The 281,069-nt window shown below is 45.2% G+C and overlaps 15 protein-coding genes, 1 long non-coding RNA gene and 1 pseudogene across 25 annotated transcripts in view; 8 read left to right on the forward strand and 9 right to left on the reverse strand.

Moving 5' to 3' along the window:
• SFRP5 (secreted frizzled related protein 5) overlaps positions 1-7,107 on the forward strand; it is an 8,419-nt gene extending 1,312 nt beyond the window's left edge. The window contains exons 2-3 of the mRNA XM_054983461.1: positions 3,576-3,653; positions 5,350-7,107. Of these exons, the coding sequence (XP_054839436.1) occupies positions 3,576-3,653; positions 5,350-5,693 (422 nt within the window). The 3' untranslated portion in view covers positions 5,694-7,107. The remainder of the gene's footprint in view (positions 1-3,575; positions 3,654-5,349) is intronic.
• A 6,497-nt stretch (positions 7,108-13,604) lies between these two features.
• On the reverse strand, positions 13,605-27,103 carry ZFYVE27 (zinc finger FYVE-type containing 27). 2 transcript variants are annotated; one of them, XM_054982705.1, is made up of 13 exons: positions 27,035-27,103; positions 26,470-26,613; positions 25,714-25,914; positions 25,197-25,267; positions 24,796-24,982; positions 22,190-22,285; positions 21,685-21,797; positions 20,391-20,533; positions 19,366-19,437; positions 18,580-18,718; positions 17,478-17,527; positions 17,020-17,101; positions 13,605-16,729 (listed from the first exon to the last, which is right to left on the reverse strand). In XM_054982705.1, exons 3-13 carry the CDS (start codon positions 25,911-25,913, stop codon positions 16,665-16,667), a joined length of 1,218 nt encoding a protein of 405 aa, XP_054838680.1. In that variant the 5' UTR covers position 25,914; positions 26,470-26,613; positions 27,035-27,103; the 3' UTR covers positions 13,605-16,664. The 2 variants fall into 2 exon arrangements, with proteins under 2 accessions (XP_054838680.1, XP_054838681.1); XM_054982706.1 differs by lacking the exon at positions 26,470-26,613 and having other exon boundaries at positions 27,035-27,078.
• A 4,946-nt stretch (positions 27,104-32,049) lies between these two features.
• On the reverse strand, positions 32,050-37,580 carry MARVELD1 (MARVEL domain containing 1). The gene is made up of 2 exons (XM_054984197.1): positions 34,264-37,580; positions 32,050-32,573 (listed from the first exon to the last, which is right to left on the reverse strand). The coding sequence occupies exon 1, from the start codon at positions 37,475-37,477 to the stop codon at positions 36,950-36,952; it is 528 nt and encodes a 175-aa protein (XP_054840172.1). The 5' UTR covers positions 37,478-37,580; the 3' UTR covers positions 32,050-32,573; positions 34,264-36,949.
• A 3,721-nt stretch (positions 37,581-41,301) lies between these two features.
• AVPI1 (arginine vasopressin induced 1) lies at positions 41,302-44,740 on the forward strand. The gene is made up of 3 exons (XM_054982226.1): positions 41,302-41,512; positions 43,150-43,510; positions 44,307-44,740. The coding sequence occupies exons 2-3, from the start codon at positions 43,188-43,190 to the stop codon at positions 44,461-44,463; spliced, it is 480 nt and encodes a 159-aa protein (XP_054838201.1). The 5' UTR covers positions 41,302-41,512; positions 43,150-43,187; the 3' UTR covers positions 44,464-44,740.
• A 1,189-nt stretch (positions 44,741-45,929) lies between these two features.
• Positions 45,930-60,291, reverse strand: PI4K2A (phosphatidylinositol 4-kinase type 2 alpha). The gene is made up of 9 exons (XM_054982221.1): positions 59,763-60,291; positions 52,384-52,584; positions 51,319-51,450; positions 51,074-51,227; positions 49,510-49,571; positions 48,270-48,369; positions 47,933-48,066; positions 47,717-47,776; positions 45,930-47,584 (listed from the first exon to the last, which is right to left on the reverse strand). Exons 1-9 carry the CDS (start codon positions 60,210-60,212, stop codon positions 47,423-47,425), a joined length of 1,455 nt encoding a protein of 484 aa, XP_054838196.1. The 5' UTR covers positions 60,213-60,291; the 3' UTR covers positions 45,930-47,422.
• A 4,400-nt stretch (positions 60,292-64,691) lies between these two features.
• MORN4 (MORN repeat containing 4) lies at positions 64,692-81,453 on the forward strand. Of its 3 annotated transcripts, none has more exons than XM_054982225.1 (5): positions 64,692-64,783; positions 76,948-77,045; positions 78,243-78,357; positions 78,830-78,939; positions 79,276-81,453. In XM_054982225.1, the coding sequence occupies exons 2-5, from the start codon at positions 76,979-76,981 to the stop codon at positions 79,422-79,424; spliced, it is 441 nt and encodes a 146-aa protein (XP_054838200.1). In that variant the 5' UTR covers positions 64,692-64,783; positions 76,948-76,978; the 3' UTR covers positions 79,425-81,453. The 3 variants fall into 3 exon arrangements, with proteins under 3 accessions (XP_054838200.1, XP_054838198.1, XP_054838199.1); XM_054982223.1 differs by lacking the exon at positions 64,692-64,783 and adding an exon at positions 64,925-65,076; XM_054982224.1 differs by lacking the exon at positions 64,692-64,783 and adding an exon at positions 65,088-65,186.
• A 595-nt stretch (positions 81,454-82,048) lies between these two features.
• Positions 82,049-91,227, reverse strand: HOGA1 (4-hydroxy-2-oxoglutarate aldolase 1). The gene is made up of 7 exons (XM_054982222.1): positions 90,925-91,227; positions 89,804-89,932; positions 89,438-89,565; positions 88,187-88,321; positions 87,130-87,226; positions 86,670-86,803; positions 82,049-82,898 (listed from the first exon to the last, which is right to left on the reverse strand). Exons 1-7 carry the CDS (start codon positions 91,166-91,168, stop codon positions 82,749-82,751), a joined length of 1,017 nt encoding a protein of 338 aa, XP_054838197.1. The 5' UTR covers positions 91,169-91,227; the 3' UTR covers positions 82,049-82,748.
• Positions 91,228-93,444: 2,217 nt separating this feature from the next.
• On the reverse strand, positions 93,445-100,390 carry ANKRD2 (ankyrin repeat domain 2). The gene is made up of 9 exons (XM_054983465.1): positions 100,127-100,390; positions 99,498-99,611; positions 97,055-97,198; positions 96,637-96,744; positions 95,407-95,505; positions 95,016-95,114; positions 94,645-94,743; positions 93,841-93,939; positions 93,445-93,645 (listed from the first exon to the last, which is right to left on the reverse strand). The coding sequence occupies exons 1-9, from the start codon at positions 100,265-100,267 to the stop codon at positions 93,547-93,549; spliced, it is 1,002 nt and encodes a 333-aa protein (XP_054839440.1). The 5' UTR covers positions 100,268-100,390; the 3' UTR covers positions 93,445-93,546.
• Positions 93,585-97,181, forward strand: LOC129332383 (uncharacterized). The gene is made up of 3 exons (XR_008597329.1): positions 93,585-93,672; positions 94,516-94,574; positions 97,105-97,181. It is a non-coding gene; the product is annotated as an uncharacterized LOC129332383 (long non-coding RNA).
• Positions 100,391-104,615: 4,225 nt separating the features above from the next.
• UBTD1 (ubiquitin domain containing 1) lies at positions 104,616-139,391 on the reverse strand. Its single transcript, XM_054982313.1, has 3 exons — positions 139,030-139,391; positions 106,114-106,341; positions 104,616-105,095 (listed from the first exon to the last, which is right to left on the reverse strand). The coding sequence occupies exons 1-3, from the start codon at positions 139,097-139,099 to the stop codon at positions 104,710-104,712; spliced, it is 684 nt and encodes a 227-aa protein (XP_054838288.1). The 5' UTR covers positions 139,100-139,391; the 3' UTR covers positions 104,616-104,709.
• A 1,468-nt stretch (positions 139,392-140,859) lies between these two features.
• Positions 140,860-169,809, forward strand: MMS19 (MMS19 homolog, cytosolic iron-sulfur assembly component). Of its 4 annotated transcripts, none has more exons than XM_054982306.1 (31): positions 140,860-141,289; positions 148,172-148,220; positions 152,093-152,193; positions 154,290-154,375; positions 154,797-154,871; positions 157,256-157,325; positions 157,413-157,541; positions 157,865-157,926; positions 158,122-158,208; positions 159,005-159,079; positions 159,278-159,355; positions 159,617-159,755; positions 160,335-160,489; positions 160,706-160,784; positions 160,902-161,027; positions 161,344-161,425; positions 162,761-162,858; positions 163,218-163,349; positions 163,766-163,921; positions 164,676-164,775; positions 165,014-165,125; positions 165,220-165,297; positions 165,481-165,607; positions 165,762-165,862; positions 165,938-165,994; positions 166,077-166,263; positions 166,772-166,854; positions 167,266-167,430; positions 167,530-167,589; positions 167,762-167,862; positions 168,105-169,809. In XM_054982306.1, the coding sequence occupies exons 1-31, from the start codon at positions 141,193-141,195 to the stop codon at positions 168,130-168,132; spliced, it is 3,075 nt and encodes a 1,024-aa protein (XP_054838281.1). In that variant the 5' UTR covers positions 140,860-141,192; the 3' UTR covers positions 168,133-169,809. The 4 variants fall into 4 exon arrangements, with proteins under 4 accessions (XP_054838281.1, XP_054838282.1, XP_054838284.1 ...); XM_054982307.1 differs by having other exon boundaries at positions 165,014-165,116; XM_054982309.1 differs by lacking the exon at positions 140,860-141,289 and adding an exon at positions 145,924-145,941.
• A 324-nt stretch (positions 169,810-170,133) lies between these two features.
• ZDHHC16 (zinc finger DHHC-type palmitoyltransferase 16) lies at positions 170,134-179,165 on the reverse strand. Of its 2 annotated transcripts, XM_054982311.1 has the most exons (11): positions 179,080-179,165; positions 176,307-176,559; positions 175,426-175,620; positions 175,042-175,133; positions 173,335-173,363; positions 172,468-172,601; positions 172,269-172,316; positions 171,734-171,819; positions 171,377-171,500; positions 170,998-171,068; positions 170,134-170,827 (listed from the first exon to the last, which is right to left on the reverse strand). In XM_054982311.1, the coding sequence occupies exons 2-11, from the start codon at positions 176,541-176,543 to the stop codon at positions 170,713-170,715; spliced, it is 1,131 nt and encodes a 376-aa protein (XP_054838286.1). In that variant the 5' UTR covers positions 176,544-176,559; positions 179,080-179,165; the 3' UTR covers positions 170,134-170,712. The 2 variants fall into 2 exon arrangements, with proteins under 2 accessions (XP_054838286.1, XP_054838287.1); XM_054982312.1 differs by lacking the exon at positions 172,269-172,316.
• A 120-nt stretch (positions 179,166-179,285) lies between these two features.
• EXOSC1 (exosome component 1) lies at positions 179,286-188,070 on the forward strand. Of its 2 annotated transcripts, XM_054984216.1 has the most exons (8): positions 179,288-179,453; positions 181,929-182,044; positions 182,473-182,547; positions 183,132-183,220; positions 183,804-183,837; positions 187,091-187,141; positions 187,245-187,329; positions 187,723-188,070. In XM_054984216.1, exons 1-8 carry the CDS (start codon positions 179,426-179,428, stop codon positions 187,827-187,829), a joined length of 585 nt encoding a protein of 194 aa, XP_054840191.1. In that variant the 5' UTR covers positions 179,288-179,425; the 3' UTR covers positions 187,830-188,070. The 2 variants fall into 2 exon arrangements, with proteins under 2 accessions (XP_054840192.1, XP_054840191.1); XM_054984217.1 differs by lacking the exon at positions 182,473-182,547 and having other exon boundaries at positions 179,286-179,453.
• A 1,114-nt stretch (positions 188,071-189,184) lies between these two features.
• Positions 189,185-194,473, reverse strand: PGAM1 (phosphoglycerate mutase 1). 2 transcript variants are annotated; one of them, XM_054983799.1, is made up of 4 exons: positions 194,230-194,473; positions 191,542-191,816; positions 190,272-190,452; positions 189,185-190,141 (listed from the first exon to the last, which is right to left on the reverse strand). In XM_054983799.1, exons 1-4 carry the CDS (start codon positions 194,369-194,371, stop codon positions 189,972-189,974), a joined length of 768 nt encoding a protein of 255 aa, XP_054839774.1. In that variant the 5' UTR covers positions 194,372-194,473; the 3' UTR covers positions 189,185-189,971. The 2 variants fall into 2 exon arrangements, with proteins under 2 accessions (XP_054839774.1, XP_054839775.1); XM_054983800.1 differs by lacking the exon at positions 194,230-194,473 and adding an exon at positions 193,607-193,747.
• Positions 194,474-196,370: 1,897 nt separating this feature from the next.
• RRP12 (ribosomal RNA processing 12 homolog) lies at positions 196,371-226,287 on the forward strand. Its single transcript, XM_054983731.1, has 34 exons — positions 196,371-196,513; positions 199,221-199,459; positions 199,744-199,827; positions 200,231-200,307; positions 200,805-200,910; positions 201,697-201,813; positions 203,225-203,363; positions 206,729-206,856; positions 207,127-207,225; positions 207,313-207,404; positions 207,504-207,615; positions 207,853-207,953; positions 208,086-208,200; positions 208,477-208,619; positions 210,216-210,337; positions 211,422-211,486; positions 211,606-211,768; positions 211,937-212,091; positions 212,236-212,303; positions 212,518-212,611; positions 213,382-213,540; positions 213,698-213,778; positions 214,275-214,380; positions 215,411-215,518; positions 215,870-216,027; positions 216,425-216,516; positions 218,385-218,540; positions 218,693-218,865; positions 219,034-219,141; positions 220,754-220,803; positions 221,064-221,142; positions 221,552-221,619; positions 224,901-224,983; positions 225,244-226,287. The coding sequence occupies exons 1-34, from the start codon at positions 196,375-196,377 to the stop codon at positions 225,344-225,346; spliced, it is 3,882 nt and encodes a 1,293-aa protein (XP_054839706.1). The 5' UTR covers positions 196,371-196,374; the 3' UTR covers positions 225,347-226,287.
• A 7,335-nt stretch (positions 226,288-233,622) lies between these two features.
• Positions 233,623-259,022, forward strand: ARHGAP19 (Rho GTPase activating protein 19). The gene is made up of 12 exons (XM_054983127.1): positions 233,623-233,672; positions 245,598-245,863; positions 250,143-250,223; positions 250,467-250,676; positions 250,989-251,215; positions 251,388-251,474; positions 252,351-252,416; positions 252,882-253,073; positions 253,224-253,316; positions 254,009-254,119; positions 254,638-254,712; positions 255,202-259,022. The coding sequence occupies exons 1-12, from the start codon at positions 233,623-233,625 to the stop codon at positions 255,256-255,258; spliced, it is 1,515 nt and encodes a 504-aa protein (XP_054839102.1). The 3' UTR covers positions 255,259-259,022.
• LOC129332956 (U4 spliceosomal RNA) lies at positions 241,186-241,364 on the reverse strand (annotated as a pseudogene).
• Positions 259,023-281,069: the final 22,047 nt, after the last annotated feature.

Here is a 281,069-nt window from a genome sequence, read left to right on the forward strand (position 1 = left end):
CCCATATCAGCAGAATTGCTCCTCTGCGCATTTCTCCAGTTTCTGGTCTCTTGCAGGCATTGCCTTCTGCCCCCCCCCCGCCCCCAGCCCAGGGCCATTTCCAGATGGCTTACCTGAAGCCGCTCCATGCCGCAATGTTGTGGATCGTGCTGGGGGAAACGCGAAATATCACGTTTTCAAGCGCGAGTTTTGCACGGCGTCACACAAAACTCGCGCGAGAAACCACAATTTTTCGCGTTTTCCCTGGTACGATGCACAACATTGCAGCATGGAGCGGCTTCAGGTGAGCCATCTGGAAACAGCCCAGGTCTCAGTGCCTGCTCTGCCAATCAGGTATGCAGCCTTCAGGACTGTAAGACATGTTCTAACCTCCAAAGCTGAGACCACAGCTAAGAAACTAGTTTTGGATATCAGAGACAAGCTACAGGGTTAAAAGTAATGGCTGTTAGTGGAATAAGTGCCTGTAGCATGTGGGTTAAACAGACAGTTACAGTTTGTCACAGCACTTTAAAGTCGTTAGCAATTTTTTGCCATAGCGAGCAGTAGGAGGCAGCATTCAACCTACCAGAGAACTAAAGGAAGCTCAGAGAGATGCTGGGCACACTGGCAAAGTCTGAAAGAGAAGCCAGAACTCCTGACCTTCAGTGCTCCTCCTCTCGTGATAATGAATTAGTACGCTCACAATCCCTTCACTATAGTCTCTGGGGGCCTTGTTATGTGCAGTTGTTCTTAGTCATGCACTGAAGAATTCCATTCTGGGCCTGAGCACCATTTTCTATAAAAGCTCCTCTAGTCTTGAACTCTTTAACAACGTCAGCAGAGATATATTAATTCACTTTCCAAACAGTAAGGCATTGGGGAATGAGCCCCTGAGGTCTGTGTGTGTGTGAATCTGTTCATTTAAAAAGGGAATCACCAGCAGCACAGATAATACCAGTAAATGTAGACTGAAAGTCTAACAAGCTTTAAACTCACTATCTGTTTCCAACCAGCCTCCATTTCCAGTATCATAATCAGTCCAAAAATTGCTCTGATGTATAACCCTAAAGTATGATTTACAGGAAAGTCCTGGCACCTCAGTCCCAGGGCTGTGGGATGGGAGCCTCTGTAAAAGAAATATGAAGTGCCAAAAAGGCAAATTAGCTTGAGGTAGATGGATTATTCCCCATCAACTGAAAACTTGGCAGATCCTTGCAGAGGACCCCCCCCTCACTAACCCATTCTGCACAGTGACTGCAATCCCTTTGTCATCCCTTTGATTTGTTCCAAGTTCCTTGGGAACAGCTGGCATCACCATCATCCATTTATCTAATTCTCAACCCAGCCAAACCAGAGGATACTTAAATCTGGAGGCAGAATCCATGAACAAACAAGACTTAACTTTCTACACTCTTGAAAAGCACCCCAAGTTTGCATAAAAATTGGGAATCTAAAAAAAGAAAAGAAAGAACAATGCATGGGGGGGGGGGTTAAAAAAAACCTAAATGGATAAAAGATCACCTGGAGCTTTAAGAAATGGATGCCCTCCGTGGCTGTTACACCCAGCCCATGCTGGCCCATGGAAAGTGAGGGAGGCAGCTCCCAGCTTGTCCAAGCCACACAACCAGAGAAGTGGCACCCCACTCACTCAAGCCCTCATGCCAGGCCAGGCCAAGAGGACCAACTGATTAGTCAGGCTGCCCCCCCCCCCGCCGCCCTTTTGGGAGGGAGGGTGAGGTCAGGCAGACCTCCCCTGGAGAGGCAGAGCCAGAGTAGGCTAGAGGAGGGCCCTTTTCCAGGGTTTTTCACTCCCAGTCTGCCCCTGCTTACAGGGCTGTTCTGAGGATAAAATGGAGGAGCGGAGAAGGACGTAAACTGTTTTGGGTCTTGATTGTGAAGAATGGAGGGGTATAAATGCAGTAAACTAAGTATCAAATATAGCTGAAGGAGGGGGACAAATAAAGAGTGAAAACAGAGAAGAATGAGAATATGGGGGTTGCAAGGAGGAGGGAAAGAGGAAAGAGTGTGGGGAAAGTGATACAGGGGGAAATGAGGTGCCCTTTGCAAGTCCTCGTAGGTTCTTCACTGTGCCACGGGGCTGGCTGGGCAACCAGCACCACGCAATTGAATCCTAGTTTTCCCAGGCAGAGGTGGCCAGTGGTAGGGCAGGAGGGGAAACAGAAGATTGAGGGGAGCAGAGGCAGAAAAAAGGGGAGAGGCTATGGGGGCTTTCAGGGAAGGGAAAGAGGAACCAGTAGGGGAGGGAGAAATGAGATGCAACCTGCAAGTCCATGCAGGTTTCTGCTTGTTTATTCTAACTGCATTTCCTTGACCATGTATTTAAGAGGGGTTAAAGATGCTCTGGTCTATTCCTCACTAACACCAATGTTGGATTAGTGACCCAATCCATTTCCTCTCGAGTTACCACTTGCAGACACACAATTCCAGGTAAGGATTTCTGCATGCTCACCTGTGGAGCAGATGGCCATGGGCGGGGCATAAGGTAAGGTACCAAGGGGGTTTAAGAGGTTAAAGCAGTAGTCCTCTCCTGCAATAATCTTCATCCACTTCAAATCCAGGAACCACCCTTGACCCAAACCTGCAGATGCAACTAATTTAAAATTCCGTACACAATGACTTTTTCCTCCTCTCCCTTGGATAACAAAATGGTGAAGGGGAAGAGACCTGCAGAAATGTCCTTTGGTTCACAATTATTATCAATTAAGGAACTCTGTCTTATCTTGTACCTGCCTCCCATCTTGGATTTCCATCTTTGTTTTATTCCTACTCACTTCATCTCTATATCTCCACCAGAGACAACCATGATGATACTTTTGTTGCAATCCACTTTAAGTCAAGATATATGCCCATCTGAAGCTCTAAAGCTTCCGAAGGACCACTTAATCAACCTGGATTGTCCTAGCTAATCCCAGAATACATAGATAAAGCTGCAGGGGAAGGCTCTTCCTCCCTTTTTATCCATAACAGCTCCAGCCTTACCCTTGTGCTAGTTAAGCCTACATGTGATGCTATTCCCTGAAGTCAGCCAAGATAAATGTTCTGCCTTGTATTAGATTCTGTCTGTGCAGGTCCTTCACTGTCATGTTGCTTTCAAACTAGAAAGAAGCACAATGCACCTTAATATTCTTGCCCCCTCGCAGTCTAACACCACCTTTAACATGCATCACTTTTAACCAAAGAGACTGGAAAATTAAATAGAAAAATGTTAATGGGTGCAAGGATAAAGATCTGCATAATTGGAGAAGTGTTCGTGTGGTTTAAGCATCAGTTCCATGAGAAATAAACGTTTCCATAAAACCTAATTTTATTCAAAAGCCTTTCCATTAAGGATTACTGGCATCCTTTCTGAATGAGACACGCTCCCAAACCTATTCATTCAGCATATTTCATGACTCATCACTGGTCTTTCATGATGATGCAGACAAACTGGGGTAAAGAACAGTTATTAGCATTAGGAACAGGCTGCCACTGAATATAAAAAGGCCAGGAGCTTCCTTAAAGTACACAGGCAGGGATGGCTAAAAGGTATCCCAGTTATCTGGTGGACACTCACTCACTGTTTTTCCAACTGACAGTGTCCAAGATCTGCACCCAATGTGAGATGGAGCACAAAGCTGATGGCATAATGGAGCAGATGTGTTCCAGTGATTTTGGTGAGTTGTTCATCTAAAACCACAAGGAATTTGTCTGGTTGGGTCACCTGAGACTGGTACGCCACTAAACCACTCTAGGGAATGTGCTGCAATTTCATTCCCTACAACAGTCGATATGGCTGAGTTTTCAAGGGGAACACCTTTCTTTAAGCAGCAGTCAGCACAATATGTGGTCAGTTTGGTACTTAGAATGATCGTCCTAGTCAAAATGAGAGGGAATGATAGCAGGGGATTTGACCCTCTTGCTCAAACGTTTCACCTTCTAGGTATCAGCACCCACCCACTCCTCCCACATGCCTGGAATAGCAAAATGATGGGAAAGCCTTCTTTCAATGCACCAGTGGGCATTGCAGGAGAATCAGACCCAGTTAAATAACTCCAGTTATTTAGTTCTGTAATTATTTAACTACATTTATGTCTTCCTAAAAAAGTTAATTTACTTTTAGAAAATCCAGCTGTGAGAGGAATCAGATAAGGTCAAATCAGGGAACTGGGAAAATCTATTTGGAGGCAGAGGTACAGTCAATCTTTAAAATGCTGTGTGCTACAACATCTGATACATTGCTCCAAAATGGAATATCTTATTTTCCGGTCTTCCAAGATCAGACAAAGTTTTCCATCTTTGCGAGACTAATGAGAGTTTGAGGATCAGTTCACATTGCACAGTTCTATATATGATCTGCTGCAAGTCCGCCAACCCACTTCAATCTTAAATCTTTAAAAAAAATACACTGGGGTGTTAAAAACACCCAAAATAATACAAACAGTGCCTTTAGCTGTAAGCAATGGATGCCCTCAGTGACCATTGCTAGGCAACCACATAGTATAGCCAGCCTTCAAAACTTGGCTTCTGTCAACAAAGGCATAGGGGCGTGCCCCTTTCCACGACTGATTTGGCATTGCCATGCGAACTGCATGACTCAGCAAGGACTGGCCGCTTGCTACAATTCAACAGAAGCCAATTCACAAAAGCCAGTGTGGTGCAGTGGTTAGAGTTTCAGACTAGGATCTGGGAGTCCCAGGTTCAAATCACCACAGTGCCATAGAAGTGCACAGGGTTGTTGTGAGGATAAAACTGAGGGGAGGAAAATGATGTAAGCTGCTTTGGGTTCCCATTGTGGAGAAAAGTGGGGTATAAATGAAGTAAATAAATAATAAAGATAGCCAAAGACAATGTGCAGAAAAAAGGTAGGTTGGTTGGTGGGTAGAAAGGAGAAAAGAAAGTATAAAAAGGTGAGGATGTGAGAGTTGCTAGGACAAGGAAGAAAGTAAATTGTGTGGGAAGAGGGATACAAGGGAAAGTAAGATGCCCCCAACTGCACAACTTGGCTGGCAGCCAGTACTGTGCAGCGACTAAAACCAAGCTGAGTTTTTCCAGGAAGAGGCTGCCAGGGGGAGAGAAGAAGGTGAAGACAGGGACAGATAAGATGGGCTGGCTGGTGGGTAGAAAAGTAGACAAGAAAGCAAGAAAAGGGGAGAGGCTATGGGGGCTTTCAGAGAAAGAGGAAATAGGGAGGGTGAGATGCCCCTACAAGTCCCTACAGGTACCCTACTTGAACTGACAAAATTCTTCCTCCTTTCTTACACAAAGTCCACTCCCTGCACTTACAAACCCATCTTGTTGATTCTCCCACACACACACACACGCAGAATCTGTAAACATATAACTTAACCCATTATCCTTTCTTCTGCACAGTGGTGAAGATGCGCATCAAGGAGATCAAGAAAGAAAATGGGGAGAGGCGCTTGGTGGCTGCTCAGAAGAAGAAAAAACTACTTAAAGTGGGGCCACTGAAGCGCAAGGACACCAAGAAATTGGTGCTACATATGAAGAATGCAGGAGCTTGCCCCTGTCCCCAACTTGATGACCTCAGTGGCAGCTTTCTGGTGATGGGTCGTAAGGTGGGTGGGAGACTTCTGGTCTTGGCTATTTACCGCTGGGAGAAGAAGAACAAAGAGATGAAGTTTGCTGTCAAATTCATGTTCTCCTATCCTTGTTCTATGCATTACCCCTTCTTCTATGGCGCAGAACCCCACTGAGTCCCCACTCATTGAGAGCCCTGCTCACAGCACCACAAACCTCTTCAGTTTCACACTCCTACTTCATGCAAAATCCTTCTTCTATAGGCAGACCCACATCAGATCCATCCATCTTTGGTGCCCATCCCTTTCTGTAGCACAAACTTCACATAGTTCCAAATCTTCCTGAGAGCTCTGCCCATCTTGATGCTCTTAGTGCTAGGGAGCTTGCAGAATTTCCCTTCATCCTGAACGCTTGGGAACTATAAAGATGCCCTTTAGCCATGACATGATAATCTGTTACCCTATCCAGCTCCTACTATCTTCATCATTGCTTGAATTATGAGAGCATAACTCGAGCAGATTTTTTTAAGGATCCTTAAACACTGTAGGGAATTTCAAATGAGCAGTGAGCCTATAGCGTGAAAGTGATCTGCTCCCAGAGTCCTAATGTAAATGCTGTTCCCAAGGTATGATGCTTTGCAAACCAATGGAGTTCAAGTGATCTATAGATTTAATTCTTCATGGCTGTTTTAATTGGGGGGGGGCTCTTTCCATATAAACCAACCTGTATGAGGAACATCCCTGAAAGTGGGGCCCCCTCGACTCCAGGCTCCTCTGTCCTTCACATTCATCTGTTTACAGCTTGTAGAAATATTGCTACTCTACAAACTGCTACTAGAGAAGCAAGTCTATCCTGTCTGCGTTCCACTGAGGAGGCCAAACCACCAACGGAGTGGTTGTGTCCAACAGGCAGGATGCTAGACCACCAACTGAGCCTGGCTGACAGCAAACACAGGGTGGATGTGTCTCCCTGGGGCCCCTTCAGCTGGCACATGCCCAACCTTCTGAGTTCTGGCAAGCTAATCTGGGAATGAATATTTATAGCATCATCATACCAGTTTGGGACAGGAGGGGGGGAAGTCATCCAACACAACGCAGACTGTGGAGATTGAGCCCAGCCTCCTTTCCAGCCAGCATCTGTTGGAGGAAAGAAGCACAGCGCAGACAACACCTTATAGAAAACTCTCTGCCAATTCAGTAATCCTAGACCTCAGACTGTCTTGTTGAACCACTCTACTGTATGTCACACACAGCACAGTGTGGTGTTCATGGCCAATGGCAGCAACTGCCTCTCATGACTCACTCGTCACTGTCGGCTAGTAAGGCTCAATCCTTTCAAACTACCTTTGATCACTGCAAGATACGTTTATTAACACAAAAGAGAAGGTGGTCATTCATGCATGCTGACTAAAAACAGGAGGGGTGATGGTAGATGGAATTCTTAAAGCTACTATCCCTGAGCTCTCTTCAACAGTAATCCCCTGACAGTCTATTAAAAGCTTATCAAGTTTCCTGAACATTTCCAGTTAAAACATGACTTGGTTTTTATTCTGTCGATTAAAAACAAATTCTATCCAGTACCAGCTCAAAGCTCTTCTTCTTTCTTTTACATTCAACATAGACAAAAAAGTCTCTCATATCTGGGGATGAAGTCTTACTATCCCCAGAGGCCCATTTGTGCTAAAGAGAACCACACCTACCTCCCAAGCACTGAGTTTGAGGTGACACCTGCACAGTCTTCTATTGCTTGATCCCATAATTTATGCCACTCTATTTATATGCATGACCATATATGTGCAAGAACCAAGAGTCCCATGTATATGAGAGGCACAAGACCTTTTGCACTCTTGCCTGCTAAAGAGGGGACCTGTGAGGACTCATGGGGGAGGGGATATCCCATACCCACAGGCCCGATCTTCTCTCTTCTTGTTCACTTCTCCTTCCTATCATTTCCTTCCCATCATCACTTTTTCTCCCCTTCTGGTTGCTGTTCCCCCACTCTAAACCTCTTGCCATGGCCACCCAGGGTTTAGAGACCTCTCCCATCTGTAACTCTGCACAATAAGGCCATATTTTGATCCACACTGTGGGGCCGTTGTTCAGAATCAGACATATTGACCGAGGGCTGCTTAGTGCAGCAGTAACTTGGGCAGCACAGCAGCAATTCTTAGTGAAGTCATCAACATATAACAGGGAGAGAAATCGGTGATAATGTTGCAAAAATGGTGGCTGCCCTTACAAAAAAATAATTCTAGTAGAATTAGCACACACACACACACACACCCTTTAATATCAGAGTGCTGAAGAAGGAACTGTCTCCCGTTTCTCAGTTTGAGCAGGTGGATTTCAAGCTACTTCCTTCTGGATGAGCTACTGAGGAAGTGAAAATAAGCTTTCTCTTTTAAAGAGCAGAAAAGGGGAATCTTGCACTCCTTTAGGTTAGATGAGAGAGATAACAAATATTTCTGGGTCTACTGTTAATATGAAAGAAGAATGTTAAGGGTGAAATATCTTTTCCGCCCTAACCACTCCCACCAGAATTCAGAACAACTCCAAACATTGGAGGCTTGGCTGATTAGAGTTGGCAGGGGTCTTAATGACCATCTAGTCCAACCCCTTGTTCAATGCAGGAACAGCAACAAGCATTCATCCAATGATAGGAAACCCACCACATCCCCAGGCAGCTGATTCCACTGTCAGTTGACTCTGAATGTAAAGAAGTTTTTTTCTACTGTCCAGCCGGTACCTTCCCTCCTGTAGTTTAAACCCATTGTTTCTGCCAACAGGAACAGCTCCCTTGCCCCCTCTAAGTGACAGCCTTTTAAATATTTAGAGAGCAATCATGTCTCCCCTCAACGTCCTCTTCTCCAAAATGAACATTCCTCAGTCTTTCCTTGTAGGGCTTGGTCTCCAGGCCCCTGATCATCCTGGTTGCTCTCCTCTGCACCTGTTCCAATTTGTCCACCTTTTTTGAAATTAGGCCTCCAGAACTGCACACAATACTCCAGGTGGGACCTGACTGAGGCAGTATATAGTGGGACAATGACATCCTGTGATTTAGATGCTATGCCTTTGTTGATACACCCCAAGATTGTGTTCGCTTTTTTTGCTGCAGCAGCACACTGACTGCTCATATTTAGCTTCCCATCCACCCATATCCCAAGATCTTGTTCACACACATTGCCCTCATTCGGTATCCAGTGTATCCCTTATCATCCCTTTACATTTTTGTTACCCAGATAGAGAATCTGGCACTTTTCCATGTTTTGAATTTTAGTCAAATCTGCCCACTTTTCCAGTGTGTTCAGATCCCATTGAATTCTATATCTTCAAGGGCATTTACTACTACTCCCAGTTTGATATTATCTGAAGCTTTAATGAGGATTCCCTTCACACCTCATCCAGGCCATTTATAAAAATGTTGAAAAGCATTGTTTGGGTATGGTTATTCTGAATTCTGATCTGGCAATACTGGATAGAACACAGTACCTCCTCTGTAGATCATGGAAACAACCATTATGTTCAAGCAACTCACCATTTTCACCCAAGTTTCCTAGAAGCACAAAGCTCACATAGATGCAGAGGAGTTAGCCGTGTTAGTCTGTAGTAGCAAAATCAAAAAGAGTCCAGTAGCACCTTTAAGACTAACCAACTTTATTGTAGCATAAGCTTTCGAGAATCACAGCTCTCTTCGTCAGATGCATGGAGGGCAAGAAGAAACTGGTCAGATATATAGGTGGAGAGGGGAGGGAGGAGTAGATGCAAACAGTAGCTTCTGATATGGAGATCAGTTTGCTTCTGTTAAGGAAGTCAGTTACTTCTGATAATGAGATAACCATTCATAGTCTCTATTCAATCCCAGCCTGACTGAGTCAGGCTGGGATCGAAGAAACCTTTCAAAAACAAAATCCAACAGGAAGCTGCTGAATTGGAATTCATATGTAAATTTGACTCAGTCAGGCTGGGATTGAATAGAGACTATGAATGGTTATCTCATTATCAGAAGTAACTGACTTCCTTAACAGAAGCAAACTGATCTCCATATCAGAAGCTACTGTTTGCATCTACTCCTCCCTCCCCTCTCCAGGTATATATCTGACCAGTTTCTTCTTGCCCTCCATGCATCTGACGAAGAGAGCTGTGATTCTCGAATGCTCACATATTCAGTTTTAGATTTCCTACCAATATGATTCATCCCTTAAGTGGCTCCAAACACCCCACTGTCAACCCCTCCTACTATATCTTATTTCAAACTGCAAGTACAAATCGGAAAAGACAGTAGGCCAAATGATTGTTAAAGAAAATAGCATGCAAAACGTATTTTTTATCAAGTTTCATGAATGATACATTGTGCTGTCCCAGCATGTACTCCATAATTTTAGCCTGGGTGCAACAACACTTCTTGAGCTGTATATAATATTCCTCACAAAAACTATTTCAAAGAATTCCTGGCACCTTCTTCCTTTTGAAAGTTCCAAGTATCAGAGACATGCCATCTAGAGGCCAGAGCTACTCTCAGCAACACAGCAGGTTGCTCAAAAGGTTCCATTTGTTCATGCCTGAAAAATCACTTGCAGTTTTTGTCTCTATCTTTTATAAGATAAAAGTCTCTAACTTTTATAAACCAAATTCTTTTGCTCTCAAAGCTAATACAATACAGAACTCCCTTGTCAAAAGCCGATTTCCCTCCCCTAAACAGATTGAATTCTGAAGTCACCATGCCAGAACTACTGACATGTTCAAAGACTCTGGGCCATTTCCCCCTTGAATTATCACCACCCTCATCCTGCAAACTTGTATGTACAAATCCTGGCTATCCTTGTTTTATACTACCTACAAATTATTTTGGGGTTCGCAGATTCCTGTAGCAACATCCTGGCAACATCCAATATCATTGTGATTTTCTGGAAGGTCTTTGTGTGGCTTACTGGGAGGACCGCATTCATTTTCATACATCGGGTCAAAGAAACAGATTTTTAGATGTCTATTTCTGTACTAACATTCTGCAATGCTAAAATGAGTAATAAAATAGAAAAACTACTGTGTTGACTATTAGCCTCTTGTCTTCCTTGAAGTAGAGCTGATGTGATAGCTGTAAGACATTCACTGATCAAGCATTCCTTTCTGGTTTATATGTTTTATCCCATTATGTTGCATTTATTCAGGGTCAGTGATATGCTGGATGCTTGATTTCCCGTGTGACTACAGTTAAAAAGCTAGAGGAGTGCTTCATTTCAGATTAGGATCTGGGAGACCCAGATTCAAATTCCCATTCAGCATGGAAGCTTGCTGGGTGACCTTGGACCAGTTGTTCTGGCAGCCCAGTCAACCTCACAACAATGTTACGATAAAACAGAGGGGAAAGAATGTTTTAAGCTGCTTTGGGAAGAAAGGTAGGATATAAATAGCTTGTATAAGAGAAGCCACCCACCAGCTAAAATTTCATTGCCTTACTTCATTGCAGTGCCCCTGCCCTGCACTCCCCACACACCTGACCACAGAAGGTCCGCTGCTGTTAGTGTTTCCTCAATATCACTAGCTCTTGAGTCTAGTCTGATGCAGCAGTATCTTTTTCTTACCTCTGTGGTCAGACTGCAATATATAAAAGCTTTATGTCCTCCCTGCAGAATGTGGTAAGATTTGGAAAATACCACATCATAGCAATATATAAGAAACTCCATATTGATCCATCTCTATGCAGTCTTATGATGTACTCTATTCACTTACAAAAATTGCCATCTTGCAAAGTTTAAAATGTCATCCTGTGCCAATGATGCAGGAAATTATGAGATTATCATGTGTAAATGGTGGAATAATGTACAAATTGTAGGGGATCTGTAAATAAACTAGTGGGCAGACTGCAATCTTCAAGTAGCCTGCTCCTGCACAGGGCTGATTTGCATCCCACAAGCTTTATTGAGATTACTTTTGATACTGAACACTGATGCTATTTTTGTCTCCTGCTTTAGCCAGCCAGGGAGAAGTCACACCCACTGACTGCTTAACTGCTCAGCTCCTAGCCGACAGCGAGGGCCTTTACTACTCATAAATGGGATTTAGATTCCCAACTGATCTGTGATCAATTCTTATAAAGTGGCCCCAGGCAAATGTGCAGCAAGCCCAATGAGCTATAGCAGCCTGCGATAAGATTGAGGCATGCTTTATGATTATCCTGCAGTTGCACTCTGTCTGGGGAAAATAGTAATGCTGGCCTTGCTGTCTTACAATTGAGACGTCCAGCAGGTTACAATAAAACTCACCATGAAGTGACAAGTAGTCACTACACCAAAAATATCATTTCAGTCCCCACCACAATTAGGTAAAAGGCAACTGATCTCCATTCTGTTTGTTCCAGTGATACAACACACAATAAGAGGCACTAGAGAAGTGACAAGAAAAAAATCCTAAAGTTAGATAATCTCCAGGTAACAATACATTCTTGTTATTTTCACCTTTCTGTAATCACCTCTAATGCACCCCTAACAGAACCTGACCTTCCCTCTCCAGAAGCAAAATAGCAGAGAGTCAAGTAGCACCTTTAAGACTAACCAACTAACCCTCTAAACTGCTTTAACATGCATTCAATTGTTACTTATTATGACATGTTATGTGTTTATTTTGATGTATGTATTCATTAACGGATTTTAGTATTAACTTCTTGTATGACTGCAAATTCATGATTGTATATAGTTTAATAGTTTATTGTTATATAAAAAATTAATAAACAAAAAAGACTAACCAACTTTACTGTAGCATGAGCTTTCGAGAACCACAGTTCTTTTTGTCAGATTCATCTGACGAAGAGAACTGTGGTTCTCAAAAGCTTATGCTACAGTAAAGTTGGTTAGTCTTAAAGGTGCTACTGGACTCTTTGCTATTTTGCTGCTACAGACTAACACGGCTAACTTGTCTGGATCTATGACCTCTCCAGGACGTTATTTCTGAGACTGAAGTCTTTGCTATACCCACTTGCTGAGGGTGGGTTTACTTCATAAAAGATGTTCAAATAAGCCAATGAACTTTTTCCTTGTGTTATATTCTGCTTAAATGGGGGAAGCATTTTGCTTTATGATTGAGGCAAGAGAATATTAGGTTGCCAGAAAGCAGACTACATTATAACTAGACATGGGCACGATCTGAATTACAATTTCACACACACACACACACACACGATTTTGGCGTTTGTGCCATCGTGACTTGGCTAATCGGTTCCGTCCACGGCAACCGATCCAGCAGTCAGGGGTTTGCTTGTTCGGGACTTGATCGGATGTATCAGTTTCTGTTCGGAATTGCAGACACTCTGGCACCAGTAATTTATTCCCGGGGCAACGGAGCCAGGGGAATGAGCTGTGTTTGCCCTCCTTCTGTCACCCTCGAAACACGAATGGAAGCCCAGCTTTCCTTGATTAGCAGGCTTCCTTCCAACCACGGAGCAGCAACCCAGGGGAGGGAGGGGGAAGGGGGTGTTCTGAAGCCATGGGCACGAAGGAAAGGCAAAAGGCAGCGTGGGAGGCTGGGAGGCCACATGCGCTGTTTGCCGGCCACCCCTTGTCTTGCGGGGCAGGTGAATGGCGCGGCAGCCGCCGAGCCACTCGCACTGCCGCCAGCTCCGCAGAGCACCGGGACAGCCAGCTTGCTGCATAGGCGGGAGGGGGGGGGCGACCCAGGAGCATGCGCACGCAAGAGCCTGACTACGGTTGCCCTGGGTGCTGGCAACCGTAGATCCGGCCCTGGGAATGTCCCCTTCCTGAGGGGAGGCGGCTCATTGCCGGGTTAAAACCTCCCCCGCACTCTAAGTGTGTGTGTGTGTGTGAATGTCCCCTCCCTCCCTGAAGGGAGGCGGCTCATCGCCGCCTCCCCCTGCCCGCCGGGCCTGTTGGCTGCTGCCACCAACCACCATTCCGATATTGCTGGAAACAGCGGGGCGCCCTCCCGCTTTGGCCTTCCCCATTCCGGATCAGAAATGGGACTTGATCGGTTAGAATCGGTGGCCTGGGTTCGGCAGCAGCCCGGATCCACAAACGGCTTAATCGGTATTTTTTTTTGGATCGTGCCCGTCTCTAATTATAACTCAAAGCATTCACAAGATCTCTCAGAAGGATTTTAATAGTATATGGACTTTTAAAAATGTTTGCTTGGTCCCACAGAAGTGGCAGCAATTACAACAACAAAAGAGCTCTCCATCTTCCTCATACACTGACCATTTGTGCAGAGTAACAGCAGCCCTAGCTTTGGGACTCTCGTAAGCAGCCTGCACAAATGGGAGAGGAAAGTAAACAAAAGGTATCAGACAAAATGAGGAATCTCATGATCAGAAAAGCAGATGAAAATACACCATTAATTAAATTGGGAGAATCTTCTCACTGATAAACAATGAATAAAGAGTATGATCTGAACTAAAAAGCTGTTTTGGCCTCCTAATTTGGAGAAAGGCTATGGCCTAAATCCAGCTGGACTTTTCCCCATGTTTCCTGAAAAGCTTTCAATAGCAAGTAAACAACTAAGGGGAATAGAACAAGTTTAGTAAGCCACTTAATAACTACCAGAGACAATCCCTTCCCCAGATACCAAAAACCTAGCAACAAGCACCATTTTGTACCTAATTCATCTTGAATCTCGCCATCTTGGGGATCCTATTTGGATAAAAAGACAGCATGCAGATGCTTTAAAATAAATAAATTAGAATAATTCATACCAACTTCATGTAAAGGTTTCCTCGCTTTAACACAACGTATGTTGAAACATTAGTTACTCAAGTTCAGAACTTTGGGAGTAACCAAAGAGAGGCACAGAAGGAGAGATAATGTGGCTGATACATGAAAGGACATCCAACTGAGCAGCCCTCAGCTTGCCTCTGCCGTCCTTCTTCCAAAAGCACATGCCTTCCAAACTGCATGCTTCTCAAAGCTCAAACCAGTCACTGTAAGATGAATTGTGGCAGAAGGTGATATGAAGGAAAGACTCAAGCACATTTCACTTTTACAAGTTTATAATACAAAGCCTTACCAAAGGTGCTATAGATGAACTGAATTTTTAAAATCCTACAAGTTCTACAGACACTAAACACTCTACCTTTCATTCAACAAGTAGGGTTAGAATCTTTTGTGAGGATTTTTTCAATACAGTTGCTTTGTATTTTAAGAGTACAAGAGAGTTGGTGTAGTCAGGCCTCTGGTCCTCCAGCAATGGCCAAGCAGATGACTCTGAGAAACAGGAAGCAAGAAGAAATTATCTACCTGCCAACTGTACCCCAATATACAGAGAGGTAGTGCTTCTAAAATATGGCAGTCCTATTCGCTAATCAAGGCCAACAGACCTTGGCTTGGATCTAGCGATGTGCAACAGGAAACATAAACTGACTTAGCACAGTTCTGCTTGTTCAAGTTCTTGTGTAACACCTAGCACTTTCCTCCCTATAGATTATAGTGCCCAGAAATTGGTTGTACAAGACCTTGTGGAAGCAGAAACACAAACCATAAGTTTGACTTGGTGCAAGCAGCTACTGAGATCTTTTTCTTATTTATTTACAGTCCACCTTTCTTGCCAAGACTCAAGGCAGACTGCACAGTGTGAGTCAAAGCAAGCAACAGGATGAGACATATGGCTCTAGTGCAAGCAGGATTTTGTGCTAGATCTAACCCATTGATAACAGTATCCTCCATAAATTTGCCTAATACTTTAAGCCACCACCAGTGCTAGCAGAAATGAACTCCATACAGTAAGTTACATATTGTGTGATGGAGTATTTCCTGTGGCCTATCCTAAATAACTTCTGGTCAGATATAACAGTGTTATATACTTATAACACTTGCATTCCTGGATGCTGTCTCCTTGGCTTCACCCCAGACTAAAGGATGAAAAATCCATCACAGTCTCTCCCAGGATAGCCCCCCTCCCCCCCCCCCCACACACACACTCTGTAAGCCATTCTGCTGCACTGGCCCATGCTTGCACACCCTGTGCAGGAAGTTGCCAGTTGTAAGAGGGTAATCCTCTGTGCAAACATTCATACCCTTGCCACTCTCCTTCCTCCTCTATTGCTCTGCATCTCACACAGCCCAGGACAGGAAAGTCCAACCATCAGCATTTGTCTTCCAACTTCTGATGTTTTCTCAACCTAGATGTGCCAATCTCCTCTTTCCTTAGTCTGCAAACCCAGGTTTCATAACCTCCAGTTCATGATTGCATTCAAATGCCCTTCTCCAAACCCTTGTTGCATATCAAATGCTTTTTTAGATACAGGGAGTGCTGGCTCCAATCTCTAAAGAAATTCTTTATTAGTAACAGATACTGTTCTTCTAGAAAGCAGCAACAGTCCAAATACTCTCCACTTCGGTGAGCCACCTCCTACTGAGCAGGCACCCCACATTCCTCTGAGTTTTTTGACTAATGAGAATCCCAGATGTCTACAGAAGTATCTGCTCTCACAGTGCAAGAACGATGGAGGACAATGCCTCATTCCACCTCAGGCCAGACTGAGGAGCTTTAGCTAGCGGCTATCTAGGAGGAGCAAAGTCAATAGCATGGGAGAAGAGAAGGAAGATGTGTCCATATTCAACGCAGGAAGAGAAAGCAGATCCTGCTGCACAACATTCTCAGCTGCAAGGGGACAAACTGTGGGCAACCATCTTTACACAGCAGAGCCAGCTATAGCTGCCATCTGAAGGAAGAACCAGTCTCAGCCTCAGAACAACTGGCATCTTAGTCAACAGTGATACAGACTCTTGTGGATTCCTGGCAGCCCAGATGCCAGGAAGAGCCCTACAAACAGGGGACAGCAGAACTCCTGTGTGAGTAACCAGTGTGGGGGGTGGGGGAGCAGATCAAGCATTCAGGAAGGCAAAGGACTATCTCCTTTTTCTCCCCAGGCTACTAGCAAAGGGGAAGATTACAGTAATCTGACACAGAAAGAACCTCCTATTCAGTTCAGCATGATTGCAGGACCCTTCCCAATCGCTCAAACCGCAAGGGAAGGAAGGGGAGCACACAGGGCACTTAGGAGGTCAAGTGTGCTAGCCAATCCCATCATAGTTCCAGGGAGCAGCCAGGTGAGGGCATAATGCCACTGCTTTGCTCCCACAAGGATAAGCGAGAACAGGTGAAGATGCAGAGCAGATCCAGTAGAGAACAGGACTTGGACCCGGCTTCTCACTTGATGAGCATTTGGTTACATTGTCCGCACACAAAGACGGTTTCCCGCTGGGCATCAGGTGCTGCAGTAGAAAGCATTTGTCAGAATTTTGGGCCCAGCAAGCATTGTGCAGCTTCACACACACACACACACATCCTGCAAAAGAACCTGACAAAAGCTACTTTTGTCCTCATGTACACACTCTGAGAAACAAAAACATCCTGACTTTCTCCTTGCTCCCAGCTCTAGAACTAGCTAGCAAGGCCTGAAGCATTCCCCCCGCAAAACAGAATGTCCATAAAGAAAGCACCCCTGCCCCACACCCTCACAGCCAAACCAACCCCCGTCCCAGATGGAGCCCCTTTCACCCACCTGTAGCCCCCATACAGCTCTTCGGAACTCGGAAGGAGCAACACCTGCTGCAGAAACTGTTCCCGCAGTTGCTGCAATTTCGCTGGTGAGGAGGGAAAAAAAGAGAGAATGAAAGAACAGCTACAGGAACACCACCTGAGGAAGCCCTCTGAATGGGAGGAGGGATGTGCCTTGCCCCAGGAAATGCTGCTCCAGCTCAGTATTCCAGCTGGTGTGCACTCCCTCCCCTTACTTGTTTCCCATCTCAGAGCCAAGAGGACAAAAGGAACGTTCAGAGAGTGCATTAAACAAAAAAACTCCTATCAGATACTCATGATTCTCTTCCCCCCCACCTCCTCCAGTGCTGCAGGAGCCACTCCAGAAAGTCTGCAGTATGGGTCTGGAGTATGCAGTGCGGTGCCTAGACAAGACAGCAGGAAAGGAATGGCGGGGGGAGGTATTCTGGGCCACGGACTTACCCGCTTCTTTAACAAAGAGAAGGTGGCTGAACAGCTGAGACAGTAGTTCCCTGCGAGGAAAGAAAGCGGGAGTCTTGTCCCTGTCCTCACCAGCCCTGGATACAGCCCTTTCCTACCAACACCCTATCACAATCCCCTGCTACATGAAGGAGGGATACTTAGCTCCTCTCTTGACTAACCAATCTCCCCTGTAAATGCCTACCCACCACCACATTTCCCTGGCTTGGGGACCTAGCTGTAGGAGAGGAAGAGAGAAAGGACAAAAGAGGCCAGGCAGGAGGCACTTGCAGGGTGTGCAATGCAATCCTAAGCACAGTTGCACCCTTCTAAGTCTACTGAAGCTTACAGCTTAGGAAAGTAACTCTGCTTAGGGTTGTGTCATATTCTACTTGCTGCCTCTCTACAATTGTCGAGCCCCATGTTTTCACTGTATCACATGATCTTGCCCTCACTTGAGCCTACCCTTCACAAAGTGGCTGTGAGTATGAACATTAGATAACCTCACCAGCACTACCCTGAGCTCTTTCAAAATCAACTTTCCATCTCTTGTGGCTGTAAGGACAGGATTGAAAATAACACCAGATGAAGCCTCAGAAACAAGGGGCTAGGCAGTGGGCAGACAGGTAAGAACTCCATGTGTATCTCTTTGCTTCCCTCCCACATCATCCCCTCACACAGAACAAAAAAACATGCAAAATAAGCCAGCCACTGCAAACTGTGAAGCATTCCTCCAATGCTGAGTGTCTTTTCCACTGGAGGAAGAGCCATTTAGGTTGGAAGAAGGCTCACACTTTGCTGAGCAGAGCAGCTGAATCCACTCAAACATATATGTAAAGAGTGTGCATTTTACACATTTTATATATGCTTTAGAAGGAAGCATTGATTTTTAAAGTACAAAGCTTGTATGGCCTAAGACAGAATGACATTTTTGGCACCCAAGACTTACTTGGCACACTCGCCAGCCCTTACCTCTCCTGTAATAGCTATTGGGCCAAATGCTCCCTTTCTAAACCCCCAACATTATTCAGCTACATTCCCAACAAGATGCACCCACCAGTCTCCCACCATGCCAGTTCCACCACCCCACTTCCCAGACCAGTACCAAGGTTGGAGTAGCGCTTGCGCAGACGCTCTGTCAGTCGCGCCATCTTGATGCGAATCACGTCCTCCTTGGTCAAGAAGGGAGGAACAGTATGGCCTGGCTCAAGCTCTATTAAGCGCTGGGAGACGTCATCATCCTCCTGGACAGGGGCAAAAGCAGAGAAGAGAACTTGTCCAGAAGAAGCCCATATGCAGCGGCCAAGAATACCCTAAGGCAGCAGGGTAAGGTCAGACCGGGAGGCTCTCAGCAGAGCCACTGCCCAAAGGAATAGCTCTAAAGACATGGAGCAGCGAGGATCAGAAAAGCAGGAGGGGAATCCTGAGTCCAGGGAAAGTCACACTCTGTCTCCCACAAGGAGGCTGAGTACAGGAGAAGAAATGGGAACAAAATCAGAGCAAAGGACTCCATGCAAGACAGATGCCAGACATCCGCTGGCATAAGGACCTGAGAGGGGAAGCAGCCTGTGTTTTTAGGTTTATTTGTTTAAATCTGTTTGTTAGATTTATTTGTTTCTCCTTAAGTGAGACCTATAGGGAGGTCCAACCCCAAACTCACCATTGGCAGCAACTGTGTCTCCTACTCCCGCAGCAAGAAGAACCAACAAGAAATGAAGACCAGGAGACAGAAAGCAGTAGGACCCAACCTGTGCCCTCCCCCAGCAAGAGGATGTACATCTACCCTTATTACTCCCTCTTCCTCATATCATGGCTGCTTTTCCTGCTTCACAGCACAGACCATTCCAGGCCTTGAAGCGCCCCCCCCTGCCCCGCCCTCTCTGGCACAGACCTCAATAGCATCCTTGAACTCATTATCAGGCTCCACCTCTTCTGCTTCCTCCACGCTGCCAGGGGTCAGGTCCTGCATGTTACAAAATGAAGGAAGCAAAACACCAAGCAATATTTCAGAGGGTGGTACTCAAACCAGGACGGGCCCTACTCCATTCTAGCTACCCTGATGAATGGGCACATGGAGTTCAAGAACAGACTCCCATTCCCTCCTGAACTTGATTTTTTGGCTAAGACAGCTTTCACTCAAGTCCTCAAGAAATAATGAGAAAGTTTGGAACTCAGTTATAGATACCTCCTAGTGGGGCAAGGCTTGCAGGAGTGAGCAGTGAAGACAACCTGAAGAACTCTGAGTTCAGTTTCTTCTTTAAGATGAATAAGAAAATGTATCATATATATTTTAACTAGCAAAATAAAGGAATTAAACCAGATAACAGATTCAGATCTGTGACTCTACCTCTTAACAGTGGGTTCCAGATGCACCCTAGACTAATTTATCCTCATAACCAACTGGATCTAAAAGGCTTAGCTATCTCCGAACAGTAGAAAAAGAGCGACATTGGGCAAAGGATGACAGCACACACACAAAGTAGTATCCCTAAATACAAGGCCACAGAGTTTCTGGTGCCAGGCCTAGAGGCTGGATTTTGGATAGTTTCTGCCATGATTTATAGTCCTGTCCTTACAGTGGTCTCCATACCTCTTCCATCATCAATTTATTTTGCAGCTAATAACAAAGCATCAGCATGGAGAAAAAGAGCTGAGTAACCACCTCCAGTAGAAGCAAGATGCAAGCTTGCCTTCTGTGCCCTAGTCTGAGATACATGCTGAAAGACCACTGATCTGGAACCAACTGCAAAGAAACCAGCTGATGCATTACTTTGTAGGCCAAGATGAACTAAACCTTTTCTGTTTGCAAAAGAATAAACATTCCCCAACTACCTCCATAAAATATTAAGTCAATTCTCAAAGTGCTTGAAGGCAGAAGATGTTCACATGCACCTCACTGCTCCCTCTGGGACTTACCTCAGTGCTGGTGGGTGTGGGTGTTTGGTCTGGTAGGACTCCAGCCCCACCTTCTCCTGCATCCAGTTCTGCACTCTCTGGACTACTAGACATGGAGGTGAGGCCCAGGCGTTGTTCTACAACTGACTTCAGCTCCAATATCACTTGGGAAAAAGCAAGGGTAAGGGATAGAAAGATGCCCTGGGAGGCCAGGGGGATCTTTCCAGCAGATGGCCCAGGTTTTAGCACTACAGAAACCCTGTTTAGTATTACAGCAAACACCCAGGATGCAGATACTATAAACTAAGCAGTCATACTTAAGTCCCACTCTGGACTGGATCCTAGGAGTCCCCTTCCACTACGTCTTCCCTCAATAGAAAATGACTTTCTGGGGCAGAACAACTTTTCTCCGTGAGAGGAAGCCTTTCTTTGTTGAAGGAAATCTTGGCAGAGAGAATCATAGTACAGTATCCTAGTGCAGGAGGCCAATCCCATCATTAATGAATTTTAACTGAACAGACCCACAACTCCCCACTCATTCCCATGATACAGGAGGAAGATGGCTTATCTACAGGGCTACTGTAGATACTCTCCACAAAACCCAAAATTCAGAGATGGAGGGTTAAACTGCTCCCTGGCACAAGCCCTCCACCCACTTACCTAATGGAGGGGGGGGCTGGTTCATTAGTATTCACTAGTATTCACCACCCTTCTCAGCTGCTGCATTTTAAAGTTACTTCAGGATGAGGACAGGAAGTCTCACCCCACTCCAGAAGGATGCTGGAGAGGGAGCTACACTGCAAATACATTCACTCTTGTTTGCAAGACCTCTGCCTCCATTCAGAAATAAAAATTGCTGAAAGAGATGGAATGTTCTGCTGGAACAAAAATATTCCTGAAACATGCCATTGTCATGGGCTGAATACTAAATGAGTGCTGCTGTAGTCTTCTGGCAGAGCCTCCCATCCAGCAGTTCCCCCGGGACATCTCCCAATGGAAGAGGCTTCCAGTACTAGCAGACCAGAGTTGCGCTCAGGGAATGAATTCACTATTTGGGTCCCAAGAATGCGGGACAATTTGGTATGTGTGCTTGAGGACAGCATGGAGGAAATTCAAACCATCAGAATTTGCTGTCAGCTGCCCACATACCTATCCTGGTTGGGGTCATGATGGAGCTGCCATAGGGGCCCCATGAATCCCACGTACACACAGCAAAGAAAGCCCCATCCTGGGCACTGACTCTGGTCTGACCTTCTCCCCCACATCTCCTATGGGATGGATTAGTATCTGCCTAGATGAAGTGAAATTACCTTACCTCGGTAAAATGCCACGTTGCCCAAGAAAAGGGCATTATTGAGAAGAAAGAAGACCCAGCATAGGGGCAGCAGGTAGAGGACACAAACCAAACCCATCAGAATCCCATAAAACCTGAGCAAGGAAGAAGGGGGTAGGGAAGCAAAAGCCACATGATAGACTTCGGAATCAGCAACACCCAGATATCTAGAGAGGAGCTATGACCTTTCTAATATCTCCTGACTCCCATATATTAAACACAAATACCACCTTCATATGGCCACCTGCCACTCAGTATCTTCCCTTCAAACAATGCAACCTGTTCACCTTCCTCATGGGCCTGGGCAGCAACCCTCTGAACACCAGGATCACAATACACGGCAGGGGAACCCAGGCTCTCAACAAGGTGACCTGGCCTGATCAGAGTAGAAGTAAAGTCCCCCAATCCCTAAAACTAGCAAATCCATGATTACCACCACTTAAGGCAATGATATACTCCTGTGATATACTCCACTAACAACACTTACTGGGAGGACAGAGAGGGGTTCTCCCAGTAGAGGACACGGTAGGCCATCTCACAGCCACCACACAGCCGGCTCAGGAAGGCCTCCAACTGAATCAGGCTGAAAAGAAACAACAGCAGTATTATCCACACACACAATCACACAGACATCCCAACAATCCAAGTTCCAGCTGCTGCACACATGTAGAAAGGCTATCCTACTACCCTGTCAATCCCAAAATAAGCAGACGGAAAAGCCACTGTCAGTGAGCAGAGCCAAAGTGAAAACAGATGCCTCCATCCACCTAAAACATGGCTAGAATGAGCACTGAAGGAGACACCTGTCTCAGCCAACTTCAAGCAGTCAGAGGTGAGCTCAGGAGGAGACTGTATCGCCCTAGCAATTAGAGAGAAAGTCAACAAGGTCCAGTGGACAGAGTGCTGGACTTGACTACAGGGGACCTGGCTTCAGATCCCTCCTAAAGTATGAAAACCTACTTAAGCTACCTTGGGCTGGTCACAGCCATAGATTCCTCATCAGTAAGAAATATTGAAGCTGCAGAATATAGATTGAAAAGTCACCAAGAATGCCACAATTTATTAATTAATTTTAAGTGTTAGATAAGAGATTTTGATCTCTTACAAAAATTAAGACAAGACATAATAAAAACATTTTAATGCATACGTAATGAATCCAGGACATTGAAATATGTCATGCCTAGGAAGATAATCCCAACTCCCAATAGCTGGGTTAGACCTTCTGCATCTGAGAAACCCTCACCTCTGATCACGCGCAAAAGCATGCATACCTAGAGACCAGGCCAAGAAAAACAATAGAGAGGTTGGGCAAAGAAGCATTAAGGCTAAAAGCATGAGAACCTAGATCTTTCATCTTGGATCAGCTCAAGAAATATAATGAGACTGTAGTAGGGAGACTCCTGCTTTCCAGGACCTGGTATATAAGAAACCATGCAGTTCAGTCTAAGAATGCAGGACAAACTGTCAGCTAGCTCTCCCCTCCATACACACCCTTCTTTTTTCACTATACATTCATTCATCTATTTTCTTATCCTATTTAAGTATTCCAGTTCCAATAAACGCCTCACTGGGTTCATTGCACAGCACATTACTGGTGCATTGTAATGGGCTGCAGGAATGAAAAACAAAACCGCAGAGATTTTTTAAAAAAAATTCGTTCACCCTGTAAATTATAGGATTGAAAGGAATCAATTCAGGCGTTTTCCAGAAAATGTCATCTGGAGATCGCTTGTAGCATCCTGTTTTTAACTTTTGGATGGAGCCTGTATTTTCTATAGAAAGGGAATGGGAGGAGGCAGCAATTTGAAGTCCTACAACAATAGCACAGCAAGTCAGGAGATATGTGGACAGTCACTTCATCAAGCTTTGATACTTTATGCAAGCTGCTGGCAAAGTTATCACTGGCATCATCTATTGTTGATAGGAGAGATGCCAATCTAATGCTTGGTCTACATATGCAGCAGAATAAAGTTGTAAACTTCTGAGGCAGTGGAACACACACACACCACTTCCAACTGCATTTTTTTAAATAAAGATGATGCATTTTAAAAAGTTCTGCAAATGAAGACTAGCACAGCCACAAGCAGACTAGATTAGAATCTCTCTCTGCTGTGGGTTTTTTAAAAAAATATTATTTACCTGGATTTTAAATGAGGAGTTTCCAAAAATGGTATCCCTTCTCATACTCTGAAGTGAAATGACCTATTCTACCATCTCAGGAGTCTATCACTTCATTTTGCTTCTTGTGTAGACCAGAATGGACGTTTCTGTCCTGATCAAACAGTAATCTGTCCAGCAGTCCTCAACTCACAAAAGTTCCAGGCATTTCTAAAAGCAGTCTTTCAGAACTCTTGTTTGCACATGCTCACTGAAGTCAATCAGTCAGTTATTAAAAACCTGAAAAACATCAAGAACTAAAAACCAGCTAGACAAATGTATGTGCCGATACTGTGCCCTCCTCATAGGCAGCTAATATATGTACCACATCTGGAGTAATGGCTGCATTTAGCTCTAAATCAATATGTTTAATAGTTCTATCGAGCAACAGAAACACACTTTTCTTTGGAAAAAATAACTGTACAAATAGAAAAGTTGATTAAAATCAATTATTTTAAGATGAGGTTTCTTGCTTGGTGATTGAAATTGATCCACCTTTCTGGAATGAATGAGGATGAACACAGCACAGCACAGACGTGGACCCAATGTAAATACCTAAGACTCCTTTCTCTAGCCCATAGTCTCAAACCCAGGAAGCATACATTAAACTGCCAAGTCAGATGAACGGTCCATTTAGCTCAGTATTGTCATCTCTGACTGGAAGCAGCTATCCAGGACAGTGGGCACAGGAAGGTCTTTCTACAGTATCTACAGTCCAACATTCATTACTTGGAGAGGTCAGGAATTGAATCTGGGACTGTTACCGTGCTTTACCTCTGAGCCATGGCATGTTAATAACAAAGTTTCTACAGCAAGAAGGTGTGATACCCCAAATGGATGAAAAGGAATACTGTAACACAACAGACAAACGTAGGAGTCCTCATCAAACCCACCTTTTCCCATTTCCCACATTATTTCTCCCCCAACAACACTTACAAGCCCTTCACTTCAGCTACAGCCTCTTGCCGTGAAAGCTGAACTTTTCTGACATCCTCACGCCGCACGCTGTGGTACCTACGACGTGCCAGCTCTTCTTCAGTCAGACGGACACGGTATGTCTCCTGTAGGTAGCCCAGCATGGCAGGCACTGAGATCAGGAGGGCACACAGCCCATACCAGGCAGCTGGCACGGAAAGGATACTGAAATTATTAAGTGACCTACTGCTGCCTGCCTAATCAACAGTCAGCCACATCACTACCACACCTCAAACCACCCATCGAAACAAACCTTCCTGCTCACCACTCTGCTGGCCACTTGGTCCAATCCCCCAGGGCATACCTCGTTTCTGAAAGTTAAATCACTCTGATTGCTTAGGTCCCTAGTGCACACTTCTTACCTTCACTCAAAGTCAGCAGAAGAAAGTTGATGCCTAGACAGGTGAGAAGGGAGCAGATAGGCATCTGCCAGCTGTAACACAGATATGATTAAGCATTTTGTTGGAATCCCAATGAAATGTTTCAGCTGCATGAAGACAACAGTGATGGGAGATAGAAAGGAAGTACAAAAGTGGGAAGGCACTCAAATGAAAAGGATACCAGTTTTAAGAAGAATGACCATTAAAGCTCCAGTCATGTATTGGGCTGAGTGCCCATGCACCAGGGATCTTTTACCAAGCTTCAAAGCTAGCAGCAAGTTTTCCTTATGCCCAGTTCATAGTGCCCAATACAGTAATACCTAGGCTCTCTTGGCACCAAACATAGCATACAAGTTCTTAAACGAATACAAGCCTTCTCTCCTCCTCCCACCTACCCAAGCAGCTCTTACAAAAAATGTAGCTTTGTGTGTCCTCATAGATGAGAATAGGCAAAAAACGCTCTCCCCTCACCCCACCCCTGAAGGTATTAGATACCTACCTGAGAAGGAACCACACCCCTTCAACAACATCCTGCAGTGGCTCCAGATACAGCTCAAGCCGCTTGTAGGACACCACTAAATTGAAGAGGTCCAATGAAGGGGGCTTAGGAGATGAGGGAACAGGCTGGGAATCAGGTGCTGTTGGGCTATCCAGCCCATTCCCTGCGGCGGTCCCACTTTCACGCTCTGATGCCTGCATACTGTAGATGGAAAGATGAGTGGATGCCAAATCAACAAACCCCAGCAGTCATTAAAAAACACCCCATGAAGAAAACAGCCTTAGAGGACATCCACACTACCCCAACAGCCCCAATAATTCCATACTAAGTTTCAGCAGGCAGACAGTACCAAAACACAGCCCCTTTAGTTCTAGGTGACCTTCTCTTTTAGACTTCAGCAGGGAGTAAACAGGATAATCAGAGCAGGGAAAGAAGTTGCTGCCCACAGTTTGGTGAAGAAGCGGGGCGGGGGGGGGCGCACCAAGGCAAAATGAGGGTGAAGAAACAGATGGTGCAGAAGAGGAAACTTTAATAATAGTACAACCCCTATGCATTTTGTAACTCACTCTATAGGGTACAAGCAGAGTTTTCAAACAGGGGAAAGAGGATGCTGCCCACAGTCTGATGCCAGATACATGGAATCACATCTTTATAGTCTTTACTAATCAGTCTGAAATAATTACTATCCCTGGTTCCATAATGACAGTCACAAAGATACACTAGAACTTCTGCACAATCTTTTTTATTACTTCTTACCTACAGCAATAAAGCGGCGCCAGGAGGGCAGGGGCAACTCTTAGGAGGGTATAGAGGCACAAAGGCAGGCAGCCAGGCTTTGTTCTGAATTTCGGCTACTACAGACAATCCTATTCGTGGGGTCATCGAGCCCCTTTCTCCAAGCTGGAAACCAGAAACAAACGGGAGCTTCTCTGACCTGCCTATTTAGCGTGCAAAACGACCTAGACTGAATCGCCAATCTCCTTTCTTTGGCTGGAAAGCCTCCTCCGGCTTTAACGGACAGGGCCGCAGAAATTCAGCAGGCGAAATGCCCCCATGCCAGGCAGACCCCCCACCCCCGGCGCTAAGATCCCGCTTGCCGGGCAGTTGCTAAAGGCACAGGGGCCCTTGCAGGGAAGAGGTGACCGCCTAGACCCCTGCCCAGCCTCGAGCACACAACACGCGCCCCCTTCCTGCGAGAAGCACCGGCGCCCAACTGCCAGGGAAAGGGAGGCGCGGCGCTTCGGCTCCCCCGGGCCCGATCCACAGCTGCCGCAGCCCCAAATATGGGGAGAGGGCGGGGCCTCCCGCTGTCCGGCCTCACCCCTCGCTCCGAGGCGCCCCAGCCACCGCCACTTCCTGGGCAGAAAGACCCGGCTGTGCCGGAGCTCAGCTGCGCAGCGCAGGCTTTGCTGGGAGCGGCGGTCCGGCTCTCCCATCTGATGCGGCCAACCAATCAAGGATCCAAGGAAGCCGCCCTTCTCCCCGCAGAGCTCCACCTCCGGTTGGGAAAGAGCCGCGTCGGCTTGAGCCTGGGCGACGCTCGGCCCATCCTCCAGCAATTCCTTCGCCTGGTTTGCCGGCCTCTCACGTCACACCCTGCTTGGACAGCGCCAGGCCGTAGAGCTGAGCACGGAGAGGGAAGTCAGCCTGAGCGCTCCCCCCCCCCATCCTGGCCTGTCGCGTCCGGGAAGTTGGCATGCTTTGGACTTAACCTACCCGTGCCAGTCCGCGCTGGGGCTAGAGGAAGGCCGCGGCACAACCCTAATATCGACGGGTGGGTTTGGGGACCCAGTGAGCCTCGCGCACTGGAGCGTGCTCCAGAAAAGTACGAAAGAGCCCATCGTTTGCTAGTAGGCTGAAATCTGAAGAGTGCTGCATATAGCGGCAAGACTAGAACAAAAATGTCCTGTGCTGATAACATAAGTGATACCTTGCTAGATCACACTAGTAGTCTGTCTGCTCCAGCATAGTTTCACAAAGCAACTGCCCGATTTCACTGGACAACCAACAAACGGGGTGCGGTAGCCAAAGCCTTTTCCTGATGTTGCCTCCTAGTACTAGTATTGAGGTTTACTGCTCCTGGATGTGGAAGTTCCGTTTAGTCATGGTGAATGGCCATTTATGGACCTCTCTTCCATTCATCTGTCTTGTTAAAGCTACACAGCCATCAATATCTTCACTAGCAGTGAATTCTACCATTTAATTCTTGGTGCTGTGAAAAAGTACATTAGCAGCAAGCAAAAATGAAGGGGAAATGAATGGAATGGGGTAGTTTCCAGCCAGCCATAGAAGCCCAGCAGGAGTAAGCACTTACAGTACCTTTCACTATAAAGAAGGAAATCAGAAAGAAAACTGGTGTTCAAACATTTTGAAAATGCATCCCGTCCATTCTCATTCATCATACAAAATATTTGAAATAAACAAATGAAGGAAATGCTTAGGGCTGCTTTGTGTTATAATCATACAGTGGCCAAGTATGCGGAGGGGACTGATATTTAGGAAGACTTGGTTCAATCTGAGTCTTGCCTATGTCACTTTAGAAATGAAGGTTGGCACTGTCAGAATGGAGAGTTATCAAGGTAATAACAAATCCCACAAGGATAGTGTTGTTATTACCAAAACAAGAAAGAGCTTTATGGTATCTTAAAGACTAACACATTTGATATGGACTACTCTTTTCTGAGGCACAGCCTACTTCATGAGAATCATGAGGTTACCCTAAATTGACAGAAAGATAAACATGAGTACAAACAGATCTTTGGGGAAAAAATTAATCCACCACCTTGATGTAAAAGCATGTGAAACTACACTAGAGTTGCCAGCCTCCAGTAGCTGGAAATCTCCCAGAATTACAATGGATCTCCAAGTCACAGAGATCAGTTCCCCTGGAGAACATGGCTGCTTTGAATGATGGACTCTATGGCATTATACCCTGCAGAGGCTCCTCCCCTCCCCAAACCCTGCCCTCTCTAGGCTCCACCCCCAAAATCTCCAGGTATTTTCTGACTTGGATCTGGCAACCCTAAACTACTCACAAAAATAATCAGCCTCAATCAAGCAATATTTTGGCATGGCATTCTCAGGGTGGCATCATGAATATATTGCTTGATCCCAGTTTGGCAACTCCTCTGATTTTGTATTCATCACCTGGGTTTTCCAAAGGGGTTCTATTTCTGATGTCAAGCCAGACAATTGTAATGTTTAGATGCAGCTTAGTGTGTTCTGTAATCACTAGGAACAAGGCCAGGAACTGGACACAGGATTTAGCATTCTGAGAATCTCGGGTGGGTGGGGTGCACATGTCTTAAAATCAAATATTTTGTTTGCTTAGCCTAGAAGACAACAAAAGCACCCATGAGCAATACCGGGTGAAATCTCAAAAAGGTGGTGGGGAAGGTTCTCCCCACCACTGCACCTTGTTAATTTGTTTTATTATTTGTATATTGATTTTAGTTTTTGTTTTTATCGATTTTAACTGTTCACCGCCCAGAACCCCTGGGGATGGGTAGTATATAAATTGAATAAATAAATAAATAAAATAAATAAAATAAGTAGGACAATTGGTGGGAATAAGTAAGACGATTAGTAGTCAGAGGGTGGAGCTTCAGTCCTTTTCAAGGCTTCCTATCCCTCCCAGACCAGGAGAACAAGCAGGGCTTTTTTTCTGGGGAAAGAGGTGGTGAAACTCAGTGGGTTGCCCTTAGAGAAAATGGTCACATGGATGGTGGCCCCGCCCCCTGATCAGGGGGCGGGGCCACCAGCCATGTGACCATTTTCAAGAGGTTCCGGAACTCCGTTCCCCCGCATTCCCCCTGAAAAAAACCCCGAGAACAAGTCATTTAAGTTGGGCTGTTTTAACGGTTTTATATTTGTAGTACAGATACTGAAGTGCTGTTTCTTTTCTAAGCCCTGTAGGATTTGAGTACACACCTAATAGAGACCTACAAGATTTTCAGGGTGTAAGTCCCCCCCCATTTTCTAATTTTTAAATTTTGACTTCAATTTGGATCATAAAGGTTTAACATGGAATATTAATAGGGTGAATGCCCCTCAAAAAAGGGGGGGAAGCATTTCATTATTTGAAAAACCTAAAACAGGACATTATCTGTTTACAAGAAACTCACATTAGAAAAAGGAAATAAAATATTCAGGTTATAAAGCATTGTGTGAAGAATTTATTTCAGCAGATATTAAAAAGAAGAACAGTTGTTTTGTATATTAAACTACATTTAAAATTTAATTTAGTACTGAGTGATGAGCGACCATGGAAGAAACGTCGCTGTAGGGGTTAATTTACGTTATGGGTTAGACAATGATGGTGGGAATTTATGCCCCAAATGAAAATAAAACTGGATTTTATAAAAAACGTATGGACTCTTCAACAGACAGTTTTGGTTTTGACAACAGAGGTACCATTCAAACAAGGGTAGAAAGCCATATCTAGATTTATATGGCTCCTCCCTCCTGCTGCTTGAGCACACCTGTAACCTGCAAGCACAGACCAGACAGTCATTCATGTGGCACCAGATGACTTTTACAGTAGCAACTGGGTGACAGCAGAGCAGTGCTACGCCAGGGTCTTCCCCTGGTTTACTCACTGTACATATAGACTGAGAGAGAACTGAGAAGGATGATATGGTTCTGCTGTCCCTAGGCATTGATCCATGCCTTCAGTGTATGTGTAATGCATTACCCATGTATATATAATGCACTGAAGCAATCACAATACTCTGGTGAGATGGGATTGTATAGCCATACATGCTGCGAGAGCATCTGTTCATTTTGATGTTTTACTTCTTGTTTCTACTGATACGTTGATTTCTGTTTTGCTCTTTGGAGTTCACAGGATTGTCACTACATGGCACTGACAATACCCTGTATTCATGGCTGTTGATATACCAAGATCATAGGGCTGAACTATTTATCAGAAGGCAACCCTAATTGCAAACTCTTCTTAAAATGCTTGTAGCATTCACTTCAAAATATGGCTTGGACTCTTATTTCTAATGCTTGAAGAGTGCTCCCAGAAACCAAGATGCATGTAGGTTCTTCTTCAAAGATAAGCTTGTCCAATAATAAGAAATACCTTCATTTCTCAGCATGCCCATCTACCCCTAGTAAACTATGGCATGGCTCCTTGACCATCTGCTAACTAAGGAAGTAGCAGGGTTTTATGCTGTTTAGTGCCTGACCTTTCTCCACTCATTTGTTCAGAGGCTGCTCTGTTCTTCCTGCCTGAAATGTCAAATGCCAGAATATCCATTTCTCCCTTTAAACTGGCTAAGAGGCAGCCGAGACAATTTGGAGAGATTTTCTTGGGATATGTGGGTTTCTTGAAGGCTTGGATTCATGCTTTCTCTCACCCGTCACATACTTGTTCTGAGCTGATCAAACTGTGCCACACTCCACAAACTTCTGCTGCTGCAGCATGGGCTAGTGTGAATTGTTTGGACAATGCACAATGACATAAATAGTCAAAACAGAGCTGCTGCTAGGAGAATTGCAGGGTGTTTGTTCCATTCTTTGCTTGTCCGGTATCATGTCCCAGTATATACCAGTATTACTAGAATACTGGTCATTTCTCCTTGATTCTGTCCTGATTCTGCTAGATCATAGTCCTGAAAATAATTCTAGTGTTGCAATTTTTAATCAACAATCAACCCCTTTCAGAATACAGGACTGTTCTAAATGTTTCAGGAAAAAAATGAACGTATGGCATTTGAACTGTTCAAATGTCCATGTTGTTCCCTGCTCTCTCATGACTGCTAGTCAGTACTCATATGTGCCAATTTCAGAGGTCCCTATCAACGTCTTGACAATGTGATGGTAGCAACACAGCGCCAATAGAATAATTTGCCATTTACTTAAATTGAAACAAATTAATTAAGATCAATATGTCAGAGTAAATTATTAATATGCGAGTTGTGGAAAACTATGGGATTGTCCCTGACTTTACAGATGTTTTAGGTGGCAATGAAAGCCTAATTTGAGGGCCATTTAAGACAGACCTCTCTCATTCCTTACAATTGTCTACTCTGTCATGGTCATATCTGACATAGGAGTACTGTAGTTTCTCCACACAGATCAGTTAGTGATAGTTTCAAACAAAGAATCTGAAGCATACATCTATTAGTATAGATGTATACTATAGAAACATCTATTAGCAGCTTCTCTTCATGACAATCAAAAGTACATCCTCAATTTGCAAAAAAGAATTTCTCTTCTATTTGACACTCTGAGGGTGTACCCCTTGGTAGGCCCCTGGATTTTGGAAGAAATGTCCTATTATGAAGACAAAAACACAGTCATTCTATCCACAGATCAAAAATCAAAAGCTTTTGCTCCACACACAACTTTATTAAAATGTATATTACTTTAAAAATGGATAGAAAAGTCTGAAATGTAACCTTTGGGACACATCCATATTCAGAGTAGATTTTTGTGTAGAAACTGATGACAGGAGTCAGAATCAAATTGTGGAATGTTGAAAAGGTAGAATTGGCAGAAAAGCCTTAAATATCTGAGCCAGCCTCATTTGACAAAATGCTTCTCCTCCCACCATGACAGCATCAATTTCTTTTCCCAAATTAGTACAATGTGACAGGAGGTACTAAAAACTGAACTGATGTCACAGCCATTGTTCAGATTTACTCCGCATTGCTCTTGAGGCACAAAGCAGAGAATCTGCAAAGCCCCTGCCTTCCCTCCCCAAAACAAAACAGATGGTGTGAGTCTAACACAGCCGCACTCTCTCTCCATTCTTCTCAGTGGCTTCCTAAAGTGGGCAGATGGAGTCCTCTCAAGATGAAGTCCTGTATTCAGCATGGTTAAGGCTCAGGACTTAATAGCTTCCTCACCACCTGGAAGGAAGACAGTCATTGACAATTAAAATAGGTTAGCATCATTCTTACTGGCAGTGCCCTTCTTACAGTATAATGCCCTCCTCTCAAAATAACTGCCTTGGCTTACAGTGCCTTCTACTCTGGAGGAAAGACAATGACCCATTTTCTCCTCTCTACTCTTATGTTGGTCTGCATCAGGCAAGGTTAATTTCCTGTTCAGAGGGAATTTTCATTCTTGCAGTCCAGATGGGAATGGTCCAGTGAAAGAGACCACTGATTCTCACTAGCTACCAGTGTCAGGGATCTGCTGGGTGTTGTTAAATGGGAACCCTAGAATTTAGGGCATCATGTCCCCCCCAGCCTAAATCCAAGTTAAACTACACAGAAGCACTGACTGCAATACCCTTTGGGAGCAAGAGCTAGGTTAAGTAATTTGTGGTAAGACTGGACAAAGTTTAGATGTTCATTCTTGAAAGTCCCTCTGCATGAATATCTAGAAAATGGGAGGGGACACTGCTTATGCAAAGTAATAATGAGAATAGAAACTGCTACTTGAAACAACATACAAGATTAGTCTGAAAGGAGATGGAACACAAGTGATTAAGAATGGTTAAATCTTCTTGCCCTGGTATGCCTGAGTGGATAGACAAACTGTACGAATATGCACCAATGGCTAAACTGACTCCCTATGAGCATAATAGACCAATACTGGAATTCCAGAAAAGGTGGAAGGATTTCTTTGATTACCTAGCTCAAAACTAAGAAAAAAACTAAGAGTAGTTAATATGGAAACAGAGTAATCATAAGTACATAGACACATTTTAAAATGCTGAGTATAAATTATGGAAGAGATAACTGATTAAAAACTATTGATATTAAAGTTTGGGTATAAGGAATCAAGGAGAGGGAGAACTCTTACATAGGCAAGTTGTGCTGTTGCGTATTTCAAATATATTTCTCTGTTGTCACTTAAATGTAGTGCTTTGTATTCTGTATGAGTTTCTATGCACATTCTATTGTCATTTCTATTTTGTTTTCAAACAAAACTTTATTTTTTTAAAAAATTGCTAAATCTTGCTTAAACTGTTTCTTCACATGTACACATGAAAGTAAGCTGGTCTTGGAAGAGATATGAATAGATATGTGCTGGAGAGACTGGGAAGATGGCACACCTCATTGAAAGCAATATAAACATTTGCAAAAATATGATCCATCTTGCCAATGGAAGCTCAGAGCACTCCAGGAAGTGAGAAACTCCCAAGTGTGTTTCTACACTCTCCATCGAAGCAGGAGCTAAACAAGGCACAACCTGCAGTGTCTGCTTCCTCCTTGCCACTCCTGAGAAGAGCAGGCACACTCTATACTTGTGAACAGCTGGCCTCCTTGTGAACAGCTGGTGAGGTAATAAAATGTTTTTGTATATTTTCCCTTAATAATTTGCTAGTGCTTGAAGAAAGTACTATTGTATTTAATAAACCTAAATAAACCTAGATTTAATAAATCTAAGCAGTTGTGTACATTATTGGCATTGATCTCACTAGAATCCTAGAAAGCACCTGGAGCTCTTGTAACTGACTGAGCAGAGCAAAGCAGTGTCACAGCATACTACCATTCTCCCCCGCCCTACAAGAATTAGGACTGCTTTCCAGCTGCCTCCTTATCTGTGATTTAAAGTCCCTCCCCCCACCCCCAAATCCTGGTTTCTTACCTCAGAGAAGGCAAGGTATCAAAGGGTCTCCTCTGGCCACAGGTCTTTACAGAAGCCACTTCCTCTGACCACAGAGCTGTCTTGGGCGGATCAAGGGGAAAGGGCGTGGATTCCTTTCAAAGCAATTGGCAGGCAGACAGTAGTTCCTCCATGTCCAACACTAAGAAATATCTTTGGCATAGGCCAGAAAGGAGAATTAAAACAGCTGAAGGCAATGTGTTTGTTGACATACAGAATAGAAAAATGTCAATAATGTCCAGAGGCTGAAGAAGAATTCTTTGGTGTCTTGAGCAGGAGGACAGGCAATGTGGACTTCTGGGGGAGTTCTCAGTTTCTCTGCTGAAGCAATTACATTTACCAGCCTGTGTGGTGTTGCTGGAATATAGTCTCTTGCCTGGGTGAAAAAGAGTCCAGCAAAAAAAAGAACCATCTCCACCATTTGAAAACTACTGGAACAAAAGGCACATTAGTTGTAGTATCTTGGGAAAGGCATTTATGGCAGCTGCTAAACCAATTTGACTAAGACCAACAGCAGGTTTGTTTGCAGGGATCCTTTACTTGGCACTTCAATATTTCAGAGGGATCTCCAGGTCAGGAGCTGAAGTCCAAAGTGTATACCAGTCTAGTTGCATGAATGCTCCAGGAATCCAGTGCTAGAATTATTATGGCTGTCACACACAAATAATTTCCAACTCTCTCATATGATATGGAAATGTAGTTCCATATAGCAGTGCTCCGATCTGTAAATACACCCCAGTATGGATACATATCCTATCTGAGGCCTTCAATAAGATGTAACTATTTATATTGGTTGTTGAAGTATTTCTTTCCTTTGGACCATATGTCAGCTTTTAGAGTAATCACATTTCCCCCCAGGGTCTCTCCAACTGCAATTCCTGCTTGCACATTTTTCTTCAAAGTTTATCTTTTCATTGTGCCTTAGAGGTGCAAAATTCCATGTGTTCTCCTACTTGTGGAAGGCATTATCTCTGTGCTTCATACAAAATACATTGAATGGGCTTCTCTAGGTTATGAAGAGAGTAGGATAACCCTGGCGCAGAAGACTGCAAGAGCCTAATTGAGAGTCCAGCCTGAATTTTATTTATTTAATTTATATCCTGTCTTTCTCCACAGAGGGGACCCAAGACAACTCACATTGTTCTCCTCTCCTCCATTTTATCCTCACAACAACCCTGTGAGGTAAGCTAGTCTGAGAGTATGTGAGTGGTCCAAGGTCTCCCAGCAAGCTTCCATGGCAGAGCAGGGATTTTAACCTGGGTTTCCCAGATCCTAGTCCAATACTCTTAACCACTACACCTCATGGGCTCTCAAATCTGGAATGTTACTCTCACTTATTAGGAAGGGTTATTCTTACATGGGAGCATGATCTTGGTATCTCAGGAGTCAAGGACTGAAGTACAAATCTACCTAAATATCTCCTGATTGCCCCCACTGGAGACTGGTCATCCTAGCCAGCTTAGGTGGGGGCCTCATATATAAATCAGTCTGGTCCTAACCTCAGTTGATCACAAGCACTTCTTCTCTGCCACAAGGGGTCTCTTTTCTGCGTGGTTGCATCACCAACGCCTCCCACAATCATTTAGCAGAAGGCTTCAAATGTTCCATGTTATCCATGACTGATTAGTCTGTGAGTTGGCTTCCTTGTTCATAAACCAGTGGATCCTGAGGTTTTGTGGAAATGATATATGAACTGATATAGAGAATAACAAAATCATGTGGTCCATCAAAGGGAGGGCTTAATTTAAGAGAATTTACCAGAGCTCAGAACTGAACCATGCAAGCTCAGTCCAGGAACCTCTCTCTAGTATCAGATCTGGGACATATAATATAGCAGTAACAACAAAGAGAATATCTCTGAGAATACACAAGGAACATTTCCCTCATATCTCAAGCGGGAGAGCCCATGGGCTGGCTTATAAGGCAGAGCATCCAGGTAAGAGAACCTGGAAGGTGTGATGCTGTGGTACAAAGGCTACAATATCCACATCAAGATCCTATCCAAAATACAGAAGTTATTTTAAAAGCTATTACTTATAAATGTATGATTAAAAACAGAGGGCAAACAAAAGAAGGCTTTGGGGGTGATATCTAAATTCTATTGTGCTATAAAATAATAAACCAGAGGATCAGCCCAAAAGATTGTAATTCAGTAGTTCAATTAAGTCACTGAATTAATTCAGTATGTCAGGGGGTATTATATATGAGGCATAAATATATATGTATTGACAAGGACTACAAGCTAAACTGAAGTTGCTCTTGTAAGAACTAAGAATCACATTGAATGATCATGAGTTTCCAGGGCTCCCTGCGGCACTCACTTGCATCACAAGCTAAGCCATACAAAACCCTCCAAAACCCAGAAGGACCCACCTGTCATGTGAAGGAGGAAGAAAAACAAGAGGGACCTACAATCTGGCTCCCAGATTTCATCTAAAGGACACAGCAGTTACAGTTCATGGTCACAAAAGCCTGCTTCCATCTTCTAGTGAAGGGGTCAGATTCTCTATAGGGAAGTCAATTGATGTCTTGTCTCTTCATCAGGAAGGCTATTTGGTATATCTGGAGTATGGAGCAATCTGACTGTAGGGATAACGTGTGAGGCTTGTCCTTCTGTTTGAAGCAGGGTGCGTCTATCCCTGTGTATCGATCTGTCTTTTTGCATCTTTCAGATGATGTCATTGTGCCCCTGGGAACGGCGTATCAAGCAGCAGAGTCCTGAAAGCAGGTATAAGATGGCAGCAATGCCTGCAAAGACGGCAGCACTCAGGTAGGCACTGTAACTGCAGGGAAACTTGTAGGCACTCACGTTGCAGTAGCTGACACTCTGCGCCTTATGGCCCATGATGCCTGCAGCAGCAGTGAAGAGAACCACCCCAAACAGCAGATCATGCACTATATTTGTGATGAGCCAGCGGCTCCCCAACCCTGGCACCAGAGCCCAGCGGCCCACTAAACAGAGCCCAAAGATTGCCAAGGTGAGCAACCACACAAGGACCGCAGCAAAGACCGCAAAGTAGGTTGCCCCTTCATACTTGTGCGCTGCTAAAGTAATCCAGCAAACAGCACCGGCCACCAGCTGCGATATGCGCAATCCTCCCAACAGACTTCGCAGGAAGGGCCAGTTCAGGCTCAAAGCTTCTCTGGAGTGTGGATAAGGTGGTGGAGGTGAGGAAGGGGGTGGCGGAAGAGGCATACTGTCTATGAAGAGCACGAGTCAGGCCTCCAGTCCCTTCTGCAGCCCAGCGGAGTTTTGCTCTCTTCTTCTCAGGCACTTCCTTTCCTTGCAGCTGCCAAACATCTGCAGCTTAACGGTCTTTCCTACACTGGGGCCTCTCAGCTTCCCGCCTCTGCCCCTCCCTGTCCATCCAGCCCCTCCTCTTCTCTGGGTGTCTCTCTTTCTCCCTCTCCCTGTTCATCTTTTTACTAATAACTGGTTCCATCTCTCCTCCGCACCCCTGCAGTCCCAGCTGAGCATTTACACTGGCTTTTTGGCACCAAAATTTTCTCTGTTCCATAACCACTAGCAGCCAGTCTGCCTCTTGAGCTCTGCCTATGCAGAACGGTTGGCACGCAGGCACAGAGTTCTGCCTCACCCTGGTATATGGAAAAAGGCCCAGGTATGGTCTCTCAGCAAACACTGCGCATTATGGACTGCTTTAGTACTTCTGACCCTGGTCTGCTCCCCCAAATGGTGTGGCCTGCCTATCACAACTCTGAGAGGCATGTTCTAAAGAGGTATGTGTGTGTGGTGGGGGGACAGGCGGGTTAAAACAAGTAATGTATACTTCCTTTTCTTACACTTCTGCCCTAATGTGAAACATATCTGGCATGCTTGAAACTGATGCTCACACATTTAAATTCCCTTCAGCATTTCCTAGAATGTCCCAAAAGCAACCTCTGAGCTGCACACAAAATCCTTTCAGGCTTTTATCAGCCTTCACTCTATTCACTGAGGAATTCAAGTCCTAATCCCAGAGTCGATCAGTTTCCATTAGCACTCCATTTCATAATCACACATATAAAGCTGCACAACAAAACAAGATACAAGCCTACACTTGGACTCATAGTTTAAGGATGCAGTTATTATCATCTGACATGGTCAGCTTATCAAAGCACCTGTGTCTCAGGTGAGTGACCATGAATTTTCCTATAGTAGGCCTTTACAGATTTGCTTTGGCTTTAGGAGCCAGCCCAAAAATTTAGAAGCCAGACTTATTTTTCACCCTTAAGGGTTTCATATAGTAAGGACCACATTTTTTGAATTACTGCTACCACAAAACCTAATCATAATCTCTTCACGGTTTCTTGTGACAAAAGTGTCATAGTACATAAATGAACACAGAAGTGCCTCTGGTTGTCATCACAACAACAAAAAGTTAACCTTTAACTCTAACATAACTCCCAATTTCTCATAATTTCATTACTGCTTTAAAAGTTCCATTTATCCGAATAATGGAGACAGTATAGAAAGCAACTGGTTCAGAGATGAATTCATCCAACACCACTGAAAGCTATAAAGTTAGCATATAAACAAGCAATAACGAGAACTTCCGGGACTTGCAACTTTTATGTTATACAACAAACCATATTGATAGAAAATTATAAATACGCTTTGTATTTCTACTGAGGATCTCCACAATACCCTCAATAAAATAATTGCTGAAAATATTAGGTGCCACAATGAAATTTCTAAGCACGGTGACCTGACACCTGGGATTTTTCACATCCTGACCTAGAACATCAGCTTTTATTCTCAAAATTCATAAGCTACCCCCACAGGGCTTAATAATATATTGTCCTCATGTGTCTCTCCCACCCATCTTCAATCCTGTTGATCGCATGTAGATAACAAGTTCCCTGAAAATTGGTTCTCAGATGCTCAGGGGCCTGATTTGGATTAAATCCCAACCTGAAACTGTCACTAGGGAGACTCTTGGCCTGTTGGGATCTACATGTAAGCTTCCCCAGCAGAGCAAATAGCAGCTTTTGGAAGCCATTTCAGGTTGGGAAAATAGCACAGGGCTTAAGCCCCTCTTCCCATGAGCCACGATTCTGACTTAAATCAGGCCTGCATATGCCCGAGATTAAATTCCCAGCACAGAACTTCAGGGCATGTCTGTCAAAAGGACTTTCAAACATGTGATAAGGGTGTCTGTCACACTTTTATTTTATGTCCAGAACTCTTGGCTTTCATGACATCCTACAAGCAGGGGATTCTGCATGTGCCGCCATAGGACCATAGCACACATTCCTGTGGTGGAGTAGAAAAGATTAGTATACAACATTTACACTGTGTCCATGAAAATCGTATTTTATCACAATATGTTTTGAAGTTGCTGCATGTTGTAGCTTGCAAGCACATAGAACTGTGTTAACACCGGCAACATTTTTTACATAAGACAACATGCATACCCGTACAGGAAAAATATCATGTATGAACAAGCAAATAACTCTTACAAGCAGACAACAATTTTGTTAGTAGCTGAAAATGGTTTGTGTTAGGTAAGGATTGCTTTGAAATGGGTATATCAGAGAAAGACTAAAGTTGATGGAATGGACCAGGCGCAAACCACTATTTAGTGGCATTACATTCTACATGCTACACTTCAAGTATGCTGTCAAGTCACAGGGTGATGCCACTGCCCAGCTACAAAATCATAACTGCAAAACGCCCTGAACTCCCAAATTAGGGTGGGGAAGAGGGAAAAACAAACTACATTTGGCTAAATCTCCAGAAAAGCAATTGCAGAATGTGAACTAAGGTGTGTGTGTGTGGGCGGTAATTTCCTCCCATCAGTACGCTCCCCCTTAATGAAGTTAATGAAAATGATGAGTTACATGCAGTTTGGCCATTACTGTGGAGCAGCCTTGGGACTGTGTCTTTTAAAGGAAAGATGTAAAATTAAAGTAAATAGCATTGGACTCTGAATGCCAAATTATGTCCCTTTTGTGCATCTTCTTGAGTCTCAAGGAGGGACAAATCGAGTCCAGTGACATCCTTCCGTGTACTTACCTTTCCCAGAGAACACAACAGCAGGCCTTTAGCTGAAGATTCTACCTAATTTCTGGGTTCCGAAAACTCAGGAGCAGGCTGGACATCTCCATCCTCCTTCCAAATTGGCCCTTTGCTCTTGTCTAGTTGTGACCACTTTGGGAGGTTCACTAGAAAGTTAATCAAGCATGCTCAGAATCCTTTGCTATGTTGCCAGAAAGACGTCAGGCTGGGTCACACCAGTAAGCGAGTCTAGAAGGCCAAGCTATGTGCATCTTCTTCCTAGAAAAGTTCCGTTTCAGGTAGGTAGCTGTGTTGGTCTTTAGGAGAACAACAGGATTTGAGTACAGTAGCATCGTAGAGACCAACAAAGATTTTCAGGTCTGACCTTTTGAGAGTCAAAGCTCCCTTCTTCAGATACAGAGAGGAGTGGAGATCCCTGAGCCTTAGGCCCTGGATCTGAAGTAGGGAGCTTTGACTGGAGAAAGCTCATACCCTGAAAATCTTGTTGGTCTCTGGGGTGCCACTAGACTCAGATCTAGCAGCAGATCTCACTTTCCCAAGACGCTAGCAGTGAGCCAGCGCTCTACGATCACCACACGTTTCCCCTCTGGTGAGTTTAAGCAGCGAAAGTACCTGCCATTCGTTAGGGCAGGGTTCGACACGTGTAATTACAGAACAAATATACAGAAGAGGCAAACAAGAAGGCGATGGTGGAGAGAGACTAGGGAAAGAAATCTCCCATGATCCCCTACACTGAAGAATTGATTTTGGCCTACAAAAACAGGCCAGGAACGTTAACGTTCTTCTGCCTGAAGACTGGCTCAGACCAAGGCGAGCCGAGAGCCTGAGGGCGGAGGCGACGAGTGACGCCGGCCCTGCCTTCACTCCTAGACAGAGGCGGAAACCAACAGCGCAGCTCCGCCCTTCGTTCTTCTCGGAGGCTAACGCCTTGTGACGTCAATAGTACAGCCTGCCACGCGTCCCCACCCTCCCTTCGCATGATTGGGTTGTCTGGGGAGTTCGGATTCAGATCGCAGGAGGAGCAGGAGAAGCTGATTGGCTGAGGGTGTTGTCTGCGCTGTTCAATGGAGGAAGGGGAGACTTCTCTGTAAGAGCCTGCGAACGACTGGAGTTGGCTTCGGAAGAGGCGAAAACGATCCACAGAACCCGCCGTGGCGGGGCTTCAAGACTCTTCGAGTGAGCCGCGGCCCCAAGCTCAGCAAACATCATCAGGTTTGTGGGCGCCTGATCCTGACTCCATCTGGGTCTAAGCAGCTTCTCTGCAAAGGGAGCAGCCTCAGCCCCTGATTTGAAAGGAGTCCGGAGTCCAGAGGGAAAACGAAAGCGGGGAGGGGGGGGTGGAGAGTGTATGGATCGGAAGGAGAGCAAGGGAATGATGGCTCCAGGACAGTCAGGGCAGCTGGCTCCTTCCCCGCCACCTCCCGTTATGTTCATATCCTGCCCTCCTTCCAAGGTCAAAACACCAATCCTGCGTCGTATATTAAACTAAGATCCCTTCACCCAAAATCACTCAGTGAACTACAGAGCAGGTCATGTGTTGGAAGCTGGCATTGCCATGACTGTTTACGAATTAAGCTCCGGGTGCGGCGTGCATAGAAGCGATATAATTTTAACCTGTCTACGACCTTGCCTGAAGTTGCCCAAAAGTTACAGGACAGTTTGAATTCGGTGCTCCGGTGCTTACTGCGTGGGTACTGGCACCTGGCATCCCAGGGCTGTGGCAGGGACAAATTGAGAAGAGGGCATATATGCTGGCCCTGACCTCCTTGGAGAAAGGGTAGGATTACATGAGTAAGCAATGCCCTCTCCCCAGAGCAAAGGAAAGTGGACAAACAGCATGGGGTTAACTTCCCATCCCCAGCACCACAGCCCAAATCCATAGCTGCAGCTGCCTTTTACTGCTAAATTACACGTTGACGATCTGTTCACAGCCCCCTCCCCCAAAGACTAAAAAATGGGAGCACACCTGTAAGCACAGACCAGACTGCGTATTTTGAGGGCCATTTTGGAATGGTCCAGTGAGCAGATGCAACCGTGGGATCTTGGGCAGCATGCACTGGCTTTACCCCTGTGGTTCCTGGCTAGACACTGAAGTAGCTAGCATGCTGGGACCATCCTGCAGCCTGCCAGACAAGAATCCATTCCAGGCTGGGAGGGTTGGAAGGGCTAGATTGTGTCGCCTAGTCTCCAGCCACCTCCTGTTCTCTGTTCTAGGGGCCATTAGGGCACCAGGCTCTTTTCAGGGCAATTACCGCTATGGCAATGTTGTCAAACACAAGGTGCCAGAACATGAAAAACTGGTGGGAGGACTATCCCAGTACCATGGCTGACAGCAGGAATGTGAGCATTTAGATGCCTCCACCACTGGCCCGCTTCCCAGTCCAGATGGAATCTGCTCCACTTTTAGCCTGGATCAGTTTTCCTGCAGCTTCTTCCTCTTGCTGCTTGAGCACACCTGTAACCTGCAAGCACAGACCAGACTGTCATTCATGTGGCACCAGATGACTTTTACAGTAGCAACTGGGTGACAGCAGAGCAGCTCAGTGATCTGTTCCAAGAGAATGCAGCATCTAGTGCCACAGGGGAACAGCAGAAAAGCTAGGGTCAACTGTAACTTTATGGCTGAATCCTGTTTCTTGAGGAGGAGGAGGAACCCAGGACCTGCTTGTTGTGGGGGAGAGGGGCAACTTGGTAGGCAGAAAACATGGGTGCCTCAAAGCCAGGTTATAGAAGGCTCCAGCTACAAAGAGATGCTAAGAAGGAAAAATGAGCAAGCAGCAGGAGAAAACAAAGGCTGCCAGGAACCATCTGTGCTACTGTTTCATCCTTTTCCTCATCTCTTCCCCTAGAATTACCTCCAGCCACAGAGTGGGGAGACTCCAACCTGATGGGCACTCCCGCCTCCGTTGCCTGTGACTCGCCCCCCCACCCTCAGCCACCCAAGTCTTGCACTCGCAAAAGAGCATCTGCCGACATCTTTCAGGGTGTGGGGCTGCTGCAGCTACACCATCTCTTCCACATCAGCGGGGATGCACAAGCAGAGGAGCGGGCCCAGCTGGTGTGGGAGCGTGCAGGGAAACAGTGTATTGGTCAGGCCTTGCGACAGCTGCACAGAAAGAGAAAACTCAGGTTACGGCCTCACCAGAAGTCCCCTTCAGAGTCAGGAAGTGGCACTGGATTCCTGGAGTTACAGCACTTCAGCCATTTACGGTATAGTTTTCAAGTTCCTTATCTTCCATGACGTTGCCAAAAGCGGCTGCTCCCTCATTTCTCTCCCCCTCACTAAACCAGTCTTCCCTCCATCCTGCTAATCATCCTCAGAATCATATCATACCTCTCTAACTTAATACCCCTTTAACCACTTTTTCTCAAACATATCCACAACCTCCTCCAGTCTACCAGTCAGAATATCTCTATTCATCAACAATTGCTGTTACCACTATTTTATGTCATTTGTACTGTGCAAAATGTCAATGGTATCGTGTTGGAATTGGTCACTTATTGGGCCGTACCTTAGAAATGCTCTGCTCAAACTATATTTGTAGTTTGGATTACCATGGTAGCACATACTGGAGCACAGGTTTTGCAGATGATGCACAAATACTGCATATCATTTAACGTCCCAACAATCTGCATTTTCTCTTTGACCAAACAAGGCTTCGAATTGCCAAGGCAGACTAGAAAGTGCTAGGGCCATGTATAGTCTTCAGAAGGCAATGCAGCAAAAATTGCCACTGAGAAAGAGGCAAGGCTTCAGCCGAATAAATGCATGAAAACTGGTAAATACACTTAATTGTCATACAGATCAGTTTAGTGAAGGATGTAACTTCTTCAAAGCATAGCTTTGCCCTGTTTGATATCAGCCCACACTTAAAACCGAGATGATCAAGAGGATTTTGAGGACAAAAAGCTCTGCCTATGAATGCCCTCCCCTTTGTGGACAGCTGGAATGGCATCTGTTTGCTGAGCTCCTTTAACTCCTAACAGTGCCTTTGCTTTTCTGCAGGATTGAAGACAGTACTACATCTCACACTGAGGACAATGGGCTCAACAGCAGCAAGATGCCAGATGTGGCTGGTCAAGCTAGACCGTGCCCTGCCTCCTGCTATAGGCAGAAAAGAAGGGGTATTGGAGCTGCAGGCTACCTGCACCAGCTCCACTAGTAAGCAACTGAACCCAACCCCTCTTATCAACACAGTTGTCAGTTAGTGGAAATGGGCCGAATGGGAACAGCCTGAGACGGAGGATGCCCAATGGCAACTATGCTACAACGCATGTCTTTAAAAGAAAGAATCCCTCCTGCTTAGGGGGAATCATGACCTCACCCTGAGGCCACCAACACTGTCTTAGCTGCAGAAGGGCACTGTCCTTGGCTCGACAGAGCTCAAACACTACGTTTACTGAATGCACTTGGCTGTATTTAATAAAGGCTTATATGTATTCCTTTTGCAAAGACTGGCTGTGAACGCACTGGGGAGAGACTGGAAGCCCAAAACCGGGCAGTGAGGTTCCTTGTAGGTTGGGTTTGTACTGAAAACACATAGCAGCCTTAGCCCAAAAATAATAGTGCCATTAGCATGAGGTCCATTCAGTGACCAGTTCAATACCTTCAGAAGCAGAACCTGCCCTCACAGGCTCTGCTATTCTGTCTTCAACATGGCAACTTCCCTTCAACATTTTTTGTACAATATGTAGTGTCTAGACCCATCTTTAAGATAGTTACAGTGCTCTGTCCCCGTATTTCTACAGGTCTATATTTAACATCCATGTGCCTGGATCTCCTTTGTAGTTATGGGCACAATGGGCAGAGTTCCTTTCTGAAGACTGCATTCAAATTACGTGGAACAACAACAACACCATTTCTTCCACTTTGCCCCCATAACAACTAGCTGTAAATTGCTGGGATTGCGCGTGGTCCAGGTGTTCTTTTAATTTGCTGGTCCTACCGACTTCAGGCAGGGCAATGCTGCTGCTAGTGTCACTGCCTAGAGTTGCTGCTTCAGATGCCACCACACTTCACAGTAGGAAATGAAGCTGCCAGTACTTACACTGCTTTACCTAGCCATCCATTCTTTTAAATTACTGAAGTCCGGGAGTATGACAGGGGAAAAGCAGGAAACAAGCAATACTAATTCATTCTAGAGAAGGACAGTATTTAAGAGCACCAGCCTATACTGCAAACAGTCTTGTCTGCACATGTCTAGTGCCAGAGAAAGATTTTTGCTGCAGTGGTAGGAACCTGGTTGAACTGTCTTAGCCAATTTCAGAGCAGGCTACCCTGGACATTGCTCCTGCTTTGGCTAACTTTTATGGGAGCAGAATGAGATTTCCAGCCAGGGCAATCTAAACCAATAACTAGTTTGACACACAGGGTTTACTGACATAGGAGCTGCGACAGGAACAGGAGGCAGTTTACATTCTAGTGTGTGCGCATAATATACCCAGCAACAAATGGGGGGCACATTCCACAGGAGGCTGTATGACAGGGTGCAGAATAAGAACTCAACCTGCATAGGAAGCATGTGGTGGTGAGTAGTGTAGTTAGAATCAGTGGTGACTAGCAGTTGGAAGGGGGATAATGGGGTCCCAAGGGATTGAGTTATTTTTAACTCAGATAACACGCACAGGAGACTGCTGCTGCAACTGCAGACCTCTTATGAAGATGCTTGCTTTGATTTAAATATTACATACATTTCTACAGTGCATAAGAATGATACATTTCAGTTCAGGTTGACAGAATGAAAAGTATCCCCTAGTGCAAAGTGCAGTAGCTTCAGCCTGGCACATGGGGCAGAGGGCAGGAAGTCTACACTCCAGCCAGGAACATCAGGAAAATGGCAGATCCCACCCACAGGGCACCAGCCCCTCCGCTCCAAAGGAGGAGGATGCTGGGCTCTTCTTGGCACAAGGCCTCTCCTAGCAGTCGTCTGGGGCCACAGCCGAGTTAGAAGACAGGATACTTATTTTGACAGTTTCCAAGGGGAAGTTTCTGTTGCCATGGATTTAACACAGTAGCCTATAGAAAAGCAGCATTCGTAGTATCATTCAGTTATACACCTGGCATAGTCTCAGGATGGTAGTGATCCCAACCTCAGATTATCTTCTTACTGGTCCTGGGGCAGAGCATCCTTGCCACGATTGTCAACGCTCAAACCTAGACGGGAAGATACTGTCTCTCCCCCACCCCACAGGAACTGAGAGAGCAGCCTCAGGCAACCAACTGATCTTTCTCTCATACCCCCCACTTGTCCCTACTTGTCTAAAGAGGAGAGCTAGCTATTAAAAGTACACTGGGGACTTCAATGGGTGGCTATGAAAGACTAGCTGACCCTCCCTCTCGCTCTGAGAGGAGCACACGAGAGTATGCAGGTGGAGTGAACTAGTTAAAACCAAATTAAAATCTGCCAAAGCCTTGACTCCCTGCAGGATGGAGGAAGGGAAGCACAACAGTGGCTGTCCCACCTGCAGCCTTTCTTACAGTAGCCCTGTGACCCACCCACCCCCAACATTTAGCAGTCATAAGAGGCTCTGCTCCAATCTCTGTCCCTCTCCCAAACCGGATTCCTCAAGCAGCTGCTAGCTATGCCCATATTCCATACAGATGGCTCCAAGAGAGTACTGATAACACTAACAGTAGGAGCAGATCTGTAGGACCAAGGACAGCAGAGCATGAAATAACGGTGGGTAGTGCCAGCCTTCTTGAGCAGGCTAAGCAAGAGGTCACACTAAGGAAGGACGGACTATCAAGGCTGGCAGTTGCACACAGAGCAATAGCACTTCCATCCAGCTAAGATACTCCCCATCTCTGACTTTCCCAGGCAAAGGACTTGAGTAGGGGGTACCTAGGAACCAAAGGATGCTGCATGCAGGCACCTGCTCAGAGATGCTGCCAAGCTCAGGTTGGGGAGGAGGTATGTCCATCCCACAGTGAGAAGGGAGTAGCAAGCAGTCCAATGAAGACCCACTTCCCCTCCTGCTGGGAATGTTCAGAGTCGAGACTGATGGGAGCTCCCACATACATCTCCCACTGGCTGCAGCACAGCTTTCTTGGTCTGGAGGGTTGATTGCCCACAGTTGAGCAGCACTCTCCCACAAGTTCCTCGATGAATGAGAGGGCAACAGCTACCACCAAGAAAAGAAGGGCTTGCGGCTTTGGAAGCTTTGTGTGTAGGACTCACTGGCCGAGCGCTGATGGGAGCGAGCCGTTTCTACGATGACAGGGGGCATCTGGACCAGATGAAGGGGGCTCTTCCCATCTTTCAAGGCCTGTGTCAAATTCAAGATCTGGAAAGAGAAAACAGGGTGCTAATAATCCATGATGCCTCAACTGCAAATATAGGCTTTAAGGCCTTGTGCAATAGAGGCCCACATCACCCAGGGTAGGTACCCTCCCTCCAGTAGGAGCTAATACCATACCTGGCCACGCATAACAGCAATCTGCTTGTGAAACTGGCCCCTGTCAAAACCAGGATCTTTCTACAAAAGGAAGAGCAGGAGAGAGACAAACCCAGTTAGGGTGGGTGCTGTACCCTCTCTTTGGGGAGGACTACATGTGGTATCAGCACAAAAGCGTGCTCATGGGCACGAGTAAGTAGAAACACACAAGTATTTAGCCCAGCAGCCTGTGCTTACCTTGAAAAGTTCATAGAGATCTTCTTCCAGATCCTTAACAAAATTAGGGTCAGAAATCTTTGGCAGGATCAAGTCCTTGATCTCCTGTGAGAAGGCCATCTTGGCCTGTGGCAGCCATGCCCAATAAAAAGGGTCTCCATGAAAGACAGAAAATAAAGTCAGAGACCCACATGCCAAACCAGTCACTAATGGTTAACATACTGTCTGAGATATGTCAGGCCTGTAAAAGATGTCAGGCCTATACCCTCAAGTTCTGAGCATTCCAAATAGCATTATTAGGCAGAGAGCCCAGTGTAATTCAGAAGCACTTTTAATGAACCCATTTGGAGGTACTTACAGGCTCGCCAAGAGTCTGGATGCTTGAGGGGGAAAGCCAGGCCATTGTCTATGGCAGCCAATTTAATGATTGGCTCCTTCACCACTACCCAATCCGAGTCCTGCAGAGAAACGGGGAAATAGTGAACCAGGGACAGATGCTGTGCCTAACAATCACTCTTAAGTAAGCTTGGAAGGTCTATCCTAGAACTACTCTCAAACTCAACACAATGAACATTGTCCACCCCACCAGGAGTTCTATCCTAGCTAGGACTACAATTCCTGTGCCTTTAATGAAAGCTTAATGGGATGTTATTTACCTTTATGTCATAAAAACTTCAGCTGCCCATGTCCATACAATATTCCTCTATTAAAGGGACAAGACATTTTTCTCGAAGCCTGTGGGCAACCTTAATCCTAGAGCTACTTCAAGCCTTCTCTTTTTGTAAAAACCAAAACGGAGTACAAGCACCATTTTCACACTACCAGGCATGGAGATAAGTGTCCTGTTCCTTTAACATAGGCGTAATATGTAGAAATGGGCAGTTGAAGTTTTTCATGATATGGAGGTAAGCATCCCATTAAGTTTCTATGAAAGGGACAGGACATTTTTTTTCTCTCCAGGCAGCAGGTAACCCTAATAGTAGGGATTGTACAGTGGAACGCACTCCGTATGGACCCAGAATCAAGTTTACATCTTTTAAGTTGCTAGGCAAAGACATTCTCCCAAGCACTTCAGATCACCTGCTTCTGGTTTCTGACTACCATGCATGTTTAATTATGCCTTTATTGTAGCTCTGCATATCTGGTGTCTTTCATTTTCAGTGCTTACTTCTCATGGCCCCTTCCTACATGCCCAGGGTAAGGCTGATTGCCACCTTGGGGTCAGGTAACAATTTGGCTAGGGATCTTGATGGTGTTTTGCCATCTTCTGGGCATGAAGTAAGAGTCACTGGGTGTGTGTGTGTGCGGGGGGAGGGGGGTATTTGTGAATTTCCTGCATTGTGTAGGCATAGATGACCCTATGATTCTATCTGCTTTATCGCTGGGCAGCTTTCCTTTTGTAGGCTCTTCTTTCAGTATATGTATTATTAGGTTGAGGTCATTTTTACAGGTTGGTGGTGTTTGAAAGATTTTAACTTGTTATTGTTATTTTAATTATGAGCTGCCTTGGTTACTAGCTTGTAGAGAGAGGTGAGATAAGTATTTTAAATAAACAGGTCCTAAGCGGTACAGCCAGGAGCTCTTCACCCCCCACTTACCCGCACACTTGTGCTATCCAGAGGGCAATCATACTTGATCAGCCAGTTGTCATTACCCCGGTCTGTGGGAGAATAGAAATGCACTGATGAAAGCCAGAGAAATACCCAGTCAGCCCCCTTATTAGATCATTGGGGTCAAGGGAATCATGCAACTGGAATGTGTGCCCTGGCAGGTTACAGAGGTTCTGCAATTTGTCTTCCCTCTCTAGCTAGGGGGAGGGGCCCAGTTCCCAGTTTGGTCATTGTAGCTTCTAGTTTGCTTTGCCATACATAACGGCATGTGACCTACAAGAGAATGCAACCAAAAAGGGGGTAGGGGTGGGGTGAGAAACCTACAACCAAACAATAAGCCCGAAGTTGAAGAACAGATAGGACAACATACATAATCCTAGTAGAACTATCATTCAATAAATACTCCTGATCTTTCATTTATATATGAAACAGGTTTTGTCTATGATTTTTAAAATTTAATTACTTTTTATTTTTAATTACTTTTGTCTGCACAATTTTTTAATTTGAATACATTCTTAGATGCAGAGGAGTGAGCCGTGTTAGTCTGCAGTAGCAAAATCAAAAAGAGTCCAGTAGCACCTTTAAGACTAACCAACTTTATTGTAGCATAAGCATTTGAGAATCACAGCTCTCTTCATCAGATGCATGGAGGGCAAGAAGAAACTGGTCAGATAATATAGGAGATTCTCGAAAGCTTATGCTACAATACATTCTTATTCATACATTTTGCGTATTTATTAAAGGACAATTGGTTTATTGGTTTAATGTATCCTACTGTTCCACTGAGCAAAATCTGAAGCCTTCCTCCAACTTAAGTGGTCTCAGGCTGGAGGAAGAATCAGGTAGCTTAAGTGCCAGTTTTTCTCATACAGAACACAAGGGCAAGACTCTGTCATTCTTCCTTCACACAAAGTCCAAGCTAGAGATCAAGCACCCTTCATTCAGAAAGTTGTACAGCCTTCATTCAAGAGTACCCGCCCAGACTCAGCAAGGACTCTGGAACATAATAACTACTTATGGATATGAATTTGGGGGAGGGGCAGAAGAGAAAGATCTGAATGGCTGCCCCTGAGGCTAATTAACCGCAACTGTACCTGAGGCACAAGGATTTGCTTTATGAGCCCATATGCCCCAAAGAGCTGATTATTTAGGAGTGTCGCCAGAAAGGCCAAGAGATTTATCAACTGGCACACCAAGGAATATATCTACCTTGTAGGGTTACATATAGGATGGAGGAGCAGAAGACACTCATCTTTCTACAATGAGAACACCTGAAGCTGCTTTATACTGAATCAGTCCATTGATCCATTATAGTTCGTATTGTCTACTTTTGACTCATAGCAGCTCTCCAGAGTCTCAGATGTTTAATAGCACCTGCTACCTTTTCTAACTGGAGATGCTGGGGGCTAGAACTGGGACCTTCTCCATGCAAAGCAGATGCTCTGTCACTGAGCCACAGCCTCTCCCTGTGTTTTCAACACTGCTCTCCTGCTCTCCTCCTTCATAGTTAGTGCCCCCAACCAAAGGGCCAGGAACTAACAACTAAACATACCAGTATTGCGAATTATGTAGTCCAGCACCACCAGCCTCTCAAACTGCAGCAACAGTTGGCGGTTAGTATTCTCTGGGAGTGGCTCGGCCTCAAAGCGCCGCAACCAGTAATCTGCATCTTTGTAGCCCTCCACAAACAGTTGGAAAGAGCCCACCTGAGAGTACAGAAGCAAGTGGGTTATAGGGGAACAAGGACTGCCACTCTGGCATTAACACCCTATCCCTGATATTTTAAATGTCTCCCACCTTTGGAGGGAGGCCAATTCGGTGAAACCTCTGTCCTACTTTTGGCACTTTCTCCAGAGCCAGGCGTTTGCCCCGGGACTTCACGCGATCAATGGCGCTGTAGTTGAATGTTTCACTGGCTAAGTATACTACCTGTAAGCATAGAGAAGCACAATTTGTAAGCCATTCACAACTAATGCATGCATATATAAGTCTACTGTCAAAACACAGGCATATCTGGAGCCCTTTGCCTTAAGTGCCATAGAGTCTGGTATTGAGAGTGGAATTTACATATGCTGAAAATCCAAATTGTGTTGAAGACAGGTGTTAATCCTGCTTCTGGCAGTTGTGTGAAAAGAAGCAGGCAGCATTTACAAAGACCTCTAGCATCCAAGGACTGGTTACATGCCCTTTTTTACCAGCTCTAATCATGTTCTCCACTTCTTACCTATACTACTACAAGTGGTTTCTATACAAAAGATTTTGCATAGAACTCAAAATTCAGACTTGAGACTAAACATTGAGCAAGGAAGTCTTAAGGTGGCACAAGAGCATGCCACAGTAATGTGCACAATGTGAAAGCCAATTTGGTGTAGTAGTTAAGAGCACAGGACTCTAATTTGGAGAACCAGGTTTGATTCCCTAGTCCTCCATTTGAAGCCAGCCGGGTGACTTTAGGTCAGTCACAGCTTCTAGGGGCTCTCTCAGCCCCACCCACCTCACAGAATGATTGTGGGCTTTAAGTTGTCCTGAAGGGCGGTATATAAATTGAATGTTGTTGTCTCTAAGCACAGAATTCAGATTTTTTTAAAAGATCCATGGTATAGTAATTCCTGATTTAACTCTGATTCTTAGTTGTGCACTCTTCTACTTCTAACCAAATGTCAGTGCCAGAAGACTTCCAAGGACTGAGAAATGCCAGTAGAACTAACAGGAGCCCATACAGGTTCAGAAACAGGGCTTGGAACTGGGTTTTAAGGCAGGATTCTAGTCTGGGAATGAGACACACTGGAGAGCACGTGTAGGAAAATAGCACCTACTCAGGCCTGCTTTCCCCTGTTAAACTCTCTTCTCTCTCTGGCTCACCTTTGTGCGGGGAACAATGTTCAGCTCCAGCTTCTGGTCAACAAGGCTAGCACCAGCCTCAGATAGATATCCCTGGTTGAGGACAAGGCAGTCCCGCCCAAAACAGCAAGGGCAGCACAATTTCTGCAGCCACTTGGTCCACTTCGGGTTCAGCTGCCCATAAGGTTCCTCATTTTTGGGTTTGAACACACCAATGATTTTCTTGGGGGAGGGAAAGACAAAAGCAAGAAATGGGTTAATAAGCCAGGCCAGCCAAGTATGAGTGTACGAGTACAAACCCTACCCTGCCAAAATACCAGCTCTTGACAAATAGATCAACATTGTGGAGGGAGAAGGGGTCAGAAGCCTTTTCTAACAGTGGCTATAATTTGGCAGGAACATTCCCTGTTACAATAAATGCATGCATCACAAGGGCCCAGGTACCTCTAAAAGCAGACCACCAATGCACAGAATGACTTCAGTTACACAGCAAACTTATTATTTATATATAGCGTGCCTTTCTCACTGTGATCCAAGGTGAATTACAAAAGTGCTAGTGAAAATACAATATAATTGACAGCTAGGACATTCACTGAACAAAGTACAATAATGAAGAATAGGACATTCAGAAAACAGACTAGGGAGTGGTAGAAGAAAAGTTTTAAACGATCATGAAGCCAAGCGCAGAGACGAAATCTATCTGAAACAAAGCATAACTAATTGTCATGGCATGTTTAGTGGTGCAGAAACTCCCTAGAAGGCAAATGTCTACATTAGCAGACAGTACCCAACAGCGTAGCAATTAGCCCCCATCTTTACCAAGGCATCTTTCTAAGCTGAGTTCTTAAAGGGAGGGCATAAAATGGCTGGCATCAGCAGCCATGTTCCCAAATTGCACTTCCTCAGTTGGGAGAGGTGTTAAGAAGTTTCACTAGCAATCAACACTTTCCACTTCTAAATTTGCTCTACTTCCTGAGTTCTCTCTCACTCTTCTCCCCCCCCCACACACACACACTGCAACCATCTCTTCAGCAAGTGAGCACACAGAAACCTTGCACATAGCTTCTTATGTGCAATTTGCTGGGTGCAAAAGGATCTGTTGAGCAAGAACAAAACCATCCCCACTCCACTAGAGTCAGACAACAGACAAGGCTGGCCAAAAGACCCCATATTTCCCACTTTATAAATTGGTACAACTGTTTTGGCAGCTGCAATGCAAAACATCTGCTGATAGAAGAAAATCAATCTAGCTCTGCTGCGGGGGGGGGGGGAATTCTCTCTTGCCCAGAAACTCTGTAGTCTGTCTAGGTGCCTTGTGCAGCAAACAGACACACATGCGGCCTGCCCCATAACCACTACCAATATCAAGCCTAGTCTGGGCTTCGCCCTCCTGTGCTGCAAGACTGCCTAATGGTGCCCTCTGCTTGATAGGTCTGGAAGTGCATGAACTTTCTGCAGCCAGGACAACTTGTATTGACACAATAGGTGCAGATTAGAGGCTTTCCTGCCTCATGCAGCCTAAGAATCCTGGCACCCTCAGGGAGAGCTGAATGAATGCAGTTAAGACATTTCTCAGTCATTTACATTACAACATGTGGACTTCCTAATCAGCATAACCTCAGAAGCCCTGGCATACATACAACCTCCTGCACAGATGTGCTCATATGACCCTCAATAGTAGCTCTGCCCAAAAGACAAATGCTTTTCGACCCCAGCCACTGTTGATTAGCACTCGGTTCTCTACCACTCCTCGAAGAGTTTCCTTCCTGCCTAATGCCCAGACCCCTGCAAAAGGGAGTCAGCTCTGTGTTATCTGCAAACTTGACTGGATTAAATGAACCACAGTCATTCCCACCATAACCTACCACACATTTGATGTCCTCTAATAATATGGGAGGTGTACCAATAACTTCATAAAGGAACCTTCTGAATCCTTTCCTGTGTCTAGAAAAATAATGTTCCCAAAGCTATTCAAGCCTGAGAATCACAGAATTTTGAGCAGAAGAGCAGTTGAAAAACTTCTTAAGAAAGGTGTGGACAGCTATCAGAAAAGGCCAAAACAGTGTCTTAATTTCTCCCAATAGTAGAACAATAAAATGTTCAGCAGATTGTTATCCATAATGCAATATGCTCGGGAATTTATGGAACAGTCATAACTTTTGCAAGGTTTCACAAGGACATTTGCTCAAGTCCCACACACAGGGATCTCCAGGAGTTCCTATGGCCTTAACCCTCTATTTTCTGTTGATCTGCTTGATCTTGATTTGAGGAAAAAACTGAGCAGTAACATAGAAATCGGTCCTTTGTACGGGGTTAGGAATGGCATGCTGGTCAACTGACTGCAAATATTCCATGAAGCTAAGAATTCCATTGTATAGAAAGCAACGTACTTTCTTATTATAGTGTTATTTGTTAGCACGACTGTCTTTAAACAGTAACTTGTTTTTAATAGTTGCTGCAATGTGGCTTTATTTTTGCTTTAATTTCACTTTTACAAAAATTAAACTGCAACCCTGGTGTTCCAGGATAAACGCCTAGGAACAAAACTATTCAGCATATTGCTCACACTTACAGTAACCTGCATAACATTGTTAAAGTTACCATCAAAATTTCACGGTTTCACAAGTTCAACTAATTTGCATTATAATCAGTATATATATCAAGCCTGCTTGTTCTAATAAAGTTAAAAATACCTGACCAATTTTTTTTAAAAAAATGATTGGCTATCCAACTGTATACTGGATGAAGCCTTAACAGATAATGAGAAACCTCATTATGAGAAAATCTGAGAATGCAAAAACTATAAAGGTGGAAAGACCTTGATATTAATATAAGGAGGGGACATCACTTCTCCAGTGTACTAATATAACTTAGATTCCTTCAACCATAGCACAAAGAATCCAACAACTGGCAGCAATACAGTGCTAGCAATGTCAATTATGAGAAAGCCAGAGCCAGCCAGGCATTAAGTAATAGCTAGAATGGCAAGCTAAGAAACCACTACAGCCTGCATATTCAACGGTTTCCATTTATAGCTCATTTAGGGCTTCATTCTTCAGGCTCAGGGAAAGACTGCCCTGCCTTTCTTTGCAGCAGTGACAAACAAGAAGCTGTCCAACTCCTACATCAGAATGACTCTAAACAGTACTATGCTCAGTCACAAGCCCAAGGGAGTGGGGAACCCCAGACAGGAAGTAATTTTTATTCTGATGCAGAGGAAGATTTATCCCTCCTTTTCATGCCACCTTCTATATATTTTTATTTAACAGAATTTATATCCTGCCTTTCTAACCTCATAAGGGCCACCAACCAGCCCTAGCCCCTCACTATGCAACACTTGCATGGGTCAATGTGACAGATTGCTTCATCCACACAAAAGTTTCCAGAGATTCTCACCAACTGGATAGGAAGAAAAAAAGATTGATAGTGGACTAGCAGCTCTCATCACTGCTTACCTAAAAGTATTGCGCTGCTTGTACTATAGCCTCCTCTCAGTCTGAGGCCACATTACTAGCAGATCCAGCATTCAGTACGGGCGAAGCTGCATAACGTGAGACAACTATGACTTCTACTGTGGAATCTGTTATTTTCTGCAAGACCCTGAACATCCGAGCTTTTGTTTTGTAAAAGAGCATTCTAGCCCTCATGATTACTCAACAAAACCATTGAAAATGCAGAAAAATTTCCGTCAAAGATTTGAAAATCAGAATGGGGATGCTTCTTCAGTTCGCACAAACCCAACTCCCCGCACCACAAAAACCCTCAACACATATTACTCCTTCCATTAAAGAAGGAATTGTAGTTGTCCATTCCTATGTTTGTGAATAGGTATGAAAATTCTGCATGCAAGCAAACATGCATGCAACAAGAATGCAAGCCACCATGTTTTATTCCTGTCAAAGAACAAATTGCATGGTAGCAGAATGGTGGTATTTTAGAATGGAATTCTAAAGCCACCAAGTACAATACAGAGTCATGGCGAAGTAAGAATTGAGAGGAAGAAATGGGAAGTGACTGCTACAATCAGTATCAGAGTTTCCGCAGAGGTTTATCCCTAAGCCTGGCCCTAACCTAGTACTGCAAGTTCAAGTTTCACCAATAATGGGTCAGATCTCACTCTTGAAAAGAAGAGATTTTTCAGGGACTCACTTAGATGGGATATAGTCTGGCAACCTACCAGGAGTTGTCCCTTGCACTGCCTGATGCCTTAGATTGTCAAGAAGAGAAATAGGCTGCCTGCCTTCTACCTGAAAGCTGGCTCAAAGCATTGCTAAGGAAAGGTCCATCAGCTATTCTTTTGAGCTGATCACCCCTTACCAAGTACCTACGCAAGATAACCTAAATTTAATGCACAGACCGCAGCAGGCAAAGAGGTCTTGTTTCCGTTAGCAGAAAGAATGCAGGGTCAATAGCACAGTTCACAACACTTCTGCAAAACAAACACCGGCCACTTCCCAGAAAGCTAGTTAAAGCCTCCCCCCCACACACACAACAGCTATCTGTCATTTCTGTGTACATGCAGACAAGGTCCAATTGTGGGCAATCACCCCAGAAGCTTTATCCTAACTGCAGAACACTAACCACAATTGCTCCTCTCTAGTCATGAAACAGCAAGATTGGAAGAAGTGATGCTGCATCAATCCATCTGCTTTCTGCATGGCTATGGCAGCAGTGCAAAGGTCAGCCTGATTCATCCCAGCAGCACTTCTCCTGAACCAACCAAAAAGGGAAGTGAATCCAGAGCTAGAACCAGAAAGGAAAATGAGACTGGCCTGTTAGAGCAAGAAATGACAAGGCATGTGGGTGAGACAATTTCATACAATTAACACTGGAGTCAGAGAAGCAGGAAGTTAATCTGGTTAGTTGTGGTGGGTCACAAGGAGAGGCATAAGACATATGCACAATCAGTCCTCAGACAGAATGCATGACACTTGCCTCTGCAATAAACCACTTGCAATTTGATTAGTTATTCAAGAAACCCCTTATTCACCAAGTATTATGAAGGGTCATAGAACCCAACACCAAATGGGATCCTGCAGGCAGAGGTTTAAGTACCATAAATCAAAGGCAAAAACAAAGGATCTAGGGCTGTAGTTTTCTTTATGAACAGTTTTGGGTGCACAAGGCATTAAAAAGCATCATGTAAACATGATAAATAAAAACAGCATGGACCAGAATCTGAGAACCAGGGGGCAAGGTAATTCAAGAGGTCACCTCCCCAAGGCATGTGCAAGCATGAATAAATGCATATCGCTCTTCCATAAATCAAACCTGCTTGTTGTTAGAACTTCTACAAACATGAATTCCAGATGTTTCCCTGGAGTACATGTTCTCCTACTTGGGAATGCCTATTGTTTAAGAGGTTTAACCCAACTGGACACATACAATTTAAGCCCATTTTCTCCCACTACATTCTTAACTCCAATATCTATGTAGCACCATTAACACAGATGGCAATTTACAGAGTACCAACAAAAATGTCCATGCCCAAATGGGCCTTACCATTTAAGATAGCCACAGAGCACTTACCTACTACTATGTATAAAACTTTTAATCGACTTTCTAAAAACCTGGGTTTCAAAAGGAAATAGACGCCAAACATCTAGATTACTAGACATCAATTGTCACTAATGGAAGCACACAAAAGTTCGTAGTATTGAGGGGTCTAAAAGTAGCCTGGGTCAATATCAGCAGGGCTAGCTTAAATTTTTCACAATGAAGGGCAAAGGTTAATTTGAAAACAATACTTTGCACCAGTCTCAAGCTTCTACACAGTAGACAGGCCTGGTTCTTTCTGCCTTCCCTTTCTAAATTAATCCCTTCACCAATCTGAGCTTTTGACAGCTTACATGAACAGTCTGAGACTTAAGGACAAAATCAGTTGAGCTTTAATTTAAAAATATATAGAAGTATATAGAAGTCAAAAGAGCATGTTAACACAGGAAGAGAGGTTGAGCAGCTGTTCTCACTGACCACTAGCCTCTTCCTCAGGGATTATTTGCCTTACAAACATACAGATCTTGCACTAGCAGATACACAAAGAACTTCTAGTGGGGATACTCTTGTTCACTTCTAATGTAATTACATCCAAGTTAGTCAGCTCTCTTGCACCGTATGTCAAATAAGCTCACAAACACTATTACAGCACATGCCCACTCAGAAATAAAGCCCATTATGTTCCTTGTTGTCTCTAAGTAAGTGTGTACAGGACTGCAGCTTTAGCTGGCCAAGATTTTGTTCAAATACACACTTGTTTAGCTATATCATAGGGCATCTGCTGTATAACTTGGAACTATCCCAGTGGTTACAAAGGGAACACTTTATGGGCAACCCATCTCTCATGTTTTCCACTAAGAGAATACTGCAGTACACTCTTGCATTTCAAAAGTTTACCAGGCTCTCTGAACCAGTAAGACACAATGGCCAGAGAGCCAGCAAGTCATTTAAAGACGCAAAATGAAGTCCAAGAAGTCAGAGTAAATTCCAGGGATGGGTGACAATCCACAGAAACTCTTCTGACTTCTCAGTTGAGGGGAGTCTAGCCATTCAGGGCAGCAATCAACATCAGACTGCCAAAAGCATGCCAGATTTAGGAATGAGTCAATCCATACCCTCCAGGTACACTCAGCTACCCAGAAGTACCTCAATACCTCTAACACTGTTGTATATAATAAAAATGCTCCTAATTTTATGCTAATGCCCCTAAGACTACACCTATCTCCAAAGACATCCAGACTTAACAACTAACAATATTTACTCCAGCATAAGCTACAGACTAACATAGGCACCCATCTGGAATTATGACATTCACAGAACCTTTCTGAATTCCAAAAGACAAATAATGCCATTAAACACTAATACAACCTTCTCACTGTTACTATTTTAGTTTTATGAAATGTGGACCATAATGTTGTTAACTTGCACCATTCATTATGACTCATTGTTGAGTTTGTCCTCTTTGAAAATAAGACCAACATCTGGCTGTTTCTGTCAGGTGAGGAGAATTGCATCTGATCAACAAATTACATTGTGAGTTTATCAGCAGCATATAAAACCATTCTGGCAATCCAGAAAGCAACCACGGGGAGGATCTAGCCCCAAACCTAAAGGCCAAGCTACCCTAGGCCACAACAGAAAGGTGCCCAGGAACTAAACGAGGGAGGAGGGATTGGCTCCACCTGATAATGGGCAGGGGAGGCTTGCCTTCTCCGCCCACGTGATACTCCCGATTGTTGCTCACGAACGCATTGCAAGCATGCACACTCCATCCCGACCCAGGGCAGAGCCGCCAACGGCAAAGTGAAAGTGCCCACCTCTCCGGCTACCCTTCCCACGCACCCACCTCTCCTCCTCCGCGCCCCCCGCACCCTGGACTGCGCTCCTGAGCCCGGACGCCTCACCCCTTGCGGGTCCTTGACGAAATAGCTGCCGCTAGAGCCTTGGTAGATGCGCTCGGGGTAGATGCCGCGCTCGCTCGCCAGCTCTGCCAATCGCACCACCTCAGCGAACTCCGGGTCATCGGGGAACTCGTTGCGGGGCTCCCGCTCCCCGCGGGCCACAGCAGCCCCCGGCCCGGACCCCGACCCAGCTGGAGCCTGAGCTTGGGCCGCCCCGCCGGCCCCCGCAGCTCCCCGCGCTCCGCGCTCTGCGCCCCCACCCCGATCCAGCAAGGGCTGGCGCTCGCGGTCGCGGCCGCCAGCCGGAGAGCCCGGCGGGGAGGGACAGGGACACGGTCCGGGGAGGATGCCGGGGGCGGCGGGGCAGGGCGGGGAGCGCACGGCACCCCCGGGCAGCCCGTACCCCGGGGCCGGGCCGCGCTCGGGAGACACCAGGGGGCTCGTCTCGTCCATGGACCGGGCCGAGACACCTCCGAAAGCCGGGCAGAGGAGCGCAGACACGGCCCCGCGCTCTCCGGCTTAGCGCTGGTCCAGCTCGGATCACCTGACACCGGCCCCGCGGCCACCGCCGTTTCCGCCAGAGCACTGCCGGCCAATCAGCGCGCGGCCACGCCCCCTGTTTACAGGGTGCCGGGAAGCTACGCCCACTAGAGAGCCCGGCGTCCACTCGCGAAGCTGGCCCCGCCCTCCCCAAAGTCCAGTCCCGTGCCCTCCCTGGCCACGCCTCTTCATTGTGTCGAGCTGAGCGCTCGCTCTGCGTAGCCGAAGAGTGGGTGCACATCAGTCATCCGGCCCTTGCGTTGCGAAAGGGTGCCTGCCGGTACGCTAAACGCCAGCCACCCACGACTCCGCAACGAAGCGCAGCCCCGCCCTACATACTGCATTACAGAAAGCCACGCTCCCCTCTTCAGGACCGCCTTTCCTATCAACTGAGAAGCGCATTTTTCCACAGAGTTGTCCCACCACTCCATTATAAAAATAGGGCTATGTGCTGAGTTGTCCTTCCTTTCGCTGTGTTGTCACCATGACTTTAGAACTCGCATACATGCGTTACGTTGCAAACCTATTTCTTCAACAGAGAGAGCAAAACAAATCCTGCCGTTCTGCACAGCGAAGCCCTCGCCAGATTGTTCCAGATGGATTACTCAGACCCTAGAAGAGCAGCTAAAAGTCTATATTACAGTCCCCTTTCAATGAACTTTCGAAAACAAGAAGAGCCTATATTACAGCAGATACATATCCGTTCAAGTATTATATTTTATCGCAACCCTTTCCACAATTCGTCTTCCTCTTATCTTACGGTTTAGTCGGAGGACTGCACAATAAATGTTATTGTATAATGCTATTGCTTCTTTGTGCTATGCCTATATTCAGTCTCATTTCTGAGAATTCCCTGTCCATTCTTTAAAGATATTAAGAGAGCATGCTTGGCTTAAAAAAAAAAAGTTTTACTGTTTTGATTTGTTTGCAGTAGTGCAGTCTTTTGTAATTACTGCTACCTGCTATAATCTGACTTGATTTTTCAAGAACTGAATGTTAGACTCCATTCTAGTTTTCTCTCAGTTGTGGTTTCCCAATCTGTTCTACCAAAGAAAGGAAGAAAAGAGGCTTAGCATTTGAAAAATCTGAAGTATTTAAAATAAAAACCTGTAAGAAGCAGGGATGGGGGGAGGGGTTTCCACTTTCCATTACTGGCTGGGCATATATTTTAAAAAAAAAACTATCAGTGCAATCCTGGGGGGCGGAGTGAAAGTGCTCTGGAAGCTGGCTAGAAATTACAATAGTGTATCTCACACTTATACCACTGTGACCCCCACCTATGATGGAGCAGCAACCTGATACCGCTCCTTCCAGATCCCCCACTAGCACTTGGCCACAGCAGCTGGGCGCAGGCAGAACTGGGGGGGTAATGTCCTGTGCTGGCAGGCTAGGGGGCTTTGCAGGGGGTGGGGGGGTGAGTCAGTCCACTCCCTAAGCCGTTCCAGGGGCTTAGCCCATAGGCACTCATTGTAAGGGAAAATTTGTCCCCTGTGCCCAGCCCCACCCAAGAGGCCTGGTGGAGCATAGGATGTTGACTGCTGCAGCAGCCAATCCACTCACACCCCTGTGGTGGCCGGGCCCCCTCTACAGCACCCAATCAGCCCCCAACCCACTCTATATAACCTCTGGCCAGGGCACCTGTGATCCCAAGCAAGTGGACAGATGCTCTGGGGACTTGAGCATGAGACAGGAGAGAGGGCACACTGTGGCGGGTCTAGAGTGCACAGAGGGAACTTTGCGAAAATCGGGGTGTGTCTATACTCACCCCTGGGAGGAGAGCTAAGTCCAGAATGTCTGACTAACAACTATCACCCAAGTTCCCTTACAGGTTACCCATCTTTTGAGTCCTCCTGGCTCAGGGAGAGGTGAGGGTGCACTGATAAGAAAGAGCAGGGGACTGCCCTGGCTTGCTTGTTTACACTGGCCTCCCCTTTCCCCTCATTGGCGCCCCCCCCCAGCTGGCCTCTGTGGTTGAGGCTCACTGGTGGGGGTGCCGCAGCCCCTGACATGAGCCAGTATAGTCCATGCCTGCCAAAGAGGAAGTCGCTCAGGGAGCCATATTCGATACAGCTGTTTTGGAAGGGGGGCTTCCAGTGGCCCATGTTGTGGCCCTATTCAGATTGCCCCAGCCAGGCTCACCACCTTGGGCAGAGGAGAGTGCAGCCATGGGTTGGTGTGACTGGGTGCTTGCTCTCGTAACTTCCCCGTGCTGGTGGGCGCACAACCCCTCGTTTGTCTTCCTCACAGGATCAGAGCTTCATGCAGTCACAGCAGCAGCAGAAAAGCCAGATGCAGTTGAGGAGCACTTCCTTGTGGGAGAGCCGTTCATCACCTAGCTGCCAGCAGCACCTGCAGTGGCAGAGCCACTGCTGCCACCTCCTGGGACGTGGAAACATACCCCCATTGGTGCAGCAGCCCTGGCTGTGGCTGGAGCAGGGCTGTGGCCATCGCCTTCCCTGCACATGTTTCATCTGGATGCTCAGGAGCATGGCTATCTCATTCCTCAGCAACCTCTCATGACTGGCTCTCTTGCCCAGCCCTTTGGATGGTGCCCCAGTCAGCCCATATATCAACTGACTCTAATAGCTCCGATTGAGGCATACACCAGCACCGTTGCCATCCCAGGTGAGTTGCCCAGCCATCCTCCTCTCTTTCAGCAGTGCAATAAACTCTGTGTTGGTTAACAACACTCTCCATGTGAGTCCACTTGCCCATGATTGGATGAGCCCCCCCCCCATGCTGTGGCCTCACTGTACTTTGCCAGGCTTAGCCACCAGCATAGCTCTCCCACAAAAGTCCTTAGGGAGGGAACAAGTGGAGCCACAGATATGCTGGCTCATGGGATTGGTGGGCCTCAGGATTGCGCTGAGAATGACATCTTTTATTGTACCAAACTAGGATACTGTACTCATGTGCAATAAGAGTTTTGCAGAACTTTTCAGGATAGTAGTCCAATGAAATATATCCTTTTACATGTTTTATATTTTCTAAAGTATTCGGGGACAACGGCTGCCATAATCTACCAAAGATATTAAAGGGATATAGGCAGAGCTATATCAAAATGAAATCTGTTCGTTTGCATATAAATAACTGCTAAAATAACACACTGACATCCATGAAAGAGCAGTATTTGCAATGGCTGCAAGATGAAGACTTGAACAGAAAATGCTGCCAATATAAAAAAGCGTATGCCACCCACATATGCCCCATATAAGGTTTGCCTCTCCCTCTGACACATTAAATATTGAATAGAAGATGAACAGTACAGAAGTCCGTGTTCTTTTGCTGAATTTATCATTATCGCTTTCTTCCCATAATGTACAGACAGATTCAGGTTTCCTGCAGTTTAATAGTGTGGCTTCTGTTAGTTCTAATTCTAAGTCAATGGAAAGTAGAAGATAATCAGTCTTTTATCTGCCACGGTGATGCTTGCCTAGCCTCTGTAATAAGATATCTCTGGCTTTCCAGTGGTAACGGATCTAATGCTGTAAGCAGCTGCCAGCAAGACTCCAGCCTAAGACCCCGTGCTGGCATCGGCAGGGGTGGATCCAGGGGCGTGGCCAAAGTTAGTTTCTTAAGCTGCTCCAGGAACTTGTGCTATGCCAACTTGTTGATAAGTTAATTTTGTTTCAGAAGGTCTTCATCTCTGTGTTTTGGCTTTATGCTTGTTTTCAAATTTTCGGCTAAAATATTCTCTTGTGTCTCTTTATTGAATGTTCTAACTGTGAATCATATCGTATTTTACTCAGTGAATGTCCTAACTGTTGATTGTATTCACTTGCACTGTGTAATCCGTCTTTTGTCTCAGTGAGAAAGGTGGACTATAAACAAACACACAACCTCATTGACATTTTGCGTTTTGTTCTTTTCTAAGAAAATCCAAAGATAAGAAATTTATGCACTGGTCAAAATGAGAACAAAAATAACTTTTTAGATTATTAACGTCATTCTTTAATACGATACTCAAATAACGGTTTGGTTTATAAAGGCTTCCCTGATAGCAGAGATTTCTTTTCAGAGGATGAGCTCTCCGCTCCGCTGCTTCTTTCAGCATTTTCCTCTCTTGCCTTGAATTATGTATGCTGAGGGTTGCAACAAGAGGTCGGCGGGAGAGGCGGGTCTCACTATGGCAGCTCCGCGGCGCAGGTGGGAACCGAAAAAGGGACCTTGCCCCTCCTAAACATGGCCGCACAATTGTAAAAAGCCTTCTTGCCCCTCACTGAGATGGCTGCCGAGGAAAGGGCGGGGGAGGGGAGCAGGAAGGTTGGGCAATGAATAGCCGCGTTACTGCTGGTTGCCCTGGTAACAGCCAACAGAGAGAAGGGATAGATCCTGGTGGGCTGTTGCCCGCGGTGGCGGGTGTGGTGGGAGACGCCTGGCATCGCTGACGGAGCGAAGGGAAGGAGAGAGGCGGGGGGCCGATGGGGGCAGAGCGGAGGGGTCTGGGGCTGCTGATAGCTGCTGAGGAGGCGCTTGGAAGCCAGGTGAGGGCTGGGCACGGCCATTACGAAGGAGGAATGAAAGGAGGCGTGCTGGTGATGCCTGGCGTTGGTGTCGTGTTGAAGGCGCCTGAGGTGGGTGGGGGTTTACGAGGGCGTTCGGAAGGATGTAGTATTGAGGGGAGCTATGTGGAGAAGCCCGGTAGTTGTGGGTGCCCTCGCGAGCAGTAGTAGCGGCGAGAGCCTAGCTTGATGGGCGTGGTGGACCTGCGTGGACCTGGATTCTGTTCGCCCAGCTTGGCCAGAAGGAAAACTCGAGGTGGAGAGGAGAGCTTGAGGTTGGTGGCAACTCAGGGTGGAATGTGCGTAGTTGCAGTTGACAGGGCGTGAAAGGAGTGGAGATGGCACGAGGAACTGACAAGTAGCACCAGCCTTTCCCTATGAGCAGGTGAGCAAAGGGGGGGGGTTGCACTCTGCACTGGAAGCTGCCCTTGTCTGACCCACACCGGATTAGTATCCCTGTTAACTATGGCGAGCAGAGTGGGGAAGTGGGAGTTGCCTGGAAGCTTGAGGACCTGCTAGAAGCATGGTTTGCTGTTGTTTGGACTTGTTTGCACTTGCTCTGCTCCACTAGTCTGTTGTAATTGTTTCCAGGAGAGCAGCAGTTATTGTATAGTCTGTAGATGAATAGACAAATCTGCAATACCATCTCAAGTAGAGCTGCATCCTTCTAAACCCATTGAAGTCAGCGGGTTAAGAATGATGTAACTGTTTAGGAATTCACTGGTGTTTTTTTTTAAAAAAATTAATAAATATTTGTTTTAACAAAGCTATAAACAGAATCTAACAAGTTTTAACAGTATGGGTGAGTTGAGACAAACACATAGAGACTCATTTTGCGTATAGGTATAACCACAATATATCATAAAAGTTTGGAAAGCAGAAGATTTCACATCCTTGAAATTACAATAGAAAAGGGTCTAATGAGTATTTTTTGTTGGGGCCAATGTCCTTAGCTATCAGATTATCTAGAACTGGTAGCCAGTCTTCCCAGAAGTCTTATTGTATAGTTGGGGATTCAGAACAATGAATTTGGTATGTTACCTTCTCCGTCTAATATTGATCCTATACTTTGCTGTACCATAGGTGAAGCGAAGGGGGCCTGGGGTCTTTCCACACTGAAGCAACAGCTATTTTAGCTGCAGCTAGAAGCATAGCCACTCTTCTCGTAGTAACAGTAGGTATATTAGAACTTGACCATAGGTTAGGTAAGATTATTTTAGGTTTAAAAGGAACAAGAAAACCCACAATTTGTTTAATATCAGTTAATACATCAGACCAAAATTTGCTTATCGAAGGACATGTCCACCAACAGTGAATAAAAGATCCCACCTCTCCACTTTTTTCCCAACGTTTGGGCAAACTTACTCTATTAGCATAGTTGAGGAGTAATATACCATCGTGTCAAGATTTTTTGAGATTGTGATCTTACATGAACTAGATTGGTTTTAAAGATCAAGGAATTCCAAATGCTTGACCATTGTGCCTCAGAGAATTTTATATTACAGTACGTTTCCCAGCCTGGTTGGTATGAATAGGGCGGAGTTTTTAGGGCTTTCAAAATAATTTTGTAAATCTTCAATAGAAGGCCCTTACCTCCACTGCCACCAGATTTCAATATTTCTTCAAAGTCAGTTATTTGACGTTTTAGGGAATTTTGTATCTCAGGGGCAGCTATTAGGTGCTGAATCTGTAGGTATTGAAACCAAGGAATTCACTGTTAATCTCTTAACCAGTTTCTTCCTGTGCAGTTTTTTATCCTGAGTTGATCATAAACCAGAAGATCTTTGTTTCCTATTCTTTGTATAGAAAATAATCATCATGTTTTATATGTCCAACAACTACTTCTCCAAGTTTTAAAAAACTTTTATGGCATCTTAAAGACTAAAACATTTATCACATGAGCGTTTGTAAACTAGAGTCCACTGAAGTCTAAAGTGAATCCTAATTCACAAAGCACATGTTAAATCTTTAAAACACCACAACCTGTTTGTTTTTGCTAGAACAGATTTACACAGCTACCCCAATTGAATATTCTTCTGTAGATGAATTTTTGTTAACTTTGTATCTTACAGTTTTCCTTCATGGATCAAGGGTGGTTACTCATACTTATATGGCTATGAGTCTAGCCTGAAAATGTGGGTTCAGAGCATGACCACTGTTAAGTTTTCCCTTCTGTTTCCTGTTTTGCCAATATCATAGATGAACAGTCCCGTTTTTGTCATATATACATGCAATGTCTCTCACTGTTGACCCTGAAAATGTGTGCTCTTCATAATGAATCACTAACAAACCAGGGAAAGATTAAATATGAACCAGAGACACCATTTAGAATGGCACATGTGGAACAGCATCAACTCTTGTATTTCAGGCTTCATTATATTGTTCCTCAGGTGCATTTGTGTCTCTGGTGAACAAATGCATTTGGTTTTACAAATTGAGTAGATATTGTTATAAATGATTAAACTGGCCTATGTAATGCTTATGAAATGTCAGTTGCTTCAGAAAGTGTGACTCCTGTATTTCTTTTGATTAAATTACTATAGTTATTTTGAAGTACAGAAAGTAATTGATTGCCCTCAAAATAGGAACTCAAGAATTGCTCAGTTGGATTAGAATAAAGGTCCATCTAGTCCAACAGCTTGTTTCCCATAGTACTCAGCTGGATGCTTCAGGAAAGCCTACAAGAAATTGATGTTCAGAGGTTCACTGCTACTGATTCTGAAAGGTCCGTGTAGCTGTCATGATTAATATCCATTGATATCCTTGATGAATTTGTCTAATTTCACTACAGCCCTTTATGTTAGTGGTCATCACTACACCTTCTCATAGTGAATTCCACAAATTAATGTATGTGATATATGATGAAATTAATTTTATTTCTCTCCTGAATTTACTACCCATCAATTAAATTAAGTGCTTCTAAGTTCTAGTCTTACGAGATAGAAAGAAAAGTATATATCGTTTCTTCACATTGCGCATAATTCTATAGCTCTATAATTTACAGCCCCTTAGTAATATTTTTTTTAACTAAAAAGCCACAAGTATATTACCTGTTCTTTTTAGAGACAACTTTGTTCATGGTGGCAACACTTTTCTGCAGCTACAGTTACATTGCTTTTCTGAAGTTGAATTATATCTGTGATAGTAGTGTGATCCAGTTCCTGATTTATGCCTTCTGGGTGAGGATATGATTTCCACTAAATTCCATGGCACTGTGAGATGGAACTGATATTGGAGTTGTGCCAGCAAGCCTAACTCCTATGCTAGTGGGATGCTGCTAGTACAATCTGATTGGAGTCAGTGGAATGACAAGGGAGGAAGACAACTTGTTTGAGATCTGAAGCTTACTCAGGAGTTGGTCCTAATCCCAATGATTATGTAGCATTATGTTAATAAGAAAGAGAGAGCAAGTAAAACCATTCCTGTTAGTCAGCTAAAAGCCACAGGTCCTATCCACTACTATCCACTACTGCAACCAAGTCAAAGGATAGAATTCCACTAATTCAGGATCCAGTCACAATGTAGTTAATAAATAATGGAAGATTTAAATATCACTTACTGTGAAGCTTCCTTTCTCGATGGTCTGGGAGCGGGGCAGTCCTTACTAATGGGAAGTGACTCCTCCTCTCCAGCGCAGGGTCAGTCAATCTGATTGATTCCAGAAAGGGAGGGTCTTCCTTGGCTCACCAGTTCTTTCCCAAGCCTTGAGCCACTGTGAGTTTCCATAGTCAATTGATAATTCCCCTCCACCTTGCATACTCTTTGAAAGACTTCCCTGTTCAACATCCATTCTCCTTGATCTATCCTTCCTCTGCTTAATCGATCCACTAGGATGTTGTCCAGTCCTACCATGTGAACTGCTTTTAGAGACTGGATGTTTCTCTCTGCTCATCTAATTATGAGGCTGGCTCCTTTGTGTAGAGTCCTGAATTTGGTCCCCCCCTTGTCTGTTCAAATATGCCTTTGTAGTCATGTTGTCTGTTCTTACTAACGCATGGGCTTCTGCCAGTTGACTCGTGAACTGTAATAGTCCGTTCCTGACAGCTCTCTGTTCCAGTAGATTCATACTCTTGGATTTCTCTTTCTGTGACCAGGGACCCTGGGCTGTCCTGCTCTGTGAGTGAGCTCCCCAGCCCCACCAACTGACATCCGTTGTTAACACCACTCTCTTCAGCTCCCTGAGAGGGACTCCTAACTGGAACCTGTCTGGATCCATCCACCACTACAACTCCTGAAGGATGCTTCCTGGTACTTTAACCAAGATGTGTTTCTTGTGAGCTATGGCTCTCTGATAAGGAAGAAGGAACCATTGAAGTGGTCGTGTATGGAATCTTGCCCATTGTAGCACATCCTGGAAGGATACTATCATGCCTACCAGTTTGTGCCAGAGACATGACTTCCTGATTCTGATTTTTCTGGACCTGTGAAATCAAAGACTGCAGCTTCCTTTGTCTCTCCAGAGACAAGAACATCATGTCCTTTACCGTATCCAGTAGAACACCCAGATGAACAATTTTCTGCAGTGGGGTGAGGGAGCTCTTTTTTGTGTTGGTTACAAAGCCATGTTTCTCCAGGCATTCCAATGTCCTTTTAACTGCTTCCATTCCCATCTGCATGGAAGGTGCCTTGATTAAAATGTCGTTGAGGTAAGGAAAAAATGATATCCCTTGCAATCTCGGTAAGGCCGTCAAAGTTACTAGTACCTTGGTGAACACTCTGGGAGAGGATTTGAGGCCGAAAGGGAGTGCATGATACTGGAAGTACCTCCTGTCATAAGCAAAGCAAAGGAATCTTCGATGTGCATTCTTTACGGGGATGTGAAGATAAACCTCTGAGAGATCGATGGAAGCTAAGAAGTCTCCCTTTTGAATGGCCGTTGCAATTGTTTGAAGAGTCTCCATCTGGAACGTGAGAGTCTTGATGAATCAGTTCAGCCACTGAAGATCTAGTGTGGCTCTGACATCTCCATTTTTCTTTGGGACTATAAAGAAGGTAGAGTAAACCTTTTGGTTTCTCTGACCTGGCGTAACCAGTTCTATCACCCTGATTTCGAATAGGTGTTGAATTGCTTGTACTAATAGCCTATGTTTTTGATTGAATGGGTTCCTTGGTAACAGAATGACATGGTTCGGTGGCATTGATTTGAATTCCAAAGAATATCCTTTTGTTACTGTGTCCAGGACCTGTCTGTCTGAAATCGTTTGATGCCCTATGTCCATGAACTGTAGCTGTCAGGGCTTGCCGTCGCTGCCGCTGGGCGTGGCACTGGGCAGTCTGCTCCTGACGTCACAGGGGGGCCAGGGAATCTGCAGGACCCTGCTCTGTGGAAGGAGGGGCAGTATACCTCACCCAGACTCCCTCTCAGTCCACTCGCTGGCCTGCTCAACCTGGCCTGCTTACCCTCTGCACCCTCCTTCATCTTCTCCTTCCAGGACTCTCCTCCAAGCCTCCATCCTTGCATCTTACTGCTCTCACTCCACATCATCACTCCTCACTCACACCCACCACAACAGGGCTCTTCCCAGCCAGCTTTTATAGGGCTTCCTCCTACTGCCCCACCCCTCTTCCAGCCTGGCCTTTGGCTGCACCAAGCAGTTGCAGCTGGGGTAGCTGATCTGGCCCCACTGACCAGCACCAGCTGTGCCTTGTTCTCTGGCTGCCCAGCCTCCCTGCCTTGGCTGATTGCTGAAGGCATGTCCAGCTGCAGTCCCCTGGCTAGCAGCCCGGCCTCCCTGGCTGAGCTGATGGCTGAAGGTGGGTCCAGCTGTGGCTCCTTGGCTGGTTGCCCAGGGCTTCCTGCAGAGTGCCTCCAATAGCCCCACCTGGAGTGGCTTGGCTTTTGGCAACTCCTGGGCCAGGCTACTATTTTCTAGCTGGGGCGTGGCTTTGGGTTGTTGGGGCTGCTGCTGCTTCTCCTCCTCAGGTAAGGTCTTTGGGTGGGTGACTGCTGAGCTTCCAATCCCTCTGCCCTTGCCCCCTTCCGCCTTGCCTAGCCCCCTTTCCCTCCCTAGGGGAGTGGGACTCGCTGGCCTCTCTCTGTCTCCCCCTGCCTCCTGAGGCCCTGGGCTTTTGCCCCTTGACCCTGGCACCGGCAGGTTCTGGCTCCATTTGCCTGTGGGAGGGGTTGACCTGCTGTCCCCCAGCTGCCCCCTCTGCCTGCCAGTCAGACCGGTTGACCTGCTGTCAGCTGGCTGACCAGTTGACCTGCTGTCAGCTGGCTGACCAGTTGACCTGCTGTCAGCTGGCTGACCAGTTGACCTGCTGTCTGCTGGCTGCCCCCTCTGTTTGCCCATCAGCCCGGCTGACCTGCTGTTCCCTCCTACCAAGTCTGGGGGCTGGGACCCAGACCCCGGACAGTAGCCTGCCCCCTATCTCGGTGATCACTCTTGGGGCGTTGCAGTCATGCAGACGTCTTTCTTCTGTGATTTGTTGTACTGTCCGAATTTGGAGAAGGATGCGGATCTATTGTCCAATCTGGATCTAGGGTGCCATTGTCCTTTAGGGGATCTGGAGGTCCTGTATCTTGAAGCCCTCTTGGAGTCACAAAAGGACTGGAACCTCCTTTTATGCTGTAGGTCTCTCTCTCTCTCTTTTTTTTTTTGAAGGTAGCACCTTCTTTCTCTCTTTCTTCCACTAGATATTTCTTCTATGCCTCACCGAAGAGGTTAGTCCCTTTGAATGGGATTATTTTCCTCCTCATCCTCTGGGGACTAATGTGAGAAGAGTGAGTTCGGAGAGCTAAGAAGCTCCAGGTCACAAAGGGTGCCTCTACCCCCGCAATGGGAGTCAAGCCTGCTTTAGCAGCCATTAGCACTTTTTCCCACCAAAAAGGACAGCGTTCAGTCAATGGAGAGCAATTTTGAAAAAAGTGGGAAAGGGAGGAAGGGGCTACAACTCAAGCAAAACTAGCCAAAGGTGGGCCAACAAGAACAAAAAGCTGACCTTGGAAGGCTTCTTATGGCCCTACTTGCCAGTGTGCCCTGGTGTGAAGAGAGGCGTCCCAGCAGCCATGCAGGAGCTGTAGCAGACGGCTTCCCAGCCCAACGTTACTCCTCCCCGTGTTTTCTGACTCTACCGTGGCCCCCTAGAGGATAAGCCGATGGGAGGGGGATTCCTAGCCTGAAGGCTGGAATCGCACGTGGGAGTCTGTGTGAGGGCCTTGGAAGCTAGGCTTGCCTTGTGCCGTTGGCCTCGCCGCTCGCTGGCAATTCACTCTGATGTGAGAGACAAAAAGGAGTGGCGGGGTGCTGGAAGCCCTTCCCCAGCAAGCCTTGAGCATCTCCTTTCTCTCTGTGTCTTTTTTTAAAAATGTGCCGGGATCCCATGCTCTACACAACACTAAAAGTCCATGTCCTGCGCCTAGGCAGGGCCAGGAAAAACTGGTGAGCCAAGGAAGCTCCTCCCCATCCGGGATCAATCAGACTGACTGACCCTGTGCTGGAGAGGAGTCCCTTCCCATTAGTAAGGACTGGCCCACTCCCTCTGGACCACCAGAGAATAACCGTGTTTCTATACCACTCTTCTAAACCAATTAGTGTGCCACTCAGAGTGCTGAACAAAATCAGTGTTAGCTGGGGCTGAGAGGAGTGGCTTACCCACGGCCATCTGCTGAGCTCATGGCAGTAGTAGGATTCAAACCAGCAGAGTGTTAATTTGCAACCCAACCACTATGCTACAGCAGGAATAGGGAACATAGATGAAGCTGTATGGCCAAGTGCTGTTCCTGCAGCTTAAGAACCATAAATACACATGAGAATCTTGGGGAAAGGGAACACTTTGTACAAGTATCAATCAGATAAGGCTAATGACAAAGGAAAGCAGATAAACAAAATACCTTCTCAGGGAATCCTTGCAGGTGATTTGCTTTAAGAATCCACGCACAACTGATACTGTTGTATAAATGCTGTGACTCAGTAAGTAGTGCCTCTGTTCTGAAGTATGATAGGAGATGGGGAATGAGTGGGACAATAAGTAGACTGTGCTAATCAGGAAGATAAATAGGAGAGATAGATGGGGCGAAGGAGGCTTGGAAATATAAGTATATCGGAGAGACCTCAGAATAAGAATATTAATCCTTGCCATTTCGGCTATCTCATTGCTCTTTATCAAGTATATGATTGTATCTTTCCTGGGTATTCACAGCCAGTTCAGATTCTGTGCTATTCCACTATAGGATGACTTTATACAGGGGTCCTTTAAGACTAAGCTATGTGGCTGGAGTGTATGGGCTTGGAGGGAGGGGTGGAATGGAAAGTATATGTAATTGACTAGGCCCCTTGGAAACTACAATGGCTCCTCATATTTGTTTCTCTTCTGCCTGCTCCTGTGTGCTTCATTACTGGGTTTTCAAGGTGTTGCTCTCTGGAACATGACTCCAAAAATTAAACACTGCCTTGTAGAAGCTACATTTGTATCTTCCAGGGGATGGATCCACATTTCCTGTTTTCTATAGGATTGCCTACTGTTGGGAGAAAAAAGGCCTTTCCCTTTAATAGAGCCTTAGTTTGGTTATTTAACTCTGCCATGTAAAGCTTCAGCTGCCCCTTTCCAAATATTAAGCCTCTATTAAAGGGAAAGGACATTTTTCTCCATGCCTGCTGGCAACCCTAGTTTTCTGTCACCTTACTTTTTTCCCTTAAACTATCAGGCAGCTCATAACATAGTCTTCTATACTATGTTGTCATAGAGGGTGTAGTCTTCTTTGCCCTATGTTCCCTTCCCTCTTTCTTTCAAGATGTATGCTCCTCTCACATAGATAGAAAAACACAACTATTTAGTGCAATGATCTAAACACTGGCCTTTTGGAATCCTTAGTAGTGTAGTGGGACTCATTCCCTTTTCCTGGTAGGTCTGTGTGGCTTATAGGTTTTGTGCTCAGGTTTTTTATCTTCTGGATTAAGTAGTGGGCTGGTTGCTGTAACTGGAATGGCAGTCCTTCCTCCCCTGTTCAGTCTTATAATTTTCCTAGCCAAATTTTGTTGTAAGCTGCTCCTGGCTGTGTTTTGGCTGTCAGGGTATTACTTCTTATGTCAAGGGAGCCCCAGTGCTTGTGGCTTGAAGTCTTAGTTGATGTCCTTCCAAGCAGGAGGTCACAAGTGGCATTGCAGGGGAAAGTATTGGGAGCATACTGATGCATTGTGTGTTGGATGGTTTCATGATGTCATCTCCATCATCAAGGAGGAGAGTATTGATAATGCACAGCAGAAAGGTAACAGAGTTAGCAGTAGCACTATGACAGTGGCTGTTAATGTTACTGTATCATTTTTTATTTCTCCTGGTACTGTTTTGCTTTCTACTTCTAATGTGATTGATCAGCTCTATATTTTTGTACTAATTTGAACCCAAGAAAAATAGCACAAGCATTTCTTTAACACTTTGCTCCTGGAAGTGTATAATAATGAAACTTTGTTATGTTTAGAGTTGCCAACAGGCCTGAAGAAAAATGTCCTGTTCCTTTATTTATTTACAGGATTTGTATGTCATATTTCTGCCCAATTAAACTTTTAATGGAGGCTTAATGTGTGGAGGTGGGAAGCTGAAATTTTACATGACATGAAAGTTAATAATATTTGGTAAATAACATCCCACTAAGCTTCTATAATACAAAAGAGTTTTTCTCCATTTGGCAACCTTAGCTATGTCATGGCTATGCTGGTATAGAATTAATCAGTCATAAATTTGGCCTATCAGAACTTTGCTGAATTATTTTCCCCATTCTGAAATTTCTTCCCATAATTACACATACAAACTGAAATTTTAAAATACTTGCCTCTGGTATAGATAATTTCCCCCTCTTTTTTTGTTCTGTGAGAACAAGAATTTACTCACTTTATCTATGGTAATTGATAGGCAGCTCTTTGAGTTGATCAAGAAAGGAAAATACCTAATGCATAATTAACTCATGGAATTATTGCTATGATATTTTGTCCTGGTGACTAGCATACATGTTCTTTTAAAAATTAAAAACGTTACATCTTTTGGCACCTGCAAGCCATGACAATCAGAAGCACAACCTCCAAGTTTAGATTCTTTGTTCCATATTCATTGTTTTGTGCATAAAGTTTCAATTCTCTCCCCCTGCCCCTGATTTTTAAATCAGTGGCTAAAATACTGTCTGTTTTTCCTGGTCATGAAGTACTTCTCAGATATGTTATTCAACCACTTGCAAATTACAACTGTTCTCAGAATTTGGCAAACCTCTCCAGCAAGTTTGAAAGTTAGGAAACCTTTACCAACAACCCTTTTCACATGTCCTCAGTATTCATGCTTGGCTCATGACTGACAGTTTCAAGTTCTTCACCTAAATAAAAGCAGCACTCAGATGCTACATAAGCATTTTGGTGTGTTTATTATGCTGAGAGCCCCCACTAAGGAAAATTCTGCTTCTACTGCACATCTTCCTATTAAGTAGACAGGAACTATGCTGAAAGAGGAGATGGAAGATCGTGTATGCATTGCCTTGGAGTTGGCACCCATCCCATAGCCTTTGAAACCACTGCTTTACCCCACCCTATCATGTTTATTTCATGAGCTGTCAGCCCATTGACAAACTTGTTGTTACCTGTCCTCCAGGATAGGTGGGGGGTAAAGATTCAATACATACATTTCCTTCTGACTGCCATCATCATCCTTAGCAAGCCATTGGAATTCCTGGCCTCTTTAATTAAAGCATCGAGTAAATTTAATGCAAAATCGGGGGGCAAACATCTGCGCTCTACTGATTGTTGTAAGGAGCTGCTGTCTGTGTCTGTACTATATAACAATCTATACTGGCATATAGAAATATGTGTAGTACAAATGGCCCTGGCCATTTTGCAGCCTTTTGAATTCTTCGGTAGCAGGAGGGGAGAGCAGACTTCAGCGCTGTGATCGGCTTAAATAAGCCCCTGTGATGAGATGCACCGAGATGTATCACCAGCTAATCTGGATGGGCTGTATACATTAATATTTCATTGAGGGTAGAGCCCTTGGTGCTCAAGCTGCAGACACTAGTCGGATGAGATAAAAAACAACAAGCAAATGCAACCTGAGCTGTAAGTCTTGAATTTCCCGTGGTAGGAATGGATATACTCATTTGCTGGAGGCAATACACTCCTCTGTGTATCATTGGCATGGAGAAATAGGACAGAAGTCCACAAAATACTGAAACTCCCAGTCAACCTTGAGAAGCACAGAGGTGAATTGCTCTGGCTGCAGCCCAATACCTTCTGAAGGCAGATCCCATGTGAGAGAAAACATTGTACAGCCTATGTTGGAGGGCTTTGCTCCAGTACTTTCAGGTATTTCTTCATCAGATTGGGGATGACAGGGGGCTGCCCATTAATCTTGGGCTGCTGCTTTGTAATATGGCAATGGAAACAGCTCAGAGCTCATTTTGGGTGGCCGTTGATTTTGTCATAAGTGGATACTGCTGTTCCTTCAGAAGACCTTTGAAGTGAAATAGTCTGAGAGCTGAGATGTTATTCATTATTACACAGATATGTATAGTCTCAGTTCCCTGATTTTATTCCCCTGTGCTATTCTGTGTTAGAAGGGCATAAGAACCACCCTGTTGGATCAATCCAAGGCTCCATCTAATATGTGCTCCTATTATAGGCTTCCTGACCAGCCATTAGAGTTTTCAGCATCTCTGACACAGCCAATAATAGGATTAAGATGAAACATATTCTTCTACAGATTTGGTAATCCAAATCTGTTTTGATATTTTTGTGGCTATTCTGGTGCAATTTCGTAACTTGGAGTTTAGCCCAGTCTCTGCTCTATAATCTGTATCATCCTATATTGTCAGGCTGATTTTGTATTCTTAGCTATTAGTAGTCAGATTACTGCAGTTTAAAGAATCTTGTTAGTGATATGTCCACTAATGTTACACATGCATGGGTGTTGCCCTCAGTTGAAAACAGCATGATTTCATAGTTCTTCTAATTGTGCATTAGATCTCCAGATATGAGGAGGTACTTGAGTCACTACAGTCTGTTGTGCAAGACAGTTGTGCTGCATGGAATCAAATCTAGCCAACACTGCTCTCTTCCCCACCACCTGTACCTTTGCTGCTGCTCTCTAAAATGCTGTCCCAGTCTCTGAAACTCTACTTTTCTTCAAACCTGTCTTATGTTGCCCTCTTACCCTTGCTTCCTTCCTTGCAGTTGCTGTCCTGCCTTCCCGAAAGCTAGCACCATGACCCTTACCAAAGGTTCCTTCACCTATTCCAGTGGAGAGGAATATCGTGGGGAGTGGAAGGAAGGTGAGTAGAGTTGGGCAAGTTGACACCCCCCACCCCCCAACTGCCTTAGGGAAGACCAGATCTGCTTTCGCCAGAATGCACATAATCTCTAAGTAGCTTTATGGAATGAAAAGATCGTTTTAGCTAACCAACAGTAATGTCTGTTCCAAGATACCGGTTTAATGCCAATTCAGCAAGTAAAGTGCTTACACAGTTTTAATGAAGTGCTGGATTCCTGCTGCAAGGTCTTTGTCATTCCTGCTCTAATCAAGCTGCATTGTACCTTTACATCCTGACTCCCTTCTTTGCTTCACCCCTCCCACCTCCTGACTGGGATTTAAAGACTGAGGGATCTCCACTGCTTCCTGTATCTGAAGAAGAGAGCTTTGACTCTTGAAAGCTTATACTCTGAAAATCTTGTTGGTCTCTAAGGTGCCACTGGACTGTCTGTCAAGCCGGACATGTGTGTATTAGGCTCAATGTATATGCCACTGCAGTGTGTTCTGCTTCTCCCCTGTGCAACAGCCCTGTCCTGCCTCTTGTGAAGAAATATGCCTCCACAAAGTTTAGCAGCCAGGCAACACAACAGCTTTGCCATGGAGTAAATGTGATGGTAAGAGGAAGGTTTGCTGCCTCCATTCCTGCAGCAGTTTTTCTTTAAAGAAGGTATTCCCAGTCAGAGAGAGATTAGAAGCTGGCTGAGCACCATAATTGCCTTTCTGACAACTGATTCACAAGCTGGATTGGTCCTGCAGGTGCTCCCATCAGGAAATTGATCCTTCCTGAGTCCTTTATCCCACTAACAACTGTTGTACTGGAAAACAAAACCTGCTCTTTGCAGGGAATGCTGTGTGTTACATTTGAGATTCTTTGCTGGTTGTATGTGATGTAATCAATTAGCAATCTATTCCTGTCCCAGCGGTCCACAAGAAAAAGTGCTGGGCTTTAATTTTGGGTCTCTGTGTATAATGAGAACCAGCATGCTTTGCCAGGCAAAGGTTAGTGGGAGGAACAAGAAGCAGCAGACCTCTATTACAGTCTTGTTCTGCAAACTAGATCAGCTGGCATGGACTCTACCACCTCCCTCCTCTTGAGGAACTGTTTGCAACCTCCTTGAAATTAATGATGCCAACATAGATCCTGCTGGTGTGAGGCCGGTAGGTCACTGCAGTTTTGACAACTTATATACAAGCAATACTGCTTGTTCTTTCTAACTAGGGCGTCGGCATGGTGTTGGGCAGTTGACATTTGCTGATGGCAGCGTTTACCTGGGACACTTTGAGAATGGTCTCTTCAATGGCTGTGGGGTGCTCACTTTTGCAGATGGCTCCAGGTGGGTATAGGATTGCGGGTGCCCTGCACTGCTTGGGACCAGTGCAAGGAGTGAGCATGCATGAGCATGGGCTAAGCAGCCTCAGGAAGATGAGAATAAGTGGATTCCTGTACTCTGGCTGCCTTGGCTATACAATTGAGTTTGGAGACTTAATCTGCATTGCTGTGCCTAGCATGAATACCGTTTTGTGTGTGTGCATGGCTGTGTGATCTATCCCTCAGAACCATAACCATAAGCAAGTGCTTCTTTGTGTTGGTTACTGCACCATCCCTTACCACAAGTCCTCTGTAGCTACCTGGATTACTGTAAAGCCATGACAAATGACCAGTGATGACTCTCTTGATCCTTCCTTTCCTGTCCAGAAAAATGTGCTCATCCTGATATTTTCAAAAGTTTTACATCTAGCTGTTGATCATAGGTGAGTGTAGGTGCTAGTAATGCTCCAGCCTGACACAGCCTACCATTGATGCAGGTACGAGGGAGAGTTTGTCCAGGGAAAGTTCAATGGTGTCGGAGTCTTCACCCGCTATGACAACATGATCTTTGAAGGAGAATTCAAGAGTGGACGTGTTGATGGCTTTGGTGAGTGCTGAGAGTTTCTCACTTGTGGGAGCATCCAAGCACAATGCCAGTCTTCTAAGACTGAAACTGATTCAGAGGCATTATCACAAGATGTGATGGCAACAAGTGAGGACTTGTCCTCCAAAGTGCTGTGTACTCATCATTGTCTCAGGACCTGCGTCCAGCTCACAGGTTCCTACTATTCTAGTCCTGTGTTTCCATCAGGGCCCTGCCATCACAACTTTACATTTTCAGCTATTGTTGCTCTTTAATTGCTCTGTGAGACTGTTTCCTCCACTATACTAGGTGCCTGAGCCCTATAGCTGTCAGAAAATGCTGTTTTGTTTTCTCCCACAGGACTTCTGACTTTCCCTGATGGCTCCCATGGAATTCCCCGCAATGAAGGCTTTTTTGAGAACAACAAACTCTTGCGACGGGAGAAGTGCCAGGCAGTGGTTCAACGTGCACAGAGTGCCTCCAAATTGGCACATGGTCTCACAGCATGATGGGGCAAACTCTTAAGTAGTTCTACCCTGGGACTCTCCCATGAAACTGTAGCCTAAGTCCCAGGGTTGGCAGCAATGCAGAGCATAGAAATTACAGAGACAAATGCCATCTCTTGAAGGTAGACAATCCCAACCCAGCTCTGCTCAGTTGGACAGCCTGCCTGGAGCACTCTCTTAAACAGCTCAGCCCTTATAGTGTGCATTGGTGCCAAACCTCAATTACAGAACCACCCTTCCAGACAAAGGATCTGCCACTCCTAAGGCAGAGACATTCTCTTTGCTGGGAGCATCCTCTAGAAGGTCTGTCAGTGCTAAATCCCCACAGCCATGATGGAAACAGTGAGGATTACTATACCCATTCTCCCTTGCTCCCCTTTAACTGGTAGGAGAAGAATGACTTGTTAATATACATTATGGAAATGCATATGATTAGTTTACATCTTTCCTCACTTTGAGACCAGGGCAGCTGGGATGTTGTGACTTAGCTGGATTGGTCTTCAGTGGTCAGAATTGGAACTTGCATTTAGCACAGCATCTGTTCCCTTCTGAAGCCCTAAACCCTCTGGGTCTCACTCTCCTTCTCTTCTCCCTCTCCTTCTCTTCTCCCCCTCGCTCCATTCCATGATGCTCAATCTGTGTCAAAAACAAAGAAATGGAAAATTGATCTGTAGAGTAGAATTCTAGACCTCCTGAATGTGCCTTCCCCAGCTTTGTGGATAAGCACAGGGAAGGAAACCTGAGCTGTGCTGCTTGCCCTTCTTGTTGTCCATGCTTCAGGCTCCAGAGTGTATCTGGGACTTCTTTCCACTGTTGTTGTAGGTTTCTTCTGCTTCTGTTTTATCCTGCGGACATGAGCCCTCTCACTGTGAGTATTTGGGTTGCTCCCTGGGTTAACAGCAGCCTTTCCTTATGTAAGGTACTTGGCCTAGAAGGAAGGGATCCATTTTGCCTTCAAAGCTGTTGCATGGCATCCATGCACTGCAGTGCCACATAGGCAGGGCTGTGTGTATTCTGCACTTGAAAGAAATGAAGATTCTGCACCAAGAAATGCTATACTCAGTAAATGGCATTGATTACACAAATTAACAAGTGTGCATGAATCTGCTTATTTTGCCTAAGTGCTGCTTTTGTAGTCATGGGAAAAGGAAAAGAGCTTGGTAGAAAACTGAAGTCTAACCACCAGAAGTCTGGTGCAGCCCATCAGTCCCTCTTTCTCTGGCTTCTCAGATTTGATCAGGCATTACCTACTAGCTTGTAAGCCTCTTCTTGCAGTCTGAATAGGTAGAATTTTGCTTTTAAAATAACCAGTGGAGATTCTCAAAATACTGACTTCGATGCTCAGTACTGAATTCTATAATACAGTCACAGAATCAGTGGCATGCATATGGCTCTGCACATCCCGAACCAAAATGGTTTCTATCCCCATTTTGCCTACTAAGTCCAAAGAGGGGGTTGTTACCAGATATACAGTCCAATCTGTTGTCTTCAGTGGGCTTAGAAGGGTGTAACTGTTTAGGGTACTCTTGCTGTGCCCTCCCCCTTCCCAAGCATTTTGGTGGATGAGAGGCAAATATGTGAACCTAGTAGGACAACTTAATTTGAAGACTGTAGGCCATCCCTAAGTTGAAATGCAAGCTAAGCTGTGGAAGTCTTCTGGTAGGATCCTTCTTAGAGATGCAGGCCGAATGGAAATGCAGATAGGAAAAATTAGTTGTTGATGGACAGCAAGGAAGACTGAAAGTGAATGGTGGAGAAAGGAGAGTTGGGAATGAATGGTCTTTGGAGAGCTACTCTGTTTTTGTGCAGCCACTTCATGTTTGTGTGCACTGGAAGCAATCATGGGATTGTCTTGAGACGGGGGGGTGTTCTTAGCCAAGCATTGACCCGCATGATGTATGTCCCTAAGTGCCATGCTGGAGCCTGTGTGACCAGCCCAGCTCCACACTGAATGTCTGCGTGTCAATGCCACCCTGGTGCCTTTCTGTCTCTGCCCATATATGGGCCTTAGCCAAATAAAAGAGTTGCTGGATTTTTGCCTCTATGTCTCTTTCCTGCTGCAAGTGCTGGGAAGAGGTGGTCGAACAGTGGGAGAAGATGCCTTCAAAGAGAATGTAAAGAGGAATCAGTCCAAGTGCCACAACTCATACAAGGTTGCATACAAAAGCTGTTGCCGCTAAAAATTGTTGTCAGCCTTTTTTCATATGTGTATATATACTGAGTTGGCCACTACAGTCTGCTCCCTGCCACCAGATGTACCAACCTTCCTATAATGCATCTGTTAAATTCTGGAAAAGGAAAACCACCTAATTTCTCCAAAGACTTAGTGTTTATGTGGTACTTTCTTGAATTTCAAACCACTTTCCATAAATTATCTCTGTAATCCTAAAATTCTAAATGAATGTTATGTTTAGATTTTTGCCTTCATGATAGTGTGGACAATTGGGTACTGGTTCAGTTCGGTAGACAGCATCAAGGCAGAAAGCTACATGATCAGGCAGTGCTTTTCTGCTGTCATGGATCACCTGCCATAAACATACTTAGTGGCACTGAAACTGTATGCATGCAGTAATAATAACTTTTCCAGGAAGCGTTCTAGTGCTGCTTTACTTTAATGTACACCTCTATCCTGCAGTAATCTAACATAGTCTAACCAAGCCCTCCTCTTTTCTTTTCTAAGCAGAATTCACTCTTATTGATGGAATCAGCAGACCAACTGATTTTTTTAAAAACTTGGAAAACACATTTTCAGTCTCATTCCTGTCCCATAATAACTACCCCTGTCTTGGGGAGTAGGAGGGACAAGTGAAGCTCAGTTTCATAAAGCAGCACTGGATATGCAATCCAGTTGCTTTATCTTTAAGGAGTGCTAACAAGCCACTCTTCTGAGCCAAGAGGTCAAGCCATTTTTGGCTCAATAGGCCACAGTGATTGGGGATGTGGGAGTGCAGCTCCTATAAAAATTATACTTTAACTGTTGAAACCAGCAAGTGACCCATTCAGCTAAAGTACATTTCTGGGCAGGGCTAGATGAAACCTAGCAGAGAACAGCCAGGATAGCATTGTTGCCTCTGCTCAGAAAACACTTGAAGTTTGCAAGTGGCAAGGGATAAAAATATATATGAGGAAAGAGCATGAGAAACAGTATATTAAACTCTGTTATGGACTCTTTCTTCCTGTTTTATTGGTGGTGTAGCATTTGGTCTTTCAAAAGCACCAGTGAATACATTGTAAATTGAATAAACTGTATTTACTAATTTGTAAAGAATGCCTGGTCAAAGAGCAAAAAACACAACAGCCCTACAGACTATCTCAAGATTCCAGTGTTCATAACCAGCCATTAGAGCTGAAATCCTGGTGCAGCTCCGTCACTTGTGTCTTGCTTAACGGTAGCAAGGGGGCACGACAGAGACCTCCATAGTAACCAAACCATTCCATGGCCTGCTTGAGGCCTGGGATTCCAAATTTGTAGGTCACCTGTAGGAACAGAAAGTGAGAAGATCTGAAAATTGCTACAAGACCAACAAAGGAGGTATGCATGAATCCTTTTTCATACAAGTACTTCACCATTCTAAGCTCTCAAATTTTGAAAGTAACTGAAGAAGTCAACAAAGCTTTCACCATCTTGAAAATATCTCTGGTTTTAGAATGTCAAACATAGGACTAAGGTGGGTGCTAGAACCCAGCAGTTCCCTTTAGACCCTTGCTAAATTTAGGTGGTCATGGTACACATCATACTCCAATAGCATGCATACTTTGAAAGAATATATATGCAGTCAAGCAACTGATCTTTTCCTAGATAACACATGGTCTAGTATTAGTGTTACTAGCACAACATCTTATTTTGGATCAGGCCAATAGTCCATACTACTAAATGTTACTCAGTTCTGAATGACAGCAGCTATCTGATGTCTCAAGTAGAGGCCTTTCTTAATACTGCTTACTGATATAAGATTAGTGCCCCATTCAGAGTGGTGAATAAAGTTAGTGTTGTTGTTATCCCCATAATGCAGCTGGGGAGCTGGTGCTGATAGGCATGGCTTACCCAAGGCCACCTACTGAGCTCATGGCAGCAGTGGGATTCAAACCAGCAAGAGTGGTGAATGTGGGACCTTAGACATCATGTCTTCTGTGCAGTCCCATATGGGATTGGTGCACGTGTGAGCCGTTCACACTAGCCTCCACCATTTTAAGAGCTGATTGTGATATAAAAATCACAAGCCCCTTGGATCTGATGCACCTTAATTTGCATTAGATTCCCCGCCGGCTGAGCAAAGTGTTGCAGAGTCCCACCCAGGAGAGCGAGTCATGCCTAGAATGTAAATACAAATGCCGAGGACTAAGCGTGATTGGCTCCTGCCCCTCCAAGCTGCAGAATATGTAATTGAGTCAATAGGGGCACTCAAACATTCCAATCTCCCCTCTTTTCCATGACTGAATCCTATCCTTCAATCGCAGGCTCTGATAAGTTTGTAACTCCTGCCTGGGAATATTTACTCAAGAGTCTAAATTCATTAAGCACCAGGAGAACCCAATTGGATTTCTTTGTCCCACCCTGGTAGCACCAGTCAAAGGTATGCAATCCTTTGTCGTTCCCAGGAGGTGACCTTTAAAGTTTTTGTCCTAATGGCTGAGGGGGCTCCTCAGCCTCAGGACATGATTTGCCATATAAGAACCTGAGCTTTGTCTCATTCAAATCATGCACGCTCCTTCAGATCCAAGCGCTGTACCCTTAGGGTCTCCTTCCCTAAACTCTCCTGGTCGAGAACACTGGCCATTTGAAGCCCTCTTCCTTCATGGACTACTACTCTTCATGGATAGGTAATTATCACCCCGAATCCCTTAAATCTATTTCACTTTCCGATTCTTTGGTCAGGCACCCTCCTTTATGCATTTCCCTCTCTAATCTTATGACTCTGTAACACTCAGTAAGATGATGAGGGAATGTTCCTCGGCTATCATTTGATGGCTGTTTGAAACGAGAGTGGCCGAGGCAGGCCTGATTTGATCTGTTTCTAATGGCACCGGGAAGACTCCACCTTTTCCCACTAACCCTAGATCTGCTACAGGATGACATGGTTCTTCACCATGATCAGGGCACTCTAAAACTGACAGCCTGATTAGTCTCTCCTCAGAATTAGTTTTTTCCTCCTCAGTTCAAAAGGTCCTATTAGAGGCTAGGAAACCATCCACCAGGAAATTGTATCTAGCCAAATGGAAAAGATTTCCCTTTGGGCCAACGATAACAATTTGAACCCTGTCTCTTCCTCATTGCCCTCTGTTTTACACTATTTGGTCCAGTTAAATGACCAAGGTTTGGCTAATTCCTCCATTAAGGTCCATTTAGTGGCCATTTCCATCTACCTTGATAACAAATGGGAAATCTCTTTGCCTAGCCAGAATACAAGCCCTTCCTTTGAGATCTAGCAAACTATATCCTTCAGCAGCCAGGCCTATTCCCCAGTGGACTCTCTCCTTGGTTCTCACCTCAATCATGCATAAACCTTTTGAGCCCGTAGCTACCTGCTCTCTTAAGGTACTGTCAGCTAAAGCAGCCTTTCTGATGGCCATATCCTTGTGAGTGAATTGCAAACCCTGAGATATGACCCTCCTTTCATTAAGATGTTCACAGGTAAGGTTGTTCTCCAGCCAAGCCTCCATTTTATGCCAAAGCTGGTCTCCACTTCTCACTTGAACCAGGATATTGTCTTACTGGTATTCTTCCCTATACCTAAGGATGATACAGAGACTTTTGCGCACCGTGGATGTTAAATGTGCTTTGTTCTTATATTTGGACAGGACAGCTGTTTTACAAAAGGACCCTAATCTCTCTGTTTTATTTAAAACGCCCCCAAAAGGCCAGAAATTCTCCACACAGACTGTTTCGTATTCGATCGTGTGGCTCATTAAGGCTTGTTATAAACACAGTCTAAGCAACCATGCCCCTTACACATAAGAGCACATTCTACGAGAGCTCAGTCCACCTCGTCAGCCTTCAAATTGGGCATCCCTCTAGTTGACTTGTATAAAGTAGCCACCTGGTCTACGCTATCCACATTTATCAAACATTATGCCATTGACAGACTCCAGAAGCGATGCAGCTGTTGGCAAGGCTGTCCTGAAGAGTCTCTTCCATTAAAGAGCTTCATGCCTTCCTCCTGCATTAGTTTAGCTCACTAAACTCCCACATGGGACTGCACAGAAGACACAATGATGAAAACAGGGTTGCCCTTATCTGTAGCTGTTGTTCATCGAGTGGTCTTTGCAGGCACACATCCCTCCCTCTTTCCCTTCTGTGAGCTCTTTTATCTTACCTTCCTTCTGTACCAGCAGCTCAGAGCCAAGCTACAAGTGACACCTTACACAGGTTGGACACTTGTCAGCTTCCTTCAAGTTTTGATGGGAAATGTAGGCGTCCTGGTTTTACAGCTTGGCTGTCCATTACAGCTGCAAGACCAGGATGCCTACATTTCCCATCAAAACTTGAGGCAAGCTGACAAGTGTCCAACCTGTGTCAGGCGTCACTTGTAGCTTGGCTCTTAGAGAACTGAATGAGGGAACCGCTTGCCCCACCTTCTATAGCTGTGCCTGGGAGAAAACCATCCAAAAAGGGCTAGGTGACCATCCTGGTTTTCTAGGAGCTTTAGAACATCTGTGGCTGGCCTGCACATGTGCAGATTCCATGTGTGCCTGCACAGAAGACCACTTGAACAACAAAAGCAACCCTCTTTTCTTCCACTGAGCAACTCCCTTCCCTGTTCTGAAGTAGCTCAGGAAGAAGCCATGGATTTTTTTCTGAAATTTTATAATGGTTATGAAATAGAAAGGCAAAACATAAATATTCCTGATTACAAAGACCATACCAGATATTTTCCAAAGGATCCTCAAAATATCAGGGCCACAGCCACCCAAAAGTCTCTTCTGAGTCTCAAAAATAAAGTGATAAAGTTCAGAGCTGTTGAAGATGAACGACGAGATCACACACCCACCTCTAGGCAATTGCTTGGTCATGCCACTGATCTCAGTGTAGGGGGTATGCGGTGTCTAGTTCACAGGAGATCTTATTCCAAGAACATAGAAGGATAAGACTGAGACCCCTGTCCTGCTTCAGTCTCAGAAAAAATACTTATTGCCCACAGAAACAAAACCTTTCTCCCAATCTAGTCTTTCCTTCTTGTAGTTTGGCAATACAGTTGCATTCCAACTTCGTCACCATTCCCCCCCCCCCCCCAGTATTCTGGCTCTTACTGCTATGTTTGGCTCAATAAGTCGGCGCTGCAGTTCACGGGCCTCATTCCAGCTTCCAGTATGGCATAGACTCTCGAGCTGACAAAGAGGTGTACCAAGCACATTGGCAAGGGCACAGATTCCTCCAGCGGCACCTGGAGCAGAGCCAATAGAAATGAACATCCATTCACTGGAAACACATCCTTGGTCCCCCCCCCCCACAACACACACACAAAAAACAACTCCCAGTATTCTTACTCAGCTGCCTTCAAATCAATGGACCAAATGTTGTGACCCCCACCCTGATAATATCTCCCACAGCTTCCTGGCTACTCTACTGAAGGGATGTTTTGAGAAGGAAGTTTTGAGATATTGTCTCTCCTCCTTCAAACATTACAACACATCCTTTGTTCCTTCTCCCCATTTTGTGATACATCCATAAACATTCCCATCTAGATGTGAGTTTCCCTTTATCACCTACCTACAATGTAGCTGGCGAGCAGAAAGCCAGCTGAACCCGCCAAAACCTGGAAGTCTTCATGGTGGGTCCTGTGGACAAGCAGCCCCAAGCGGGTAATCTAGTAAGAAAAGGGGCATCTGGGATCATGAAACATACAGACAGCACTGGGTTTCCAATGTTCAGGAGTATGCTAGGGACTGTCAGCCAGCAAATACAAAGATATCTGCAAGGGCTACAATGACCACAGGGCAGATACGGTAGAAATGATGGTACAATGTTACCTGGTGCCCCCTTATTTGTATAGAGCTTGCTCTTTTCAGTTCTCCAGGTCCTTCCCCCTCCTCCCCTCCCCCTTGTACTCTACAAGGCAGTTTCCAATCCTTGAAAAAGGTATGTAAAGCTCTAGGATAGGATGACTGACACTTTTTGCTCCATTTCGCTGATGTAACACTGTGACTACATTAGATACCATCAAGCAAGAAGGTCAAGGAGAGGGGTAGGTGGCCCACAGATCTAAGCAGAAAGTGCTCTAGGGGACGCACAATGATATCAGATGCTTAGTTTGGTGAATTCCTGAATAGGAGATCCTCTGGGAACCACATATACTCAGCAATGCTCTTCCAGTAAGAGGAGAGGAATAGTGTAATCAATGCTTTTAACGGGAAAATGCACTGGAAAGCTCACAGCTGACAGATTGGGCTGGGTAGAGTCTACAGACTTGTAGTCTATAACAAGACTCAAGGGAGATAAAACACAAGGTACCATATCATAATACACAACTGCTACATCCAAGAGGGTGGGAAGCTGCCATCTGACTGTGCCCTAACTCTCCCTTCTGGGTCACTTGAAATCATTACTTCAAAGTTAATGTTTCAACACATGAGGTGAAGGAGAAATTGGCAGCTCTTTAGACTCTCCAGCAAACTTTTTGCTTACTTGAGATAACATGAGCTCCAGCTTTCAGTTCTCAAATGCTGGCAAATCCTCAAACTGGGATGTATGTCATCTTCCAAGGGTGCAATTAAAACCCTGGGCAGCATCACTTGAGCTCAGCATGTGTCTCCCGCCTTTTACTCACATTGCCACCACTGTCCTTGAGCCCCACAATGTTGGGGTGCTGTGCCAGGGTAAGCACCACCTCATTGGGAAGCTCCAGACCCGTATTGGCTGGGACACTGTAGAGTATTACAGGGATTGGAGATGCTTCAGCCACCTGGTGGGGGATACAAAACAATGCAGTACTAGCATATGAGCTTTATACAGAAACGATCCATGTCCCGTACACTTACAGAGATTCCCCTGACGTGGCAGATCCTACAAATACAGTCACTGTTTGTTACCATATATTTATTACACAACATTATCTATTTTGGGAAGTATCTCATGCATTTCCTCTTGAACAGAATGCAGGACAATGAAGTGTGACATTTTCGTTGGACTGTAAGAGAGTTATCTGTTATATTTATATCCTGCTTTCTGAATAGTGTCTCACAAAGAGAGACAGCTCCTGCTTTCAGGCTTAGACTCTACAAAGAAAAGACACACAAGGGAAGGGGAAAGAGAGCTATTTGACAGGTAGAATTTATATACTATTGGGCAAGGTAGATTTCTTCACTGTCAGTCCTGCATGGATGAAAGTGATGGAACTATGGGCCAAGCTACACATGACGAATGACACTTGAACAGCAAGTGTATTTCTCCCTGTTCACTTGCCCTCCACTCAATCCACTTGCTGTTCAAGTGTCATTCGTCATGTGTAGCTTGGCCCTATCACGTGGTCCTCTTTCCTCTGACTCATGACGGGGCAGTGTTCATTTTCCAACTCCGCAAAATCCAAGAGGAATTGCTGTCATTGTCTCCTAGGTGATTCTACCACAGGCATACTTTGACTTGGGGGAATTTTTAACCGTCTGTGAATGATTTGTCACAAGTGAGAGAACGTATACTTGATAATTAGCCTCACACAAAGGGGGAACTGTACACAGTGAGAAGGAACAGTTCCTGGAGGAAACAGTGCTTGTACATATTCATTATGATTTACAGATTGCCCTATCTTAATGGTTGTGGATGTCAAGGAAAAAGCAAAAATACATACAGCATGAGGCCAACCCTCTAGAAGGATCACAACTGCATTAACAAATAGAAAACATGATTAGATCTAAAATTCAACATGATCAGATCTAAAATTCAAGGCAGATAATGATCAGATGCACTCCTTCCTATTTTTATGTTCCTGGGTTTCCTGGATTCAGCTCTCTATAAAAAAATAGCCTCCTCAGCCATGTCCTCTCAAATCCCATTCCCATCATTGACTCATTCTGTTCTTCACCTCTGTGTAGTGATGGATCAAGGCAGCGCTGGTCATGCTCCCCCGGTAATAGCATGGAGTGACCACAAGAGCAGCATCAGCCCCTTTGTCAGCCATCTGTGCAGTCATCTCAATAGTGGCCCGAGTTGCTGAGAGAAGAGGAAGGAGGTTATATCAAGGATCAGGGCCAAGGATCCCACGAGGGTCAGGGTTTACAAGGCCCAGCAGGTCAGAGGATGGGCCCCATCAGATTAGGAGCCATGCACCGGAAGTAGAATTAGGTTCCATCCAAACAAGATCCACATAAGGTAAGGTCCCAATACCAGAATCTTACTTCAGGGCATGGTACAAACTAGAGGGTGATAATCCCTGGCCCACCCTGCTCACATTCACATCCAGTCCCTGCAAGCAGCAGCTTTTCCTTGGATACAGCTTGCCGCAACCGTCTCACCACTTCCAGACGTTCCTGCTGTGTCAAGTAGGGAGCCTCCCCGGTGGAGCCCTGCACCACAAAACCTGCAAAACATAATGTTTTTGCATGCACTGGGGTCCCAGTAGTGATACTGAATCACCAGAATGGGTTCAGCCACAGTTCCAGGAAGGCAGCCAAAGGCAAGATAGCTGTTATCTGCTGCTTAGTTGTGCCGCCATGGTACTCCTGGCTGCCAGAGTGTAGATGAGCCACTGTCCTTAAGGGCCCGAGGAGAAGAAGTGTTACTTGATCTGCATGGAACTTTTACTGAGGAAAGAAACCCTGTCAGGGGAAAGTGGCAACCAAATGTGGAGAAGGGGTGGCCGACACTTTAGGGAAGAACAGCTTAAGACCAGAAGGTTATTGGGGGGTGGGGGGTTAGATGCTGAAGGCAGTTTCCTCTTTCAAACTTTACATCTCCTGCAGAGAAGCAAATGGGCCCAAAGTCCAGGCAGGCAGGCAGCCATGGGTGTCCTTGAAGACAGTCTAGTTGCTAGTTCAGTTTTCTATTTGCTGGAAACGATCCAGCTGCCAGATGCAATCCAGCAAGCCAGGCAGAGGAGTGAACAGGGCTCTGGAAATCGTTCAGCCAGCCAGAACGGCTGTCTTTCAGAAAGAGCCCGCAGCTGAGCACTGGGAAAGGTGTGGGGAGGGAAGGACAAAATCGCCTGCTCCCGCCACGCCGATCGGGCCCTGGCGGCATTTTTAAATGGCCGAGATCCACTCTAAATATTTTATTTATTTATGTCATTTATGGCTCACCTTTCTCACTGAGGCTCAAGGCGGATTACACAGTGTCAGAGTAGTACAGTCAGTATCAAGGAAGAATCCATAAGCAATGCCGTATGGTAAATAAATGCAAGTTTACAAAGACATAAATAGCGCCGCCGTCTTGCCTAGTCTGGCCTTGGGCTCAGCAGCGCGACAGTTGCAGGGGGCTCCCGCGTCCGTTCCAGTGGTCGCCCTAAGCGCTCGCCTTCTCTGCCGGGGCCTCTCTGGAAAGAGCCCACGTGCCCTGCCTGGCCTCCGATCCTACCTCGGAAGGGGACCTCAGCGTAGAGGCGCATATTCTCCTCCAAGCGATGGCAATCCACCTCTCCTCGTGAGGTGAAGGGGGTAGTCAGGGGCGGGTAGATGCCCCGTAGGTCCAGCCGCTGACTGGGCGCTGCTCCACCGGCGACAGCGCTGAACCTCCTAGGAGCGCTCCCCGACTCCGTGCCAGTGGGGCGCCAGCAAAGGCTTCTTGGCCGGAGAAGAGGCAGGATCCGCGGGGCTCTCATGGTCCTCGTTCTTCCTGACCCCAGCACGGCAGCTGCCTGTGTTGCGCTCAGGAGGAGCCCCAGATCCCGCTGCTCGGCCTGCAGGCGTGCCAAGACCGCCCTCGAGGGGCGGGGTCCAATCGTCCAGCTTCCCCAGACTGGAAATCCTCGTCCATTACAAAAGGGCGGGGAGGGCGGGGGGTGAAATCCTGCCCAGGGAGTGATTTACACTCTCTCAGCTCAATGCGACGGGAACTAGGGGAGAGCACAAGGGATCGCTTTCGGAACGGTAATCCCCAACCCACAAGCGGCAACCCACTCGTAGCCCTGTTTGCCTGCTGTGGCCAATGTAGTTTACTCTCCAATAGGTATGTAGTGTGGATTACAACGTTACGATGCCCCCTTCCCTTTCCCCCTCTTTTTAAAGTTTGAATACGAGCGCAGTGCCAAAGAGACCTTGCATAGAATGAAGGACAGAGAATACCAACCAGGCCAGCCAGAGGATAGGATTTGCATTGGTGGAAGCAGGTGTATAGTGTCTTAGCTGTCTTAGCTCTTGCTTTCCTGATGTTAACCCAAACTACACATCACTTCCGATAATAATAACTGCGCGTATATACCACTCTTCTAGTCTCACCTAGAGTGGTGAACAAGTTAGTGTTACTATTATTCCCACAATGCAGCTGGGGAGCTGGGGCTGAAAGGAGTGGCTTACCCAAGGCCACCGACTGAGCTCCTGGCAGCAGTGAGATTCGAACCAGTAGAGTGCTGATTCACAGCTGAACCACTTAACCACTATTCTATAGCAGCTGTCTCTCTTTTTGCCCACCTTTTTTATTTTATGTGGGAGGCTCAGGCTGAAGAGGCACGTCATCTCTTTTCCAACTCTCCATGTATATGATTCATATTACCCTACCCCCCCTATTGCTTTTCTTCTTAGCTAAAAAAGATACAGGGATCCCACAGATTAATTTGGTGCTTGAGCCAGCTGTTTGAACTCTTTAGTGTGATATCTCACTAAATGTGGAAACGCTATTTATCCAGCCCATTTGGATTAGATCAATGGTCCACCTAGTACAGTGTCCTGTTTCCCACAGTGGCCAAACATGCTCCAGAAGGCCCACGGCAGAGGTCCAGAAGCTAGCTGCTGCCCCACAGCAACTAACATTCAGAGGTGTACTTCTTGTGATTGTGAAAGTTCCATTCAGCCATCAGTGTTTATAGGTATTAAGGGATCAATCGTCTTTGAGTTCATCAGATCCCTCTTTAAAGCCATCAAAGCTAGTGACCATTACCATATCCCATGGCAATGAGTTCCTCAAGGTAAATTACCTTACAATCATCTTCTTATGCCTTGTAGGAACAAGTATGTTACCCTTATTCAGTAACAAAAATTAACAGAATTTTTTGTATGTTGAATAGCAGTAGTAGTACTGATTAATATTTCACAGGCAATAGGACTGTGCAGTAAGGAAATGGTTCAGAGAGATGCATTGGTACAGGGATAGGGACTGTAGACTATACTACTATGTGCTTTCTGTTGGACATTTCTACACTGTTTAATATGTCATAGCAATCTACTTTTTTAAGCATTGTTTTTCAACTGTTTATTGGCTATCTGCTTCTTTTCAAATTTCTGCCATCCTTGCCTTAGTTATTGTGTTCTTTATTGAATGCCCCAGCAGTTGATTGCCTGCCATCCTTCAGTCAGCTCTGTCACCCTTCCTTCCTGGAATGGCCTTTGTTTCACAATCAGAGCTCACCTCTAATCAGCAGACTGGTCCTAGCGCAGTTCAGTCCAGCCCCCCTCCAAGTGTAGGAAGCCTGCTCCTCCTCAAGCTGTGAGCCTCCTCTGCTACTCAGGACCTGGCTGCACACAGAGAATGTGCACTTTTATCTTGGAATCTCTAAAAGACTCCTGGAGTCTTTGCTGCTACAAACAATAGCCCAGTATACTGCAGACAGTTTGGTATTGTGGACTAGTTTGCTATCATGCAGCTGGGACACCTGCGTGTTATCCCTCACTCAATCCATAAAAGGGGTGGTGGCTCAGTGTAGAGTATCTAGTTTGCATACAGGTCCCAGTTTCAATCCCTGGCATCCATCTCCAGTTAAAAGGATTGGGTAGGAGATGGTGTGAACCGCTACTGGTCAGAGTAAACACTGAACTTAATAGACCTTGGTACGATGCCTGTGCCATGTACAGCTGCATGACAAACAGAACATTCACATGTACAGCTGGTAATGGAGAATTTTTCAGCTATTATATTTCTCTCACACAGTAGATGAACTCTCACTGGATTTTACTTTGTTTATTTTATTTTATTGGGTAATAATGACAACCTTTTGGAGTCTGTCATCTTAATGTGGAGTTCCACCTGGTCCCCCCTCCACCTGCCTCACGCTGGCATCTCTGCAGTGTCTGGTTCTTGCTTCTCCAGTACTTCCCGTGTATCTGCTTGCCATAGCTGCACAAGATCTATAGGAGTCTTTCCAGCCTGCGGCAGGAGAAAGAGGTGAGAATGGTAAGCATCTTTGTACCATATAACTGCTGCAACACACAAGTTAGCTGTAGCTGACAGCTGAACTGCCAAGAGAATAGGCTTTATCTTTTGAATTGAGATGAAGGAAAAATCACCACTGAAATATTAAGATTTTATCCCCTGGTTGGGCCATAACAGGGCAACACTCACCAGGTTTTTGGCCATCATGTCTGCCCCATGCAGAATCAGCAATTTAATAATCTTGTAGCGATTGAGACGAACAGCATCGTGCAGGGCACTGTCTCCCTCCTGCAACAGACACCACATTGTAGAAGATGAGGACAAATAGGAATCAGGCACCGAAACTAAGCTCATACTATTGACATAAGAATAGGGGAAGTTCTAGCAGCCAGATAAGAACCATCCAGATCAGATCTCTCAAGTGCTTTGCAAATACGAGTCTGGGTGTACTGAAGCTTTGGAGGCAGAGACCAGCTGACTTGCTAAAGACAGAAAACATTTCCAAATGCCCTCAAAGATTTCAGTCAGGGTAGCTGAACAGAATCTTTCTGCCTGTCCCAAAGGCTGCAGTTTCACCATTGCTATGGATGGAAGGTACTGGCTCCTTGGCTGGTGGATCCAAATGGGGCATTTTTCACTTGGTGCATCCCTGATTGGCTGGAAGTTGCCAGAGAAGTATGGAAGGAGCTCCAGTATGAAACAACTCAACCCACCTTTGAAAAGAGAAGGGTCAAGCGTACTAGAACTAACAGGAACTGAATTTAGTAAGGCCAGATAAGGTCTCTTACATCTTAAAATTCTCTACCTCCAGTGTCAAATTCATCTTTCCCTTCCTTTTGTCTCTTGTTTTCATTTTGCAAACAGAGCCTCATCTGCGGCTGCACAATTGCTGTTACCCACCATAAGTTATTGCCTGGAGTGAGGTGAGCTATACAGATTGCAATAAATTCACACACACACACACACACACACTTCTCAAGATGGTTATCTTACCCGATCACAGGATTTGATATCCGCTCCATTTTTAATCAGATGTTCCACAATCTCAGTCATGCCAGTGCGGGTGGCCACATGCAGAGGAGTGCTGAGAAGCTGCATTTGAGTAAATATAGAAGGATGGAAGCCAGAAGGAAGAACCATTATTCATATTAATTCTTTTCATCAATATACCCAGTATTCCAGTTACCCTTACACAGCCCACAACTTTCTCTCTAAAAACCTCTTTGCCCCAATGCTTTTGTACAAAGTTCATCTACTCCCCCCCCCCGCCCCCTGCCCCACACACACACAGCATCTCTCCAATGCTCTTCCTTCCATCCCAGTTCTCATAAGCCAGTTCCTGGAATCCCCACTCCTTCACTTACCTTGTCCTTGACATTGAAATCGGCTCCTTTCTCTTGCAAGAGCTTCACAACATCAAGATGTCCACCACGACAGGCCCAATGCATAGCAGTGGCATCCAGCTGTAAGCAGGTAGTGCACATCCGTCAGCAGAGGAGATCCACTTTCCCTTGCATATATACTAATCCTCGTCTACCCTCGGAGTTTCCCTTTGTACTTCCATGCACCTGCACATTCCAGTTGTCTGGAGATCAAAGCCAGTTTTGATCCCCAGACAACTCAGTAAATATTTTCCTTGAGACTTAGAGAGGAAATTGACAGTGACAGAGCGCGGAAGAGGCGTTGCTGAAATTACAGAATGATTGAGACACAAATAAGCACGGATGGGAAAGGATGTAAGGAGAGGCATCTTACTCGATCTCTGAAGTCAACAGTGGCACCATGGGCCAAAAGCTTCTCCACTATCTCTGTATATCCCTCAAGTGAGGCACGGTGTAAAGCTGTCCTGCGGAACTAGGTGAAAGAGAGAATTGCAGTCTTCAATAAAGGATATAGTGAAAGAAGGGAGTTCCTGTACCAACTATCTAGGGCACAAGGTCTCCCTGTATTTTTCTTTAAATCTTCATTGGCTCCCAACATCCCCCCCCACTGCCCAGCACACCACCATTCCAACACTTATTAAACATGTCCATACATTGCTCAAAAACCTGTGAAACTTCTTTCATGTTCAGTGTATATACTGAGGAACTGGGGCTTTTTTTTCATGCAGACTTCATGAGGTTCTGCCCATTGACGTTTCCCAGTTATCCTCTTCTTGTACTAAATAGGTATATAAGGATCCACAGATTAAAGGCCAAAGGTGTTTCAAGAAGCCATTAACCTGGTCCCCCTATTGGTACTCCAGTAGACAACTCACGTGCCTTCATATTAAACTGAAGACTTATTTTTCAGATTCAGAAACGGAGGGTGTCCTATACCTTCTTCTAAAAAAAAATTGTTTCGAGAGAGGCCATAGTTTAATGGTAGAGCACAAGCTTTGAATGCAAAAGGTCTAGGGTTGCCAGTCTCCAGGTGGGGCCTGGAGATCTCCTGGAATTACAACTAAACTCCAGACTACCGAAGAAAATGGCTGCTTTGGAGGGTGGACTCTGTTCTTATTCCCTGCTAAGGTCCCTCCCCACCCTGAACACTTTCCTCCGCAGGCTTCAACCCCCCCCCCCAAATGGCCATGAATTTCCCACTCTAGCGTTGGCAATCCTAAGAAGGTCCCAGGTTCAGTCCCCAGCATCTCCAGTTAAAAGTGACAGGTGTTAGGAAAGATGTTTTGGTGCCCAGAACCTTGAAGAGCTACTACCAGTCAGAATAAACAATACTGTGTGCTAGATTGGCCAGTGGTCTCACCTGATATAAGGCAGTTCTGGGTGTTCTGACATTTATAAAAACTGTACTGAGTATTTTCAGTTTCCTTTACTGCCCTGCCCCAAACCCTACACTCTTCTCCAGTATAGGCAAGCATCATCCTAGGTGTAGTGATGACTGACCACCAATGGGTCCCACATTCTAATTCATAGCAGTAGAAAAAGATGATGAATAGGAACCACAGGAAAGATAATGGAGAATGATATTCCCTGAGCTTTGTGATACCTCATCACTTGTGTCTGGAGAACCCCCATCTGCCAGGAATTTCTCAACCACGTGCACCTTGCCCTGGACAGCAGCTCTCAAGAAGTTGTCTTCTGTCACAGGACCTGTCTGCAGGGAAGAATTGGTAGTTCAGTGGGTGTTGCAAAGGCTCAGAAAACGTAGTAAGTTGTTTTTTTAAATCATTTGAGAAGAAAGGGTTCTCAAAACCTGAGGAAGGGCATGGCTATTCTCAATTCCTACCCACAGTTCCCAAGCGTGTATGGACCGATACTGCCTTTCATAGGGATGCCATGCGTCTAGAGGCCTCCAGATTTGGAGAATGAGCTGTTTTCTTGCTTCTGCTTCCTAAATCTGATTGTGGATTAAATCTGGGCTCTCACTACTGTCCCTCCGCCCCCCACAATGCAATTCCCCCTACAATTTCCTCTGGTTCAGGCTCTGGTTTCTTCTCTTCCTTCTTCTTTTTAGGTTTTTTGCGTAGCTCAAAGAGGTACTGGGTGCCACCAACTTCAATGATCTCGCGCCTTAGGTCCACAGAGCTCTTCCGCACCCTCTCCTGGCCCTACGAAGGACAGAGGGAGAGAGAGAGAGAAACAGGGAGGGAAACATTTCTGAAGAATTCTCTGGCTTACTACTGAACTTTTGTCTCCTTGCCCTGTAACTGCAAACCCCCTCCCCCCCTTTTTTTTGCTTTCCAGTTGCGGCCAAGAACATGGTGATCAAAGGGCTTATTTTTGTCTTTGTTTACTTCTTACAATGTGTTCTACTTATCCCAATGCCAAATATAATATCATAAATTTCTTTCATCTATGGAGAGACCAACTTAATTTCCATTCTTGTTTGAACAGCCCTAGGGAAAAGGGTAGGGTGGAGTCATAGAGTTGGGTAGGGCATTGGAAGTAGACTAATCCAATACCCTGCTCGGTGCAGGAATATACAACTAATAGATGGCCAACCAGCCTTTGCTTAAAGACCTCCAGTGAAAGAGACTCCACCAGATCCTTACTATTCTTACAATTAGGAAGTTTACCCTAATATTTACCCAAAGTCTACTTCCTTGTAATTTTCACCCTTAAGTTCAAGTTCTACCCCCTAGAGCAAGAAGATCAACTATGCGCCATCTTCTACATGACAGTCCTTCAGATATTTGAAGACAGTGATTATGTCCCCCATACTTCTCCAGGCTAATCACACTTAGTTCTTTTGCCTTTTCCTCACAGGGTGTGATCTCCATGCCACTCACCCACCCTGGTCACCCTCCTCTGGATTCAGTCTAGTTTACTGAGGTCCTTTAAAATGTGGTGATCAGAACTGGACACAGTACTCCAAGTGAGATCTGGTGAGTGTAGAACAGAATTAAAAATTGTCAGTGTGTTACCGCTTCTGTTCCCTCTTGGCTGCCATCTCAAGAGTATGATACTAAAGAAGCAGTGGAGAAGGTCAGTTGCCACCTGCTTATTCAACTTGTATAGTTACCCCTTAATGTACAGTTGTGTTAGGACAAGGAACATAGTAGCTCACCAAGCATATGTTCTGTTTTGAGAGAACCATGGTCCTATCAGAACTGGACTTTGGGATGAAAGTCCAGGGCCTCAAGGCTCAGCAGAGGGAAATCAAGTTGTATCTTTGCATTTTAAATGTATGTCATCATCTAAAGTGGAGAGGGTGTAAGACCATTGTGTCCACAGACTGAAATTACCTAACTGCATCACTGGCTGAGTTCTACAATCCTAGATTGGGGGAGGGGGCAATATTCAAGAAGACCAAGATGGCATTGTACAAATAAAAACAAAAGGGATTGTCATTTAAGGCAGTGGGAAGAACAGTCCACTATGAATGAGTAAAGGAACTATTTGGTCTTCTAACAATTGGTGGATTCTACTGGATCATTCGTTGATCTAGAGCACCATTTTTGGAAACAGAAATTTAGGAACAGACCATCAAATACAAGCTTATATGTTGCTGCTGCTGCTATTGTTGTTTTGGTGTAACTACCTGGTGCCATCTTCCATTCTCATCCTACCTCTGAATCCCCAGTCCTTTCCTTACAAACTGTCAGAAGTGGTGCTGTATGTTTCTGAAAGCAGCTGGCTTGAACAGAATTAGCTAACTCTGGCAAACTGAATTGTTGGAGTTAGGAGGCCTAGAAATTTATCTAGGGGTCAAACGAGAGGAATAGATCTTGCAGGAACAAAACAACTCAGGCATGTGGTTGTGCCAATAGCTGGGTTTGGAGAAACTTAGGTGGAGGTGGTAAAAATGACGGAGAAGACAATTGTACTTGGTGCCAGGTGAGTATGAGAGGGACACTCTCAAGTCAGTATCAAAGAGCAATAGCACCATTTACAATCCTGAGCATGGGAGGGGGGCATATATCATACTTAAAATGTATGGCCATGCCTTTCTAAGATGCCATAGCTCATGCACACATGTACATACACACAAAGGGAGAAAATAGAAGGCAGAAGCTAGCCCTGTCTTTGGTGACTATAGACTACTGTTCCCATAGACAGGATTTATAATGCCATGCAGCCATGTGAAGAACATATAGATTGAATATTTGTGCCCATTGGGTTAAGCTCTGGATGCTACTTCTGGTGGAATGGGTTCATAGATAAATTAATTTTATTATTTATTTTATATTCTGCTCTCCCCACAGGCGGGCTCAGAGCGGATCACAGGCGGTAATAAATACAATAAAAGCAAATCACATAAATTAGATTAAAACATCAGTCACATCATCCAAACATTAAAACACATTTGTAGGGCAGGGTGGCCAGCTACCAGATGACAACATAAAGAGCATTGCATGCAACAGAATAAGCTCCAAAAGTCAAGCTGAAGGTCCCAGCCTCTCTGACCTTAAGCCCCTCAACACCTTTGTTGATCGGTCCATGCCTCTTCTCATCTTCCAGCTGTGGAGAATCCATCCATGCCATTTCTGGCAGCTTTGCAGTGGGGCTGGAGTGTTGTTTCTGGGTGAAATACATAGAATGTAAAAAAAAATGCTGAAGATTTGAGTACCTGTCTTCTGTTTCCTTTCTTCCCTTGGCTGTGAAAAAGATAGTTGTGATTCTGCTTTCCACAAATATTCAAAATCAGGTAAGAGTTATAACTGGCAAGCTGTGTAAGAGCTATTATTGCAAGATGCTGTCCCTCACATTGTATCTGCAATCCACTCTAAGTGAGCCCAGATCCATATCTGGGATGTGTTCCCTTGGACCATTCATCGTCTCTACCAGTGAAAACTCAAAATGATCTGCTCTCTCCTGTTTTTCTCATGTTGTTAGTCTAGATAATGGTAAGATGTGGTGAGAAAGAGGCATCTGCTCTGGATTCTGCGGACTGAAGTGGCTACTTAACATTACTTCATAGTATGGCTGCCATTTGCATCATTGTCAACGACACTACATTCCTGGAGTTTTAGTGGAGCCCAGTGGAGCCCTTGGGCTCCCAGCAAACCAGCCCCATTTGTCCCCTAGAAACTGACCTCCTGTTCTTCCTCAAGCGCCAGCTTCTGTTCAATCAACTCTGTTGCCCACTTCACTCCCTGGTCAGCAGCAGCCATCTTTTCTGCATTGTCATGGAGTTGGGAATCTTCTTGACAGCTTCCAAATCCTGGCTCAGCCATCTTTACTAGTCTTTATATAATTCTCAACTGGTTCTGACCCAATTCCCTTGCCGCTCCTGCTATAAAGACCTGATGCATGATTCTACCTTGAGTGACAGCCCTACTTTCCTCCCCTCACAAGCCTTTCTCGTGAGTTCAGCCTGTCACATTTTCTCCCTGCCCAGCTGCCTAGAAGTCACCTTCCTAAAGTGGCCAATTGCTGCTTAAAGAACTCATCCCCAAAGGGAAACACACAAAGAACTCCTCCCCATACTTGTGTGGTGAGTGGGGGGAATAGCAGGATGGAATGTTGGCTTTGAATCCTGTCAATTCCACACAGGCTGATGTCCCTCTCCAGGTTAGACTGGGGACGAGGCTTGTGGCTTCATGCCCAGATACAACCATCCAAATCTGTCCTGTGAGTCATGACCATTCCTGGTAGATTTGCGTGTCATTCATGCATGGATGCATACACACAACTCACAAACCCATTGATACCCCTCCTCAGAAAAGAGAGTCCCAATACAGTGTACTAAGTTCAACAGTAAGAGCTGTAGCATCTGAAGTAAGGACGTATATAAAGTTATATCCAGATATGAAACAAGGTGGCCCATTGTGTGAAAACTCTGAAATCCGGGAATCAAGGGCAACTCTCTTGGGAAAGGATCACCTGATGATCTTGTTCTAAATGCCCTCAGTGACTTTGTTCAGGTGTCACTCTGGTTCTCCAACTAAATTCCCTGTTGAGATGAGAAATAAAATATTACCTGTTTAATTTATATCATGCTCTATCCCATGGTCTTAAAGCGGCTTACAGCATTTTTTCCAAATGCATTCCAAATATGTTGCCACCCCCTAGCTACATTTTACATTTTTAACCCATTGCTATGGGTGCCACGTGCTGTCCAGGAGTCTACTTGCATGGGCACACACTCAAGCATCTGGGCTCTGCCAGGAAACAGCTTACCAACCTGCCAAGCTACTAACTTAGGCATAAAGCCTGGAGCACATTGAATAACTTTGAGTGAACTGGAGGCAGGGCAAAGGATGACACCAGCTGGATCTGAGCTGGGAGCTATTTGTGGTGATGGACACACCGCTCTGTCTCTTGCAGCCTCAGAACCCCCAAATTGTACCATGACTGCAGAGCAACTGATGTTATTCTTGAGAGCTCCTGGATGCCCCTCCAAGGGATGGAGGGAAAGTTTCTGTTTTCTAGTGACCAGTTAAAGAACTAGTCACTAGAGGTTATCTTCCCTGTCTAGCAGGTCGCTTCCTTAAGGATATAGACTTGAATGAACTGATGCAGTCAGGTAAGGCTCCCTGTTTGCAGAAAGAGGCAGAGAGGAAGCCAATGTATTAAAACATTTCTAGAACCACATTCCAATGGGGCTCCAAACCATGGATGCTATCATCACCAACCCAGTTTCAGAAGACACGTGGCAACGGACCCGTCTCTACCCCAGCCTATAGCATCCAGTTTTCACTAGAAGTTACTAATCATGTGAAGATACAAGTTTTGCTTACTGTAAGAATACATAGAACAAAGACACTAAACTCAAACAAGCCAGTCTTTGTAACTGGCAAGGCTGAATGGGACCACTGTGGGAAACAGAATGATGGACTAGCTGGACAGTTGTTCTGGGCTCCCAGCAAACTAGCCCCATTTGCTATATTGAACATCAGTTGGTTATAAAAAGATCTCATTTCTATTTACGTAAATGATTCGATGGTGTCTTCCACATAGGAATGGGATTTTGTGGCTCAGCTAGTGCAGCTGTAGATAAAACACAGCAGCAACAGGGCATCCGTATGCCAAGTTATCTTGAAGTCTTCCTGCCCAAATCCCCTGGAAGTCCTTTCCTTTACTGGGTCTCCAGGGCTTTTACAATTTTTTTTTAAAAAATCAACACTACTATACTGTTAGATTGATATACTGTTGTAACAGTTGGTGTAGCAGGTTCTCTCAATTCCAAGATTTGATTTTTAAAGAAAGTAAGTCTCTAGCCTCTTCCCTTGAGAAGATATACCTTTCTTCTTATATCTCTGCAAGGGACAGGACTAGATACTTCTTTTTAAATGAAAGCTGAGAATCCAGAGAACCCACTACACCTATTGTTTCAACTGTCTATCAATATAACAATATTCTGGCGGTAGTAGAAAATACCATCACGTCATAGCTGACTTGCTAGGGTTTTCAAAGCTCACTTGCTGGAGTTTTCAAAGCAAAAGAGTAACAGAGGTGGTTTACCATTGCCTGCCTCTGCATAGCAACCCTAGTCTTCCTTAGAGGTATCCCAACAAATTACTAACCAAGGCTGACCCTGCTTAGCTTCTGAGATCTGATAAGATCAGGATTGCATGGGCCATCCTGGTCAGGGCAACAATAGTCTAGTGCTGATTAAAAATAAAGCCCCCCTCTGGTGGCAGGGGGAAGAAATGGCTGTTGGAGGACAAGTCAAGGAAAAAGGCTTTTATGTGGGCTGGAAAATCCAACATTTACCCCATCCACACAGCAACCATTCCATACTGCAATTTCCCCCATAAAAGGTTTTGAGAAAGATCAGAGAAAAGCTGAGGATACCCTCATATGTGCATGAATGCACCAAAGTGCTGTGAGGCAACAAGAAAAAAAAACACTTCTCAAAAGCATTGAACTCAGGGCAGATAACCTGTGCAGAAAACCCCTACCATTTAATAATAGGACATGCATGCCATTTCACACACCCAGTAGACACAAATTTGGCAAAATTCACAAGTATACAACATAGTATGAATATTTCTACAAGAATAAACTGTAATAGAATATATAAACTTAAAACTGGGAGTAACTGGATAGCATATACTTAGAGCATCAGTGTGGACTGGTGTACACTTGTGTCCATGACCTTCAAGGAAGGAAAAATAAATGACATATCACATATCAAGTTGGCCATTCTTGCCAGGACAATCCTGGCTTGCAGGTGTGCAACTTACACCTATGGAAATAATGTGAGACAACAGATAGGGTCTTGCTTCAAGCTTTCTTTTTTCCTTTTTAAAAAGGAAATACTGATGTATCACTAAAGCAACCTTAGACTGTATTAGTTATTATTATTATTCAACATATTATTCTTACGTTTGTTTCAAGAACCCCTGTATTAGATGTGCCCAGAATATGTTCCCAATTCCATGTTTCTCTCCTAATGCTATTATGAGGGCTATTGGGCTTAACCCCTTAACCCTACCTTTCCTGCTTAAGCATCACCACTGCTTCTTTTCCCCCAGCTGAGCTCTGAAAATGGAAGTGACCAATTATTTAGACAGGGGAAATCAGTGAATATGAAACAGGTTAAGCATCCTTCCTTCTCACACACTGATGCTGCCTTATAACACCCCCTTTGTTACTTCTAGATACATTTTAGTTCCACCCTGAAACTTGGCTTTGCATTCCATGGCAGTTTCATGTTCCTACATGACTCTTCTAATGTAAGTTGCCCATTTCCTCCTCAGTAGCATCAGATCTCTTGCATTACAAAGGCCAGGTTGGTATTTCTTCCCAGCCAAACTGTGAACTCAGATTGTCTCATTAATGAGCCTGCTTCTTCCCACTAAGCATTTGAATGATTTCCAGAGTTAAGGAAATAGTTCAAAGCTTTCAAACTTCAGCATTTTAAAGCTTTCTTAAGATAAGGAACAAAAACATGTTCAGACTGAATCAAGCAACAGGACAGGTTCAGGGCTAGTTGGAAAAGGCTTTATTGATAAATTACACTGAGATCTATACATACAGGAACAATCTTCTGTATCCCCCATCTAGCTGTAGGGCTGTCATATATCCAGAATGTGCATCTGTTCCACTGGCTCATCACAGGAGATTGTGCAAACAGGACCAGTCTCAGCATTGCTGAGGCCTCATTCACTGGTCTAGATATTGAGAACCATATATGGCAGGATGTTTGCAAGCCCAGTATGTGCCCAGTATGGTGGGGGAGACTAGGAAGTCTCAAGCTTCCTAGAAAATCTTCCTGATGCCCAAATGGCAAGATCTATGCTTGGTCCCTGAAGGGCCTAAACCCACAATCCATTATATAGGCTTATAAGCCCAGTGCAGACAACTCCGCCTGGGCTGGAGTTGAGCAGAGGAGGAAGAAGGCATGTGTTTTGGTACTGGCCAAGCTCAGAGCCTAGAAATGGGGGATAAAGGAAAGAGATACAATCCTTTGGGGTTCTGGGTGGTAAAAAAAATGGCCCTAAGAGGAAGAATCCACCTTGAAGACTGCCCACCTGTGCTGTTTGCTACTCCTTGACTGTGCCCTGCAGCAAGTGAGCATGTGCAATTCTCAGAGGGCCACTATAGAATCTTCAAATCATGGTTCAGAGGAAACCATCTGCTTTTCCCTAGCACAAGGATAGCCTTGTGCTCATGGGCTGCTTCTCAGCCCCAAGGATACAGAACGGATCCTGTGCCAGCCACCTCCAACTCAGTTCCTTGGTGCAGGTGGCTGATTGATGATCACTTGAATGACAAAGTCCTTCTGGATCTTGGTTTCCTGCAGGCGGGTCCGGTCTGTCAGGAGTTTGCCAGAAAAAAACCAGCGCTGCCAGGCAGGCTCCAGTGCCTCCTGGGCAAAGAGCTGCTTTTTGAGCTGCCCAATAGTGTCAGTCATGCTGGCGCTCAGGCGCAGGTCCTTGCCAGTAGAGAGGCGCACTTTGAGAGGAAACTCACGCCGGGTGTTGGGCGCTGGTTCGGGAGGCTCCATGCCCTCCTCCTCACTCCTCTCCATAATCAGGTTGACAGGTGGGGCCAGGCAATAAACTGGGAGCTGGTACCGGTTCCCCAGTTCATCGTAGCACTCTGTAAGGGAGCCTGCAGGGAAATGAAGAAACCAGTAGAGGGCATGAGAGGCTTGGCAAAAAGTTCACCTTTCACAGGTCTATTTCAGACACTCCAGAAATTTATACCAAATTCTCCAAAGCCTAGGAAATAGAAGCTTCCTGTTCCCTCTTCAAATCTTGGTCTCTTTTGTGACACCCTTGCATCTGACCATGTCCTCAATTCCTTTCATCTCTCTCTCTTTCTCATCCCCCAATCTTATCATGTGGCCCTGGACTACCCCGTTCCCAGCTTTTGGATACCTCCTAATTTAGGGGCACCCCATCAGTTATCCCTGTGCATGACCCTCTCTGTTCCACTTGTCCCTCTCTTTGAATCATCTGAGCCTGCTCCCTTCTAATGGATGGCAATAGGACTGTTCAATCTCCAGTTCCAATTGTCTCCTCTTAGCAATGAAGTTCAAACATTTCTAGACTAATTTCCTAAGACCAGAGAAGGCTCCCCATACCTACCAAACGCTTCCCTCATTTTTCCTGGAAACTTCCTAGAATCATGTTACCCTGCAGCTGAAGTCTGAAGGGCAAAGGAAAGAGGCTGAAAAGTCTTGTCCACCCATTTTTGCTCAACCTGTGCTCAGAGCGTTGACTAGCAAGGACAGGATGAAGCTCGCTGTTCTCAATTTTTCTCTTGAAAATTATAAGCAAATATGAACCAATTTGTCTCCCCAGTTCCCAACTGACTGTGCTCTTTGTCCCAAGGAAAAAATTGTGTACAGAACTCCATCAAAGAGCTAAACAGTTCTGGACCTACAAGACTTAAGCCCCTTGTATGTATTTTGTACACATGATGGAAAGAGGCATCTCCAATCCTAGCTTTATATTGTTTTGTACCTCTACAGTGGTAAACATGCATTTGTTTACACATGTATTACATTTTTATGTGTATATTGTTTGATAACTTTAGCAAAACAGAGTAGTGTTGCCATAAATCCATAGTGCAAAACACTATTTCTGCCTGCCACTAGAGACAGGGGGAGAAAGACTCAACATACCATGGGGCAAGGTAACACCAGCGCCATCGATAATAGCCTGGGCTAGTCCATGGTCATTTGCCTCCACAGCATAGGCGGCAGCTTTGAGTGCATCCCAGATCTCCTTGCGGCCCTCAAAGGCAGGTGCTGTATCCCAGAACTCATCCCGCTTGCTTCGCAACTGCCCATCCGTCATAGGGTAATCACTCTTCCACTTGGGGCGCTCCTTTTTTAGAGGCTCATTTCGACCTGCAATGATAGAGAGACAGACTTCAAATGAAGTGCTGAAAGTAGAACCCCCTGATCTGGGGGGCTAGTTTCTTTTGCTTTTATAGGGGCAGCTGCCACCATCTCCCTATAGATGGGCCCTGGCAAGGGGCACTTTCACTCCTCCTGCATGGGTCACATGTGGCTAATGACCACAGCTTTCTTCCACCCCCAGCACTTTGATCAAAACCTTAAGAGACTTTTCCATTTCAGGCAGTATTTATAGCTCAGAGAATTAGCCGGGGAATAAGTTATGGAGCTGCAGGCTGCTGGGTGGCAACAATTTGCAAAGCTGGGGGAGGATGAGCTCCTGGAAGGAAAAGACGCTGGGTGAGGGGGAAGCAGAGAGGTTGAAGCCAGTTCAGCTGGGCTGTCCGCCTAATCATATCACTGATTCCTAAGTAGCTCTTTCATTCCTACTCCTTTGCCAAAGGCAGAACTCACTAGACCAAAACAGTCTCTGGCAGTCAGCACTTCTTTGTAAACATCTAATATCCTGTATGATATTAAAGCAACTGGTTCCATTGTTTGATCTTCTACAACTTGGAAGTATCTTGTTCCTCCAGTGTCTACTTTCTGTGGGAAAGGAAACCAACCATTTCACATTTTCATAATAGTGATTTTAAAATTTCTCACCATGCCCCTCCTCAATCTCCTGCTCTGAAGATGCTGGTTTCCTTCCCTCTTCCTTCTGCAAAATGCACTCTCTCACTTTATTTCTGTCATCTAAATCTTTTCTAGTTTGCCTACCAAATTATATGTCATTCAAAAACTGTGCACCACAGGCTCACTTAGCAACAACCAATACAAATCAGGGAACTATACAAATGAGTGAAAAAAAACCAAGGACAGAGTAACTTCTCACTTTAATGATGCAACAGGGAGTGTATATCATAATTAATCAAAGAACTGGGAAGAAAAATAAACACACCACAAGGAAAAGCTGAACATTTACTAAACTGTCATAAACTGAAAACCTGCACTCAGAACATAAAAGGGATGAAATTTAACAAGACTCATGAACCCTGCAACAATGAAAGGAAAAATAATGTACAAATATATCAAGAGACACAACTAGAAGAATGCAACATTGCAGAGGAGGATTTGGAAGACACAGAACAGCAAACCAAACACAAACCAACTTCTGTGATGTTGTACAAAAAGTGTAGCGCAATAAACTAGTTCAGAGGCTACAAAGAATTGCTGGAGATGAAGGAGGAGACAATTTCAACCCCTCCCCCAATTTCCCCCTTCTGCAAGGTCCCAAGGGCTTGACTGGGCAAATTTCTCTTTCCCCTTTTCCCTTCAAGCGACTTGCCATTGTCTCAAAAATCCACATATCTGGAGCACAACCAGTCCTCATCAGGGTGGTTTTCGAGATTTAAAAAAAAAATGTTTTTGCTTAATTTGTAATTTAATTACTTCATATTTTTCTGGGCATCAGAGTAGCCCCTCAAGTATGTAGAAACTGTGATATTTGTTTGTGCCTACCTGGTTTTGCTGCTTTCAGGCCTGACAAGAGGGCCAACAACATTATTCTTAGATCTAGTCATTAACAAACACATCTGAGATTCAGGATATAACTGTTGCTCAGAACACTAATGGAGGGGTTGCCACCTGTCACCAGGTATAATGATGTGGCAAACAGAGCCAAAATTACGAGCATAATTATGGTTAGGAATGTTCTATGTTCCAAAGCAGGAAATGAACATAAAGGAATACAATCCTTTCAAAAAGCCAAGCACATTGTAATGCCATCCGTGACAGATTGCACTTGAAAGCAGGTTTCCTAAGTGCAGCAGTCAGAAAACTAGGAGGGAAAGAGTTAACTCTTGCTTGGAATGGAGAGCTTGAGTGACAGGCTGCTCCCTCTTTGATTGGTCAGTTAATAACCGGCTGAAGGACTGACCGTTGGTTTCTGACAGGATTGTTCAGAGAGTTTGTGAGTGAGTCTGACAGGTTCCTCTCTGGAGTGAGGAAAAAGGAAAATTTTGCCTTAACTGTAACATCACTGTCCTGAAGAATTCTATTTAAGAATTCTTAGTATAAGTGTCAGCAGAAGCTGAAGCTCATATGACACAGACACTATACAACTGGGAGTGTGTTTTGGCAAGAGTGAGTGATTTTCCAGCCAAAAAGAAGAAGGATTATATCTTCTTAGGAGAAGAAAATTAATTCCTTCCCAGTTTCTAAAAGACATTTGCCTCTGAGGAGGACCAGGATCTGTTGTGAAGGGAAAGCAGTATAACTCCAGGAAACCTGAGCTGTCATAGGAAACTCTGTGAAGAAACATTGTTGCTGTAACTAAAGTATTAAGTAAAACACCTCTCACTGCTAAATACCAAGAATATAAAAAACTAAGCTTCAAGGAAACCATTTTCCTGTTACTCAAAGTGTATTCTGTATGACCAACAAAATTTTACCTCAGCACTTTAATTCCCTGACTACACTTATTCAATCAATCCCTGCCTGTTAAATAAAGTTATTTTCTTTTGAACGTTATAGTCTCCAGTGCCATTTTCAACAAAAAGGAAGAGGGCTCCTGTCAACTTACCGGGCTGGGCTAAAAAGCCAAAATTATATCTGATTGTCAGGGTGCAACAAACAGACTTTCAAACCACAAAGATTAACACTCTACTTGGGGCTTGCTCAGCAAAAGCAAGCAAACTGAATTTTGGTGGGGAAAACTGCCTGACAGTGGGGGAGTGAAGGGGGGGCAGTCATACCAGCATATTCAGAAAGACTCTGTGGCTCATTAACATTCATAAAGTAACACTGTGGTTTAGGGTTGCCAGGTCCCCCTACCCCCTGGGCGGGAGGTTGGAGGCCTGGCACCTACCTTGTCCATGTCCTTCTTGTGTTGCACGCTCCTGGCTTGTGCAATGACATCACTTCCAGGAATTGACATCATGTGCATACCATGTGCTGCCCTGGGAGCGCTCTAGTACTCCGCAGGGGGCTGAATAGGGCCTGATTTGGCATTATTCAGGCCGCTGCAGAGCACTCCTGCACTCCACAGCAGCCCGATTTGGCCTGAATCTGGACCAATCCAAGCTGAATTGAGCCCAAATCAGGCCACTGCAGCGCACGGTTGCAAACTGCCCCACCCAGGAGCATGCTCTGCTGCCCAGGAGCACACACTGGGAGGTGTGTTCCTCCCTGCCAGCCAGGTAAGCAGGGGCAGGGAGTGGAGGTAGGAGCAGGGGATCCCCTGCCTCCAGTGGGGGATTGGCAACTCTACTGTGGTTAAAAGTGTCAACATGGGGAGACTCAGGTTGAAATCTCCACTTGGCCATGGAAGCTTGCTGAATGACCATGGGCCAGTCACACACATTCAACCTAACTTACCTCACTGGGTGGTTGTTGTAGGATAAAATGGAGAAGGGGAGAATGATGTTGTAAGACACTTTGGGTCTCTATTAGGGAGAAAAGCAGGGTATAAATATCTATAAAATAAATAACCAACAAGAAAGAGTTGGTTGACAGGATAAAGATGGTGGGAACCTTAAGGAGAAGTGATTACATCCTCCTAGAATTAGTTTTTCTGTGGGGTACCAAGGGAGTTTGTAGTCAAACGTGCAGGTTATATTTTAGTAGGCAAATGTTAATAAACATAGAGATACGATGAGAGTTATTCCATGGACAAGAATGCTGGAAGGGAAAGGAGTGAGTGAAGGGCAGGCTGTCCTAAAAGAAGAGCTTTTGCTGGCTCAAGCTATCACCATTCCAACAAGACAAGTGTGGTAAAGGATCGGAGAAGCCATCTAAAGAAGAGTAGCTAGGGGTAGCTAGGCACTGTAGGGCAGCTGTCAGAGTCCAAAGCTCAGCATGAGCTGAGACTGGCCAGGGGAGCTCACCACAAAAAAATGTTCTTCAGTTACATGAGGAGCAAACAGAGGGTAAAGGGGGTGATACCCCCATCGCTGGGTGAAAATGGAGAAACTCTGACAGAGGATAGAGAGAAGGCAGAAAAGCTCAGTGCCTATTTTGCTTCAGTGGCAAGGCATGGCTTTGAGGCTGCTGGCTGACATGAGCAGAGAAGTTGTGGAGAAGCACCTTGCTGTACTGGTTGTGTACAAAACCCCTGGGACAGATGGGGTGCGCCAAAAAGTGTTTTAAAAAAACCTTCAAAAGAACTTGCAGACTTTCTTGATCATCTTCCAGGCCTCTTGGAGGACAGGTGATGTGCCGGAAGACTGGAGGAGGACAAATGTCACCCCAAAATTCAAGGAAGGGAAAAAGGATGATCCTAGAAACTGCAGGCCAGTTAGCCTGACCTCTGATCCAGGAAAGATAATGGAGCAGATATTAATGGTGTGAATCTGCAAGCATTTGATAGACAACATGGTAATACGGGGAACTCAGCACAGATTTGTCCTCAACAGGTCATGCCATACCAACCTCATCTCCTTCTATGACTGAGTAACAGGCTTACTGGATTGTGAGAATGCAGTTTATAGAATTTATCTGGATTTCAGAAAAGCTTTTGACGAAGTTTGTCATGCTGTTCTGATGGGTGAACTGCAGCGCTGTGGACTGAACTCTAGGATGGTTAGATGGATAGGGAATTGGCTGGATAACCTCATCCAAAGAGGAGTTATCAATGGCATCATGTCTGATTGGAGGGAGGTATCCAGTGGAGTGCCACAGGGCTTGGTTATGGGCCCTATGTTTTCCAATATTTTTATAAATGATCTGGATGAGGGTGTGAAAGGATTAGTCATTCTGTCTGTAGAGGACTCCAAACTGGGAGGAGTGGCAAACACCCTTGAAGATAGGGATAGAATTCAGTAAGATCTGAACACACTGGAAAAGTGAGCAGATTTGAATAAGATGCAAGTTAACATGGATGAGTGCCAGGTTCTCCACCTAGGTAACAAAAATGCAAAGCATGCATACTGGATGAGGGATACAATTCTGGGCAGCAGTGTGTGTGAACAAGATCTTGAGATACGGGTGGATGAGAAGTAAATGTCATTGATACTGACTAATCTCACACTATGTAATCCACTTTGAGCCTCAGTGAGAAAGCTGGACTATAAATGATAAACAAACAAACAAACAAGAGCAGTCAGTGTGATGCAGCAGCAAAAACGTGAATGCAATCTTGGGGTGTTATCAACAAAGGCATAACACCCAAATCACAGGATGTCACTGTTTCACTATATACTGCATTGGTCAGGCCCCACCTGGAATATTAAGGGAGAGAAAGGAACAGTTCCTGTTGGCATAGAGGACAGGACTTGAAACAACGGGTTTAAACTACAGGAGGGAAGCATCAGCCGGACGTTGGGAAAAACTGCTTCACATTAAGAGTAATCCAGCCGTGGAATTGGCTGCCTGAGAATGTGGTGGGTTCCTCCTCACTGGCAGTTTTCAAGAAGCAGCTGGATTAATACTTGCTTTAGGCTGTTCCTGAATGGGACAGGGGGTTGGACTAGATGTTCTTTAAAGTCCCATACAACTCTATGATTCTATAATTCTATGAAATAAAGTATAATCTTGCATACTAATTGCCAAGTGGCCCTGTTCTGAGGATACTTAAATCCAGAGATTGGAGCCATGGACAAGACAGATTTTCTATCTATCACACCTAAAAAATGCCCCAAGTTTACAGAAAAATCTGAAATCTAAAAAAATATAGGGCGGGGGGGGGGGGAGGTGGTTTAAAAAAAAAAACAAATGGTAAAAGGAGCGCCTGTAGCTTTAACAAATGTCTTCAGGGGCTGTTGCTAGACAACCAAGTAACAGTTCAGCCAGTATTCCAGGCATGATTTCTGTCAGTAAAAGGCAGGGGGAGGGGGCAGGGCCCTTTCCAGGGCTGTTTTGGCCCTTGAGGGAGGACTCATTGGGGCCAGGCCCAGAAGGAACCACGGGACAATTTGATACCACATGACATGCATGATTCAGCCAGGACTGGTTGCTTGCTACTATTCAACAGCCCCCCCCCCCAGGCTTGTGCAGAGTAGTGGTTAGAGTTTCACAGTATGAATGATTTTTTTTAATTCATGGTCAATAGCCAGCACTTAAAAACACCAGTAAAAAGGTACCACAGAAATAAATAGAAACATCAGTAAAATCATTCAGAATACAGTAGATTAAAATTTAAAATGCTTGATAGTACAGTAAAATCTTAACATTCATCTACCTGAATGTTATCCTAATCCGTGAAGCAAGCCATCCAAATCTGGCTACCTGTTGAGTGACCTCAGGATGCCTATCTGAGAGAAAACTTCTCAGAAGGCATAATCTTTGACTACGGGTAAGGGATAAGGTCGTAGAGAAAGGGAGAGATCCGCTAAGATTATTTTACACCTTGCAATCAAATATAACATGTTCTAAAGATTCTGTCTTTTCCTCACAGCAGGGGCAAATCCTTTCCTCATAAGGGATTTGTAAAAACTTCCCTTCAAGAACAGCTGAGGGAAGTACATCCCATCGCATTAATGTAAACATTCTCCTATACTCTTGATTTGATAAATTGAAGAGATAAGGCATAGGAGTTACCCTATTAATGGGATCTAGAAGGCCTTGCCATTTCTCTATTCTGTTTAAATCATGTTGCCTCGCAATATCTAGTTTCCTCTGTTTTACTATGTCCTTAGCTTTCTCATAACCCATAGAGCACAGATATTGTTTTGAAAGATCATATAAAGGTAATTTCTTATCCAACAGCCTAAGCCATGGAGGGAAGAAGGAATCCAGAATTATTAAACTTATCAGCCCTTTGGGTAGAAATATAAGTTTTAGCCAATACAAAATCATTGCGATCCACAGGGTTACCTCTACCATGATCGTACCGGCTTCAATTTGAGTGAGTGCATTTGGGACGCCATGGGGCACTTGTAAGATCATTCTCAAAAATTTACATAGAACCTTTTCCAGTTTCCTTAGATTTGCGATAATATTTATAGGGACTCCATAAATAAGCCGAGTAAGGGATTTGGCCTTGAATAATGAAGGCCACTATCATGCATTTGCCTCCTTTATGCCAACAGAATTTTTGAATTGCCTCCGAGCTCCTTTTGCCATCTGAAACAGAGTTTATATTAACAGTTCTTGAGCCATTCGCCTGGAAAAAGACACCCAAATACTTAAAACATAAAACTTGTTCAATAGGAATAGTGTTTAAAGACCAATGGTAAGTTTTGGGGGTTTTGTTTTTTGCGAAGGCCATCACTTTTGTTTTAGAGTAATTAACCTCTAGGTTGTTTTCTCAGCAGTCTTGGGCAAAAGAACTCATAACTCTCCTAAGACCAACTGGAGTCCTTGAGAGTAAAACAGCATCATCTGCATATAAAAATACCCCTATATGTTTATCACCTAGCCTTGGGGAATGGAACTCAGGCTTATTTATATGAGTTACTAAATCATTAATATAAAAATTAAAAAGAAGGGGCGCAAGAAGACGTCTTTGTTTGACCCCCCTGTTAGTTCTGATAGGGTCTGTGAGATGACCTTTGGGGGTACACCTGACCTATATAGATGTATTGTTGTTTCACAGTAGGATCTGGGAGACCCAGGTTCAAATCACCACTCTGCTCTGGAAGCTCAATGGGTGACTTTGATCCAGTCACACACACACAGCCTAACATCCCTCTCAGGGTTGTTGTGAGAAAAATATGGAGGCAAGGAGAATGATGTAAGCTGTTTTGGGTCCCCACTGTGGAGAAAGGCAGTCTATAAATGAAGTAAATTAATTATTATAGGTGAAGATGTGTGGGCAGATAAAAGGTAAGTTGTTTAGTGGATTTGAAGGAGCAAAGGACATAAGAAAAGGCGAGCATATCGAGGCACCCAGGAGGAGGGAAAGGGAAAACAGTGTGGGGAAGGGGATACAGGGAAAAGTGAAGTACCCCTCACAAGTCCTTGCAGGTTCCCCACCATGCAACTGGGCCTGGCTCAGCCACCACCACCCAACTGAACCATAGGGGAGAGGCTGCAGCGGGAGGGGAATAAAGACAAAGGTTGGTGGGAAGAAGCGAAGGAGGCAGGAAAAGGTGAGAGGCTATGGGGGACAGGGAAAGGAAAGAGGACATGGGGTGGGGAGGGAAAATGAGATGCTCCCTGCAAGTTCTTATGGGCCCCCAGTACCATTATAAAGTCTATCAATGTAAAAATTCAAGCCATAAAACAAACAGTCCCATGAGATGGAGGATCAGGTTGAAAACCAGAATTTGAAAATGCTGAATTCCAAACACAAAACAATCCTGGCTGCTCTAGTGGGGAAAGATCTGAATGGTTGATCCAGGGATGTGCAATGTTGATTTCTTAGCCAGCCTGCCTGCCTCTCCTCCTTTCTTCTTGCAGGGCAGTTGATGCTCATGGCTGCTGCGGTGGAGGGGAGGGGGTTGCAACACACGAGTCCTGCTGATTCAGAAACATATGATCTGGTGTCTTCTCTGACCTCTCTCGCACTGGGAGGGAAGTTGTTCTTACATTGTGCTGCTGTGATTGTTCTGATCACTGCTGGTCAGAAAGAGCTGGTCTTGAAATAAGGAACTTTGAGACTCAATTGAGGGGCGGGGGGTGCTCCAAGAAAGTTTTACATAATTTAAGGTACAATCTCAGTCAAAATCTGCCTATCAGCATTTTAAAATCTCTTCTTCAGATGCTAAATACACATTTGTGACAAGTGGGCCTAGGAATCAAATTCCCAGGCACCTTGTCACTCCTGGAAGTCTGTTGCCCATACAGATCACTCAGATGATATGCCCATAAGTGACCCTAAGGAACAGCAGGAAGTAGACACTAAAAATCAGACAAGTCCAGGCTGAGCACAGCATTTGGGGCTGGTCAGCACCAGAATTCAGTCCCAAGCTCAGAAGGAGTCCTCAGAAGTCCCCAGTTCTTGGCCACAGTCTCTCAGTGGCTTCAGCCACTTTGCAACGTTTTGCAGAGAACAGTCAGGTGCTACCTGGAAAGAGGAGCAGGAGGGGAGGGAACGTGCAGGAAGAAGATATTTTGAACAGGCCCATCCCGATCTCCACTAGCTACAGTCAGTACAAATAATGCCTGGATATAAGCAATTAACCAACCATAACCTGTAGTGTACTAGAGATAGCAAAAAGACATTGATTGGCTGCAATTTACTGGCGATGGATGGAGAGACCAAGTGCCCTGCCACTATGTAAGGAAATAGTCAGCACCAGTGCGGGAACAAAGGCTTGCTTACAAACTTCAAGCCTGGGCTCCAGAACAAGCAAGAAAATTCACATAATGGTGGGAGGAATGACAGCACTCCTCCAACAGAAGACAGAATGGACGATAATTGGCCTGACATGAAGAATCAGGGAGCAGTATGGAGAACCATGACCTTCTTAGGACATCATCATCCCCAAGGGTGATCCTAGCAAACACTACTTCAACATTCACAAGACCACCAAGCTGTGTGTACTCAGGAGGAGCAGTAAGGCTATGACATTCCTCCACATCCACTGAGTAGGGCTCCTTCCTTGCCACTGCACAGTCTACTCACACCACCTTCCCACCCACCCACCCACATGCCCTCGCCCACCCCACCCATTCATTGTTTCCCAACTCCCAAGACCTCACGCTGTCTGAATGCATACTTCTCCAACAAATGCATGCTTCTCTGCCAACAGAAATCAGTGCATGTGGCTGAAAGCATGAAAGATGGATGGGCAAGTGAGCAAGGGCAGAGGTGATGGCAATGGGCCCCACCAGAAGCCCTGAGCCCTGGCAGCTGCCCCACCTCAGGACACTTATTTATTTACTTCATTTATACCCCACCTTTCTCCTCAATAGGAACCCTAAGCGGCTGACACTGTTATCTTCTTCTCCACTTTATCCTCAAAACATGCCTGTGAGGGATGCTAATCTGAGAGACAGTGACTGGCCCAAGGTCACCCAGCAAGCTTCCATGAACCTGGAAGTCCTGGATCCTAGTCCATCACTCTAACCACTACACTAAATGGCCCTCATGCTGACACTAGCCATGTATTATAGTTTTGTATTGTGATATGCAATGTAGATTCCCTCTAACTGATTCCACGCACTTAGCTTATTCCTGCTTTTCTTAGCAGTCGATTCACAAGCGTTGGAATCAGTTTGTGTACAATTCTTCCACACATCTGCCCTTCCTCTGCATTTTTACAGTTGTGGAGTTGGTTTATTTTCTTCTTCAAATGCCTTAAATAATCAGAATTTTCAAGGTAGGGCACTGTCATCAGTGGCATCATCAGTGATGTCACAGGACCACCCTTTTTGTGTATTTTTATATCATTATATCGTTATAGGGGCTGAATTTTTTTTTAAAGTTCAAAAATGAACACACTGCCTGTCTTTGCATGAGGAAGAGTAAAATGGGAGCAGCTCCACTAACTATCTCTAAGCCTCCCCCTCAGCAGTTCAAACTGGAGCACCCCACCCCGTGAACCCACAGTGAAGGAGGCGGAGGCTGGCACTAGCGGGGCAAACGGACTTCTGTGGGGAGGGAGCTCAGAGCAGCAGCGGGTACGATGTCCCTTTCAAATTGCGCTGCTTTTTCTGGTGCCGGCAGTGGCCACTCCTCCCCTCCTCTGGACCACCATGGTTTTTGCAACTTTTAAAAAGAAATCATCACTTTCATATCACTGTATCAACCTACATTGTAATAATAGATACAGCAGGTTCTCTGAATTCCCAGCTTTTATTTTTTAAAAAGTAAATTTCTAGTCCCTTCCATTGTGAAAATGCACAAGGAACAAACAACTCAGAAGCAGCTTTTTAAAAAGACTGGGGGGGGGGGAAGTGGTCTCAAAAGAACCAGGAAAAAACAAAAAAAAATTAAAATTAAAGAGAAAAAATGTAAAAAATCAGGGAGATAAATTGAAGCAGTATGGAGCCAGAACTGAAGAAAAAACCCTGTGAGGAAAACCCTGCTATGTGATTTCCTTACTGATCCACTCCCACTCACACAAATGGAGACAACAGAGGGTTGGGTAAGATAATTCGAAGTGACACAGCTCAGTAGTAAGAAGGCCAGTCGGAAGGCAGAAACTCCTGCAAGGAGCCACCCAAAACAAAGGCAGATACTGATTCCTAGTTCATCTTAGCATCTTTGATCTTTTTTGTCCAGAAAAAATGCCTAGAACTCATCCATACAGTAGCTTATTGCAGTCAAGCAGAAAGGTAACTTACAGTTCAGTGTCATTAATAGAGATGTGGGAGTACAATGCTTCATTAATGCCACAAATGTTAAAATGCAGTGAGCATGCACTCATAATTTAGAGTAGGGCTGCTTGAATGCATATCTAATCCTTGTTGACACCTGCCCATCAAAAAACCACAAATCCCAATTGACACTAGATTACTAGGAAGTAATATTATAACAATAACAATAAGTGAATTTTATTGTGGGGTCACCATATCTAAGAGAAGAGATTGCAGATGCTAATTGCTTCAGAAAAATCAATAAACTGCTCTTGTCTAGAAACAACCTCTCCTTGGTACTTGCAGCCATGGGCAGAACACATATAAACAGTATATATTATGCACTGCAGCTTAAATTCAATGATCAGAATACATTATATAAATTATGCACCTATTTGCTTATTTTGTATATTGTATACTGCTTCCATGATGCAGAGTTTCAAATCATTTCATTTGATTAGCAAAACGATTTCAGGAAAGAGTAGGAAGATTTTCAGGAACAGTACAAGCAAGGGAGAAAGAAGACATACTGCAGGCTCCAAAGATTTCCTTCCATTACCAGCTAGAGGTTCCAAACAGCCCCTTCAGGCTTTTAAGAAGTTCTCCACTGCTGTGCACATCTTCAAGATTTTCCTTGCAGTTATAACTGCTAAAAGTGACATGTTTTAAAATCAAAATTGAGAATTTCCAAGGGTGCCAAATTTCGAAACAAATACAGGATATATACATAGCTCTGTAGACCCTCATTCAACCCTAACCCTTGCTTCCCTAACCACTACACAGGTCCGGTTCCAGGTTTTGGGGGGGCCTGTGCAGAAAGTGCTCAGGGGCACTCTTATGCCCCACTGCTGGGCTCCCCTTCTTGTCCTCTCACCCATTTGTCCCTATCTGCCTGTGCATCCTTCCTCTGCCCACTCACAGGGTCTCCCACCACCTGCAGTGACAGCTGCCCACACTGCTTGCATGCCTTTTCTCCAATGGTGCTGGGTGATGAATGCAGCTAAGAGTGCCAATGCCATGACCACTAGGAATGCTGATGCTTCGTGCACCACCCACATGCCCTTCTCCAGCAGCACTAAGCAGCATATGCAGCTGGGAGCAGCGGTGACAAAGCACTCACAAGCAGGCAGTGGAAGAGTGTGACTGCAGGCACCAGACAAGTCAGCAGCAGTGGATTCCACGGGCTGTGGCAGCTGCCCAACCTTGCCATGGGCCGACACCAGCTCTGCCACTACATTATTTTGCTCTTCAGATCCAGGTACCTCCTTGTGGTACCCTCATTCCCAGAAGTATTGTTCAGTCAGTTCTCCCCTAACGAGGAGGCAGAACGGATGATTGGATACTTACTACTTACTTACTTACTCTTCTCTGAGGAACGGAGGACATCTTGGGTGATTCCCACCATCCAATCAGGGAGGCAGGAACTCAATTATTTCTTCCTCTTCCTGTTGGTGTGTGGGTCACCCCTCCTCTCAGTTCGGATGATTCCACGAAGCAGTAACTTAATATGTAATACCTAACTTGAACTTGAACTTGAATTTTAACTTTAACTCTGAAATGCAAGAGGAAGGAAGAGGTAAAAAGATAGTATAGTATAGTACTTAAAGGAAAAGTGAGGAGATACCATCCTGGAAAGAGGAACCTGGGAGGTCAAGATGTCCTCCATTCCTTAGAGGAGAAGGACCCTTCATGGTAAGTATCCAATGGTCCGTTCTCCCTCTGAGGCGATGGACATCTTGGGTGCTCCCAAAGCAGTCAGTTTCCCTCGAGTGGGTTATAGTCTTCAGTCTGGATTACATGTTGGAGAACTCTCCTCCCAAAGGCAGCATCCGCTGAGCCATACAAGTTCAGTGTATAGTGTTTTACAAATGTGGAGATTGTCGACCACGTGGCCACCTTGCACACTTCTTCTACCAATGCTTGATTGTTGAATGCCGCATTGGTAGCTGTGCTCCTTACAGAATGAGCTGTGATGCCTTCAGGTACCTCTCTATTTGATGCTCTGTATGCCTTTGTGATGCAGGATCTGATACACCTACCTATGGCTACCGAAGACATTTTCCTCCCAACATTGGGAGGGCTGACGTTAATGAAGATGGACTCTGACCTTCTGATGCCTTCTGTCCTGTTGAGATAAGCTTTGAGGGACCTTCTCACATCTAGACAATGCCCTTCCTTCTTCTTAGGGTGCCTCAGCACTGGGCAGAAGAAAGGCAGACTAATCTCTTGACATCTATGGAAGGTAGAACTTGCTTTTGGAATGAAGGTAGGGTCCATGCGCAAGGTCACCTTGTCTTTGTGAAATATACCTAGGTGAGGTTTCACTGACAGTGCACTGAGTTCCAATATTCTTCTAGCGGATGTGATAGCATCCAGTAAAATAGTCTTTAACTTCAGCCATTTTAGAGAAATTTCTTTCAGTGGCTCGAACAGAAGTTTAGTCAAAGCCTGGATAACTATATTGAGTCTCCAAATTGGGAACCGATGGATTGTCAGTGGGCTTAGTAAAGTTGCCCCTTAAGAAAATGCTGGACATGTGGATGGACAGACAACTTTAGTCCTTCCATATGTGGTAAATTCGAGTCCAGGGCTGCAATTTGCCTTTTAATAGTGGCCAGTTTTAGTCCTGAATCTAGGCCATCTTGTAAGAATGTCAACACCTCACTTAGGGATGGGTGTAGAGGATCCATCTTTTTTTGCCTAGCCCATCTTGTGAAAGCCTTCCAAGTGGTATTACGAATTCTTAAAGTCGAAACCTTCCTTGAAGCCAGTATCATACTGACTACCCTTGGTTGGAAACCTAGGCTGGCTAGGGAGTCCCTCTCAATTTCCAGGCAGTCAGGCACAACTGCTACAGGCGGGGATGCCAGATGTAGCAGGTCTGGGGTCATCTGAAGTGGTAGAGGAGGTGCCTCCGCCAATCTCTGTAGAGATGAGAACCATGGACGTCTCGGCCACGGAGCTATCACTATGACTTGAGCTCCCTGCTCCCATATCTTTCAGAGGAGTTTTGGAATGATCGGTATTGGCGGGAAGGCGTACAGGAAACCCTGAGGCCATTGAGAAGTGAGCGTGTCTATGTTCTCTAAGCATGGATGTTGAAATCTGGACATGAACCTAGGAACCTGATGGTTCAAGTGGGATGCAAACAAATCCATTATGGGTATTCTGAAATGATTCGCTATTGTCTGAAAGGTTTCTCTCTTGAGAGCCCACTCCCCTGGCTGAATGGCTTGTCTGCTCAGCCAATCTGTCTGCACATTGTCCAGCCCTCTTATGTGTTCTGCCGAATCGACTTTAGGTGAGATTCTGCCCAGGTCAGGATCTTGGTCGCCTCCTTGATGAGTGCTGAGGAACGGGTCCCCCCTTGTCGATTGATGTAAGACTTTGCTGACACGTCAGTACGGATCAAAATGTTCCGTCCTACTATCTTGTCGGAGAATGCGATTAAGGCCAGCCTGATGGCTCTCAACTCTAGAACGTTGATCGGGAGACGTGACTCCTCTGGGGACCACCGACCCTGTGTCAGAATCCCTTCCAAGGATGCTCCCCATCCCGTGAGACTCGCGTCCGTGAACAATTGTATTACTTGGGGAGTCAGGAAACTCTTTCCTTGTCTCAGACTTCTTCATGATGAGAAATTGGTAAGGGCATAATAGCAACATTAGATCTCAAGAGTGAAGCCGCCCCCAGTAAATGGCTTCGCAGTTTGCTGTTAGAGTACCCATGAGTTTGTATAGTGTCATCAGTGGTACCGATCAGTGGTACCGACCTGCTCTATTAAGTCCTTGGTCTTTTCTATTTTCTCCTGAGGAAGAAAGAAGCTTCACTTTTTTGTGTCAATTACCAGACCTAGGTTTTGGATAGTCTGAGTGGGCTGAAGGGAGCATTTTTCCAAGTCTATCAGGAAGCCATGATGCTGTAGGAATTATATCATTGTCCGGGTGTCCTGAAGCACTTTCTCTTGCAAGATGGCTTGGACAAGAATGTCATCCAGATAAGGATGAACATGGACTCCTTTCTCCCTGAGTCGGACTATTGGATTGATGAGTACCTTGGTGAAGACCCTCGGTGCTGTGGCCAGCCCGAAGGGTAAGGCACGGAACTGGTAGTGGTTGTGGTTGACGTGGAAGCGCAGGTAACAGCGATGGGATGGATTGACGGGGATATAAAGATAAGCCTCTGTCAGGTCTACTGACGTCAGAAACTCTTCAGGCTGGAGGACTTCTGATATAGAGCGGAGCATCTCCATCCGGAATCTTCTTACTCTTAGAAATTTGTTCACAAATTTCAGATCTAAAATCCCTATCCAATCTCCGTTCCTCTTTGGGACTGTGAAAAAGATGGAGTAAACTCCTTTGCCCCGGTCCTGGGGAGGGATGGGTTCTGTTACTTGAATCCTCAGCAGATGGTCAATTGCCTGATGAGTAATATGTTTTCTTTGTACATTTTTCCGTAGGGAGGATGAGACGAATCTGTCTGGATAGGTTTCGAACTCTACTGAGTAGCCTCTGGAGACAACTTCTAGGGTCCATTCGTCCGCTCTGGAATCGATCCATGCTTGTTGGAAATGAAGCAGTCTCCTCCCTACCGGTTCCTGACAGGAGTCAGGATTTAGACATCTTAGTCTCAAAGTCATGTCTGTCTCCTCTGGGTTGGTATTGCCTGTTGGATTCGGTTCCGAAGAGTCCGTGCTTGAAACTCTGCTTAGTTGTTCCAGGGCAGGCGTTTCAAATCCTATCTTGGTCTAGCCAGGGTATGGTAGTTCCTAAAGGACTGCGTGCCAAAGGGGCGTCTGTCAGTCCTGCGCAGGGTTCTGGGTAATGCTTTTTTCTTGTCTTTTGTTTCCACAAGAATTTTGTCCAGGCAGTCCCTGAAGAGCTTGTTGCCTTGAAGAAGGCATGCCACTAGGAGGAACTTTGATCAAACGTCAGCCTGCCATGCTCGAAGCCAGAGGAGCCTTCTAGCCACTGCTGCCGATGCCAGGGATCGCGAAGAAAAAGTTATGGCATCCAGGGTCACATCTGCCGCAGAGGTGCTTGCTTTAAGGATTCTGTTAGCTCCTTCCAGTAGGCGACTGTTACCATTGGGAATTAGCTGCAGTAGCTTGTGCACCAAAACAACCAATGCTCTTGACACGATGGACACTGTGGTTGATGCCTTGATGGCCATTGCCGCCGACTCATGCGCCCTTCTGAACGAAATTTCCGCTTTTCTATCTAGGCTGTGTTTGACAGAAACCTGACCGTCTTCAGACAGAAGGCCCAATGACTGCAGGGCTGCTACTGGTGCATCAGTCCTCGGTACCTGCAATAATTCGTTTGCATAAGAGGGTAAGGTATACAGGTTTTTGGCTGCATTAGAACATTGCTTATTGGCAGCTGGATTTTCCCATTCAGCTTTCATTTGTCTTTCGAAATACTCAGCAAATGGGAACACTCTCTCAGTAGTGTTAGCCCTGGGAAAAAATTCTTTACACCCTTTGAGCCTGACCTTGCCTGCTTTAGGGTTCCACCCCCCACCCCCCGCTCTTTTCCTGCAAGTCCAGAGCTGCTAGAGATTTGGAGAGGAGATATTGGTAATCCTCCATCTTAAAAAGCCTGTCGGACTGTTCTGGAATAGAAATGGCCTCCTCTTCCTCCTCTGAGAGGAATTCACCCTCCTCCTGGTTATCACTGTCCGAGGACGTCCCTTCTCCCCACTGAACCCTGCAGTGGTCTGTTTACTTGAGATGGCCTTCTGGGCAGCTTTAGTGGGCCAGGAGGTGGGCTTTCTAGGTCTTTCCCCTGAGCTGCCTCAGATGGGGGAAAGAGGAGGGGAGGATAGTTCACTGCTGGCCCTAGAAGGTAGCTGGCAGAGCCTTGCAAACTCTTCCCTCATGGTCTGCTGTATAAGGGCAAGGAGCTCAGCAGAAGGGGAAGGGGGGGTTGCAACACTACTGAGTACATTACCCCTCTCTGTCGCAGCACTCTGTGGGCAATGGGATGCACTCGCGGGCTTGGAATGGCTTTCTCCTGGCGGGAGGTTGGTCAGCACATCCTCTTTGTCCACTCGCAGCTTGGTGCGCTTGCCGCTGCTTTTTCCCACCTTTTGGGTTGAGTGCTGCAAGGCGCCTCACTCAGTCTGGGAACAGAGCTGTGCTGGCAATTGTGCCTCTGGTGCTTGTCGTCTGGGCTTCTTAGCAGGAATGCACAGCTCCAGAGCCGTATCAGTGCTGGAAGTAGACTCCAGCCGCAAAGGCAGAACTGCACCAGTTAGCTGTGAAACAACCACAGCCAGGGCGTTCACATGCAGGCTCATCTCTTCTCTGTCTTCCCCCATGAAGCTCTTGTCGGAGTCCATCTCCGACCAGTAGCTGAGCTTGCTCTTGAGGGTAGAGTAAGGCAGAGGGGAAAGGAGAAGACGAAAACAGCCAAGCCAAGTAGAAGTAGTAGTTGGAAAAGAAGAAAGCGAAAGTGAAAGAAGATTCAGCGAGCTTGCTGTAGACTTCTGCTATCCCTGGTGGCAGGAAAGAACTGAGAGGAGGAGTGACCTACACGCCAACAGGAAGAGGAAGAAATAATTGAGTTCCTGCCTCCCTGATTGGATGGTGGGAATCACCCAAGATGTCCTCTGCCTCAGAGGGAGAAGAGGACCAGCTTCCTGAGCTGACCCTGCCCTGGCTGGCCTGGCAAAGGGATTTAGCTTCAAGCCAGCTGCATAAGGAGCTTGTGCTGCAGGGTTAAGACTAATTAGGGGTGGTTAGATGGAGAGAAAAGCTCAGGGCAAGACATGTTTTCAGGAAGAGAAGACAGCAATGAAAAAGCAAGAGCCAAAACAAACACACCATCATCAGTCTCCCAACATGTCATGTACTCCCACAGCCCTTGTGGGTGCCAGCCTCTGCCTCACCTTTGTAGGATTTCTTGGCAGGTAAAGGGAACTGGCCATTCAGACTAACAGCACTTTGTTTAGAGGAACTTTACCTGCAGAGGTCCATAGGCATGTCTGGAGGGAGGCCTGAAATAGGACTACCATATATACATAGTTTTAAAGATGAGTTATTACTTATTTGTTATATAATTTAAATACATGCCATTTTAAAATCCCCTAATTGCTTAGCATTAAGTCTGAACTACCACAAATACAAAGCTCCTAACTCTCAGGTCAGTATAAAATCAGTTATGTGGCATCTTTAGCTGACGTTGTCTAAAATAAGAGACAGTGGTGGGCAAGGGCCAGCAGGAGATCCCCAAATGCAAGCAGCCTTCCCCAGGCTCCTCCAAATGTGGAAACAAGAGAAACTGCCTTTTAGGCCTTACTTTGCTCACCTAATGAACACAGAGGGTTGCAGGCCCAAATGGGCCCCAAGCAAACTGTCCTGCTTTCTCCCCATCCCCAACTACAATAAGCTTCTCAGTTAAATTAACTTTTTGAACAACTCTTTCAAAAGCGCAAGAGACAGCAGCCATCTTTATAGACAGAAAATACCATTATTTTGGGGGAGATAGGCAAACCATTCAGAAATGGGCTTTTATTAAAGAGGCATGGCTACTTTGAGAGGAGGCCAGCCCACCATTCTAAAACCCAATTTCAGCACATGCGTGTCCCTCCATGTGCCATTCAGTCATCCATGGTCAGATATAAACCCTGCTATTCTGCCCATTGCTTGGATTGTGATGCAGTGATGTGTTCAAATGGTGCTGCTGCAAGTCTGTGGGTTTGTGTCACTCCCATCACCTCCAATGGGCCTTCTGGACTCTCGCGTGGTTTCCAAAGGGCATTCCTGACACTCACTGAAGAACCCGTCCCCCACCTGCCTCTCCGGGACCTGAGGGCTGATCCCAAGTGCTGCAGGCTGCGAGTGCGGCCCTTGCCAGGTCCTGCCACCTTTCTGGGCTCACTTTTCAGACAGAGCAGCAGCAGCAGCAGCAGCAGTGGTGGTGGAGTTTGCAAGCGAGAAGTTTTTCAGCCACCACTCTGCCACTTGTTGGGAAGGGGGTTGGACGAGTGGGTGGGTGAGCACCCTGTCTGCACCGTCAGTGTCCCACCCCCTGGGGCAGGCCTCCTCTCATGGTAGGCGCCTCTGTTGGTATGGCAAGCCCGATCATGGGGGTCTTTCTCTGCGGGGTGGGGGCATGGCAACTGGGGACGGGAAACATGGCCTGGGACAAGCTATGCCTTCCCCTGCCACTCACAGCGCTGTCAACTGCTGCCACCCTGCAGCTGGTCAATCCTGACAGCATTGCCTGGGCAATGACTGTGCATTCACTCCTGGCTGCGCTTTACTAGGCTTGGCTGGCTGGCCCAGCTCTCCCGCAAAAGTCCTTAGGAAGCAGACGAGTGGTGCTGCATTTACATCGGTGCACGGCCACAGGCGCCAGATGGGGCCTTAGAATTGCACGGTTATTTTAAAAAATAAATGAAATATCCTATTGTTACAACAGTATACCAATATAATGATACTCTAGTGCCATTTTCTAAAAATTCCAAACAGTCCAGCAGCCTTATATATTTCTGCAGCTGAACCACAGAAAAATATTATTCTGCACTTCATTTTTGAATTTGTTCAAATGAATATCTGTTATAACATCTATAAAACTGGTAGTATATTTTGCCCAGAGAGAGAAATTGACAATTTTGAAATCTTGATTATAAATATGTTAATGGAAAAAGATATGAAACTCAACCCGTTTTTTAAAAAAATGTTCCACACCCACATTGTGGCATCAACAATAACAACAACAAAATAGAATAGTCCATAAGATTGCTAGGTGGAATCGGATTCTCTTAGAATAGCAAGGTAAACGAGAACGTTTATATACTGTTACAGAATATGATGTCACCCTTATTAACCTGAGATTGATTTAAAAGTTACTAGGTACAATCTAGGATTAACTGAAGTTGATTTTCCTGGTCAGCACAAGAGAAAGACTAACACCAGTTGATCTAAAATGAGCCTGATTCTATGGCCAGGAAGCAGGGAAGGCGTTAAGCCCTGAGCAGCAATAACACTCACCACCAAGCCATCTAACACAGGTAGAAAGTGCTAAGCTGGCTGCTATTTATTGATGCTGCTTCCAAGGCTCTGCAATACACTGTGTCAACAGATTCTCAGAGTGACATTTCCTTGGTTTTTTAAAGCCTGCTCTCTGCAGATATTCTAGGCTATCCCCAGCTGAGAGAACAACAATGGTTTCTCTTCTCCACGATCTGATTGCAAGTAGGAAGGAGACTTGCCTTCTGGAAGAATGCACCCCAAGTTGGATGGTTTCCTCCAGACATGGCGAGTCTGATACCTCAAAGGCTCATCTCTTGTACCACCTTCCATTCAACCACAGCGTGAGCAACCAAAATCAGCTGTTTTTGCTATGGAATTGTTGGGAGGGAAGGGGTGCACAGTACACAAGGAATTAAATAACAGCAGGGCAGGGGAATGACACACTATGCTCTGAGAACCTGTTGACACAGTGAATTCCACTCTGTGCATGCGTACACATATATGTTTAAGACCCTGCACAAGGACAATGTAGACTAAGCATTAAGTTAAAACAAGGATTTAGGAAGATTCAGTGCCTGAGGAAGGCATCACAATGGGTCAATTTATCTTTCTCCCCATTTCACTTATATTTCCCATGATGTACATCTTCCAGAAAAATATTAATTGGACAATGTTCCAGATAATTTTCTGATACCCTAAACAGAGCATTATCTGATTCTGCATATTTATTTTTTATTTAGCAATCAAACATTTTTAGAGGTATCTCATATTATATCCCAATAGTATCAAATATTTGAAATGAAATATTTTATTAGAAGAATTTAAAAAAGCTTGGATGAAGACTAATGTTTCCCCAGGCACAAGGGCTTCATCATGTGGAGAGTGACCTTCCCACCTCACCCCTCCCATTGTAGTCTGAAATGCACCCCCAATCCTGTTATTAGGGGGGCTTGGGTTGTTGAAGTGAGGGCAGGAAAATCATGTTCTACAGGCAGAAGTTTGTACATCTGTGAAACATTGTCTGGATCCAACCCCAAGTGTGGTTTAAATGCTATGTTCAAACAAATTCAAAACTTTATGTGGAAATTATTTTTATTGGAATACAATTTTTAAAAATTAACTTTCCTCACACTGTTTATATTTAAGGGGGGGAAACTAAAGACACTGAAAACCCTTGACACACTTTTAGCACACATTCAGAACTGTGTGTGATATGCTGTGGATGCGGTTGTCCACTCATTTATTTCAACAGAATTTCACTTGTTTCCATGGAAGTCCCTTATTTGTCATTAGCCAAGCCTCAGAGAAAATGGGTCCTACCACCAAAGCAAAATTATGTTGGGTGTATGTGTCACCTCACGTTTCAATCCTTACCTTAAACTGGTGCTTGAAAACTTGTGCCATGCTTGCCATACATAGATATGAGCCAGTACACACACAGAGACACTTTTAAAAATGAGGGGATACCACCCTCACAATCCTTCTCTCTTAAGTGAAGTCTGCTTCGCTTTCCTGGCATTCTGTAAGACAGCTGTCTCTCTCTCCCTCCCACTCTCTCTAGGAAAACAATAAGGCATATCCCCCCCGCCCCCCTTCAGCCATATCAAACCTAGGCTTCAGATCTCTTCTTCAGTATCTTTGCTCCTTTCTTTCTCAGAAACACAATCTCCAGCACTACAGCTGGGAATCTACCCTTACAGGCAGCCAAGGGTATTGTGTCTGCAGGACACCAGAATGGAAGCAGGCAAGGCCCAATGGCTGCTCTGTTCCAAACCAAGCACTCTCAAGTCCGACAGTAGTCTTGCTTAGTAACTTGAGAAGTCATGACTTAGACAAGACATACTTCATAGACATAATTACATACTACAAAAGGAACAAGTTGAGTTCTGCATTATTTAAGAGATGATGTCAAAACAGTACCCTTGTAAAGCAAAAACATATGATAGCAAGTTTTATGTCCTGACTCCTAGTAATTCTGAATGGCTGTGAATGTGAAACGTAAATTATATGAAAAAAGAGCTGAAAAATATCTGGGTATGTTCACAACAGGTTCCAGTCGTTCTCATTTCTAAACTTACTCTACCTTTTGAGACTCGTCACTGCAGGCTATAGGGCATGCCCATCACCTTCCACATCACGTCACTGAACTCATGGGAATGTAGGTACAGCCACAAACAGCGTATTTGTAATTTTGGTTACAACAGGTTACAAAGTGAAAAACTGACTTTCCAAAACCCTAAGGTTAAAAAAAAAGAGAATGAGGCACATAGCCAGTGTGACTAAAGGGCATAAAGAACTTGGACTGAAACAGTGGGATCTGAGCATCTCTTGGGTCAGGTATTCCTAATTCTGTTGGAAACACTTGTTTTCTTTGTTGCACCATAAAGTATATGAACTGAATGTTCAAACACATATTACATAAGGTGGTCAGAGTCAGCCTAGAGCAAAGTACCCAGAAGCCAGTCTTCTGTTGAAGCATATGAGCACAAGCTGCACCAAACTGACAGTTCTGAAGCTGGAAGGTGACAGTACAGAACAGGAACCAGCCGATAACACCGTCACAAAGCTTGGGAGCAGAGAAGGAGGAAAGACAACACTCAGTATTTATGATTAGTACAGCCCAAAGGTATTACTGTATCATGTAAGATATTAACATACCACACAAGATCATCTCTATCCAGCACTTATCCATACCAAATTATCATTAAAAATCTTAAAACTGATTTTGGGGTACCTAGGTGAACCTCAGTGCCTGCCTAAGGAACAGCACATGAAAGACACTTTGATTTTTCTTTGATGATGAACCAGCCTTGCAGTTAGAAAAGCAGACTGAGTTGCTAAGACTGCCTTCTTATCATTTATGCCTTGTACATAAGGTCCCTCCTGAATTTGGCTAACTTGGCAACACTGATCCATGCCAGCGTATCCTTTTGGTTAGACTACTGTAATGTGCTTTATGTGGGGCTGCCCTCAAGGACAACCTGGAAACTTCAATTAGTGCAAAAGACGGTGGTGAATCTTTTGACTGAGACCTAAACACACCTTTTCTTTAACAACTTCACTGGCTGCCTATTTGTTTCTGTGTTCAACTGAAGGAGCTGGTTCTTACCTATAAAACTCTTATGACCTGGGAACCACATATCTGAAGGCTGCCTCTTCCAGACCTTCTCAGTTAGTGCCCCAATTCTGTGGAAAAGACTGCCCGAGTGAAAAGAGCACTGCCCCTTCCTGTTTTTTTAGGAAACTGTGTAAATCAGTCATTTGTATGGGACTGAGTCTCTTCAGATATTACTGAGGGCTCTGTTGTTATTATTAATGCCAGGCTACTGATTGCTGTAATGGTTTTATGGTTTTAATGTGTTTTTACATGTAAGGCTTGTTTTGGCCTTTTGTTAAATGCAACTTTGGATCTTTTTTTGGGAAAGGCAAAATAAACATATTGTAATAAACATACAAATAAAATAATGTGTGTGAAGCCCTTTGAATACTCTCAAGAGCGATGTATGTTTAGTATTATCATGTATGTTTGCTGTTCAAAAACTGCATAGGATGAAGGATGGACGGAAGGCCTAATTATACCAAGGACAGTGACCAGGCAGCAATCTCTGCACCAAAAGAAGAGGGCAAAGGAACAGTCTGATGGATACAGGGCTGAGTGTATACAGTGTGCAAAATATGGTGATACAATAAACCCAGTGTGGTAGAGTCCAGAAACAGCCCAGGGAATGAGTTTTGGGGAACCTCAGCAATCAATGGCTTGTGTGTCTATGGGAATGAGTGGTGCATGAATTAGCTCCCACTGGGCAGGCAGGAATCACATAAGGAAAAGCTCCTGGAAACAGGAGCCTGACAGTCTAATTTCTGTGTATTTCCTCTAGGACACCAAAAATGGCAATGGGCAGCTCTGGCTGGATAAATGCAGCAAACCACGATCACCCAGCAATTGCTCATCATCAGGAATCTGCCTGTGTGTAAGTGCAGCACCCTAGCCACTTACGTTAGCAAACATCATGACAAGACCAGAAGAGGGTGGGGTACTACATATCCAGAAGACATCACTGGGGGACAGTATGTCTGCAGAAGGGAACAGCGTATACAGCATTCTGTTTTTTGTGCAGATGAAAGCAAGATGCAATATGTGCTATATAAACACTGCTCCTTAATTTCTTGCCTGAACATGTCCTTCAGGCGCAGCTGTGCCCACTCTCTTTCTCCCTCCTGCACTGCCTGTGCCATTGCAAGACAAACTGCCTTTTGCACAAAAGATGCATTCTGCAAGAAAATTGAGAGGAATCAGCAATTTCTGAAAGGACCCACCACCAGGGCTTGTAAGCATATGATCAGTTTGCCACGGACAGTCCAGCACCCTGAAGAATGTCAGATGATGCTGGAAAGTGTCAGAAACAGCTGGGGTTGTGTTACAAGGGCTATTTCCTTCCCCCAGAACCATCTTCTGGTTTGAACAGGGCAAAGCCAGAGGAGACTCCCAGTACCAGCCTCACAAAACTGGCCCTACAGCTCAACAGCAGGAGAAAGAAACGGGGATGGGGGCGGGGAGCCACATCAACTGTGTCTTCTTGGCACTGCTCCCCTGCACTGCCTGGCTCCGTGCTTTAGGGAGGGGCTGTGTGGCTCAGCAGAGGAGGGTCACACAGAACAGGCCTTGGCCTTTCAGCTGGCTGATAAGACCAGGGTTTATGGGGCAGCGAGAGTAAGCAGATGCAACTGTGGACAGGGCTTTTCTCCCACCCAATGACACTGGGCCATGACAAGTTGCACTTTTTGGAATTAAAAGTACAGGAACCTTCACCTCTATTGCATCTGACCACCTTACAGGCAGCTCAGCAACCCTGTCTCCCATAGATGTAAACAAAGCTGCAGAACAGGAACCTCACACACAGGATCCTACCTGGGAACCCTGGAACTTGGTCTCCCAGGTCTGCCCTTTATAACTGAGCACCTCTCTCTTCTCTAGGGCAACTGGGAATGCTGCACCCTCAAGCAGCACAATCTAAACTTGCTCCTGGGTATGTACTTGTCTTAGGTTGCACTCTACAGAAAGGTAGCTGAGCAACACCTCCTGAGCTAAGCAAACAACCAGGTCTGGGTGGGGAGTGGGGGCTGGGTACTAATTAACACCTGCTGGAGGTGAGGAGCTGTGGCATGCAGGTGGCAGAGGATGGAAAGCAAGAGCTGTCAGCTTAGGAGGATTGCTCATATGGCACCAGAGACAGCATGGGTTAGCTTTCCACTAAATAATCAGTAGGTTAAAAAGAAAGAGTGCATCTTTTGTGTTTGTACCCAAATGTGTGAGGCAACAGCAGATGACCAGGAACCTGCCCCAAGCCTGAAAGATGATGGCACTGCAGTGCAGCCAGACAACAAGCACGATCAAGTACACAGAGAATTCATTTATACACAAAACAGGGGCAGCAGACAGACTGTGGCCCCAACTACCTGTTCACTCAAGTCAGCGGGCTCCATGTTACCGCCAATACTATAATTCCAGTAAGTTCAATAAAGCTTTCTGATCTACAAATCTACTGTTCTAGCCAACTATTACCATGAGAACCCTTATTCTAAAATACTTGTCCACCATTTCAGTTTTCCATCCCTTATATGCCACAAGCGTTGTATCCCCCTTTCTGGGAAAAGGCTCCAAAGTGGCTCAACCTACCTGCACTTACGAAGCATCACATGAAAGGCTATTACACATTGCTGGTGATCAGTGGTTTGATTTCACATTGGATGCCCATGGCCCTCTGAATTCAGACTTTTTCAGCTAAGGCAGGCCAGCCTCACTTGGTATCAAAATAACTGTGCCAGTGGCTGTCACAGAGGCCACAACTCCCCTGCCAATGGTGTGTGTGTGTGTGTGTGCGTGTGTGTGTGTAAGAGAGGTGGAGAGTCCACCGTAACATTAGAACAGATCAGTCAGTGACATCAGTGAAGGCACAGCAAGCAGAGAGATCAAACACAGAAGACCAGAAAGCAACAAAGAGCCAGCATGGCACAGTGGCTAGAGTGCTGGGGTAGGATCCAGGAGGCTTAGGTTTGAATCCCTGTTCGGCCATGGATGACCATGGGCCAGTCATTATCTCTTCGCCTAACCTACCTCACAAGTTGTTGTGAGGATAAAATGGAGGAGAGGAGAACAATGTGAGTGAGTCTCTATTAGGGACAGAGTATAAACAAAGCAAAATACAAATAAGTAAATAAAGAATAAAATAAAGAATAGAAAACATACTAAGGTCTGAAAATATTCATTACCTCTCATACTGACACACCCTTAGCTGGATTCAAACATACTGTTTTTTTCTTGAAAAAACTGGTCAGCCTTCATTAGGACTATGATGGAATTCCAACCTAACACAAGGTCTCTTTCATGTGCTTATCCCATCTGAATGCTTCTGAACCTGGAAGGCATGGAGCTTGCTGGGATAGTTGAAAATGATACTAATCCCTGACTATGGCAGGCCTAGGTATTTCAAACAGGACCCTGAGCCTCACTTTCATAGAATCATAGAGTTGGAAGGGGCCATACAGACCATCTAGTCCAACCCCCTGCCCAGTGCAGGATCAGCCTAAAGCATCTCTGACAAGTATTCATCCAGCCTCTTCTTGAAAACTGCCAGTGAGGGGCAGCTCACCACCTCCCTAGGCAGCTGGTTCCACTTTTGAACTACTCTGACCATGAAAAAGTTCTTCCTAATATCTAGCCGGTACCTTTGTGCATGTAGTTTTAGCCCATTGCTTCGTGCCCTACCCTCTGCTGCCAACTGGAACAGCTCCTTGCCCTCCTCCAAATGACAGCCTTTCAAATATTTAAAGAGAGCAATCATGTCCCCCCTCAACCTCCTCTTCTCCAAACTAAACATTCCCAAGGCCCTTAGCCTTTCCTCATAGGGCTCAGTCTCCAGACCCCTGATCATCCTCGTCGCTCTCTTCTGCACCCTCTCGATTTTGGCCACATCCTTTTTGAAGTGAGGCCTCCAGAACTGCACACAATACTCCAGGTCTGCACACAATACTTTCCCATCCACACGGCAGCCACTCTGGTTATGCTGCAATCTTTCCTAAAAGGTCAATGTAAAGCAGGTTCTGGAAAGAACACAAAAAAGCTGGAGGAAACTGTGGAGGCACACAAAAGCACCATGATGCTGTGTGGAAGCAGGAAAAATAATACACTCCCAACAGCCTCCAAACTGTGGTTAAAAACCCTGGGTGCAAGAGCCCAGAGGCTCTAAGAGATGATGCTTGGAGCATCAGAGTTTGGCAAGAGGGTGAAGATAACAAAGGCGAGGAACAGGATATGGGCAGGTAAAGAAACAGCTGCCTGTTTCTTTACTTGGGTGGTGTAGCAGCTAGGCAACTGAATGAAATGCCTCCAATTCAGAGTAAATTACAGCTTAATTTCATGCATGTTTATTCATAAATTAGTCCCACAAACCCTAATCTCAGGTACGTGTGCATAGAACTGCAACCTTTGTCTAACAAGTTAGTCACTACTAATTTATATTCAACAGGATTTAAATGCAATTAATTTTCCCTGGACAGAGACTTTGGGGGGGGAGGTGCAAACATGTGCCTAAAACCCCCCAGTAAATTCAGACAAAGCCAGTTTCATACAGTTTAATCTGACTACAGGTACCAAGGCCACTTAATCCAATTCTCACAACATACTTTGCCTGATTGCTTACAAAACCAGAAAATGCACTGCTGAAACTACAACCCCTCGATTGGAAGCCAGATAAATATTGTATTGGGGGACAATACATTTGTGGTGATCTTTAAAAGTCTGGTCTTACCAGAGCTAAGATTATGTTTTCTGTCTCTGCTGGCCATCTAAAACAATCCTCCCCATCCTCGCCCATGCCATCCTCTAAACACACGCTATGTAATCTCGCCTGTCTCTTTCATGGATCAGATGCAGCCAGCCTTCTTTCCAGGAAGGTGTAGCTTACAAGTCCAGCTATCAACCCACTTATCCACCCCTCTCCACTTCCTGTTTCTCTTTTTCTGCCTCCTACAAAACAGTAATTATTACTGGAAGCAATACACAGGCATTTGCAATCAGTGGCTGCATGAGCAGCGTGTAGGCATGAGTCACCTATACTCCCTTGGCAGGGCTACTTTCCGGTTAACATACAATGTACTTTGGATTCATACTACTTACAGAGAAAGAAAACTTCCGTAAAGCTCGTAACTTAGCCCTCTAACCAGCTAATGAGCTTCTTCCAGGGTGGGTTCAGATACCATGATTTTGGCATCTGGCCTGCATATAGGGTCAAATGCAATGTGTAGGTTGGTAACATATGGAGCTGGCTCATCAGCAGACTTGTGAAATCTAGAAGTCCAAGAAGTCATGAGATTTCAAAGGCCTATTACTATATATGTGTTAACAATTTACACATTACATTTCCATATGCATGGAGGAAGAAGCCTAAATGTGCAAGAACATAATGTTCAAAATGGCTCTGAGCTTCAGAGAGTTGACAGAAGAAGACATCAGTATCACTCCACCCGTCACACAAATGAAGTCACCTCTGAGGTGGAATGCAGTGACTAACTAACTGTAATTTAGGGCCGGAAGCACAGATAATACCTTCTAAGTTGACATAGGCATATAATTAGAGACCAAGAATAATTCTGCAATTTGGTGAAGGTACCAGGGTTCAAGATGCCAGTCTTTCTTGTGTATCACAATATTTTCAGTGACTTTAATCAGACAAGAGGGTATTTCCCCCCACTTTAGTGAGAGAAGAGTCTACCTGCCAATCTGGGCCTTCACACAACTCACACCCCTAAATATTTTAAAAGTCCACTTTTATTGAGAGTCAGGAAAAAAACAGCAGCTACAGAGCAATGTTTTGATGGTGCTGTTTCCACTGGACACACACAGATGATTACTAGAAGGATATGTTTCCACAGTTTCTTGAAGACTCAGCTGAGCTCACACTGCCGGCGTTTGCAAAATGCCAGCTATATATCACATGGAGTGCCATCCCAACTTTTTATAAGCAGTTTAGATAAATGCTACCAGGAAACTTCAGAGCAGCTCCCAATTTCTATGGAAGAAAGGGTTTCTCTCCTGAAGGAAGTAAGAGCCACTTTCTGTGCAAACAGCAGAGAGCTGTGGCATAAAACTATTGAATAAATATGAAATAAATGAAAGCTTGACATGCTTATAGAGTCTAGTCTTTTAAACAAAAGTGCTGACCTCAGGAGGCAAAAAAAGGAAAAAGTACTTCTTTTAAAATAATATATCATTTCTAGAGGGCACCCCTCCCTATTTCTACCTGTCTATTATAAAAGGCATGAGACCAATAAAGTCTTTTTCTCAATACAGAACAAAAACTTACAATTCTTCACAATCCAGCTATTCCAGGATTCCCCACAGCAGTGAGCCAAGAAAGCCTGCAAATTATGTTAAGTGTTTTTGCATAAAAGTATATGCTCAACTCTTCCAAAAAATATTTTTTTAGAAAAGCAGCTGGAAGTGCCCTGGCCTGTAGCACCAAGATCACAAAATGAAGCACACTTAGTGAAATCCTAAGCAGAGTTACTCCAGTCTAACTGGAATAACTCTGCTTAGACTGGAGTAACTCTGACTTCACTGTTAGAGACTGAGCTATTGTAGGAGCACTGTCAAAAACCATAGGCATGAATGAACACTCAACATCATATAAAATAGGTTGTTGTCAGTGAAAGTTCATGCCTAATAAAACAGCTATTACAGTAGCACAGCACTTTTGCCAAGTAATCTTGTGATCCACAATGTCACTACAAATAAATATAGCTCTTCAGTAGACTATAGAGCAATATATGTAGCAACAAGTCCCTCCCCATTCTACCAGTGGACTAGATTCTGCACCTTTTCCTGGACAGAACATGCAAAATTGTTTGTGCTTTGTTTCAGCATTGTTTTCGGCTTTGCACTAGATCTCTGCTTGTATTGAAACTTCTGCAATCCATACCCTATCGAATTTTTTTAATGTTTGATCATATTGACTTGCACTGCACAGTCTGCCCTGGCATGAATCCAAGCAGGCGGTGTATATTGCCAATGGGTTCTAGTATCAGCATCCCTGGAGTTAAACTCAGCAAAGTTAAATTTGAGGTCTCACTGTATGTTGGAGGGACATTTCAGGACAAGTTTCCTTGCAACAGCAGCACAGCCAGTACGATGCTAATGCCCCCAAACTGCAACACAAGCATTTCTACAGTACAACTCCTTCAGGTAAAGAGACAAATGTTTCATAAGAGGAGTAGGGACTCATTGGCCTGTCTGCCCATTTTTTACCCACTTCTATCCAGCTTTGTCTCCATCCCCCAAACTGGGAGATCTCAGCTTGGTGGCACGAAGATAGGCCAGATGGAGTAATTACTCCACTAAATTATCAGTAGATTGTTTTTGAACAATGATCTTGAACTGCCAGCACAGAGAAACGAAGCTTTCATGCCTCCAAAGACCTGTCTTTTGCTGAAAAGTCAGGACTATCACCAAAAAACCTGGATCAATATGTGTGTGCTGATGCCAAGTACTGCTGAAGAGCTTGTTGGGTTAGGGCTGTTTCTATTATTGATCCAACTGATGCAGCACCAGCGGAGAGAGACAGATCTGAGCCATTATGAGAGGGAATTAGTAGTGTTCTTTATTGACCTATCCTAAGAAAACTCAGACCAGGCTATAAAACCTTGTTTACGTGGACACACACCACACAGAGTAACACTAAAGCCTATGCCAGCACCATTCTTCCCATCTTACACAAGATTTACAGGACCTTGAAGCTGGAATTCAAAGAATCATAAACGTAGAAGAGGCCTTTTAAATCATGTAGCCCAACACCCTGCTCAATGCAAAAAATCCAGAGTTAGAACAGCCCTGACAGTATCCAGCATTTGCTTGAATACCTCCAATAAGGGAAACTCATACCCCACAAGTCAGTGGAGTGTAGGAGAGAGTGATGGACCAAGATCCAAGAGATCCAGGTTCAAATTCCCACTCTGCTATAAAGTTCACTGGGTGACCTTGGGCTTGTCATACTCTTTCAGCCTAAACTATCTTTCAGGGTTGTTGTGAGGGAAGAATGATATACTTGGAGTTATTTGAAGGAAGGTCAGGATAAAAATTGTACTAAATAAAAACACACTATCTGTTCTGTCATCATACTGCTCTCACTGTTAGGAAGTTTCTCTAACATTCAACTGAAATGTACCCTCTGGTAACTTAAGCCTTTTAGAAGATCTAGTCCTTAGGAGCAGTACAGCATGAGTCTTTGTCCTCATCCATGAGGCAGTCCTTCAGGTGTTAGAAGAGTGCCATCACGCCTGCCCTCAGTCTTTTCAAGGCTAAACACACTACGTTCCTTCAAGTTTTCGTCATAGGACTTGTTATCCAGACCCCAGGGGCATCTTCATTGCACTCTCCCAGACCTGTTACAATAGGTCTACATTTTTTGTGTGTAAAGAGTGGCACCCACAACCGGGCACAGTATTCCAGATGAGGTTTGACTAGTGAAGAGTAGTGGCAAAATCTCTAAGATGCCAAGCTCTGTTCCTCCCCACCTGCCCAACACAAAAGAAAGCTCAGCTTGTCTTGGATCACACTAGTACTTCTGACCTGAGCTTCAGAGAAGGCCGCTTGTCTTTCCAGTTAGTACTGGTATGAAGGAAGATATCTGACATGAGACAGATATCTAGTTGGGCTTTAAGGTACTACTGGACCCAAATCTTGCTCTTCTACTACAGACCAACAGGGCTACCCAGCTGAAACTGTCATTCCCAATGTGCCCGGTGTAGGTTTTAGAGCAAGTTTCTGATCAGACACCAAAAAGAAAGGTTGGTCTCCTGACCTGACAAGGCTCTAGTCCCAAATCAGTCGACCAATCTGAGTTTTGATACAGCTTATTCTAGGAGCCCAGGGCCTGAAAGCAGCCCCTGATCCACCTAGCTTGCCTGGGTCGGCAGAGGCATGGCAGTCTGCACTTCCAACTTAGCCGGTGAGACGGGATGGACCGGCTCTTACATAAAGTGAGTAGGCGAGTTTCCGGGCTCTCCTACACTTTTGCTAGACACCAAGTTGAAGTGCTGAAACCGGGAGTGCTGGGTGCCAGGGCAGGGCGGTGTATATGAAGTACAGGACATGAAATTCGCCTCCCTCCCCTTTCATGGGACGTGCAGACCGTAATCCTCCGCACCACTTAAAACCTCCAGAAAAGAGACTGCCCAACGCCCAGGATGGAGGGCAGCAGGCAGTCCTCGCCCCACACACTGATCTGGCGACTGTGCCGGCCGGGCCAGACGATCCTCAGAGATCCTATGCACGTCCAGCTTCGGCAGCGTAATACCCCAAGCCTGGCACTACTTTCGATGCCCGGGCGCGGGGCTTCGGTGGGCCTAAGGGGAGGGAAAGTGCCGCTCTCCAGCGAAGGCACAGCGGGCCTGCAGGGACTGGTTCTCGTTCGCATTCCCAGCTGCTCACTCCCCTGACCGGGATGGCTGGGGGTCTCAGGGGCCACTTCGGTGTCGCTCACCTGCTCGCTTGCGCGGGTGCCCGGGGGTGGTCGGCCGCTCCCTGCGTTGTCTCCCCACGCAGCTGCCCATGGCGGCAGCCCCAGGCTGCGGTTCCAAGGGATCTCTGCGCCCAAGCCCCGCTCAGGGCTCTCCAGCTCCGCATGGGGCCGGATCCCCGATCCGCCGTCCGGACGAGCACGCAAACTTTCTGCCGGGCGGCTCCGTTCTCCTCCTCCTCCTCCTCTCCTCCTCCTCCTCCTCTCGGGCGGGTTTGGAGTCTGAGGAACGGGAAGCGTCAAAGAGGTTCTGCTCGGATCAGGCTGGATCCAGCCGAGGCAGGCCCGGCGACTCTCAGGCGGCGGCGGCGGCTCTGGTCGCAGCCCTGGCGAACGCTGGGGTTTGAGCCGGGGAGGCTCCCGGCCCTGGGAGACACTTTGGGCTCCTCCTTCGCCAGGTGAGCATGTGACTCGGTGGCAGGAGACCGGCCTCGGCCCCGCCTCCTCCCTGCGGAGCCCTGGAAGAGGATCGGCCGCCGTGACCCTGGCCACAACTCTGCGGGGAGGAGCGGGCGAGCCTGACTGGGAGACGCGGCCCGGGTGGAGGCAGTTGGGGAGCAAAAGGATCCCCAGCCCGGAGTCTCCGCCCTCTGCCCTCTCCTTTTAGCCAAGCTCCGCAGAGGCGCGACCGCAGGCCGGGTCTGGGGTGCCCGGATTCGCAAACGGCCCAGCGCTCGTGTTTCCAGGCGCGAGGGGAGACGACGTGCGCGACTCGAACAGGGCCTATCGGCGTAGACCACCCTGGTCTGGCAGAGGGTGAAAAGGCGGGCTTATGAGGGGTGGGAGTCGATGGCGCTCGGATTTTGTGGCAGCCCACCGTGTAGTCAGCGGAAGGACTCCGTCCCTCTCCCCACCCTACCCCGCCATGGCCCTTCCTAAAACATCTGAATGGTGCCTCCGTTCTTCCTCATATCCATCAAAACAGAGAAATTTCGACTGACTGTTCCTCGCTCCATTTTGTGATTTTTCTTTTTTATCCACACTCTGTGACCCAGTTCAGAATTAGATAGATGGTAAAAGTGGTTTTTGAAAACGGAGCTGGTGAACAAAATATTTGTAAAAAGAATAACCCTAATTCAGTGTCTCGCAGGCTTTTTGAAGTGAGGACATCTTCTAAACTTGGCCTGTCTCCGTACCGCCCCCCCCTTCTTTTCAGCAGGCAAATGCATAGGCTTTGAACACGGCCACATCTGTGCCTAAGAATCTGTGGAATGGAGTATTAACCTAGCAAATGGCATTAGAAGAAAACGGTATCTCACTGCTTCTTAAAACTAATCATCTACGGTAGGAGGGGGAGCAGCAGATGCTGTCAGAAGTTACTGGCTTTCTGTGGCTTCCATGGTTAGTAAGGCAAGTAGCAGTTTTGAGGGCTGTAACAACAACAATACTGCTAGAAGGAAAATGTCTTCAGATCTGCAGGCTGTGGGTTCCTCTTCATATCAGGAACTTTACACACACAACCTTTCAACTGTTGCTGCCCCCTCAGGCCACAGTTTGAGAACCCTGGCCCTGTCCTAATTGATGCTTGTGCTTGCACCGCACCTGGAGCAAGAATTCCTCGGAGAGACGAGGATCTCCATTCTTCCTTGGTCCTGGATTTTGCTCAAAAGCTGGGCTTGTCTGGCATTTTTAGATTTGTCCATTATAATGTGAACGAGTAACTAAAATATGTCAGCTTTACTTTATGGTACCAAATGAATTTTTAATTATATAAACACGGAGGGGGTTCGTCTTAAACTGTCATAGTTTATATTTATGACGTTTCAAATATGAAAATCGATTGTACTAGACACATCACACATACTCTTTCTTGACACTGAAATCTTTTGTGATCATTTCTCATATTGGGCAGAAAGCGGCTGTAGAAAACAAAAACATGCTTACTTTTCGCATTTCCAGTGAAAGCGAGGATTTTATCTATGCCGGTAAAACCTCGACCCCTCTGCTTATCTGGTTTAAACGCCTGTCCAGCGTTCTTACAGTCCCATTGCCTGCCTTCCGTGGGCCACGCCTCTATTTAGGTACCGTGCATGTTGCTGCTCCTGCCCTCTGCCACCCTTATCCCTTCACACGTGACGGAGGCGATGCGCACGCGCAGTTTTCGCTCCCCCGTGCCGTTTCCAGATTATGATGGCGGCTGGAGGGGCTGATGTTGATGCGGGCGCGCCTGGGTCTCGGCTACAGCCTTGGGAGCGGGAAAGCGCGGCGCAGGAAGCAGCGGAAGGTATGGGCGCGCGGAGGAAGGGGAGACGGAGCAGACGAGAGTAGAAATGGGCTGGAAACAACGAGGCAGCGTGCTGCTGCTGCGTCTGTGGGGAACGAGGTGGGGCTTGCGGGGAAGGAGATAGCAGCGCGCGGGCTCGTCAGAAGACTGATGGGGTGCGAGAGATGGGCAGAGCAGAAGGAAGGTGGCGCTTTGCGAAACGTTGGAGGTGGGGAGAGGACTTTGGGCTGGGATTGTGCGGGCAGAAGGGTTCGGAATACGACGCCAGGTGCATTGCTAGAATACTGGTTTATAAAGTAATGAAAGCCTCGGAGCATGCACAGTGTCTTTCGCTGACCACAGTAACTGCACTGTCTGTCCGTGCACAGCTGGGATTGAAAAATTAACCACCGCTAATAAAGTGTGCAATGACGGTGGGTGCAGGTATGGTCTTTATGGGTACGATGTGAAGGTGTGATTCCTGGCATGAGCAGTTAGGGGCAAGCTGGGGTTCTTCTCTCCCTCTTGAGGGTTTCAGAGACAATGAGCAAGAGCAGCCTGTGAAGTTGTTGTTGCTAGCTAGAGATGAAACCTGTAATGTTTGCTTCACCAGAATGTGTGAAAAATCAGCCCCCTTTACCTTGAATAAATTAATTCACTATGGCCTCTGTTTTGTGCTCCAGTTTGTGAATGTTGTTTTAAATCTCATGTGCCTTTGACACTAAAAAAAGAAAAAGAAAATCTACCTCTTCATCTGAACAAAAAAGAATATTAAGGGGTAATTAATCCATATAGTGTTCATCAGTTGTTTCCTTTATCTTTTAAACGTGTATGTCCTGTGTTCTTTAAAACACTGTCCCATTTACTTCTCTAAAAGAATTTCAAGATTACTCTGTGCTCAGATGACTATTTGTGATGTGGTGACAACTGATGAATTCATCATGGTTTGACTGCGGTTGTATGGAGAGCTGTCCCATAGTGGCTAGCCATGAGGTAAGGTGAGCTTTGCCATGCTCTTGCTACCCTGTGTTTTCAGTTCTAGCTGCGGAATCTTGAGTGATTCTGCACACATTGGATAATGCACTTCCAATCCTCTTTATAGATCATTTGGAATGGATTTTTTTGTGTGCAGAACAAAAAATCCACCTCAAACGATTGATAAAGTGCATTGAAAGTGCATTACCCAACGTGTGCGGAATCAGCCATTAAGTCTTGCATTGCCAATGGATGGCTATAGCATCCAGTCCCATGGTAAAGTGAGTTTTATCGTTCCCCCAACCACAGCTTGCATGAGTTTGGTGAAGCTTGTCTCACCATCTGGCCAGATATTACAGGCTCTCCTTGCAAGAGCGAGCATTCCACCATGTCACAAATAGTTATTTGAACCCACTCTTTTGCTTAAGAGGGTTGGCAGCAGTAACTGGCACCTGGCTGTCCATTCAAGCTGTTAAAGGCTGCCTGAGTGAACAGATTTATTCAGAGTTGAAAACTAAGAGCGTGTCATGGTTGCATGGTTGGTTTTGTGGATGGGTCTGTACAAAGTGGTTCTTCTCTTGACTCCGTAAAGATCAGCTCTTTGTATCATTTTAAATTTCTTTAGCCCATTCCTAAGACCCTCAGTGCACCAGTACAGCACGACTAGTCTGTATCCTATGTCTGCTCCACAAAAGTGAAATATATGACAAAAACACCCCCCAACAAAGTGCAACAGAATTCATAGCAACCACCCCACCAATCACACCATTCTGTGACAGGTAGTCTGAGACAGCCTGATGCAGCCATGTCCCATGGAATCTGACCACCAACATCCCTACGTAGAGTGTACCAAAGGAACGAGCACAAAAGCTGTGCAGATGTGGGAATGAGTCCATTTTGCCAGGAAAGACAACATGACCACAGCATTCACATTCTGCATACTCAGCTGAGTCAACCCTAGTAAAACGGTCAGGATTTCTCCCAAATAAGGGCTCAGGTTTGGGGATGGGGGAGCTTGGGAGCATCAGCCTTTCTTTTCTAGGCAAGTGGAATGCAAACTCTGGGGCAACAACACATTCACAAAAGGCAGTCCTGTCAGTTCCCCAGAAGCTAACCAGGGAATGTGTTGAGTAAGAGCCATGACATTGGCAAAAAGGTTCAGCTAACAATAGTTTGAGCAGCAGCAAAACAAGGAATAGTGGTCAGACTAGAACCCATGTGTCTCACACTGAAGCAGCCCTCCAACAACACAACAAGAAGAAATTATGTAGGGTCCTCCCAGCTGCTATAGCAGTGATATCAGCCATATATACCATGGCAGAGAGGATAGTAGAGAAAGGCAAAGCATAGCGGGAAGATACAGACATGGTATACACAAAGTTGCTGATTAAAGTTCCACATGTGGTTGGGAAACTTGGGTTTCTCTTCCCTTGTACACCTGTACACACATTGGACTATTCCCTTGAGCCCCTCCCAGTATGAAGCGCATGCTGAAGATGGCTGAAGTCCGTAATGAGCACAGGGTGGGAACTGATCCCTGTCCATCAAACTGAGAGACAGCTGTACAGTAGTCCACACATTTATTGAATGCCATTATGAATACAGAAAGTATGTCAGATGAACGGGGTTGCCAACTGTCTTGATATAGGAAGGTTGCTATGCTTGTATGAGCTGGCCAAGCAGACTACAGAACCACAGGACAGCAATGGTAACATTCCCTGCAGAGCACCACACTGTCAGTAAGACATAATGCCAGTGTAACACCCTTGTAAGCAGGAGCTACTGTGCAGGCTGGATAGCAGCCACTTTGCTCTGATCTGAGCTATTGCTGACCAAGCACTCAAAATGCCTGTTGCCTTGCAGAATCACAGCCCCATGGAGCAGTCCCAGCAAACAGAGCAGACATAGTTCTGCTGCAAGAAATGGGCAAATGTTGGCTCAGTGGTTTCACTGTGTCCTGTGATAGGAGCACCCCACCACATGGGAATCCCCAAGATACAGGAGGAAGCTGCAGACCCTGTGAAAGACCTTTGGAGCCCACTTGCTCTCTGCCTCTACTTGCAGCTAGGGCTGCCAACAGGTCTGTCAGCAGCTCTATCTGCCAACATAGCTATGAACACTCCCCCCACGCCCTGTTTGCACTGTACACACCGCTAGCAACTGTTGAGGGATGGATGGTTGGTTGGGTAATGCACATAGCAGGTGCAGGGAAGGAGAGTTACAGCTGCCAATGCTTAGGGCAAGCTCCTCTCCCTTGTTTACCTGTATAGGATACATTGTTCTTCCATCACCAGTTGAAAGTGTGGAGGCTCTCATTAGATATTTGTGTCCTGAGACAGAATACCATTGTTAGACATACACTACAGCAATACTGGCTGTTTGTGCTTAGTGTTCCCTTTTGGTGCCTTTCTGTGAGGTTCTTATTACCAAATATCCTCCTGTAGGTGTTGTAAATATGCTTAACAAGAAACTTTAGCCCCATACTGCATGCCCTATAATCTGAGCAAGTTCATTGGAGGACTGTGATTGACTGCAGAATTAGTTGGTATTTTAACTTACCGCTGGTGCATGAAAAGGGACTGGGAGGAGGATACTTGTATTTTCATTAGCATTGACCCCCATGGGATGTTTAGAAGATGTAAATATTGTTTTTGGTGACGCAACATTGTGCTGGCATTAGGGAAGCAACTGGGACTGGAAAAGCTTAGGAAACTGACTTACTCACTTTGCCCCTAACACTACCCCATTCTGTACTGGCCTACTGGAATTATATAAGCCTGACACTGGCACAGCTTGGTGCCAGTGTATCTCAGGCATCCACTTGCGTAGGGCTTAGTTGCTATCCTTAGCTTTTCATAAGTAGGTCATACAATTGTGCTGTAAAGGATCTGTGGATATAAAGACAGGTGAAGTATTAGGGTTGGTGTTGAGGAGGAAAGAATATGATGTGATTTGAATGCCCTGTGTGTTGCTCGACTGCTTAATTGTCTTAAGAAAGACTTATCCTCTCCCACCCCCTTTTGCACTGGCTTGTCTGTAAGTTTAACTTTTCCCAGGTAATTTTATGTTTGGGCAAGTAAAGAAAAACTCAGAAGTCTGCAAGATCTGTTGGTTATCAATTTAAAGAACTGGTAACAAAATGATACAGAAAGCTCTACATGCTGTGTGGTTTAGATTCTTTGTGGTCATCCCAAAGTGAAGTGGAAACAAAATTAAAAACATGATATACAAAGTACTTCAGAAAAAAGAGAGCTGAGTTTCCTCACCACACCCCCCAAAAGGCAGAGGAGGAGGCAGCTTGACATATGACACTCAGTTAAAACTTTGAAACACATTACCGCTTGATAGTAACAAGACCAGATAGTTAATAGGTGTTAATCATTGTTTCTGATACTGTGCAGTGCATGGCTCATCTTATTTATATTTGTGACAATGCTGTGCTCAGCACCATTATAGTAACAGCTTTTGCAGGCATCAGTGACAAAATTACCCAGACTATTAATAGTAAATATAATTATAGACCCATGAAAAAGTTCACAGCTTGCCTGTTTTGATCATGCTTTTTATTATATCCCCCTTCTCTCTTTTTTTTTAAACAATAAGTTAAATGGAGTATTATCTTGATTTGAAATACTATGTGGATCCACACCGAAAACATTGCAGAGAAGGAATAAAATGGGCAATATGAAGAAAAGAAGGTACTTAGTTTTCCTGTCTGCTCCTGATCAATGCATCCTTTTCTGTTTTCCAATATCCAAGCATCATTTCCTCCTTTCTCTCTGGGCCTGTTTTGGTGCCCAGTGTTTCTGCACCCAGGACACCTACTTTACTAACTGAGTCAGCAATATGCTAGTCTCAGTTATGTTCCTCTGAACTATTTAGCAGACTGTACCCCAGGATGAAGATGAGGAGAGAGGTACAGTAATAAGGTGTTCTGTGATTGAGCCCTCTGGTTATGCCTCTCTCCATAGAAAGGACTTGGCCAAATTTTAACTACAGAAAAGGTGTTCTTTGAAAATTAGGACCGCTGTGTTTCCAAGAAAACTCATCTTGCACATCTTATGCTTTTGAGGCTATTAAGGCAGTGATGAGTTCTAACTAGTTTGTTTACGCTGTTCCTTCTTGTTCCTTAATAGCTGCTTGGCTGATTGTGCCAGGCTGATGGTTAACTGAAGGGATTTTGTAGTGTCCCTATGCAGTTTGCCCACTACTTGCCCTGTTTATGTTGTAAGTTGTGCTATCAGGTGACAAGCTGCTTCATGCTTTCTCCTGGTTTCCTTTTTCCTGCATAGTTCTCTCCATTTTAAATGAGGTAGGTCTAATTAATTGTTCCACAGAGATGAGATGTTTATGTTGCACTTCTGTTGTAGTGGGCATGTTAGTGCCCTTTAATTTTTTCTTGGTTTGCAATTGCTATACTTGAAGTTTTGGTCTGCTTAAAATACTGTTTTTAAAAACTTGTGTAAAACTCGAGTTTGGGGAGATGTGGATGGATCATAATCCAAACTACAATAATTAAACTTACCTTTGGCATCAGTTTACCTTACAAAATTAAAAATTTATTTCAACAGTTCTATAAATTAGGTTCTGGTGCAGTAAATGGTGGAAAATAGCATGCTCAAGATGATTGGAGTGTGTGTGCTACATTTACTATTGTAAATGGAAAGTAGTTTGTTATGAAAATGTTATCATTTGAGAGGGGGAGCCGTTGCTCGCCTTAGGTTTCCTGGATATCCCAGTCTTGCAAATAGAGGTTATAAAGACATGCAAGCCCATCTCATGTGCATTTTGGCCTGCCTACATGGACCTATGTTTTAGAGATGGTGTGAGCAATGTCTGGCAAGCCACTTTCCCAAGTTAACCCCAAGGGAATAACTAACTGGAAGTTTGGCTGCTTATATTTAGGGTCTAGGAAGTGAAACAATTAATAACTTTTGTGGCTTCTTTCATCATTGAGTATTCAAGAAGTTATCAGTGTTTACTTATTTGAATCTCTGACTGAACCATGGCACCCAGGTAGAATGATCTGCCTGGTATCTTGGAGATGGGCCAGAAAAATAAGTTGAAAGTTCTCACGTTCCTGCATAGCTCACTCTTGTTATTAGACTTACCTTAGAAATAGCCATGAATTACTTCCTGCCTCGCTATGCACATGCCGTCTTGCTTCCTTACACTGTAGTACTATCCCACCTGCCTATCTTCTCCATTCATAGCCAAGAGAGTTGGCTGGGATAGTTCTATATTGCTCTCGCCAATCCTAAAAAACCCAAAGAAAAAGAACATGTTCAATAGCTATCATTATTGCCACCGCACTTATTTTCTAGTGTTCGAAGGAGCACTGAAGGGTATCCCAGTTTAGTGGCACATGAAGCTGCTTTATTCTGAATCAGTTATTGGTCTATCCAGGTCAGTATTGTCTGTTCTGATTGGCATTGACACTCCAGGATCTCACATGGAGATCTTTCACATCAGCTACCATCTGATCCTTTAGCTGAAGATGCCCGGGATTGAACCTGGGATAGAGCAGATGCTCTATCACTAAGCATGGCCGTACCCCAGACAGCCAAGATAGCGTTGCAGTGCTCTTTCTTGCCAGAAGCAACTAATGAATAGAGGAGGAGCAAGTCAGTTTTCCGCTCTTGAGATTGCCTTGGGATAAATGCTTCTCAGCTCATGATTACATGAAGCTTCCTTCTACTGAGTCAGACTATTTGTTCTGTGTGGTCAGTATTGTTTGCTCTGACAGCAGCTCTCCAAGATCTAAGGTGGACGTCTGTTTAACCTTTACAAGCAGAGAGGTGATAAATTGCATTGAGCTTTAAACTGCATATATTCCCCTGTTTAAATTTTGGTTTAAGAACCACTGCCAAATCTTATGCAGTAAGCTGCAAAGCAGAATTTAATCTTGCATCTTCTTCTTTTCCTTAGGAGTAAAAGCTGGGACCTGCACCATCTTGGATGTTGTGGAAACCTTGGGGTAGGTGGAATTCTGTGCCTGGAAGTGTAGATGTGTCTGTGTCCAAGAGATGACTCGTTGTTTTGTTATAAAGTTCCATGTAAATAAAGTGTTTAAAAAGCTGGGGTGAGTTCCTTGTGGCCCTGGGCTTGTTGGTGAAATTAGTGTCTGGCTATCCAGAAGTTAACATGAAGTTTAAGTTGATTATACAATCCAAGGCATCCAAGTGAATAAATCTAAGTTAAAAAATTCACAGAATTAGAGCAGAATTGAAGAGATCCTTGCATCCCTATGGATGTTTTCCCAGCCCAGTGTACAAACCTAAGAGATATCACAAAAGCAAAGGCAGTGAATGAAATGTCAGAACCTGATGCCAGCTGAGCATCAAGACGTTCTTGTTGAGTGGCTGACTGTTGTGGTTCTTGTTTGTGTGCCCTTTGTTAGTCTTTATGGGTGAAGGTGGCTTCTCCCCATCCATCATCCCAGTCATGATTTTGGAAAGAGGCGTCTTAGGAACTCTGCATTGGACTCTGTGGAACAAAACACATGCTTCTGTTCTGCTGTGCCTCGTGACTCTGTGATATGCACGCTCCTGATCTCCCCCTCTCTCTTTTTTGGCACATGGGCAGCACCTGGGAAAGAGCTGCTAGTGGGAGTATGTCTGTCTGTTTTCCTGGAAAGAAGTCCCATTGAACTTTGTGGACTCACTTCTGGTAAACATGCTTAGGAGGAAGCTCTTTGTGAGAGCAATCCTAAGCAGGACTACTCAGAATCCCACTCATGTCTATTCAATGGGATTTACTCCCAGCAAAGTGTTATTTAGGATTGCATGGGAGGTGATGTTGAGCCAGTCATTACCACACAGAAATGTTGAAAGGATGAAATACAGAAGGGAGAAAATGTTCTCCCTCTTGTGTTCTTTGGAGAAAGGGCTGGGTAAAAATGGACTAGATAGAATCATACTGTCCCTAGCCAAGTACAGTGAAGAAGAAAGCTAGGGAAGGAAGGTTGTTGTGGGTTTTCCGGGCTGTATTCCCGTGGTCTTGGCATTGTAGTTCCTGACGTTTCGCCAGCAGCTGTGGCTGGCATCTTCAGAGGTGTAGCACCAAAAGACAGAGATCTCTCAGTGTCACAGTGTGGAAAAGATGTTGGCAGGTCATTTGTATCTACTCAGGAGGGGTGGGGTTGAGCTGAGTCATCCTGTAAGAGTTTCCCAGGGTGTAGAATGCTAATGGCGGGAGGCTTCACTGTATCCTGAGGAGGTTCTTTTGCATATGGATTGGTGCATATGGAAACGTCAGGAACTACAATGCCAAGATCACGGCAATACAGCCCGGAAAACCCACAACAACCATCATTCTCCGGCCGTGAAAGCCTTCAACAATACATCTAGGGAAGGAAATTGGGAAAAGATGGCTTTTTGGATGAAGAAACTGATGTAGTTACTGAACGGGATTTGTCATTGAGGGGGAATGAATTGCCTCTATTATTAAGAAGTTCAAGATTCTTGAAACCATTCCTTTTACAGTGAGCAATACCTATTGTCTCGTTAATCATTGCTGAGTAATCAGCCCCCGTCTGTTCTCTTTCTGAAATCTTTCACAGAAAATAAATTTTGTGAGCAGCTGATGCTGAGATACTGCATTTGGATTGAGTTTCACAGCCAGCTACTAGAAAAATATAGCATGTACTTAACCTTAGATTAAAATTTCTCCAACCTAAACAGTCTTCCTCCACCTTAAGTGGCCATCCAGTGGAAAAGCTACTGAAGTTGGAGGAAATCTCCTTAGGCTAGAAGGTTTCAGCCTTTGGTCTCTGGACTGGTAGGATGCATGCCACTAGTCGCCTATTAAACCAGATGCATTATCAGATTAAGTGTTCAAACTCTGTGTGCACATTATCAATATATCTAATTCTCAGTTGTAGCTCCGCCTGTGGATACTTAAATCTAAAGATTGGAGCTGTAAATAGATAAGACAGATCTTTCAACTAACCTAGGTTTTCAGGAAAATCTGAAATCTAAAAAAAATAAAATGGGGGTTAACCCCCCTCCCAATAGAAGTAGCACCTGTAGCTTTAAGAAATGAATGCCCTCAGTTCCTAGATAAACCACAATAGCACTGTAAAAACTTCCAGCCCTGATTTCTTAAGTAAATGTCAGGGGGAGGGGGCAGGGCCCTTTCCAGGGCTGTTTGGGCCTTTGAAGGAGAACTCATGGGGTCAGGCCTGGTAGCAAAATGAGGCAACTTGCTGCCACTCATTTGCATGAGTCAGTCAGGCCCAGCTGCTTGCTAATGGTCAACAGCAGCCACTGCATGAAAGCCAGTGTGGTGTCATGGATAGAGTTTTGGACTAGGATCTGGGAGACCCAGGTTCGAATTCCTAATTCTGCAGTGGAAGGTCACCCTGAGCCATTTACACATTCTCAGCCTAACCTACATCTCAAGTTGTTGTGAGGATAAAAATGGAAGAGAGGAAAATGCTGTAAGCTGCTTTGGGTCCTCATTGTGGAGAAAGGTGGGATATAAATGAAATAAATAAATAAATATAGCTGAAGATAGGGGAGAAGATAAAAGATAGGTTGATGGGAAGGAAGAAAAAGAAGCATAGAAAGGTGAGGATGAGGGGATGTCCAGGAGGAAGAAAAGAGGAAATAGTGTGAGGAGGGGAAACACAGGTGAAAATGAGGTGCACCAAGTCCTTGCAGGTTCCCCACAATGCAGCTGGGCTCATCCTGATGTCTGGCACCCTGCAGCAGCTGGAACCAAGCAGAGTTTCCTAGGTAGAGGCTCCAGGGGAGGGAAGGAGGGGAAACTGAGGACAGGGGCAGATAAGGTAGGTTGGCTGATGGGTGAGAAGGAAGCAGGAAAAGAGAACAGGTTAGGAGTAGGGATGTGTGCTTCAGATTTCTGATTTGGGTACAGTACCCGAATCAGAGCCAAGCCGATCCATAAAGATTCAGGATTTCCAAATCCAAATTTTCAGAAATCCCGAATTAAAACTTTCTGAAGCATTCGTAATGCCTCGGAAAGCTTCGTGGCTGAGTTTAAAGGGCTCCTTTCCTGCCGCTTGCAAGCAGCGGGGCCCTTTAAACATCACCCCAGCCCCCCAGCCCCACTTACCTTGGCAGAGGCAGCAGTGACTCTGGCCCTCCTCGCTGCCCTGCGGGGCCACAAAGCGGCAGAGGAGGTAGCTATTTGAGGGGCAAGAAGGGCCGGAGGAGGTGGCTCTGGCCGTGTCTGCAGCCCTGCAGGGTGGCGGAGGAGGCGGAGAAAGCCCTTCCTGCCCCTCAGATGGCCACCATGGTGGCCATTTGAGAGGCCGGAAGGGCTGGAGGCGGTGGCTCCAGTCTTCCCTACCGCCCTGCAGGCTCAGAGGAGCCGGTGCGGCGGCAGAGGAGCTGACTCCAGGCCGTCGCAGCCTCGTGTATGCTGCTGCCGCCACAACAGCAGCGGCCCACTGCCCAGCTGATCTCCCTCCCGCGCTCCCTGACGGCCAGGTAAGTGGGTGCAGGGTGGAGGGGTTGCCCCGGGGGGGAGGTGGGGGGGGGAGTTGCTCCCCCTCACTTCAGTATGCTCCGAATATTTATGGAGCATACCGAAGTGAGTAAATACCAGAATTCCGAAGAGGCTTGCCACTTCGGAATTCTGGTATTTCTGAATTTTTTCCCGCTTTAGGTAAACCCGAAGCAGGAAGCCCAGATCTTTTCAGGATGCACACCCCTAGTTAGGAGGGCTTTCAGGGAAAGCAAAGAGGAAATAATAGGGGAAAGAAAAATGAAATGCTCCCGCAAGTCCTTACAGCGTGTCATCCACTTGTTTTCTATATTTTCTATTACTTCTTTTCCATATATAGTCTGTGAAGCCTTTCTTTATGTTCTGTCTCCAATACAGATCCTCACTTGAGAATGGAGACTCTCGAATACGTGCACGGGGCCTTCAGATGCTCTCTGAAGTCCTGCTACAATGCTACTCCGTACTTCAAGAAAAAGAAGGTGGGGGCATATGTGCTGTCTTGGCACTGAGCCGGTTCCTCATTCCTTGAAAGGAGGAGTGCTGCCTCAGGTCTCAACCCTCAGGATTACAAAGAGGGGTGTTAGGCAGGTATGATTCAGTGGCAAGGCAGCCCCTGGTATAGTCCAGATGAACAACAAAGGTGTAGCCAAGTCTGCTGAAAACCTTGATATCTTTATGAAGAGCTTAAATTGTGGCTAGTTTAGCAGAGGCCTTTACTGGCTTTGTGGCAGGTCTGGGTTGTTGCAAGAATCTCACCGGAGTGTTCATCTGTTAACTTACATGGGTGATAAAAAGCAGTTCTCTGTTGAGGTGGGGCGGGGAAGAGGTATAAGAATTTTTAATGAGATTGTGGTGGCTGCTAGGGAGCTGTTTCAGTGGCAGTTTTTGACAATTTCTTTTTCAGTTACTTTGTTCATACCCCACTTATTATTATTATTTATTATATTTATATCCCGCCCTCCCTGCAAGCAGGCTCAGGGCAGGTTACAACAGAAGATAAAATATACAAGATAAAATCACAATAAATTAACACAGCTTTCTAATAAAACACCTGCTCACCGTATAAAAACTATATAACATCTGACGGAGGTGGAGGTGCAGCTTAACCACGTGTGGTCACTCCTATATGGGGGGGGTAGATGGTCAATACCCTCTACAGACATAGAGGAGACCGGGAGAGAGGCTCATTTAGGGGAAATCCTGATGGCCTCAACCATACGCCTAGTGGAACATCTCTGTCTTACAGGCCCGCCTGAAGGAGACAAGATCATGGTGGGCCCGGGTGTCTTCAGACAGAGAGTTCCACCAGGTCGGGGCCAGGACCAAAAAGGCCCCGGCCCTGGTTGAGGCCAATCAAACCTCCCTGTGGCCAGGGACCACCAGTAGGTGCTTACCAGCTGATCTCAGCACCCTCCGGGGAGTATATGGGAAGAGATGGTCCCTCAGGTATGCTGGTCCCAGTCCGTTTAGGGCTTTATAGGTTAATACAAAACCTTGAACCTGATCCAGAACTCCACGGGAAGCCAGTGTAGCTGCTGCAGAACTGGAGTTACGTGTCCTGAAAGGCACACCCATCAAGACACGGGCAGCAGCGTTCTGGACCCGCTGTAATTTCCGGGTCAGACTCAAGGGAAGCCCTGCGTAGAGCAAGTTACAGTAATCCAATCTGGAGATGATGGTTGCATGGATCACTGTTTCCAGGTCACGGGTCGAGAGATGGGGAGCAAGCTGCCTGGCCTGCCGAAGATGGAAAAAAGCAGACCAGGCAACTTGGTCCTCCATTGATAAAGAGCTTTCTTCCTAATGGGGACCCAAAGTGGTTTACATTGTTCTGCTCTCCTCTTTTTATCCTCACAACAATCGTGTGAACTAGCTTAGGCAGAGAGGGTGTGACTGGGCCAAGATCACTCAGTTTTCCATGGCACAGAGTGGGTGTCCCAGATCCTAGTAAAATATTCCAACCACTACAGCATGCTGGCTTCTGTGTGACATTCCACAGGGTCTGGGGCAACACAGAGAGGGAGGCTTTCCTGAATGGTATAACTGTCCTGCGTCACTACAGTCCTTTCCCAAGTTTCCCATCAAATATACATAAAGCTAGCCTTGGTGCTAAAAGCTGCTGTCCTTGTTGGTGCCCAACACTGAGTGCTTTTCCAGAGGCTGCCCACTATACTGTGTTCCACAGCTTTACGCCAACACGTTTATTGTCAGTTTCCTGTCTCTTTAGTCCTAGAGATTGGTGATCAGAGGTGCCCTGAATTGACGGCGTGGACGGCATGATGTTCTATGAGACAGTGACCTCAAAATTTGTAATTGTGCCTTCAGAGATGTCCAATTTCAGTTTGTTTCTTTGGTCATGGATATTTAATCTGCCATCTTGTCAGAGAATTTTCTGTCTTATAGGCAGCCAAGGGGGAAGAATATAGCTGGGCAAGCTTATGGTGATCCCCATATTGTTACCCATTCCTGCATGTATGGCTGGGGCTGATGGAGATGCCGGCTTACCTCCATGCAAATTTCCATTTGTTGATGCTCACTTCCTGTTGTAATGCCTGATGATACTTGTCTGTTCCAGTGACCCACCTGGTCTTGTTCTCGGAGAATCGACTGAAAGATCATCATACTGTCATTCCCTTTGTGCTGCAGGGACTCAAAGCTCTGGTAAGATTTTGTTCTTATTGCCACATGAATACAGTGAAATCCGTGATGGAACTTGGGAGACCATGTTCATTTGTCACCGTAGTTGGAGTGCTGCCTTTTCTCCAAAGGGACAAAAGCTTACAGCAGTTCATTGATCTAAGGGCAGCAGTCAGCAGCTCTAGCCCATTTAAACATGCTCAGTGTGAGAGGTGGCCAGAAGAGCCTGATCCTGGCAAAATAGAAGTGGTGGGAGTTAGTGCGATGGTGATCTCATCTGACTTTGGTTGGGACATGAGGCTCAGATTTCATAGTCCTTGGTTGTTGCCTTTCTCATGAGTGGGCCATTGTCCCACTGCTGATTAAACACTTGATTCATCTGACTTGTGTCCTTGGCACCAGTGGACCCTGAATTTTTCCTGTTTTCTCTTCTGTCTTTCTCTAGAGTATGTGTGCAGCACTGGCTCCAGGCCTGGCAGTGTCTGTTCTGAAAGCCATCTTCCAGGAGGTTCATGTCCAGGTGAGTTTGGGGAAGCCCTGCTGGATTAACATTTGGCCTTGAGTTACCTCATCTGTGCTTCAGCATTTCTGATTCCAGAGCAACAGGTCTGGCTGTCTGCCTGATATTGCCTGCCGTGACGGCCAGGAGGCATTTTCTTTCTCTGTTGGGACCTGCACATCCATGTGTTGTCATTCTCTCTCTCTCTGCATGAGGCATGAAGAGGATTGAGGCATAGTTCAAGAGCTGGCATTTATTGCTTTTGAATGCTTTCCTTTGGAGCATGTGGGAACAGCACTACAAAATCTGAGGTTCAAGCAACCTTGGATGGTCCCAGAGCTTTGGGTTGGGCTACCCCATCTCTTGAAGTTTCTGTCCCTTGGACCCCGCCCCCCTCCGAGGAGAGATTTTTTTGTTTATAACATCTTCCCTTTGTGGGATACACTTGAGTTTTGCATCCCCTGGCAGGGAACAATTGCACAATTTGTTCAATAGCTCTTGAGTGTGCAATGTATTAAAAATGGATGAAGGTTCATATCAACAGTCTTACTAAATTGCCTTTAACAAGTTATCTTCCATTCCCAACCCCAAAAAAGAATAATTACTTTCTTTTACAAGGTAGTTGGTTCTCATAGTCAAGGCATAGCTGTGTTCACTGTATCTAAATCTTGGAGTGTGGGTTAAATCTCAGATTCCCTATGCACATAGTGATGTGTACAAGTTCTGAATTGAAATAAATTTTGTCCTGCATTCACAGCATAACCAGAAAAATTGGAATTTTATGTGGGACATTCAGCGGTTTAGGGTTTCTCTTAGCAAAAACAAAAATAAAGGGCAGGGAGGGAGTGTTATGGCATGAGAGAATATCATCTCGTAGGCCCCTGGTATGTGGTGTGCCGCAGGGAGCAATACTCTCCCCACTACTATTTAATATCTATATGCACCCCCTCGCCTGGCTGGTGCGGAGTTTCGGGATTGGGTCACCAATACACGGATGACACCCAGCTTTATCTGTTGTTGGACGGACGGCCTGGATCGACTCCTGATGTCCTGGAGCATGTTTTTGAGGCTGTGGCTGGTTGGTTGAGACAAAGTCGGCTGAAATTGAACCCTACGAAGACGGAGATCCTGTACTTGAGTCGTGGGGGGGATGGCTTCAGGACCCCGGCTTCCTACACTCGATGCTTACACTGGCCCCAAGAGTTAGGAGCCTGGGGGTGATTCTTGATCCCTCCTTGACGATGGTGGATCAGGTCTCTGCAGTTGCCAGGTCTTCCTTTTATTATCTTCGGCAGGCCAGGCAACTTGCCCCCTATTTATCGCCCCGCAAATTGACTACAGTGATCCAAGCAATGGTCACCTCTAGGTTGGACTATTGTAACGCACTCTACGCTGGGCTTCCCATGGGCCTGATCCGGTGGTTACAGCTGGTACAGAATGCAGCGGCACGGGTCATCATTGGAGCACTGGTGTGGGAGCATATTACGCCGGTGCTACGCCAGCTGCATTGGTTACCGGTGGAGTACCGAATCAGGTTCAAGGTTTTGGTGTTAACCTATAAAGCCCTATGCGGACTGGGACCAATGTATCTACAGGACCGTCTCTCCCCATATGAGCCCCGGAGGAGTCTTCCATCAGGTGGGAAGCATCTTTTACAGGTCCCTGGCCCTAGGGAGGCGTCGACCAGGGCCAGGGCCTTTTTGGTCCTGGCCCCGGCCTGGTGGAATGCTCTGTCTTATGAGACCAGGGCCTGGCAAGATTTGCTAGCATTTCGCCAGGCCTGTAAGGCAGAGCTATTCCGCCAGGCATATGGTTGATGCCAGGCGGTGCCCCCCCCCCAGTTGAGGGGGAAGGGGTTAAATCATATGCTCTCCTATGCAGATGCTGTTGTCCATACTTTAAACTTCATATATTTGCTCTGGGAAGAACTGTGGTACGGAACGTCAAATTCAAACTATGTGCTGCCTCTTTACTTATTTATATGTGTATATATATATGAAATTTGTATATTTGCATAGTTGCAATTTTAATCATTAGATGTAGATTTTTTAAAAGTTTTTAGTGATATTTAATACGCTGAATTGTTGTCATCCACCCTGGGCCTGCTGATGCGGGGAGGGCGGAATATAAATGTAATAAATTAAATTAAATTATGATGAATAGTTCTGGCCTTCTACAGATCACAGTACTGTCCATGCACACATGTGCACATATGTATGCCTAGAAACTTGAACTTTATCATGATTGTGGTTCTCGCAAATGGGTTTGTGAGGGGAGGAATATATAAAAATATGAATGAAATTACAAGATACAAGCAACATGCAGAAAACCTTAATATAAATTTCTAATGCTAGAAGACAGTGCATTTATTCATCTCATTCCTCAACTGCGTACTTGTCTTCTAGTCTCTGCTGCAGTTGGATCGCCATACAGTCTACAGCATCATTACTAACTTCATGAGCAGCCGAGAGACAGGTGAGGTGGAGAGCTGTTGGAAGGGGATAAGCTGGAAGCAGAAGTTCAGGACCTTGGGATCACTGTATCTGCTGCTTTCTCCTACAGAGCTGAAGAGTCTGGGTGCTGATTTCACCTTTGGGTTCATTCAGGTGATGGATGGGGAGAAGGACCCTCGCAACCTGTTAGTTGCCTTTCAGATTGTGCGAGACATCATTGTAAAGGGCTATGCGCTTGGTAAGCTCAAGTCCTTACTAGGCTGGTTGACTAAGGAAGGGTCAATGGTTAATTGGTTAGGTTTCTTGTTCATGTTTCTTGAGTGTAAGATGGGGGGTGGGTTGTGTGGAAGGGCAGATATTGTGTGAAACGCACGTGGAGGAATCCGTCAAAAGAACTTGCTGCAAGCCCCTGGATTAACTCCTCACCCCGTTAGTGGGCCGCCCTAAGAGTAGCACCAAATGGACTGCAGATTAAATAAACCATCTGCCCGATGGTTTATTTTGAATTTGTAGCATATGACCTCTGCCCATCCTCAGCACTCATGCCTTCTGTCTTTTCAGGGCCCTTTGCAGAGGAGCTGTTTGAGGTGACATCCTGCTACTTCCCTATTGACTTTACCCCTGTGAGTGAGTTCATCGGGCGCTATCACACTTCTTTGCTTCTAGTCATCCTTCTCTGCTGGGCTATAGCTATTGCAGCAGAATGACTGCTGGTGCCTGGGATTGAGAGTATCTGTGAGAAGATTCATTCAGCAAAACACAGCCTGTCACAGGAAGGCTTTTATGAGCAGGGTTTTCAGTCTCTCATTCTGTTTCAGCCTCCAAATGATCCTCATGGGATCCAGAGAGAAGACTTGATCACCAGCCTGCGGGCAGTGCTAACCTCCACTCCTGCTTTTGCTGAGGTAGGGCAGTTCCCTAGCATGTATGTGGCCTGTTCTTCACACCTGGCCACTGGCCTTGTGGGATAGTTCCGTTTTTTCTGTTGTGAGCCAGCTCACCTTTAGCCCTGCTGAATTGAATATAGCTGTGGAGTGCAAAGGAAGTGCAGTTTAATGGTCAGGCTAGAACCTGGAAAATTTGAAAATCCCTACTCAGCCATGAAGCACACTGGGTGACCATGGGCCAGTCCCTCTGACTCAGCCTGATTTGTTGTGCAAGGTTGTTGTGAGAACAGACTGGAGGAGAACCATGAATGCTGCCTTGAGCTTCTTGGAGGACACCCAGAATAATATGACTTCTGTCATCATATGACTTCTGTGGACTGTGTTCAAATGTATCAAAAGAAGCAGGTGCAGCTTTTTATAATAACTTAGATGTTTTCACAAACTGGGAAGATATCATTGCCTCTGAACACAATGTATATACAGTTCAGAACAAGTATATTAGAGAGATAATTTCCCTTATTTTTGTGATTTGAGTCAGCTCCTTTGAAAATGCAGCTAGTGCAAGTTTTTGGATGTTTTTTTTAAAATTGGGGTTATTTGGATTCTGAAAAGCCCCATAAACTGTGCAAATGTGCTTTATGGTGGGGAACATGTGCCCTCCCCTCCCATGGATTAAAGTGAAGTCCAAAAGTTATGATATTACCCCTTTCTGTAGATTGTATATTGCTTATGGTACCTGTGTCTGATGGGATCTAAGATATGTTTCACTCCAAAGTACATTGAATATACCATTTCCTTCCTTCCCTCCACCCAGTTCCTGCTTCCACTTCTTATTGAGAAAATGGATTCTGATATACAAAGTGCCAAGCTGGATTCCCTACAGACACTGGTAAGAGCACTAATGAAACATAACTGGCGTCAGGGGTTGTGTTGTCTTGCTTCTGCAGCTTTCCTCAGGGCCAAACATGCAGGGCTCTTCCCCCTTTCCCTGCTCTAGTGATTGCTTATCCTACGTGGAAATTCAAGGTTTCAGGACTGTGGCAGCTGCTGGCTGTCGATCCCCTTCTCACCTAGCTTTTTCTTACAGAATGCTTGCTGCATGATCTATGGGCAGAAAGAGCTGAAGGATTTTCTACCTAGCCTCTGGTCATCCTTGCGCAGAGAGGTGAGAGAATGAGTAGAAGGTGGGAGGTGGGGTGGGCTTTCTTTTTCTGGAAAAGTATACATAACCTTTTTCTATTTAGAAATGTACTCTAAGGACCGTTTCAGCATGTTGCAGTACAGTGTAGTTACTGTGCTGGGGAATACAGTTTGGTTCTAAGGATCTGCTAGAGCTCTAGCTGCATTCTGGAGTAGTTCTCTGTCTACAAAACTCTTATATACAGAGCTGATTCTCCTTCCTTCCCTTCCCCACCCTTGTGGCCAGGTGTTCCAGACAGCAAGCGAGAGGGTTGAAACAGAGGGTCTGTCTGCTTTGCGTGCTCTGTCAACATGTCTGTCCCGCTCAGTGCTCAGCTCAGATGATGAGGACATACTGGAGTCCTTCCTTAGAGGCATTCTGCAGGGTAAAGTATCTCAAGAGTAGTATACTTTTTGACAGAAGCCAGTGTGGTGCTGTGGTGAGAGTATTGGACTAGGATCTGGGAGACCCAGGTTCGAATCCTCAGTCTGCCGTGGAAGTGTGCTGGGTGACATTGCGCAGTCGTACACTCTCATCCTAACCTACTTTGCAAAGATTTGTAAAGATAAAATGAAGAATGGGAGAACAATGTTGTAAGCTGTTTTGTATCCCCATGGGGGTGGGGGTGGTGGAAGCAGCTTATAAATACTTAAGAATTACAAACTGGACAGCCACTTGAAAGATACTCCATTCATAAAATTCTAATTGGAGGAAATGACAGCCTCCTAGAAGATGGATTCCTCTGCAGTTCAGCCATGGAACAGCTTTGCAGCATGAGCGGAAGGGGTGGAAATTGCTCCTGGAGTTAACTTGGGGAAGACGGAAAAGAGAATAAATTTTCTGCTGAGCTTTGACATTCTGCTAATGAATTCATTGGAATGAAATATTGTTGCTCCTTGATGGGATTTTAGCAAGGACTTGGGGGTTCTGTTACTTCTCTCATACACACTCTCATTTGCTGCAGATTGCAGGCACCACCTATGCGAGCCTGATATGAAGCTGGTTTGGCCAAGTGCAAAGCTGTTGCAGGCGGCTGCAGGGGCTTCCTTGCGGGCTTATTACCGGATCACGAGCAGCGTATTCCCCTTACTGGTGGAGCAGTATAATAAGCATTTGCAGGTGGGTGGAACAGGTTTGTGTGGAAGAGTCATTGCAGTGAAACTGGGCAGTCCCAGTGCAGGTTAGGGAAAGTTTTCTTTGCAGCTTCTTCTATTGCTATCCATGGTGTTGGCTGTGGCTTGTGCTCTACCCAGGGCAGTGGCCTTGGATCATGCCTCTTCTTCCGTGTTCTTGACCCCCCCTTAATCCAGCCTGTATCTTCTTGATGTCTTGTAGAGTAGCCAGCGTAGGACAATCTTGGAGGTGCTGCTTGGTTTTTTGGAGCTGCGACAAAAGTGGGACCCTGAGGAGGAAGGTGCGAGTTGGCTTCCTGTTACGTCTGTACTGGTGCCTTGTAATTTCTAGCTTGATGTTAGTTCCCAGGGCTCCAAGGTCCATTAACACTGTCTGCTTCTCTTTCCTTCTCTTCTAGACAAGAGTCCTCTGCTTTGTTCCAAAGGTGCTCTGTGCTCCATGGTGTTTTCGGCACTTGTTGAGCCCAATGTGCAGCTGCAGTTGGTTGGGATCCGAGTTTTGACCTTTTTAGGATTATTACAAGGTGTGTGGCACTCTGTGTGGGTCGACTGCTGCCCCCAGGAAACAGAGGGAAGGTTGTGTTTTTCTAAAAGCTTTCTCTTCTGTTGTGTCTCTGGCCTGCTAATAAGCTCAGATCCTTTCATTGTGCATTCTGGCATGTTCCACCAAATATGAATAGCCAGAAAGCTGCATTTCAAGCAGTCAGTGCTCTTCCAGTCCATGTGCTAGCTGGGCTTGTATGTGCTTTATAGAAATTACAGGAGTGGTGTGCAGTGCACCGCAGAGATCTATTGCATGGACAAGGAAAGAAATGTGGATTTCAGTCTCTCTTTTTTCAGGGCTACTGGATCACCTAGATGTGGCTAGACTTGTGGATAGCCTTGCACAGTTCATTCTTCATGAGGAAGATTCCCAGACCAGGTGAAAAACAGGATTCTTTTCTAAAACCGATACCTTTGTTTTCTGTTACTTTCTTACCTGTGAACAGCAAACTGCAATGTCTGTTATATTGTTCCTAAATAATGAGGGCTACTTCCAAGATGGTCCCAAATACATGAAGTCGCACAAGTCTCATTAGATAATATGATGTGTCTCTGATTGGTCCCAAGCTGGCCTGGCCTGTGAGATAGAACTCGCTATTAAAATGAGCACTTGAATCCAACATCTACATTTTCTTTCTTAAACAAGAATACTAATGCATATCAAAGTAAAATTCTATCAAGGACAACATACAGCTAAATATTTACTTCTTCCTAAACAATTTATTCTTTGTTTCCAGTTTTTGTTCCTTAAGAAATATTTGGTACAATGGTTCAGTCATGCTGATTGTCTCAAACTCCAACCCAAGTGGTTAAATAACATCTGTGATGCATTACTATCCAGGCTCCACAGCACCTTCTCAATCAGCCTGTTGCTTAGTATTTGAACCCGTATCTTTAGGCTGTTGCAGGTTGTCTCCTTGTGACATCAACTGCACTTTCCGTACTGCTGCTGACCTAATCCTTCCGTTCGGCCCTTGACATGTAGGGTTTCCAAACCTGGTAGTCTTAGGAGAGCTCCCAAGCAGACTCAGTGACACCTTGTCCTGGCCTCTGGAGGTGGGAGCATATCCCCCACCCCACCCCCTGACTGGTTCCTGGATGAACTTGACTGGAATGAGCACAGAAGCCTAAGTAATCTTCTTCGCTTTCTAACCCACATTCCTGTCCAAAAGGAACCAGTAACAAACATTTCGCAAAATCTGATGCATACAACAAGCATTATTACAGTTTTCAAAAATTAGATTGTCATTGATTCTGTTTCAGTAAAATTGACTTTCAAATTTAAGGATAGGGAGGGCAAAACATTGAAAAACAGTTTTATTTGTTTGTTTTTCTGTATTTATGAACCACATTTAGCCACAGGAGCTCCCATGGTAGTTTACAATAAAAACAACTCCACTCACAATTAAAATAATAAAATGAATCAATTACAGCGGAAGGAGGCAGCTCACTGTGGGGTGGTGATGTTTACCCCTTCTCCCTAGCCCTTTAATTTCATACAACCTTGATCACTATTTGTTATGTTTTGCAAAGATAAAAACATATCATGAAAGGTCTTATGCTTTATTATCTGTCTTGTAATGGAGAAGCACAATACATTGTGGTTTAGTTTTTTAAAATTTCGGTCTCCTTTAAAATATCTGCTTTCTTTGACTCTGGCTTGAGCTCTTTCTTTCCAGCTCTTACCTTTTTGGCTTCCCCTTAATCCCTGTAGCTTGGCTGCCATGGAGGCTGCAGGCACCCTGACTCCCTTCTATCCAGAGATCTTCAGCAGGTGCTTGGTTCGGAAGCTCTCAGAGGGTCTACACTCAGGTACACAGCATGCTTCTTGGGAGGGTTTGGCAGAGGCAGGCAGGGTTCCTCTTCTATTCTACTTTTCTAAGCATTTGTGAAGAAAAGCTTGGTGTCTGTCCCAGTGACTACTGGTGCTAACTGCACTGTAAGTTACTGCAGGTGGCTTTCACCTGCATCTCTGTAGGGTTTCTCTGATTGTGGTTCAAAGCATATGAGGTAACTCAAATGGCCAGACTAGTTTTTAGACTACGGCTGGTATTTCTCACCCGTATACTCCAGATATGACTCAGGTGGCACTGAGTCACATCTGGAGTAGGTCTGTCCTTTCAAACAAATGCTCTGCCTGGCTGCTGTGTTCTATGTGCTGTTTGTTTCAGAATTGCAGGAGGAAAGCTCTCAGTTCCAGCACGACCGTTGCCTGCAGGCCTTAGCAGCAGTGTCCACCCATCCAAGTATAATGAAGGAAACGGTTCCAATCCTTCTCCAGCATCTCCAGAAGGTACCGAAAGGTAATCCAAAAATTGCATAGGACAAATGAGAGCAACTCTTGTCATTATTTCCTAATGGAGAAGAGTAATAGGGATGGAATATGGGAATGGCTTAGAGATGTAGCAAAGAGATTTATATGTATAGTTCTTTCCTCAGGGCAGGGACCTGGACTTTTTGACCTGTAAGTCCCTTTCAACCCCAGAACGCTAGCCTGGAAGAGATTAGCAGAGTTTGTTACTGGAAAGTCTGGGTTGGCGTGGCCTTTGGCTACCAGCCATGGCCTGCCTCCCGTTGGTGCTACAATCGCTTTGATGTTCTTAAATGGCCCTGGAGGTTGTATATTGGCAACTTCAGATTCTAAGGAATCAGTGATTGCTACCTAGAATGCTTCTTCATACTGAGATTTGTTGGTTTAATTTATTCTTTTAATTTGCAGGCAGCATGCAAGCAGGTATCCACTCCGTGGTGTCCGTGTGTCAGAGCTTGCAGCAGGTGGCATTGCAGTGCAAGAAAAATGCTCAGAATTACTGGTACTTTCATCAGGCTGTGGTGCCCTGCTTGATGGGTTTAGCTGTGCAGGCTGCTATGCAAGGTAAGGCCAGCAGATGAACAGAGATATGGACTTGCATCCCATAGTAAATTTCTGCTAATGGAAGGGGTGTATGGTTTTAGTTAATTTACTACTGCAACCCCCCCCCCCAAGGGCTCCACATGCTGTTCTTGGAGGTCCCCAGTTCCCCAGAGAGCAGCATTTATGGCTGCATGAGAAGGAGGGCAGTGAGGACATCTATGTCTGATGACAGAAATGCTATATATTAGTGAAGATTATATTATTATATTCCCTGCATTGGACCATGCTTGCAGCTGGGTCCTGGGTGGGGATATTGTTGTGTTTTATTCTCCAGAGTGCAAAGGAGGGACCTATCACAATCTCAGCCCATTCTTCCCTGCGTCCCATGGTGGCTGTTATCCCTCGTCCCTTCCCTACTCTGTAACTTGTACCCTCCTGGGGCCAATTTCCATAGCACAGTATCCCTGTTTTCAGTTGAACTCAAGGCGGGAGGGGCTGTGACTCAGCGGTAAAGTATCTGTTTGGCATGCAGAAGATCCCAGGTTCAGTCCATGACATCTTCAGTTAAAAAGCTCAGGGAGTAGGTGATATGGAAGACCTCTACCTGAGGCCCTGCTGCCACTCAGAGTAGATGGTACTAACCTTGACAGACCCATGGATTGATTGCGCTTCATGTGTGGGCTTTATGCAGATGGCAGGTCACCCCTTCAGGAAAGTGATGAGATATCTGAGTGCACCCCCCCTCCTTCTGACTCATCCCTTTTCCTCTATTCAGAAAACACCCACACAGTGCTAAGCCAAGTGCTGCTGAAAGAGGACTCCTTATCTGCCATGGTGCTGGTCATCAGTGCTGCTTGTATGTACTTAAGTCCAGAGTGAGTATTGGCTCCAGTAAAGGGCTCCTCCTGCATCCCTGCCATCTCCTGGTCAACCAGTGTCTGTACCTCCCTGTCCTAATCACTCTGCTTTTTTAGATAGGGTCAGGGCAGTGCCTGCTAGCCAGCTTGATGGGTGCTGCTGGGCTTTGGATGGGTACTGGAAGTCTCTTTCCCTCTCCTAGGATCATATACTGTGCTGCTGAGGCAGTATTTTTCCTGTTTTTTTCCATGCCAGACTGGCTGCCCAGAGTGTCTCCAAAGTGGTGCCCCTCTTCCTAGATGGAGAACTCTCTTTCCTGCCTGGAAACAGCTTTCCCAGCACTTTCCAGCCCTTCCAGGTGGGTTGGGTGAGTAGAGGCAGTAATTCTCCTGTGCATGGAAGAATGTGGCTTCTTCTTCAGAATAGCCTCAGTAATGAAAATAATGGTGCTTTCTTCACAGGATGGGCAGCACCCAGTGGCAACCCAGAAAAAGCTTGTTGCTCTGCTCACGGCTTTCGTGTGCGCCTTACCAAGGAATGTAAGTGATGGGGGAGGGGGGTGCTGTGTGGCTGAATGTGGTTGGATCTGGCCATTCTGCATTGGGCCTGACACCTAAAGAGAGAGTGCTTGGAGCCAGCAGATTGGTATAATTCTGCACTGTCTGGCTTGTGGGATTGCCATTATCTCCTCACCTTCACCTTAAGCCCTGGTTTCCCTGCAGGTGCCAATTCCCCAGCAGGACCGGTTACTACGAGAACTGCTAGCCCTGAGCTGCTCCTGTGATTGTCCCTTCACTGCCACAGCTGCTGCCAAATGCTTTGCAGGCTTGGTTAACAAGCACCCAGCAGGTAACCACCGAGCAAGACAGTGCATGTCCTAATGATTGGGGGTGGCTGGGTAAGGCATGGCTGTGATGGATGGGAAGCTCCAGTGCTGCACTGTGTTGGGTGAGCTACCTGACTCACAGGGATCACACAGGAACTTTTCCTGTACCCTTCATAGGGCCTCAGTTAGATGAGCTCTTGGGAGCAGCCATGAACAAGTTGGAGGAAGGACTGAACGAGGGACCCCGTAGAAGCCAGGCTCTCACTCTGCTTCTGTGGGTAAGTCTCCACCATTTAGCCGCGTTTCCTCTACTACTAGGACAGAGCTGAGTGTGCTGCTCTCTCTTTCTGCAGGTGAGCAAGGCTCTGCTGTTGCGCTATCACCCACTGGCCTCACGCCTGACGGACAAGGTGAGCTGAGGGAAGAGAGGCCCAGTAGCCCGGCTCCTGTCCCCTCGGCTCTCCTGGTGAGCCCTGTCCTCTTTCCTTGCAGTTGCTCGTGCTCTTGGGGGACACAGTCCTCGGTCCAGCAGCGGGCGACGGATTTGCCTTGCTCATGGCTGACTCCCCGGATGTGCTAGGCAAGAGTTGCCATGCTGATGTGCGCCTCATGTTCCGCCAGCGGTTCTTCACTGAGTGTGTGCCACAGCTGGTGCAAGGCTTCCACACAGCCTCCCCTGGTGAGGATCTGCCCAGTTGTCTTTCCTTGTCAAATTAGAGAAGATGCAATTGGTGTTAAATATTCAGAATGGTCTGACTTGCAAAGTTGTCACAGAATGTTAATCTTTCATCCTACAGAATTTGTGAACTTCTAGCATGATATCCCAGACCTGCTTTTTCTTGCCTTTAGTTATATCCCAGTTTTCTCCCCACGAGGACCAAAAGCAACTTACAATACAGGCAAACAGGAGAAGGAAGAGAGGGAAGACTTCAAAAAATAAAGCAGGGCTTTCTATTTTTTCTGCCTCTGCTTGCAAATCCTTTTCCCGGTATAGGCTGCGCCCCTTCAGCTTGTGCTTCTGGGCTCATCCAGGCCTTTTAATGCATGCGCTAATCAGCTGCTGCTGAATAGGAAGAATACATGCCAGTTCCAAGTGTGCCTAGGCTTACCAGTCTGAGTAAAACTGCTCTTGGCCGGAGCTCCCATGCACTTGCAGGAGTAAGTTTCTGCCTGTCCATCCTTCCTAGGTGTGAAAGCAAATTACTTGAAAGGCCTCTCTCATATACTCAACCACCTTCCCAAGCCAGTGCTGGTGACAGAGCTGCCTACGGTAAGTAGGGCTAATGTTGGGGGTCCAGGTCCAAAGGGTTTTTGTCTGTGATGGGTTATGTAGCTTTATGGCTGTATTTGGCAACCTTTTCTTTAATGAGAGCTACTTCTGAGTTCAGAAACGTCCCCAGCTGCTCCCCACCACCCTGCACGTTACCAAGTTTTGTTCTCTTCTAGAAATGGGGCATGGGCTAGAAAGAGCATCAGAAATGAAATGATCAGCTACTCAGCACAGAGAAAATACTATGGAGTAAAGGTTTAATACAAAAAAGTGTAGATCAGGTTTTTCTGTGATCTTTTCTATGGGTTGCATGAGCAATGCTCTCATTGCCATTCATTCTTGAGCTACCTGTTGGAGATCCCTGATGTAGTGGGAGGAACAGTGCCCATCTTATTTTCCCTATCTTCACAGCTGCTCCCCCTATTGCTGGAAGCCCTGTCATGTCTTGACCGTGTGGTCCAGCTCTCAACTTTGCACTGTCTACAGCCATTGTTGCTTGATGCACCCCTGGTGGTGAGTCTGCATGTTGACACCCTTGTGGGCAAATTCCTTGGCCTGACGGAGAGCCCAGCCATGGTGAGTACTGGGTGGCTGTTCCCTGTGTAACCAAGGTGCGGGGGGGGAGTCCCAGAGCTTGGAAAGGTAACTAATGCCTGTTTTTTTTTGGTGTTGCAGGCAATTCGTATTGCTGCCCTTCAGTGCCTCCATGCACTTGCTTCCCTACCCACTCCAGTGGTAAGTAGTAGGCTTGCCTGTGGGTGATACCATGCTGGTTCCTCTCCCTGAGTAGCATGTTTTTTTCCTTGTATGGGGCTTCCTTCTGTCCTCTTGCCTTCACTTGGAGAGCATTGAGCCAGCAGTAGATGTTGAAGGAGCCTCGTTAATACCTCTTTCAATTTATTGCCAGGTGATCCCCTACAAGCCACGGGTGATCCGGGCACTGGCTAAACCTTTGGATGACAAAAAGCGGCTGGTTCGGAAAGAAGCTGTGACAGCACGAGGAGAATGGTGAGAGTGCTTTCGGGGACTGCAGAGAAATGGAAGCATTGCCTCTTAAGTACCTGCATGGCTAGTTTCCCTCACTGTTTAAAGCACACAGTGTAGTTTAAAGCGAAGTGGACAAATGTACAAAGCAGATGTGATGATGGATGCAGGAATCTTGTGGGGTTGAAGAGGTTTCAATTATTGATCTGGTTTCTCCCACCCATCTGCTGTTGCCCTAAACCCAGTACTGTATGCTGTTTCTGCAGGTTTCTACTCGGGACCCCTGGCAGGTGAAGGCTGGCTTTGCCAATCCTGACTGGCAATCTTGCCTGCCCCCTACTCCCCATTAAGTCATCTGCCCTGATGTCCTGGGGCAGGGGCTAGCTTTCCCTGCAAAGCAGAGAGACCTGTGAGGAGGACTGTCCTTTTTTTGGCCTGACGGAGTCTGAGTCGCAACATCTGCAACCAGCAGGATGGAGCAGCTACCCACAGTTTCTGCTGCAGAGCAGTAGTGTGTGGCGGTGGCAAGACCAACAAAGCGCACTGTGTGGGGGGCCAGAAGAATAAATACACTTGTTTGCTAACAACCTTGGTGAAGAAGGTGCCTCTTATAGGGGAAGGAAGATGGAAGAGAATGGCCTTCCTCTTGGTTACACTGCCTTCTTAATGTAACCTCACAGGCATAGTAGCAAAAGAGAATTGTTTCTTCCCTTTCATGTGATGCTAGAACACAAATGAACCCATCCCTCTTCAGCTTTCAGGCCAAATCTTACTTACATATGTAAGCCAGTGTCTTTTTTAAAAAATCCAATTAGGTTATCCTAACAACACTATTTTTTCTTTCCTTTGAATTACTGGCTGGTAGTTGTTTTAAATGGCTTCACAGGTGAATGGTTTTATGTGATGAGTGGCAAGAGTTGGGCTTGGAGATGTCCCAAGCTTACAGTTTGTTTGGCCATCTTCTGTTAGACAAGTGGCAGAATGTGTAAGCTGGCTAAAGAGACTTGGAGCCAGTGAGTCCTTCCATCTGCAGACTCAGTTAACAAGAGCAAGACAATACTGTATAAATGGTAAAATCAGCAATGGATACTGATATTCTCTGCCACTGTCCTGGATCCTGGTCTTTCTGGATAAGTCTGTCAAATCAGAAAGTATTCTTTTGAGAAGCATTGCAAGTGAAGACTTGCTTAAAAGAGGGATGGGATGTGGGAGGATTATTTTTCAAAAAATGTTACTAGTGCTAGTCTGGATTTTATATATTACACAACAGACTTGATAGGTACACAGGAATACATTTCTTCTTCCTTGAAAAATAAATTTAAGAATACAGTAGAACTGCCTAAGTTGACTATAACTGCAGCCTTGCCTGCTAGCTAGGTACAGGAGTGGTGTGGTGCTGACAGCTGTTAGCTGTTCCACCTCAGTAACGCAGTTCATTCTTTTCATAGTGAAGGTTCTGTGTTGAATTCTGTCATTTCCCATTAAAGATCCAGGGAAGTGGGGTTGGAAAAGAGCCCTCTGTCTGAGGAATTAAAGAACTGCTGGTGGAGTAAATAATACTGACCTTGATGATTCCTTCAGTCTGTTTTATATACGATCAATAGCTTCCCCAATCAAAAGCAGGTAAGAGAATGACCTCTGAGCCAAATAGAATGGCAGAAGGGTGTCTCTGTTGAACTACACAAATTCTGTGCTTGGAATAAGGTATGAAAGTTTTCATTTGAAAGTATTTGGACTATTGTCAGAATATTCAATATTTAGAATGTTTGTGAAGGAGAAGAGAGTGCAGTAGGAAGTCGCCCTGTATGAGTCTTTCGCTTCAGTCACAGTAGCCATAGTGATTGCCTGTGTTTCATAGCCCTTTATTAGATTGCTCTCCCTGTCTTGTTAAATTAACGGGAAGGTGATGAGTCTCAGAACTACTTAATATTTCTACAGTCATAGATGTGGGGTTACTATGTAGGGGAGTTGCATTATGGGTACTACTTAAAGGGTAAGGCTATAACCTGGCTACATATTTTTAAGGACTAATTTGCAGACCCAGACAGTTAAGTTTTGGGTAGCCAGATTCCCTAGCAGTTGTATTATAAACTACTTGTGAAAGCAACATCCTCCTTCCCTCTCTTCTATGATGAGGTCCAACCTAGTAGTGGTAGTTTATTAATTACATATATGCATGACTCATGGAAGAGAAGGAAGGTCTTGTTCCTAGGCATATTACTGGGGGCTACTGTCAGCTCTTCCCAGCTAGAGGAACCTGCAAAAAACAGATTAGAATTTAAAGATACCTGCAGCTGTATACAACCAACAGGTGCTGTTTTATCATCTTGCTGTTTGAAAAGTATTCATAGAAAAAAACTGAGACATGTATCAGTTGTGTTAGCTAGAGAGAGATCCAGCTATTCCTTGAGCAGGTATTGCTCATCCGTTGCCATCACCCATCCAATCTTTTCCCCTTCCAGACCAAGCTTGACATAAAGTTATATTAAAGTGGTTTATTCCTAATTTAAAAAAAAAACCTGCCTTTTTACAGGGAGAGCAGCAAGGACCCTGGAATGCCAGCCTCCGTGAGGATATGGGGAAAAGGAGAAAACCCTCGTAATTAGGAATGCCAGTACTTTACTGTAGGCAGGCTAGAATGTGTGTGCTTGGAACCCAGACCGGAGGGCAAGCAGCATCCCTGTTACCCTCACAGCTGCCTGCAGCTGGGACTTCCTCCACAAACCACTGAGAGAGCAGGTCAGCGCAGGTGAGCCACTGCGTGGTTTGGGCTGCCATCTCTTAAGGGATGGAACCTTCTGCTATGCTTCTCCACAAAAGTAAGGTGTGACCTACAGTCTTCCACACACTGTTACAGTGTTTTCCTTGTCCAATTCAAATTGCCAAGAGTGCAGTCTTCTGTTCAGGAACACAGGGAGTGGTATCCCAGCTCAAGCCAGTTCCCTTGGGTGGGTGAGTGGAGGGCAACAGAACTCTGGTGACCCAATGCCTGCAAAATAGAATGAGGCCTTCATTAAGAGATGACTAGACATTATAGGCTTGTTTGTAGAACCTCACACTAACAGTGCTCTGTGAAGGCAAAGGGGCTATGTTGCTAAAGCTACATGACGACGAGCGTACAGGATGTTTAGGTTTACTCTCCTTCTGCCAGTACCTTACCTGTTTGCGTCCACACCTAGGAACTCCTTCCAGTTGCCCAAAGGACCGTAGCTATATGGATTTCGAAATACCTAGAGTTGAGGAATATAGGTCAGGAAATACCACTTGAATAGCTACTTCTTACATGCCCACCCTTCCATTTAGCACACCAGCCCCTGCTGCAAAAGGCCATGTGGTTGCACATCAAACCGTAAAGCCACTCAGCTGGCTAAATAGGTGATGCAGCAGCTCACATTCTTGTTAGTAGATAGAAGCGAACATCCTGCCCCTTTTACATACAACTCTAGTCCGTTTTCAGCAGTCTAAAATAAAGGTGAGTAGAACAATTTTAAAGATAAAACTAAAAACAGTTGAAAGTCCAGCCCCTTCCCCTCATCACCTTGCCCTTTTTCTGGAGCCTCTTTTTCTCTTTCCGGTTGATGTGTCGTTCAATACTGGTCTCACCCCTGGTGATGAGGACAGCATGCCAGATCATGAGGGCACCCAGTGCCAAGGCCACTGAACTGGGGAAGGGAAGAGAAAAGTCGCAAAAACATCAAACAAGCTGATACGGCCAGTCACCCACTATGAAGGTTTCAGATTAAGATACTTAAAAGCGTGTCCACTTGTGTAGAGGGTAGCTAAAAGGGAAAGGTGCTGACTGGCTAAGAGTGACTTGGCTGCCCTCTGAAAGTGCTTTGGAGGGGTCTTCCCTTTCTCCCCATACCAGTCACAATCAAAAGACCACATCAGTTACCTGCAAAGGACCCAGGCGTACACTACGCTCTTGTGGAAAGCTCTCTGGTGGAAAGTGAAGGTAGGTGGTGGTGTCTGGCCATAAGTCTGCAAGGTAAAGGAAGTGTTGCCCTGGTCAGAAGTGAAAACTCAGAGAAGGCTGGAACCCAAACTGCCAAGCTATAGAAGGGGCTTTCAAGAATGAACAACTGGACAGACAGCACGCTAAATAGCTACTTTCTAAAAGACAAGGACTGCAATTACCATGATTCAGAAACTGGGCAGAGCATGGGGGCCTGGGACTTGCTTCCCACCCATGATTGCTTTCCAAATAGGGACAATGTATCCAACCCCACAGCTGCTCTTTAATGGGTAACATCTGGGGCCTTGGGACTCCCTTGTGGGGAAGAAACATTTCTGACCAATAAAGGGAATCTGTCTTATGTTCAGGGACCAATGTTCTAGATTCATTCCGGGGGGGGGGGGGGAAGCAGGAAGGTCGTCTACCATGCTCTGTCCTGCCTCTGACTTGAGCAGATGAGGAACAGGTACCCCACCTGATTGACTGTCATTTGTAGTCTCTCCTTGGCAAGCAGTTTCATTTTCTATCGGATGGAAAACAGGCTGCCAGTTATACATACTTATTTTTTGTCCTACTCATCCTGGCTGCGTGTGGCAGCACCAGGACCAGAAATGAAGAGCCCCTCCCCCCATCTCCCCTCTACCTAAAGACCCTAGCTTAGGTGGGAACCTCACCTCAATGGCAGCATAGGCCTCCCAGAACATGTCCCAGCCACTGATGCTGCTGTAGATGCAGCCCATAGTCATGAAGAGGCAGAAGGAGAAGAAGTAACGGTGGTTGAAGTGCCCCACACAGTTGTTCAGCCATGCTGCCCCTTGTAGTTAAAGGTCTGTAACTACAAGCAGAAAGCCAACCCTTCCAAGTGCAACCGAGGATAGTCGTAGTTAAGAGCTCCCACCCAACATCCACGCCACCCTCCCTGTTAGGCCTTCAGTATGTAGTGGTGTGGTATAGTTGAGAAAGTGTTGGGCTAGGATCAGGAAGATCCAGATTTGAACCCCCACTCTGCCATAAAATTTGCTGGGTGATCTTGGGCTAGCTGGTCTCTCAGTCAAATCTACCTCATAGGGTTATTGTGATGAGGATATAATGGAGGAGGGAATACAATGTAAGCTTTGGGGAGAGCAGTGAATTATCTAAATGAATAAATAAATGCCCTGCTTCTAGCTTTGCTAAACGAAGAATTGCTTAACAAGATGTTCCGAGAGCTGCACTTTAAAGCTAAAATGTAGGAAACTATGGGATGGTACTTCACAGAGGAAGAAGCACAATGGTGAGGCCAGACATGTTAAGTCTCTTGGACTGCACACCTCCTGTAGTACAGATAGATGACTCTGTAATAATGGTTGAGGTGTGCTTCACAAAGACATGCAAATCTTCTCCTCTTTGATGATGCAGGAGATCCTCTTTTAGACCATTATTATCAAAGATTCTTCACTGTAATGAGTCTGTCTCCAGGGGCAGCTTCTCCTGGACTGCAGGGCACGATCTCCCCCCACCCCTGATCTCAAATTAAGCTGGTCAGTGAGATGGAAGGATACGACAATGATGGTCCATCTTCAGCACACACCTGTGGGAGGAAAGTAGCATTGATTTTGAGTGCTGTTGCGTACAAGTGAGATGGAAAAGGGAATGCTAACAAGGCAGCACAGCAAAGGTAAAGAGTGAGGCACAGGATATGTCAAGTGCAGTTGTACAGCGATACAGGGAGGGAGAAATGTAGGTCAACTACTCTATGGGAACTGCCTCATCATGTACATGCAAGCAAGCTGTAGATTTTCACTTGGATGTGGAGTGGACACTGGCTGCTCGCTGCCCCCAGTCCTACTGCCAGTTGCCTTCAGGAATATTACGTGAGCTAAGAATGCTTGGAGGCATCACTAGAGCTAGCACTGGAGGTATTTTGCAGATATTTAAGTACACAATGTGCAGAATTTACCATTTGGCACAGAATTCAGCTTCTTGATAATGTCAGCTTTCATTTTAAAATAGTAATGAAAGCAAGTGTCAAACCTTTATGGCTGGTTGTGGTATTACAGGCTTTTAAATTTGTGCACAGTGCCTAAGAAAGCCTAAAATGGGCAAAGGAAAGTTGATGCAAATTTCCTGTACTAAATGAACAAAGCTTCAATGCTCTGTATAGCTCCATCTCTGCCTGCTTAACAAAATGCAGGTCGTCTTAATTTGCATAATGATTGATGTCATAGAATCCTCCTCTTTTTGCACAATCTTGCTTATACCTCACCATCCCTGCACAGGAGGCCTACCTCCAAGAACAAACTATGGGTGTATCTAAAGGACCACAACTGGAGCTCTATTCATAAACTAGATATTTTTCCTCCTCCCTTTTGCCCCTGAAAAACTGCTCCTGGGAGTGAGGGACCATCAGGAACAGTATAGTATGCAATACTGTCTATAGCGGAAAGGGTGGATTAGCAAAAATTATCCCCTCTTCTGCAAAAGTAGAAACACCCTTCTGCTCATGGAACAGGGATAGTGGATCCAAGCATATGAATTGATGCTGTTACATTTTGTAACAGCTGAACCTATCAGGGAGGGTTGGCTGGATCTATGAGTGCAACATGGCAGTTTGGTTTATCTACCCATATTTTTAAAGAGAACAAAGTGTTGGAGAGCAAATTGTTGGAGAGAATCAAAGCATGAGAAAGCAGTACAGGAAGGAGAATATGGAAACCAAAAGATCTTTAAAAAAATTCTCAGACACATGTTTCTATAACAGTTTTCATAAAACACATAAACAGAATTGCACAAGACAAACCAGCCTGGCTCTCAGTTTGCCAATGAATGTTCCAAGAACCTAAGATGCAGAAATAAGACATACAACCTACAGATCCTCCTGGGGAAGGCTGTGGTGTAGACCATGTCCCAAGCTCGCTCTCTAGAGAAATATTTCAGGTAGCCATGCTAGGAAAACCTGTACACTGAGACTTTACAGAGCCATTTGCTGTCAGAATAGGTAGTACTGGCTTAGATAGATGGAAGCTCTAACTCAATAAAACGCAGCTCCATATGTTCCTATCCATGTTTCAAATCTAGCTTACGCTATATATACATTTGATTGGTTTTCCATGTGTGGTTTTTTTTAAATGCCCTCCTTTTAAAGCCAGCATTTGCATTTTACAAAGGATTCAAAGTCTGCCTATATTTATGCCCAAGCACTGATGTTACATATCAGGAGAGTGAGAAGTAAGAGGTTACCCCAGTTCTGACACGAGGAGAATGCCCACCTGTTGCAGATGCTGCAGTGGTGACTCCTAGCAGGCTTTGGGGCAATGCATTTCTTGCAGATGGAGACAGCAGCGACATCACTCTTCGACTGCTACAGGAAGGAAACGGGGATCTTCAGTATTCTGTTGCAAGGAGGCCACCTCCTCACACTAATTCAAACAAGATGGGGCTGAGTACATTTGGACCTGGCCTCCAGAGCTCCACATAATGGCAGCTCCAAGCCAACCTTTGCCTTTGGTCATTTTGTGAGGCATGAAACGGTGGGAAATCCCACCAAGCAGCTCTGCTTCAGATCCCAGCATGGAAAAAACCCCCAGAAAACAGGCATCAAAACCATGCACACACTGCTGAAAGATGCAGAAATATTGACGCCTCTGTCTAACCTGGGGGGGATAACCGGGTTGAGTAGTGATGGCCATGTAATAGTGGAAGACAATCATGACAAGGTTCCAGTGGCCATAGATGAAGTGCCAGAAGATCCAGGGAAGAGGGTAAGTCCGCAGAATGAGTGGCAACAGGCAGACATACACGATACACACCACTGAGCTGGTTAGAATGATCACCAATGCCACAAACACCTGTTAAGAGTGATCAGGAAAGGGACAGAGTTACGGAATTTACAAGAATTTATAAGCTTTTATACACCGTTAATGTATAATTACTATTACCTGTTTTATTTATTTATTTCAAATTTGTATTCCGCCCTCCCCGCAAGCGGGCTCAGGACGGATACCAACATATACAATGAGTTCGTATTAATAATATATTTTTTTTTAAAGGAAAGGGACAGAGTCACTAGCACAGCATTGGCTAAAGGTCACCCTCTCTGTTGGATGGATCCCTCTGATAAAGCCTGCTTAGATTCCCACTAGCTCCAAGACAACAGCAGCCTTGGGGAGCAGGCAAAGGATTATGTGACTCAGTCCCATCTCCTCCCACATCTGTATCTCCCCCTTGCTTATTGGAAAGGATTGTGGCTCAATGGAAAAGCATATGCTTTGCATAAATAAGGTCCCAGGTTTAATCCTCAGGATCTCCAGTTAAAAGGATCAGGTAGTAGGTGATATGAAAGACCTTGGTCTGAAACCCTGAGGGGACCGCTGCCAGTCAAAGTAGACACTGTTGACCTTGATAGTCAATGGCAGCTTCATATGTTACTTCTCTGAAGCAGCTGCTCAAAATGGCTTGGACCAACATGGCTATGGGTTACAGCTAAAACTTCCTCCAACAGACTTCAGGCTCTCCTCTTCTTAAGGGTACTCACCACTCCAAACCAACGGGTGACATGATCTACCAGCCAGTAGACAGGCTCAAAAAGAGCATCTAGGACAGTGTCGCTGTCAGTGAAGGAGTTGTACAGCAGAGAGCGCAGGCACAGACGTCCATAGAGCCACAGCTGCCACACCTTCTGTGTTGGCCAGAACCGGTGGCGCTGACCTATCCGCAGGCACCTCAGTAAGAGGCGCATGACAGCAGAGAATATCCACCGACGGGTCCTCATTCCTGCCACTCAAAACCTGGGGGGAGGGGGGGGCAGCTGCATCAACAAGTACTCACTGAATGGGCACATCCCCCTCTTTGTAACAGAGACTACGGGCAAACAAAGCCTGGCATTCAGGACTGTGTGTGGACCTACTTCTCCAGCATTATGACAATGAGGGGTCACCTAGTGCTGCAGGGAGGAGGGATGATGACTATCTATCCAGAACAGTGTTTCAGGTAGAGAAATCACTTTGCCGCCAGATGACTCCAGAGTACCATGGGGTGGGAACAGGGAAGACTTGTGCTTTCCTCTTGCTATCAGTGGGGTAATGATGTAGCATTAACGGCTGTCTTGTCAGCCCTTCTGTAACTTTGCTAACATTCCCATCTACACCCCTGAATGGAACAGCAAATTCTCTGTGGTCACAAGCACATTAAGTTCAAGAACCAGCAGGAGGACCGGTTCCCCCAGGAGCCAAAGGGGCATATTTAAGGACAGTGAATTTACGGGTCCTTCTCCAAATGTAATTGGGTTGCAGCCTATAGAATTTTTCTGCTAAGAGTACAGTCCAAGGAAACTTGGACAACAAAAGACCCTCTTACAGTGGAGGAAAACGTCATCAGAGGAAACATTTTGTAAGATCCCACTGATTGTATTAACCAGAGATAATCATGATAAAGAGAAAGGACAAAGTGACACAGAGGAAACCAGGTAATCAGACAGCATTCAGGCATTAAGCAAGTCCCAAGAACTGTTAGCAATCCCCAGAACTGGGGAGGCAGGTAAATTAGGGTCAGTGATAAAGCCTCATCCAGAATTAAATCATTTGTTAAATAGCTGGGCACTTGTAGGATTCAGATGGCTATCATATAAGGAGAGGGCTGAGTCCTTCCTCCTATTCATTCCTGCACATTTTCATCATTGCAGAATATTTTTGGACTGAGAAAAGAATGAAAGCAGGAGGGGGCAGACAACTGTTAATATCCCCAAACCAGGTCCAGTCAGGCTTTGTGAGGGTACAGCCTCCCATTGATCCCTTTTCTCCAAATGGGGCAAGTAGCCTATTTAGACCAGTCTATTGCACCCGTCACAGCCGAAAAGACTCAAGAAGCAAGAGGGCTGAATGAATGATGGCACTTACCTGCTTGCATGAACCTGGGTGTTGAGCTGCAACTAATCTAAGAGCAAGAAGGAACCTGAGCTGGGCCACCTCTGGAGAAAACTGATATTGGCCAATTAATATTAACCAACAGTAGTGATCTTGTGAACCCCATGGGGCAGTGGCCTTGAGCATGGAGCAAGGGGTGGCAGGAAGGAACAGCACAAAGCAACTAAAGGAGGCAAGAAGGAATGGAGCATTTCACAAGCTTAGGCTAGCAAGCTTGAGCCTAGTCCAGCAGTAAACTCCAGACTCCATTGTTAGTCTTACTGGCAGCTGCCCCTACCCATTTCAAATCCTTGATTTACAATACTACATTGCAAGAAGCAGTCTGAAGCAGCTACAATGAAAGTAAAAAAATGTTCTTGTACTATCCAAGGGAAGACTGTTCTCTCTCATTACAGTCTCACATCTCAAACCTAACAATCCCGTTTGGTTCATCTTAATTCACAAGAACAGAAAGAGATTCTTCTGGCAATTAAAATAGCAGTACAGTATACAGTAGCACTATCCAAAGTTAAGAAGGGATAAGACTGCTGCACATTACTACATTTTTAGAAGGGAACTAGGCTGGAGCCTAGATACTGGGGATTCAAGCCCAATAGCCTGTTCCAACTGCGATTATAATATATATTAATATACAAACTCAGGCATTGTTGCTGAGAGCAGCCAATTCACCTTGCCTGTTCTCTGCCAGCTGGGCAGAGTTGGCATAATTCCTAGGAACAGATTAAAAGTGATTTTTCAAAGCCAGCATCACCCTCTAACAGATGGCAACACAGAAAAACTTCACCGGGGGAAGATTAATAACTGAGATGCTCATCGGGCCTGCGTGGGTGAAAGTCGGAATACGCTTTGTAGCGGGAGACCTCCCCGAGAGATATTGTAGTCTCAACATTCTCTATGAAAGAAAGGCTAGCCCACGTTGTAATTCCACCCTCACGTGAACATCTAGTTCCGTGGGGCATGACAACTCGGATAACAGCCACAGAAACGGTCACGGCGTGAGTGTTCGGTTGTGTGTGTGAATGAATATCCTCCATCAACCTTTGCAGAGGCTTGGGAAGTGGAGGGAGAGTAGATGCAAACCCAGAAGCATCGGATCTTTTGCCTTCCCAGGGGGACCATTGTAACAGGCATGCTAAGGGTACAGTCAAGGAACAGCGAGAGAATAAGCTAGGCAGGGATCCACCTCCAGTTGTGTCTCACAGCACATCACACAACCACAGACACACAAAAAAGAAAAGGAAGGGGAGGCAGCAGGGTGTTAGCCATAGGCTGTGCCCCTAGCAGCAGCAACGAAGAGAGAGGTAGAACGGTCAAAGCCTGCCGGGATAAAAGAAATCTACTCCAGCATGCACCTCTGCGACACAACGTGAGAAGGATTCCCCTTACCCGGTGCCGCCATTCTCCAGGACGAGACAAACCGCTCTCTCGTCACCGCATCCACCCAGCCATCTCGCCTCCAGCTCACCCTTGCCCAAAGCTCATCGCGCATGCGTTCTCCGCATAGAACTACGAATCCCATCAGGCATCGCGAGGTGACGGCCAGGCGTCCCCCTCTTAGCGTTACTTTTCTCGCCATCTGTTAACCGAAGCGACTGGAAAGTGTGCGCTAGGATCACGTGACTTCAGGAGTAGCGAATGAGATGGCTACTTGCAGCTGTTCGGAGAGGCAGGCGGTCTAACTGAGGAGGAAGCTGGTGCCTGAGTCTCTCTTTCTATCGTCAGTGGCGGCAGCATGGCCCCGGCGCGGTACTGCGTTCCCGGTGAGTAAAGGGCGGCAAATGCGTGCGGGAGTGAAGGGGAGGAAGGTCGGGCTCGGCTTCGTGCGAGCTGTTAGACCGAACCAGGGTCGAACTTCCTTCAGCGGGTTCTATCTGCAAGAGAACGTAGTGCGCAGAACAATGTAGGTGAGAACGGGAGATGGAGAGATCTGTCTTCTTGCTTAGGCGGGAAGGGAATTAAAACAGCGGGAAGAAATGGGTTGGAATTATAACTATCTCCAGATTACAGAGATCAGTTTCTCTGGACAAAATCTGACGAAGAGAACTGTGGTTCTCGAAAGCTTATGCTACAGTAAAGTTAGTTAGTCTTAAAGGTGCTACTGGACTCTTTTCTATTCTGGACAAAATGGCTGCTTTGGAGGGTGGACTCGATGTTGTTGTACCTGGTTGAGCTCCCTCCCCAAACCCCATCCTCCCCAGGTTCATCCCCCCTCCCCCAAATGTCTAGGAATTTCCCAACCTGGAACTAGCAACTGTAGTTGCTGAACCAGGTGCCATGTGTAAGCAACATGGCAGCAGGCGCAAGCAGGAACTTGGGTGGGTGTCAGAAGCATCAGAGGCCATCTAAAAGCAAAGGGCCTAAAAGACTGTAAAAGGAGCTAAGGCAAGACACTTTAGACAGCTGTACTGCTTTCAAAGAATTAGGGACCCAGGTGAAAAGCCATAAGGAAAGAGTTGACACTTCTGAGTCAGGAAAGGGGAACTGTAGTGCCATTAGCCGTTGTTATACTTCTGTCCATAATTCCAGAGAGTGTTAGTGTGTTGTGGGAAAATTACACAGGAGTTCAGTAGTAACATAAACATCAACACAAATTATTCCAGCCTGAACTTTTGTGAGTCAGACTGATTTCCTCGACATAGATCCATTAGGCTTGGTTAAATAGGGGAAGGCTGGTGTTAAAACAAGATCCCTTAGCTAGGACAACAGCAGTTTAGAATGAATATCAAATCTAAAGAAGCATGAAATACAGAATAAATTGACAGCTTTAAGGAATGGGGTATATGAGATGTTAGCACTGATCGTAAGTCTGAAATCCAAGTTCCCTGTTAAGTGTGGGGTCAGGGATATGCTGTCTTGAATATGTGAATGAATTCTAATTCCGCACTGTGATCTTAGATCCTATCTGTGAAATTCTTTTGAAGAACAATAACCTTTAAATCAGCTGCAGTATGTCCATGCAGGTTAAAATGTTTCCCTGCTTGTTTCTGAACATTTTTAAAATGTTAGGTCCATTTATTCTTTTACATGTCTAGAATAGAGATTACAAGGACATAGTTGACACCTGGTGGCATATATTAAACTGAAGTATGAGCCCAAAATGGTACGGCTGATGTTATTATTGTAGCTGTAATATTGCCTGAGTGGGGACAATAATGGCATCTAGGTTTGTCACTGGGTTTGATTCCTACATATGCATCTGTTAGGTGGTCTGTAGTTCTCGATGAGAAGTTGTTTAGGGTTAGCAAGGAAAACTGCCACCCAAGGCCTGTGGGAGAGAATATCATTATCCAAACAAATCCTTGTGGATGCTCTGATTTATGAGTCATAGGCGACTATTGGTGTTCTATTATTACTATCTCCTTTGGGCCTGTGTTGTAGTAGGCTACTTCTGGCTTTGTTTACTTTTTTGAATGAGTAATCTAAAAAATGCCTGTTGTAAATCTTTCAGGTGAGAATCTGTTTGAGGGATTGGAACAAATGTGATTGTAATGTAATGCTTGGCTATAGACAATCGATTGTTTTATATACCCCAGGTAATATCCGGATATCTTTATGCCAAACATTGGGTTTTTAATATAAAGTGGTGTTCATGTGCCAGTTACAGGGTGTCCAGAAAGTGTACCTGTTGGTACGGAATGATTCATGCTCAGGCTGGTGGAGTGAAAGTTGTTTAAGTCCAGGAGACTTTCTTGAGGTTTTGTTCAGGAGCTGCTCTGGCTTCCTCCCCTCTCCCCATGAGAGCAGAGAGAGGGATAGAGCCACAGGCTGCCATCTTCTTATGATGGATAAACGGGAAGGAAGATCTGCCGAATACCATTTAAGGGAGCCTCAGCACCCTTTAGTATTTTTTAGTAATGAGAATCCTTCCCCACTTCTGTTGCCAAACTGGGGAGGGGGAGAAATAACACTGCACATACATCTTCCTGTGTCACCTGAATATGCCTAAAATCACAGAGTTAGTCTTGCTGGTTTTGGTACAGTTAAGCTGATCCTGCTTCCACTATGGCGCCAGCTTCACCTGTTTAATCTACTGTAGCCTTAAAATCGTTTGTGAAGTCATGCAAACTGTGTGTTGAACATTCCATAGGCCAGACTTCACAATGTTCTTTCTGATTCCTCCATCACATTACAAAGTTTTGCCAGGTTCCACAGGGAAAGCTTGGACAAACAAGCTATCTTAGGCAGATAGGCTTGGAGTTTTATCACTGACTTTGCATTTATATTGTATTCCCTAGGTGAGAGACTCTGCAGCTTAGAGGAAGGGACCCCTGGCAGTGGCACCTACACCCATCATGGCTTTATCTTTGCTTCTCTGGCAGGTTGTTTCATGAAGAAAAGTGAGAATGGCATGGTAAAAATGAAGGAAGTGTTGGTAGCAGTTGAGCTGGATATGCTGTATGCTTTGACACTGTGGGAAGGATCAAATCTTGTGGGTGGGACAAAAATCAGTGTGTGATCTTATGGAAATCCAGAAGACACCTGAGAGCCAGTTTGGTGTAGTGATTAAGAGTGCCAGGACTCTAATCTGGAGAGCCAGGTTTGATTCCTCACTCCTCCACTTGAAGCCAGCTGAATGACCTCAGCCCCACCCACCTCACAGGGTGTTTGTTGTGGGGATAATAACAACATACTTTGTAAACCGCTCTGAGTGGATGTTAAGTTGCCCTGAAGGGCGGTATATAAATTGAATGATGTTGTTATTGTTGTTATTAGCTTGTTGTGCCAGCAGACAGCCTGATGCAATGCAACCAGTGGATAGTTTTCTGTGCTTTTCTACAGCTACCAGTGGTCTCTGTAATGAGAGATGTAGATTCTCAACTTCTACCTGATGTGGGGGCTACAGTGACATGTAAGGTAATCTTGGCAGATCTTGCTAGGTGAGATAGAATTGTCCTTAATTTGGTTACTAATGTGTCAAGAGGCAAGCCTTGAAAATCTTCAGTGTCATATACAAACCTGACTGTAGTTTATGGGCAGCGTTGTCTCCTTTGTTGTATTCTATTCATACACGGGTTATCAGATTATTTGCCATGAGCCCTTGAGTTTGTTCTTCCACAAGCCCAATCGATCCTGGCAGACATCTGTCCTCAGCAGATAGGGAGGGGGTACAGGAGGTAGGGGAAAGAAGATACTAAGCAATGAGATATGGCATGTTTCCCTTCTACAGCACTGTTTCCCTGCCAGGGTTCCATGGGATGTCAGCAGGGGTTCTACAAGAAATTGTGGAATAAATTAAAATTTTGAAATACTACAAAAAATCCAAATATAACACTGAAAGGAAACCTTATATTGACTTTGGATTTCAATTTTATTTTGATGTTTAAGTAAACTTTTGACTTGATATTTTGATATTCAAAAATATTAAATAATACAAAAAGACAAAAAATGCTTTACTTTTTTTCTTACAATGACATACAGCCATTCTCTTTTCTCTCCAGGTTTGCAGCATTAATTCACGTTTTGCAAAGGTTCACATCTTGTATGTTGGTTCTACACCACTGAAATCCCCATTCCGTGGAACAATACGGTAGGAAGAGATCTTGGCAAGATTAGGCCTATATCCCTTATAAATACCATGCCTTAATTCTCGCAGCTTGAATGCTGGTGAACATTAAGGAATCGGTGATTTTTGACTAAGCATCTGTCAGCAGTTCACAGGTTGCTTTAGGAGCCCTCAACATTGCTGACCTGTGGACATTTTTGAAATTGGTGTCAGCACAAAATGGCTGCCGTGAAGCCTGGGAACAGTAACAAAATATTGGGAGGTTCCAATCCAAGCAGCCTCCTATGATGGAAACTGGCAAAAGTGACACTTCCTTGGCTCTTCTACCATACTTCCCGCTCTGCTGAGATGGAGGAAAGCCAGGACTGGCTCTTTGCTTTGGGAGAGAAGGAAATGGGTGCCAGGAAACACAAAGGTCACCATGTTGCCCATGCACACAATGTTGGGGATCACAGGTTTACTTGTTCCAGAGGAAGTTTACCTATTAAGGTAGCTAACCCTCCCTCCTAAAGAAAGCTAATCGCGTTACAATCAGTTCACTTATAGGGTCGGACAGCAGGCAAGAAAGGGGATGTCAAAGATAAGGTCTCAATGTCTCCCTTTACAGGAGAGAAGATATCCGAGCTACAGAGAAGGACAAGGTCAGTGGAATGAATGTATCAATTACAACATATGAGTGCAGCTAATGAAGGCAGACACTAATACGTGTTTTATTAATTTATTAGAAAATATATATCCTGACCTCTTCCCCTCCAAAATGATTTTTCAACTTTGGATAATTTCTTACCGAAAACCCAAACTCTCAAAAAATGGCACAGCTGAATGGCCTCATTCCTACACTTTTGAGAGTTTACTGGTTAGTTCAGTCTTTGGTCTCCCTGTCACAGGTAGACTGCCAAATTGAGAATTCAGCCATTAGCTGTGAGGCTTTTGGGAGCTTTTTTGCAGATAAAGTCCTGTCTGATATGTTGTCAAAGGCTTTCACGGCCAGAGGACAATGGTTGTTGTGGATTTTCCGGGCTGTATAGCCATGGTCTTGGCATTGTAGTTCCTGACGTTTCGCCAGCAGCTGTGACTGGCATCTTCAGAGGTTTAGCACCAAAAGACAGAGATCTCTCAGTGTCACAGTGTGGAGAAGATGTTGGCAGGTAATTTATATCTACTCAGGAAGGTGGGTTTGGGCTGAGTCGTCCTGTAAGACTTTCCCAGAGCTCGATATGCTAATCTTCTCTGTAGTGCACAACTTACAAACAGTATTCAGACCCACCAGAAAAATACAACAGATGCTACGATCAGCAAAAGACAGTAGAGACCCCCTCACCTCTGTGGGAGTATACCGCATACCCTGCAGCTGTGGAAAAGTTTACATCAGGACCACACAGCGTAACATCCAGACAAGAATAAAAGAACATGAAAGACACTGCAGATTTGGCCATCCAGAAAAATCAGCAGTGGCTGAACATAGCCTAACTCAAACAGGACACAGTATCCTATTCCAGGACACTAAAATACTGGGCAACACTTCCAACTACTTCGTCAGATTGCACAGGGAAGGCATTGAAATTCATCAGCATAAGCACAATTTCAACAGGAAAGAAGAGACTTTAAGAATGAATAGAGCATGGTTTCCAGTCCTGAAAAACACCAGGCTAACAAAATACTCTACATCCTACAATAGCCCTGCAGAGAAGATTAGCATATCAAGCACCAATCCATATGCAAAAGAACCTCCTCAGGATACAGTGAAGCCTCCCTCCATTAGCATTCCACACCCTGGGAAACTCTTACAGGATGACTCAGCCCAAACCCACCTTCCTGAGTAGATATAAATTACCTGCCAACATCTTCTCCACACTGTGACACTGAGAGATCTCTGTCTTTTGGTGCTACACCTCTGAAGATGCCAGTCACAGCTGCTGGCGAAACGTCAGGAACTACAATGCCAAGACCACGGCTATACATCCCAGAAAATCCACAACAACCAAAGTCCTGTGTCTCTGCCGTGACCTACCAGCCATGGTTGACACAGTAAATGAACTGGAGATCCCTTGGCCGTCTTCAGGTCTGACTTTAGATCACTTCAGTCTCCCAGGAGGATGTTGATATGATCCTGTGGCTGGTGAGGCCTACTATGTGCTCCTTGGACCCCTGCCCCTCATGGCTGGTTATGGCCAGCATGGATAGGCTGAGGGCCCCATTGGAGGTAATTATTAACTCATCATTGAGCTCGGGGGTTTTCCCCAGGGCGTTGAAGGAAGCTGTAGTGAGGCCTCTTCTGAAAAATCAGCTTTAGACCCCACTGATCCATCTGGTTACCGCCCAGTCTCGAACCTCCCGTTTCTGGGTAAGGTGATTGAACGGGCAGTGGTGGAGCAGCTGCAGGTCTTCCTGGAAGACACATCAGTCCTGAACCCATTCCAGTCTGGCTTCCATCCGGGTCATGGGACTGAGACAGTGCTGGTCGCCCTCACATATGATCTCCGTAGGCAGCTGGATCAGGGCGGGGCGGCGCTGCTGGTGTTGCTAGATCTCTCAGCAGCGTTCAACATGGTCGACTGAATTGTTGACCCACTGCCTCGCCGATGTGGGGATTTGAGGGACTGCCTTGCAGTGGCTTGTCTCTTTCCTCCACAGTCGGGGACAGAGGGTGGTGCTTGGGGGGAGGCTATCAGTATGCCAACTTTTGGTGTGCGGTGTCCCTCAGGAGGCAATACTCTCCCCCGTTATTCAATCTTTATATGCGCCCCCTTGCCCAGCTGGTACGGAGTTTCAGACTGGGTTGCCACCAATATGCAGATGACACCCAGTTGTATCTGCTGATGGATGACCGGCCTGGCTCTTCCCCTAGTGCCCTAAATAGAGCCCTGGAGGCCATGTCTGGGTGGGTGCGGCAGAGTAGACTGATGCTAAACCCTACAAAGACGGAGGTCCTGTACTTGGGCCATGGTGCAGTGGATAGGGAGATCCAGTTCCCAGCGTTCAATGGGGCACCACTTGTGCCCGTACCAGCGGTCAAGAGTCTTGGTGTGACCCAGAAGTTGCAGCGGGTCCAGAATGCTGCTGCATGTCCTGGCGGGTACACTGTATGGGACACGTGACTCCAACCTTGCAGCAGCTGCACTGGTTCCCCATGGAGTTCCAGATCAGGTTCAAGGTTTTGTTCTAAACTTATAAAGCCCTAAATGGACTGGGACCGGCATACCTGAGGGACTGCCTTTCCCCATATGTACCCCGGAGAGTGCTTAGATCAGCAGGAAAACATCTACTGGTGGTCCCTGGCCCTAGGGAGGCTTGACTGGCCTCAACCAGGGCCAGGGCGTTTTCAGCCCCGGCCCCAACCTGGTGGAACTCTCTGTCGGAGGATACTCGGGCCCGCCAACACATTGTGTCCTTCCGGCAGGCCTGTAAGACAGAGATGTGCCGCCAGGCATTTGGTTGAGGCCAGTACTCAGATTCACCAATTGGCCTCCCTGCCTGTCTCCTATTAGTGGGGGGCTATATTGAGTCATCTGCTCCATGTAGGAACGTGGCTAATCTCACACCAACTCACATCCCCACCCCTCTCTTCCCTTGTGGTTGGCAGGGAAGGGTGAAGTCAACCTGGGACATAGTGCAGTGTTTGTTTTTATGCTGTTAAAGCTGCCTTTTATCATTATTTAATGTACCATTTTATCAATGTGTTTTTATCTGTATGTTGTAATCCTCCCTGAACCCGTCCACGGGGAAGGCGGACTATAAATTTCATAAATAATAATTTAAAAAATCCTAGATCACATTAATGACCTTAATGTTTCTTCATATACAGTGTAGCCTTGTTTCCATGTACCTTCTCCATAATATAAGACCCTTGGAGTAGTCCTAAAACTTTGTTCTTTCTTCCCCACATGCTGGCAGGTAGAGGTTTACAAGAGTTTTCGTCCAGGAGACATAGTTCTGGCCAAAGTTGTATCCTTTTCCTGTTTCCTTGATGCCTCGATTAGTAGTTTGTAACTCCTAGCTGGAGTGGAAACCTTGAAGCAATTTGCCTTAACCTAGCCTGTGAGACTAGATCTCGTTGGGGGATGTACAGTCTAACTACCTGCTGACGACAGCAGAGAATGAGCTGGGTGTAGTGGTGGCTCATAGTGAAGCAGGTAAGAACACTTTCATTCTGCACAAACTGGTAGTAATAGTGAAATGTATTGCGTTCCCTTGTATCTTCCAGGCCACAACTTTTTGCACCTATGGTTATGTAGAAAGTTTTGACTGCCCTAGTAACATCACTGTCAGCATGGGTAGGACATAAGATCTGGAATATTGTGGAGTAAGTGCAAAAGAACGGGGACCCTCTTTTGATAATGAGATATGTGCAGCATTTTGAGGATCCTATGTAAGCAGAGCAGCCAAATTTCCCTTAAGGTAGCATGAGCCATGGTAGGAACTGGTCATAGGGTTTCTTCATTGGTAGAGGAGTTTTCTTTTGCAGGAGATGGTGTTTTATAACATATTATGAACTGGATAGTTACTTAATTTTGTTTTGATCTCAGATGTACGGATGGTGCCAATCAGTTGGTGTGAAATGCAGTGTCCCAGTACACATGCCAAGGAACTGCGCAAGGTAGCCCGGGTACAGCCTGAGTTTCTACAGACCTAAATGGCACATACCCCAAGATGTATAACTGGTACTGGCAAGAATTACTCCAGGGTAGAGAGAAAGAAACCTCGGAAACAGTCCTCTTGAGTCACTGCTAATTGTACAACAGAAATAAACATCACAATCCCTATGTTGCCTTCTGCCTTTGGAAGGCCCCAGGGAAAAAAGATTTTACCCGTTTCCTCTATTTTTATGTCCTAATTGTACTGCTTTATAAACCAATAAACTCTGTTCCATAGTATCTATATTTCCCTGACTCAAATTTTAGGGCTTAGTAATTCCTAGAACCATAGCAATGTAAAGGGATGTGGCTGCTTGTATTCTTCCTTCCTTTGCTGTAAGAGCATCGTCTCAGGGGAAATGTGAAGATTTTCCCTTCAAAGGAAACTGAACTTGGAACTCTAGCCTTTGAAACTCTATCATTGTTCATAACCTCTTCTGTAGCTTCCAATTTCTTCCTACATTTCTGCCTGGAGCAGAATGGCATCCAAGGACGGTACTAGTGGACTGTTCGCAAAACCTATTTTCAAAAAATGTGATGTTAGGCAAGATGGTCTGACAAGCTGTCTATATAGATTTGGATGACAGTAGAGGCTTTGAAACTGCTATCTGTGGACTCTATGTTTACAGGCGTAACAGGAGAATCTGCTGTCTACACTACCTTCAATCACTTTGTTTAGCAAGTGAGAATCTGACTCTTCCACTGTACCTTCATGGTATTATCAAAAAAATGCATGGAAACTCCATCCAGAAGCAACAACCCATGAGTCTACTCTCTGGGAGGTTCCCTGCAAGCAAGCTTTAAGAAGAAATTCTGAGAAGCATGACAAGGGCAAGAAATGTTTTTACTTTGACCCTGGAAACTTCCATATGCAGCTCTAAGTGGGATAGTGTCACCAGAGAGCCGTTGCCTGTGATTAGCCCCACACACTCTAAATCTATTTGCATTATCAGGGCCTGCCACACTGTCCTTTTCAGTAAACTGCTTGAGAGGTTAGGGGTACAGCCTGTTTGGAAATGATCACGAAGCAATCACAGGAGCTGCCCTGAGTTTCCTTACTTGCATTTCACAGTCATTGATGCTTCCATCAGCTACCTCATCACTCTGTTAGAAAACAGTGTTATCTTATATGCAGGGTAATATTTCTTTTAAATAAATACAGTATACCACTTGCTAATGAGCAGAGGGAGCCTTGCAGGCCAGCCATTTCAGCTCTCTGCCCCTAAACCTTTGACGCCTGAGGTGTAAATTAGGACACGTGGTATCTTGCCGTAGAGATCGTCAGATGCTGCTTTCATTTGTAAAGTAAATGCTGCCTCAACTCCAATTCCTTCTGTGACACAGACACAGCAGATATTGCACATAATTCCTTTATTTTACTGAGACTAGGGCACGTTCAGCCAGTGTACACTGAGCTCCAGTAAGACATGTTGAGATATCACAGAGATTGTGGGGGTGAGAAATACAGAATGATACACAGTATCTGGGTTTACTGGCACTACATAGCAAGATTAAGGGACTAGATCTGGAGATTCCAGGGTGGGTGCACTTCCCTTCCCTAGCCTCATCCCTTCTTGACTGTGTGATGGCAATGGAATAAGAGGTGGCCATTGCTACTTAACACCGAACCAAATACAGTTCCAGGGACAATTCAAAAATTTGGGATGGCCCTTCAGTAACACTTTCTTTAAAAAGACAAAGCCCTAAAACAAGTGGGGTCCTTGCATCCCCACTGTGCTCTGATGTATTGCTGCTCTAGCAAGTTGTGAATGGCCAAATCAAGTCAAGCAACACTTAAACCAAGCGATTTTTAAATGACAGCTGCTACATGAAACAGAACAAGGTAGGAAAGCTCTCTTGGAAATACCTGAGGACCCCCCCCCCCATACCTTTTTTATTTTAGCAGCCTTGTAAATTGACTAGATGCAATTCCAGAGCCCCTGCTGGACCACATCCCTATGGTTCTCACCAGAACCTACTTGAGAGGAATGAATGTGGAAGGATATTGGTCTTGAAGGAAAGGATATGGTCTCAAGAAACTTCACCTCCTTTGGCTCTTCAATCCTGTTCCTCAAGCTGTGGCAAATGTGTGCTGGGGAGGGATTAAGGGGGGGAGATCTACTAACTGCCTGCTCCACCCTTCACTTCTTGGCCTTGCCCTGGGCTGCCACTGCTTCCATGGCCTTGCGGACAGTCTCCTCATCCCCCAGGAACTGCATGGGCTTGATGGGCTTCAGGTTTTTGTCCAGCTCGTAGACTATGGGGATTCCGGTGGGCAGATTGAGTTCCATGATCGCTGCCTCTGACATCCCTGCAAGAATGAAGGATGAATCACTCGAGCTTGGCTCTATAACTCCTCCCAACAACTGTTAGAAGGTACCTGAGCTACATCAGGCTTCCTGCCATTTTAATGTGACTAGACAAGGCATGTCCAAACTCACCTTCTAGATGTTTGACAATGCCACGGAGGCTGTTGCCATGGGCAGCAATGAGCACACGCTTGCCCTCCTTGATCTGCGGAACAATTTCCTCATTCCAGAAGGGAAGGGCACGAGCAATGGTGTCTTTCAGGCTCTCACATGTAGGCAGCTGATCTTCAGTGAGGTCAGCATAGCGACGATCCTGCAGACAAATATGCGGTCGTACTCATTAGATTTTGCTTGTGCTGCTTTTTAGAGTCTATCAGAGCCATCTGCTGGATCAGACCTAAGGAACAAATTTCTTGCTGTTCTTGATAACTTAGAACAGACACTTTACAGTTGCTTATGCAAAAGTTTCCCTGTTCTTGCTGTGGTCTCTGGCCTTTCACACTAACAATACTTTTATTTAACAGTAGCACGCTCATCAATGAATTATTTTCTGGGGCAGGCTCTCTTCGTTTATGATTGTGGTGTAGCCCAAAGCTATGAATATTACTTTGGCTCTTACACCTTCTGAATCACAAGTGTCCTGTCTTTAGTAAAATGCACCCACTTATGAATACAGACCCAGGTTCACTTAAAGGTAGATTAAAGTGCTTCTTTTAATAGTGTAACTATAATCAACTTGTATGGTAAAAATGTGAATGTTTTTAGCTTTTCATTGCATATAACTGGCATTCTAATCTAAGCGTTTAATAACACAATTAATATGAACTAGTGCATTATTCTATTATTAAAATGCTTAGGATTAAAATGACAGTATAGGGCTTGTGGTATGACCAGTTTCATTATTAAGTCAGTAACAAACATGTAAATGTGGAAGTCTCTACTTCTTGCAAACAGCCTTGACTGCCATCGTCATGCAATACAAATGCCCATTAAAGGACACAATGTAAATCATTAATGGCACAGAAGGACCATCGCTTTTCCTTAGCAAGTAGGGATTATTGTATCTCTCAGTGTACACAACACACCAATCACATCCTGTGCCAGACTTGCAATCAGCAAGGTCAACTGTAGGGCGTCCAAAAACTACAGGGGTGGTGACAGTCATTCATGGGCAAGAGCTAAACAATTGGAGGGGATGGATGAAATCAGCCCAGTGGACTCCACTGCCATGGCAAGGGAATGAGCAAAACAAGGACAGCATGAAGTCATTAAATTAAAATACGTAGTAACAAATTAACGAAGTCATATCATGGTCACAGAGTCTTCCTACGCAACTACTTAAAAAGAATCCTTTGACATCTCCACCCCCAGGCAACTAACAATAATCACCTTTCTAGCTCACCTTGCTGATAGCGCTGTAGAAAGGATGGTCGGGCTCCATTGGAGGTGGTGGAACATCAAAGGAACGCCTCCAGATCTTCACCTGGGCTTCTCCATGTTTAGCAGCAGTCTCAGCTTTGTTAAGGCCCGTTAGGCCACCATAGTGCCTCTCATTGAGACGCCAGGTCCTTATGACAGGAAGCCACATTTGATCAATAGCATCCAGTGCAGTCCAGAGGGTACGGATTGCCCTCTTCTGCACAGATGTGAAGCAGATGTCAAACTCATAGCCAGCATCTAAAATGACAAAGATTCTCTTTCTATATTCCTGTATTTCAATTTATGCTTCTCTTCAAATTTCTGCAATGCATACCTTATTGTATTGTTTTGACTTACATTGTGAAATACACCTTTTATCTCAGTGAGAAAGGCAGATTGTAAAAAACTTTTTTTTTAAAAAAAAAGAGACACTCATTTGAGTCTTAGTCCCATCCCAGAGGTGAATAAATGAAATGCTGCCCTCAGGTCATAGCTGATTTATGGTGCCCTCTGGTGGGGTTTTCATGGCAAGAGACTAACAAAGGTGGTTTGCTGTTGCCTGCCTCTGCAACCCTGGTCTTCACTGGAAGTCTCCCATCCAATTACTAACCAAGGTCGACCCAGCTTAACCTCTGAGAGCTGATGAGATCAGGCTACAGTGAATTTTTTGCATATTTTTATATCTTTCTTTTCTCCCCAAAAGGGACCCAAAACGCCTTAGAAAAAAAATGCCCCTCTCCCTTTTCTCACAACAAGCACCACTGTGACATGGTGATCCACACCAGACTCTTCAGCTAACCTCAGGACCTGCAGCTCCCTAAACATTTGGAAACAGCAGCCTGCTGTAGAAACGCCACATCTACCCACAGTATTTTAGTGCCCTATGTAGGGTGGAGAATTCACCTACTACTCAGTGAATTCACCAGTGATGTGAAGTCTCGCAACAATGTCTCCAAGCTTCCAGTGATGAACAGCTGCGCATCCCAGCCACCCAGCACACAAGCCCATACCGTTCCATAACTCGGCCAGATTGTGTCTGCAGATTACACAGCAACCCAGTAAAGCAGATAGCTGTGATGCTTATATAATCATTGTGTGTGGGAGGGGGAGCTTTGTAGCAGCCACGCTCTCCGTTGTGCAAAAGGAAATAACCAGTCACCCCACCCCTACAAGGAAATAACCCGTCATCTCACTTTGCAGAGTGGCACTGACAATCTTCTTCCTTGTAATCCTTTGTACAGTAAATGTAGCAAACTGTTTCTAATGTGCCCTATTGCCCTACTTTGTACTGCAAGTTCAACTGTTACAGTGGAGAATGCAAGAACTGTGCAATTCATAGGACTGTGCAGGTCATTCCAGCTCCTCCATGCAAACACAAGGTGACACTAAGAATTTGCTGGCGTTAATGGATACGAGCACCTTCTAGAACATTTTGGCTACTGCTCCATTAAGATCAATTTAGCCCCTTCCTGGAACACAGACAGCACAGAAGCAAAACAGGAAAGTTGGGCTGCCTCGCGCCAGCAGAAGACAAACTGGCGCTAGCTGTTTCTGCAGCTCTCTTCCCCTTCCTGAAGCAAAAATTGTGCACAGGCGTTCTCTCCCTATCACAGCACTACAGAATGACTCAGCTCCTGTTCCATCCTCCCAGTAAGGGCTTGGCCAAATCCATCAATGTGCCCCACGGGAATGAGAAACATGCTCAGTTGCTCCTTAAGCAAGAGAATCCCAAACCATATCAATCTACTGCTGGGCTTCTTCTTTGGAAGCATGAAGAACATTATACCGGTCAGGTAGAAACAATGCCGTTGGAGAGATGGGAAAATGACCTGCCACGATGGTTACCAGACACAGTGGCTCAGCCAGGGAACATATAGAGAAGCTATCACCCATCCTCATAGAGAAAGAAATAGGCCATGCCTCTTACTTAAGCAACCCAACAAGCGAATGTGCAACACAAAACATTCTCTCATACTTGCAAGAGGAATCAGAATCTAAGCTACACCGAAAACCCAGAAAATGTGTCCATTCCAGACAAGCTAGCTTACGTCTCGGAAGGGCAGTCTCGGTCCCAGGCATAAAACTGCTACATGCGTTTCGGAATAGGGAGGACGAGGCACGTCGCACGTGGGCGGTGGGGGAGGGGCGAGAGTCTCTGCTTTGCGATTTCTGCCCTTCCAGAGCGACGCCGCTATTCAACTGAGGCTCCAGTCCCAGCCTTCACTCAAGCCACAGCGAGAGGGTTACGGGAGGGGGGGGGGGATGAGCACTGGCGGCGGCTCTCCTCGGCCTCGCGGGCCCTCTTCCAACTCAGAATTCCGGAAACTCCCTCAAAGCTCCAAGAAAGGAGAGCATCCTCCCTAACGAGGCCGGTTTCTGTCCACCTTCACCTGCAACCCCATGAGCGCTCATCAGAGAACAAGCTCCCTCAGGCTCAGTGGGACTTATTTCGGAGCGAATCCGGACACACCGGAGCTCTTAACCCGCCCAAGGGCAGTGCAAGACCCCGGGAGAGAAAGGAAGAAAGGAAAGCCCCCACGTGGCTATATGGGATGGCTCCCGCTCCCGAGCCCTTACACCCCGGCGCCCTTCTGCACGCCCCACTCAGGGAGGTTCGCATCGCATCCTCCCTCCGCCACCAACTCCCCCCCCCTCCAAAGAGCATCTTCACCTCTTAGCGCTTCTCCGCCGCGCTGCGCCTCTTCTTGGCCCGCCGGACTTAAGTCCGCGTCGTACCAGCCGCTGAACCGGTTCTCGAGGTTCCAGGTGCTCTCGCCGTGTCGAATGAGAACAAGCCTGTATGCAGCCGCCATGCCGGAAACAAATCAGAGCCGAAGGGATGAAAAGAGCGATTCGGCTTTCTCACCGCCCAAAGAGATAGAAGGAGCCCCTTTCCCGCTCAAGGCGCATGCGTCGAAAGCACAGCCCTCCCACGACTGTACTGCGCAAGCGTTCACGGCCTCGAAACCCCTCCCTCCGTGTACTAAAACGTGCATAATGCGCATGCCCGCAACTTCGTACCACCGTCCGGAATTGGTAGGTGCTCTCTACAAGACCAGTGAAGCTGTGCGCATGCGTTGACGAGGAAGCTTCGGACGTCTACTTCACGCACGAAGCTCACGGAGCTCACGCGAAGGGCAATGTGACCTTTATCCGCTGTGATGTAGCTGGTGCAGGCGCAGTTCGTGCTTGCAGGATGACCATCTTTCTCTTTGCTGCGCTGCGGCCCAGTTGACCTCATGAATACAAGAAGTTCGATCCATCTAGGGACACAGGGTTCTCTCACTACTGATGATGATTTTCTGCATTTCCACCCCTGCTCTAATCAAGCTAATTATATTTCACGTTGTCTCTTACACCCTGGAAAACCTTGTTCTTGAAGGTGCTACTGGACTCGAACCTTGCGCATTCCTCGACGAGTCATTAAACGTCCCATTGAGATGTGTATGTGGTAGATGCAAATATAACAAAAACAGAAAGATTACTGTATCAGAACAGGATATATGGGGAGGAAGAAGTTAGTGTTGTTTTTATTGAAGAGTCCAGTAGTTCTCAAAAGTTTATGCTACAATAAAGTTGGTTAGTCCTAAAGGTGGTACTGGACTGTTTACTATTTTTGCAACTACAGACTAACACAGCTAACTCCTGTGGATCTACGTTGTTTTATTAGTTTTCCTGGGTTAGTGGGCAAGCCTAAGTTGATCTACTCAGAAGTAAGTCCCATTTTATTCAATGGGGCTTACTCCCAAGAATGTGTTCTTGTAGGACTTATATATGTTCAACTGAAAGTTGTTCTAGTAACCAATCACTTGCCACTGGGACTCAAAGTGTGTTTCTTAACAAGTTTCCCTTGGTCTTCTCTTGAACTAATTGTCCAACTGCCACTTACAAACTCCCCCCTCCTGTTCAAATTTCAGGCACACCTTATACCAACCTGACCAATCAGAAACCAGCCAACTATCAACCTGTCCTCTTCCTAAACTCAGGGGGCAACCCTAATAAAGGAATCCTGCCTTATTCTTTCAATTGACTTTTCTCCCTTCTAAAGAACTGAAGCCATGATTTTTACAAACTTCAGCCCCTCATCTTTCCTCCCCCCCCCCACCAATTACTTTTTCTAGCAAGGTCTAGAAACATGTCATGACAAACATCACTAAGTAGAAGCATTTTTACTGCCGTTTTTGCAGCATCTTGAAGACTGTTTTTGTAACGTTTTTTCAGATACATGAAGTAATAGCTTAGTGCTTGTATGTGTGTGTACACACACACAAGCATTTTTCATTTCAACACCTTTTGCATGCGATATTTAAGTTTTAATGCATCCTCTGACGATGAACGTAAGCACACATTCTAAAGCTTAAAACCAAAAATCCAATAAAGCTGTTCGACATCAACTACCGCAATATTTTACTTCTTGGCATGAGATGCCAAAATTCAACAGCTGGAACATGAAATGGCAAGAAAGGCTTTGCCTACGGAAGTTCCACGTATCGCCCACATTTTAAAGTTACAGGAGTGTGATTTACATGAGCCCATTTTGTTACGGCATTTGGAATTTGTCTCCCAAGAACAAGCCATACGCTGTTAAAATGGACAGGAGAGAGAACTTAATGCTACGTTACAAGCAGAAATTCAACCGACAGTAACGTAATAATAATAGACGATAGCAAGAAGAAAATGTGGACCCTGCTGAATCTATGGAAGAAAAAGAGGAAGTTGCAATACCCCGTGGGTCTGGAGACCCGGAACTGGTCGTGCAGCAAGGCGGAAGTCAGGGGCCGCACGTGGTTTTCTTGTGGCCCGAGAGCCGGTCGGTATGGGCCGTTCGGGCAAATTGCGTTCTGGCTCTGCCGGTAAACTCAAGCGTTGGCGTAAAGGACATAGCAGTGACAGCAACCCGGAGGGTCGGCGCTATCGCCTGGCAGCTCGTGGTCGTTTGCTCGCTCCCCGATCGGGTACGCGCGTGGATATCGGCGTTGTAGTAAGAGCATGGGGTGTGATAGGAAGCAGGGAGGGAGCTTTATTTCCTCTGAGCCTGAATTTAAGGTGAAGAGTTGGCTCCAAATCCCGGGTTTTTTGTCTGCACATGGGCAAAATCAACAGTTGTCGGTGCATGTGCATTTTCTGTGGTGGCCTCCCCTTATAGAAAGGCCTGCCTGAAGAGGTCAGGAAAGTTCCCACTCTTCTGGTTTTCTGCAAACTATGCAAAACTAAGTTATTCAAGAGGGCTTTTTAAACACAGGCAATAGGACTGTGCTGTAAGAAAATACTTCAGAGAAGTGCAGTGGTAAAGAAATAGGGACTGCAGATCAGAGGTGTCAAACTCATTTGTTAAGAGGGACAGATCTGACATAAGTGTTGCTTTCTTGAGCTGGGCCATGTGTACCATAAAATATAATGCCAGGTCCCTGACGTATAAACTTTATAAAGGACACAGGCAAACCCAATTAATGATAGTATTTTTTACTCAAAATACAAACAAAACATTAACACTCTTGCAGTATTTCCTTTGTTTAATACTTTGATGCCTTTTGTTCTGAACTACTGCATCAAAATCTGGAGCTGAAGTTATTACATATTTCCATGCCATGTAGTTGAGATTTCAGTTTCACCTATAAATGCTATCTTTCCTGCAACATTTGCAAATATGCCAATTCATTTAAATTCTCACACATATATTATTGAACAGTTGTGTACCAGTATCCTCTAGGTTGGAGATTCCTATGGTCACCTATGCCCCCATTGCTCCGGCAGCCTTCTTGAAACTCAGATAAGAGAAAACTAGCTGCAGTTGTCATCTTAAGAAACTTGCATCTTGCCCAAGATTCAGGAACTGTGAAAATTTGCAATCCTAAACAAACTTATTTTTAACTAAACATGCATAGGACTGGGTTATCACTCCACATAATGAACCGTACTCCCCAGCAAGCACGCTCTGAATTACAGCTTTCTCAGGAAGGAAGTCCTGTTAACTTTACTAGTACCTTACTCCCAAGAAAGGATGGTTATTATAGAAGATTGGAGAACAATCCTAAACAAATTCTATTCAGACTCCTACTCAGGTCTGTTCAGTTGCTGGAAAGTGTTCTCAGGGTTGCAATGAGTTACACATGCTTTAGGCAAGAATGCCATTTGCGATGGAAGAGAAAACATGTGCAATTGCTACATAACTAATAATAGGATTCTTAAAACACTTGATCCACTATCAAGCTGTACCCCCAACACAGGTTTCTTACGCCTAACCATATTGCAGCAACCCCCAAACCCCCAGGCACATGGACACTTACACAATCTCAACATCAAATTGTCCCAGCAATTCATCTGAGCTATGCTAGATTCACACAAACACACTCTTCCCATCTGAGCCAAGTAATCTCACCTCTTGTAGTCGAATCATGCCTTACCACTGCCTCCAGCACCCAGCCAGCTCCCTCCGCACCCCACCCCTATGGCAGCTTGAACTAGCTGCCCTGCCGCTTAGAGCAAGTGGTCTCACCGGTGCCAGGGCCCCCAGTGCACAGCATCATAGGAGTTGTAGTTTGCAGCCTGGATTGGAAACCAGAAGCCTCAGCTGGCAAACTCCGAGCTGCTGCGCCGTCACTGTGCATGCCCTGCTCACACTCCAGAGCAGCCTCCAGCATCCTAGTTGCTTGCGGGATGGATACGAGCCCTGGAAGGGCTAAATCCAGTCTGCAGGTTATATGTTTGACATCGCTGCTGTAGACTGTACTGCTGTGTACTGTTCGTTGCTTGTAAGTATGCTGCTACTGGGGAGTTTCTGTGTCATGTAATATGTCATGTCAATTTGCATGTGTTTGTTTCAGCTCTATATCTGATCTCTGCTTGTTTTGAAATTTCTGAATCCTTCCCCTATTGTATTGTTTATGTTTCATGAAAAGTGCTTCAGTCTAGTTTGTTTATGGGTGCAATAGTCATGTATTGGCAGAAAAGCATCTTTAGCTGGTATATTTTATGGTCCGTGTATGAAGGAGTTCTGGCATATGTGAAGTAAGACTGGGTGTGAGCTGACCTTGCTGGATCTTTGGGCTACTCTGTTAATTTGCTTAGATGCACTCTCAGAACCTGCTCTTTTAGGCAAGTTCTGAGATATGTGAGCATCTCCCGCACATACGGAATCCCATAGGACAATGTGGGTATTTACAGTAATGGGGAAGTGCCATGGCTCATATTCTTGCAGACCAGCTGAACTCATGCCACTAGAAAATGTATTTATTCAGAATGAAGCAGAGGAAAAAGTGTTCTGTTGCTGCTGAAAAGCATTCACATTTATTTTGTAGCCCCTGTTGTTGAACCAGTATATTAAAAACAGGTTTCCATTGTTGACTGGTATTGTTGACTCTGTCTGTGCTCTGGCCCACAGTGGCAGTGTCAAGGTAGTAAAAAGAAAGAAATATCTGTGTTTCTAATAAGCATGAAGTGTTGTTTTTAACAGCAATCAAATTTGCTAGGAATAGGGGAGTGGCTGCCCTATACAGTATATAGCAAAGATGTCTTCTCTTGGGGTTACTTGGGGACTGTCTAATTTGGCAATGGTCACTTTTCCTGAGTAGATTTTTATCTAGCTACAAGTCTTCAGCCTTGCAGGGATATGAGATGTTTGTTCTCCCAAGAGTTAACTGAATGCCTGTCTACCTCTTACAGAAAACAGCAATCTGACTGTGGATGCTCTGAAACTACACAATGAGCTGCAGTCGTCAGGACCACTACCTGCCTTTCGGGATGCAGAGGCTACCCAGTCTTGCATGGAAGAGGATACCAATGCTGAAGCAAAGACCCACAAGTCTTCAGCCACCTTCTTGAGTGGCCTGAGTGACTGCACCAACCTCACCTTCAGCAAAGTGCAGCGCCTCTGGGAATCTAACTCTGCTGCTCACAAAGAGGTACCACTTTGGCAAAGGAAGGAGTAGGGCAGAGGAGAGACGAACCCAGTAACTGTTTTGACAACCCAAGTGTATGCTGTGTCAGCAAAGGGATGGTAGGGGGTAGCTCTGGCAAGTCTCCGCTTGGGTACCACTCTCTGAATATCTTTCCTTCTACCAGACGTAGATAGACTGCACTATGGAAGCTTTCACAGAAATGAGCATGATGTACTTGTGTGTGTGAGGGAAAACCTCTCAGGAGGTTTTGCGTCCAGCTTTTCAGTTTTGGATTTTTTTTTTTACAGATCTGTGCTGTATTGGCTGCTGTAACAGAAGTAATCCGGGCACAGGGTGGCACAGAGAGTGAGACAGAATATTTTGGCACACTGGTGAGTGTCAGGGTTGAGGATTGGGGCTGGCAACCTAGAGCTTCCAGAGCACTGAGACATATGATTGAGTGTAGTTTAACTCAATTGCCATGGTCACAGAACCCTGGGTAAGGATCCAGTGGGTGCCTGTGGAGGAGAAAAAAATTAACTTCTATCAAGAAAAATGTGTAGTCTTTATTGATTTCCTATTATCCTCTTCAGAGAAGGGTGGCCTGCTGTAGTTTCCTGTTATCATGTGGATTTGGAGTGTCTGGGCTGATGCACTACAATTTGAGCTCTAGTGTCACACCAGTAGAGAAAATCACACACTGGGATTAATGGCAAGGCTTTGCTTGGAGGGGGAGTTCCAGGGTGCCTAACCTGCCCTCTAGTTGCCTCATTCCACTATGCTATGTCTTCATAGATGACGACTCTAGAAGCAGTTGAATCACCAGAATCCATGGCTGCTGTAGCTTATTTGCTGAATCTAGTGCTGAAGCGGTGAGTTTTAAGACTGTGAAAAGAGTGTTCTTCACCCAGACCATGACCCGCATTTGGATTTTGGGTAGAAGTATAAAATAATTTGGAGGATGCAAACTGAAAACAATATTAAGCATTACTAGGACCAAGACTCAGTCAGCCTTGAAAAGAAGATCTAGCCATTGCATTTGCTTGGTCCTATTGTAAATGCATTTAGAACTTTTGCAATGGGTCAACAAGATCAGCGAGTTTACTTTTCAATTTTTTTGGGTACCATATGGTTTTGGTGATTTCAAAATAGTGAGGCTCCTTTGCAACTTTTGGTACCATATGTGTGAAATGCAGATCTTGTAGTCCTATCCTTTGATAGTGAATGGTCCAAGGTCTGGGAGTGTGGAAGTGTGGGGTTCCGGACACCGAGCCTAGATGCAGTCAAGTGAGACTTCTGAAGGGGGAGTGGAAAGCTTGTTGTTACTCCTCCTTATACTGCCACCTCCCATTTTCTGCCCCCCTGAAAGGGTACCAGGTCCTGTGCTTATCAAGAAGTTCTCCGATACCTCCAAGGTATTCATGGGGATCTTGGGTTCCCAAGCCTGTGGAGGATCCACACTGGCATTGCGCTGGGTAAGTTTTTCAAAAGGGGCAAAACTGTGAGGCAAAAAGAGCATATATGTTTGCAGGGTGGGGGGACTTGTCATAATTGGTGGGGCTCATTCTGAATTGTGATCTGCATCTGAAGGACCATTGCTCAGGGACCATTTCCTCCAGCTTCTCAGATTGCTTTTTCCCTGAACGATGTATAAGGAGCACTGCTGGAATTCAAGTTATTTATTTATTTTCGGTTTATATTCCGCCCTCCCCACACCAGCAGGCTCAGGGCGGATTACAAACACATACAAATTAAAATACACAAAACCATTAATATAAGTTAACAACCATAAAAACATCCAGAATTATACAATTTAAAATGCATATAAACATGAACATAGCACAAAAATCCAACCGACCCAGCCTTAATCATCTCCAGAGCATCTTAGCAGTAAAGGAGATTACTAAATGGGGGTATTGGTAGTGGGGAGGGCTTATTCCACCGTCAGCTGGCCAGGGGGACTCCGCCCATATGCCTGGCGGAACAGCTCCGTCTTGCAGGCCCGGCAGAAAGATAACAAATCCTGCCGGGCCTTGGTCTCATTAGACAGAGAGTTCCACCAGGCTGGGGCCAGGACTAAAAAGTTATGCCCCTGTTGGCTGTTCTGCTGCCTGGTGCCAGGTGCATCAGCAATTCCAATTGATCTCCCTTCTGAGAACTGCAAAGCAGCAGCAGAGATGTTTCTTGATCTTCGTCATGTACTGGACATAGCTAGTACTGTTAATGCTGTGTTGATCCATATTCTGTCTCCTTCTTGTCAGGTGCTTTCCTGCTTAGCCACATTGCTACGAAGACAGAATCTAGTAGCTTGGAACTACCCTGTCACAATGCAAGTTTTTCATGGTCTTCTCAGCTTTACTGTCCATGTCAAGCCCAAGGTGAGTCACTGGAGATGTCAGCTCAGCCATGTTGGAGATGTTAGCTGATCCCCTATTTGGGCACAATGCACTCTGTACAGTCTAGTAAATTTCAGTGCAAATGGACAGCTAGGCGAAATGGCTTTGCTCCACCAGAGCCTTTTCACAGGCGGAAAGGTCACCTATAACCTGAAAGGCTGTTCCTGTGGATGCAGGAGCAGCATTTGAGGGGGTGCTTGGGGCTGCAGCAGGAGGGACGAGGTGAGAAAGTTGGGCTGTCAGGGGGGAAATCTTTCCACCCATAGAAAAAAGTTAAATAATTTTTTTAGACCACTTACCAAAAATGTGATTATGAGCATACACCCAAGCTAAAAGCGCACAGACTCGTAAGGTAGCCTTGCTCTACTGTCAATTTCTTACTTCTGAGATAATCTGCAGGTCAACTAGATCTTGGGATAAGTGAGAAGAGTCACTGAGCAAAATGTAAACATCCTCTTGTTTTGGTTATTATGATTAAGATTTAACCTTGAACAAGCTTCTTCCCAGAAGTATAACAAAAACGTGGTGTCAGGGTCATGCCCCCTGCGGTACTCTGGGGGTTTGGGGTTCACTGGTGTGCTGCAGGCCTGATCTTCTTTGGGCTTCTTTGGGAGTGCTATTAGGATCTTTGACATACTTTGGGAGTGCTGGAGAAGCTGTGAGATGCTAAGAAGGAATGCAGTTATCAGCATGGCCAAGGATTTTTAATCATAACAATTCTTCTTTCTCTCACTGTACTTTCTTTCTCTGCATAGATGGGAACCTAGCAAAAAAGGGGGGGGGGGTAGAGTAAAGTAGGTGGTGCTTGAAGAGTTTACTATACCTAGTAGGGGAGGGAAAAGTTATTCCTATCAAAACAAAGTCTTTCTGTACTGAACTCTTAGGTTATTAAAAGCTTTAATGCATCTTTGGACTCATGCAGTGAAGTTATTTGAATCTAAGCTGGCTTTTGAAATGTTTGTATGATTTACTTGTCACTCAAGCTTCTCAGGTACCATGCGTTCTGGGAAATGCGTCATTCTGAAGGGATGTTTGTATTAACCTTTTTGATCTTTTATTCTGTAAACAATTAGTGCTAAGGTATATAATGTTCTCTGTTGTAACTGTTCTTTACACATACGAGTCTGAAAGAGGTATTATGTGTCTGGGCTTGATTTATACAATACAACCCATTTTTCTTTGTAGATCACTGTTTTGGTGTCTTAATCCTTTGTGAGGTTATTGACTGAGGGGAGGTTTGAATTGGCGAGCAGAGTAATCTAAAATAAATAAATTCCCCTTCAAAAAAACTCCAGAGGATCCAAGCACGTGTTTTCAGTATATGACTGCTGAGTTTTGGGGGGGTTCTACATTTCAGCTCACCAACCTCTGATGCTCCTCTCCCCTGCTGTAGGTCCGCAAGGCTGCCCAGCATGGTATTTGCTCCGTCCTGAGAGGAAGTGAATTCCTGTTTGGAGATGGGGCTGCCTCACATCACCCAGCTGCATCCTCTACTGCAAAATTCTGTGTGCAAGAGATTGAGAAAGCTGGAGGTATGGGGGTGGGTGGGAATCATTCAGATGGAAGATATTCCACAATATTTTAACCACTGTAGAAATCTAAACACTGACCTATTAGGCTTGCTAAGCCCTCTGTGGAAACACAGCATAAATTATTGTGAGTTTCTGAACTGTGCATCTTGAGGAATTGTTCAGCCATCTTACCAGAGCTGTCTGTTGGCACCTCTCTGGAACTGCACAGCTGATTTGGAGTACAGAGCCTAGTCTACTAGATCTGTTCTGTACTGTATGAAGAACCATGCTGGTTTAGATTTTGTCGTGTGCCTGTTTTCTCTGTGAAAGCATTGGTTATTTAGAATTTCAGTGGCTGTCATTTATACTTGGCCATGCATATTACAGATACAACTACAGATGAAGTCCTGCATTCAGTTTTTAATTCCGTAAAGGTCAGCTGTCCCTTTTCCCTTCTTTCCCGGCCCATGGTCTCTTCTTCCTTCCTATAGTGCGCAGTTTTCTTGTGGTAGGCCCAAGTCTCCTTTTTTATAGGATCTCTTTCAGTCTTTTGCCTCCTTTTGCTAAACTGCTGCTTCTCAGAGCGGGACCACAAGTGACGCCTGACACAGGTTGGACACTAGTCAGCTTCCCTCAAGTTTTGATGGGAAATGTAGGCATCCTGGTCTTGCAGCTTGACTCTCTGACTGCTGTCCAGTGGACTTTTCAACTGTCACTTGTCCAACATTCCGCCAAGCTGCCTACATTTCCCATCAAAACTTGAGGGAAGCTGGCAAGTGTCCAATCTGTCAGGCGTCACTTGTGGTCCCGCTCTCAGTTTACATACATACATACATACATGTATATATTTGTATGTGTATGTATATATATGAGTGTGTGTATCTATTTTCTTGCTTTTCTTCCATTTTATCCTCACCACAAGCCTGTTAAGAGAGAGAGAGAAGGAAGGGTTCAAGGTCACACAGTGAGCTTTTTGTCTGTAATTGGAACCATGGTCTTCACAAGTCTAATACTCTAACCAGTACATTGTACTGCCTCTTGGTAGCTCTTGTCCTCTGCATCCCTTTCTTGATGCTTTCTTCTTTCTTGGGCCCTTGGGCTAAACTTTGGACTAAAACAGCAGTGTTTTAGCCCAAAGTCTTCTTGCCTGCTCAGCACTCATTCTTAGCATTGCCCACCCTTTCTTGCCCTGCATGAGGTCTTTTCTAGCTCCTGTCTTTTATTGGACCACTAGCAACAAAGCCTGTTGTGTGACAAATACAACAGCCTCTAGAAAAACTGTTGTTGGTCATTTTTAATTTTTTCATGAAACATAATAATCATTCATCAATGTTGAAAGATTTCTTTGCATACAATGTTTTTTGTAAAGATTTTGTTAGAATTGGGAAGTAATTTGCCATGCTCTGGTCCATGGACAATAGAGCTTTCTCCGAGGAAACTGCCTTCAGGATTGCAGCCAGGCTTCTTTAGGGAGGGGAGAGTAAGCTGCACAGGATCCAGCAGGGACCCCTCCCAGGCAAGTACAGATAGGTGTCCAGAGCCACTGGGGCTATCACCTTCTCCTCAGCGACCCTCAGGTGAGGTGTGGGGAGGAGTGCTTAGGCCCCTTTTGGTGGGCCCCCTTCCAGCAATGTGCCTGGAGGACAGCATGTGAGGGCGCTGAGGGGAGACACTGGAAGGAGTGCTTAAGCCGTCACTTTGGCAGTCCTGGCAGCAGGCAGATGTTTCGCAGTGGCCTCGAAGTCAGAGTCATCAGCAATGTGCCTGTGCGAGGATAAAAAGTGAGTCGTCGCCAGTATAGCTTGCCTTTTATATAGTAGGATTCTGCCCCTAATTCTCTGCCCTGTCTTTCTTGGCACATTCTTCCTTCCACCTGTGAATTTCCTTAGTGAGATATATCCATGAATGGGGTCCAGTAGCATCTTGCTTTTTTGCTACTGACCAAGATGGCTACCCACCTGAAACTATTTTCATGAATGTTGCACTAAATGATGTTCCCAAGAGCCAAGCCAGTTCTTGGGCTACAGCTGCTCACAACAATTGTTGCTATCGATGGGTAGTTGTTATATTGTAAAGTGCCTTCATAGGCTGCAGTTGGCTGAAGTATTGAAGAAACCAGAACTCTGTGGGGAAATGCTTCATTTATTCCCCCTAGCAGAATGCCTTTTTTGATTGGAGGTAGTTCCAAGGAAGTAGCTTCCTTTCCAAGCCTGTGCAGTCACCTTTTGTTGGAACACTCTGCATTGGATCTAGATGGCCATGACCAGAGCTGACTGAGAGCTGCAAACATCCCACCTCTTGCTACAGACCACTAAATCTGCTAAAATTCTGCTTCTGAGGGGGTTGTGGGGCTCTTGGGGACAAAGTGGGGCCTATGCAGTGGAAAATGGGAACTGACAAAAATTTCATTCCCTTCCACCACCAATAGAAGTGCTGACACACTAGCAGAACAACACCTTTGGATCTAGCCATCTGTTGTTAGATTAGCTCAGTTCTGCATTGGGTTTTCTGTAGTTTTCAAGCCAAGCAAACACTTGGGTGAAGAGGAACTGGCTTTTTAAGAGCAGGTCAATAGTGTGGAGGGGTTCATGGACCTAGCCTTGCTATTTGAACAGCAAGTTGACACAGTGGCTAATAGCACTTTTTATCACCGTCATCTGGCTTGCAAACTCTATCCTTTTTTAGATTCAGCTGATCTGACCATGCTAATCAGTTATTTTGTAACCTTAGAGCTGGACTACTGTGATGTGCTATACAGTGGGCCACCCTTGAAGACAGCCTGGGAATTGCAGCTGGTTCAGAATGCGGCGGCCCTGTTGTTGTCAGGGGCTAGCTGATGGGAACATATCTTGCCCATTTTGACACATCTACATTACCTGCCAGTTTGTTTTAAAGTTCAATTCAAGGTGCTAGTTATGACCTCTAGATATATGAGGCTGGGGCCCATGTATCTGAAGGATTGTCTCCTCCCATACGTTCCTGTGCAGCAGCTATAGTCATCAAGCTGTTACCAGCTGGCTGTTCCCCCATTCAGGGTGGCCCAGTTGGTATCGACCACAGCCTGGCCCTTTTCCATCATGGCTCACACTGTGAAATGGGCTCCCTGAAGAGGTGACAAGAGCCCCCTCGTTGGAAATCTTCAGGAGGTGCTGCAAATCTTGCTTGTTTGCCAGGCCTTTTGATAGGGTAGGAATGGCAGGTATATTTTAAGGGGAGGAGGTTTGAGGGGTGTTTATTGCTTCTAATCTAAAGTTGTAATTATTCATTTTCAAGCCCCCTTGAACCAAGAAGAAAGGTGGGATATAAATATTTTAATAAACGTAAGCAGCTTTTGCTGCTAGACTCTTGGCACAGGCAGCAGCACTGAATCCCTCTGGCTCCTCCAGGTGCGAAAGAGGCCACCACCACCTTGCACGTGCTCACTTTGCTGTGTGACCTGCTTCCTTGCCTGCCCACCCCATCTGTTAAAACCTGTTGCGAGACTTTGCTGCGCATCATGACCCTCAGCCATGTGGTGAGTTTCCCTGCCTCCGTTCATTGTGGTTCGCTGACGCTGCCTTTGCTCTGTGGAGTTCTGCCCATCTCAGTGTGGGGCGGGACAGAGAGTTTGGATGGGGATAATGGCACTGAGATGGCTTTGGGGTTCATGCCGTCCTTATTGTGGCCTTGACCGTCTGTGTACTTATCCTGTCCCTTGGGGTTAGATGCTTGGGGTGCCATTTCTGGCATCTTGGGGTCTGTGTGAAGGTTCGCCACAAGGATTCTTATTTGCTTTCACCCCCAGCTGGTAACGGCGTGTGCCATGAATGCCTTCCATAATCTCTTTGCTGCCCAGCCGCCTTCATCATGCCTGCCAGCAGAGCTCAATGCCCAGATCATTACCGTGAGTACTGCAGTGGTTGGACCAAGCTAGGATGGGGCACAGTCAGCCTGAGGTGCTAAGGTTAATCTCTCTGTTTCACTCTGCTAGGCTCTGTATGACTATGTACCCAGCGCAGGTGACCTGCAGCCTCTGCTGGCCTGGCTGGCTGTCATGGAGCAGGCACACATCAACCTGGCAAGGTAAGGATGGAAGCTGGAATATTAATGGGGAAGGTTTGGGTGGGGAGGGTGTGCCTCCCCCATCCAGTTGATCTGTAGTAAAGGTCTTCTCTGTTATAGTCTACAGTGGGAGCTATGCTGGGCTCACCTTTCCCGCCTCTTCAGTGCAGCCATGACCGCTTTCCTTTCCCCGCATGCTCAGGTGGTGTCAGCTGCTGCCCAAACCCTAAAGGTATAGTGCTCTTCTTACTTCCATTTGTATGATGCAGAGCTGTCTATGTTTTGTGGGGCCTTCAAACTTAAACTGAGATGGAGCACTTTTGAGGTTGAACACTGCATGCTGGGATCCATGTGCTCTGTTGAGGCCTCTGGACTGCTGGAGCCAGCAAATGTGCACTGTTGGCCTCTAGGAAGTGCAGACTGATGCTGGTGTCCACATGTTGCATCCTCATGTATTTGCACTTTACAGGTTCTGCTCAATGAGTGCGTGGCCCCTCACATGGCAGAACTGGGGCTGGTTTCCTCTGCCACCCCTTCTGGCCCTGCCGCCCATGTCTGCAAGATGTTCAGGTAATAAAAAGTGTCATCCAGCTGGCTGACAGGAGGTCAAAAGTCTGGGTTGCTTTGCAACCACCTCTGTTCCTTGTAGGCTTTGCGAAGTGTTGGCTGTTTCTGATTAGTCATCCACTCTTCTTCTTTCAGAGTAGTGGAAGAAGGCCTGACATACCGGTTCCATGCAGCTTGGGCCTCTGTGTTGCAGGTTCTGAAGACTTTCTTTGAGGCATGTGGGCGCCAGGGTCATCCCATGATGCGAAAGGTAAAGGGGACTGTTGAAGGAATTGAGGCTTACTTAGTAGCTAGCTAATGCGGCATGTCCAAGTTTCTGTCACAGTAAGAACTTGCAAGTTTCTGAGTTACAGAATTACTAAGACTCAGTAAGGGCAATGGGTTGCTGATTTCTGGGTTAATGAGATGGATATTTAAGAAAGCACAAATAGAGGGGAATACAGTGTGAGGATCAAGAAGATCTGTGTGTGTGTGTCTGTGTGTGACTCACTCACGCTCACACGTTTTTTTCTTGTTTCTCCTGCAGTGCCTACAGTCCTTAGCTGACCTACGTGGTTCCTCACACTTTCCCCACACTGTATTGCTTGACCAAGCCATGGGGGCTGCTGTGACTACCATGAGCCCAGAGGTGGTACTGCAGGCTGTGCCCTTAGATATCGATGGCAAAGAGTGAGTATGATTTCTGCCTTCTTGGGATTGGGAGGGTTGAGACATCATTTTATATCTTTACTGTCTCCCACACCATACTCCTGTAGGTGGGAAATACCACGTTTGAAGCCATCATTTTTGTGATTCAAGTGAGCCAGGTATTGGCAGGTCTGTTCTGTGTTCCCCCACCTTCTGAAGTACCCAGAAACCAAAGACTAAGCCTTTTCTGTGGTGGAATACCTTCTCCTCACCACAGTGGTTCTCCTGGTGCCTTGCTTATGAAATTTTAGGCAAAACCGAAAACCTTGTTTTTGCCTGGGATGCTGTTAGTTTTTTTGCCTTGGCTCTTAACACTAAGATGAATTTTATTGCTTGGTCCTTGCTGATTTGCTTTTATTACACCGTTTACTCTGTTGCTTTTATTTTTAGTGATGGTTCTTACTTAATTTTACTTGGTATTTTTTTAATTACATTACTTCATGGAGAATGCAGTCAATTAACAAATTCTTCCCATAAATCAGTAATTTCGGTGCACGAGAGTGGGCAGAGGTCCATGCATTAGCTGGCAAGCTCATTTTTAAATCTTAGCATGTGGTCAGCCAAGCCTGTAGAAGTGTGGAGGCTCTATCAGACAGTATCCACACCTTTGAGACAAAAGAGGGATGTACCCATCCCCCTCATCGTGGAGCTGGGAGGGAGGAAGAGAGGCTTGCTTGCACAGTTGCGCCAGACCATTGAGCAACTTAGAGCACCTTTTGATACTAGCAAACCCTGGCCCATTCCTCTCAGGTGAGGATCAAACCTGATTAAGAATACAAATTTTAGGTAGCTAACACAGTCAGCAAAAAATGTGTAGATGCCTATATGTGGTGCAAAATATGTAGTGAGTGTATGAATGAAGTGGGGAGGGGAGTGAAGTGAAGATCCTTAGAGAGTGATTATATGTAATAAAGACTCCCACCCCCATTTCAGTGTTGTATAGTGCTGTAGTCCTCTACTCTGCCTCTCTTACCATTTGATTCTTCTCTGCTGTAGTCCTTTGCCGTGCTCAGTATCCAGGCAATGGAGGTCTTGGGGAGGTTCTGTTTGTCTTGCAGGGGGAACGGGGCTGTCCCAAATCTCCCCCTTCCTTGTTCATGGTGTCTTTGGCTGGCAGGTAGTGTTTCCAGGCAGCTTGCAGAGGCTGCTTAGCGCCATAGAGCCACCTGGGCGTGGTAGAATTGCAACCCTGATCAGGCATCTGCATTGGGCTGCTTTCCGGTGCTATCCCTTAAACTGGGGATTCTGTTTCACATTGGAAGGTGAGGTTTGGTATGGAAGAGGTGCCAGCTTATCTGCAAACAGTGCCCTTTTAATCTCTATTACAGCTGTTTGTGCCATCTAGACTCTTACTCCAGAACTAACAGTTATTGGCCATACTTCCAGGCTGAGGGAGTTTACTACCTGGGGCTTTCACACCTCCACTAGCTTACAGGATGTTTGTGACTGGAAGCAGAAAGTACTTGGAAGGACACAATAATGTGTCCAAATCAGTGTATCCAATGGCAGTGCTTCCTGGGTCCACTTATGTGTATGTGATGTAATTTTGTTCTCTCACCCACCCGTCCTCTTCCACAGGGAGACACTGGATTTCCCTCGCAGCTGGCTCCTCCCTGTGCTTCGAGACCACATTCATGACGCACCCCTTGCCTTCTTCTCCAGTTACTTCTTGCCACTGACTACCACGCTAAAGAACAGAGGTAATTGGAAGTGTGGGCAGGTTAAACCTAGAACACAAATGTACAGACCCCAGGGGAGAGTGAGAGAAGCTCCATCTCTACGTCTGAGGATTGCATTAGAACTGTGCAAACTGTGTGGGGAAACTGCCATTGGCAAATCTGCCATGCCAGATTCTAGAAAATGAAAATCAGTCTCTAAGATAAACTTCACTAGATATTTGTTCAGGGTTGTTGGTTTTGGTTTTTTGTCTTTGGATACTGAAAGCAGGAACTTGTGGGAGTGAACATCCAGAATGTCGGGTCACAGTGATTCTAGTGTTGCAGTGAGCTGTAATTAAATTTGGCTTAGGCACAAGCACAGCTTGTTGCCATGACCTTGTGCTTCTGCCTCCTTTCTCTTGTGCATGAAGCTTGATTGAAAACTTCCCAGTTTGCTCAAGCTCCAGATTTCTGTTCCTCACTTCTCCCTCCCTGCCCACTAAACAATCTCCACGCGTGGGGTTGAGAAGCAAGCTCGTCTGTTTTAGCACAGCAACAAGTTATATTTGCGAGAACCAGTTTTATACAGTGGTTAAAGTGTCAGACTAGGATCTGGGAGACCCAGATTTGAATCCCACCCTGCCATGGAAGCTTGCTGGGTGACCTGGGGCAGTCACACACTCAGCCGAGCCTACCTCAGAGGATTGTGAGGATAAAATGGAGGAAAGGAGTACAATATGAGATGCTTTGGATCTCCATTGGGAGGAAGATGGGTATAAGTGAAATAAATAAAGTATTTGTGATTAGTTTCAGTTCATTGACTGCTGTCTGAATGCAGCCAATTCATGACAGGATTTAATGGATATTTGCAAATTGTGGCATAAGAACATTTTGATGTCTTATGCCTGAATTCAGGACACAGGTGGCTTCTATTCAGGTCTACTCAGATATCTGGCTCTGCTGGGAGAGCACTTTTTCTTTTTAGCTGGTTGAAGAATATTGCAGGGCCTTGAACCTCCTAATGCCCCAGTACTGAAATGTCACTGTTCTTTTACCAGGTTAAGTGTTAGTAGCCTCTCTCATCTAACCAAGCTGTGGCTACAACCTATCCTTTGTCTTTCTGCAGCCACAGACCTTGCCCAAGCAGAGCGGAACTTAGAAGCCAAGATCTATGACACTCTGCAGTGCCAGGTGAGGAGGGCCCTGCATAGCTGTGCATCTTATATCTTTTGTGGCTTTGCTGGTGAGGTTTTTGGTGCAGCGAGGAGGTAGTTAACTGTTCTAATAATCTCTTCTCTGTTTTTTTTTAGATCTGGAACCTCCTGCCCAGTTTCTGCACCCACCCTACAGATATAGTAGCTTCATTCAAGGGATTGGCACGCACCTTGGGAATGGCCATCAGTGACCGATCCGATCTGCGACTTATAGTTTGCCAAGCTCTTCGCAGGCTAATAAATAAGGGTTGCCAGACAGGTGAAGTCCCTCTGTGGGAGAGATGCTTGCACTATATTTAATCTCAGGGAGGGAACAACCATGTTACATTTCTGGCATGCTTGCTGATTTGTGCCTGGATATGTGGAAGTATCTTGCCGCATCTCTGTCTGTCCCTTCAACCTTGCATTCCACTACCTCCACTTATAGATGCCGAACGTGCTGAGGTTGGGCGCTTTGCAAAGAACTTCCTGCCCATCCTGTTCAATGCTTATAGCCAGCAGGATGCTGCCAGTGAGAGCCCTGTACAAAGACGCTCTGTGCTGGACACTGTCCGAGCCTACTTGACCATTGCAGAGCCTCAGGTGAGCAAAATACAACACCAGTGCCACTTACTGAAGGGCTAGGATGAAATGGATGTCAGTGGGTCGACCTTAGAATTGTGTGGCCTATCCAAACCATGGTAGGGAAGGGGCTGTCTAGGAATGACAACCTTATCTTTGTTGCAGATGGTATGTGGATTCCTGGAGAAAGCAAGGGAGAAACTGGCTAGCCTTGATAGTTCAGAATTTACCAGGTAAAGCCCAGCCCAAAATTGGGGTCCAGCTGTTCCTTTACTTGAATGTGTGTGGCCTTTCTATACTTGACCTCGTTCAGTAGGTGTGGGACCTTACACTTCATATCAATGAGCAGCATTCAGAGTTCACTTTACTCCATTCTATGGAGAAGGCACAGAGTCATAAAGATTCGCCCTGAATTTACTTTTGTTGACTGTGCTGTCCCTGCCGCAGGCTCTCCATGTTGGACCTTGTTGTAGCCATGGCTCCCTATGTTGATGAGAGATCTCTCCATTCCCTCTACGATACCATCCAGCCTGCCTTGCAGGTGAGCTATTCTTCCACTGAGAGAGGGTGTACTTCACCTATCCACAAAGGCTTGTTGCCTGACTGTCTTCTCTGACTATACTGAGAATGCAAGATTGATATTGCCGAAGGCGGGGGGCGGGGAGGAATGCCATTAGATATAAAGGGAATGGGCATTCTCCTCCATTTAGAAAAAGAATCCAATTCAAGCCGATCAATATTTATTTATCTTGGACCACTTCTGCTCTCTGAAGCTGTCTTGATGCTGTAGAACACCTTTATGTAGGATATGTTACCATTCTAGCCAGATCTGACCCGGGAAAGACCCTTTAGTTGCCTGAGCTGAATACCTGGTCATCCTGGATTCATGTTAGATGTCCATCCTCATACAGGTTCTGTGCAACTTAAGTGATTTTTTAAGACATTTTTTCAGCCACATGAGAGTCCGTGGACTGATTTGTGTCCCTGCTACAGGGAAAATATTCAAGTGACTCAGCCATGTGATGCAAGAGGACCAACCATATGGGTCCTTCCCATGGAATTAGCACTTTCAGGTGATGCCATTTCCACTAGAGAGAACCATACAATCAGCCACATGGCTAATTAAGGCGTAGCAATTTCCATGCAGCTGGGAAAACATTTAAGGCCCAAGAATCCTGATTAATGTTGTACTTTTAATTTCTTTCCATTTTTCTTACTAGAATAGGGCAGGCCTCTAAGTACAAGAGGTTTGTGGTTGTGTATGCATGAAAGTTGTGTCTCTATGATTATGTGTCCAATTCGAACTCCTAGAACAAAGACCATGGGATCCAGAAGAAGGCGTATCGCGTGCTGGAGGAGGTGTGTGCCTCTGAGCAGCCTGCATGCCAGAACTTTGTGCAAAGTCATCTGAAGGAGTTGCAGAGTGCTCTGCTGAGCTCCTTGCCCAGTGCCGCCTCACCTGCCAAGAGGGTAAGGACAGGGTCTCGGAAGAAGGTGGTGCTGCTTTGCAAGACGAGCTGGGAAAGATGCTGAGAGTTGTCTTGTGAGAAGTATGGCACAGGGGTGGGAGGGGATATTCTGGGGGCTGTCATTTTTAATCTTGCACGTTGTCATCCTTTCTTCCCAGCCCCGGCTGAAGTGCCTCTTTCATGTTGTTAAACAGCTCATGGCAGAGCATGAGGACTTTGTCACTACCCTGGTGCCAGAGGTGAGGTGGCGCAAGAACAGGAAAAGAGGGTGGCTGCCAAGGAACTAGGCAATTGATGATGTGCTGGGAGGACAGAGAGAAAGGTCACTCTTGACTGAGAATGTGGAGGGTGCCTGGAGATGAATCTTCATCTTGAAACAAACCCAGTTTATAGGGCAAGAGATATATTCCATTTAGTTACATTCCAAAAATGCACATCTCTCTAGACTGCAAATGGCATTTTCTCTTTTTCCACCTTCTATGTAGAAAGGCAGTCCTACAGCAAATGCAGCTGTAGACATACCACTTCCTTCAAAGTTTATTCTATGTCCCTATAGATGGCATATTGTTTTTCATGCCAAATCAACTTTTCATAATCTAAACTTTCCTCCAGTCATCTTCTGCTTTATGAGACAGGAACGACCATCATGTTTTGGTGTTTCAGGCACTTTTAAAGATGGTCTGTATGCAGTGAGCTGGGGAAACTCCTAGCTGATGAATTCTTTGCTGTCTATAGGTAATACTCTGCACCAAGGAGGTGTCTGTGGGTGCCCGCAAGAATGCTTACAATTTGCTTGTAGAGATTGGTCACGCCTTCCTGCGCTTTGGCCCAACTGCAGAAGGTGAGTCCTGGTTGCCCACTCAGGGATGCTTCATTAACATGCTGAGGTTTGGAGAAAGGTTTTTGCTCCAGTGAAATCCTTGCTAGCTCCTTTCCACTCCTGTCTTTTTTACTACTTCTCATGCTGCAGCTGTCCCAATAATTGCTATTACCGCTTGCCCCCTCCAAACTGAGCTTCATAATTTTACTTGTATTTTATTGGGTGGGAGGTGTTTAGTTCATATTTTGCATTGATTTCTGGGTTGTTGTGAGGCTTGAACAAATCAAATCTGCACACATTCTGTTGTGCGTAATTCTGTTACCATGGGAAGGGGTTAGCTATGCAGAATACTAAACCAACTATTTGATCACTAGAAATCCTACTTCACTCCCATTTTACCTTCTGAGATTTTATCAGCCCTTGTCTCACATGGATTCAAGATTATTGTAGCAATACAAGGAGTGTAATTTTTTTCTTAATTTCTCAGGCTGCTACGTTTTGCACCTGATGCTACGTTCCATGCTACAGCGACACAGTAGTTAAAATGGAGAATGCACTTCGCTCTGCCCTGTAATCAAGGCTTTGTGAACCTTGTTTGTTATTCTCGTGTTACAAAGAACAGAACCTGTATTTCTCATAAGTTTTCAGATAAAGAGTTTGCCATGACCAGAGTATTTGCCTGGGCTTTGCTGCTCTTCCCAGATTGCTGTATTGGTCCTATGTTCGATTTATGTTTCTTTCCCCATATTGCTTATCCGTGATGGATCTCTGTGCCCCCAAACTTTGCCTTCTGTTGCACTAGAAGACCTCAAAATTTCTGGAAGATGTGATTCTTGCCTCTGTCTCCAGTGTACCTGGATTTAGGCAAAGACATGTTCCCCCTTGAATTCCCTTCCTTTTGCATGGAGATCTCTGTACCGTTTTAGTCTGCCTTCCTCAAGAATCTCTTAGGCCCTAGTAGTAGGCTAGATGGGGTTGTATGTGCCTTTTACAATAACTGGGAAAAGCCAGGATTGGGATGCACTAATGCCCAGCTTTCAATTTCCTTTAGATGCAATGCAGCGCTACCTCCTCCTGGTCTATGCAGGCTTGACTGGCTCAGTCACCATGATGAGCTGCACTGTTCTTGCTCTTGCCCGGCTGCTCTTCGAGTTCAAAGGTGAGGGAATATGGGTGCTGAAAACTGACCGGACCATGCTGATAGCCTCATAAACTGGGAATTGGCCTTCTCACTGGAATTAGTTAAGAGCCTTTCAGCTGAGTTTGTGCAAGGATGGCTGTTTCCATGAGATTGTGCAAGGAAATGTCTCTGGCTGTACCAGTCCTGTACTGGGGAACTGTGCACCCTCAGTTCCAGCACCATAAGGGCTGGTTTGTAAATGTGTCAGTGAATCTTCTGCCCCTCCTGCAAGGTAGCAAACCAAAAAACTCACCTAACATGGCTGGGGGTGGGAGACCACCTGAAGAACTGGAGCAGGCCTCTCCTAAGCTCATCTCTGTTGTCTTGCAGAACACATTAGGGCAGATGCTTTGGAGCAGCTTTTGCAGCATATCTGCCTCATGGTAGGCTCACGAACACGAGATGTTGTCAAGTCAGCCCTGGGCTTCCTCAAGGTGGCGCTGTTGCTCCTGGATGTAGCTTTGTTGGGACAGCACTTGCAGACCATGGTGAGGTGGTGGTAACATATTTGGGAGAGGCTGAGGGAAGGAGGGTCCCGGGAATTAGAGTACCTCCAGCTCGCCTGTCTTTTAATTTTCTTTAAAGGGACAGAGTTGGGGGAGTCTTTTCCTTGATCCTAGCCTTGCTTCACAAATGGCTGTCTAGAACTTGGCACATTGTGTGTGCATGTTGGAACTGCTGCCTGATTCTAAGTCCAGTCCACAAGACACTGTTCCTTCTACTGTTCTTAAAAAGCAGTAGGAGCCACCCCTGGAGGGGAGGCAGGGAGTGGGCAGGAGGGAGAGCTGAAAGACTGATGAATCTTGTTTCCTAAGTGATGTGATTGGGAGTGGGGGGACTTGATTGCCATCTGCCTGGAGTTTAATGCTGGTGTTCTGCTTATAGCTGGAAGCCATAGGAGGCATGACTGATGACATGAGGCGGCACTTCCGCATGAAGTTGCGAAACCTTCTCTCCAAAGTGATCCGCAAATTCGGGTTAGTGCCAGAGTTGGTGGGAGGATGAGTAGGATGCAAAATGTTGGATAATTGCAAAGGACCACCCTTCGTAATGCATTCTTCAGGCACACACTGCACAGCCCCTGTTTGTTCTAGGAAGAAAGTGCTCCTGAGCAGTCTGGCTTGGACAGTAACATACTGTGCCACCTTGCCTAAGGGCACACAAATAGTCACACTTTGGAGACTGGCAAAGGGGGTCTGAAAGGCTGCAAATCAGCAGAGAAGCACTTATATCTAGGAGCATGGTCTACACATTTTGGCTAGCCTTGGTGGCCCAACATCGTTCGTGGTTGCCTCTCCTCACCTCCATTGTTTGGCATGCGTGAGGAAGGGGATAGCTCATGAGCAGCAGTAGAGATTCTGCCTCCTTATGAGTGTTTCCTGCCACAGCATGAGATATGTAAACAAATGCTAAGAGGAGGGACACAGTCAGCCTCTTACCTTTTGCTGAGCTGGGAGACACTCCAGAAGTACAGTATGAGGTGAGCTACTGATCCCTTTCCTTATGGGACAGGCAGGCTTACCTGAACCTGAGCTTTGAGGTCCTCATAGATTCCCATCACTTTTAACCTTACGAGGTGGGTGGCTGACTCCCCAGCTCCCAATTTTGATGCTTACAGATGATTCATGAGCAGCTTCAGAGGCCAACAGAAAGCAAGAGAACCTTCCTGTCACTTTGACAATGCGTAGCCATCCCCCTCCTTTAAATAAGTTTATATGCTTTGGCTTCTGCCTGAGAGTTCTATTTTCCTGCCATCAACTCTTCTATGTTACCATCATCATCATCATCCTGCTCCAGATGGGAACTGCCACCAGAGGGGTTCTTGAGAAGGCCATGTTTCTTGGTAATGTAGCTGATTCTTCCCCACCTAAGTCTCTCTAGGCACAGGGGTCTTATCAACCTATACCTGCTGTTCTCAGTTAGTAGCATAGAACAACTAAGCATGGGTGTGGAGGGAGGGGGGCTTGCAGGATCACACAAGTCTAGAGCACTTGGATCTAGCAAGGTATCTTCACTGATAATGCTCAGAGATAGGAAAGCACCAACAGACGACTCATCAACTCAACAAAAGCTTTTAGAAAACAGTTCTAATTTTAATATAGTGCTGGTTTTATGTGTTGCTATGCTAAATTTGTACTTGTACGAAGACTTTAAAATTACTAAGCCAGGGGGCAATTATTTATTTCTGATTAACTTGATGGACAGCAGTTCCCCAAGGAAATGGACAACGGCTAACTCGTCCAGATGGAGGAGTTGCTTTAGGAGCGCTTGCTTGTTCAGTTTTAAAGTGGCTGAGATGCTAATTTAGGATCCATCAATGTTAATAAGTTTTCCCATTGAAAGCAGTTCCTTTGGGGCTAGACTTTACTTACAGTACTGCAAAGATTTTTACTACTTACCAAGAACAAGTGAGCCATTTAGATAAGGGAGAGTAAATTCTTGTGCAAGGGATTGTCATTTTGCAAGCATCTCGGTCAAAAGGGGATTATTACTCTGAGATTCTTGCACTGAAATCTGAGCAGGAATGTTTATAAAGCTAGAAGCTGTGTGTTCCTGCTTTTTGGTAGATGTTATATGGTACCAGAAAAAGGGATGACTCCTCGAGCAATTAAACTTTATGCCAGTTTTCTATACCAAATCACATTTACTTGACTCTCTGTCAAGTGATGAAGGTTAGTGAGAAGAGGCCTGATTTGTTGTAGGCCAGAAGTTCTCCTTGTATTTAACTGCATTTGTCCCACATGGATTTTTTTTGGTGTGGCTAGTCTGTCTGGCTTCGGGTTGTGTGTATGTGGGGAGGGGGTCTCGGTTTCTGTGGCTCTGATTTCTTGTCTTTATTTCCCAGCTTTGAGCCTGTGCAGGCATTGCTTCCAGAGTCATATCGCAAGGTGCTGCTGAACATCCGCAAGGCTGAGGCAAGGAATCGCAAACGGCAAGCTCTGAAACGGGCAGCTAGTTCTGTAGAAGAGGACAGAACACCAGTAAGGTCCAAAGGAGACAGGTACGGAAGGTGCTGTAGGCTGGGAGTGAGAGAGATTGCCTCTTCAAAGGCAGGGTGAGAGGGAATTCTGGACTCTGAAATGCTTTGGGAGCAGAAATGCTGCTTGTCCTTTAACCTGACTAAGTGCAACATGCACTGCCTCCCACTTGCAGCATGGGGGAGATACTGGCAGACTCAGACTCTGACATGGAAGATGACAGCAAACAGCGTGATGGTAAAGAGACCAGGAAGGCGTTGAGGCAAAAAGCCCAGGCCTGGCTCAAAGAGGGAGAAGGTGATGAGCCCCTCAACTTCCTTGACCCGCACGTGGCACACAGGGTTTTGGGTAAGGACCAGTTTGAAGGTGGTGAACTTGGGCTGCTTGAGGCCTTTATCCTTTCCATTGTTAGGGGTGGGGGGGTTGAAGATAAGGCATGCATAGCTGTGCCAGGAGGGGCGGGCTGAATGTTCTGCTTCCACATAAGCCCTTTGTACTCCCCCTCCCTCCATGCAGCTACCAAACCAGGCACTGGTGAGGCTAGGAAAGTCACCCATGACTTCAAGGTGTCAGCAGATGGGCGCCTTATCATATGTGAAGAGGAAGAGGAAGAAGAGGCTAAAGGTACTTAGGAATGTATTCAGGTGGGAATCTGGGTTTTCTGGTAATGGACTACTGCACTATGTATGTCATAATTCTGATGATACCACTTCAATGGTTTTCGAGTGTTGAAAAGCCTTTAATACCTTTGCAGCTGTGCAGGGTTGCTCAGTATTATCATCCCCATGTTTGCAACCAATGGTGGAAACAAGACTGAGAGAGAATAGCTTGTTTAAGGTCATGTGCTAAGTTCATGTACGTAAGATGAGATTTGAACAGGCTCTCACACTCAGCCCCTACACCCACCGTAGCTTCCATTTCTAGCTCCTTTGTTCAGTGCTCCCATATATTTCTTCTGTAACTCCATGACGTATTCTGTACACAGCACCATAAAGTTCCTTAATCAAAAAAAGCTACACTAGGCATATTGTTCAGATTTACGCAGCTGAAATAATTTAGTTTTAATATACTGTAATGATTTTAAGTAAATGCGTGTATGTGTCTTTAAATGCTTGGTGTGGTATAGATGAAGAGTGGGGTTGAAAGAGAGGGATGAGTGAGTGATATGATTGGTTGATGACTGAGAGTGTAGGAGGAATGAATGCAGTTTTAGACTGAGAGTGGAGAGAAAAGATTCAGTCAGGGCAAGAGAGGCAAGCTGTGTGCAGCCTGAGCTTGTTTATGTTGTCTGAGAGAAATATAACCTGTGTGGAAACCTGAACTGTGTGTTTGTGAAAGAACATTCAGTCAGGGAAAAGTAGGCAAACTGTGTGTGTGCCTGAGAAAAGGTCTTATTTGTAATTGAGAGAGAAATTAATATCAAAAGCAGGCAAACTGTGTGTGGAGGCTGAGAGAAGATCTATGTGACTGGATTTAAGTACTTGAGAACTACTCTTTTGAAACCATCAAGTTTTAGAAATAATATGAAACCAATACGCTTCTTATAAAAATAAAAGTTTACTTTTTTTATATATCCCAGACTATCTGCCATTCCATTCCTTTCCTCAAGGCCACCTAGTACCACAAAAAAGCCTGACCCTTGGGCACATTACTAAAAGGGGAAATTTAAATAAAATATCTTGGAATATAGTATTCCTGGTGGCAGCAGGAATACTATATTCCAAGATATTTTATTTAAATTTCCCCTTTTAGTAATGTGCCCAAGGGTCAGGCTTTTTTGTGGTACTAGGTGGCCTTGAGGAAAGGAATGGAATGGCAGATAGTCTGGGATATATAAAAAAAGTAAACTTTTATTTTTATAAGAAGCGTATTGGTTTCATATTATTTCTAAAACTTGATGGTTTCAAAAGAGTAGTTCTCAAGTACTTAAATCCAGTCACATAGATCTAGGTAGCAATCTACCTAGAGGGTATAAGAGAAAGATTAAAGGCAAAATCTACCCAAGAGAAAGAAAGGGCCATAACATATACAAACTTGGATATTGTGGTTTTTAGAACCTAGGAGTATCTTCTTACAAAATTCAGCATCAATTTATGTAGAACAATGGTTATAACACTATAAGAAGAAGAGTATATTGACTCACCTTGCTAGGGAGCCTGATGGGCAAAGCTTAGTAAAATGCTGTGTGCTTAACTGAAGTCATCGCTGCGTCTGATGTCTGTCATCTTTGTCACAGGAGTTGATGAAGAGATGGCAGATCTAATGCAGGAAGTTGGGATCCGGAGTGTAAGTGATGAGAAGTTTGGATTGGCAGCAGCTTTGGGGGCGGGGGTGAGGGAGTCCTAACAGAAAACCATCTCTCCAGTGGAAATCACACACAACCAGCACTACTGAGATGGTTTGCTTTCTAAGTGACAGAAAAAATTGAGCTTAACTGACAAATTTTGGCCTTTGCCAAACTGAGTACCAAAGGGATTAGAAGACTTGGAGCCTAGGTGGAAGCAAAAGTTATTCTGGTTAACCGATGCATGGAATCTCCCTTGCAGAAGAAGGCTCGGAAGCGCCGGCTCCAGGAAGAGTCAGATGACAAGGAGCAGGAGATTGACTTGCAGCCACAGTACAAAGGTAACTGTAATTTTGGTGGCTGTTGTTGTTAGCTGAGCTGTGCCAGCTTTTCATGAATTCATGCCCCTGGAAAGGGAATGAGGTGGTTGCTTTAAGGCTGAGGCTTAGTTGAGGCCCATTTCTGTGTTTTACACTTATGCATTACCATGCAGTGGTTTAATGGCTGACCCTAAGCTCAGTCTTAATGCACAGAGTTCATCACCATCTTATGTTTCTACATGATGCAGGAGTATAATAATATGATAAATGATCACATGGAGGCTGTGATCCTAATCATTGAGTATTGGCTGCTAGCAAGCCTACAAGCCAGTGGAGGGCTGGGCCAAAAGTTCTCTTGCAGCACAGCTGAGAAGAAAGAGCACATTTCTTCCATCTGTCACCCCCCTGACATTGCTCCTGTCCTTTGCAGCTGGAGGCTCTGGAATCCATCGTCCTCTTGGCAAGAATGCAGCACCTGGTGTTGAATACAAGGCAAAGGTAAGACCGTGATATGGTAGGGCTTAGGATCATTGCCTTAGCCAGAGGGTAACAATGTGTATGATGCCATTCATGTCACCATCATAGAAAGCCCCTTTTGCTGGGCTTTTCGAGCCAAGTTAGCAGTCAGCCTTCCATGCTGGGAATAGGAATGAAATTGCCTTGGTCATTCTAATGGCTATCCTGCGCTTGGCACTGAGCATAGCTAGTGCATTCCTGTTAGTGACTTTGGCCTCTCTGTGGCTTTCTAGGGTGTTATTCTTCTCAGTGGTCTGGTTAGGTTAGGTCCGGAGAGCAAAGTATTAACGCTGTTGGTGGTTCATGGAAGAGAGGCTTTAGAAAGTGCTGCTTCAAGACTGCTGCTGTACTTCTTGGTCTGGGTCTAAAAGGTTCCAGTGTGTCTCCCGCTTATTCAACACTTACATGAAACCACTGGAGAAGGTCTTCTGGGGGTCTGGGTTACAGCGTGGCCAATACGCAGAAGACGATCCAGCTTTCTCTGATTTCCGCTGAATTTGGAGAAGCAGTGAAGACCTTGACCGATTACTTGAGCTAAGTGATAGGCTTGATGAAGGTGCATAAATGTAACACAGACCAGGTGAAAGAAAGGTTGACTGGAATAGGAACATAATGTGTAAGGATGGGTTAGAAATCCCTGCCCCCCCCCCTTTTTGGATCTGGATATGCTTCTGGATACCCTGGTAAAAGTAGTGGTTAGGAATGAGTTTTACCAGCTTTGAGAACCATTCTAAGTAGGTCTGTTTAGAAGTATGTCCCTTTGACTTGATAGGGCTTACTCCCAGGAAGCATGTTTCGGATTACAGTGAAAGATTGCCTTTTATAGTCTTATCATCTGAGCCCCCTCCTGGATCAAAGCCACAGCAGTTATTACTGCAGTAATAGCTAGATGAGACTACTATACCATGCTATATTATGGGCTGCCTCTGCAAAGCATTGAGAAGCTGCCACTTTTCCCTGGCTTCCATTTGGTTTCCATAGCCAATTTATAGAGCTGTTCTTTTTTATTTTAAAACCCTGGGCATTTGACATTTTAATCTATGGGCAGCACAATCCTAAGGGGCACTGTGGCGGAAGTGTACAGACACCTACATAACATCCACAGCACTAGTCTGCTCTCTCAGGACTTTCTGCAGGGACATACTCAGCCAGTTACAGACAGAAGAGCAAACTCTCCAGTCTCCATAGAAACACTAGCAGCATCCGCCAATCACACCACAGGTGCAGTAAACAGCTCAGTGAGTGGCAGCTACAGGCAGATCCAATCTCCGGCTGCAAATGTGGCTGCTGTCTTTCAGTGTTGCTTCCCCCACCCCGAGAGCTGGCAGTCAGAGTGTAAAGATTCCACAACTGTGGCTCCCCAGCAAAGACATTTGGCTGAAGAGGGCTCCCCTCCCCAGCTTGGAGGGGACACCCACCCCAGTGTCAGACAGGGTGCCCAGACCATTGATTGTGAGGGCCAGACTGGCAGCAAAAGTACCACCCACTTGCAAACACCTGAGTCATACATATCCATCCCTTGGAAAAGTAAAAATAGAAAGGCAAAGGTTTCCAGAAGATGTAAACCAAGCTTGAACCGCCAGCTGTTGAATCTCAGGACCAGCCCCCAAGCCCAATGGCCAGGAGAGGAGGTTCCCAAGAAACACGCCAGCAGGGACTAGACATCCTGCTGCAGCTCTGATGTCACCACCAGCTGTATGGGGGAGGCCAGAGAATATCGTACAAATCTGTATGGTTCAGTGGAAAGGCACTAGGGTAGCATGGCTGGGGCTCCTGGTTCAAATCTCACCTGGGCAGAAGGGAGAGGCAGGCTGAAGCCTGGGGTCTGAATTTTTATCTGTCTCCCACCCCCCACAAACAGCAAAAGGGGAGCAGGATGGCCTAGCTGATGGGGCACCCCTGAGATCTATCATTTTGGCTGGGGCATAGCTCCACAACTCCCCCTCTGCTGCAACCATGGCAGCAGCATCCTAGCATCAACCTTGAATCCCCCCCCCATGCACTAAGAATCTGCACAGCTTACCAGACACCAGCAGTACTGTGGGAGAGTGTTGAATGCCTCAGAGACCCCCCTCCCCCTTAGAGCAGCCACAAATTGTCTTGGACGACCCTCCAAGTTGCATCCAGCACTCTGCAGTGTGTGTGAGGGGGAAGAAGAGGTGTGTGGACTAAAGATGCATTTTGGCCGCTGCTTTGTTGTGCAGCAGAACAAAACGGAGGTCTAGTGCCCCCTGGAAAACCTACTGGAGCCACCCCTGAGCTAGAGCCCACCGCCTGGGATATGTGAAGGGGCAGCATCAAGCCTAGACTATTGAAATGCATTCTGCCTAGATCTTCCCTCAAAGTCAACTCAGAGACTCCAGTTGATACGGAATACTGCAGCTCTTTAGTTATCAGGAGCTAGGCAGAGCATGCATACTACTACCCCCATTCTGCAATCACATTATTGGTTGCCCCTCAGTTACCGGTTCACTTCAAGGTATTGACTACCACTTCATGGCGTTGGACCCTCATATCTGTGGGACCTCCCCCCCCCCCATGCCTTGCCTTGACAGCTTTGCTCATCCGAGCAGGGCTTTCTGTGGTTGCCACCCTGCGAATGAGCAAGTTCAACAACTGACCATACGCATGAATTTTTTGTTATGCCCCTTCACCTTATGGAATGGCCTGTCTCCTGGTATTGTGCAAACTATAAAAAAATAGGGCATTATTATAACAGAATTAATTCTGGAAACAGGGAAGAGATTGTGGACTGTACTACTGTCTATAGTACTTACTACTTGTTCTATGTATTGTCTTGCTATATAATTTCTGCATCATTAATATGGCATGTTACTACTTGTTTTGTTTCAGTTTTGTTCCAAATTTTTATGTGGCTTTAATTTTTGCATCTTAATTCTATTATATTGCTTACTGGATGTTCCATCCTGTTGACTGCATTGACTTACACTGTGTAACCCGCCTTGAGTCTCAGTGAGAAGGTTGGACGATAAACAAACAAACAGGGATTTGTGACATCTTCAAAGAATGTTGCTTGGCAGAGAGTTTGTGGAATCCCCATCTCTCCTCGTGATACTTCCCAAGTAATGTTTCATGTTTGCAGCAGTTCTGATGCAAGGAACTTGCTCTGAATTCCTGTAATAGAAATGCTGTTTTTGGATGACTGTTTGATACAGTGTGGCCATTTGGGGTCTGGAGCCTGAGCTGTGTCCTGCACTACACCCACCTGTCCTGAAGGAATTATCCTTTTCTTGTTCGCACAGAAAAGCAAAGGGGACATCAAGAAGAAAGGCCGGCTGGATCCTTATGCCTACATCCCACTGAACAGAGCCAAGCTGAATAGGAGGTACAGCAGGGAGATGGTGGAGCATAGGGAAATGCTTACTGGGGCAGATAAGGCCACTGCAGAGCTTCTTGGGGCTTTCTTTGCCTTGAAGCTTTCTTTTTGTGGGGTGAGGCTGACAACTTGGAACTTCTTCAAGTCCTTTTTAGGCTGGGCCTGCTTGTAGCAGGACTGTGGCATCCACACATGTTGCCATGGAGACCTATACATTTGTCTGCTATGCTGTCAGTGCTGCTCATTCTCTAGCCCTTTTTTTCTTCCAGGAAAAAGGCAAAACTTCAAGGACAATACAAGGGCCTGATGAAGGGGGCCCAACGTGGTGCCCAGACTGGCAAGAGGCAGCGCAAGAAGCAGCCCCACGTCTAAAGGAGAAAAGACTCATTGAGACTCTGTCAAGGCAGCTGGATTGTGGATGGATATGGTTGTTGCTGCTTTGCAACCTGAGCTGCTGTCTGCAAAGAGGATATAATCTCTCATCTTTCACATCGGCCGTATGTGTGTGTGCATTTTCTCCCAGGCCAAAAATAGATCAATTGAATATATACACGCCATCCCAGTCTTTCTCTATTTGATCCATGCTGTTGGGTTTTTTTTACTCCAGAGGGCAGTTCCTAGCACTGCTGTGTGCGTTTCGGCCAGCCTTGGATTTATTGGGGGGGGGTGAGAGAGAGAGATGATTGCCTGCTCTAACTTTTGAGCAATAAATGTTAAATGCAGAAGCAGCCAAAGTAGGTCTAATAAAAACCTCTCCCTCTTTTTTTCTCCTTTTGGTTTGATGAGTGCCAGAAACATTCTAGCAGCTAGACAACACTTATTTTTGAGAAATCTCCAAAGTCTTTCCTGCGGTTTCAGGATAATAGTCTGTGATAGATGGTAAGAACGGAGATGAATGGCAAAATTGGAGGGGCAGGGTGTTCCCTCGGATCAAGGACAGGCAAAGAAGCAAGAAATTTGGGTTTCCAAGCCAAACACTACCTGACCCATTATCAAATGTTTTCTTCCCTCCATGAAATATCTATAAACAGAAATCATCAATGAACACTTTACTTCATAAAGTGCTGTTTATTACCATGGCCTTGCTGGAAAGCTCAATTCCATGTGTATTGGCTATGGCTATTGATGATTACTAGAGATTTGTACATGTTAGAGATTTGCCATAATATGCCAATAAGGAAATCTTGCATAAAGTATTGAAACGTCATCGGCATTGTATCCTCTCTGAAAAGAGCCAAATGAGGAAGACACTTAGGGGTAGTTTAAACAATAATATACTGAAAGGTAAAGTAATAAAAATGCTTTAAATAAGACTATTTCGAGTTGTTATTCAAGTATTACAAATTCTTCTTTTCATAGCATGGAGGTTATTTTGGCTATTCTTCATCTTCTCCCTTTTCTTCCTACCGCAGGTTTCCCCCCCTAATTAAGGTTTTAAAACTTCTTGTTTCAAAAAGGTCAGTGTCTGTCCCAAACTTGATAATTCATCCAACTGAAAACCAGTTGTATGGGCCCAGAATGCTTCAGGAAAGAACCTCCTACAAAACATATCCTCTTCATGTCAGGTTGCTTCTGTTTGCAGCCCTAATTGGTTGCAGCACCATTTTTGTTGTTCTGTTGGCTGTGCAATGATATTATAGCTTCCTATTCAAATCTGACTATGTGGTAAGGTCACTGAGGGCTGATGAAACTACTTTAGAGCAAGGGCATTGACTATTAATGGATCCAAGGGCTATTTTGAGCAAAAGAAGAATGGCCCAAAATAACTATCATGGGGATTCCAAAAGGGCTCACAGTGCTAGATAGTAAGTAGTGCACGTTTGATTGTGTGATGATGTGGGGGGCTGCACATATGTAATGGCACTCCATGGGAAATAAGCACTGAAAATAAACTTCTCTAAAAGATTACCAAAACCAAGTTTGCATATCAAAGGTGGGATGTTAAACTTTCCTTCATTTGTATGTTCTACATGTAATTGACACGAGGACTGAGAAAAAAGATCCCTTGCTACGTGCCCTATCATCTTGGCAGTGAGTGCCCTGGATGGAGTTTTTTATAATGCTTTAGAAGTGAAATGCCAGTGAAAATATGTGGTTTCCCAACCTCCCACCTTACTCCTAAAGCCCATCACCAATCAGGATATCAACAGCCTTAGTTGATATCCTGATTGGTGCTGGGCCTTAGGAGTAAGGTGGGAGGTTGGGAAACCACATATTTTCATTTGCATTGAATTCTGTGGGACAGTTTAAAGATACACAAGGGTTTGGGGTGACATAATATTATAATGGTGTTGGGTTGTGCATGTAACAGAAGAAGCTCATTCCTGAACACCATGACACACCAGCTTTATATACAAATAGCAGTTTTCTGTTCAGCTCACTTTGGCTGAGCCTGCATTTTTAGTCAGCCTCAGTCAAGCCTCAGCAGCCACCAGTTTGCTACAGGTGCCCTTAAGGGCCAAGACTGAAGAACATGCAAAGCAGAAAGCTGTCCTGTAGAGGCTGCTTGTACACATTACAATTCCTGTGACACTGATCAATTCTATGCCATTGCGAAATTTATGCTGGTTGGAAATTTATGCTGCTTGGAAGCCAGCATGACTTAGTGTGACAAGTCAGTACGGGGCTTACTGCGCAATCCTATGGTCAGCCATGATGCCGGCGTGGCCACGAAGGTGGAGCAGCAGTGCCGCTGGGCTGGCTCCTGTGCTAGCAAAGTGCAGAGGCGGCGGCGGCAGCAACACAGAGTTGCAAAGCGGGAGTGTCAAAAAGCATAGTGGGTGGGGCAGCTGTGCAGGCTCCGCTGCCCGCAGCCAGTGGGCAGCTCGTGATCCGGGGCAGCCTTCGGAGCGACAGGCACACAGTGCCCTTGCCGGCAGACCACCCTGCCTCCTGTCCTGGGCGAGACCGGCAATTGACAGGGAGGGTGGTGGGTGTGGCTGGGTTTGCAAGCCGGTGGCTGTAGCCCAACCTGGCACGCCCTTGGTGGCCGGGCTAGTGACGCCCACTGCATTGGAGGGATGGGGGAGAAAGGGGGATGAGGAGTGGCCAGGGCATGGGGGGGGCAGGGAGGCTTTGCTGTCACTGGTCATACTTGTCCAGGAGGCAGGGGGCGTGGTGAGAACGGGGGAGGGCAGCCAGATACCTAGGTGGCGGTTATGGTAGCAAGCTCCATGCTCCCCCAGTTCCCGGGTGTTCATTGTGCGCAGAGGCCGGCCCCCTGACCAAACCTGGGGTCTAGTGCCAACCAGCGCATCAGACCACCTGGTGCATTCGGGGTGTCCACGCACTCTGCCAGTATGTGGATGCTGAGCCGTCGGGAATGCCCCATCGTCGGCCCTAGGCACATGAGGATTGTGCACAGTCATGGGTCTGGTGGTAGCCAATCCAGGCAGCATGGGCAATTCATTGAGGGGCGGTCTAGCGGAGGTTGGCGGGTTGCCAGGTCCAGGTTGGGAAATTCCTGGAGATTTTCGGGGTAGAGCCCACAGGGAGCGGGGTTTGAGGAGGGAAGGTGCCTCACCGGGGTAAAATGCCATAGAGTTCACCCTTCACAGCAGCCATTTCCTTCAGGGGAACTAATCTCTGTTGCCTGGAGATCAGTTGTGATTCCGGGAGATCTCCAGCCACCACCTGGAGACTGACAACCCCAATCAGACCCAGGTTCCGGAGAGGCAGGTGGGGGGGGCGGGTTCTTCAATGAGTAATAGGAACACCCACTGAAAACCAAACAAGAAGCCAGAAGGCCAATTAGATGCGAGGGGAGTGAAAAGCGCCCACAGACTCTCCCTGCACCTGATTTCCCAACTTCATTCCTGCTTCTGCGAACAGCGGAAAGGAAGGTGGTCCATCTTTCTGGAGGGGGATGCCCGGAGATCCCAAGATGTCACTCCGTATCCCCCACCTTCTGGCAGCAACTCCCTCCCCTCGCATGCAGCACTCATCTGCAATTCCCACCCCACTGCCTGAAGTTACCTTGAGGGGAGGAAGGGGGCAGGGGACCTGGACGGGGCACCACTTGACACCTCCTGCTCCTGGCAGCAGAGCCCACCCCATCCATCCCTGCCCTAAGCTGGGAATCATTCTGATGGGGAGTTGGGGGGACAGCTAGAGGCAAGCAAGAAAAAACAGCAGTTTGTTTTTCAACACATATTTTATTAAACTGGGGAAAGTGCCAATGTCCCTCTGCTGGAAAGGAGAGCCAAGGCAGTATGCGCAGCCATCATTCTGCACTCCCAGGGGCGAGGCTGAGATGTGGGCTGCCTTGGGAAACTGCTCCCTGGGCTGGACCTGAATGGCACTCTTGGGGGGGGGCTGAAACAGATATCTTCCATGGTCTCCCGGATGAGTAGCGATGTGCCTGCAAGGGAAAGAGACCCAGCCCGGTCCATGACCGAGGCCAAGCCCAATCTGCAACATCTGGGAAGATGCCCGTAATTGAAAGCAGCAACAGCAGCCCCACAGGTGCAGCTAGTGACGAGATGATGCATGACCCTCTGGTGAGGAAGCACTCTGCCTTGGGATGATCTTATCCTGTAATGGAGAAAGTCAACAGGGAGTTAAGAACACCTGGTCAATCTGACCCGTGGCCACACTTCCTCCTCCACCAGGAGGGTCCGTGGTTGAGGGAGCCTGAACAGAGCACCCAGATGGATAGCCAGTGCCCCCCCTGAATGGCTGTGTCAGGAGTAGTTTTCTGGGCAACTGCCTCTGTGGCAGGCAGGGGCTGCTGCCACGGCCTCCTCCCCCGCCGAGCATCACCTGCGGAGGCTGGAGGTCAGGAGAAGTCAGGTGAGGGGGGCAGCTGACACGAATCTGCGAGCTAGGTTAGCCCCACCCCAGCTCCTCCTTACCTGTCAATGTTCCCTCAGTCCTTCCTGCGTTGGGACTCCAGAGTCAAATAACCTGCAAGGGGACTTGGGTGGTTATTGTACATTAGTCAGACATTCTGGACTTTGCCCTTCTTCCCTTGAGTTAGTGCAAAGTGCTCCCAAATTTCCGTAAAGTCCCCCCTGTGCACTCATGACCTGCTACCATGAGTACCCCCTCTTCCTCCTCGTGCACAAAGTTCCTGTGGCAGGAGGCTTACAGGCAGAGCCTCCAGCCCCGTGCTCACCTACCCAAGGTCATGAGCGATGCAGCCAGAGGTTTTGTAGTGTGCATGGGCAGATGATTGGGCGTGGGGAGGGGGGCTCGCCCACCCCAGAAGCACACATGGATTGCCCCCCCCCCCGTAGTAGTTCCTATCCTATGCTCCTTCAGGCCGCAGGGGCAGGGCACAGAGAGAGGGGCCCAAGTTTTCCTGTTTAATGGGCGCCTATGGACTACACCTCCTTTTTCCGTAGCGTAACTTTCTGCCACTGCAGGGGGTGTTCCCAGATCTGAAGTGGCTTTGGAAGTGGACTAACTCACAGCCTAGTGATCAGTGATGACAAAGGATCAGACCATCTGTAACTGACTTTTCATTTGTAAAGGTTTAGGCAAAGGGAGTTAATCCTGTGTTCCCATTTTACATATATAGAGAGAGGGGGGAGGGGGGAGAGGGAGGGAGGAGCCATGAATGGACAATACAGATCTATGACCCAGGTTTGTAGAAAAATCTTTTGCTAGGCAACCATAATGGTTTAGCCAGTATTCCTGGCTTAGTTTCTGTCAGTAAAATTTGGGGGTGGGGGCAGGAACCTTCCCAGGACTGTTTTGGCTTTTAGAGAGGACTGTGGTCAGGCTCAGAAGCAGCCACCAAACAACTTGATACCACATGACTTGCATGACTCACCCAAACCTGGCTACTTGCTGCTATTCAACAGCAGCCCCCGCTCCCCAAGCCATGTAGTTTTGTGGTTGGAGTTCAAAGTAGGATGTGGGAGATGCAGGTTTGAATCACCACTATGCTATGGAAGTTCACTGGATGACTTTGATCCAGTCACATACTTTCAATCTAACTACCCTACAGGGTTGCTGTGCGGATAATAGGGAGATAAGGAGAATAGTGTAAGCTGCTCTGGGTCCTCATTGTGGAGTGGCAGTATATAAATGAAATAAATATAGTAAATATAGATGAAGATTGGGGGCAGATAAAGGCAAGTTGTTTAATGATTTTGAAGGTGGGAAGGCTGTAAGGATAGTGTATGTAGGCTGCCAGGAGGAGGGAAAGAGGAAATGGTGTGGGGAAAGGGATACAGAGAAAAGTGAACTATCCCCTCCTCCCCAAGTCTGTGCATGTTCCCCATCATGCAGCTGGGCCATAGGAGAAAGACTACTTGGGGCAAGGAAGGGGAAAAATGAAGACAGGGAGCAGCAGATAAAGGTGAGTGGGAAGGAGAGAAGGAAGCAGGGAAAGAGGGAGAGGCTAGGGGGAGCCAGGGGAGTAAAAAAGGGACATGGTGGGGGATGGGGGAAATGAAATGTCCCTCACAAGTCCTTGCAGGTCCCCCATATATGTGTATGCATGTATGTATATAATTTCCCCCCTGAAGCAAACAGTAGTTCTGCCAGGCTGTTTCAGGTCAGAAAAATAGCAGAGAGAGGAGAGGAAAGGCTTTAAGCTGTCCCTCATTTCAAGCCAACTCCGGGCTATTTAAAAGAATAAAAAGGTGGAGCTCCATGATCTGGCCCTCAAAAACATGCATAGAGAAACATAGAATCAGCTTTTATTGTAAATATCCCTTGCTATGGAAATTAGTCATTGTGCAAGGGCTTCATTTTCTTCATGGTTTCTGTCACCTGATCAACAATTTCTGCAAAGGAAGGAAGATAACACATCATCCATCCACTAGTGGTAAACTTTCTCCAGTAAAGTAGTGGCTGGTGTAAATAGAACAGTGTAACATGTACCATAGTCAGTGACAACTGAGACTCACTTCCTTGCTTTTAGCTGACAGTCCTTAATTATATAAACAGATAGTAGGCTGAGGTGAGCTAGAGGGGTCAACTTGACTGCAATTAATTCCTTACCTTTTTTAGAGTTTCTAAGTAACACTGATTAAAGAAGAGGGGTTTCCATGGGGATCTTCACTGTTGTGGGTGCTGTTTCAATGACATACTATTGTTTGCTGTGAGTATGGAAAGGCTTAGGAAAACTGCAGTTTATAACCTTTCAGAATGAGGCACCCTCGAGTGTAGGTAATGAAGACTTTGTGATGATGATGACGACAAGAGTGCAGGAAGGGCAAGTTGGGGGCTTTTATATATTATCAGCATTCTTTCAGAAACAGCCCCATATTCAGAATTGCATTGAGTCTACAGTCTGCATCCATGTGCCTACAACTTTTTGTAAGAAAGAGCCAATACGCATTCACTGGGAGTATGAAGCCTGGGACGTGGGATTTAAATCACATGGTCAGCTGTAGACATGTGGAATGTAACATGCGAATTACTGAACTCATATGTAAAGAAAAATCAAGTGCACATGGGTTGCACATGTGTTGACTGTAACTTGTGAACAGGGTTCCTGTTCCTGCTTATCTCATGTTAAAAAGTCATCAGGTGGAGGTCATGAGGTGGAGTTGTTACTCAAGATCACACACCCATAGTTAAGGTAGCTAAAGTATGGTCATGACACAAGGGCAGATTGGATCCCGCATTTTGAATATAGGATGCCCTAAAAGGAATGACAACTGTCCACCATGAAGCAAAGGATTCTACCATTGGAATGCCCAACTTGCATTTTTGGGGTGAGCGGGGTCAATGACAACTTCTCCTAGATAAGGCTGCCATGTTTAAACTAGATCCTTTAGCTATGTCTTTAATAGCCATTTCACTTGCAGCAATTAGCCAGTTATGATGTTTTATATTCAACTTGTGCAAAGCTTTACCAGCTGAATTTAGAATATCAAATGACTGTTAAAGACAAACACTCCAGGCAGGGTTGGGTTTCCTCTTAGTTTCTAACTCTCATCTCTCCCCACAGCTCTTGTGCCTTTAACTAATTCTTGTAATAATAAGCAAAAACTTAGCAGGTGAAGTGTTGCCAGCCTCCAGGTGTGGACGGTCGATCTCTCGGAATTACAACGAATCTCCAGACTACACAGGTCAGTTTACCTGAAGAAAATGGCTGGGTTGGAGGGGGCACTCTGTGGATTTATACCACACTGTGATTCCTTCCCACCTCCAACCTTGCTGTCCAGGCTCCACTTCCAAATAGGCTTGCCAACCTCCAGGTGGTGGCGGGCGATCTTCTGGAATTACAACTAATCTCCAGGCTTTCTCCAGGCGATAAGCCCCAAATCTCCAGAAATTCCCCAGCCTGGAGCTGACAACCCTATTTCCAAATCTGGAGGGAGCTGACAACCTTACTGGCTTGTTCTTCTAATCAGCCATTTTCTCTAGGGCAACTAATCTCTGTAGACCAGTTGTAATTTCAGGAGATTTCTAGGTGAGAGCTGGAGGTTGGCAGCCGTACCTCTTATGCTTTCCTTTCCCACTCAGAATCCTACAAAAAGGAACTCACAAAACTGCATGTCCCAGAATGCGTAGCGCACTTTATTTCCTGATTTTGGTTTATTCTCCTAAAACCCGCGTGAGGGCGTCATTCAAACAGGCCAATAGCTGGATGAAATGCAGGAGACAGCGGGTGGGACTGCTTCGGAAAGAACCAATTGTCTTTCGGCATTGAACGGCCAATGGGACGGCGGAGCGGCAAGTATGAAATGGCGGAGTCGGTTCTGAAAGGAGAAGAGGGCGGCCAAAGAGTCTGCAGGTATTAAGAGTTGGAACCTCGCGGAAAGTTGCGATGGAGTGGGAGTCACTTGGGGGGGATTGTAGGACTTTTAGAAAAACCGTTGCGTGAAAAGCTCTAAAATGGTTTGGGATGAGGAAGTGGGTTGGGGCACGGCCGTAGGCTGGTGTGATGCAACATTCATTGGAAGATGTGTAGTAGCGCTGAAAGTAAGTAGAAATAGCTAGATACGGGAAAGCCTTTGCATTCGCTAGCCTTAGAGTACGGGTGATATGCCTTGGGAGTTTTAGTAAAGCGTGAAATTAATTGCTGTCGTTAACCGTTTTCTAACGCTCATTTTTTAAAAAGGAAAATCAAAAAGAGTCCAGTAGCACCTTTAAGACTAACCAGTTTGTATCATGCATCTGACGAAGAGAACTTGATTCTCGAAAGCTTATGCTACAATAAAATTGGTTAGTCTTAAAGGTGCTACTGGACTCTTTTTGATTTTGCTACTACAGACTAACACGGCTAACTCCTCTGGATTTTTAAAAAGGAGTCTTGGAGTGGCATAAATGTAAACTACAGCCCACTTCGTCACGTAAGGAGCAGGAGATGGGAGCTAAACCATGGAAGTTTTTGGGGGTGCTGCAAGAGTCTTCGTTATCTTTGTTGTAGCTGAGATATATAGTTATCTAAATGGGTTTATAAGTTTCACGTTGACTTAATTAAAAGAGGAATGTGATGGTACCATCTCAGTAGTATGCTATTGTGCTTGAGAGAAGCCAGGCAGCTTTGGTTTTTGCTGGCTGGTTGGTGATAGAATATGCATGTTACTAGCTTCACTTACTATGATAAGCTCGGGCCTGCAAGTCTATGAGTGCTCCCAAATTGTTTGGAATACTTGCTGCTTGCCCTGCCCTGAAATACCTGAAGCGTATTAATGGGATTGCTCAAATAAAGGACACTCCCTGTAGAGCACCTGTCTCCTTACCTTACCAGTTGACAAGGAGCAAATCTTCAAAGGAGGTGCTTGAGAAGAGTTTTGTGTTACAGAAAAATTTAGTTGAGGCTATGCAGTGATTCTTGTGCTTGAAACTTACTTCCTTGGTTGGAGAAAGTAAGTTCTCTATTAGCAAGAATGTTATGTATAAAGAGAGGAAAGAAGAACCTTGTGAACAATGAAGTAAAATTCCTGGTTTATTTCTATGAAATAGGTTAGACAGGAAAACTGACTTACCCAAGGTGCTCCCCCACCCATTATTTACTTTAGGGGTGTGTGAGCTCGGAACTCCTTGACGTAGGTCCAGCACTCTGCCCACCATTTTTGTTGCACCTAAGTAGCATGGAGAGAGATTTGTTATCGCTTATCCATTTTTCAACCAAGCACTAGGATTGAGGAAGGCTAGAAGATGAAGAACCAGCAGCATTCTATCCTGATGACTGGAATCCCTAGGGATCATAGGTTGGGGGAGGATTTTGGCATGGCTGTTGGAGGATGAAGTGGGACAAGGGAGAATAACTGGCAGCAGGATGTATCCAGCTGTCAGTCTAGAAGTATGTGGGTGTCCTAGATACCCCAGTTGAGAAAATAAAGTTGGATTCTCTGTTTCTTCAAAGAAAGGCTAGTGAGTTACCTAATCCCAGCTATTGTTCCATTAGTATTATTGACAGGATAATTTATAATACTGTGTAAGACAAGTAAAAAAGCACTATTATCGCCACTACACAGAGGAAGTCCAAGTACAGGGAGAAGACCGGTAATTTAAAAATAAAAGATCTTTTCTCTTTCACAGAGAAGATGGTACTTTCTACCTTGAGCTTGGAACCTTAAGTCTTTAATCTTCCAAACCTTGTCCAAAGGAATAAAGCCAGTTATGTTGAAATTGGTCTATTTGGTGTCAAAACCTCTACTCCTGTTCTAACTTCATCTTAACCTCTTTAGCACAGTTTTTCAGCTAAAGTTCATGAGACCTTGCCTGTGAAAGAAGGTCTAGAAGAACCAAAAAGAAACATGTGCAGACATGGGCCAAGTCTACAAATAGAAACTAGCTCCCAAGTAGGAGCAGATGACATATGAGCAATATCTGGTATTGGTCTGACTCTTGATGCTCTCACATAATCAAAATGTTCTTCTTTATTCAAGCTTTTAGCCTTTACCAATAAAGAAAGTGCATAGGAAGATGTATTACAAAGGCTCAGAAACCAGGAAGCAATTAAATAAAAATAATCTCATACTACTTATATCACATAGTTAAATCTCCGTCTTCCTTTATCTCCCCTCCCTAAACTGAAAAGCCTGCACAATTTTGGTTGCCTCCTCCTGCCCCACACTATGATGCCCTTTCTGAGATGGGGTGACCAAAACTGTGCACACACATTCCAAAGTAAGGTTCACCATAGATCTGTTCAAGTGAATTACAATCCAATCTGTTTTATTTCTCGCTTTTTCATTCTACCTTACCTCCAAGAAGCTCAGGCCAACAAAGAAATATATCCTTTCCTTCATTTTATCCTCCAAAAATATTGTATAGGTTAGTCTGAAAGAAAGATTGGTCCAAAGTCACCCAGCAACACAAATGATTAAGCAGGGTTTTTCGCCTGGGTCTCCCCAGTTGTACTCTGACAACCTACTTTTCATGCCACACTGACTTTCAAGCAAGTTTCACTCCTGCTGCATCATATTGGTTATTAAGGCTGCTAAGGAATAAGCAGTAGGAACAGATATGTGCAGTGATCTAGGTCACACAATGCAAGATACCATTGCCATAAGATACTGGGTCTGTAATGTCAGGATGGAGAGAGGTATACTGTGGGAACAGCAGCCATAATGCTGCATGGTGCAATAGCAGTGTGGTTGCAGATTATCATTTTGCTGCTGTCTTGAGAACATTTGGGAAGACTGCTTTGCAGCAGGGGCAAGGAGGTAATGTGGCAGCAGCAACATTGGGGCAAGGGCAAGGGAAAGGAATAATGGAAGAAATTATTGCAGTTGCATCCATTTTTATAAATTTCTAATTTATTATGCTTGTTAGTTTTCTGTTATTTTTGTTCTGATTGTGCAGCTGTATTTCTTTTGTTAAAATGGCCTGGAGATGTTGTATACATGGCTAAAAAGAATTGTAATAAAAAGGCTTTCTGTCAAATAATCACACAGTAATTGTTACCTGTTAAGAATAAATGGAATGTATGAAACAGTTCAGGGGCTATTGAAAAATGGTAAGTTGACGCTTTTTTAAAAAAGCCACAGTTATTTTTGTTTCCTTAAGATTCAGCCAAAATTTATATAGTGATTTGGGGACAAGCCAGAAGCTGGACCCATCATTCTCACTAATCATTAACAAATGTTGATTAGTTTTTTAAATGGCAGTGATATTTTGGAGGAGGCCATCAGGTTGGTGCTCAGTTTGACATTTGAAATGCATATGGTGGTTAATGCTCTCTAGATGTGTTCCTGCTCTGTTCCTTTTTGTCCACTATTTAAGCAGCAACAATTTGGAAGTTGTTGCTTGTTTGTGTTTTCTCTCTTTCTCAGCATTAGTTTTTTGTTTCTATTTCTGCTCCTTGGATTCTGATAAGATCTGCCAATATTCAGAAAACTAGCCACATCTAAACATACTTTCCAGCTAAGAAGGACCCTGCCCATATGGGTGTGCCATAGAATCAAAGAGTCTGTTGCATGGATACAGTGTGGCCTGCTTAACTTTATAAGGCCTCTGCTTGACCCAAGTAGCTGAAGCTCAAGGGATGGACAAAGCTGGTACTTAAGAAGAGATTTTAACCCTTCAAGTAAACACGAGTAAAAGGAACACACACCCCTCCCCTTCAGGCATGGATCACTACAATATCTGGGCATGACTCCCAAATTCATGTGCATTACAAGTGAGTAACATTTCAAAGCTAGTACTACGTCTTGATGTGTGAAATTGATGGGTAAAATAAACAAGTTTTGTGTGGTATCTACAAGAAAAACCAAAGTGAATTGACTGTTCAGAGGCCTAATTATTAATAGCTCCCCTCACATATTCAGTGTAATGATTGCCTAGTTTAACATTATAACCTTTGTAGTGTTTAGTTGCCCATGGACTTTGATGTAGACAATATAACTAAACCTGTAACTCAGAACCAACAAACAAGATAAATATCAGTGTTTTTTCTCCATAATAGGATTGATATTCTACAGCCCTGCTGTCCTTCCACCCCACAATATTGAAGCCTCTTAGAAAAGTTTCAGTGGCTTTCTGTTTGTTGGAGTAATAAAATCTTCCTCCCAAGCAAAAAAACCTACTCGCTGAAAAGCGAGTTTGGTTATCAGTAACTGACTTCAGTTTTGAAGTCCGTGTAATCAACATTCAAAGAACAGGAGAGTTTTTAAAAAATTTGCACACTTTCTTTCATAATTAAAGGCATGCCTGTATACTTGCTGTGATGGATCAATGATCTTGAAGTGAAGCTTCATATCAGGGCTTGTTAATATTTTAAGTTGCCGGCACCAACTTAAAGGTTAGATCCTGTACCTATGCATCATGAGAGCTTCGCTGGGTCAGAATAATGGTCCATCTTTTCCAGAATTCTGTCCAGATGTCCTGGAAGGCCTATAGAAGGTTCAAAGCTTCCCTCTGCTGCTGCTCCTCTGCAGGTAGCATTCAGAGATATACTGTCTTCAGATATGGGTGTTATATTCAGCCATCATTGCTAAGACTGATTACAGAAGGATACACCCATAAATCTTCCTTTTAAAGGTATAGATCTATACAAGGGCATTACAATATGGACAATATTTTTAATCCCTCTCACGGTTGTTGTTTTTCTGCTGATGCACATTGAGTAAATATTTTCATTGAACTATGGATCATGAACCCAAGGTTTGTTTGGTCAGTCACTGCTAATTCAGACCACATCAGTATGTATGAACTACTGGGACTTTTTTGCCTTGATGTGCATATCTTACATGGAACCTCACTTCCACATAGTTGTTCATTCACACTATTTAGAGAGCTCCTTTTGGAGTGCTTCACAATCAACTTGCTCATTCACCATCTTGAATACTTTAGTGTCAGTTGTGACCTAGGCCACCTTCTCACCCTTAATTCCAGATTATTTATGATCAAATTAAATAGCACAGGCCCTATTAAGGAACTTGTGGGAGTGGCTTCTCTGCTTTCTTCCCTCCATTACAAGAACTATCCATTTACTTCTGCTCTCTGCTTCTTGTCCTTTGATCAGTTACTAACCCACAAGAGGACCTGTTCTTTATCTCATGACTGGTTAAATTTACTTAGTCTTTGGTGCTCCAGTGCAAGTATATAATTTAAATGCAAGTATATAATGTTAACCTGATCACTCTTATCCACCTGTATAACTAACACTCCTGAAATCCAAAAGATTGGTGAAGTAGAACTTCCCTTTGTGAAACAGAATTGCAGACGGGCCTAGAGAAGAAACTCCTGTCCCTTCAATACAGCCCTGTCCTTCAACCTTTTTGAGCCTGTGGCACCTTTGGAATGCTAGCACAGGGTGGTGGGCACAACCACAAAATGGCTACTACAGGAGGTGGAGCCAACTAGAAAATAGCTGATGCAGGAGCCAGAGCCACAGGCACAGAGGAAGCCCAAAGTATACAGGTGAAGAGGGGTAATTTAAAAAATATGTTGGGGAAGAATAAAGCCAACACTAGTAGCAGCTGCAGCTGAAACAATGTTATTTTAATATTCCTCCTGAACAAGAGACTTGTATGACTCCACCTACTTTCTAAAAAACACTTGGGTGTCAGGAAAGATGTCAGTGAGCCATGGTGTTCACTGTCACCACGGAGATTCCTGCTCCAGAAGCAAAGAGAATGTCTGCATTTTTTACTTTCCTGAAGTAAAAGCAGCTGAGGTGGTCAAGTTTGATAAGTGAAACCACACAGGGAAGAATTAAAACTCTTCTCTGTTTCAGCCCTGATTCAGATTTGTCTCCCCACAGGCTGAAATATATCTTCAAAATGCAGAAAAGATCTTATCACAGTTCTTTTAGTGTCTCCTATGGTTTGGCCATCAATGCAGCAAGCTCCCCTGGTATCCTTTGAACTCTGTTAAGTACATCATTGGAATCAGGACCTGGAGGATTGTATTCCTTTCTTTACCCTCTTCACCTCTCTCTCTCCCCCAACCCCAACTTTACAAGATAAACTGTTCTTGCTGACTGAATCTCTCTTCAACAACTAACATAATCCAAATTATTTACTGTGGAATCAAATGCAGTTTTCCTGATTTGCCCAGTTCAACACTGGGAGATAAGTAGTAAACAAAAATGAAGAGGGACTCTCAGTGGCTGAGTGAACAAGACCTTTCCCTCATCTGAACAGTGCAAACTGTCAATTTTCTGATATTGTTTACACACACACACACACACACACACACACACACACACACACACACTTCTTTAATATGGATGAAGCGCAGGGCTTTTTCTATTGTGAGACTGTCTGAAAAGAGTTATTATTGCCTGTGCTGTCCTGCATTTCCATTTCCATTGGTGATAATAATAGGCAGGCATATTTTTCTGCGAGGGAGTAGTGCTGATAAAGTGACCTTTTGAAATTACAAAGCTCAGTAAAGTGCACAGAAGAGAGGGTTCAGGATTTTTCCAGCTGTGAGGTCTCTAATCATAAAATAGGAGTTGGACTAGACAAAAGGGCAGTGTAAAGCTGCCTGGGGATCATGTGCAGTATTCTTTGGGAGGGTCATGCCCAAGCCCCTTACCAGCCAACTCGTTTGTTACGGCATCAATGTATGGTAAATTCAGGAATTAAAAGCAAACAGCCATACAATGAAAATCATACAACCTAAAGTTAAATGGGGGGGAAAGAACACAAAGGCAGAGAAGAGGAGAGGTGTTGCTTATCAGTTTTGGCAATCAAATACTTTTTGGGATGGGGGGTTAAAATCGAGAAAGGAAGATTTGAAGGAAAGATTTATGCAAACAGGTTCAAGATGGGACTGGAAAGAGGATACAAGCAAGAATGGTAGAAGCCAATTGAAGAAGTAGAAGTATGTGGGTTAGGTTTCAGAGTTCAGACTTGGAAATTAAGGTTGTAAGAGAGAAGGATAAAAATCTTGCTTTAGATGTAGCTGGTAAGCAAATTAAAGAAGTAAGGAAAAGATGGAACCCATGTGGTAGGCAGTGTAGAGATCACAGTAGCAGGATTCTGGGCAGGTTGATTGAAGAATTCTGGAGATAATAGGTTGATAGAGGAATTTGGAAATAAATGTAATAGTCAATGTAAAAGCTTCTGAGAATGTGATTTAAAGTTCTGGATATGAAAGAGAAAGGACAGATATAGATTGTACTGAAAAGTTTTCTCAGAAAAAGGATAGAGATGAAATGTGAAAGGACTGTAAAGATCTGAGGATCCCTGACGAAGAAAGGACAGAAGGTAAAAAAACATGTAGTAGAGCCATGCAAGTGTAAGAATAGGACCTGGAGCACTTCAGATCCTGATTTAAGGGGAAAAGAAGATGGGGGATTTCAACCTGAAGAAAACTAGGTAAACAAAAGCTTGGAAAAAATAATACAAAAACATGTCATAAAATTCCAAACGATAAAACTAGTTAAAACATTGTCAGTTTCATTCCCCATATTTTTTCTGTCTATATTTCAAGTCATCGTGGGGTATTGGTAAATGTTTTCATTTAGCAATAATCATGCTTTGGATTTTCATTGGCTATGATACTGCCACTGCACAGTGTATAGAACTACACTCACATTATTATAGCTATACAGTTTTATTCTTTAGAATGTTATTGAGTTTTTGGGGGGTTTGATCCCATATATATATAGGTTCTTTTCAATCCTGTCTTAACCTTGAAAGGTCACTGGGTGACTTGCAGTGCAGGTCTAGTAATCCACCTCACAGAGTTGTTTGAGTCTCTTCAGAGTCTCAGGCAGAACAGGGTCTTTCCCAACAGTTGCTACCTTGCCAAAGCCAAAATCATAATAAACAACAACTCCTCACAACCAATAAATATAGCTAGGGGAACAAGAAAGGGATGTCCCCTTTCACTGCTTTTGTTTGCCCTAGCCATAGAACTCCTAGCAATCCAAATCCGGAAAGACAGTAACATTCATGGTATAACAGTTCAAAACAAAACCTTCAAACTAAGTATGTTCGCAGATGATATTCTTTTATACATTAGGAAGCCCATTGAATCTTTACAGCAACTGGAAAAAACGCTATTTTTATTCACCCAAATTTCAGGTCTCAAAACTAACACATCCAAATCTACAATTCTACCAATCAATACAACACCGAGAACCAAAACTACGCTTTGTGAATTATATAATTATCAATGGGTTGATAAATATCTTCCCTATTTGGGAACTAATATCCCCAATAATGTAAATCACATTATAAAATTCAACCATACAAAGAAAATTAAGGAAATAAAATTAAACATTCATGATTGGAATAAGCAGCAATTGGCTTGCCAAGATAGACTAAATTTAATTAAAGCTTTTATTCTTCCCAAGCTTATTTTTCTCTTTCTCACAATCCCTATTCTCCCACCTAAATCCACTCTACATCAATGGCAAACTATTTTGAATAGGTTTCTATGGAATTATAAAAAACCCAGAATTTCTTTTCAAATCTTGAGACAACTCAATATTAATGGTGGTGTCAAATATCCAGACATCCTCACCTATGCCGATGCGATACATCTTACCAAAATAGTACAATCCCTGAAAAAAAAATTGTAACACCGAGTGGATTCAAGCATTAAGTTCCTTTATCTCGCCTTTGTCCTTCCATGAAATTCTTCAGTGTAAACATTCTTACCGTCCAAAACAACTTCAAAACAATATTTTTATAACTCATTTACTCAATGTATGGGACACATACAAAAGAAAATTACTCCCCAAAATATCGCGCTACTCTTCCTTTTTGTCGCAAGATTGGTACCCACCAGGCAAACTGCAAACCATAAAGAACTATTGGACAAACTTGAATTTATTAAAGCTTTCAGATTTAACAACAAAACAAGGCCTCAAAACTAAAGCAGAAATCGAAAAGATAACTAAGGTTTCAATTCCATGGTTCATCTATTTTCAAATCTCCTACATGGCTACACGAATAAAACTCAAAGAAATACTTCACAAACCCAAAACTGACTTTGAAAATATATTAGATCCAAACTTCAAAACAGAAAAAGGTCTAATGTCTAAGATGTACAATATGTTATTACACAACACCAAACCAAACAAGTATATCTACCAAGATAAATGGCAACAGGATTGTGATACAGCAATTTCACAGGAACAATGGTCACAAATCTGGTCCTCCCCTTTACTAAAGTCTCATGAAATCAATGTACGACTCCAGGCTTTTAAGATTCTCGCAAGATGGTACACCACCCCTGAAAAACTCTCCAAAATTATGCCATCTTACTCCCCCCTTTGCTGGAGGAAGTGTGGAGAGATTGGCACCTACGCACATTGTTGGTGGCAGTGTGACGTTATAACTAAATTTTTGGGTGATATTATAGAACAAATACAAAACATAACATCATACAAAATTCCATTGGATCCCAAACTAATATTCCTTGACCTCTGGCAAGAAACCCAAATCCCAATCGTATACAGACAACTCATTACAAGTCTACTAAATGCAGCTAAGTCATTAATAGCTCTTAATTGGAAGAATCATCACCCTCCATCAGTGTCACAGTGGTACTCTAGAGTCTGGGACCAATTTATAATTGAAAAAATTACAGACAGGATTCAATCTTCCAACGCATTAAATGCGAAAACAAATTTTTATGAAAAATGGATGCCCTTTTTTGATTTTATTGAAAAGAATGACATGCAGCCTTTGAGTTCTTTGTATCAAAATATATTGGAACAGTAGGGATCAATACTACTGAAGAATAGCTAATGTTATGAATACACTTCCCAATTTTACACCTATCATCATATTGTGTATCACTTGGTAAAAATTGAAGTTCTAATCCATGTTTGAGCGTTAGCCTCACATTATGATTGTAAATTATCTCTCAAGTACCTTGTTGTTGTATTTACCGCGTTGGTTTATGTTTCAAACTGTTGTTGTTATTTTTTATGAAATAAAATTTATTATTAAAAAAAAAAAGTTGCTACCTGAGACCTTTTAGCTAGAGATGCCAGAGACTGAACCTGTGACTAATAGTATGAAAAACGTGTGCTCTGCCACTGAGCCATGGGCTTTTGTGTCTGTCAAGGAACACAACATAGGAAGGCTCTCTGCATTCATTGTTCTAGTTCAATGTGGGTGATGTGGCTAACCTCCCAGCTCCATTTTCTGTGTCCTGTAACAAGTAGTGCAAGTAACTTAATCTGAGTTCTGCTTTGGATCTGTATGGCCATTGATGTATCTGTGCCAAAAGGACCAATAAATGAGCCTTTGTGTTGTTTAGCGTGCATGGAATTTGCATAGGCTGTACTGAAGCAGGCAGATCTGTTTCTGAAAACAAGGAGCAAGTTCTTTTCGCTGTATCCGCTTCCCAATGCCTCTCCAGAAGATTTCAGCACTTGTGTAAGAGACCTAACTTTTCGTTTGTTTTAATAGGTGCTATCAGACTTTCTGAAAGTTTGGAACAGAAAACCCTCCAATGAGCAGGGACCTCCTGCCCATTGACTGGTTCCTGAAAGATGCTCTGGTTTCCATAGGTTTTCCTTAATGTCTGGATAACTGCTGGGGTGGCTGGAGATAGAAAGATGAAAGCTGTATAGGAAAAGACGTTATTTACTCTATTGGCCCTCATCTGAAGGTGACATAGAATTCAGTTAGATTAAAATAATTTCAGACAAAGCGTGCTCAGCAGCAGAGTTGGCATGTGTGTTAAGGCAGCATAATGCAATGGAAGCATGAGGTCACTCGGCAGTCCTCTCCAGCTGCTTGTCTCGAACTGCTCCATCTTGTCCTCAGCTTGTGAAGCGCATCAAGCTGCAGGGAAGCTAACCAAGCAGCAGTAGAATCTGATTGCACTTGGCACTTTTCTCCCCAAAGGGCTGGTGAAAACGGGCGTCTGCAGTGATCTTGCTAACTCCGCTGCTCTGGTCTGGTCTTGCCTATGCTGTTCTGATAGGCATAGGGCCAGCTCAAAGGTGTTTGTTGCATTTTCAACGTCTGGCAAGTAATGTCTACTAGAGTGCAGTTTTAGTTAATCTTGATGATAATATACCACTTTGTTTCCCCCCCAATTCTTTCTTGTGAACTCCAGCACCTTAACAGTCATGTTTGTATCCTGTGTTTTGGATGTGTTCTTGCATAATTGTTTTTAAACATTTTGGCTTGCGGCACTGTTTACCTAATATATTAAGAAGTATGTTTCACATCTGCAAAGAGAAGCAATGTATATCTTTATAATCAGACTGAACTCCCAGAAAAGCGAAAGTAAAACTGATGCATCTTGTAATTAATTATAGCCCTATACAAAGCAATTTTTGTCTAGGCTATTAGTAACACATTTTAGATAGCTTGGTGTGTAACTTAGTAGCAACATGTTTTCAGCATCCCAATGACATAAAATAAGGGAACACCACTTTCTTTTGATCAATACAGCCAGGGTAGCATGCAGTATGTTGCAGTGTTTAGATCTGATACTCGTATGAAGTGCTTGTGTTCTTGAAACTGTAACATGGTGTCCTAAATGACTACATTTGCAGGCTACAGAGCATCAAATAAGGACCAAGGAAACATAAAAAGCTCTTTTGAGCTAGTCACTTTCTTTCAGTCTAACCTACCTCACAGGGTTATTGTGTGGAAGAATGTAGGAGTGGAGAGCCATATATGCTGTCCTGAGCTCCTTGGATGGCATAAAAAAGGCAATAAACTGGCCTGACTGCTATGCAAATATGGTTTTTAGGTACAGGTAATCATTTTTTCATATTGACATTCTTTGGGGCTATGCCTGCATACAAATTAATTTCTTCTCTTGTCTTGCCTAGCGATGCCATTTGCAGTTTTGTTATCTGCAATGACTCCTCCCTTTCTCGACAACCAATCATTTTCAATCCAGACTTCTTTGTTGAGAAGTTGCGGCATGAAAAACCTGAAGTGTTCACAGAGCTCGTGGTCAGCAACATCACCCGGCTGATTGATCTTCCTGGAGCAGAGCTGGCTCAGTTGATGGGAGAGGAAGAGCCTCAGCTGCCTGGTGGAACCGGCGTAGCCTCCGGATTTTTCCGCTCTCTGATGTCCCTGAAACGCAAAGGTGGGGCTTGTGATGTGTTGGCGGATGTCTTTCTCTTGGTCTTAGTGTCCGGGTTGTGGGTCCTGTTATCTATGCCACATAATCTGCAACACATCCTGGACTTTTAAGGAATGCACTGTAAAGTTGCTTGAGATAAGGTTGCATAACTCTTAACCTAAATGCATGCACAAATGCCACTCCAAAGGTCTTGATTTTAAAACTTCTGCAGCTTTTCATGAGCATTCACAATGGATTTTAAGGACAGCAATAAGTCCAGAAGATGACAATGTTTGTTTCAAATAAGCATATCCTAGTTCCTCTGGCTGAAGTAAAATCTCATCCATAACCTTGTTCTAGCATTGGCAAGTCAGTTTCTTTTTATGTTAATTAGTTAGACTGTTGGATGCCATCTGCCATGGGTTTCCGTTAGCTTTTTAAACTGGCTTGGTTAAATTGAAATGGTTACATTGGTGTTTGGTCAGCATGAGTCAAATATTAACAGTAAACTTTAGAGGTGGGGGGAGAATCTTTTGGCAAGTTTCTTTGAATTCTACTGAAATATAAGTTCTTCTGGCACTGATGTTTTGCTATTTCAACCCTGCTTAAAATAGTTCATTTCAAAAAGGTAATAACGCCTACATGTCTAACAGTGCAATCCTAAGAAGAGTTACTCCAATCTAAGCCCGTTGAAATCAATGAGCTTAGACTGGAGTAACTTTTCGTAGGATTGCAATATAAGAGAGGCAAACAAAGCTGCCAGGCAGTTTTGTACCACCATTTATGCACAGCAGTATGAAAATGCACAAGCTAGGTATGTGATTTTTAACTTCTAATAAGGAGCATTGTTATTTTGTTACTGTTGCAACTGGCACAAATGAAAAAGATGTAGCTTGAAATACTGAGAATAATATGGGCAGAGAAACAAACAGAATACTAAGGAAAGTAGTGTCTGGTCACAGCAAATATGCAACTGACAGATTTTGTCAAAGATTCTTGCAGCAAAATAATGGAGCTGACTGTAAATGATCTTAAGTAGCCCTAGTAAAAATATTTAGAGGGGACTAATAATAACATTGTAACATTCAATTTATATACTGCCCTTCAGGACAATTTAAAGCCAACTCAGAGCAGTTTAAAAAGTGTGTTATTATTATCCACACGATTATTATCCTGTGAGGTGGGTGGGGCTGAGAGAGCTCCGAGAAGCTGTGACTGACCCAAGGTCTCCCAGCTGGCTTCAAAGTGGAGGAGTAGGAAACCAAACCTGATTCTCCAGATTAGAGTCCTGCCACTTTTAACCACTACACCAAACTGGCAAAGAGAACAAAGTAAGTAAAGTTAAAACTTCAATTAATCTTAGCTAAAATTAGTTACCATTACCAGTCTTGACTGGTATAGGCAGTTATTCAGATTTCAGCTGTGTGCCCATCCCAGAATTTTTAGGGTGTCTAAGGTAGTAAAAGATTGTAGTCATAGACCATCATGTACTAAATTAAATCATTTTTGTGCAGTGAGACTTCCTATAAAGCTGTTTCCCTATATCACTCTTCATGTTGGGTGTGATTTTTTAAAAATAAATTATGGGGGACAGTCTGGATGGTGGCTGTGTAGTATGTCTGGTCCAGCCAGCAATAAATACTGAAGTAAATGTGTGCCACTTCCGAACTGTGTTGAAGATCTTTAAAAAATCTGCACAGCTAAGGAACAGGGCCTCAGCAAGAGCTGTGTGACCAACAGAGAAGGGCCACAGTTTTCCCAGGAGGAAGCGTTGATATGAAAGGAGACCAAGATAGGTTTCCTGGGATGCTCCAGCACAGGAGCCTAACAGGCAGTCAAGCTGGTGGCGGCCTCTTGCTCCAGCTGGTGGCGGCCACTTGCTCCAGCTGCTGGAGCCACTTGCCCCAGCTGATACTATGAATACATCCTCATTAGAACAGTCTTATACAGTGTTTCACACTGCACTCTGTTTTCAGGAACGAAACCACAGTGTTAAAGGAGGTATCCTAACTATTCCCATAGTTACTGTATCTTATATGGATTTAACTTTTCCAGCTGGGTCTGGACTGCTCCAAATGACTTGTTAATTACCTTCTCAACAATGCATAACATAGTGTTAAATGAAGTAGACATTTCCATCAACAGGACATAAACATACTGTGGGATGCCACACAGTAGTAGAACATCAATCCCAAGTTGCTTAAATGTTCAATGGAGTCTGCAAATACCAATGTAACCTTTCTTAGTTTCAGTAAATGCTCCTCTTGGATTTCCTTTGGGCAAGAGTTGAGTGCAAGAAGTCTGTACCAGCTTGCCAAGCCAAGTCTAGTACTACGGTGTAACAGAGCAGCTCTTTGATTTATGCATAGCTTCCCAAAATTGGACTGTGAACAAACTGTTGAAATCTTTGCCAGAGGGGACAGGTTTTTCCTAATACTGATAGAACGTGATGCGAAAAGAAACCCTGCAGCCCTCCCCAAAGCAATACGAATGTAGCAGGCAACATACAACTGCTTATCAGTTGAAATTTCTGTAGTTGAGTAATGGTGCCTATGTTAGAATTGCCACCTTTATTTCATGTGACAGATGACAGGGAATTGAGAGTTCACCTGAAGTAAACAAGTGGTATTCATACACATGTATTGAACCTCCATTTGTAATGGACTGCTTATCCACATCTCATTAAGACTTCTACTACTCATATTAAAGATTTTATCTTAAATCCTGAGCAGCTTCCAGAACTTGAGACATGAAAACAGCTTTCATTCCTTTAGAAAAACTGTTTATTGGTACAAAATAATGTATAGGTTCTTCTTGCAATACTATCCCCACCAAGAAACAGAGATTCCTTTTATGAGTTTAATAATGTATTTTATTAAAATAAAGTTTTCTTTTTAATAAAGCAAGATATCAAAATATAAATGCTTATTAAAATAAAACCTACAAAGATGGAACAGACAAAGGCAACAAAAATTAAATTTCCTAACATTTCTCAATTAAATCTCAATTTAAATCAATAAGATTTACTATGAAATGCATTAAGGGTCCCATAGCACAAAAATGTACAAAAGTAAATTTCCCACCTGGATCTTCATGAGATTTATTTCAGCCCAAACCCTGGTCTGCTATCTGTGTTAGCACTTTTATATGTTATCTTATGCAGAAATCTAAGATTTTTTCATGTGATAGCATAGATCAACTATGATTGGTTTGAGGTTTAATTAATTATTTGTATTTGCAATCATGTGACATTCTGCCTATCTAAAAAGTGACACTATGTCCAGCTGCAAGTTAAGAAATATAAATCAGTAAAAATGATAGGAAAAGTTAAGTAAGCAGATCATCATTTATCCATTCTACAATTAGAGAACACTTATCTGATACTGTCCACTATTTTTAATTAACTATCAAAGATGAAAGAACACCTGTGTATTTATACAACATGCTAGAAAAAAATACGGTAAAGTTCATACATAGTTCACTAGAATACATGTGTATCGCTAAGTATAATGTCTAATTCATTTTTTGTGATACATTTCACCTTTGCTGAAACAGAAGTGTAACTTGGAGCTGGAGGATACACCTAAAACCTCTAAACAGAGCTCCGTTTGTCTTCGGAAACCCTGCTTTGGGTGCCTCTGCCATCTGAGGCTAGATGGGTGGCAATCCTAGAAAGGGCTTTCTCAGTTGTTGCATCAGAACTTTGGAACTCCTTCCCCACGGGGATTTGTCTGTCATCCTCTATTGCTATTTTCTGCCAGAGGGTGAGGACTTTTTTTTTGCACACCCCTGGTAACAGTTATTGGCCATCCTCCTTGTTCTTTGTGTTGTATCTTTGTGCGTCCATTTATTGAATTGTTTTTATCCTATTATAAATGTTGATTTAAATTGTTTTAAAATGTCTTATTTTTTAATGTTTTAATATCCAGTGCCTTGGAGACCCTATTTGGGCAGAAAGAAGGCATATATATGTTTTATAGAAAATAACTTCCATGTACATATGAATAGCAGTTCAAGAGGAGACAGTGTGTCCAGCCAGTTTGAGACAGATTGGCTGAGAAAGTGAAGCTGTCTATTTTAGAGCATAGTTTCCTTTACAGAACTCAGCAAACTTCTAAAATTTTAAGCATAATGAGCTGATAAAGGGCATATAGGATAGGGCATTTGCAAGATGGGAGGGTGAATGTGTCCTGGCCCAGGGCTTGTAGTTCTGCATGCTCAGCATTGGAGGGAAAGGCCTTGCATGATTCTGGTTCTCCCACCAGGAGCATCAGTTGATGTGCCTTTTTTTTTTCATTTCCAGAGAAAGGGTTGGTGTTTGGTGCTCCGCTGACTGAAGAAGGCATTGCTCAAGTATCTCAACTGATTGAGTATCTGCACAAGAGTAAGTAGAGGTTGGCTGCCTTTTGTTAGTGGGCTGGGGTTGCGTATCTCCCCAGTCTTCTGAACAGGAGCAACCCTTCCTAAAATCCTTCAGACTGTCTTAAGCGAGCATTCTCTCTGCAGGAGGGAACCAACAATAGTGCAGGAAGAGATGGGGTGATGTTTCGATGAAACATTGCTCCCTAATATTGCAAGGCTCATACTTTTGGTACCTTTCTGTCATATTTTTCCCTTCGCAATGCAGATCTACGGATGGAAGGCTTGTTCCGAGTGCCAGGAAACAGCACCAGGCAGCAGATCTTGAAAGAAGCCTTAAATAGTGGGGCAGAGGTTGATTTGGATTGTGGGGAGTTTCATTCCAATGATGTTGCCACCCTGCTGAAGATGTTTCTTGGGGAATTACCAGAGCCCCTGCTGACCCATAAGCATTTCCATGCACACCTCAAAATTTCAGGTGAGCCAGAGCTTGGGGGAGGTGAGAAGTGGAATCAGCTTGCCATGCAGTAACTTGGAGATTGGCTGTTCAATGGTAAGCCAGAAATAGAATGTAGGGCACATTGAATGTACATGGTAGGAGTGTCTCAGAATGAAGCCTCATGCTTTAGGATTGACTTTAGTGTTGGGAAAAGGAGAGTGGGGGGGGGGAGCTTAGAAAGGGTACTTCGTTGAACTTGACAGAGTTCTCCAGTTCCCAGGATCTGTGAGGTGGGTTCTGCCCACCACCTTAGCTTCCTATATGCTCCTTCTCCTAACTCTTGGATTGCAGATCTGATGCAGTTTGATGACAAGGGTAACAAGACAAGTATTCCAGATAAAGAGCGTCAGATTGAAGCACTGCAGCTGCTGTTCCTAATCCTACCACCTCCCAATCGCAACTTGCTAAAGCTGCTCCTGGACCTCCTCTACCAGACTGCAAAGAAACAGGACAAGAACAAAATGTCAGCTCATAACCTGGCACTTATGTTTGCACCGCATATTCTGTGGCCTCGAAATGTAGGTGCCCTTAGATTCTTAACAATTTCTAGCACGGGAGGTCGCAGATCTCTCTCTGTCCTTCCCAGCCTGAACTTTTATACTGCTGCCTGGCTATCCCCTTTGCGATAGGCTGCTGTGTCATGATATAGCAGCTTATTTATTCTACCTTGGTGCTCTCTGCTATTGCTAGGTGACTGCCAGTGACCTGCAAGAGAATATCACCAAGCTGAACAATGGGATGACATTCATGATTAAGCACTCACAGAAACTCTTCAAAGTAAGTGTTCATGGGAGGAAATTTTATTTTTACTTAATTTATATCTTGCTTTTCTTCCCAATGGGGACCCAAAGCAGCTTTCGTAATTTTCCTCTCCTCCAGTTAATCCTTACAACAACCCTGTGAGGGAAGTTAGGCGGAGAGCATGTGACCGGCCCATGGTCCACCAGCAAGCTTCTGTGGCAGAGTGTGGTTTCAAACCTAGGTCTCTTAGAGCCTAGGCCACTCTAACCACTACACCATGCTGGCTCTGTCATGATTGATGGTTCCTGGTTGAAATGGTTGATCTCCAGCCCTTGGTTAGACCTGGAGACGCTTGGGGGGAAATTTGTTGCTTGTTGAGCCTCGTTACCATCCTGAAATACCCAGCCTGGCTTTTCTTTTTCTGTTATCTTGCTAGGCTTGCTGTGCATACTGTGCCTGCTCCCTCTACTGGGCAAACTGTGCCTGACGTTGACATAATCTAAATAGGGTGTTATCTTTTAGTAATAGAATCTCTTACTCCTGTGGGTGTCAGATGGTAGAGTTCTGATTTGATGAGGGTATACTTGGTAAGTTCATATACTTAAATGTTTCTGATGTGGGTTAACTGCCTCACCAGGCAATGAAAATCCCTCTGTGACTGATCAGTTGCTATGACACCTACTGGGCTTCTGAAGTTTGCCCTTTTCCTCTTGGCCCTTGCTAGTCTCTCTTGGGGGTTGAGGCATGTAAAAGGAGTTCCTTGGAATTGTGCTCTTTCTGTTTTTAGTCGTCAGCAGAAACATCCCTGGAACTGACTGTCCACTCCTTGTCTTGGGCCCAGGCAATTATTTTAGGGTCAGACTTTGGCTTATACTTGTCTCCTTATACCTCCTTTTCTTCTCATCTTCCAAGGCTCCATCATACATCCGGGAGTATGCCAGACTGTATTATTTGGGCTCTAGAGCACACGCCTCCAAGGTAGGAACAGTGTACCATAGGAGGGAGTACATAACATGGGTGTCATCAGGTTGAAAACTGCAGCAGACGTAGGAGACCAAGCATCGCTCAGGAGGGATTTTGATGGGAAAATTCATGTCTTGAAGGCTGGAAGACTGAATTAGAGCCTGAATTTGTCAACAAGGTTGATAATATCCTTATTAATATGCCCTTTATAGTTAGTCTCTAGAAAACTGGGCAAAATCTCAATTAACTGTCAAAAGATTAGGCATTTATATATTGGAGGACTGAGGGATGGACTCTCTGCTGTGAGGGAAAGATTCTGACCCAGCCCTGCCCTCCCCACGGCTGGATGTGAGACTTGTGCCACACTTAATACTTTAGTGAATGAAGGGTCAGCTAACCTTAGGGGATAGATTTCTAGGAGAGGATCAACTTGAACCAAACAGACTAATGATGAGCTGAGCGTCCTTCTGACTTCCCCAGGATGACATGGACTTGCCCTCGCCCCGAGGTTTCAGAGATTTCCAGCTCCTGACATTCAGGAAGCGAGGGCTGTTGAATCCCTCTGCCCACCAGGAAAAGACACAGCAGCACACAGAAGAGGCACTGAAAGAGCTGTTCTGCCATGTCCACAATATGCCAGATTCCACCAAGAAAAAGAAGCTGATTCAACAGGTGAGGAGATGTCCTTGAAGAGCTGGACTAGAAAAGGGAAGCACACATGGGGCTTCCTGCTTGGAGTGAGAACTAAAGATTGGGCTTTGGAGGGAGTCGTTGAACAACAAAGCCTCAGTGATGGTGCTATGAAAATGTTTATTTTCCTAGTTTCAGAAGCACTCTGAAGCTCTCACTCCAGGGCCAGATACACCCATTCCTCAGAAGCGCACTCGTACCCGTTCTTTCAGTGGCCTCATTAAGGTAAGGACCTTCTAACATTAGAAGTGCATTGGGCTGTAATGGGTACCATTCAAGAAACCATGCCTCTTAGATTTGTGTCCTACCTAGCTGTATATCTCTTCTGGTTTGGCATAATGAGTTAATGTTGGGAGCAGGTTCCCATAACTGTAGAGTGATGCTGCCTAACAACCATCTTCTTCTGGAATATGGTGGGGGGGGGGGAGAAATTAGGACTATTTAACTCCCCCCCCCCTTAGTGGGCACTGAGCAGTTGCAGTGAGTAACAGAACAGGGACGTCTCAAGACAAGTCCTCTTTCCTGAGAATTCACTTGAATATGGACAAAACACTAAGTTGCAAAGGCTAAAATGAGTGGTGACTTTGTTTAGTTGTGATTTCCTCCAACTGTACTTCACTCTGTATAATAATAAAGTCTTGTAGGAATAAAGCTGCAAGTCATTTCCTAATTCTAGGGCTCATGCTTCTCAGCTACAGGGTTTCATGGCAACTAGATGTGTAAATTTTTGGAGGCCTTGGCTGTATCAGTAGTCTTGCTATTTCAGATGAGTGCATAAAGACACTGCTGGCTTGGAAGGGGAGGAAGGTGAAATGCAAATACCAGGTAGCTTCCATGATGGAGGTAGATGGACCCAGCCAAAGATGGGATTTAGAGGTGAACAGTCCCAAAATAACATTTTCCTCTCCTTAATGCAGCGTAAGGTGCTGGGGAGTCAACTGTCCTTGGACAAAAAAGGGAAGGATACTGTTTTGGAGCTTGCAGGCACCAAGGATCCAAAGCACGGCAGTAAGGAGAATGTGAACATGGTAAGGGATGCTTGCTGGAAGGAGGATTTTTTTTTGGCCTTATGCTAATAGAGTCCTTGCTGAGGGTTGCTCTGCTAGAACTTTGTCTGCACTTCACATCTTTCTGTATTGTTATGATTTCCAGATCTGCCCTGAGTACAGTAGGAAGGCTGGAATTAACCCCAAACTTCAGAAGCTTTGTTAGAATTACTAAATTCCTCTGCCTCCCCCTGTGCCCTGTTTCTTTACTTTTTTATGTCCTGGGGATTAGGTTTGTCCCTATTGGCCCATACTCTTTCCTTTAGAATTAAACCCCTCCCCTTGCTTGTTTTTCTGGAGAGATTAAGCTGCGCCAAAGCTTAAGTCTGACCAATCTGAAATACAGCATTGTACATCTGTGTGGTATGAGTTACTTAATGCCAAAAGTTAATTTGAATTTATATGTGCCGTGGCCCAGCAACCTAGTCCATTCTTGCCTGCTTTTGGGAGTGGAGTTCAGAGGTCAGAGTTTCTAATGTCTTCTTTCTCATTTTGTGCAGTTACAGAAATCTAGTTCCTCTCCAACAATCAACATGATTCGAGCAAGACTGAGGTCCTTTGAGCACAGGAAAGAGGCAAGTTAACTTTTTGCATGCATGCATTAATGTGTATCAGTAGTAGATGCTAGTAATCTGATGCTTTCCTCTTTGACATGGAGTCTCTGCTCCAGCAACGTATGCCTAAAAGCTTATGTGACCACAACTAGGGTGTCTTGAGGGCATTACCAAAATACTGTCTAAGGGTCAGGGTGTTCCAGTTTCATCAGTTGCCTTTGATAGAACTCCAATCATGAATGGAGTTCAAAGGTGAATGGTAGCCATCATATCAGTCAGAGCAGGCACGTTTGGTAGCCTGTGCTAGCTCTATTGGCAGTGTCTGAATGAAAGGGAGAACATGAGAGTCAGCTAGGCTAAAAGAGTGGAACTCGAATTTGGGCTTTTCAAGGGTTCCCAATAGAAGATAAAATTTAGTCAGCACAAGTTTTTGGTGCTACATCTATTGCTTCCTTTCACTACCCTTTGTCTGCAGCATGATACCAATATATTTTCTTCCTTTTGGCACAGGACTCCTGTAAACATACTCGATTTCATGGGTGTTCAGCAGAGGAATCTTCCATTTGAATATGGAACTTGATGACTTATATGTGTAGCAAAGATTTGCAAACCTGTGAATAATGCCTGCTCCCCCAAGCTTGTGAGCAAATGTCTATTCCAGAGCTCCCTGATCCCTATAACTCTCCGTACTGGAGCCTGGCCAACTACTGGATGTCGGCTAGAACAAGACTTTCTTCTACTGAGCATGGAGGAGAAAACCACTATCTGACTACCTGTTTGAACTGTAACTGTGCTGGACAGAATATGCATTGTGGCTTCTCTTTGGAGAGGCTGTTGCGATGTTCCTTGTCCTCTCTTTCACCACTTTGGGTCTGAAGGTTTATGCCTTCCTGTTTCTTGGTGGCTTGTTTGTCACTGTGCTTTTAATGCTTGCTGTTTATCTCTCAATTCCTATTAACATCCACAATGGAGTTGGGTTTTCAGCCCTTCTTGGCAGCTATACTTATTTTTTTTTAATGAAAGTCTATCTATTGTGGTTGTTGATGGGGTTGGAGAAACAGCTGTTCTTTCAGCCATCTCTCACAGATTGCATAGTTTGCCCTTGGCCCTAATCTGGTTGCAATAATCCCAGAGTCTTGAGCGTGCATGTGTTTGTGTGTATCATAGCTACTCTCATTTAGACATCTTGGACCACAATACGACTGTGGTGGGAAACAACTTCTACAGACTGTTTTCTTGGTTTCGTTTTAGCATGTGCTGTGAATCACCTGCAAAGTGGTTACATCTTTTAAAGAATTCTTTCTCTGCTCAAAGTGCTTCTGTCACATCCACATGCCTCCATTGTGCTTTCATCAGTACCGGAGGCACAGTATTGGCTGAAGGGCTGCCTGATGGAATCTCTCTTGCTGCTTCCTACCTGTCGTCTTCACACTGGCTGTCACCCAGGCTTTGGCATGTGTTCCTCAGGCAGGCCAAGGAGCTGATGGTTTAATGGCTTTAACAAAGTACTGGAAGAGCATTAAAAGAAAGGAGCTTGTTAATGGGGAAGGATGCTTTGTCTCCCTCTGGGAAGGAGAAAAAACTGTTGAAAAAAATTGTTTCCTTTTTTCCTGTCGCCAAGAAAAGCAGGCAAGTAGGAAGGTTTTGCAGTCTTGTGATTGGATGGAAGGCATTGGATGGAGTAGCACTATGGCAGAGATCTGAAGCTGCCAAGTTTCCCCTTTTTCTTAAGGGAGTGGGAGTTATCGAGGTGAATATCCCTACTGTGGCAGCATGCAACCTTCAGTACTGTTCAGGTGACAAATGGCAAAGACTGTAGAAATGAAGAAATGACTTGGTGTGGTTTAATACCATTTTTCTCCATCCCTGGGAGGTTCCATTTGTCTAAGTTGCAGGAGGATTCGGCTCAATGTCTACTATGTTCTTGTGAAAACAGCAAATATATGGATTCCTTAAACAAGGGGTGAGTGTGTGTGTGTGAGAGAGAGAGAGCGAAGAGACAGACTTCAAAGGCTGGATCAAGAACATGTTCAATATTTTTTTCTATGTACAGAATAGGAATGCAGTATCTCTGATTCCTAAAAACAGTGAGTGAGGGACAGAGAGCGCAGCAGGGAACTTCTAATGCACTGAGGTCATCAGAATGACTGAGGAGATAGTGACAATAAGCATGTGCAGGAGTGGTGTGGTGTTCCAATTTTGTGAATGAAAGTAGCTTAAGCCAAAAATTGTTCTCCTCTAGGCACACTGATGTGTGTGTGTTGGGGGGGGGGCATTTCAAGACTCACAAGAATCTAATAGGAAGGTGCAAAACCTTTTCTTACAAATCCAGCCAGCATTTCTGATGCTTTCTTGAAAGAAACAAGAGCTAGCCTTACTCATGCACGGAGAACATGTTCTGATTGCGCTGAAGCAGAGGCACCTTTACAAGGAGATCATTTGATGCCTCAAGGAGAGGCAGATGCAAATGATGTAGACTTTGTGCTTAAAGAGGTGGGCAGGCTACAGAAATCCACTAGCGAAAATTGCATGTGTCCTTTTCTCCCACTTACTTGATGTAACAGTCTCAGAATGGCTCTCTGGACCTGGAAGTAATAATCTCTGTTCTCAAACCCAGTGTGAGGCTGAATGGAAACTTGAAATTCTTGTAAATAGGCCCTCTAAAAATGGTTACCTGCATTCCCATGATTCTTGATCCAGCTAAAACTGTCCCAGGAACTCTGTGAACAATAGGAAAATTTTATAAAGCCACTTGCTCCCATATCTGTTGAAGAGGTCGTTCTGATTTTAGCAACATTGGAAGTGAAAGTCACTCCAGCACTTTTAGGCATATCATGTCTTTTGCAGCTCCTGAACATGGAGCTGCTTCCCAGAGCTTTAATGTTCTGTTTGTTTCATTTTATTGTCTGTAACTCCTGTTTTTCTGTTCAATGTATATAATGTGTTTTCTTGGTATATTGCCCTCTCTGTTAATGTGAAATTCCTGTGTTAAATACTGTTTGGTATTTGTGGCTTGTAAACAGCCTCTTGAATTTTTTTATTTTTAAAAGAATGGGCCTCTACTGTGAGAAATGAGAGTCTGCTACCATATGTTGGCTTGAAAAGGATTTTCATCTGGAACATAACTTGGCTTGGCCAAGGAAGCTTCTGTATTTCAGGCAGGAAAATAGGGTCATGCAATCTAGGCCTCTCTGCATTTGTGTGTTTTGAATTTGAACAACTGCAGGAGATGCTGAAATTTACCAAGGGCTCTTAACCTGCTTAGTAGCAATGCATCCCATAGACATTTCTTGATATTGGGGGTGTTGATGTCACACTTGTTCTACCTTAACAAGCATCTTTACTAAGGATGTCCTTCATTTTCTATGTATCACAGATTGAGAACTAGAAACGTTACAGCCATAAGCCAAAACTTAGGGGAAATTAAGCTCTCTTTTTTATTCCAGCCAGAAACGCAGTTACGGTAACTACCCTCAATTTCTTTTACTAGCTGAGGCCTAGGTGGTAGTGTTCTCACAGCAGTTGTGCTGTTTTGCAATAATTGCTATGAGAATGCTATTGTTTTTAATAAAGCAGCTTAATTAAAAGAGGCTGAACAACAAGAATGGATCTCTAGCTAATTGTTACCCTTGATCTTTCATAGGGCAAGCTATGCTTTGCTTGACTGTTTTTGTTGCTAGATCAACAGTTCTTGGCTCCTGTGATGAATTAGTTCCTAGTTTCAATTGCAACAAGATGGTTAGGGATGTTACATCCTCGCAGTGAATTAACTGGAACATTTAAATATAGAATAAAGACCATAGATCCATGTTGGCCAAGACAAAAGTAATGAAGTGAAACAAAGCTTATGGTGCATATGTTGTATCAGCATATTATAGCTGGCCAGCCCTTCTCTGTTACGATGCATAATGGTTTTGTGCAAGGGTCCCTGCTCATGGATGAACTTTGGCAGGAAAAGGATTTACTTAGTGCTTCCTTCAAGAAACTCAGGACTGTGTACGTTATTCGCCTCTCCATTTTATTCTTACCAGAACCCTATGAGATAGGTTAGCCTAAGAGAATGACCGGTCCAAGGTCACCAAGTAAATTACTTAACAAGTAGGGGCTTGTACCCTGATCTTCCTGGTTCTAGTTCAGTGCTCTAACCACAGCACACCATTGGCTCTCAGTTGAATAGATTTCCCAAAAGATCCCACCATGAAGCTGCATTGCACACAAGGTCACAGTGTGTAATTTTCGAAGTCTGTTTTTCAGTATTTTATCATTATGAATAGAGTTTTCAGGCTATATAAAGTCAAGATAATTTCCTAATTGATATGAAATTGACAGGAAGAAACTACCAGATGAAGGCTGGTCACATTTCAGAAAAATTGAATAAAGCATGGCAGCTTTTAGTAGTTAAAAAATGTTTTAATGTGCTAATATTTCCATTTTTTTTTTTGTCTTTCCGTAATGTACATGGACCTTTTCCTTTTGCTGGCTTAAATTAATTGGAAATTTCAGGAATATTTCCGGTCTTGCCCTCATTGGTACAGTGAAAATCCTTTGTGTGCTTTTTAAAGTTGTGTGGCTTCACAGCTCCCATATTTATCAATGAGAATTAAAGGAAGGGCAAAGGATTCAGTTCAAGTAATCTAAAGCTGAACTCTAAGGGGGAAAACTAGAGGATAAGATGAATAGGATCAGGTGGCTGGAAGAGGTAGACGCGTGTCACAGATTCCTCTTCCGTTTGCTAATCTGGTGCCTTCATCCGTCATGAAGGCTCCCTGTTCAGTGCGTTTCCACCTCCCACTTTCTTCCGTTTCAGCCCACTGCTCTTGCATCCCAGCTCATAATCCTTTCCTCTGCTCACGATGGCCCCCTCTCAAATAACTGGTCTTGGTAGTCTGTGGCTCTGACTCATTCTGAGCTGTTGTTGCTTTCCTTTTAAAGGAAAACTAAACAGCTGGCCAACTCTGCTAATAAATGTGAAGAATAATGACACCATTTTCAAAGTTTTATATCACACAAAATACAGTATGGTGATAAGTTTGCCAACAGTTCTGCAGAAAATTGTCCTACTCCTTTAACAGAGACTTCATGTGTTAGAATGGGCTGCCGAATCTTATCACTAGCATGGAGATAAATAACATCACCTGGTAAATAACATGCCATTCAGCCTCCATTAAAGAGAGAAAACCTTTTTTCCTCTGCAGACAATGGGCAACCTTGTCTCCTTGTATGTGGTTTGATTGAAGTAATGATACTTAATATCTACTAACAAAAATTTGATCTGTCTGTTCAAGTATCTTATAATCAGTCTGCTTTGTAAAGCCAGTTTGGTGTAGTGGTTAAGAGCACAGGACTCTAATCTGGAGACCCAGGTTTGATTCCTCACTCCTCCACTTGAAGCCAGCTGGGTGACCTTGGCTAGTCACGGCTCTCTGGAGCTCTCTCAGCCCCACCTACCTCACAGGGTGTTTTGTTGTGTGGATAATAATGACATGCTTTGTAAACCGCTCTGAGTGGGCATTAAGTTGTCCTGAAGGGCGGTATATAAATCGAATGTTGTTATTATTATTATAAAGGAACAAGCAAATCCAGCCAAATTCTAAGTTTCATGCTGGTATATATTGTGTTTTGCTGTTTTAGTGCTGGCAAGAAGCATTTTCATTGGACCTTTCCAGGTGGGTGAGGCAGGCCTTAATGATTTGTACATAGGAGGGCATACTAGACACATGGCCAACCCACGGTTTCTTTGCTTGATTATATTTTTCTACATGGAATTTCCCCAAGTCTCTCTAGGGAATATTCTTTGTCATTATTTCCACATCTTGTGCTGGTTTGGTATCACTAAGAGTTTTCCCATTACTTGATCTTTTTGTATATGTGTGTGCACAAATATTTTAAAAATTTAAAAAACGAACAGGAGAGAGGGGAAAAAAACAGTGCTGGCTACATTGGCAAATCTATACATAGATATATATATAAAAGATTTCCAAATATCTAAAAATAAATCCATGCACAGTTGCCTTCTATATTTGATACATTCTGTAAGGTCTTCAGTCCATTGAATTTCAGGAGGTGGGCTTTTGTCTTTCCCATGTTGAAGTCTTTTAATAACTGAAAAGGCATGGAGGATCCATTTCTGTTGACCATTGGTTAGATTCCAAGAGACAGGCAAGTAGGTTAACAGTGCATTAACATCCTCAAAAATAAATGAGTTTCCTAACACAAAAATTAACATGACTAATAACCTCCTAAAAGGGTTAAATGACTAAACATGTCCAAATCATATGCTTAAGAAATGCATTTTGTGAATTACACTGCCAACAGATGGTAAAAGTAAAAAGACACAGTGGTGTCCAATATACCCTAAACATAATTTTTTGCAGGTAAGTTGCAACTCATGATGCATGGTAGCAACAAGTATATAGCTTAAAGGCTTATCCCATTGCTTTAGCAAAATTGGACACTCCAGATTAATATTCCATTCATCTCTAAGATTCTGTGTATCATATTTATTAACCAACCTCAAATGTTTATATACAAATATTGTAGGTTTTGCTTTCTATATTGATTCAATAAGAATCTCGAAAAGTGAGAAGATTTTGAAGCACTCAAAGCTGCCAGACCATATTTGGACACCAACAAATGTTGCAATTGTAAATATTGCCGTTCGGCAGAAGTTGGCAAACCATATTTAGACCTCAGTTAGAAAAATGACAAGAACTTATCATCGTTACCTATCGAACTCATCAACATTACCTATCTAAAGTAAGAATTCCCTTATGTGTCCAAGTCTTCTATAAGAAAGATTTCATCTGGTTTTGACAATAATGTTAATTTAGCATATGAGAATGGGTCAAACTGATATTATGATATTATGTGCCATACTTCTCTAGCTGCAGAAATTGTTGGTGGAACAAAACTCATTTTAACATAAGCAGACCCTAATGCATTCCACTTAAAAAGTGGTTCCAAAAGAGAGGCCTCCAAAAGAGTCCAAGATGGATACTCCAAGCAAGGGGAGAGATCCCAATAATTTGTACACACTAACAAATATGCCTGATGACAAGTACTAAGGTCTTGAAGACCAAATTCTCCTTCATTAAATGAAAGTTGCATCCTTTTTAAAGAAATCTTGGATGGTGCTAAACCACATACATTTCCAAAACAAAATATTAATTTTATGAATATATCTACAAGGTATATAAAAAGGGATTGCATGCTATTCCTAGGAATCAGTATTCCAAGATAATTAATAGCATCTGGGCACCATTGAAAATGTCCCTCAGTAACACTCTGTGATATATTGTCTCCCAATAGTATCAATTCTGATTTTGTCCAATTGATTGATTAACCAGACACATCACCAAAATTATTAATCAAATTCGTTAATTCAGGAATGCAAGACTGAGGTTCTGAAATACATAATAAAATATCATTTGCATATAAAATAATTTTAAGTTCTAAAGAATTATATGCGAAGCCATGCATATTATTATTTTGTCTAATAGCACATGCCAGATATTCCAAACATAAATCAAAAACGAGAGGAGAAAGAGGACAACCTTGCCTAGTACCTTTTTCAAGAGGAAATGGTACAGAAAAAATACTATTGGTCAGTACCCTAGTCCTAGGGGATGAATACAGAATTCTAATCCATTTCAAAAATTCATGAGGGAAGCCAAATTTAATCAATGTAGAGATTTTCCAATATGTTTTGTCAAATGCTTTTTCAGCATCAAGAGAAAGAATAGCAACTTGATCTGTTTAATGCAATCAGATCAGCTACCAATCTAAGATTACCAGATCCTTGACTACTTTGTATAAATCCTACCTGGTCTACATGCACCAGGTTCTAATAACCTTTGAAGTCTGTTAGCAAGAACAGCAGTTAATAGCGTCTACATTCATCAAAGAAATAGGTTGAAAATTTGCACATTGAGTGTGGTCTTTGCCTGGCTTTGGAATGACAGTAATATACGCATCCTGCAGTGATGCTGGCAATACACCAGATTCAAAAATCTCATTGTACAACTGATATAATTTTGGAATTAAAAAAATCTGCAACAGTTTTATATCATTCAATAGGGATCCCCTCCAGTCCTGGAGATTTACCAGCGCTTATATTCATTATCACAGCCTTAATTTCATCCATATGCAAAGACTCAGCAAGTAGCTGTTACTGAGCCATATCTCAATATGGAAGATCAAGGTGAGAGGAGAATGTTTCCAAGTCTTCCTCTAATGGTTCTTTCCCCTTACTATACAATTTAGAGTGAAACATTTGAAACTGCACATTTATTTCAGTTCACGCAGTATGCATTACATTCTTCTCATCCTCAATCCTAGGAATATATTTCTTGTTCTTTTGCTGCCTCAAACAATGAGCCAATAATCTGCCAGCTCCCTCTCCTCATTCCTTATATGACTGATGCAAGCACATCAAAGCATGTTCTGCTTTCATTGACAATATAATAGTCAACTCTTATTTAACCTTTTGCAACTCTAGATAGAGATCTGGACTGGGAGACGTAGCAGACTGAGTTAACAAATATTTCAACTTATTTAATAACAACTACATCTCTAGCACATGCTTTAATCTAGGTTAATCTAGGTTGACATTATGCCCCGATCCCATAGTCAAAACATGAAGAAAAAGCTTTAGAAAGAGAGACGGAGGACTGAGGGAAGGCTGCTTGTTTCCAGATTCATTTGTATATGTATAATTGCTTTTATATTTCTTCAGACATTCAGCAAAAACACAATTTTTTTAGACCGATGAGGTAAGCTTCTGCCACTTTAGGGTTGTAAAACTTCTTAATTTGATGTTGATGTTGGTACTGAACACAAAATATGGCAGGATACTTGATGTAGTATTGCAGCTCCAACGCTTGCAAGAGCTTTTGCTTTTGCAAATTGATGACTTAATATTGACACTTCTTTAGTATAATCTGGGTAAAGCATGATCTGCTGTTTATTAGGACCCCAATAGAAGCCCTGTTTCCCTCTTACCAAATGTAAAAGATGATATCTCATCCCCACTCATAGAAACGGAACAATTATTGGAGCTGATTTGTGTACACTGCTTGATGCCCAAGGAATCCTGTAGGCTCGTTCAATCTGCAACTGATAATCAGCGGAAAGCTGTAGAACCTCAAGAAGTAGTATCTCCATGGGTTCAATCAGCCTCTTCTGTTCTGTCTTTTCATACTCTTCTGATAAGCTAAGAACATGAATATCGAGACATCAAATATAGGTCTCTAGATGAGAGATTTGGTTAGAGAGAAAAACAGGGTTTCTCACCTGTAACTGTTGATCGTCGAGTCTCTTCTGTGCAGACACACATTGGGACTGCGCAGGCGCAGGCCAGCCGCGGAGAAGATTCTTTTAGCTTCTAGAAATGTGACGGGGACGTTCGGGCCCACCGCGCATGCGCGTCGGTGTTCCCGCCAATTTTGAAGTACAAGTACCCGAACGTCCCCGGCATTCCCTCAGTTCACCTGAGCCGCCGGAGAAACAATGGAGTAAACCAAGCACTCACAGCGGGGCAGGCGGGAGGGAATGTGTGTCTGCACAGAAGAGACTCGACGATCAACAGTTACAGGTGAGAAACCCTGTTTATCGTCGTCGTCCTTCTGTGCAGCCCCACATTGGGAGAATAGCTAGCATCTCACCAATGGGGGCGGGTGTGAGTGTCTATGTGAACAAAGAATGCAGAACAGCCGTGCCAACAGCGGATTCACGGCGTGCATTCACGTCTACAGAATAATGTTTAATGAAAGTGTCAGCGGTAGACCACGTTGCAGCTTGGCAGACGTCCTGGAGTGGCACTCCTCGCAGGAAGGCAGCAGAGGCAGCTTGTGCTCGAGTAGAATGAGCAGTAATCAACAACGGGCACCGGACTCCAGCTTGTTGATAACAAAGTTTAATTGCAGACACAATCCAGCGAGAGATGGACTGGGCAGAAGCCGGCGAGCCCTTGCGAGGGCCAGAGTAACACAAGAACAGGGCAGGAGACTTCCTGAAACACTTGGTGCGATGTAAATAAAACAATAAAGCACGTTTCACATCCAATGTGTGTAGAGTACGTTCCTCTGGGGAAGAGGGTGTAGGAAAAAAGGAAGGAAGGACCACCTTTTGACGCAGGTGAAATTTGGAAACCACCTTGGGCAGGAACTGCATACTAGTGTGGAGCATGACCGTACTGGGGAAGAACTGCAGGAAGGGGGGGTCACACCTTAGAGCAGACAACTCCCCAACCCGCCTGGAGGAAGTGACTGCAACCAAAAAGGCCACCTTCTGCGTGAGCAGAGGCAAGGGACAGGTAGACAGGGGCTCAAAAGGGGAGAGCATCAGACGGGAGAGCACCAGGGTCAGGCTCCACTGAGGAATAGGATGGGCCCTAGGAGGAAAGGACTTTAGTAGGCCCTTCAGGAACTGTTTGGACAGCCAATGTGCAAACACAGTCCTCCCATCAATCTGCTCATGGAAGGCAGAGATAGCAGCCATGTGCACCTTAACACTGGAGAACGCCAGGCCTTGGGAGCACAGATCCAGGAGGTAGTCCAGAATGACAGGCAGCGGGCAAGTGAAAGGGGAAACCCCTTTGGGGGCTAACCACCTAGAGAAACGTGACCACTTCCTCTGGTAGGACAACCTGGTAGACGGTTTTCGGGCATTCAAGATCACGTTAAGCACCCTAGCAGAGAGGCCTAGTCTGGGGCGCAGAGGAGCCAGGCAGTCAGATTTAGCACTGCCACATCGTGATGCCACACCCCGTCCCTGAGTAGCAGGTCTGGGGCGTGTGGAAGCGGGAGACACCGCCCCTGTGACAGGGAGAGTAAAAGGGGGAACCAATCCTGGCGAGGCCACCGAGGGGCAATCAGGATACAATGGGTCCGGAAGGCTCTGATCCTGGACAGGACCTTGTGAAGGAGTGGGAAGGGCGGGAAGGCATAAAAGAGCCCTGGAGACCAGGGTATCTGGAAGGCATCCCCCAGTGAACGATGGCCAATCCCGGCCCGGGAGCAGAACAGGGGAACCTGTGCGTTGTGGGCTGTGGCGAAGAGGTCGATGAGCGGGGTGCCCCACATGCGGAAAACCACATGGAGGTAAGCCCTGTTGAGGGACCACTCGTGTTGGGGCAAAAACACTCTGCTCAGCGCGTCTGCTGCTGTGTTGCTCTCCCCCGCAATATGAACGGCCTTGGGCAGGACGTTGTTGGTAATGGCCCAGTTCCAGAGCGTAGTCGCTTCCCTGCAGAGCTTGAGCGAGACCGTTCCTCCCTGCTTGTTGAGATAGTAACAGGCTGTGGTATTGTCCGACAGGACCTGCACCCTCTTGTTCCGAATGACATCTGCAAAAGAAGCAAGGGAGTAACGGATCGCTCTAAGCTCTAAGAGGTTAATGTGCATGTTCACCTCAAGGGAGGACCAAACACCCTGAGCAGACAGGCGCCCACAACGCCCTCCCCAGCCTAGAGTGGAAGCGTCCGTAAAGACGGTGACCTCCGGCAGGAAGGGACCAAAAGGACAACCCTTGGACAAATTCTCAGGGACAGTCCACCACACCAAGGACCGCTGTATCACCCTCGGGATGGAAAACCCACGGTGTTGACTCATAGCGAGGGGGTTGAAAACCCGAACAAACCAGTTTTGCAGAGGCCGCATGTGCAGGCGTGCAAAACACACCACCCCTGTGGAGGAGGCCATGAGGCCCAACAAGGTTTGAATCAGGAGGGCAGTTTGGAACCGGTTATGCACGAAGTGGCGGGCCAGGCAGGACAGCCTGCTCAAGCGGTCCGGGGGTAGATAAGCCCTGCCCAGTAGAGAGTCAAAGTGGACCCCGATGAACCTAATGCTCGTACCTGGGGACAACACAGACTTCCCCAAATTGACCACTAGCCCCAGGCCGTCTAGCACGGACAAGGTGAGGGCGATAGAGGCCCGGAGGGAATCAGAGGAGGGACCCACCAGGAGCCAATCATCCAAATATGGATAGACAAAACAGCCACTAGACCGTAAATGTGCCACCACGGTGGCCATACATTTAGTGAACACCCTGGGCGCCGAGGCCAGGCCAAAGGGCAAGGCTGTGTACTCATAGACAGCGCCTCCACAGGTAAAACGGAGGTATTTTCTGTGGCCCTCAAAGATGGAAATGTGGAAGTAGGCGTCTTTGAGATCCAAAATGGCCATCCAGACGCCTGACTCCAAGAGTTCCAATACTCGCGACAGAGTAAGCATCCTAAACTTTTCCACCCTCAAGTAAGTATTAAGGGCCCGAAGGTCCAAAATGGGACGAGACCCCCCATCTTTCTTATCCACAAGGAAGTATCTTGAATAAAATCCCCAAGGGGAAGCAGAGACATCGACCACCCGGACAGCACCTTTGTTAACCAACTCCAAAACATTATTTTGTAACACAACATTACAACAAGAAGCACAACGAGGGGGGTGCGAAAGAGGGGGTGCAGTGGTAAACGATAATTTATAACCACGGGCCACAATAGAGAGGACCCAGTTATCAGTAGTAATGAGTCGCCAATGGGGCAAGAAAGGCCGTAGCCTGTCCAAGAACAAGATATTAACAGTGTCCTTGCAGGCCAACTGGGAAGCGTCCTGGTCTAGTCAAAAGACCGTGGGCTTTTGCGCCGAAGTCGAGGGCTTGGGCGAGGGAGGCTGATGTCGTCCCTTGGACCGGCCGGAGCGTCTCGAAGAGTGGCGCTGCTGGCCAGAGTAGGAACGGTGGCCATAGGATTGACCGGAGGAGAACCTTCCTTGGCGCTGTTGGAACTGCTGGTAGGGTGACTGATAGGACCGGAACCTGCCGTACCGATATCTCGGACCCGTCTGCGGAACCGAAGGCGCAACCCCGAGGGACTTGGCCGTCTGCTGGTTCTTCTTCATGAGAGAAAGGGACTCATCCGTTTTCTCTGAGAAGAGCTGGGGACCCTCAAACGGGAAATCCTCGACCTTGGCCTTCTTCTCGGGGGGCAGGGCCGTAGATCGAAGCCAGGCGTGCCGACGCAAGAGCACGGAGGATGCCATCGCACGTGCAGCAGAGTCGGCGGCGTCCTTGCCAGCTGTCATCTGTTGCTTTGACAACCGGAATGCCTCAGCCTGGAGAGCCTTGACCAAGGCACGGCGATCGTCGGGAAGGTCAGAGAGGTAGGAGGATAGTCGCTTCCACAAGAAGAGATTGTAGGAGCCCATTATCACTTGGAAATTGGCAATACGGAACCCCAGGGAAGCCGAAGAATACACCTTCCGACCAATGCCATCTAGCTTTCTGCCCTCCCGATCCGACGGAGCCGAAGAGGAACCGCGTCGGAACCGAGCTTGACCCTCCTCGGCCACGATGGAAGAGGGTTTCGGATGGGTGAAGAGGTAAGGGCAATCCTCCTGCTTGAGCCGATAATATTTCTCGACCTTCTTGGCCGTAGGCGGAACGGAAGCAGGGGTCTGCCAGAGCGCGAGGGCATTGTCGACGAGATCCTCGACAGGGGGGAACGCCACCGAGGCAGGAGAGCCAGAGTACAGCGGCTCCAGCAGCTTGCTCTTGGGCTTTGAGGTGGAAGAGGCGACATCCAGCTCCAGTGCCGCGGCCATCCGGACTAGCTGCTCCGCGAACACTCTGTAGTCGTCATTAGGAGACGACGAACGGAGCTCCCCCACAGCATCATCAGGGGAAGGGTCGGAAGCCGCGTCCGAGGAGTACTCTGATGGAGACGCCAGGCCCTCTTCATCCTCGGAGTCGGAGAAAACCGCCGGGGTTTGCGTCGGAACCGAAGGGCGCTCCGTCGGAACCGTGGTACAAGGCTCGGGAGCCGAAAGATGGCGATGCGGCCGAGCAGCAGGCGGAGCAAGTGGCAGAGTCGACGGCGCCGGAACCGAGGTCAAGGGCGCCGATGGGCCAGGCAGGAAGGGGGCGGACTGCTGGATCCAAGCCACGAAATCTTGCCAGGAGGCCACGTTCCCAAAGCCCGGGACAGGCTGCCAAGGAGGTAGAGTAGCAGGCACTGGAACGGATCGGTGAAACGGCGTCGGAACCGACAAGACTGGCTGCGCCGGAACGGAGGCCTCCGACGGGACCGGAGCAGATGGCAGGGAGCGTTCAAACTCCTGGAACGGTTCCGAAAAACAAGGGAACGATTCATAGTCGTCCGGAACCACCGGAGGAGGCGTACGAGGAGGCGAAGGGGTGTGCAGGAGACTCCTGACGTCCTCAGCAGGAGGGGCCGATCTGGGAGGCGAACCAGCCAACGATGTCGGGGCCGGCGATAAAGCACGGCTCTTGGCTTTCGACTTGGCCTTTGCCTTTTTTGGCGGGGGCTCCGAAGAAGCCGCAGTGGCCAAAGGCTTGGAAGAAGGCTTCGACGAAGCGCGTTTCTTCGCCTTCCGACTGGACGGAACACTCACGGAACCGGAGGCGGTCGAGCCCTCCGGAACGGGCGGGCCCTTCGGATCCGAGGGGAGCGGTTCCGGCGACTTACGCGGAGCCGGCGAGGGAGCGACAGAGCTGGGCTTGCTCCCGGACGATCCAGACGGTTTGGGCGGCAAAAGGTTGGCGTCCCAAAGGAAGGCTCGGAGCCTGGCCTTGCGGTCGTTCCGCGCCTTCGGGGTGAAGGCCATGCAGAACTTACAGCGCTCCACGACGTGCCCCTCGCCCAAACAGATAAGGCACAGGTCATGACCGTCCGAGTGGGTCATTTTAGTGCCACATTGCTGGCATTTTTTAAATAGAGAGGAATGGGACATGGTGGAGACGTGTCCCAGAAGATGAAGCGATAACTCACAAGCGACGAACAGTCCGAAGACACGAGCGACAGCTAAAGAACCTTTTCGAACGGCGGCGAAAAAGGAACTGAGGGAATGCCGGGGACGTTCGGGTACTTGTACTTCAAAATTGGCGGGAACACCGACGCGCATGCGCGGTGGGCCCGAACGTCCCCGTCACATTTCTAGAAGCTAAAAGAATCTTCTCCGCGGCTGGCCTGCGCCTGCGCAGTCCCAATGTGGGGCTGCACAGAAGGACGACGACGATCATTATGTGATGCTGAGACAGCCATCTCATGACCAATGGTTTGGTCTTTCAAGGCAGCAATTTTAGTCTCCATCTGTTGAACTTGTATACCGATAACCTCAATTGACTCCTGAAGGTGTTGAATCGACTTACTAATTTCCGTATCATTGGTGGAAATTTGTTTTAGTTGCTCAGATTGTTGTTTTTTGCTCAATTTTTTCCCAGCTGAGCTACCATATTTTTCAACAAAGAAATTACTTTTACCTCAGCTTCTGCACCAGCTCCAGGGGAGTAAGGAGGGGCTGTCTTTGTATCTTTCCCATCTTTACAACAACTCATAGCTGAAATTTATAAGCCCACTTATCTCAAGCTGAAAGCAAGAGAAAATATAAAACAGTAAATAAGGCAAATTACTGCTGCATCAAAGAAGAGAGATCCAAATCAATGCACAACACACAAAAGGGATAAGAATGGCACAGAGTTACTTCTGATTATTCCACCATCTTCACTGGAAGGTTTTCACTTGGCAAGAAGAGCAAGTGGATATCTGGCTGTTGGGGACTGATGCGGTCTTGGCTGTTTGCAGTTGTTGGCCTTCTTGAGTAGGCATCTAACTCTGTAGATTCCCACATTCTTATAGTTAAAAAACTTGGCTTTTTTTCATTAGCCCTTATAAAAATGAGCCTATTTGCAACTTTCAGCTTGTGCAGGTATTGTAGGTGTGCAGCAGCAAGCAATCTTAAATATCACACATCATTTTTCAGCAGCCAGAATAATTTGGAGGAATTCTGTTCAGGAGGAATAACCCAAAATCACTAGTTTTCTTTTGGAGAGTCATGCTGTCATGACTCATGAGTAGGTGCAATGCCAGTGGACATTCTGTTGCCCCAGAATGCTGGTAACAATTGAGAAAGCAGGTGGCTTAGTTTGGTTGCTGGAGGTTTGCTGAGAGGAACTGGAACTGATTTTGGTTTCATATCTTCTTCAAGGAGAGGAAAGAAGGTGACAAATCATAACATTAGATAAGTTGATAATTATATTTTATCGAGAGTCCTTTTTTATTCTTAATCACCCTGTGTTGGATTCATTTAAGTTCAGCGCTTATGTTGCCTTAAAGTCTTTGGGAACTTACTTACATTCATTTGTCCTGATTATTTTTTAATTTCCCAATAAACGCCCTCCCTACCTCTCTCCTGGGTGTGAGCAGTCTAAGAGGAGGGACTCAAGGAGTGTGAAGGTTTGTCTTGCCTGTTTCTATTCAGGGCTGTTATGTGGAGGAGAGGAGGAGCCTGGAGAAGCTGGGACTCTTTGTGTACAAAAACCCAAGGAGGATGGACAACCCAGGTGTTTCCTCCATCTATAAGTTGAAACCTTGGTGGTGGCAGCTAGATTTATCATCCCTGGATCCTGATGGGGTGGTCATCCTCACCCATGGCACCCTGTCTGCCAGGTTCTGCTCTGTGTCAAGTTGCACCAAGCAAAAGATATGATTAAAAATGTTCTAATCCTCAGTCTCAAGTAACGACTCCAAAGCTGTTTTGTTGAGCAGCAGCATTTCTGGAATGGTTCAAAAGTCATGGTAGCAGTAAAGAGGAGGCCTGACTACCTTCCCAGGCATGTAAGCATTCTTTTTATATAGTGGTTGCTGGTCTGAGAGTCAGAATAGCTTTCTGTAAGAAGTAGACTTTTAATGCAGTTTAATCTGCCAATTGCCCATTTTTGACTATTAAGATTTAAATTCAAGTACTGTATCTTGAAATAAGCCTCTGGAATGGAGCCACAAGAGGGAGCTAGATGCTCAGCCATACCTTGTGGTGTCTTGGGCACCCAGATGAGCCCCCTCACTATACCAAGGCCATGAAGGATGGTAACAGGAGGTGCCTGTTCCATGAGAGCTTAGTTAACTACACCAGTCCTTTAGCAATTGAGCAAGAGGTTGCTGAAACCAATGAGTAAAAAAAAATCCCCCTGTGCTACTCTTAGTAAGGTAATTTTTCCTCTTTTGCAGATGGAGCCTCTGATTTTTTTTCCATTGGATTTATTTATTGCAAGCTGGGAGCAGCTCCAATTCCTTGCATAGGTAGGGAATGGCTCACACCCATGCCTTATGATAAGTGACTTGCTGAAATGCAGGAATCCATCCTAACTGCACAACAGGAAATACTGATCAAGCTAGTCCAATTTCATCAGATCTCAGAAGCTAAGCAGAGTTGGCCCTGGTTAGTACTGGGATGGGAGACCACTAAGGAAGTCCAGGGTTGTTATGCAGAGGTAGGCAATGGCAAACCACCTCTGGGCATCTCTTGCCTTGAAAACCCTATGGGGTTGCCATAAGTCACATGTGACTTGATGGCAGAACAAAAAATAGCCCAAGAGAAAAGGATGGTTCTCATCCTAGTGCTATCTATCAGTAAAGCCTGAAAGCTCCTTGGCATCTTCCTGAATACAGCAGGTGGGCCTGGAAAATATTGTCTTGTCCATGCAAAGAGGGAAAATGAAGAATGGCAATGAGCTGTACCTCCCAATGCCCTTCCTTTGAAAACTTTCTGTCTGTTCTTGAAACTCAGCAAACCTTTGGGAATGCAAGTACTCTCTGATGGGGCATACATTTATTACTGTAAAACTGCAGTGTTTGACATTGTGGAGAAATATGCCTGATGTACTTGGCAACAGCAAGTGGAAAGTTAGCTTAATAAGTAGTAAATTATCCCACTCATTCCCTTGAGGAAAGTTAATGAACTTCTGCAAGTAGATGAAGTGTGGTAATACATATAGGACCTCTGACTTTAAGCTTCTGCACAGCAGAGTAATTGAATTCCCACAAATGGGGTGTATGTTTTTAATACAATCCATGCTGTGTGCATTATGGTGAAGGAATAGCTGGCACATCCAGTAGTGTGTACTGGGAAACTTATTTGCAAGACAGTATCCCAGGGCTCTTGAGCAATACCCATCTCAAGAGCAGATGCCTGCAGCTGGAGAGTTCTCTGCCCCACCCATGCCTGGAGCCCTTCCTTCAAGCTTCAGTAAGAACTAAACTAAGAATCAAGATCAGACATAAATGCTCTCTTTAAGCTGAGAGACTGCTCATGCCAATTACCCAAAGAAACACAGCTACTCAGGGGGAGGTCATGCAACTAATCCCAGAAGCAAAGGAGTATTAAAAATGGGCTTCTGTTCATAATAAACTATTTGGATGGCACGCATATATGTGGTACGGGAAGCATAATATGGATGCAATGTTTCAACACCACTACCTGAGAAGAAATCTACTGTCAACCTGGCTCAAGTATAAGAAATTTATAGAGCTAAAGAAACCACTTTGGATTGTTCCAGCTGAAATAATCAACCCAAACATGGAATATCAGGGAAAGGAATGGCTTACCCTCAAAGAATTAACAGTATTAGAAAATGATGGGTTGAAACTTAAGCGAAATGAGGAGTTGCCATTTAAATATGGTTGATTACAATATAGACAAATTAAAGATTTATTTGATTCAGAACATAGAAAGAATGGCTTTAGAATTAAAAATTCAGAACTAGAGGAACTATTATTGGGGGATAATAGTAAAGCAATATCTAAAATGTATAAGTTGTTATTGAAGTGGTTTACAGAAGATGAAACAGTCAAGGTGCAAATGGTAAAGTGGGCCATAAATTGTAATAAGAAAATAGCGATGGAAGCATGGGAACAACTATGGAAAAATACCTTTAAAATATCAACTTGTACCAGTATCAAAGAGAACGGTTATAAAATGTTGTATAGATGGTACTTAACACCGAAAAAATTAGCCATAGCTAACAAACAGTTATCAAATAAGTGATGGAAATGTAAGGAGCATGAAGGTTCTCTATTTCATATGTGGTGGACTTGCCAAAAGGCTAGAGACTTCTGGTCTAGAATATGTGCTGAAATGTCTTTGATATTACAATACAATGTCCCTAAAAATCCAGAAATGTTATTACTATCTTTACATTTAGAATATGTTAATAGAAATGATAAGATATTGTTGTATTATATGATAGTAGCAGCAAGAATTTTATATGCTCAATATTGGAAAAAAGAAGAAGTACCAAATATTGAAGAATGGACAAGGAAGCTGTTGTACATGGCCGAAATGGACAAACTAACTAGAAATCTGAAAGAGCAAGATCCAAGAATTTTTCTGGAAGACTGGAAGAAGTTTAAGAAATATTTGGAAAAGAAATGCAATGTTAAAGGACAATTGTGGTCTTTGGAGGGATTTTAAATTTTATTAAGATTTTAAAGAAGGGAATATATATAAGATCTCTACCATGGGTAACATAATATAATTGTATTATAGTGAAATAATAATCTCTATGAATAAACGGGGTTCTAGTGTTGTTGGAAGTCAATAGAGAAAAGGGGGAGGGGAGGGGGTGGGGTTATATATTTAGAAAGGTTTAATTTGGATAAGTTGTATGTATTAACCAACTACTTTATATCACCTCATCCAATAAGATCTATTTTTTAAAAAAAAAATGGGCTTCTGTTGATATGTTCTGTAATACATAATGGCACTTTTAAATGTAGATATGTATTAATCTCTGAACCAAAGGGGAAATCAGCCCAAATACTTGGCAGATATTCTATACTCTGAATACAATATTTTTTCAGACAAAGCTAGAGGATAAGTAAATCTACTTACGTATGATGAAGAATTAGACACTGCTTTGGGCACCCCAAAGAACGGTGCTTTGACTATCATGTTGCATGCCTAGTTGGATCCTTGACATTGGAGGAAAAACACTTGGGCTGTTGCCCTCCACCCAGTCATGTGAGTGGCAAGCTTAGCTCCTGCACAAGCAAGCGGCCATTTAGTAGAGAAAACTCTGTAGGCAGCTTATATTGAGTGGGAAGCCAGGTCTTCAGTTAGGTGTTGTGGGATGGTGGAGTAGTCAAAGACTGGTAGCCTGAGGCCCCTGTCTTTAACGTCAGCCTAACTCAAAGAAGTAAAGCAGCCAGCAAAGTTTTGTCTTTGCATAGATATGATGAGAGAAGTTTTACTTGCTTAATTTCTTTGATTGGGGCTTCTGTGAAAGGTACATAAATTCACTCTGAAGCTAAGAAATGTAGACCAGAAAGCCAAGGAAGTCACATCCAAAGCTGAGCAGGTTCCCAGACCTTGAAGAGATGCACAAGATGAAATCCCATCTAATGCAACCACTCCTATCATTGCAGTGATATGGGGAAAGCCACGTCTTCTGAAAAGTCTCATATTTGTGTTGCACCTACAGGAGTCTTTGTTGGAAGAGGAGGACTCAGCGCTGTCCCTTTCCTCAGGTTTCCCGTTTACTGTTTACTGCTCTGATTATCCCTATTATATGTAGATTACTATTCTCAGGACTTCCTCCTCCACATCCTCCTTCTCCTTTTCTTCCTGGCTTTGTTCCAGACATCATCTCCATCTCCTTCTCCTCCCTCTATCTTGCAACCATGAAAGCGGAACTTGTCCTAGCATTCACGTACATCCTTAGACTAGATAGGTAGATAGGCTGTACCCTCCTTTCCTATCAGAATATGGAATTCCTACAATAAAGAACTCTTATTACCTTTCTAAATATAAGCAACTGTATGCTTTATTTTCTTTCCTGCCAACACACCAGCCAGCAGAACCAGCTCACAACCACCTATAATCACACTTCCATTGCTAAGCAATAAACTTTGCAAACGGCCCAAACATAGAATCCTTTAATTAGATCTCTGGGGCCAACATACGATTTATTTATCAGTCTTCTCAGTGTTGGGATCTGGAAAACCAAAGGAGATGATGAGGCTCAGCAAGCAATAAAAAAGAGTTTTGTAAGCTGATTTGAGCTAATCAGTCAACTCCTACTACAGAGAGAGGAAGAGGGCAAAATTGGGGCTGGAGCTGAGCTGAGCTAGCCAATGTCCCTCAGCAGAGTATGGAAGGCGAGTATGGAAGGCTAGCATGTTGAGCAGTGCCACTAATCTTGATTTGGCTTCCCCGCCCAGTGCCAATAGCTCTGCCCTCTGATAACATAAACACTTGTACATTTCTTCAATGCAAGTAAAACTGCTTGAGAGTGGTTTGTTGATTATTTCAAGTATTTCAGTCCCACTTTTCTCCTAAGACAGAAGGTGGCTATTTTTCAAAAAAGGTAGTGAATTTTAGCTGGCAAAAAATATAATGCCAAAGGACTGAATAGCCCCTATTCTTTATTTGGGGCTCCCTTTTTAAACTCATTTGGTAGCTGAATTCTACCAATTTCCATGGTAATTCTACTGGTAATGAGTTCCACGTAACCGCGGCTGCTGCTGTAAGATACTAGCAAGGTGAAAAGAATCCTGATCCCACCCAGGCTTTGTCTTCCTTCATTTTTCTAGAGGTCGTAATGGCAGCTTTTAGATTCTAGCCACTACACTGACCAAGTCTTACTTTTCATTTACTTCTCAACAATGTATAATTTGCCACATTTCATATCCATAGAGAAAATTTGTTGTATTGTCGAAGGCTTTCACGGCCGGAGAACGATGGTTGTTCCTGACGTTTCGCCAGGAACACTTTTCCACACTGTGACACTGAGAGATCTCTGTCTTTTGGTGCTACACCTCTGAAGATGCCAGCCACAGCTGCTGGCGAAACGTCAGGAACTACAATGCCAAGACCACGGCAATACAGCCCGGAAAACCCCCAACAACCAGAAAATTTGTTCTTACAATAGCTAAAGCTTGTTTGACAGTACAAACAGAAGTTCTAGAAACTGCATACTTTGACATGGAATGCTTAACCACTAAGCCTAGACTGGGGTGGTGGTAGTGGAGTGCAATTACTCAGTGATATGAGAAATAAAATTTGCCCATATTCTTTCTTATTCGAGAGGGTACTGGGGAAAAAAAGAACACCTGGCTGAACCATAGTGACTACTGTCACATATTAAACCTTGTTTTTATACTCTTGTATTTGGCATCCCTTCTAAAACATGCCATTTTAGTAAGTAATTCAGTAAGTAATGCTTTTCCTTCTCAAAATCTAGACCAGGCTGAGAAAGCACTAAATGATATGGGTCCAGGATACTCACTCCCATTGGAACCTCCCCAGATGTACCCTCACCACTGGAAAGTCAATGGAGCAAAGCAGGGATCTTGAAGAGACCCTTTGGGAGACACAGTTTTAGGTGGGTAGTCCTGTTGGTCTGCAGTAGCACAGCAGGATCTGGGCCCAGTGTCACCTCAGAGACCAACGAGATTCTCAGGGTGCAAGCTTTTGAGAGCTCCCTTCTGTGGACACAGTGGCTGTCGCCTCTGTGCCGGCTTCTGCTGTGCTTGCCAGGTTCTGTTGATGTTGGCAATTTTGTATTTGTAATGGGCACAGTGTGACTGTTGCAAGCCATCTTTTGAACCTGATTAATTGAAAAGCCAGATAAGAATAAATACACTCTTTGTATGATGTGGAGTTTACTTGCTGACGTCATCAGAGTGGGTGTCAGCAGTGAGGTTGGCTACAACTTGATGGCACTTTCCACCACCGCCACCATGAAATGGTGTGTGCAACAACTTTGCCAGCCTCAAGGGGATGGGGGTGGGGGTGCAAGTCAAAAATTATGACAATAATTATTGTTGAAATGATGGCCTTATGGCATATATAATAAGATCAGGTATATGGGATAATATGGAAATCAAGACAGAAGTCATGTAATTAATTCTGAGAGACTTTCCGCCTGATCCAAGGGGCTGGCCCTGCACCTGCACCCGCATGCCTGCATAGCAGCAGCACCGCCTGCTGGGTCCCTAACAACTCCAGTGGGAGAGAGACGCTGGTAGTCAAGCCCAGCAAGGTGCGGCGAAGCCATCACTGAGAGCACCCGCACAGACAACCCTGCCAGCCACCTGCCAATGGCTACATGCCCTCCCTGACAGGCGTGCGAGGGGCAAGGAATGGCACAGCCAATGGGCAGGCCATGTTCTCTGCTGCCTGACGACACCACCACGACCACCCCACCAGGGAGCAGGCTGTCGGGGGCCCCCCATCCCCACAGCCATGGCACCAGCACTAGGGTACCCAGCCAGGGGAGGGCACCCAGTTGAGCTGCTGGTAGGGTGCCCCCCAGGGGACAGGATAGGAGCTGCAGCCCACCAGGTCTGGCAGGTCTGCCCCCACCAGGGGCAGGTCTGGCAAAGTGCGACCAGGAAAGAATTCTCCCCAGTTGACCTGGCAACACCAGCAGAATCCGTGAATTGGAGAGTGGCTGCAGTTAACAGTGCCGTGAGTGGCAGGGGAAAGCATAGCCCGTCCACCGGCCAAGCTGCATCTCCCCTCACTATCTGCCAGGGCTACTACCCCGCCCCACAGAGAGCGAGTGAACAAGGTAGGGAGATCCCTGCGATCAGGCTTGCCGTGCCCCAACAGAGGCACGTGCTTCAAGAGGAGCCCTGCCCCATGGTGGGAGGGGGGAGGACACCAACAGTGCAGACAGAGCACCATCCCACCACTTGCCCAACTCTCATTTCCAACAAGAGCCAGGCTGGTGGCTGAAGCACTGCTCACTTGCAAACCCCTTCCCTGCCGCCCCTGCCCCAAGAAACATGCACTGTCTCCTTGAACAGTAAGACCAAAAAGGCAGCAGGACCCAGCAAGGGTTGCACCTGAAGTCCTCTGGACTCAGAAGCAGCCCCCCAAGTCCTGGAGGGGCAGCTCTTTAGAGGTGGGCAAGAGACGGATTCTGAGATGAATTATGGGAATGCCTATTGGAAACCATGAGAGAGGCTGGAAGGCGCATTGAATGAGATGGGAGCAACAATTACCCATTGACCAGCAACGGCTCCTTTGAAACACATCACTGTATCAAACAGATGTTGCGAGAGGAGGAGAACAGGTGGTAGATCTCAAGAGCCATGCTCCAGAGCCGGGATGACGGCCCCTAGAGTGGAGTGATGGCATGAGGGCCAGAGAAACTGCTTGGGGGACGGCATCCCATCTCCGGTGCCAGATTCCCAAAGTCCATCCCTGTTGCTGCAAACAGCAAAAGGGAGAGCAGTGTGGGCCTTGCAGGGTAGGAGTCCCAGAGATCCTAGGATGTCACTACACATACACACACCGTTCCAGCAGCAACCTCACCCCCCACATGCAGTAGTCCTCTGGCTGGCTTATCAAATGCCAGCAGCACTTACATAGAACAAGAGTATCTATAATGAGAGTCTCCTTGGAGCCCCCCCTCCAGATACACACAGCCTACACTCCAAGTCCCACCCCGCTGCCTGCAGTGAAGCCGAGGGCGGGGCGGGAAGAGGGGAGGGAAGCTGGATGAGGCATGAGCCTCCAAGGTGCCACTGGACACCTGCTTCCCTTGGCAGCAGAGCCACTCAAAGGCAGCCTCTTGGGGCCACCCTGTCCATACCTGTCCAGGGCCAGAGACCATTTGCTGGAATGTGTGTAAGGGCAAACCAATGGGGAAGTGGAGGGGAGCTACTGTCATGCATGGGCAAGCAAACAGACAGGGAGGGAGTTGTTCTTCAACACAGACTTTATTGAACAATCAAAAAAGGAAGAGTGTGCCCCATTACCCCTGTTTGGGTAGGGAGTTGTGCCTGGTGGTGAGGGGGTTGGAGCCAGGAGAGCCATCCCTCATGTTGCCTTCTCTGGAACAGGGTTGAGTAACGGGCTGCCCAGGGGACGGCTCCATGGGCAACTGGGATCGATCTCTGGGAGCTGGTACGGCCATGCTCCTTGGTCTCCCTGACAGCTCGCTACCTGCCTGGAAGGGAAACAGACACACATGTAAGGAGGGACAGGGCCTTGTGCAACCTGCCGCTAAGTTTGCCACATCCTGGGAGTCTGTCCCTTGCTCGGGGCAGTGGTGGCAGCACCTCCATCATCATAGACCCTGCCAGCAACACGTGCTGGTTGCCACTCCAGCAAGAAAATGCTTCTTTTCTGCATTGGGATATTCCACTGCTGCGTGGCTGCTTGGAGTTCTGATCTTGTACAGGTGACAGACTTACATGCCCACCATAGTGGGAAAGTTACGAGAGCAAGCACCCAGTCACCCTGACCCACAACTGCAACTTCACTCTCTCCTCTGCTGGGGGGGGGGAGCCCAGCTGAGGGAGTCTGAATGGAGCCCTCAGATTGGCTGCTGGAAGCCCCCCCTCCAGAACGGCTGAGCTGAGCACAGCTCCCTGAAGCCCCACCCCCCGAATGGCTGAGCTGAGCACAGCTCCCTAAGTGACTGCCTCCATGGCAGGCATGGGCTGTGCCAGCTGACAGGCAGGGTCTGCCCCCCCCTCCAGCGAGCCTTACCTGCAAAGGCTGGAGTTTGGGCACATGAGTGAGGGGAGGGGGGCGGCTGGTGTGAATGAGCAAACTTAGGCAACCGCCTCCCCAGCTGCTTCTTACCTGTCAGGACACCCTTGCCCCTTCCCAAGATGGGAGTCAGGAGTCGGATAACCTGCAAGGGAACTTGGCTGGTAGTTTTTTGGTCAGACATTCTGGACTCAGCTCTCCTCCCCTGAGTGAGTGCATAGAATTCCTCAGATTTGGCCAAGTCCACCCAGTGCACTCTTGCCCTGCTACTGTGTGCATCCTCTTCCCCCCTAGTGCTCTAAGTCCCCTCGGCAGGGGGTCTCGGGCAGGGCCTCTAGCCATGCCCCTACTTTACTTGGAGCTATGCCCACTCCGGCTGGAGCTTATGTAGGGCATGCGGGGGAATGATTGGCTGCTGGGCAGGGGCTCAGCTGCTGCAGGAGTGTGAATGGTTTCGTTCCCACAGTAGTCAGCCTCCTGTGCTCCTCTGGGCTGTTTGGGCAGGTTGAACGTGGGATGGTGATGGAATTTCTTCTGTAAAATGGGCTGTGCCACTTGTTTTCGTGGTATAACTTTCTGCCACTGCGTCAGGCATTCCTGGGCCTGTGGCAGCTTAAGGAGCCAACTACGTCACGCCCCATCCCCCAGACTGTCCCCCAGAAGCCGGCGCAGGAGCTTATGCTGCACTTAAACCCGCAACTGGCCGCTGTGGCTGACCATCAGCAAGAGGCCATGGCAGAGTGGTGCCACAGCTGAGTGCTGTTGTAGAAGGGGTTATGCCGGTGTAAGTCCAGGATATGCCAACGTCACCCTTAGTCTACTCTCTGTGTGCTTTCTGTGCCCTCCCCCCCCCAATTGGGCTGTTTGTGAAAGAGTGTTCATCATTGATTTATGAATTTAGTTTGGCCAGTTTCTATCCTGCCTTTCTTTTAGGACAGTAGTGCACATGGTGGTTTAAAGGACAGAGCAAGTAAAACAATAAAGAGTAATTATGCAAGTCAATGGTACCAGTAAAACTGTCTGGTTTTCAAAAAAGGTAGAAATTAGAGTGGCAAGACAAACTTCCTCTAAACTGAGTGG

This window comes from Eublepharis macularius, chromosome 6 (genome assembly GCF_028583425.1).
Source record: "Eublepharis macularius isolate TG4126 chromosome 6, MPM_Emac_v1.0, whole genome shotgun sequence".
NCBI lineage: Eukaryota > Metazoa > Chordata > Lepidosauria > Squamata > Eublepharidae > Eublepharis > Eublepharis macularius.

Excerpts from the sequence above, each read along its gene's own strand:
- AVPI1 (XM_054982226.1), top strand. The coding sequence starts at position 43,188 with ATGGGCACTCCCGCCTCCGTTGCCTGTGACTCGCCCCCCCACCCTCAG. Across the intron at positions 43,511-44,306 it reads CAGCACTTCAGCCATTTACG|GATTGAAGACAGTACTACAT; the intron begins GTATAGTTTTCA and ends GCTTTTCTGCAG.
- HOGA1 (XM_054982222.1), bottom strand. The coding sequence starts at position 91,168 with ATGAGAGCCCCGCGGATCCTGCCTCTTCTCCGGCCAAGAAGCCTTTGC. Across the intron at positions 88,322-89,437 it reads TGATCCATCACTACACAGAG|GTGGCTGAAGCATCTCCAAT; the intron begins GTGAAGAACAGA and ends ATCCCCCACCAG. Across the intron at positions 86,804-87,129 it reads GCTCGCCAGCTACATTGTAG|GTGCCGCTGGAGGAATCTGT; the intron begins GTAGGTGATAAA and ends GCTCTGCTCCAG.
- UBTD1 (XM_054982313.1), bottom strand. The coding sequence starts at position 139,099 with ATGGGCAGCTGCGTGGGGAGACAACGCAGGGAGCGGCCGACCACCCCC. Across the intron at positions 106,342-139,029 it reads GCACCCGCGCAAGCGAGCAG|GTCGAAATGAGCCTCTAAAA; the intron begins GTGAGCGACACC and ends CTATCATTGCAG. Across the intron at positions 105,096-106,113 it reads TGGTGTTACCTTGCCCCATG|GCTCCCTTACAGAGTGCTAC; the intron begins GTATGTTGAGTC and ends ATTTCCCTGCAG.
- MARVELD1 (XM_054984197.1), bottom strand. The coding sequence starts at position 37,477 with ATGCCTCTTCCGCCACCCCCTTCCTCACCTCCACCACCTTATCCACAC.
- PGAM1 (XM_054983799.1), bottom strand. The coding sequence starts at position 194,371 with ATGGCGGCTGCATACAGGCTTGTTCTCATTCGACACGGCGAGAGCACC. Across the intron at positions 190,453-191,541 it reads TCTACAGCGCTATCAGCAAG|GATCGTCGCTATGCTGACCT; the intron begins GTGAGCTAGAAA and ends ATTTGTCTGCAG. Across the intron at positions 190,142-190,271 it reads CATTGTCAAACATCTAGAAG|GGATGTCAGAGGCAGCGATC; the intron begins GTGAGTTTGGAC and ends TCATTCTTGCAG.
- EXOSC1 (XM_054984216.1), top strand. The coding sequence starts at position 179,426 with ATGGCCCCGGCGCGGTACTGCGTTCCCG. Across the intron at positions 179,454-181,928 it reads GGCGCGGTACTGCGTTCCCG|GTGAGAGACTCTGCAGCTTA; the intron begins GTGAGTAAAGGG and ends TGTATTCCCTAG. Across the intron at positions 183,838-187,090 it reads GAGCTACAGAGAAGGACAAG|GTAGAGGTTTACAAGAGTTT; the intron begins GTCAGTGGAATG and ends ACATGCTGGCAG.
- MMS19 (XM_054982306.1), top strand. The coding sequence starts at position 141,193 with ATGATGGCGGCTGGAGGGGCTGATGTTGATGCGGGCGCGCCTGGGTCT. Across the intron at positions 148,221-152,092 it reads GATGTTGTGGAAACCTTGGG|ATCCTCACTTGAGAATGGAG; the intron begins GTAGGTGGAATT and ends TCTCCAATACAG. Across the intron at positions 167,863-168,104 it reads GTGACAGCACGAGGAGAATG|GTTTCTACTCGGGACCCCTG; the intron begins GTGAGAGTGCTT and ends CTGTTTCTGCAG.
- ZDHHC16 (XM_054982311.1), bottom strand. The coding sequence starts at position 176,543 with ATGAGGACCCGTCGGTGGATATTCTCTGCTGTCATGCGCCTCTTACTG. Across the intron at positions 172,317-172,467 it reads AGGCCTATGCTGCCATTGAG|AAAATGAAACTGCTTGCCAA; the intron begins GTGAGGTTCCCA and ends TCCATCCGATAG. Across the intron at positions 171,501-171,733 it reads TACGCCTGGGTCCTTTGCAG|TTCAGTGGCCTTGGCACTGG; the intron begins GTAACTGATGTG and ends TCCCTTCCCCAG.
- MORN4 (XM_054982223.1), top strand. The coding sequence starts at position 64,991 with ATGGGCGTGGTGGACCTGCGTGGACCTGGATTCTGTTCGCCCAGCTTG. Across the intron at positions 65,077-76,947 it reads GGTGGAGAGGAGAGCTTGAG|TTGCTGTCCTGCCTTCCCGA; the intron begins GTTGGTGGCAAC and ends CCTTCCTTGCAG. Across the intron at positions 78,940-79,275 it reads TGGACGTGTTGATGGCTTTG|GACTTCTGACTTTCCCTGAT; the intron begins GTGAGTGCTGAG and ends TTTCTCCCACAG.
- ZFYVE27 (XM_054982705.1), bottom strand. The coding sequence starts at position 25,913 with ATGCAGGCATCAGAGCGTGAAAGTGGGACCGCCGCAGGGAATGGGCTG. Across the intron at positions 25,268-25,713 it reads GGGGTGTGGTTCCTTCTCAG|CTGGCAGATGCCTATCTGCT; the intron begins GTAGGTATCTAA and ends TCTGTGTTACAG. Across the intron at positions 17,102-17,477 it reads TCTCTTTGTTAAAGAAGCGG|CGAAATTGCAGCAACTGCGG; the intron begins GTAAGTCCGTGG and ends CCTCCTCACCAG.
- ARHGAP19 (XM_054983127.1), top strand. The coding sequence starts at position 233,623 with ATGGCGGAGTCGGTTCTGAAAGGAGAAGAGGGCGGCCAAAGAGTCTGC. Across the intron at positions 252,417-252,881 it reads CTAGAGCACACGCCTCCAAG|GATGACATGGACTTGCCCTC; the intron begins GTAGGAACAGTG and ends TGACTTCCCCAG. Across the intron at positions 253,074-253,223 it reads AAAAGAAGCTGATTCAACAG|TTTCAGAAGCACTCTGAAGC; the intron begins GTGAGGAGATGT and ends TTATTTTCCTAG.
- PI4K2A (XM_054982221.1), bottom strand. The coding sequence starts at position 60,212 with ATGGACGAGACGAGCCCCCTGGTGTCTCCCGAGCGCGGCCCGGCCCCG. Across the intron at positions 48,370-49,509 it reads TGGATAGCACAAGTGTGCGG|GACTCGGATTGGGTAGTGGT; the intron begins GTAAGTGGGGGG and ends GTTTCTCTGCAG. Across the intron at positions 48,067-48,269 it reads TCCAGACTCTTGGCGAGCCT|ACCCTTTTTATTGGGCATGG; the intron begins GTAAGTACCTCC and ends TCTTTCATGGAG.
- RRP12 (XM_054983731.1), top strand. The coding sequence starts at position 196,375 with ATGGGCCGTTCGGGCAAATTGCGTTCTGGCTCTGCCGGTAAACTCAAG. Across the intron at positions 200,911-201,696 it reads CCACACTGGCATTGCGCTGG|GTGCTTTCCTGCTTAGCCAC; the intron begins GTAAGTTTTTCA and ends CCTTCTTGTCAG. Across the intron at positions 207,226-207,312 it reads TCAATGCCCAGATCATTACC|GCTCTGTATGACTATGTACC; the intron begins GTGAGTACTGCA and ends TCACTCTGCTAG.
- ANKRD2 (XM_054983465.1), bottom strand. The coding sequence starts at position 100,267 with ATGGCTGAGCCAGGATTTGGAAGCTGTCAAGAAGATTCCCAACTCCAT. Across the intron at positions 96,745-97,054 it reads AGCCTGAACCAGAGGAAATT|ACAGGTCCTGTGACAGAAGA; the intron begins GTAGGGGGAATT and ends TCTTCCCTGCAG. Across the intron at positions 95,115-95,406 it reads CTGTTGACTTCAGAGATCGA|CTGGATGCCACTGCTATGCA; the intron begins GTAAGATGCCTC and ends ACCTGCTTACAG.